This window comes from Vulpes vulpes, chromosome 10 (genome assembly GCF_048418805.1).
Source record: "Vulpes vulpes isolate BD-2025 chromosome 10, VulVul3, whole genome shotgun sequence".
NCBI lineage: Eukaryota > Metazoa > Chordata > Mammalia > Carnivora > Canidae > Vulpes > Vulpes vulpes.
The window spans coordinates 96,560,606-96,848,963 of NC_132789.1; positions in this window are offsets into that span (position 1 = coordinate 96,560,606).

Sequence of the window (288,358 nt, forward strand, 5' to 3'; positions counted from 1 at the left end):
AATTTTTTAAGCAACTTAACAGGACCATTTTCTCATGTTCTTCCTCCTCCTCATCTCTCTCTCTCTCCCATACACTCTGGTTACATGGGTTCCCCTTTAGTATCCTCTGGGCAAATGCTTCCTACTTCTAAAGAATGAGGGTGAAAAAAACACCCAGAACAATGAATCTGGGCCCATTCTTCTGGATCCCCAAGAAGAGATAAGAATACTCCCTGATCTTAGACTTTTGAGTCTTAAAGGCTCCATTTACTTGGCTGCCACCACTTAGCTAGAGCATAATACAATAGAGCACAGAGACAATAATGGGGATTTCCCATTCTTAAGATTTAGAAGTTACCTCTTCACCCAATGAGCCAGAATTAGGTTCTTTCCCTGTACCACAGTTCTCACATCTGGCTTTTGATTATATACAAGTTCAGTTCAAGCTTGGGGATGTTAGAGGAGAAGAAACAGTAACTCACTGTGAGTTTGGGGATACTTCAAACTCTGGTCTTTTACCAATCTGGCTACTAATATTTACCTTCCCAAGTTTCCAAATAGCTACCTGTGGGTTGTGCCTATGTTTTGTATTTGAGTTCAGTGGGCGATAAAGAGGTCTATGTATAAATCTATCTAATCCACAACTGGAACAGCAGACTTATATTTTTAATGCTTTAACAATAATTAAAAAGGGAGGACAAAATTCATCTTTCAAATTTAAATAAAAGACAATGTAATATACTACAAAGCTTATAATAAAAAAATTCACAAGTCATATCTCTAGCCACTGAAAACTTATTACTTTGGTAAGATTACTTCATGTACCTCATTCTCAAGGTTCTCATTTGGAGAATGGACAGAGAACATAGGACAAGAAGTATCCAATTCATACATTTGGATTACATAAAATCTACATTTTTCAAACACTATATATTGCTGATGCCAAACCTTAAATAATCTTTAATCGATCCCAAACAATTACATGAATTCTAATTAATGTTTCTCATATTTTTCTGCATAGCAGTGATTATTTGACTATTTTATGATTCTTGCTCTTGTTATGTCACAGGGATGGGGGAGAAACATTAAAATGAAAGCCTTCTACAAGTGTTTATTTAAAGTTGGAAATTATATATGAAAAGAGTCACATATTTAGTGAAAGACAATAATAGTGAGAAAAAAATTTGGAGATGACATTCACATAAAATATACCCATTATCCAAATGTAAAGTGATATGAATAGGTCCATACAGCTCTCGATATTGATACTGGTTGCTTCATAAAGATAACCAAACATTTAAACAAGTATCTTTCTCAATGAAGTTATGAACACATAATTATCCTAAATTCTCCTGAAACTCCTCCCATGCTCGACCTGATACCAAGTCCCTCTTCATAGTAGTAAAGTACTGCTTATTAAATGACATTACAAGTTAGCTGAAAATTTTTATTACTTCATTTCCGTAGATCCAGCATTCCTATGGCTCAAACTGGCGTTTTTCCCCACAGAGAAAACATACAAGAAAATGTAATTACTCTGATCTTTACTGTGATACTCAAGAGAATAAAATCCAAAAATAAATAAATATTTCAGAAAAAAGTACATAATTTTAAAGATAAGTACAGAAATTGATATGGATCAATATTTGATATTAAAAACCCCTCATTAAATGATCATTTATGCTTTTATAATAATTTTAGATAAGCAAAATATGTTTAATGATCTTGTATTTTATTCTTATTCATTCAAAATAGGATCCATTTGTATTATGTAAATCTAATGTGCCACTTTTTAATATTCAATTTTCAAAACAATTTTCAGGAATGTATTATTTATGAGCATGGGTGTTTGTCATTGCTCCTTTATAAGTTTGTCATTTGATCTAAATTAGACAATGTATTCAAATCTCAAAGTACAGGGTTGGCACATCCTATGTCTCAGTAAATCTTATTTCAATTCTCCCCTGGTCCTGGTAAGCTAACAATCACATCATCAAAAGGGTAATTATAATACTTTTAACATTACCTACTTATTGAAATAGAACTGCTCTCATGCTTTCATTGTGATTAAGATACTTCAAGATAACAGATAATTTATATTTTTATTTTTACTTCTAATACCTAAAGAAATCTGACTATAGTCACTTATTAAAAAAAAAGCTTAAAGCTTTTAGCATTGTCTTCAGATAATAAAAAAGGAATTTTAAAAACTTAAAACAATTATATAATTATAATGTGAGAACTATTTTTTCCTTTCAAAAGCTATCCTAAAAGTACTCACGTACTCACACACATTTACACAATAATAGTACCAAAGCTTTGTAAGAAAGCATGAATCCTGCCTGAAAAATCAGTCTTCACTATTTTTTTCCTGTTCTTCCTGCTTTAACCCTAATATTATTCTAACATATTATATTGAGATATTTTGAAAGGAATAAGGAAATTTAGAGGCTTTCAATATTGCTATAAAATAGGAAATATATTTTTACTCCTTTTACTTTAGAGCCATTAAAATAATATTGATGATAGTGTTTGACATATGTTTATATATAGATATGCGTATATATATCTATTCACAGAGACTATGATATATGTAATACAATAATAAATGAATAGAACAAGTTTCAGAGTAAAGTTCCTATTAAAAACAATGAGAAATTCTACATGTAAAGGTATCAATCTGAATATATTAACATGAATACAGAAATAATTGTTTAAAAACGCATAAGTACCTGAGGGAGTTTAGTAATTCAGGGAAAAGACTACGAGATTATTAATCTTTTCTGTATAAAATCTGCATTGTTTGAATAGTAAAAGCAAGCATATATTACTTTGTTTAATGAACAATTTATTACCAAGAGGAGTCATAAATAAACAGCTGATAATCGTATTTTTAAAAGCAGTCCCTCTTGCACTACTAGATATTTACCCAAAGGATACAAAAATACTATCAATGAGATACATGCACCCTGACGTTTACAGCAGCATTATCCACAATAGCCAAACTAAAGAAAGAGCCCAAATGTTCATCGACTGATGAACAGATAAAAGAAGAGGTGGTGTATGTATACATGTATGCACATATACATACAATGAAATATTACTCAGCCATCAAAAAGAATGAAATCTTGCCATTTGCAATAACATGGTGGAGCTTGAGAGTATTTTGCTAAATAAAAAAAGTCAGTCAGAGAAAGATAAATACCATATAATTTCACTCATATGTGGATTATAAGAAACAAAACAAATGAACATGGGGAGAAAAAAAGAGAGGCAAACCAAGAAACAGTCTTAACTGCAGAAAACAAACTGATGGTTATCAGAGGGGAGCTACATATGGGGATGGGTTTAACAAGTGATGAGGATTAGGGAGTGATAAGCCCTGGGTATTATATGTAAGTGATGAATCACTAAATCTTACACTGGAACCTAATATTGCACTGTATATTAACCAATGAGTTTAAATAAAAATCTGAGAAAAAAATAAAATAAAAGCCATCCCCCTGGAGGCAAACCATAAGAAACTCATAACTACAGAGCACAAAGGGAGGGTTGCTGGAGGAGAGGTGAGTGGGAAATGGGCTAAATGTGTGATGGGGATTAAGGAGGCCTTGTGATGAACACTGGGTATTATATGTAAGTGATGAATCACTAAATTCTACTCCTGAAATCAATATTACACTATGTATTAACTAGCCAGAACTTAAATAAAAACTTAAAACAAAAACCAAAGGGAGGAAGGAAGGGAGAGAGAGGGAGGAAGCGAGGGAGGGAGAGATGAAGGGCGACAGATAAATAAAAGCCACCTCTCTGGAACATTAAACATATTTAAATATATCTCTTCATAATGATTGCATTTAACTAGTTTTAAAAAAAACTTACATACTCCAACGTTCTACTGATAATATTTCAGCATTCTGCAGACCTTTAGCTGAAAACAAACATCTGTAAGTCTCAGAAAGCAATCGATAGATGACTTTCATAAAACTATTTAAAATAGTAAAAAAATACTCAGCTATTATTAGTAAAAAGGTCTGTAGTAATATGATGCTAGTTTTAGATTTTAAGTAATATGAAAAGCTTTCTTATGAGTAGGAAAAGTAAATTTGTGCACTATGTTTGCAAACTGTATTATTTGGGATGTTTTTACAAAGCAATAAATAATCAGAACAGTAAAAATTGTCAAAAAAAGATGAAATATATGGAATTAATTGATAGAAGTCAATTTGGGTTGAGATGTCATTGGTTCAACCATGTAGTCAACTGTTTAAAATGTGAGCATCTGGGTGGAACAGTCAGTTAAGCGTCTGACCCTTGGTTTCAGCTCAGGTCATGATTTCAGAGTCCTGAGATTGAGCCCTATGTTGGCCTCCAAACTAGCATGGAGTCTACTTAAAAGACACTCTCTCCCTCTCCTTTTTCCCCTCCCCCCAGGCTCTGTTTCTCTCTCATAAATAGATAAATCTTTAAAATAAAATGATAATGACCAATGCATTACTTGTTAAAAAATACAGAATAAAAAGATAATTTTTTTTTTTTTTATTAAACATAGCTATAAGAAAGGAAGAATTCAATTTTGGTCTTCCATGAAACTAAAAGTTCCTTGAGAGTTGAGATCTTTATTCAGATTTTTGCAAAAGTTCTCAATGTTATTATAAGTGATGAATGAATAAATGAATTAATGATTGGAACATGACAGACTGATATAATGGCAGTTCTTCTATACTGACTGTAATTAATATTGGGCATTTAGATCCCTAAAAGCCAGAATGTGATTGTAGGTAGTGATTGTAGGTATTTCTAACTGCTTCCGCCTACCAAACACATAGAATAGACACACACACACACACACACACCCACACCCACTAAACAAGATCTTAAGACACCCAGCAAGATATACGAGGATAAAGACATTTCTAGGCCAAATTTTTTACTTTATTTTAATGAATGACAACATGAGGTTATGACTAATACTGTAAATATTAGTAGTTGTAGGATTTTTAAAATTGGTAACACTACATGTTTTTTTTCACCATTTTTCAACCCATTAATTAAGAACTATAGATCTCTACATATAGACGTCAAGCAAGGAATTGAAAATATCCATCAAGGTTTTTTTTTTAATTCATTGAAGCATAATTAACATACAATGTCCTATTACTTTCAGATGTATGCCATAGTACACCAAACTAGTTCTACACACAGACATAATATGCATTAGTTTTTTGGCCAGTGATAATTAATGTAGAGATACCTAGCATCAGATGGGTTCCTCTGTAAACATACATTTCAAATTATTCAAAATTCAAGCAATTTGACGCTACCCATCTCTATGTCATCTGAAAATACTGTGTCTGAATTACTTCAAATAGTTAAATCAATCTCTTAAACTAAAAACATTTTTGTATATAAAACTATTGGTGTGGTGCATCTGACATCTGGACCAATTGTCAGCTATAGATAATTATGTCCCTTAATGTTCCATGCATCTATTTTCAATCCAATTCAGACCTTGTAATTAAATACTCTTTAAATAGGATACAGCTTTTTTGGATAATGCAAAATCCTGATTCAATTCAAAAGAGAGATGAGATATCACAGAACCTTTGTCTGTAAAAAGTCACTACATATTAAGTTTCCAACCTTGTTGCTAAAGCAATGTAAGGTATTCTGTACATGTCTCCTAAGGTAGCAGTTTAATAAGACTTGAAAATCTCTACTGAATGTATATCTCTGAATGCATAAAACTTCCTACTTTATTGAAATGTATAAATATCTCTGAATAAGAGATATATTTATAAAATAAACGAGAAATGTATAAATATCTCTGAATGTATAAAACTTCCTACTTAAAATGCAATTAAGTATAGCTAAAATATTTGTCACTTTTTTTTGGTTGATAATAAAACTTCCTGCGTTGATTATGGATAGAAAGCAGTAAAACTATTGAAATTTAGAGGCTGGGCCATTGGTAAGGTTTCTTCATTGTCTAAATACTCCAGGCTCTCATCCATTTCATTCCTGGACACACAATAATTGGCAACTTGTAAAAGACCATCAAATCCATTCATAAATGTTTGAAAATTTAAATTTTGAACATCTACCAATATAGGGTTCAGGGTTTTGCATCACAGATTTCATTAAGAATTGCAAATAATATGCATTCTATTTTATCATTTCAGGAAGTTCTTTCTTAAACTAGCTCTCCTCCACAAGAACCTCTATAGTAGAAATATGTAATTTAATATAATCTTAACTGTATTTCTTCCATATGCTACTGGAAACATTATCCCAATCTTCCCACCAACCTTTCCCAATCTATGCACTGCTGATATAACAGTCAACCAAACTATCTTTCTAGCCCCCAAAAAGTGGCAAGTTACTAAAGGCAGTAGGAGGCTCTCTCCTGTGCTTTAGAATCTTGGACAGATGGCACAAAGAAAATGGAAATAATTCATTTATTCTTTGCTACTATGTAGATCAGCTGTCAGCAAACTGTGGCAAAAGAATTAGTCTCCTATTTTTATAAACAGTTTTATGGGAATACAGCCATATTCATTTGTTTGCGTATTGCCTATGGCTGATTTCACAGGACAATGAAACAGGTGAAGAGTTGCAACAGTAATCAAATGGCCCAGAAACCTAAAATATTTTAACTATCTGGCTCTGTAAGAAAAGGTTTGCAGACCCTGGATCTAGATCATTGGAGCTGCTATAATTTATACCTTTTATGAACCAGTTTGTTCAGTTCCTATTTTTGGCTTTTGAAATACCTACGTATTTCAAGTACCTACGTACTTTTTTTTTTTTTTCAATCAGTTTGGTAAGACTAATTATGTTTTGCTTGCAGTCAAAGAATATAACATCATGAAATGGGTTCCAGGAGTTGGGGCAAGCAAAATATCCTCTAGGAAATGTGGAGTATTTGGAAATGTTTACTCACACTACGATGGGAAAAGAGCAATGAGGCTGCTGTTTAAAGACTAAAATGAGACAATAACTCCTTCATGATATACAGTTGCAAAACAATGACTCTACCAGCTGTGGCACCTGGATCTTTGAGATAACTAAGGGGAATCCTACCCACTATTGCCAAATAATGTGACTATCATAAGGCATGTGGAAACTGTGAAATAGGATGATTACTTGTCAGCACTGGATTAAATAAAGTAAGAAAATTCATTTTCTGAATTAAGATGAAGTTGGTTTCTCCTGTTTACAACCAAAGACATTTAACTAATCCACCCTAACTCAGGGCAGATTAATATGAAATCCTCCCTAATTCAAGGCTGACATCATTGATCCTGCTTCAAAGATCTAAAATGACCAAGACAAAAGATTACTGGGAGTCTCTTGAAAGAGCTACAAGAAAAGTTACATTTCTTATATTTCAAACTACAGCAGCTATAAGGATACTTCTCTAGCACAGATTAGTAAACATCTTAGATAATTATCTGACATTATAAAGTATACAGCTAGCCAAAGAGACACTGCACTTACCCATTTTAATGAAAACAATAAAAATGGTGCTTTCCCTTTCATCATAAAAATATTAAAATGAAAATGTGTTTTCTGTTATCACTGCTGTATTTATTTTCTCTTATTCATCTCCAGAGTTGTCTAATGCACTGCCTTTCCTTGCTTTGGTAGCTCTTATGTTACACAGTAAAAAGCAGCAGTTGCCAAGTAAGCATAAGACAACTTTCTTGTTTGTGAAGGCCTAGATTAATTGAGGTGGACTCGTTAAATTACCTGAGCAGAAGGAGGATAAAGAAATGTGCTTAGAGTTTGTGCAGCATCCTATGTGAATGCTGTGATCTTGGAAGCTTCAGGAGAAAAGATCATTCAAGTGTTTGACAAAGAAATCAAACGGCTGTCAGACTTTACAGGATCATACTGGTTTACAAATTGAACATGTCTATAGCATCTGACATAAACTGAAGATGACAGAGCCCTTTCTTAAATACATTGGATTACTTCAATCATTTAAAACCATTTAAAAAAATGAGGATGCTTGTGCAAGGGGGCTTGGTAATGAGGAGATTGAATATCTTACCAACATGGAATGATAAAGAATCAGAATATTAGGAGGTTTTAAGAACAAAAGAAGAGCAGAATTCCTTGCATCCTAGTATCAGAGTAACATGCTATATAATCTCTATAGGTCCTATAATACTATGTAATCTTATCATTATTTATCATTTCTGTTTGTAGATGAAAAATGTAACAGTGAATCATGTTCCCTGACAGTTATAAGAGTAGATAGAGGGACCAAAGTTTCTTTTTCTTTTCAAGAAAGTTAAGAAACTTTGATAGAGCTAATACTTAAAGTCTGAAGTAGCTATAAAATTTTAGAATGGTCCTTAGGTTCCTGGACATTGGTACTATTTTTTTTTATAATAAAGAACATAAAAAGAATATTGGTAATGGAATAGAGTAGCTGCCTTCCAATGTAATCCAATCATGTTTAAGTTACAAAAGCATTCATTTTCATATGCAGTATATACATCAGTATGTCTATTCAGGCAACAGAAACCTATATTAATTTAAACAAGGGTGCTCAGTATAAAGAATAATTAAGCTCTGATAGGAGAGCAACTACAAAGGAGTAAAAACTCAAGAGTACCCTAGGAAAACAACAAGGATAAACATGGAAGTTTTTTTTTTTTTTTTTTTAAGGAAGTTTCCTTAAATCTCATGACACTTAAGCTGAAACCAGAAAAATGAATACAAGCAAAGGAAGTGAATATGGGTTGGGTGCTGGTATGATCTGAGGATGCAGAAAAATTCCTGGGACTACAAAAAGAAGTTCTGTCCTCCAAAACTGTAAGGGACATAAACTGTAGGGTTGTTTTAAGCCACTAAATTTGTGATAATTTGTTATAGCAGCAATAGGAAACTAATACACCAACATTCTTTAATACTCTCATCCTAACTTTCTCTTAAATCCACTAAGCTCATATTTGCCCCAATTATCCGCCCCAAATTCTTTTGTCAAAGACACCAAAGATTTTGTTCTATTAAATCTAATGACCAGTTCACAATCTTCACTGTACTTAATCAATCATAGCGGAAACCATATTTAGTTACCATAAATAAATAAACCATATTTATTTATCATTACTAATGGAGAAACAGTAAATTTTACAGAGTATTTCACAGAGAGTTTTAGCAAGATACAATCTTTAAATAATAGCATTAAAGAAAATAATAAATGAAAAACACAACTTCTATCTACATAGGATACACATAATAATCCACAGCCAAAATATTATGGAATAATTTTTGGATGTAATTCACTATACAAAAGAAAGTTTCACTTCTGTGTATAAGACACAATCCATTAAAAAAGTAATTAAATATAGAATTTATGATGCTGCAAAAGATACCTAAGGAATAAATAAAAATATGATATAAAATTCATTTTATAAAAAGTAAAAGTTTTTCTTATAGGACATTTAAAAAGATATCAATAGGGCAGCCCAAGTGGCTCAGTGGTTTAGCACTACCTTCAGCCCAAGGTGTGATCCTGGAGACCCAGGACTGAGTCCCACATCAGACTCCCTGCATGGAGCCTGCTTCTCCCTCTGCCTATGTCTCTGCCTCTCTCTCTCTCCTTGTGTCTCTCATGAATAAATAAATAAAATCTTTAAAAAATATTTCATAAAAAGATATCAATAAAGGTGTATCATACCCACAAACTGAACAGAAAGATTTGATATCATTCCAACAAGAAAAAGTTGAGCAGAAACATCATACCAAAAAGTTAAAAATGCTCATCTTGGTGCAGAAATAGGCAAAAGTATTGTCATCAAATAGAAAACTAATATATATACAATCTCATAAAACTTCATATCTCAGAGGGGTCACTACAGATCAGTGGGAAAACTGCCTCTTCAAAATTCAGTCCCAAAAAATTGGGATTGAAGGGGGAGGCCTGGGTGGCTCAGGTGGCTAAGCATCTGACTCTTGATTTCAACTTAAGTCTTGATCTCAGGATTGTGAGTTCAAGCCCCTTATTGGACTCCACTTTTGAATGAATGAATGAATGAATGAATGGGAATGGAAAGGTCACACCTGAAAAACTAATCAGTATGTTTTTAAATATATGTTATGAATGTTTAAGAAATGCAAGTGATGTGAAAAATTGGGGGAGCATGAGCAAAAATGAGCAAGTAAAGGATGCAGACTGGGTTGACGAAGAGACCACACTACAGCCTTTCAAAACATATCAGTGACCCATTGTCTTCAGTTGGGTGGCAAATAGGAATTTGTTTGAATGATTCATTTAATTTAATTTATATATACATATACACACATATACATACATACACAAATGCATATATAAAGGTGTTATATGGGTTTTATTTGTACAGTGGTTTCCATTATAATAAATATAGAACCGTCAAGAAAATTTAAAAGATACAACTAAATGAAAAGTAAGGGATTTTAGATGGTAAATCCAGAGACAAATGTGTAGTAAAAATAAGGACCTCAAAGAAGTAAAAGATTGAATAGGAATTTACTTAGACCAAGATTATGGATTTTAACTCTATGATATATAGAAATTTAATTTTAAAAGTTTAAAAACACTATTGTGGCCAAGTTCAAACCACAACACAAAGTAGGTAAATTTACGTTCCTTAGACATACAATATTGGTACACACAGAACATAACTCCCGAGTTCCAAAGGGCAGAGATCCTAATCTGTTCTCTTCACTGTGAAATCCCAATGGCCTAGAATAGTACCTAGTATATACTAGGTGCACAATTGATATCTGTGGAACAAATGCATTGAATGAATTAATGAATAGTACAAAATATGCACAAGAACACATGGTTTTGAAGGGTCTGTCTTACTGATGGGTTATATCTGGTGGTTGTATATGTGACTGTGAATTTTTCTCTCTGCTTACATTATTCCTTCTATTTGGTGTGTGGATGTGTACTTTTTTCATCATCTTTGAAGCTGTTATACCTTCTGATGCTGTTAGCATTTTCACTCTGGGACAGGTAAAGAGAGGATAGAGAATGGTTCACAGAAGAAACAAAAGGCTAAGCACTAGGGAATCTATTCTAGACCTAAAGGAATTAAAGTAATCTTAAGGGTTCTTCTGGATCATTCAATTTGTCTCAATCAAAATATCAATAAAGAAAATAATGACAAACATAGTCTACTTGCAACCTGATTAGTTGCCTAATCTCTGTATTTATAGCAACCAGTGTTTACTTCCATTAGCGATTTAGACATTATTTTGTATCAATCATATAATTATCTAAGAAAGTCAGACAAGTAAAATATTTCTTTAATCAGGTGAAAACATCCTGATTTTTAAGTACTAAAACATTCTAAAATTCCTTTTTACTTTTATTTCCAGAAGGAATAGCTTTATGATATGAAAGGATGCTGCTTCCAAATTCTTATTTTTGTTTGTCTTAGAAGATAAAAATCCATCCTTAGATAATTTAGCATGGGAAACATTTTGTATAAAAGGAAAAGCAAGGAATTATTTTTAAAAGGAAATACGATATTTTCAAATGAAAAATCAAGATAGATTTTTTAATGTTATGCCATATTATGGAGACATCAGAAAATTAAGGGAAACTAAAATTATATCAACTTTTTGACAAATTAATTGGTTCTTTTTCATCATAGGAAGAATGTTCTCTTATGAATATATACAAAAGCAGAGCCTTCTGATACACAAAATGTGGTCATTATCAATATGTCTTACAAATTTTGTTTTTTTAAGTCAGAAGTCACAAATTCTGTTAATTTACTGATAGTTAATTATTCAAATTGTTAGTAGTTCTTAGAACTGCTAACTTAAATCTGCTCTTGGAAACACTCAAAGGAGATACAGATAATAATCATTTTTTTGAACAAAATAAAAACAATCTAAATAATTAAGAAATTGTTCCCTAATTAACTTGAAAACTATGCTTTAGCACCCTTCAATAAATTGTCAGGTAAAATATTATGCCATTACTGAAATATTCAGAAAGACCCACCAATGTCCCTTTAGTATATTTTTCCAGAATGTAAAGAGTGAATAGCTTTAACCTTGAAGAGCTTTAAATAATGCTAAAAGCTTTGAGTGTACTAGGGTGTTTACAAATTTAAAACAATGAATGAGAAGACATGAGAACCTTTGGCAAAGATGCTAGCTTCAGTCTCAGACTTTTAAATTTAAGTTTAATCAAGTCATTATTTAGATAAAATTAAAAAAAAAACAAATATTTTTTCATTTAAAATTGAGGAAAGGAGAGGTGTCCAGGTGGCTCAGTCAGTTATTAATCTTACTCTTGATTTCAGCACAAGTCATGATCTCAGGGTCCTGAGATAAAGCCCTGAGCGGGGCTGTCTAGTCAGTGTGGAGTCTGCTTGAGTTTCTCTCTCTCCCTCTCTTTGTCCCTCCCCTACCCAAGCATATGCGTGCTCTCTAAGTAAATAAATAAAATATTTAAAAAATAAAGTAAAATAAAATAAAGGAAAGGAAACCAATAGTACTGTAAGAGTTCCTAGTCAGATTTACCCTAAAAGTGTAACACATTTTAAGATATATTATTTTTAGGGCACCTGGGTGGCTTAGTGGTTGAGAGTCAGCCTTTGGTTGGGGTCCGTGATCCCAGAGTCCTGGGATCAAGTCCCACAACGGCTCCCCGAGGGGAACCTACTTCTCCCTCTGCCTATGTCTCTGCCTCATGAATAAATGAATTTTAAAAGTAAAATATGTGTGTGTATGTGTATACACATAATTTTTAGCATGAATTTCCTTTTTATTTTTTAAGAAAAGGAGTGCAAGGTCTTTTCAAACCATTAGACTGGAGAGAAAAAAGCCACATAAAAATATTATTTCTAAAATATATGTTTCTTCTTTATCACATGCTTGGTATTAGGGCATATAAAAAGGTCTATAATATAAAGGTACTGTGTGTAAATTGTTTATATTTAATTTTGATTACTATTATACATAGGAAAAAGCATTTGGCTGGAAGGTACTTCAAGATATCTATCTGAATATATATATATTGCATTATATGTATGTGTATATATATGTTATATACATATTATATATATAGGATTTATATATATAGAGAGAGAATATATAGTATATTTTGACAGTGTTTAAAATTTTTGATGACTTTCTCCTCTTTAAAGCATTTACATCTATAACACTACATATTCTTGATAAAAGTAATATTTCTTTTGGTTTCCTTTATATTATTTTAAATATGAGAATTCTTCAGATTTTTTAAGCTAGGTTTTTTTTTACTTCTAACATAGGCAATGCTGTCCATAAATTCCAAACACATTTTATCGTTTTATCAGTTTTCACTTAATCTCCTTCTGAGAGTTGATAGAATTCTCTTATTGTTGCAAACTAAAATCAAACATAGATTATGAATTACAATGTTTTCTTCTAGAAAATTAAAACACAGGATAATTTAGCTGTCTGCAAAAGCCTTAGGGTTAGGAATGGAAGGATTTGGACTGGGTATAAGAAGATATCATTCACAACAATCCAGTTTTTTTTATTATAGATAACAACTAAGAGTTTTCACAGATGTTAGCTAACATCCAGAAGGAGGTAAAGAGAAGGACAAAGCTAGAAGAGAAATGTTTTCAAACCCATGGTGTCTAGTCTAGTACTATTTCTTAAGTCATATATTCTTTTGTTATCATTCACTTAGATATCAACTTATGCCATAGAGAAATGAAGTTGCCTCTAGAAAAAATTATATGTAAAATAAGATAAGATGAAGTCAGTAGAAAGGTTAGAATATAAGAATGGAACCTGTAAATGAATGCTTATTTAATTAATATGGGCAGAAAAAATATGTTTTAAAGACAAAGCAAACATACAAATGTAATCATAAAATACTAGGACCTAAGTTGTGCAGTGTCAAAAATCTGAACAAGTTGCATGAGATAAAAAGTGTCCAAAGACAAAAATATAAAAAGTGTCATTTTTTCCTATAACTAAGAGGTAAAAAATAGGTCATTTATGTTCACTGTAGTCTGTACATTTCACTTTAAAAATTGATGTCACAGCAGTAATAAGAGACAGTAAAAATATATTACTACTAGTGGGGAGAAACAATAGAAGCACACAATGAAAGAAAAACAGAAGAAAAAAATCATGCTTATGTAGGCTGTCTTTGACTGTGCACTCACCGTTGTGAGTCCTGCAAGAAGTATTATACCATATATGTACATAAACATGAGGACAAATTAAAAACACAATTTTTACCTATTCTGATTCAAAGAATTATATTCTCTTAAAGCAAACACTATGATTGGACAATCACACTGCACATTAATTAGATATTTTCAAGGAACCTTACAAAAATGAGAGAATGACTCTTGAAAAGCACAATTTGTCCTATATTAACACAAGCACACCCCTTATCTGATGTTTCATTGTCCTATTAACAGATTCTCGGAAATTTTTTAGTATTTCAAATTTTGGAAATACTGGTATTCATTTTTCTGTACAGACCTTTGACTGTTGTTGACTCCTGAAGTAATTACAATAGATTATAGATAAAGATAATTTCATCAGGCAAAATTTACTTGTGTCATCCTTTCAGAATAACATTACGATTATGAAAAATACTGTTTCACCTAATGCAAAGCCATTTAGAAATAATTTCCTCCTCAAATAAAGATGTTTTTCTTACAAAATTTAATGAGCATCATTTTGGCCAAAGCGACAGTAGAAGCTGATTACATGTTAGCTACAGTAGACAGAGTGTCCTGCTTTATAACTGCTATGCTCTACTGGAAATCCTAGAGTAAGATGATGGACAGCTGTTCCCTTGGTTTGTCTATAAAACTGAGATGTTTGCTTCATAGAGTAATCCATGTGATCAGATTGTTTTTAACATACAGCTAATATATTTGTTGAAATAAGGGAAATAGAAAAAAATAATGATACAAAATGGTTAACTCTCTCATTGCTCTTGTCCCAGCATTTGTACAGACTTACTTGGTAATAACTCTGTATACAGGGTACATTTATGCTTGTGTTTGTAGAAACATTCATATGTAACATGCATATGTACGTAAATATGTAAATATATATAAATATATTTATATCTGTGTTCATCAGAGATATTGGCCTATAGTTCTCTTTTTTGTAGTGTCTTTATCAGATACCATTGGTATAAAGGTAACGGTATATGTATATACTTAATATAAAAGTATACCGGATATACTTTTATATTTATATAAATATATAAATATATTTTGTGATTTAAGAAGCTCAGAAAGACATGAAGAGGCTGTAGGGGCAAATGACAGAACAGGGAATAGAAAATACATCAGTATATGGACATTTTACCAACCCTCTACAACATTCATAAGGTCTATTTCTGTAAAATGCAAAAATATACCACACATTCATTTTAATCAACAATTATACCATCAATCTAGACATTTAACTTTAATTACAATTATGTAAAACAGTATTCAATAGAATTTTTAAAATGTGTATGGTAGCAAGCAATCTTCCACATGCAGAAGTCTTCTGTCTCCCTCTATCTTTATCCCTACCCTACCTTTTTATATTAACATGTATCATATCGTGTTACTTTAATATTTTTATATAATTATGACTTCTTTTAATCTGTCATCTGACAAATTAAGTGCTTCTCTTACTAACCACGTGTTTTAAAAGATAAGGTCTTCTTTCTCCATTCTCATAGGTCTAGCAGCTGAAAATTGTATATATAACCCTTCAGATCAAGAAAGATTCCTGGCTAAAGATGTTATCGTGCCACATAGATGGGATTTAACTGGATTGGATAACATCATCAAAGAAGGAATATATGAATCAATGAGATGCATGGCAAGCATCAAAAAAGATAAAGAGAGAGAGGACTCAAATAAGCAAAATCAGAAATGAAAGAGGAGCAACAACCACATAAATACAAAGGATAAGCGAGAATATAGTGAAAATTATAATGCTGACAAATTAGACAGCCTAGGAGAAATGGATAAATTCCTAGAAACATACAACCTCTAAAAATAGAATAAGAAAAAAAAAACAGAAAATCTTAACAGACAAATTATCAACGAAGAAATTGAACCAGAAATCAAAAACTCCCAACAAATAAGTCTAGGACCAGAAGGCTTCACAGGTGAATTCTACCAAATAATTAAAGAAGAATTAATTCTTGGCCTCTCAAATTATTCCAAAAAGATAGAAAAGAGGAAGGAAACCTTCCAAAATCATTCAATGAGGTCACTGTTACCTTGATACCAATGGTATCTGATAAAGACACTACAAAAAAGAGAACTATAGGCCAATATCTCTGAAGAACTCAGATATAAACATCCTCAACAAAATATTAGCAAACCAAACCTAACAATACATTTAGAGTATCATTCACCATGATCAAGTGAGATTTATTACTGGGATCGAGGTGATTCAACATTTGCAAATCAATCAACATGTTACACCACATCAACAAGAGAAGGATAAAACCCATATGACCCCTTCAAGAGATATAAAAAAAGTATTTGCAAAGTATAAGATCTATTCATGATAAAAAAAAAAAAACCCGTCAACAAAGTAGGTTTAGAGGGAACATACCTCAACATAATAAAGGTCATATGTGAAAAGCCCACAGCTAATATACTCAACTCAGTGAAAAAGTCAAAGGTCTTCCCCTGAGATCAGGAATAACACAAAGATGACTACTCTCACCATTTCATTCAACATAGTACTAGAAGTCTTAGCCACAGTAATGACATAAGAGGAAATACAAGGCATCAAGAAAGGTAAGAAAAAAAATAAACCTTTCACTATTTGCAGGTGACCTGATCATCTATATAGAAAACCCAAGACTCTACCAAAAAGCTGCTAGAACTGATAAATGAATTCAGTAAAGTTGCAGGATACAAAATCAATATACAGAAACCAATTGCATTTCTACACACTAATAGTGAAGTTAGGAAAGAGAAATTAAGTAAACAATACCATTTACAATTGCACCAAAAAGAATAAAATACCTAGGAATAAACTTAACTAAGGAATGAAAGACCTGTACTAATGAAAACTATAAAACATTATGAAAGAAACTGAAGACAACACATACAAATGGAAAGACATTCCAAGTTCATAGGTGGGAAGAACAAATATTCTTAAAACGTCCACACTAACCAGAGCCATCTACGTATTTAAGGCAATCCCCATCAAAATCCAACAATGTTTTTCACAGAACTATAAGAAAGAATCCTAAAATTTGTATGGAATCACCTAAGATTCTGAATAGCCAAAGCAATCTTGAAAAGGAAAAACAACACTGGAGGTATCACAATCCCAAATATCAAGATATACTACAAAGCTGTAGTAATCAAGACTCCACGGTACTGGCAGAAAAACAGACATACAAATCAACAGAATAGAGAGCCCAAAAATAAAACCACAATTACATGGTCAATTAACATTCAACAAATCAGAAAAGAATATCCAGTAGGAAAAAGACTCTCTCTTCAATAAATGATGTTGAGAAAACTTGACAGCTACATGCAAAAAAGCGAAATAACCACTTTCTTAAACCTACACAAAAATAAACTCAGAGTACATTAAAGATCTAAATCTGAGAAGAGGATCCTAGGAGAGAGTGAAGGTAGTAATTTCTCTAATACATGGATCTTAGCAACATTTTTCTTACATCTCTTGAGGCAAGGGAAACAAAAGAAAAAATAAACCAGTGGGACTACATCAAAATGAAAAGCTACTGCACAGTGAAGGAAATAGCAAAAATAAAAGATAGCCTAATGAATGGGAGAAGATATTTCTAAATGACATATCCAACAAAGAGTATCCAAAAAATATAAAGAACTCAACACACAAAAAACAAATAATCCAACTATAAAATGGGCAGAAGACATGAACAAACATTTCTCCAAAAAGGATATACAGACAGCCAACACACACATGAAAAGATGCTCAAAATCATGCAATTTCAGGGAAATGCAAATCAAAACTACAGTGAGATATCATTTCACACCTGTCATAACAGCAAAAACCAAAAACTCAAAAAATAACAAGTGTTGGCAAATATGTGAGGAAAAATAAACCCATTTGCACTGTTGGAATACAAACTGGTGCAACCATTGGGGGAAACCGAATGGAAGTTCCTCAAAAAATTAAAAATAGAATTGCCATATGATTCAGTAATTGCACTACTGGCTATTTAACCAAAGAATATGTAAGCACTAATTCAAAAAGATCTACAGACCTCTATGTTTACTGCAGCAATATTTATACTAGCTGAATTACAGAAGCAGCCCAAGTGTCCATTGATAGATGAATGGATAAAGAAGAGATGGTATATATCCACAATGGAATATTACTCAGCTCTAAAAAAGAATGATATATTACTCAGCCCTAAAAAAGAAGATATATTGCTATTTGCAAAAACATGGATGGATTTACGGGATATATTACTAAGTAAAATACATCAGTCAGAGAGGGATAAATACCATATGATTTCACTCATATGTAGAGCGAAATGTTTTTAATAAACAAAACAAAGGAAAAAAGAGACAAATCAAAAAACAGACTCTTCACTATAGAGAATAAACTGATGGTTACCAGAAGGGAGGTGAGTTGAGGAATGGGTAAAATGGGTGAAGAGGTAAGAGTGCATTTATCATGATCAACACAGAGTAATGTACAGAATTAATGGATCGCTATATTGTACATCTGAAACTAATATAACACTGTAGGTTAACTATACAGGAATTAAAATTTTAAAAATAATTTAAAACAAGCAATTATGGAAAAAACATCTAGTTCAAGTGAAAATAAACAACCACATGAAAAGGAACAAATTAAAAATACTGGAAATACAATTATCATAACAGTTTGGTATTAGTGAAAGAAGAGACAAATAGATCAACTTAACAGAGTCCAGAAACAGATACACACAAATACACTCAACTGACGTTAGACAAAGGAGCAAAATCAATAACAATAAAATGTTCTGGACCCCTGGGTATCCACGTGCAAAAATACATAAATAAATAAATCTAGACATAGACTGTAAATGCTTCAGGAAGTTTAACTCAAAATGCAGCCTAGAACCAACTGTGAAATATAAAACTATAAAACTGCTAGAAAATAACATAGGAGAAAATTTAGATGACTTTGATTTGCCATAGACTTTCTGGATATAACACCAAAAATGGAAAAGAAACAACTGATAAGCTGGACTTTGTTAAAATTAAAAACAAAAAGGAAGAATTTAAAGAATTGATAAAATTTAAAACTTCTGCTCTACAAAAGATAATGGCAATTGTCTTCCATAGACTGGAAGAAAGTATTTGCAAAAGACACAAGTACTAAAGGACTGTTATCCAAAACATACAAGGAACGCTTAAAATTTAACAATCAGAAAACATGTAATTCAATTAAAGAATGGCCCCAATATTTTAATAGTCACCTCACCAAAGAAGATATGAAAATGGCAAACATGCATATGTAAAGATGTTCCGTATCATATGTCATTAGGAAATTTCTAATTCAAACAACAATAAGATACCACTACAAAACAACTAAAATGACCAAAATTCAAAACACTGACAACAGCAAATCGTGAGGATGTGGAGTAAAAGCAACTCTCATTCACTGCTGGTAGAAATGCAGAATGGTGTAGCCACTTTGGAAAACAGCTTGGCCATTTCTTAAAAAACTCAACATTCTCTACCATACAATACTGCAATCATGCTTTTTAGGTATTAATCCAAATGAGTTGAAAATTGTGTTGACACAAAAGCCTGCACACAGATATTTATAGCAGCTTTATTCATAATTGCCAAAAATGGAAGTAACAAAGATTCAGTAAGAGAAAGATGATGATTCATCCATGCCACAGAATACTATTCAGCTGGAAAGACCGAGTTATCAACCCATTAAAACAGAGGAAACTTAAATGTATATTACTAAGTGAAAGAAGCCAATCTGAAAGGACTACATATTGTATAATTTCAACTACATGACATTATGGAAAAGGAAAACTATCAAGATGGTAAAAAGATTATTGGTTGCCAGGACATAGTGGGGACATAGTGGGGATGAATAAGTGCAGCACAGAGGAGTTTTAGGGTAATCAAAGTACTCTGTATGATACTGTAATGGTGGACACGTACCACCATGCATTTGTCCAAATCCATAGAATGCACAACACCGTAAGTGAACCCTAATGTAAACTATGGCCTCCAGATGATAATGACACATTAATGTAGGTTCAATGATTGTAACAAATGTACCACTGAGGGATGCTGATAATAGAGTAAGCCATGCATACCTGTAGGAAGGAGATACATCTTCTTTTCAATTTTGATTTGATCCTAAAGCTGCTTTAAAAAAGTAAAGACCATCTAAAAAATATTGGGAGTAAAAATACTGGAAGTTACACAATAGAATAGATTTTAAATCAGTGAAGAGAAAAATCAATGATTTGAAAGATGTTAATAAAACAAACTCATAAGTAGATTCTAAATATATGAAAAACACTTTCAAGAGACATAGGAACTAGATCAAGTGGCTCCTATATATGCCTAAAAGGAATTCCAGAACAGAAAAATACTGGAGTTGAAATAATACTCTATGAATTAAAATCTGATAGTTTGTTGGAATCAGAAATGTAGAAGGCAAGATTACTCAGATTGACATTGAACTCTGAATCCTGAACAATCAAATCCAATCCATGCACATATTCTAATAAAAACATATAAATTAAACATGATGGAAGGGTTAAAAGAATTCCATAAAGGACAAAAAATAACAAAGAATAGCATGATAAATAAAATAAATACATAAAAATACACAATAAAGAAGTAGAAATAAGTCCACATTTTTAATCTAATACTAATTCATCAATGGTATAATAAACAAAACTGTTAACACCAATAGCATACAAATATGTATATGTATCTATCTATGTATATATATATAATATTTAATGCACAGTTGGGTCATTTCCAGTTTTTATTCTTGCAAACACATTGCTGTTAATTTTCATCTTTCAATTTTATATATGCACATATACATATTTGCACATCTTTCTCTATTACTTCATCTTACTCCTCAACAATTATATTTTATTTTATACTTATAATTGCCTTGCTTTTCTTATTATATATATTTACATATGTATACTAAATACTACTCAATATATTAATTAGAACTCAGATTGCTGCATAAAGTAACATTTAATTTCACTGTTGTATAATATTACCCTAAAGTATAGTTTTACATTCCATTAATAGTTATCTTGTATGCACGGTCAGTTCATCACAGAATGCACAGTTGGGTCATTTCCAGTTTTTATTCTTGCAAACAAATTGCTGTTAATTTTCATCTTTCAATTTTGATACCCACAGGCAACTGTTACCCTTGGGTATTACACCAAGGCATAAATTGCAGAAGCATAGGGAATACATACAAACTTTACAAGAAAATGACATATTGTCTTCCAAAGTCATTGCACCATAGTACACTCCTGTTCATATTAATATGAGAACTTGATCCATGTTAGCTAGAAAATCTTTCCTCATGTCTTATCACCAAAAGGCAGCAAGCACAGAGAGTTCTTACAAGTGAATTTCACCTTACCTTCAAGACCAAATATTCATTATCCAATAAAAGCCATTTACTGGTCAATGAGAAAAAGATAATTAATATTATGAATATTGTAAAATTAAACAGGAGCAATCAAAGTTTAAAAAGTTAGACACGTTGTTTTCACGCTTGTGAAAACAAAGGAAAACTACTAAAATCATCATCCTAGTCCAGAAGTATACTGAAAAGAATTCAACAGGATCTATTAGGGTTTAGTATCTAAAATATAAGGATACTTATCTTTAGAAATATTCATCAATATAATTAATCCCACTATTAAAGACTAAATAAAAATATGAAATATATGGTAATTTAAATGTGAAAAATGCATCCAGAAAACTTTAATATGTCTTCTTAAAGTATATATATTATAAAAATATAAAATATAAACAGTGACAGGGGATCCCTGGGTGGCTCAGTGGTTTGGTGCCTGCCTTCGGCCCAGGGTGTGGTCCTGGAGCCATGGGATCGAGTCCCGCATCTCGAAGCTCCCTGCATGGAGCCTGCTTCTCCCTCTGCCTGTGTCTCTGCCTCTCTCTCTCTCTCTCTCTCTCTGTGTCTCTCATGAATAAATAAAACCTTAATTTTTTTTTAAAGTGACAAATTTGTGTCCATATATTTCAGTAATAACCATTAACATACCTTTAAAAATAATAACCTCCACAGCTAACCAAAAAAATGATGTCTAAGAATAAATCATATAAAATCTTAAAACAATTGATGGAGTAATTTATAAAATATCATTGATGTACATGAAAACATCAATTGAGAACTAAAACTCACAATTTCTATCTATTCTTTGACTTTATTCATTTTTTTTATATTCTCAATATAATTTTTAAATATGACTTATTTTCCCGACAAGTAAAGGAAACTATCAAGTGCTGGATATGGAAGCTCTCATTTACTGAAGTGCTAGTACCATGTCTATTTAAAAATTATAATATCTTTTCCCTAGCGTTAAAAATTGTGAATGATAGTTCCAAAGTAATAGATTTATGTTATTCAAAATTCTAAATAAATCACTGAGACAATCTTATCACTGTCCTTTAAATTAAAGAATTAGTATTACTGGAAATATCATGTTATGAAGAAAAAAAGTTTTTATTCCATTCCTTGAATCAGAAAGTTGTATATATACCTTTTGCTTCAACTGTCAATGACTTTCTACAAAATCATTATTAAAATAAAACTACAGTCTCTGGTGGCTTTGAGGGCTGTCATCCAATATGTCTCCTTATTTTCTGAGTGAAGAAATAAAATGGTTAGTGAATTTCCCAGTCCCTAATCTTGGCATAATAGGGACCTGCACTAGAATGGCCAATTCAAATGTTTTGTTTATTTTCTAGGACACACCTGTAAGTGTTTACTGCATCCCAGGCCCTGCCTTCATCACTTTATTGATAGTAGCCCATATAGGGGCACCTGGGTGGTTTAGTCAGTTAAGCATCTGACTCTTGATTTCAGCTTAGGTCATGACCTCAGGGCTGTGGGATCGAGCCCTGTGTCAGGCTCCATGCTGGATGTGGATCCTGCTTAAGATTCTCTCTCTCCCTCTCCCCTTCCTTCTCTCTCTTCTCTGTCTCAGGGAAATACACACACACACGTACAAATATAAACCCAGTGCCATTTTTAATATACCACAATACCAAGAATTGAATACGTGGATAAAAATTCTTAAATGCATATCAACATTAGCTTATTCAGTTGACTTTCTGAGATAAAATGCATTTTGTTAATTTCTCTGCTTCAACTATCTATGCTGATATTCAGTTACTTGAATCATTTTAGGTCTGTTTATGATAAATTTTCCTCCTTGAAATTAATGCAATCAACGACCATCATAATAATGAGAATCAATATCTTATCATTGTGTTTTGATCTCATATTGTGTCTGATGATGTTACTCTAAAACTCTATACGCATTTTTTTTTAATTTCTCTGATGATTTAAGCAAACTCAAAACCAGTGATATGCCAGCTTAGATACTGCCTTTAGAAGGAAAGGATGGCAAATTCACAGTAGAATGTGAGCAACTCTGTAAGTTTTTACTATTCATTCTGAAAAAACAATGATGGTGCTATTTATTAACCTGGAAAAAAAAAAACAAAACAGAGTAGGAAAGGAACAACTCCCAAGCATGTGTCTAAATCTACAGTCTTATGACCAAGCCTCTACCTCCCCAGTGTTCCCAATAATTATCTCCCAGAAAGAGAATTTTTAAAATATTATATGTAATTTCAAAAAAATACATTTTATAAGTATTTTCTAATAATTTTATAAAATGCTACATAATCAAAGCATCTACAGAATAATCATAATCACTGTAATAAACTAGTTGGCTTGAATAATCACAAGGAATAGTGCACTTTAATAGAAAAAAATTACAAAAGAATAGTTTTGTGCCAATCCCATGGTTTTTCCTTAAAACTGATCCACCATATTTAACTAGGAGGATCCTTCAGTTTTAGTAGAATTTGGAATAAAAAATATCAGTATCTTGAAGTGTTAAGAATTCTATCAATAATAGTTCAATTATTCGATTAATATTCTTATTCTATTGATAACTGACAGTTACTAAAACTTGGATTTTCCATAAAAATGAGTTTAGTATTATGAATATAATCACAAACACTGGTGTCAGACTGCCTGGGTTTGAATCCTATGTCCGTCATTCACACACCGTATAAATTAAGGTACGTTACTTAACCTTTCCATTCTTCAGTTTCCTTTAAATTAATAGTACCCATCTTGTGGAGATACTACTAGTGTGCAATGAGTTAACATACACAAAGTGCTCCCAACAGTGGCTGGCACCTAGTGAACTTGCTGCATTTGCTGTTATCCATCAATGAGCTACATTCCTTGGAGGAAATAGTACTTCTTCTCTCTTGTTAGAAGAACTAGCCAAGACACTGAGACAGAAATTAAATCTGGAAAAGAGCTGGGTTTTTACCTATTTCACTATGTAAATAGGTGGAAGAGAATTCACTCAGAAAAATCTCTGTAGGACTGGCCTATTGTCATTCAAAGAGACCCATGTGTTTCTTTCCTTTTTCAATAGAAAAATCAGTAGAGCTAGAAAAGTACTGATATCTAAGTGTACTTTTCTTTAAAATGTTTTTAAAAAGTGAAGCACATTGATATATGTTCTTATCTTCAAGAGAAAGGACTTTGGGGCTAACTGATTATTCACCATTCAGAGCAAACGCACAGCTCTCCAGAGGGACGCTCCTCCTTCCCACCACACTTTCCCTTTTTAACTGGGTAACACTGATCTTGTCCTGATTTTTTCCCCTTCACCCAGATTTTCAAATTCACAGTTTTTAACTCTTTATTGTCCGCTGCCCATTTTTATTAACACAATTTTAGTGTTTGGAGTGGGGGCTTTATTAATTCAGAAATGCTTTGCCAAACGTCATGACATTCTCAGCCAGACCTCCCTAAAAAAGTGTCACCCTACTACACTGCTGAATAGATAGGGGGAAATCACTCATTTTTAAGACCAGATCTTGTTAGTGTTTTTTTTTTCCCCCATTGGTTTCTTTAAGGAAAATATTAACTGTTGAGGAAATTACCTGAAAATATTATGTAAAAAGTGTGAAGGAGAACAGAACTGTAAAACTGCCCAGCAGCTCTAGCCCTGACCGTAAGAAAGTTATTTGCTATCTCTGGTCCTGGGTTTCTTCAGCTGCAGAATGTGCCTGATTTAGGGGCACCTGAGTGGTTCAGTTGGTTAAGTGTCTGCCTTGGGCTCAGGTTGGGATTCCCAAGGTCCTGGAAAGAAGTCCCACCTCAGGCCCTCTGCTCGGTGGGGAGGCTGTTTCTCCCTCTCCCTCTGTCACTCCACCTACTTGTGCTCTAATAAGTAAATAAAATCTTAAAACAAGCAAACAAATAAAATGTCTTTGATTAAGTGGCTTTTTTTAGGATCATAAAGCTGATGTAAACTGTAACACAGCAGATACTTGTTTTTTTTTTTTTTCCTTTTTCCAGCATGAGTGAATTTAACTTTCTTAGAAAGAAAGGCTGTGAAAATGTAGTTACTGTGCAAAAGTATGTTATTAACTAATGGTCTATGGCCTTTGCCTTTCCATTCCTACTGCTATTACTAAGGTTCAGGCATCATTCTTTTCTGCCTGGACTGTTACAATAGCCTTCAAATACCAATGTTCACAATGGTCTCCCAATACCATGTTTCTCCCATCTCTAACTATATTCCCAAGGACTGCTATTAAGGAATATTATTCTTGAAACATAATTCCAAATACTACATTTTTCAATGATTCCTCTTGGCTTAAAGGCCATTAATAATGCCTTTTGTCTATATTCTAGGTCTTCAAACCTGATCACAACTCATCTTTTCATCTTCATTTATAGCTACTTTTTATCCTGCGTTTACGACTCACTCTCACATCTCTGCTTCTGCTCATCCATTTTCTATGCTTTAAGTGCCCTTACCAAAAATAAATAAATAAATAAATAAATAAATAAATAAATAAGTAAGTAAAAATAAAAAAATAAAGTGCCCTTACCTCACATTCTTCCAGGATTGCCTAAAACACTAGTCTACTGTAAGCTTTTCCCAAAGAACAGTCTCTAATACAGTAAAAATTCACTTCACCCCATACACCCATAACTCTCACGACCAGTAGGAACTTTCTATTTTGCATTGAAGCTGGTTTTCATACATGTAGAAGCCTTCCATCTAGTTTCCCACAAATTTCCCACCCAAAGCTAAGACAGAGCAAAAATATTTTACCTTCATGTCTGTTGCATCCAGGATATTGTCTGACACATGTGTTATGAAGATGAATCAAACCCTCTGCCCTTAAAGAGGGTGGGCTTTGCTCTCAAACCTTTTGCCTAAATGTAAAATGTAAATCCGTTTGCTTTAAATTAAGCTTTATGTAATACTCCATGGAGATATATTTAGATTTCATTCACTACTTTTAATCATATGAATAAGCTGCATCTATGTGGTTCAGTCAGTTAAGTGTCTAACTCCTGATTTCAGCCCAGATCATGATCTCAGGGTCATGAGATCAACCCCCATGTTGGGCTCCATACTCAGCGGGGTCTGCTTGATATTCTCTACCTCTTCCACTGCCCCTCTCCCCACTTGCACTCTCTCTCTCTAAGATAAACAAAATCTTAAAAAAAAAAAAAAAGAATAGTGTCACAGCCAGTATTATTGAAAAGGTGACAAGGTATTTCACACTTCCTGACAAAGGGATGTACATTTCTTTTTTTTTTTAAGATTTTATTTATTATTTTGTAAGAGACACAGAGAGAGAGAGGGAGAGATACAGGCAGAGGGAGAAGCAGGTTTCATGCAGGGAGCCTGACGTGGGACTTGATCCCAGGACTCCAGGACCACACCCTGGTCTGAAGGCAGGCACCAAATTGCTGAGCCACCGAGGATGTATATTTCTGAGCATACATGGTACGTGTTAGAAAAACAAGGAGAAAGGAGCTGAATTGTTCATAAATCTTCAAACCACCAACATACAAATACATATCCAATAGCATATGTTAATTTTTGGCATCTCTCTATAGCATTGATGGTCCAAGAGCTATTATGTGATAATCTTCTACACTGAGAAAATAAATGATTTAACCATAAATAACAAAATATATTTTTTGTGATCATGGCTCTTCACAAAAGTTGCTAACCAAATTAATAATCTGATGAAACATGTAGGATGAACATATAGCTGATTATGTTATATAAATCTGATGCAATATTTATTAAACTGGCCAAAAGTAGGTTACATAAAAAAACAATATATTCATTTAGAATGTATGCCAGTAAGACAAGTGTTAATACCATATCCTAGAATCCTCATATTCATTCACATTTTTTTAAAATGAGTAACACTCTTAAAATGTAATGTGATTCTGGCTATTGTATTAGCATGAGCCCCAACATAGACTTAATAAAGGCCTACAGTGGGGCGCATTGGTGGCTCAGGTGGTTAATGTCTGTCTTTGGCTCAGGTCGTGATCCCAGGGTCCTGGGACGGAGTTCCACTTTGGGGTCTCTGCTCAGTAAGAAGTCTGCTTCTCCCTCTGTACTTTCCCTCTCCCTCTCTCAAATAAATAAGTAAAATATTTTTAAAAAAATAAAGAATAAATAAACAAATAAAGGACTGTAGTATGCAGAAAATAGAACAAAAACCCATCTGACAGAGGCTTTACACTTCTTACTATTTTTCTACTCCCTTTTTTCCCATAACCTCTACAAATTGATTTATCTGGGGGCTAGCGGACATGACCTAAAATTATTCGTGAAAAAATTGCTCATTGCTCTTTGTTTCAGAAGAAACTGAAATTAGCATGATCATTTAGTCTTTAAACCATACTTGCTTAAGAATAATCAGTGAAAAATAAAGGCTGCTGGAGTGCTCTGCTGTTAATCCTAACATGGCACTGGGACACCTTCATTCCCAGCCACAGACCTGATACTATATGCTTCAAGAAAATCAAATCAGAAAGTCAGCACATAAGACAGTAATATATGTTGGGGGCCCGGGTGGTGCAGTTGTTTAAGTGTCCAACTCTTTGTTTCAGCTAAGATCATGATCTCAGGGTTGTAGGATCGAGTCCTGCATCAGGCTCCAAACTCAGCATGGAGTCTACTTAGGGTTCTCTCTCCCTCTCTCTCTGCCCCACATGCCCATGCATTTGCACATGCTCGCTCTCAAATAAATAAACAAATGATTTATAGGACGCCTGGGTGGCTCAGCTGTTGAGCGTCCGCCTTCAGCTCAGGGCACGATCCCAGAGTCCAGAATTGAGTCCCGCATTGGGCTCCTTGCAGGGAGCCTGCTTCTCCCTCTGCCTATGTTTCTACCTCTCTCTCTCTCTCTCTCTCTCTCATCAATAAATAAAATCTTTTTAAAAAATGATTTATAAATAAAGTAACACACATATATATATATATATATTAAGACAGATAAATACATATAGAATTTTATGTGGGCTGGTTATAATGAGATGAAATAATATATTTATATTCCTATTGCTAGGTCAGGCATCATTCTTTTCTGCAATGAAGCATGTCCCTATCTATGTATATATGGACAGACACTCCGTTTAAAATGTGGTTAACTCTCACCTAACATAAAAGGACCAGAAACAGTTCTGAGAAGGGTAAGTTTAACCATTAACCCAGACAGATGCTAATTATTCTTCTAATGAAAGTGACGGCACATAACCTCTGGATGAAATTCCTTCTAAGTGAAGTTTTCCTCTGTAAGTTATTTTTATACCAAGTTAAGCCCACAGTTGAGCCTTCCTAAAAATTCATTTTTCAATTATACTCATGATCTCAGATATTATGGCAAATCTGCTGATCTTATCAGCCTCTTTCCAAGGCCAAGAGGTTTGGAACAAATTCTCAGACAATTTGTTTCAAGTTAATGGAAAGAGGCTGAGGTTACAGGCAAAGGGCCTGGGAAGAGGACTGCAGTTGAGAGTCAGAGAAATCAGCAAATATTTTGGTAATGTTGTACGACTGGAGATAAGACATTTATGAGAGATGGGAGTAACCATCTCGTTTTTCTGATAAAAACAAGAGTCACAGAACAAAGCTATAAATACAGATGATTTGTCTCTCAGGATAATGTCAAAATTATGAACTGTGTAGGTAAGAAGTAAAGAAGGTAAGCCAAAACATTCTAAAAAAGAAGAATAGCATTTTCCATAGTCTCACTGTACTAAAACCACAGATTATAAAATTCAGAGCCCACTAGAGGGGACCAAGCTTGTTGACTATCTCAGGCTCTCATCAGGAATTACTGGAGGGCCATGCCAAGAAGTGAGTGTAAAACAGATATAGATATATTACTACTGTAACCCCAGCCCATATCAAACTTGGCAAATTTATAATCAGATTAAGTTCATCAATCACCTACTCTATCTTCCCAGCAGAGTAAGGGGTAACCCCTCTTTGATTGAAGATGGTATAATTTAGAACTTCTGTTTTTCAAACAATAACAGATATTCAATAAAATTAGTAGGCTTGTCAAAATAACCAAAATACAAAAGACCAAATAACCAACATACAAAAGAAAATGCAGATTAGAAGTAAATCCATCCATAATCTAAATACTGTAATTAGCAGATAAGAATTTTATAATATTTATGCTTATTATTTTGACAGTATAGGAGATGGGAAAAAAAAACAAATAGATTGAGAATAATGCCAGAAAACTGAAATCAGTGAAGCTGGAAGTAATGCACAATACTTTCAGTAGTTTCCTGCACATTTTAAATTTTTATACATGAGCTCAAGCTATATTGTTGAATCTATAATACAGGTGTATGACAGTTTTAAAGTTGTACCCCTCTTAAATTCAAAGACTGATTGGGGAAATCTGAAATATATGTTAAGCACTACTGGATTATGTCTTTACTAGGGAAATATGATTGAGTAAATGTTTGAAATAAAATAAAGCCAAGATTCTCATGGGTGACAATCTTTCTGTTAGGCTGATGGTTTGTTGTGAAAAAATTTAGTTAGGGTAAACTCTTGACTTCTCTCTTCATTTCCTATTAGCTGCTTAAAGGAAAGTACTCATTTCATGTCTGGTAAGTGAGGGAGGAAGAATTCTAAGATCACCTCAAAGATTTCCAACCCCTAGTGGTGACACAACATATGCTATCATCTCCTCCCCTTGTTCGTAAGAAGAACCTCATGAACATGACAGGATTCACTTTCATAATGATGTTACATTAGATAGCAAAGGTGAAAGCATTTTGCAAATACAAGTAAAGTTTTTAATCAGCTTGACTTTAAGTCAACCAAAAGGAGGATTATTCTGGGTATGCCATGGCCTTATCAGATGAGTTTCTAAAATACTATTTAGGCTTTTGTTGGGATCAGAGCAATTATCCATCAGGTTTCAAATAAGTAAACTGTCATGTGTTCTAGAGCAGCAAGAAACTAAACTCTCCCAACAGGCAGATGAGCTTGGAAAAGGACCCTGAGCCTCACTACTGGCTAACATGTACACTGTGGAATGCGATACTTGGAGCATAGGTGTCATATTCGCCATGCCGGAACTTCTACCTACGTGGGAGGTAACACTTAAGTATTGTTTTAAGCTGCTAAATCTATCGTGATTTTTATGCAGCAACAGAAAGCTAACACAGTAACCTGAAAAAAGTTACTTAGAAAACACTGCTCAATCTTTTATTCTCTGGGACTGCCTGACCACAAGATACATGGGATCATTCCTGCATGGAAATCTTGATTTTTCTAACTGTGCTCCTAACTAGGTTGATTACTAAGCTCAAATCAGGAATGTGTAGTAGCAAGTTCTCTTCCCACAGATATGAATCAGTCCTTCACTCAGCAATATTAATAATAAAGGTAAACTCTGAATCTTAATTTAAACCCTAAATCTCTCTCATACGGTTCTGAATTTATTTGGAGAAAAGAAATACCCATTCTTTATTGGATGTTTACAAACCCCAAAATCTACAGTATTTTCACTTCTCCTACAATAATAACATATTATTAATTCTGTACATCGTTACTGACAACCAAGACAACTGAAAGAGAAATGATGCAGCCAGCATCACGGGGAAAATGGCATTTCTCTATGATCTCTAACAACTTCAATGTTACCGCCAAAACAATCACCCCTGAATTTTCATTATTTTCTTCCTGATGCTAAATGGGTTCAAAATACAACTTTTCTTTTTAAATGCACAATTATAAAGATGGTCACAGTAGAAGAAAATCTTCACAAACATAGTGTCCTTGAATGATGTCAGAGTTGTTATTTGGAATGAATTTGCATAACTGGCAGCTTTGAGCTTCCTAAATCTCCTTGGCAGAAATAATGTCCCAATTGTTTTTTTCCATAACCAAGATGACAATGTTCTTAAATAAAATTGTCACTAAATTTCCTTTTGAATTCTGACTGCATCATTGAATAAATGTTGTCTGCTGAAACTGGCTGTGAAGATAAGTATTTCATGACCGTTAATATATTTCATATGCAAATATTTTGGCCTCTTTTGATATTGGAAGCACAGAAGAAAAATTTTGTTATCTATTTAATTTAGAATGTACTATCAAATCAGATGCATAAGTCCCTGAAATTAAATAGCTACTTTATTGTATCATGTTATTAAAGTAGCACATTTTGTTCTGAAGACAATTCAGTGACAATATGCTGACTTCAGTGTGCATGAAATACTACCAGAAAGAAATGTCTTACTAAATATGAATTATTCAAATAAAACCTGCCGTCTTTACAAAACTCATATACATACTTACACACACACACACACCATACTTGAACTTGAGCTAGCACCAAATTCACATTTGTGAATTTGTGAAACTTGAGCTATTTCTAAATTTCCATCTAAATTTCTCTAAAATCATCATATATTTCATCATGAATATGCCTAGATTCCTTGAAACATTGCAAAAAATGTGCTGCTTCCCATTGACAAAAGATACCTGTTTAGATTATTTTAAATGACACCTGCTTTTCTGTGTATATTCTTTTGCTTACTATCATCATGATTTATCACCTCAACCTAAAATTATATAAATAATTTCCTTGTTAAAGAGATTCATAGGATTTTTCCACATACTATGAGTTTTAGGATTAAAACATTTTATTTTATTTATTTTATTTATTTATTCACGAGAGACAGACAGAGAGAGAAGCAGAGACACAGGCAGAGGGAGAAGCAGGCTGCATGCAGGGAGCCCGACGTGGGACTCGATCCTGGGTCCCAGGATTACAACCCAGGCCGAAAGCAGCGCCAAACCTCTGAGCCACCTGGGATGCCCAGGATTAAAACATTTTAAATTAAAAGTATGCTGGATAAGAAATATGTAAGTTATTTCTCATTCTCTAAAGGCAGTTATATACTTGCCAGTTCAGAAATATAATACTTCCATGTTTTCTTGATATCAATTGCCCTCCCTTCCTAGAGAGGCAAGGTGTTTTAATAACATTTGTACAAGTAATGAACAATCTTTTGTGAAAATTCTCACTCATCATTACATCTGTCCTTTTGTTATTGTCCCATTCATGGTGGATGTACTTGAGTCCACCCCCGACTTTGCTCCAGTGCTAAGTGCTAGCCTCCTTCCTTACTAAGTACCCTGATTGCTGGGTTTTTTTGCAGTTAGACAATATATTCCCTCTTGTACGATACAATTGCTTTTTATATTTCTGGAACTAAAAGTATGATTCTAAAAACATCAAAACAGAGGAAAATACTGAAATTCTTTTTTTTTATTATTATTATTTATTTATGATAGTCACAGAGAGAGAGAGAGAGGCAGAGACACAGGCAGAGGGAGAAGCAGGCTCCATGCAGGGAGCCCGATATGGGATTCGATCCCGGGTCTCCAGGATCGCGCCCTGGGCCAAAGGCAGGCGCCAAACCGCTGCGCCACCCAGGGATCCCAAATACTGAAATTCTTAAAACATTCAGTCTCTGAAAGAAATAATTAGTAGGAAGATAAAAAGCCAGGGATCCAGATGTAGAGAAAGACTCACGTTTAAGTAACAGAATGTGGAAGCAGGGAAAGTGAAAGAATGACGCTGCAGAGGCCAAGGGCAGGCCACCCAAAATATACGATAAAGATATATTATTTTGAATTGAAGCCACCTGGGAAGTAGCCAGTGCAAGGACACTCAGGCCCTCTCTGTCCTCTGAAAGCAGGTAATAAAACCTCCCATATGAAAGACACACTACACTCCCTGTACTGAGAAATAAAAAGACACTCCTATTCCCAGAGACAGGGACTTTAAAACCCAGAAAGCTGTAGACTTTTTACTAATCTATTATCTTAGCCCAAATTCCATTTAGAATCCCTCACTAAGTAAAGCTCCCAAACATCTGTTTTCTTTATCCTGCCAATTTCTCACAACTTCATTGTCTTTTTGTCTAAAAAGATATAAAAACCACCTGCCTTGGTCATTTCTTTAGGTCTCAGGGTCATTAGTAGGCCTCTATGTGCATGTAATAAAATTCTCTCTCTCCTGTTAATCTGTCTCATGTAAATTTAATTCTTAGTCCAGCTGAAAGAACTTGAGAGTAAAGGAAAATGTTTCTTTCCCCACAAAGTGTTAGATGCAAAAGCATGTAAGAACAACCGTGTGTCCTGTGACAAAAGCTAAAGGGGAGGAGGAACAATAAAGCTTTGTGAATGCTAAGAAATGCAGCAAAGAAGGCATGAAAGTGACAGTGATCAAAACAGCCTCATTGGATTTGGAAAGAAAAAAACATCTGCAACATGTAGACAAGAAAGATGAGTTGTATGGAGTCTGAGTGAATATTTAATCTATTATCTCAAATTTGGTCTCTACCTACTCTTCTCAATTAAGTTCCCTTATGTAAAGTAAACATGTTTTAATACTTCTGCTTCTGGTGTCAACAACTAAAAGAAAACGTTTTGTGATTCCCCTAATAAATCACATACTTATTTCTGTCTCACTCTATTCTCAGAAAATCACAACAAACATTAAATGGAAGTTGAAAGATTCAAAAGAGGGACTTTTTGCTATAGTTTTAAGTCCAGCCAATCCAGGGCTTGCTTTATCAGGGTACAGATCCCTGCATCAGTCAAGGTTCTCCAGATATACAGAACCAACAATATGTACATTATGTGGGTGTGTATAAGGAGATTTATTTTAAGGAAGTGGTTAATGCATATGTGGGAGCTAAATGTTTAGCATTTAGAATGCTAAATCTGTAGGAGAGGCTAGCAGAATGGAGACTCAGAGGAGTTGATGCTACAGTCTAGATTCCAAAATGTGTAGGGCTTGGCACACCAGAAATGCAGGCAGTACTTTTATGACAGTTTTGAGGCATAATTCCTCCTCCAGGGAACCACAGTCTTTGCTCTCAAGGCTTTCAACAACTGGGTGAGGTGTATATTCTTAAGGATGATCCCCCTTATTTAACGTCAACTGATTACAGATGTCAATCACATCCAAAAATACATTCACAGTAACATCCAAATTAGTGTTTGACCCAACAAATGGCAGTATACCTTAACCAAGTTTACATAAAAATTAACCATCACCAAAAAATTTAGATAATTAAAATAAATTATTTTTTCAAACCACTAAAGAAATTAAAAACAGAAGAAAGGAAATAAGAATGGAAAGAACGGGATCTTAAAAAGAAGATGAAATGCAAAATAACAGACTATAATCTTTTAGATTTGTGAAATAAAAAATAAGTCATAAAAATATATTAGTTAATAAATAGCATTTTCAATCTTAGATCTCTGCGTAAGATTGTTTTTCTGAAGCGCTTCATGTTCCTCTGAAGATGACAATTGGCTTGGTGTGCTGGCTTCCTCTTCTCAACTAGTGTCTTGGAGACACTGCAGAAAGCAGAAATAAGTTCAAGGATATCACATTAACATAAAAGCTATGAGAAAACTCTGTAAAATGGTTTTCGGGTAACAGATTGAAAGAGAAACATTAGTCTAAAGTGAAGTAAGTCTGGATAAGGCATAAGAATAAGTATTTTTTAAAAATGTGTCATTTTGGGGAAACCCGGGTGGCTCAGCAGTTTTGTGTCTACCTTCAGCCCAGGGCGTGATCCTGGAGTCCCGGGATCGAGTCCTACATCGGGCTCCCTGCATGGAGCCTGCTTCTCCTTCTGCCTGTGTCTCTGCCTCTCCCTCTCTGTATCTCTCGTGAATAAATAAATAAAATCATTTTTTTAAAAAAAGTGTCATTTTCTCTCCCACCTACTGCCCTGGACAGAGGAGGGCAGAAAAGCAATAGTCAACCCAGCAGTGCCAGGATCCCCAGGTTAATGGAGAGGCATTATCCAAGACTAACCTGGATTAACTTTCTTAGTCCCTCCCTTTACTGTCCTCTCCTACGTTTGTACCGGGAAAGCCAAGTGATCTTAACTAAGGAGAGCAGCAAAGGTAAAGAGTGTGATCCCGTAGGCTCTCTTCTAGGATACTGTTCATCTTCATCCCTACCTCCAAATCATCACACAAGACACAAGCTAGCAGCTGGCTTTAGCTGCTCCTCTACAGTACACCCCATCAGTCGCTAAGACTACCACTCCAAAAAATATAAACTCACGGGACAGTAAGATAAATATTTGACGACTGCAGCAGAAAGAGATGCTCGATCACATGAGGCAGAATTAACAGAGGCAATAAATATTAACTGAAGCATATTCAGTATCTACAAAGAGTTAAGAAGTCACTGGACTAGTAAGAAGGCATATGATGTCATAAAAAATGTATCAGTAATGAAAATCAATAGTTAATGTAGAGAACTCAAAACATGGGCTGAGTTCTGGAATCAAAACAAGAGACGGATGAGTTACTGACCTGCAAGGAGAGGCAGAGTTACTTTCTCAGAAGGTGTTAGGAAGAGCAGAAGAGACGTCATAAGTACAAAAGTCAGGGAATTTGGAAGTATAACTACCAATATGTGTATCACAGATTGACTAGAAATAGAGTAAGAGGGCAATTTTTTTTTCTTTTAGAAAAAATTATGAAGGGATTTCTCAGAATGAAAAAATAATGTAAAATCTATGGGATCGTAAAGTGCCATCACAATTCCGCTCTAAATATGTAGTTACGAAATTTCAAATCATCAAGGAAAAACAGAAAAGTGCCAGGAGAAAAAGTCAATTAGCTAACTAGCAAGAAAAAAGAATTCATTTGATATTATGAATACTAGGTGCACAAAAAGAGAATGGAGTCATATTTACAGGTGTTGAAAAATGAAACCTCAAAATTAAAATTTTCTATAGCGTTTCAGGAAGGAGAAAGACAAGGCTTTAGAAAGGTCACCAAAGAACACCGTAGCTCTGCGGGCTCAGCGTCTGCCTTGGGCTCAGGGCGTGATCCTGGGGCCAGAGATCAAGTTCTGCATCCAGGCCCACATCCAGTCCCTCCTTAACAGAGGATACTGCCTCGCTATTAACCTGGGGATCCTGGCATGGGGCTCCCTGTGAGGACGCTGCTTCTCCCTCTGCCTGTGGCTCTGACTCCCTCTGTCTCTCTCATGAACAAATAAATAAAATTCAAAAAAAAAAGAAAAGAAAGGAAAGAAAAGAAAAAAAGAAAGAAAAGAAAAAGAAAAGAAAAGAAAAGAAAGAAAAGAAAGAAAAGAAAAGAAAAAAAGAAAGAAAAGAAAAAAGAAAAGAAAAGAAAAGAAAAGAAAAGAAAAGAAAGAAAAGAAAGAAAAGAAAAGAAAAGAGAAAAGAAAAGAAAGAAAAGAAAAAAAGAAAAGAAAGAAAAGAAAGAAAAGAAAGAAAAGAAAAGAAAAGAAAAGAAAAGAAAAGAAAGAAAAGAAAAGAAAAAAGAAAAGAAAAGAAAAGAAAGAAAAGAAAAGAAAAGAAAAGAGAAAAGAAAAGAAAAGAGAAAAGAAAAGAAAGAAAAGAAAAAAAGAAAAGAAAGAAAAGAAAGAAAAGAAAAGAAAAGAAAAGAAAAGAAAAGAAAAAAGAAAACTCACCACACAGAGACCTAAATGTGAACTCCTAAAAGAAAGAAATAACATCAAGGGGGATAATATATGGCAGTGGAAGTCATGTTTAACAAATATATTTTAAAACAGTTGTTTTAATAAGCATTAACAAGAAGGGGGATGGAAACGAAAGAAGAGAGGAAGAGGGGGGGAAAAAGAACTAGACTTTTATTAGTAACTAGAATGAAATCTTTGAAAATTGTAACATGGTAAAGGGCAAAAGGTAGGGTGGGGGAGACCACAAAAGAGTGTGTAGTGAGTTAGTTTTCTTCACTTAAGAATATTATAGTGGGGACACCTGGGTGGCTCAGCAGTGAGCGTCTGTCTGCCTTCTGCTCAGGGCTTGATCCCAGGGTCCTGGGATTGAGTCCTGCATGAGGCTCCTCTCCCCACAGGGAGCCTGCCTTTCCCTCCGCCTGTGTCTCTGCCTCTCTCTCATGAATAAATAAAATCTTTTAAAAAATATGAATACTTATAGTCCTATAATACTGATAGGAAAATAAATATATGTTGGCGTAAACACTAGAATGGATTTCAAGGATGAGCTCTAGGAGAATAAAAATAGTACATTTTGAAGCAGAAATAAACTTTTGAACTAAACAGGAACGGATAAAAAATGTTTAAAACAGAGTTGTCATAAAACAAAGTTAGATTGTAAATAAGCCAGTATAAATCAGTAATCACAGTAAATTTAAATGACTTAAAGATATTACATCAAAATTTAAAAATTTTGTTCAGAAATAATCAACAATCAAGAATAACCCTTCACGCATAAAGTTAAGAAGATACAAATTGAAAAACAATATGTGCAGTTCCAAAAACTACAAGGAATTAATATTTAAAAAATGCAAGAGACTTTTATAAACAAAAAGAAAAAACACATTCCCAATAGAAAAAAAAATGTGCAAAATTATGAATAATTGATTAAAGAAGGGGAATTCCAAGTGATGAGCATTACTGATCAGCATATTTCTTTAACTATCAGGTTGACAAAAGCCGGAAAACTTGATAATGCCAAATGCTAGTGAGTAATCAAATAAATAAGTTTTTCTGCATAGTTTGTACAAATCTTTACTCCTATCAGTTCGTTTCCTATTGCTATTTATGACTAATTTGAAGAGCTTTTATTTTTTCATGTTATGTAGTTTTGTTTTTTGATTTTTTTTATTATTGCAGTACAGTTGATATACAATGTTACATTAATTTTAGGTGTGCAACATAATGATTTGAAAATTCTACACATTATACAATGCTCACATGACTGCAGTTACCATTTGTCACAACACAACCTTATCACTATAATATGGACTATATTCCCTGTACTGTTCTTGTCATCCTCATGACTTATTTATTTTATAACTGGAAGTTTGGACCTCTTTATTTTTTATGTCTTAAGAAAAATCAGACTTTTGTGCACATTTGTCATAGCTACTTCCCTATACTTTGTCCCTTTTTGCTTTACTTTGTAATATGAGCTACACATAAGGATTTTTTACCTTATGTAGCTAATGTTTTAAAATAAGATTTTATTTATTTATTCATGAGAGACACAGAAAGAGAGGCAGAGACATAGGCAGAGAGAGGCATCCAGGTGGGGAGCAGGATGTAGGACTCCATCCCGGGCCTGCAGGATCACACCCTGAGCCCTGAGCCAAAGGCTGACGCTTAACCGCTGAGCCACCCAGGTGTCCCTCATGTAGCTAATTTGACAATCTTCTGTGTTTGGGGTTTTTAGAAATTTCTTCTGCAGAAAAAGCCTTCATTTTTATGATCTTTTCAAATATTTTATTTATTTCTATTTTTAACAAGAACAGGTAGCTATTTTTATTAGGTTTAGTGTCAGCTTTGTTATTTGATATTAGTTTTTCTGGCTACCTAACAGGTTTTTATATGAACTTGTATACAAACTTATAATATAAGACTTAAACTTATATATAAAACATATATATATATAAACTTATTTATATATATATAAAACATATATATAAACTTATAATATAAGACTTAAACTTATATATAAAACTTATAATATAAGACTTAAACTTATATATAAAACATATATATATAAACTTATTTATATATATATAAAACATATATATAAACATATATAAACTTTTATATAAACATACAAACTTATGATTGTCTTTTCTCATTTAAATTTTGATATTGGAATCAATTTCAGATTTATGCATTCTTTAGAGAATTTTCTGACTCTTTGGTCTAAGATTTTCTGTCTACAACGATTCTTTCCAATTAAATATGATTTGAATTTATTATATCTAATATGATAACATTTTCTTACCCAAATTTGTTGACAAGTATCTCCCTCACAATATTAAATAACAGCGGTAGTAGTGGAGAATTTGGTCTTATTTATTACTTTGATGAGAATGTTACTGGTGTTTTTAAGCTAATATTAGTTTTAATTGAGGAAAAAGTTATACATTCTTATTTAGAACTATTTTTAATCTAAGAACAGATTTTGACTCACATTTTTCTGAAGGCATAAACATCAAGTTATTATATGTAATTCTTTTTAAAGCATGGCTATTTAAGACTTGCTAATATTTTCTCTAAAGTTTTCACTAGCATTGTTAAATCATGTTGCTCTATCATTTCTATTTTCATGTATGCTATCTTGGTTAGATTTTGGTATCAATGTTATAAAGTCAACATGAAAAGAATTCAGAAGCTTATCTGCATGTTCTAGGCTGTGGCACAATTTAAATAGTATTAGCGGGCAGCCCGGTGGGGTGGGGGGTGGCTCAGCGGTTTAGCGCCTGCCTTCAGCCCAGGGTGTGACCCCAGGGTCCTGGGATCGAGTCCGGCGTCGGGCTCCCTGCATGGAGCCTGCTTCTCCCTCTGCCTGTGCCTCTGCCTCTCTCTCTCTCTGTGTCTCTTATGAATAAATAAATAAATAAATAAATAAATAAATAAATAAATAAATAGTATTACCTTTATAAGTTTCTTAAGCTTTACAAATTTCCCTGAAAGGCTAGTTGGAACTAACATTTTCGTGGAGGCAGATACAGCTCTTTAAAACTGTCTTATCTCTTTAGTAACTAGTATCCTCAAATTTCTCTTTTCTGGTCTCAAACCTGACAATTTATGTCTTTAGAAAACTAACCCGTTTTGGCTGAAAACTTCAAGTATTTTCTGCCCAAAACTGCATGCAACCCTTTTCCATCTATAGAATATTTTAAAACACTTCCCTCTTCTTAGAAATCTGAGGTTAGATGTTTTTTTTTTTTTTTCAATTTTCCTCAAAACAAAATTTTCACTCCTCTTTTATTCTACCCTTGATGTTTTAAAATAATATCTGAAGGGGGAAAGAAGGGATAAATAATTCTTCATTACACCATACCAAATCAGAAATAAAAACAGAAAACCACTTTTCATTTTAATAGCATAAAGAATATCCTGCAGGTTTGTAGAACCTACAAAGTCAAGGTATATTTTTTCTTCGCACTACAGTCATTTAATAGAAACAGTAGTTATGTACTTTCTTTTTTTTTTTTTTTTTTTTTTTGGTTAACCATTGTCATTTTTTTTTAATTAATTTTTATTGGTGTTCAATTTACCAACATACAGAAAAACACCCAGTGCTCATCCCGTCAAGTGTCCACCTCAGTGCCCGTCACCCATTCCCCTCCAACACCCGCCCTCCTCCCCCCTTCCACCACCCCTAGTTCGTTTCCCCGAGTTAGGAGTCTTTATGTTCTGTCTCCCTTCCTGATATTACTCAGCGATTAGAAACGACAAATACCCACCATTTGCTTCAACGTGGATGGAACTGGAGGGTATTATGCTGAGTGAAATAAGTCAATCGGAGAAGGACAAGCAGTGTATGTACTTTCAATAAAATAGTTTTAAAGAGCAAGAAATAGCTAAGAAAACATTAGAAACTTAGAAAGTTATGAATTTTATTTTAATATTAGTAATATTTCTAAGGCATTTAAATTAAATTTGACATCAACATTACATAAGTAATCCTTTTTACATTTTTTAAAAATTAATTAACGTATTTATTTATGATAGACAGAGAGAGGCAGAGACACAGGCAGAGGGAGAAGCAGGTTCCACACAGGGAGCCCGAAGCAGGACTTGATCCCAGGACTCCAGGATCGTGCCCTGGGCCAAAGGCAGGCGTCAAACCACTGAGCCACCCAGAGATCCCCCAGTAATCCTTTTTAATAACAGAACTTATCACGAAAATAAAAAGTAAACAAAACTGGAATGATTCACCATCCACAAGAGTCTACTCTTTGAAAATTTATGGCCTTACCAACAGAACATCTTCGCTCAGCATTCTTTACACTGTGGTTACAACCAAACAAAACAAAACCCTGGCAAGAAACTTGAATTAATGAGCATTTTATACTAAAATTTGGTGACTGGGAACAGCACAGAGCTTTTTCCCCTATAACTTTCCCTTAAGAAAAATCCATCCACCCCACCTTAAGTTTCCCGAACTATAACTTTCCCTTAAGAAAAATCCATCCACCCCACCTTAAGAAGAAAAAGGAGGAGAGAGAGAAAGAAGAAAAAGAGGAAGAATAGTATTAGGAGGAAAACAAGTAGGGGAGAGAAGCAGAATGAGAAAGAGAATTAAAAAAAAACAATATCTGGGTTAAAAATTGTTCACGAAATGAACTGAAAAGATTGATATAAATGTCTTCTGCAAATGCTATTTACCACTTAATTCTCGTATGTCTTCTGAGGTATGTTCCCTTCCAACAGGAGGAAAACCAGAAGCTCCTACAGATCTGTGAGGTCGGTCAAGGTGCAGGAGGAGGAGGCGGGTGGTCCCCAGGCTCTGTGCCTGCGGCCTAGATGCTCACCCCGAGGTACCTGAGTTCTGGATCCAGGACCCAGGAGGCACCCACCGCCTTCCCCTCTAGGCCTGGAGGCCCTTCGGCCCCCTGGCAGCTGCAGCCGCCCTACCCGATCCCTGTCCCCCCTGGCACCCACACAAGGACACACTGCCATCCCCCCACGCCCACTGGATGATGCGACTGTCCTCTCGAGCAGCCTAACGCCCTCTGATGTGAACGATGTGCCATCCATTCCATGGGTTAGGACACCGGCCAACTGTCCAGCTATGAACAGACGTTTCTCATGGATCTTAACTGAAACCACACTTCCCTGGAGAACATTACTTCTCCCGCCCCCTCCTTGAGGAGCTGGACACCCTCCCATATGTGACATCCAACCCGTCCTACAGTAATGTTTGGTTCACCCTGTTACTGCCATCCGCTGGACTTCTGCTCTCTCCACTTTTGTTGGAGGCTTGGATATGGTTAGAGTCTTCCTCTCTATAAAAATCATATTTTCTTAAGATTTTATTTACTTGAGAGACAGAGAATGACGAGAGAGAGAGAGAGAGAGAGAGAGAGAGCATGAGGGAGAAGGGGCAGGAGGACAGGGAGAAGCAGACTCCCCACCAGGATTCCAGGACCCTGGGACCATGACCTGAGGGGAAGGCAGACGCTTAACTGATGAGCCACCCAGGAGCCCCCTATACACTCATTTTGAGTGATTTCAATGTCATGAAGATAACCCACTTATCATCCTGAATTTGGGATATCAGCCTCATTTCAAAAGTTTTCTCTACAATTCAATGTCACCCAATCCCATGATTACCCTCATATCTTGTCATCAACTAGAGTTGACCGTATGAAAACACAAGTTTAAATGCATCATTTTTTACTCTAGTTGCTTAACCTTTTATCCTGTTTTTTCAACTATTCCTGCTACACAAGTTTTTATTTTTAATAACTGAAACATCTGGCGCATTTACCACCCTAGATTGTTCATGTCTAAAAGCCCACTCCTGCTTCACTTTATTTTCTATCAATCTCACTCACTATCCCGGTCATATTACTTCAAAAAGTATCAACTATATTCCAAACTCTTTTGTCCAATTACTCCTCTATATCCACCTGGAACACCATAATTAAATATGAAGTGCAAATACCATATTCTTCTTACCTACACAGGAGCTATGGTTTGGTCCTGAAAAATAGGAAAACTATCAATTCCTCCAAAAATTTTGATCCTCTATCTATCCACGTTTTGAGTCAATATTTCATTCTCCAAAATAAATATTTCAAAACTTTTTACTTTCTTTAACTCTCCAAACCCTCACCTCTCCCCTCATTGTTATTCAGCAAAAGGAATTTCTTTTTTTTTTTTCAGCAAAAGGAATTTCTAACAATTTTACAATGGAAAAACAAATGCTTCAAATTCACTATGAATTCTATCACTTCTCACTTTAGGAGGGAAAATTTTTAGCCCACAGAGACGCAGGAAAAACCTTTATGTATAAAAACACACATTGATACAAGATAGGGTGTGACTGGCAGGTGGAGAAGAGGGGACACAAAAAACCAGCTTTCACTCTAGTCTCTGCATGAAGTAGGAAAAGGTGGGGTCTCTAACTAGAGGGGAAGAAATGCTGAGAAAGACATTCCCTTGAGATTCAGGTACACAGAACCTGCCTAAGCCCTTGGCTAATAAACAAGAAAATGAATAAACACCTCCTGCCTCGATCTTGAGCCATATATTCAGTAACTATCAAGAACGGTCCACTACTGGAGAGCAATAAAAGGGAAGAGACTCTCTCCTCTTTACGGTACAAGTGGACAAGATCGGCCAAAAGATGAGAATAAAGGAACGTCGACAGTCCCCTTAGTAGGCTTCCTACCAGGCACAAGGTGGCTGCAGCCCAGGAATACGAAGCCTGCTGTGCACTGAAGGTAACTAGATTAAGCAAAACCATAAATTGCCTGGGTGGTTCAGTGGGCTAAGGGTCTACCTTTGGCTCAGGTCATGATTCCAGATCCCTGGGATCAATCCCCACACCATGCTCCTCAGTCAGGAGGGAGTCTGCTTCTCCATCTCTCTCTCTCTCTCTCAAATAAATAAATAAAATATTTTTTAAAAAATAAAAGCAAAACCACAAATCAACTCAGCTACAGACTAGATGACTCAATTCCTATGCTAACAGTCTGATAAAAGATGTAAAAAAGGAAAAAAGGTATGACCATTTCCAAGTAGAAATATAATATACATTACTCTCTCCTTTTTTGGTTTGTGCATAAAATTCAATATTTAATTAAAAATTATAGGATTTACAAAAAACTAAATTAAATAAAAAATAGGATTCATGTTAAAAATAGCCAGTGGAACCAGGCCCAGAAATGTACAAAATGCTACAACTATAAGAGAGATGACTTTAAAATAATTATATCTAATATATTAAATGTTTAGCAAAAAAGGTGGAGAATAGCCAGGAATAGACAGGGAATTTCAGGAAACAGAATCCATAAAAAGAAGTTAAATAAAAATATTAGAATTTTAAAAGACAGTATCAGAAATGAAGAATCTCTTGATGAGTTTATCAACCCTTGAACACAGCAAAGGAAATAATCATACAACTTGATTATAGGTAAATATATATATTATCAGAAATTAAACAAAAAATAATAATAATGAAAACACATAGAACAGAGCATTAAAGATTTGTAGGAACATAGCAGGCTACCTATGTGTAACTGAATGAAGTTTAGGAAACAGAAAAGAAAGAACAGATAAGAAGAATCATTTTAGTAGAAAATAGCTAAGAATTTCCAAAATTTAATAAAAGCTCACAAACCACAAATTTGAAACTACAGTCTAAATACAAAGAAATACTCACCTAACTAGACATGTGATGCTAAGCTACTGAAAAACAAAATTAAAGAGAAAATCCTGAAGACAGCAGAGAAAAAAAAATATTACTCACAGACAAATAAAGAGAAGCAAAGGCATTTCTTGTCAGAAACTATTATTAAGCAGGAAGAAAACATCAATATCTTTAAGGTACCTTGGGGAAAAAGTCATCTTAGAATTAGCTCAGAAAAAAATGTCTTTCAAAAATTTCAGGAAAATAAAGACTTTTGTAGAAGAAAAGTTAAAGAGAGTTCATTACTAGCATACTTGTACTAGGAAAAACATTGAAGAAATTACCCTGGCAGAAAAAATATGATGCCAGATGAAAATGTGCATCCACAAATAGGATTAAAGAGCAGAAGTTATAAAAATTTGGGTCAATGTATTTTTTCATTTTAAATTCTTTAAATGATAATTGACTAACCAAAACAGCAAAAGTATAGTCTGAGGTTTATAACATATTCAGAAATAAAATGTATAAAAACAATAGTACAAAGGACTTGATGGAAATAATGAAAGTTTGCTGTAAATTTTTTTATATTATATAAGAAGTGGTATAATATTACCTGAAAATAGACTATAATAAAAGGTAAATTTGCAGTATGTGAACTTTAAGCAACCTTTAAAAATAAAACTTACTGTTTTATAATCAAATCAAATCAGCCAATAATAGAGAAAAAATATATAATCATAAGAAATACACAGTCCAAAAAAATACAAAATACAAACCAAAACAGGAAAAATAGAAGTATTCCATACAATTGACAGATGTTATTTCTCTTCAAATTTATACATGAGGTGCTGTATATGATGAAGAAAATAGATAACTGAAACCTGAAAATTATTATCCTTAGCAACTCTGGTAGTAAGTTTCTATAAGAGAGAAGAGCACAGAGCTTATAAGGACAACCTTCAGGGTCAGGAAAACCTGGGTTCAAGTCCAAATTCTGCCTCTAATAAGTTATGTGGCCTTTATCAAAGTCTTAACTTCTTTAACTTTGTTTTTCTTATATTAGGGACCCTTTAAACTCCATCCAGAAATCTAAAGAATTTTTAAATGTAGTTTAGCTGAACTCCACATAAGTTTTATTATATAAACACTATTATTAATACAGAGTAGATACTGAGTGTCAGAAGCTGCAATCCTCAATACTTGTTCTTTAATAATAGAGTGGCCCCTTTTCAACAAGCTGGCTCGTCTTGCCCGTCTCCAAATTACTACATTTAGGTAAGAGCATTTTGGAAAAAGTTTGGTTAACACTGCCATATTGCAGTGTCTTTTGTCTGAAGCCTTTGTAATGCCTAGCCAAATATTAGGGTAAATATGTGGTAGGAAATTGCTCATAACTGTGCAAATACATTACCACATTATTATAGATCTGAAAGGAAATGTTTACTGGAAGCTCAGGCTGGACCCTTCAAAGCTGGGTTAAAAAAAATTCCAGGTCTTCAAACGGTCTTCCAGGTCTTCTTTGCTTTTTTGATCTCAAAAAGCAAACATAGAAGCTCTTCTTTAATTTTTATTTTCCCCAAGGACTGAATTAAAGCTAGCAATATATTTTAGAGATTTACTAATAAACTAGCTCCAAATCTACTGATTTATAATGGAGAGGAAAGCTATAGTTTCCAAACGACCGGAATACAAAAATACTTTTCTTTCAGATAGCACTCTCTCCATTCTCCAAATTTCCAACAGGATAATTTATGAACAGAAAAGTGAAGGATGGTCTTTGATTTTATATAAGCCATTAGAACAAACATATTTAACGTAACATATCTTAACTGATACTTAGACTACCGCAAAATGATGAAATGTTCCTGTCCCCTGTGATAGGCTGAATAATGGCCCACAAAGATATCCACATCCTAATTCCTGGAATCTGTGAATGTTGCCTTATATGGATTATCTGAGTGGGCCTAGACATAGTCAGAACTGTCTTTAAAAGAAGGCGGCAGAAAAAAAAATAAAATAATAAAAATAAAAATAAATAAAAATAAAAATAAAAATATTATTTATATTCCCCAAATGAATGAGAACATACACTGCTTGTCCTTCTCCGATTGACTTATTTCACTCAGCATAATATAAATAATAGTGAAAGGGAATATAAAGGAAGGGAGAAGAAATGTTGAGAAATATCAGGAAGGGAGACAGAACATAAAGACTCCTAACTCGGGGAAACGAACTAGGGGTGGTGGAAGGGGGGAGGAGGGCGGGTGTTGGAGGGGAATGGGTGACGGGCACTGAGGTGGACACTTGACGGGATGAGCACTGGGTGTTTTTCTGTATGTTGGTAAATTGAACACCAATAAAAATTAATTAAAAAAAATAAAAAATAAAAATAAAATAAAAATAAATAAATAAAAATAAAAAAAATAAAAATAAAAATAAAAATAAAATAAATAAAAGAAGGCGGCAGGAGGGATATGACACAGAAGGAGGCAATGTGACCACCTCAGCCGACAGAGGTTTAGAGAGGCTACACTGATGACTCTGACAGGGAGGGACAGGAGCCGAAGAATGCAAGGGAGGCAGCTCTAGAAACAAAAGGACAAAGAACCCAATTCTCCTTAGACCTAATGGAGGGAATATGGCCCATCTGATATCTTGATTTCAGCCCAGGGAAACTGATTTCAGACTTCTGATCTCCAGAATTGTAGGATAATAAATGTGTGCTTAAGATAATAAAGTAATGTGTAAGATAGTAAATGAGTTTTACCACAAATCTCAAGGTAATTGGTTACAGCAGCCACAGGAAAATCATACACTCCCCTGCTACCCCAAAATAAATTACAAGTAAAATTCTCATGCCTGCAAGAGTGCGTATGCTTCCCCCTAGGGCAAGGGTGCAAAAGTAGTCACACAAATTTTAACTTGGGGGTTTTCTTTTCTAAAGTTCATGTTTGTTGCACATATTATTAGCCAGATTTGCTTTAAAACCTTTCAATAAAATTATCATTTACAGAGAACGTATTTTCCATGTGCTTAGCAGTTTACAACTCTAATTTACAAAATATCTCTTTAAGATACTAGTTTGCCAGTTGACTGAGTCTATCCAACTTGTGTTTCAATCTACTAATTTCATTTCTTACTTTTAGGAAATCACTTCCTTTCATTCAATGTAGACCAAAATTTGAGAGACATGACAAATTTATGGTACTCCTAAGCAATAAAATAGTTCCATTTGTATTTTTTATATTTTCTAAATATTTCATAGTAATGAAAAATATGTTATGGTATCTTTGACAACCATGTGAGATATGCACAAAAAGCAATTATATTATAACTGAAAACATAGCTCATTGATGCAGAAGAAGCTTAAGCCATTTAGTCATTATGCTCATCAATGTGTTTTATCTGTGTCAAGAATCAGATCTCTGGCAACTAGTTACTTTGCTAGACACGGCCCAATGTATCAAGTCCTGAATTTTATACCTAAAAATGACATAAAGATTTAGAGTAGCTAGATTGGTTCGTACTAACAACCAGATCAAAGATGCCACAGATGTTGGCACTAATAGTTCTGGAACTAAAGAGTCAATTTTTAATTTTTTTTTAATTTTTGAAAATCCCATTTTATTTATTTTAAAGAGAGAGAGAGGCAGAGACATAGGTAGAGGTAGAAGCAGAGTCCATGCAGGGAGCCTGACGCGGGGACTCGATCCCGGGAGTCCAGGATGACACCCTGGGCCGAAGGCAGACGCTCAACCTCTCTGAGCCACCCAGACATCCCCAATTTGTTTTATATTAACAAGAGTTACTATTTTTTAATGCCAAATATCAAGTATGCATGACATAACAAAAATATATTTCCTATTTTAAAAACTATAAAAATAAAAATAATAATAATTAGAGGCAAATTAAAATGAAATACAGCATACCAAAAAAAAAAAAATAAAAAAAAAATAAAAACTATAAAAATAAAACATTGCAAAGGATTAATAAATTTCTTTCAGGAACTTAAAATTATGTATGCCTCATTCAAAATAATATGCTATTCCTATTACATTAGAGCAAAAATCAAATCTGACAGTATTAATTAAATCAATGTATTTCAATTCCCAGCTCCTCTCTTTTTTTCTTTCTTTCTTTTTTTTTTTTTTTTGCTACTCAGTAATTCTCTGGTAGACAAGAATGAAGTAAAGTGGGTTCCACTATCCCATAAGGCCATGAGAACTGAGGATTAGTCAATTAAAGTGCAATTTCTATTTGGACACCATCCAACCAAGACTTGGGTGTTTGCTCTGCAGCCACCAGAGGCAAGTGCATCTCTGAATAATACTCATCATAAAATTCTAAGAAAGCTTTTTATCAGAAATGCCTCCTGAAATTTAAAGATATATTTTCTTATTTTTAAAGCTGCTTGAGAGAAAATGCATTATTAATTCACTCTCTCCTATTTCCTTGGAAGTGTCACAATTAAATGGAAAACTTATTTATCCAAGATTCTACCAGCAAGTGCCTTTTCGGTAAGTGTTTCATAAACATGAACATCTAATCCAAATGTCTGTGCAGGGTGACCCATGGTTCCAAGCATCACAAATGTCTTCTATCTTAATTTTCAACACCTCCCTGATCCAAGGATGGGATTTTCACAGGCAGACTTACAAGGCAGACTTTTAAAAATGAAACTCCTATAAAATTGTATCCATAGACATCAGCCGCTTGGGGAGACTTTATCCCCAAGTGAATATTTCCTTTAAGTCTGGAATAGCTTCACCATTCAATTGAGTGACAAGTAAAAAATTTCAGAGAAAAACATTTGCTTTGTTTTTCAGTTATATTACATGGCTTTCATTTCTATCTTTCAATCCTGGGGGCTTTTCAGTTCCAGATACCTGTTAAAGAATTTCTTTGCCTGGTCTTCGTCCAGTCAATCTGGCATCCAATGGTCTCCAGCCATTAGTGCTCTGGAGAGGCCACACTTTATCCCAAATACTCTTCCTTGCTACGTATGAGTGTGCCTGACAGTGGCTGTGTTCCTGAGTGAGGCTGGTCAATGGCTTCTACTAAGACAGTGGGGAACAAGGCAACCACTACAAATACTAAAAAATAAGTGACTATTATTCAGAGAGCTCAACCATCAAGGGGCTGTCATTTTGTTGTCATTGTTTGTCTTCTGTTTTAGTGATCTGGGGGCTCGCCTCGGGTGGCTCAGTGGTTGAGCCACTGCCTTTGGCTCAGGTCGTGATCCAGGTCCTGGGATTGAATCCTGAATCAGGCTCCCCAAAGGGAGCTCGCTTCTCCCTCTGCCTATCTCTCTGCCTCTGTGTATCTCATGAATAAATAAATAAAATCTTTTATAAGTAAATAAATAGTGATCTGGGATCCCAAGGATGCTTCCGTCTTATTAATTTCTACTGTAATTTCAGACTACTGGTTGGGGCTACCACTTATCATAGTTGTTCTTCACTGTCCCTTGCATTTTCTTTAAGTAGTGTAATCCCAAAACCTCAGCAAAGCTGGGAACTTGTTTAAATCAGAATAAAGTTATTTTATAAGCCACACTTAAATAAGGTAAGATGTGCCCAGCAGCATAGGACACAGCAAACTCGAGTTCACACAACAAAATAGATATGCTACAGAGTCAGGATGTGTCTGCCATATGATGAATCCTCTGAACACAGCAAAGGCCTTTTTGCATGACTACAGTCAGTGTTCAAGGGGGTGCACACCACAAGGGGTTCCTGCTCTCCCAAGGGAGTAGCTTTGGGTGGATTTCACAGGGTTTTTAAGCTGTAGCTGGTCTCCGGGCAGGCTGAGTGACAGAGATTTGAAACAGGTGTCAGATGAAATGTCCCAGGACTTTCACAGGAAGCACATCAGTGACTCACTATATATGTTCTAGCTACAGGTAATGGTGCTAACACCAGCAGAAGGCCACCAGCAGAAAATCACCACCACGGCCCATCTCCACAACATCCTGGGAAAGCTGAGCATCCAAACAAGACTCCACCCTACTCTGGGCTCTCTTTTGTTAGTTTCTTCCATGTGGTGAACCAGTGACTTCTGGATAACTTTTTCTGGAACAATCCTTAGGCTGTGTGGCATGCCTGTGAGGATGAGCATGAGGCTAGGAATTGTCTGAGGGGTCTCAGCTGGTTTCCATTAGGGCCACTGCAGGTCAGAGCCTTGAGCAGTAGGAGACACTAGAGACCCTAAAGATTTTGGTCAGAGAAGGTTGCTCCAAGGAAAGAGTGCACAAAACATCTAGTTTTCCTCTAAGTTAACCTTTCTGAGGTTCTGTTCATCATTCCCCATGTCCCACTTAAACGGACTGAAAATGCCCAAGTATCCTGTGTAAATAGAAGATCTGAATCCACTGCTGAGATTATTTCTTCCTGCCCCTGCCTCATGAAAATCCTTTCTGCCAGTACACAGAGAGTGCGGGGTCTGTGCTGGACATGACCTGGGGTTCCTAACTCATTTTCAAGCTCTCCAAGTCAGTCAGACCAGTCTTGTGGATGACAAAATGAAGACTTGAGGTGGTGTGACTTAACTTGGTCACACCTGGAGGACTGGCTGGTCCCAGCACTCTCTCCCTCAATCCTGGCCACAGTGGGCTGCTTTGTCAAATGCTGATGGAAGCAGGTAAGCCCTGACTGCAGACGACCGGCCTTGGTGAACAAGACACAGAGGCCATCAAAGGCGAGCTCCACGTGGTAGGAGAAGGAAAGGGCTATGGAGAGCAGGAAGACCATCTCCTTCTTGTCCTGAGAAAGAAAACAAGATTCATCTGCCCCAAGGGAAAGATGGTTCCTGGGTGTCAAGTACAGGCAGACCAACAGGAAGTGGGCAAATGGGGTACTTCAAAATCTGGCAGGCGGCTAGTAAGGATCAAGAAGTGAACAAGGAGAAAATTCATGAATATGTCTGTTTACACTTGAGTTACAGACTTTTTAAGAAGGTTCTTATCCAGATTATAATCATTAGTAAACAAATCTGCAACTTATTTATATAAACAAAGGTCATCGGCTAAGGAGGAAGCCCTAGTGACCAATGTACAAGCTTGCTTTTGGCCATGGTATCAATGTTAACCAGCATCTGGGCTTTAGCTATCCATACATTTATGGCCATTGCAGGTCCTCATATATGGTTGAGTTCTGTTCCCTGAATTAGCTTCAGTTTTTATTCTTAGGGTGATGTTTTTGAGCTGAAAGGGCTTTGCTTGAGGACTAGTATTACCCTGACAGAGAAGCCAAGAGAAAAACTAGTTAGAAGTCTCTCAGCAATTGCTGAATTCTGAAACCAACCAAACTTACTGAGGCAGGAAGGGACAAAAGCATGACAGGAAGAGGCTGGCTGGGATCTCAGAAGGGTCTCTAGGCACCTTGACTCTCACAATGGCCCTGTGGCCTCATTTTCCTGGGAAGACCTAAGAGCCTCACAAGGTCTGGCCACGGCATCCTAGCTCATCATCCCCCTAGGTGCCTCAACGAGAGGCTGATGGTGTACTACTGAGTATTTAAATATTTGAAAGAATGTCCCTTTGGTTATGAAGACAGTTGTGTTTCTAATCTAATCAATGGAAATGTGGTTTCAGCTCTTCAAGGCCATGGGAGCTAAGAGTGATAGTGCATAGTACCGAGTACATAGTACTCCACAATAATGCAGCTTTGACGAGCAGTCAGAGGGCCTATTGTCAAGGATTACACAGATTATCAGCTTTAGAGCAGTTACTTTTTTTTTTTTTTTTTGTAACTTATGTGACAGGTGGGCAAGAGCAGTGTTTCTTGTCAATAAAGTGAAACTATTAAAATCCAGGGGCTTAAGGCTACAGGAAATCATTTGTACTGTAGATCACAGACCACATCATACTTTTTAAAAATCCCACTTAGAAATAAAAAGAAAAGCATTAAAATAGTGAACTGCAGGTTAAGTATATAATAAAATAAAAAATAAGTTTTGAGGTGAACTATCAAGAAATAAAATGTTGACAAAGTCAAGTGGTGGTGTTACCACAAATGAAGCTGACTGTGGTTTTGCATTTTAAACAACTGTCCTGATGATACTAATATTAACTTACACATAACTTCAGAAAGTGAGTCAGTAATGAAAATGTTTAGCTATGCATATTAATTAACCATCTGGATATATGGTGAAAGTAGATCTTTTTTTATTCACTAACAGCAGCATAATAATTACAAAATCTGGACTCGTCTATTTACTTATTACTCTTGATAAAATTGCAAAGATATTCATAGTATGATCATAAAATTGCATTAAGAGTATTAGAAGTTACAGATGAAGCAATATTAGACCCTTGATCATAAAAAAATCATGAAAACAGTTTTCATTGTATACGCATGCCAAGCCTATCACTGTTATTTAGATTTTTTAGAATAACAACTCATTTCATAAGTCAGAATAAAATTAGCATGTTTACCTGCATTGTTACATTTAATCTTTACTATCCTCACATTGTAAAGTCTTTTCAAGCTATTTTCCCAAATATTTGACAGAGCTGAATCTGAATGTGTTTCAAAATCCCATTTCACTGCCTTTTAACAAATGTTTTACATTAATCTCCAACTTTGTTTCTAGTCTTTACTGTTCTGTATGTTTAAATAATGATGAACTTAGGTGTTTATTAAAATTATAAAAGTTGCCATTACTTCTAAAACGGGAAATATGGAAAAGTTAAAATTAATTAAATGCAACTAACATTTACCAAGTTTACAAAAAATAAAGAAAGAAAGGAAAAGGAAAGAAAAGGAAAAGGAAAAAAAAGGAAAAGGAAAAGAAAAAAGCCCTTGCTCCCTCCTAGGAGTCTTCATCTAGTCTGGCAGAAATGTGTGTATGTAAATTTGGTGGGGGTTGTGAGAATGCTGGGATGGAAATAGACACTACAGACAAAGTGCAAATAATATCATTTGCATTTACATCAGACACTACAAAGTGCAAATAATATTTATATTCACATCATGAATTAAGTGCTATTTATTCACAAGAGAAAAAAACAGAAAGGGTTAAACAGTATTTTTATATTAGGCAATGTGATTGTTATCTGTTATCTCCAACCATTCTATTCTACCTTCTGTTAAGGGCTCCATAAACAAACACACCCGCTAATCTCTCATAGGAGGCACATGTTTAGCACTGAACAATAATACATCCCATTCCCTGGCCACAGTAATTTGCTTAGTGATGTATGGGTGATCTAATTAAAAGTTGAGGCAGTAAGTTGTCATGTTTGAAGAAATGTTCAGAAAAAAAAAATCTTATTTTGTTAGACTCGTTATGGAAGATTATACTGTCCCTACTTTTCCCAACATGACACCTAAAAATGAAATTAACTTAGAGGCTATCACAGCAATAAGGACCTGCAAAACAAAATAACTCATAGAATAAAATTTCTAGATGACAATTAACCCAATTTTAGAATCAGAAAATACAAACTAAAAGAAATCCAGTCAACTGTTAAGTTCATTAAAATATATTACTGAAAAAGAGAGGTAGAGCAAATGAGCATCTTCATATATACGCAGGAATGTAAATAATAATTCAGGGAAATGAATGGTGTCTCAAAATGCAAACATATTACAGCCATTAAAAACTTGCATGTGATTAAAACTATAAAGATTATATTACATATATTTACAGTAACTAAGAATAATTATAAAGAAAACATTGTGAACACAATAAAATTTGTTAATATGTTAGCACAGCAGTAAACAGTAATCAATGGACTCTGGTGAAGAATATCATGACAAATATTCCCCAGTGGCCTTCCTTATCTTATCTAAGAGTTTTATGTGAAAGAAAATCTGGACACACTTCAACATGAAATTTCCTTAGACACCAAATCCAGTGAACTACATAATAGATAAATTTATTGTGGCAGTTCATTTCTCCACCAATATAAATTTCAAAGGGAAGAACATGGTAATCATACTACTTATTACTTCCATGAATACAAAACATTGGCGTTTAAGCAGAAATGTATCTGAAATAGGAAATTAGGAACTTGAGGCATAGGCTTTACAGTGGGCCTGTTGGACTTTACAGTAGGCCTCTTGAGATAACTCCCAATATAGCAATTCTGGCCTCTGGGGAGACATCAAATGTAACTTCTACAATTCCACCAAAGAAACGCTACCTCTACTACAATCAGAAAGGCACAAAGGTTAGGAAGTCATGAACTTAATTTCAAATGGATTGGCAACTGGCAAGTAAGTGTGTGGTACACACAACACAATGGATGAATTTCAAAAACATTATGAAAAATTAAAGAAGCCAGGAACAAAAGACTATATAATATTTGATAATATTTATATGAAATTCTTGTAAAACAAAACCTATATTGCGAAAAGCTAATCATCAGTTGCACAGACAGAGGACAGGACTGACTCTCAAAAGGTACTGAGAACACTATGGGGTAAAGAAACTTGTCTACCTCACAATTGTGGTGGTGGTTACATGATATGTATTTGTCAATCTTATTGCATACTGAAAATTGACAAATTGTATTATATTTCAAGTATACCTCCTTAGCAAAATGAATTATTTAAAAATACATTAAAAGGATCATACACTATAATTAAGTGGGATTTATTTCACGGATACAAGGATGGTTCATCATACACATTAATTAATCAATGTAATGCACCATATTAACAAAATGGAAAATAAAAATCATATAATCATCTCAATACAGAAAAAGCATTGACAAAATTCAACACCATTTACAATAAAAAGCACTCAATAAAGTGCATATAGACGGAATACACCTCAACATAATAACGGCCATATATGTTAAGCCACAGCTAACATTACAGTAAATGCTTAAAAACTGATAAATTTCCTCTAAGATCAGGAAAAAGCAATGATGCCCCCCACTCTTACCCTTTTATTCAACGTAGTACTGGGAATCCTAGACAAAGCAACTGGTCAAGAAAAAAAATAAAAGGAATCTAAATTGGTAAGGAAAAAAGTAAAACTGTCACTATTTGCACGTGGCATAATATATAGAAAACCCGAAAAACTCTACCCCAAAACTGTTAGAACTAATAAATAAATCCAGTAAAATTACAAGATACGGAATCAGTATACATAAATCTGTTGTGTTTTTACAAACTAATAATGAAATTTCAAAAAGAGAAATTAAGAAAACAATTCCGTGTATAATTGCATCAAAAAGAATAAAATACATAGAAATAAATTTAAGCAAGGAAATAAAAGGCCTGTATGCAAAAAACAGTAAGACATTGATGAAAGAAACTGAAGACAAAACAAGAAATGGAGAGACATTCCAAGCTTATGGACTGAAAGAAGTAACACTGTTAAAATGCCCATGCTACCCAAAGCAATCTACAGATTCAATGTAAACCCTAACAAATTTATGATAGAATTATATTCTAAAATGTGTACGGAATCACAAAAGTCACCAAGTAGCCAAAACAAAAAAGATAAAAAAATATATTTTTATCAGAGCAGAATAAAGTATCATTTTAGAAGGAACTAAAAACAAAAAAAAATAAAAAAGAAATTTCTACCAATTACTACTTTAAATTTTTAAAAAGACCTCTGATATAATGAAAGACTTTATATAAAGTTAAAACGACAAAAAAGTAAAGTTAAAACAATAACATTCTATTGCATTTATAAAAATATTAAGGGATATAATACCATGTGTTGGCAAGAATGTGGGGAAATAAAAGCACTATGTCACTGATGGTGAGAGAATCCATGGAAAAAAAAATTCTAATGGGTCACATACCATAACATCAGCCAAAGAAATAAAATATATTGCTTTAAACATAGATACATATAGTAAATACATAAGCACATTTCTGGGATGGATAAAGAGAAATTTGTGTTTTCAGATGGGGAACAATATTTTAAAAAAAATTTTTTTTAAAGGAAGGAGAAAAATACATAAATAAAAAAGGAAGGGATAATGAGCCAAGCCTCTTTATGCTACATTTTGTTGCCTTTACAGTCTTAAAATTATTATGGTAAAGTATAAATATTTTAAAAATAAGGATGGAAATTGCATTGGTGCTTTTTACATGTTAATTTTTTGCATAAAAATATTTAATGATTAAATGTTATTTTTCAAATATATAATTCTTGTAGAAATATGGCAAGAAAATAAAGGGAAAAATAGTTCTTTGTTTTTCTAGATAGCACAAATACATATTTTGAAATTCATGTAAGAAAACCAGAGCTGATTCATCAAGGATTACTTTCCTTAATAGAAAGTAAAATTACACTATTTATAACTAATATCTGTAATGTGAAATCTTTCAAGATGGAGGCATGGTCGTTATTTTTCTCTGTTAAGAATCCAAGAAATTTTTAAGATACAAAGAGAATAAAATTAATTTTAATACATTTAAAACACTAAATGAAGAGTTGGTAAATTAAGAGAAATTTGTGAAAACTTTCTTAAGAGCCAATGGACACTCACAAGCTCTAAGTAAATTAAAGACATTAATAAACTACTACCATTGGTTAGGAAATGTAATGGCCTCACCAAAGAAACCTTTGCAGTTAGCAATAAAGTCAAAGACAAGAAAATAATACTAAGAAAAATTAGAAAGAGTCTTTAAAATTTACTTGAATTAGAGGCATCTGGCTGGGTCAGTCGGTGGAGCCTGTGATGATCTCAGGATTGTGGATTTGAGCCCCATCTTGGGTGCGGAAATTACTTAAAATTAATTTTTTTTGAGGGAGAGAGAGCATGAGATTACACACATGAACATATGGGATGGGGGAATGGCCAAAAGAGAAGAATGAGAGAGAGAATTGTAAGCAGAAAAGCACACTCACTGGGTGTGGAGTCCAACAAGGGGCTTGATTTCACAACCCTGAGATCATAACTTGAGGTGAAATCAAGAGTCAGGTGCTTAACCAACTGAGCCACCCAGGCATCCCCAAATTTAAATCTTTTTTAAAAAAATTGACTTTGTGATCCAGGGTCCTAGGATCGAGTCCCACATCGGGCTCCCTGCATGGAGCCTGCTTCTCCCTCTGCCTATGTCTCTGCCTCTTTCTCTGTCTCTCTCATGGATAAATAAGGAAAAAAATTTCTATAGGAGAGGGACTGGAAATAACAAATCAACATATAAAAATGTACCTTATTAATTATCATAAATATACAGAAAACCCCACAATGTATACCAGTTCAAAATCACTTTTTTTTGGAAAAATTAAATTTTAATTAATTTTAATGAAATAAACTTAATAAAACTACATTTTTGTTTATTTATTAGAAAAGTATTGGTGACAGTGTGAAAAAGGAGGTCTCATGCTGCTTGAGAGGGTATAAATTGGTAGAAATAATTTGGAGAAGAGATTGTTCTCAAGCAGCAAAGTGAAGACGCACATACACTCTGAATCAAGAATTCCAAGCCACCTCTCCTACACCAGAGCAGGGTGGGCAAACTGTGTCCCTCCAGCCAAATGCATCTGCCTCTTTGTATAAATAAAATTTTATTAGGACATAAGGTATAGGGTTTGAGCAATTGGAAAAACTAACTACTATTTTTCTGGCATATAATTGATCTGGAAAGAAAGATTAGAGATGGGAAATGAGTTTTAGTCACTTTAAAGCTGCAGTGCCTATTAGATATCCATATAGGTAAGTCAAACTGGCACAGGTGAATTCAGGAAGGAGGGCTAGAATGAAGACATACACTAGGATATTATCAGTATCTAAAGCCTCTAATGATGAATTAGATCATACAGGGTGGATAAAGGAGAGAAATGGACCGTGAACTGGTTACTAGATAGTTTAAAAGTCAGGTATAGGAAAAGGAAACACCAAAGAAAAATAATCATTTTTAATAAAAGCAGGAGAAAACCAGACTGTTGGTCCTGAAAGTCAAGTGAGTAAAATGAAGGGAGTTACCTATGGTATCGGTAAGTCGGAATGATGAAAAAGGTAATGGCAATTTAGGCAACAGTTGTTTAAATGGAGTTGTTAGCAACTTTTTGTGTGTGTGGAGTTTTCTGAAAGGTGAAACAAAAAAACAGGGAAGCTGAAGAGAAAGGTAGGGGTATCTCTAATTGACATCTATCACATAATAATTTAATGCTAAAGAGAATGACTTAGTAGAAAATTGTTGAATGATAAACTTGGATGGAAGAGAGAGTGTAATTTCATTAGAATGTGGAGAAGTCTGGGAGTACCTGGGTGGCTCAGTGGTTGAGCGTCTGCCTTTGGCTCAGGTCGTGGTCCTGGGGTCCTGGGATCCAGTCCTGCATCAGACTCCCCGCGGGGAGCCTGCTTCTCCCTCTGCCTTGTCTCTGCCTCCCTCCCTCTCTCTCTCTCTCTCTTTTGCGGTCTCTCATGAATAAATAAAATCTTAAAAAATATACAAAGTCTGGCTTATACAAACAAAAGAAAAAGGAAATAGGTGCTCAAATTCAGTGCTGAGAGCTTGTAGATCTCTCTACTGATTCATTTTTTCCAGTGTTATTGAGTGGAACTTATAAGTGACCTTTAACATATGAAATATACATAATGATTTGACATATGTATATGTATATACTGTTAAATGACTATCACAAGTTAAGCTTAACATCCAACACTTCACGGAAATTTTTTCTTTTGATGAGAATGTTTAAGATACATCATCTTAGCAACTTGCAAACATACGCTACAGTATTATTAACTAACTACCCTGTTACACATTACATCTCCAAAACCTATTTAGCTTATAACTAGAAGTTTGTACCTTTTGACTATATTCACCTAATTCCCTCAACCCCAACCTCTGGCAAAAAACAATCTGTTCTGTATGTATATGAGAGAGGGAGTATGTGTGCGTGCATGTGTGTGTGTGTGTGTGTGTGTGTGTGTGTGTGTTTAGTTTATCTTGATTATTTCATTTTTATGAGTGAAACAGGCAGGAAGATCAACAGCTAAATCAGAATCAAATTACTGTATGCCTGAAAGAAGAGAAAGAATATAATCATGTCAGATAGTATTATGGTTACAAAATTGTGATAAGACTGTTTGGCAGACAGGCTGGGTAAAATATGGATGAACAGATGACTGAAATTCCTCCACGTTAATATGACAAAGAGAGCATAAGTCAGGAGTACTGTGAGTTCATGCAAGGGTTCATGAACCAGAGTGATAATACCTATGGCCAACAACATCTAATCTCAATAATGATAGAAACTGAGGACATGAGGAAGTGGAGATACAATAACAAGTGGTAGAATCAATGAAGTGGAGGACAGAACTGAATTAATGACTCTTGGGAGTTTGGCTAATAGAAGTTACGAGTTAGAGAAAGAAGAGGAGATAGGTACATGGAGAGTAGCGTGAAGACCACATTATGGAGGACATAATTACAGTTATTGGTAATGACGGTATTTACACATATAACCATAGGGATGAGTGGGAAGATACCACTGAAGGAGAGGGACTGAATAACCAATATATCGAATCACTTTGCGGATATTAAAGGCTTCAAGAACTATGACAGCAAAGATCTAAGGTCAAATCTTCAAATACTGGGATATTTTCAAGAGAATGATTGAAGGAATCCCTGGGTGACTCAGTGGTTGAGTGTCTGCCTTTGGCCCAGGGTGTGATCCTGGAGACACGGGATCGAGCCCCATCGAGTTGCCTGGAGCCTGCATCTCCCTCTGCCTGTGTCTCTGCCTCTTTCTCTGTCTCTCATGAGTGAATAAATAAATAAAATCTTTAAAAAAAGAGTATGATTGGAAAAAGACTGGAATTATCCAAGTGAAGCCAGAAGACGCCTATGAGACTTCCAGGTCTAATGGTGTGTAGGATGGCAGAGTCGTGTGACTGCTGCTTCAAAGGCAACAGTGCCCTCCAAAGCAGAACAGTTCTAAAAAGGAAAGGAAAGTAGTAAGTACTTTCAGAGAAGATGGGAGCGATAAAGGGAATGTGCTGATGAAGACCTTGAGTTCCAAGCGCACAAGGAAGGCAGTACTGAGAGGTCTAAAACGGTGCTGAGCTGGAGGCTGCGTAAAGCTACAAGCATGGCATCCTGATGAAAAGAGAGCCTGAGGGTCTCGGGCTTGTCCTGGCGACCCATGTGAACAAAGGTAAAAAGCACAGTGGGAATCTCTTCAGCAGATTATGGTGATAATGCTCCCCCTGGGAGTTGTTTAAAACTGATACTGAAATCATGAAAAAATTACATTGTTATGGAGAAAGAAAATACAGCAGTGTTGAGAGAAAATTTAATTGCACTGAATCTACAAATTATGCCCAGAAGTTCATGAATAACTAATGCCATTAATTAATCCTGAACTCAGAAATAATGTATCTAAGTTTTATTTAAAAATTACAACCACCTAAAGATTCCCAACTAAGAATTAAAATCTACTACATCCAATTTTATTTAAAGATCCAGATTAGAAGGCCAATAACCTTAATAAATCTTTAATATGCAATTCTTACACTCATTTAGAACTAGATTATTTTAAGTCTAAGTAACATACTATTCAGCAATTCATTAATAAATTCAATTGAATTATTCATTAACTGATGTACTATTCTGAGCTGTGGTGATTTTTATTTATTTTTTATAATCAAGGGCTTTTAAACGTTTGGGCTCATCTTATTCAGTTACAATAATGCCCTGATATTTAATGAATGTTTGAGATTCTAAGTCTAGACTAAGAAGAGAGCTCATAATGCAAATTGAGTCACCTCATACAAAAGACAATTTAGCGATAATAATGGTAAAAAATGCTAATATCTCAAAGAATGTGGGATCCTCTCTGAAACTTAATACAAAAGGGATGCAACCTAATTGTCAGCATATGGTAGAGATATGATTCTAACAAAAAGAAGCTGCTTGTTTCTTCATGTCACCATTATACTGAGAGCTGACAATGAGCCCTTTGCCTGCTCACTTATCACTTCACTTTCGAGTGATTTCTAAACACAGTGTGAAAATGCTACCCTAATAGTTTCCAAAATTCTGAGGAATCCTCTACTTTGTCATTTTGTTTCAAAGTATTTTGTGGAAGAAATATTTACAATTCCAGAGGGAATTATATCTCAGGGAATATTGTCAGAAGTCAAAAGGGGTTTCCAAAGAGTGTATATATATATATATATATATACACTTAATATGATGATGTAGACAGGGTGCCTGGGTGGCTCAGTTGGTTAAGGGGCTGCCTTTGGTTCAGATCAAGATCTCAGGGTCAAGGGATCAAGCCTTGCATTGGGCTCTCTGCTCAACAGGGAGCCTGCTTCTCTCTCTTCCTCTGGCTGTCCTCACGGCTGGTGTGTTCATTCTCTCTCCCTCTCTTGTGCTTTCTGAAATAGACAAAATCTTTTTTAAAAAATATGAAGAAATGTTGGGAAATATCAGGAAGGGAGACAGAACATAAAGACTCCTAACTCGGGGAAACAAACTAGGGGTGGTGGAAGGGGGGAGGAGGGCGGGTGTTGAAGGGGAATGGGTGACGGGCACTGAGGTGGACACTTGACGGGATGAGCACTGGGTGTTTTTCTGTATGTTGGTAAATTGAACACCAATAAAAATTAATTAAAAAAAAATAAAAATAAAAAAAAATAAAAAAAAAATAAAATAAAAAATATGATGAAGGTAGCCTCACTTACTAAGGGCATTTTTGAAGAGGAAAAATCAAGCTCTAATCACCCCCTTTCCCTTTCAGTATCCCTCTGTAAAACCTGCCAACACTTCCAAAATGGATGTCACTTCGGCCTATGACATCATATCTCTATTCAGTGGCATTCCAATACGCCTTCAAATATTTGCTGATCAACACTTAAGCAAGTGAACTTTAATAGCAGCTTCATTATTTAACTTTCCCAAGGGTTATGTGTATTTTCAGAGGGGAATCCAAAACAAAACAAAACAAAATACCTAATCACTATCACCATCATCCCAATAATACCAATCTCCAAATAACCAAAATATACAGGTATTAACCATTAAATACAGAATTTTCAAAATTGTGATGAGGACTACCTAGTATGTCATCTATAGTACTATGTAAGGTATGTCTTGACTTGCTGAATCTTTGTCTTTTCATTCTGTTGAATTTGTCTAAAACATACACTTACATACATATCACTTAAGTGATAATAGCTTTTTTTTTTTCTTTTTTAATCCTAGGAAATTGAATCTTGTAAATAGAGCTATTTAAGCATGGCAATTTAGTTCAGGGGATTTTCTCACTTAAAGCTCTCACTAGATGACACTGTTTTACCACCTAGAAATGTCTCCAATTGAATATATAACAGAATGTTAGTGTTTTCCCTTTCTTTCTAGTAAAGGAACTGCATTTTTAAGGATTTCATCATTTTAGGTTTTAGAGTATACAAACTTTAAATGAAAATTGTTAGTCTTTTACAACTTGAGAGAAAAAATCTTTTTGGGCTGTTGAAGTCCAATATACTTGCCACTCACAAAATATGAAGTTTCATGCTTGCTCTCATTTTCTTAAAATAAATGTATTCTAAGCAATATCAGGTAATGACAGTTGACACATGGCCACTTATTATGCACCAGGTACTGTCCTAAGTGCTCTACATATATTAAATAACGTAACCTTCACAAGAAAACTTTTAAAAAAGTAATCCAACATCATGCATCTATTAAGTGACAAAGCAGTCTGAGGAGCCAATGTGCTGGACCAGTAGCATGTGCTACGAGTAGACCAGAATATCTGATACTGAATTGATTTTCTCCCAAATCAGGAATTAGAGTTCAATAATCCACTTCTTTCCTTTTTTGGTTTTAGCATAAGAAACAAATTGAAAATCAAGTTCCACATTAATGGCATGTATATGTTAAGGAAAGAATCAGACTGCCCAGATTCAAACCCCATCTCTGTCACTTACTGGTGTGTGATCTTGGCCAAATTGTTTAACCTCCTAAAGCCTTAAAATTAGGATTTTCACAGTACCTAATCAAGTAGTTACTGAGATATTGTGCTATCAAGTCATGTAGCACAACTCATGAGATATGACTGCTACTTGAAATACAGTTCAAGCAGAAAGAAATTCTTTCTTGGTACTCTCCTAGATCAACTCCAAAGGCTATATTATTTATAGAGTACAGAAAAAGCTACCTTGATGATAAAGGTATGTTAATTAAAAACCACTTAAATGTTTGTGGACATCTATCTGCAATGATAAATGTAGCTTCAGAGGAAGTGATTTGTAGCATGCTTTTATACCTTAAGTGGACAGATTTATTGAGATTTCTCATAAGAAATATGAAACATTTCATCAGCATCTAACCACCAAATAGGCTCCCAATCGTCCTCCAAGACAGAATAAGGACAATGTTTCAAGTCTGCTATGTTCTAGAGATGTTCGCTTTTTTTTTTTAACACAATCCCTTACTCATCTCTCCCAACAATCTTCTCTCAAGGTGCTTGCTAATATTTCTGCTTCATATCAAGTTCACTCTAAAAACTTATCTCAGCTCTTCTGTAGATACAGTCTAATATCCTGGCCTTCATTAGACTCTAAAACAACCACTTTTTCTGTACCATTTCAAAGCTGAAACTATTTTTTCTCTTGTCTTATGAACCTCAGAACCAGGTTATAGGACTAACATCTTCCTGTTCAGACCATTTTCCCCTTCCATTCATATTTAAAAGTAAATCTGCTGCTTTAAAAACTCAGATCATTCTCTTCCTTAACTGGTTATAGAAAGAAAGTGTACTTCCTATTTACCAAATTTATAAAGATGCACATACTTGGCTTTCAGCATTCAATTCCATAATATTTATTCTCATCCCAGATTATTTCAAAATCTATCCAACATCATGGCTTTCCTTTACTTTGGCCTAAGCTCTATTGTCCTTTGCCCTCTATCATACCTCAATGTTTTCCTCTCCCTATAACATCCTAGGACTGACCAGAGATTGTCCCAACAATCAAATAGCTAAATCATAAATCCTAATACTCACAAATCTTTTATAACTTACCTTTTCAACATTTCCATTGTTATATAGAATTATCCTTCTGTGATCTTTCAATCCACTAATTCCTCTATTTTTCTCCTTTCAACATTTTCCTGTATTCTCCTCACTTCTTATATAAATTAGATTTTTGTGGTTAATCATTATAATGAGTACATATTCTCTTCTATTCCTCATCTACTACTACAGAGAAAGTGTCTTTTCTCTTATATAAAACAAAAATGTCCTCTCTGTTCCTAAGGACTTCTCTCTTCATCAGCTATATATCCTCTATCTATAGATGATATGAATTATTCATACATATATGAATTTGTTATCTCCTATGATAAGAATTAGAAGATCTACCAGAAAGCCAGCCTTAAAAAATGAAGTTCTAGAAAGAAAAGAATATAGTAGGCAAAATCATCAATGATATAATTAAAAATAAAAACTCCAAGACTGATGGAATGCCTGGATGGCTCAGTCAATTAAGCATCTGACCCTTGATTTTGGCTTAGGTCATGATCTCTCTGTGCTGAGGGGGAGTCTGCTTGAGAGTCTCTCTCTCTCTCTCTCTCTGTCTCTCTCTCTCTACCAGTGCCTCTTCACCTGCTCATGCACACACACTCTCTCTAAAACAAATAAGTACATAAAATCTTTTTTAAAAGAGGGGAAAGCACCTGGATGGCTCAGTTTGTTGAGCATTTGACTCTTGGCTCCAGCTCAGGTCATGATCTCAGGTGGTAGGATCAAGCCCCACATCAAGCTCCATGCTCACTGAGGAGTCTGCTTGAGATTCTCTACATCTCCCCCTACCCTTCTCCAACTCATGTGCTGTCCCTTGCCCTCTGTAACAAAAAAATAAATCTAAAAAAAAAAGAAAAAAAGGAAAAAAGCTCCAAGACTGAAAGCTATGAGTTTCCAAACTGAAATGTCCTGTTAATTACCCAAAACAGAGGATAAAATTGCACATACACTGATATGTATCACTGTGAAATTTCAGAACTCTGAACAAAGAGAAGATCTTATGAACTCATGAAGAGAGAACTCATAAAGAGTAATTTATAAAGAGAGAACTTATAAAAAGGTTAGGGGGGAAAAGTCAAGAGTCATAATTACTGTCAACTTCTTTACAGAAAAATTTGAAGCTTGAGAGTCTTAAAACTTGTAAAGAAAAGAATGTCTCCAAAATAGAATTCTAAACTGAGCAAAACCACTAATTACACAAAGTGACAGAATAAATAAATTTACAGACAGGCCAAAATTAAAAAACAAATGAACAAAAGAAACTATCCATATAACTTATAATAGAACATAACCAGAAGATATATATATATATTAAACCAAGGAAGTGGGACACCTGGGTGGCTCAGTGGTTGAGCATCTGCCTTCAGCCCAGGGTGTGATCCTGGAGTCCCGGGATCGAGTCCCACGTCGGGCTCCCTTCATGGAGCCTGCTTCTTTCTCCCTCTGCCTCTCTCTGTCTTTCATGAATAAATAAATAAAATATTAAAAAAAAAAAACCAAGGAAGTAAATGAAAGAATGGGTGTACATGGCACCTAAAAAAGAGGTTCCAACACGAGAGAAGCAGAAGTGCTTCTTAAGATAATAGTGAAGAAGGATTCCAATTTTCACTGCTAGAGACCAAGTTTGGAAGGAATGGGGATGGGTGGACAATAAATATAGACCAGAACAGGATAAATAGTTGTGATACAGAGCATGGGAGTACCTTTTGCCACTTAAGGCTCCAACTTGCCATCATCACTTTTATGAATGAAATCCACATTACGAGGATGTACAGCTGAGTCTGAATGGCGAAGAAATAAATATAGTTACACTGAAGGCTAAGCCTCTTTTTGAAACAATGTCTTGTCCAGATTCTTCTGGTCAGAAAGCTTTCAAAGGAGAGAAAGACATAAATCTGTCCAAATGAGAGATCTTTGCATTCATGTAGAACATAGGAATGATACGCCACAGGCTGATGTTAATTGCCTTTGAAGAGTGAAACTGTGGAATTGGAATAAAGTGATATGAGGGGGACTTTTTTCAAATGCTTACCCTCCAATTCCTTTGGAATTTAGTAATTTATGAAGGTATTACCTGTCAAAACTGAAGAAAATAAAATATGTCATCTTAAATTGAACCTCTTGAATATTGTTAAGAGGCTCTTGTTTGTTCTGGGCATTTTAGTCAAAGAATCTATCTTCTCCATCACTATCTCAATCCCCGAGATTCTGCTTTTGTTCCTTTGCCTGTGACGCATCATTCAACGTTAGCCTTCCCTTGACCATCAGCAAACTTATCCACAATGTAATACCACAATGATTTTAGACTTTTGCACTTTACCTAAGAATGTAAATTATCAACATCCACGTAGCTTCCCGTATGATCTGTAATAAGTTCAGAGTTCCTGTTTAAACTGAGATAAATTGTTTTTATCAAAATATGTTGAGGAAAAACCAGTCAGAAACATGAAGTGCGAAAGAGGCTCTCCAATTTTGTCTTGATCTCAACTTAACTTTATGTCTTAAAAGCACTGTTTTCGTTCCTTCTCACTAATTAACGGACTTTTGTTTTTCTTTCTGAAATGCCCCTCAGCTTCTTATGCATATTCCCCTTGTTCCTTGAGGCTCCTTTTCTAATTTTTAGCTTATATATATTTTGACATCTGAAACTTTCAATTTTGCAAGTCTTTGGCTGGGCTATTTGAATCCTAGTATTTCTGATCCCCCCCCCCCCTTCTTAGTTGAAAATAAATCACACTGAATATCTGATTTCTTATTCACACTACCTTATTTTTTTTATAATAATTTAATTTTTATTGGTGTTCAATTTACCAACATACAGAATAACACCCAGTGCTCATCCTGTCAAGTGCCCCCCTCAGTGCTGAAAACACTATTACAGCGCCTTTTAATCTATTATAGCAACTTTTGTCAACTTATTATATGTTCTTTCTTCCTCAGTATAAAATGTTAAATGTCTTAACTATAATTAAAACAGACTAAATTGGGCAGCCCCGGTGGCGCAGCGGTTTAGTGCCTCCTGCAGCCCAGGGCGTGATCCTGGAGACCCGGGATCGAGTCCCACGTCTGGCTCCCTGCATGGAGCCTGCTTCTCCCTCCTCCTGTGTCTCTGCCTCTCTGTGTGTGTGTGTCTCTATGAATAAATAAAATCTTTAAAAAAAAAAGACTAAATTGAATCTTCATACCATACTTGGTATTAGACATAGACGTTTATGAGACTGGATGTTGCCTAGGTCACCATATCCTAGTATAGTGATATGACATAATATGATACTTTGTAAAGAAATAAGACATTGCTGGCACTAAAACAATAAAAATATAAAAGTAAAAAAATATTTGTAGCTTGGGCTGAAACAAATTAGGGCATTAAGACCATATTAAGGGATCCCTGGGTGGCGCAGCGGTTTGGCGCCTGCCTTTGGCCCAGGGCGCGATCCTGGAGACCCAGGATCGAATCCCACGTCGGGCTCCCGGTGCATGGAGCCTGCTTCTCCCTCTGCCTGTGTCTCTGCCTCTCTCTCTCTCTGTGACTATCATAAAAAAAAAAAAAGACCATATTAATAATTTGTGAAGAAGAAAGAACACTGAATTTGCCATGCATTATTTCACAAGAAGAAAATTTTGAACATTACAGAGTATTCCAGTAATTTCTCTTTGCTAAATTAAGATGAAAAGTCATAAAATCATAAGAGTATGTATGCTACCCAGTACTTTGTGTCCACACTGTACTTCATGTCATGGTACTACTATCCTACTGTCCTTTTAACATTTTCTACCATGATAATAATTAATGGATACTTGCAGAAAAATGTTTACTTAATTAACATGATATAGCAAACTGCATTAATAAATACTACATACAAGTTATAACAGTAAATTAGTATTCACTTGAAAAAAAGGAATTACCATAATAGAAATTAGAAATAAATTACCTATTAGAAATTAGGAAAAAAAACTGGTTATAAGGATCTGTAGGAATATTTTTAGTGATTTTGTTTCCATTCTTTCTATTTGCTCGTTTTATTGGAAAACTATATAAGCTAATGAAACCAACAGAATACTCATAACCATCAATCAATATATAATAAATATAAGATTTATTTCACAAAGTCATAATTAATATGAAATGTGATGACGTTAAATATGGATATACTTGGTGTATGAGTAATGAAACTGAAATTTGTAAGGCAGCATCATTAAAGACACCTGGTTTATATGTATGTTTCAGGATTATTTAAGGTTCAAGGCAATAAGATCTTAAAACATGAGTCAATACTGAATTGAAGCTAGTTCTAGAAGGCAAAGGGAAGGGGTAAAAGGCTTAAAAGTGACCCAGCAAGGAAGGGATAAACTCCCTACAAGGCCTGGTAGAGGAAAAATGGCACATGGATCTGGTGCCCTCATTTTTTTAAAAAGCAAAAATGAGGGATTGGTTCTTACAAGTATTAGTTTACTAATGTGTATCATAGGTTCATGATATTCAAGATAATGTCACCAACTAAAACCATATGTATAGAAAAATTTAGGTAATACCCACATCAATTCAGTTACTATGATTTCAATGGATTCTCATTAAAAGATACAATTCCCTCATTATAGTAGTTGTATTCATTCTCCTTCTTTTATGCTTCTCTCCACTAAGATATTAAACTAGATAACGAGAAGATGTATTCTACTGTTGATATGAAAATTAACTTTTTATTTCCCACACATAGCATTTAATTATGAAACCACCATTAACCCAGCTTTGAAGATGCGAAATGAAAGATTATTTGTAGTAAGAGATTTGCCAAGGATCACTCATTAGGAGCAAGAGGAAAATACCTGACTTCAGAGATTATGTTCTCAATCACCACACTACACTGCCATTGTGTGAGTTTCATTCATACTAAACCTCACATTTATACTAACGCTTTTTGGCCACCATGAAAAACAAAGGATAAGAAATTATTCATTTATAAACATTTGACCTGGCATAGGCTAGGTTCTATAGACACAAAGACGAACAAGACTTGATCTTTCTCTAAAGAAGTACAGAGGAAGAAGTATAGAAGAATGTAACATGCATTCCTGACCAGGACAATACATCTTGTAGATTCCAACTACAGGGAGCATGATGATTGAGACTCCCGGCCGCTATGCTCTAAAATCCAGGCTATGCTCTCCACCTCTTCACCATCCATGTAATCAACAAGCAAGTGTGTTCAAAATACTAACACAGGCTCCTGCCAATTTTGGCTTAAAGATTCCTCAAAGACTCTGGGAACTTTACCAAGGCTCTTTGGAATGTTTCTACCCAACTTTCTCTCCCTCTCTCTTCCACTTGAGGTCAGTTTTGCATCTCAGTCTGATTGTTTTCCCAGATTTGATTAGCTCCCTCTCTAGTTTCTGCTTTCTCATAAGGACATTTCACCTAATATAATCTTTATGTGTTTAACTGCATTTTGGTATCTGTTCCTCAAGGAATCTGGATTAACCTAGGATTCAACTGAAGAAAGATAGGTAGAGGTAGGCTTTTAGAAAGAGAGTGTGCCTATATTTATGAATTATAACTAAATATAAACTAGTTTCAGAAAAGTATTTTTAGGCTAGGTAGAGCTAATATGAATACCAGAACTGGCCTTTGCTTAGGCTTTTCCTCCAATTCCTTATAACCTACAATTCCAAAATAAAATGTTAACCTTGAATTGAGGTTTTTGGTTTCTAAGACTTAACTATTAAAAGCTCAAATGTTCTAAGTTTTTTTTTCTTTTAAATACTGCAATTTTATTGTTTAGTTTATTTAATTTTATTGGTGGTGGTGGTGGTGGTGGTGGTGGTGGTGGTGGTGGTTTTTGAGAGAAAGAGAATACCTGGAACCAAGAACCAAGGTGTGAAGAGAGACACTGCTGGGTAGGTGAAGAGTCAGAGCCAGATAACAGGTTAAGGATAGAGAAATACCACAAAGACTAGTGATTTCCTCCTCCAAAATGGGTACTATTATAACAATTCTTAGATATTGATATTAACCTGTTTGTTAATATTTCAAATATTCTAAAAACATTTTAATGAGTTATGTATGTGCTTGGTTCTCAGACCTCTAGAGATTAATCAGCCTTTGTATACCTACTTTTCAGTTTAAAACTTGATACATACTGGGTAACAGTTATTTAACATTCATTCATTCTTGCATGCATTTAACAAATATGGCGTAGTCATTCATGCACTTAACAAATAGAGAATAATTTTCTTGTAAGAGTCAGGGACTATAGTAGAATTGGAGGTTTCAGCAGTGGATAAAACAAATCCCAGAACTACTGACGCTCACATCCAATGAGAGGAAATAGTTAAATGAATAAACAAACAGGAAATATGCTGCAAATGCTATGAAGAAAAAAATAAAGTAAGGTAAGGTCTCAAGAGTAAGTGGGAGTGGGGAGAGGTACTAATTAAATAGGGTAGTGAGGGAAGGCAGAATGAAAAGGACGACATTTGAGAAGAGACCCAAATAAAACCAAAGGAAGGAGCCATTTATTGAAGGAAGAGTGCTCCAAGTTGAGGGAATAGCAAATGTAAGGACATTGTGACAGAAATGGGCTTGGAATGCTTGACTAACAACAGTAAGGGAGCCAATGTGGCTGGATCAGAATAGAAGTGTGATGAGAAGAGGAAATGAGATTGTACCTATGGCCAGATGCACAACCAGATGGGGTCTAGTATGCAATCATATGGAAAATAAAGAATGCCATTATAAAATGTACTCTGGCAATTATTTGCCAGAAATATAAGTTAATGTTAGTAAGCTGATTACCTCTTTAATAAAATGTACTTCTTTCCCAAATGACCATTTTTAAATGAAACTTTCCACAGGCTTCATCTGAGGCCTGTCACATTGTTAATAAACAGGTCTAATCTTTACAACCTGGCACATTCAGATGGACTGATATAGTATCTAATAATCTGGCATAATTTAGTCAACAGCAGTGCTCTCCAATAAAGTGTTACCCTTGAGACAGTCTGATATTTGAACGGTTCCAAATTATTTTTTATTTAGCTATATCTAGCAAATAATTTAATGTGTTCAATGAGACTAAGCTGGTTATCAAAACAAATGGTTTCAATTTTCAGGAAAAAATGTTATTCAGAAAAAGAAAACGTGTTTTGGACAGCATTTTAACGTGAAGGTTACCGGTATCTCATCTAGTACTTTAGATAACTGTTGAAATATTGATACACAAATAAGAAAACCTATAAAAATAATTTTTAAATTCCCTCTGAATAAAATGTATTTAATGAACTCATATTTTCTAGAGTATATCCAGTAGTAATATAAAAAAAGTATCTATAATATACTCCAAACAGTTCCATGACCTAAATCCTTTATCAAAAATATTTAATAGTTCTATAACAGCACATTTGTACAAAATAGTCCCAAAGAAAGCACACTTTAGACAGTGTTAATTATTTGCCACAATGGAAAATATTTATCTGATTAAAGATCATACGTGCCTTTGTCTCTATCTAGCATGAATAAAACTATTCTTCAAGCGGTCTCAAAACTATTCTCTAAGCGGTCTCAAAATGGCTAACAAGCTATGTACAACGTTGATATTTCTATTTTATGTAGCAATTTCTTACAAAAATATCAAGTTGTTTAGAGTAATATCCCATGTCAGACAACTTATCACTGTAAGAAAGGGTTAAGGCAGCTTGACTGGAATTTAGGCAGTAAGCAACCAGGAAAAAGTTAGTTAAGAATCCAGTTGTTTGATTTTGCTAGTTTCATAAAATTGTTGATCAAGAAAAGATTGTAAAGCAACCAAAGTGTTTATCTGAAGTCTTAGGAATTGCAATATTCTAGAGACACAAAATCTCTTTTACAATTGTAGTGTATCACATGGATTGTTTTGCAGACACTGATCCATCCCTGAAGCCCAGGAATAAATTCCACTTGGTCATGATGAATAATCCTTTTAATGTACTGTTGGATCCTACAGGCTAGTATCTTGGTGAGAATTTTTGCATCCATGTTCATCAGGAATATTGGTCTGTAATTCTCCTTTTTGGTGGGGTCTTTGTCTGGTATTGGGATCAAAGTAATGCTGACCCCATAATAGAAAGAATTTGGAAGTTTTTCTTCCAGTTCTATTTTTTGAAACATCTTCAGAAGAATAGGTATTAATTCTTCTTTAAATGTTTGGTAGAGTTCCCCTGGGAAGACATCTGACCCTGGACTCCTGTCTGTAGGGAGATTTCTGATTACTGTTTCAATTTCCTTGCTGGTTATGGGTCTATTCAGGTTTTGTAGTTCTTCCTGTTTCAATATTAGTAGTTTATACATTTCTAGGAATGCATCCGTTTCTCCCAGATTGCATAATTGGTTGGCATATAGTTGCTCATAACATATTCTTGTATTTCTCCAGTGTTGGTTGCGATGTCTCCTCTTTCATTCATGATTTTATTTATTTGAGGCCTTTCTTTTTATTTTCTTTTTTTGGTAAGTCTGGCCAGGAGTTTATTGATCTTAGTATTTCAAAGAACCAGCTACTTTCGTTATGCTCTACCGTTCTTTTGGTTTTTATTTCATTGATTTCTGCTCTAATATTTATTAATTCTCTTCTCTTGCTGGGTTTAGGCTTTATTTGCTGTTCTTTCTCCAGCTTCTTTAGCTGTAAGGTTAGCCTGTGTATTTGAGACTGTTCTTGTTCTTGAGAAAGGCTTTTATTGCTATATACTTCACTCTTAGGACCACCCTTGCTGCACCGCAAAGGTTTGTTAACAGTTGTGTTTTCATTTTCATTTGAATTTTTAAATTCTTCTTTAATTTCCTGATTCACTCATTCATTCTTTAGTGGGATGTTCTTTAAGCTTCCATGTATTTGAGCTCTTTCTAAATTTCCTCTTGTGATTGAGCAAGTTTCCAAGCATCGTGATCTGAAAATATGCAGGGAATGATCTCTTTTTGTACCAGTTGACACCTGATTTGTGACCCAATATGTGATCTATTCTGTAGGATGTCCATGTGCACTTGAGAAGAATGTGTATTCTGTTGCTTTAGGATGAAATGCTCTGAGTATATCTATGAAATCCATCTGGTCCAGTGTGTAATTCAAAGCCCTTGTTTCTTTGCTGATCTTTTGCCCACTGCAGCAAGTGGGGAGTTAAAGTCCCCTACTATAACTCAACACGCAAAGAAAAAATAATCCAATCAAGAAATGCGCAGAAGATATGAACAGACATTTCTCCAAAGAAGATATATAAATGGCCAACAGACACATGAAAAAATGCTCAACATCTCTCAGCATCAGGGAAATACAAATCAAAACCATAATGAGATACCTTCTCACACTGGTCAGAATGGCTAAAATTAACCACTCAGGAAACATCAAACATTGATTGGCAAGGATGCAGAGAAAGGGGAACCCTCTTACATTGTTGGTAGGAATGCAAACTGGTGCAGCCACTTGGAAAACAGTATGGAAGTTCCTCAGAAAGTTAAAAATAGAGTCATCCTATGACCCAGCAGTTATACTAGTAGGTATTTATCTAAAGGATACAAAAATACAGATTGGAAAGAGCATATGCACCCTGATTTATACAGCAGTGTAACAATAGCCCAAAAGTCCATAGACTGATGAATGAATAAAGAAGATGTGGCGCGTGCATGCACACACACACACACACACACACACAATGGAATACTACTCAGGCATCAAAAAGAATGAAATCTTGCCATCTGCAATGACACGGATGGAACTACAGGGTATTAGGCTAAGCGAAATAAGTCAGAGAAAGACAATTATCATAGGATCTCACTCATATGTGGAATTTAAGAATCAAAACAGAGGATCATAGAGGAAGAGCGGAAAAATAAAACAAGACAAAATCGGAGAGAAAGACAAACCATAAGAGACTCTTAATCACAGGAAACAAACTGAGGGTTGTTGGAGGGGAGAGGAATGAGGGGATGGAGTAACTGGATGATGGGACTTTGAGGAGGGCACATGATGTAATGAGCACTGGGTATTATATAAGACTGATGAATTGCTGACCTCTATCTCTGAAACTAATAATGCATTACATGTTAATTAAAAAAATAAATTTTAAAAAAGATTACTTTTAGCTTGGGAAATTTAAAAAAAAAGTCTTCAAAGAAAAAATAACAGTTAATCTAGGCATTGGAGGGCAGACAGAATTTGGGCTGACAGAAGTAAGGAAGAGTAAGGGAGACATGTCAGGCAGGGAGAAGGGCACAAATAAGGACTCAGTACGGTGCCTGTCACAGGGAACACTGATCAAAGACAAATAAAAGTAGCTAACTGCAACAAGGTGCCAGTAAGTACAATGGTTTTGAAAAACAAAAAGAAGCTGATACAACTAAAGTAGATGATGGAGAAAGAATGATATTAGGTATAATAAAGTGGGAAATATATGCTCTTTTTCTGTTACTGTGTGTTAGGGTCCCAAAAGTCTGGCAGAAGGATGCCTGGATGGCTCAGCAGCTGAGCATCTGCCTTCGGCTCAGGGCATGATCCCAGGGTCTGGGATCAAGTCACGCATTGGTCTCCTTGCAGGGAGCATGCTTCTCCCTCTGGCTCTCTGTGTCTCTCGTGAATAAATAAATGAAATCCTTTTTAAAAAAGGACGAGGGGATGCCTGGGTGGCTCAGTGGTTGAGCGTCAGCCTGTGACTCAGGGTGTGATCCCAGGGTCCAGGGATCGAGTCCCATTTCAGGCTCCCTGTGAGGAGCTTGCTTCTCCCCTGCCTGTGTTTCTGCTTCTCTCTGTGTCTTTCATGAATAAATAAATAAAATTAAAACAAAAAGTCTGATAGAGTTTGGATGGTTCAGATTAAAGTATTTTAGGAAATTTAATGTGGTGAAAGGTCCAAGATGGAACTGATTCTGGAAAAAAAAATATTGCTGCAAATAAACTGGTTAGGAGAAAGAAGATGGAAGTCTAGACTGGGAATGGAATTAAAGGAGGAAAACATAGAAAGACCTTCAAAAAGGCAATCAACAGATCTCAGGAATGTTTAAGATACAGAAGATGACAGTAGAATCCAAGTCAATTCTAAAATGCTGAATTAACAGATGAATTATTAAGTCCAATAATTTAAAAAAAGAACTACTCTGGAAGGGATATGTTCACAGTATTTTTGACGTCAGAATAAAGTTTATTTCAAACTCCCCAACCCCCACCAAAAAAAAAAACCCTATGATTTATAGAGGGATCCATCAGTAAAGCCAAAAAACTATCTACTTTTCATAAAAACATTACTTTAATGAAATATCAACTCAGAATTCCTCAGAGCTAGAAATCATAAAATGTAGGTTTTTCTGTTCCTATTACCTAATAAGGACTAAAGAACACTGATTTAAAATAATAGCCCAAGAAGTTCTGCTTTGGTCCAAAATAGATTAACAGGGGTCAGATTTACTCTCCTACCCGAGCTCTAAAGATATGGGACATCAGGCAAGAGAAGGAAGTAATCCTTGAGAGTGAGAAAACAAACAAGGTAATCCCTCTGATGGCCACAGTTTTCTGTCTGAAGAAAGGTGCAACCTGCAATACAAGAAATAAAAACCAAGGCAGAATCAGATGATCTCCCTGTGTTAAGGAGGACTGATCTGGAGGTCCAAGGAAGCCAAGTAAGCTAGAGTTGCAGGTATGGCATTGGAGAAGAGAGAGCTGCATATAAAGACAACCTCAGAGATACGCAGAAAGTCCCTCTTGAGGGACTCAGATGAAGATATATCATCATATATGTGTGAGAAAACTCCCCTTAAGTCTGAGAAAAGAACCACATCACAAAATTAAGGAAAAGAGTGCTAAGGTTCACATAGGCCAGATTGGAAAGCCTCATCATTGAGGGATATCAGTTAGACTACTAGATGGATATTGCCTCAGCAGTGCAGATTAATCTTAGACCAAGTGCTGCCCAGGCTCTACTTAACAGAACATAAAAATAAGACAAAGGACCAAACTTTTTCCAAATAACTTAACCACCTCCCAGAATAAAGCTCAGGAATATTTTTAGAATTACAAAAATATCTAGCACCGAAAAAGGTAGATTTCACAGCATTTGGAATCCAATAAGAAATTATCAAGTCTGCAAAGAAGCAGAAAAATACCACCCATAATGAAAAAAACTTAGGTGACCAAAATTTCACCCATAAATGACACAGATAAGTAGGAGACAAAAAATCCACAATGTTATTAGTCTTCAAGAAGTTAAGCATACTAAAGATAGACACGGGAGACAATTAAACATCCAAATAGAATTTCTAAATATGAAAAACTACCATATATGAGATAAAAAGTACAAAAGATAGAATAAGTAGACTAGAGTCTGCAGAAAAAAAGTTAATGAGCTTTAAAAAAAGCTATTGATATTATCGAAAATTAAATACAAAGAGAAAAAAACACAAAATAATAAGCAGTGCATCTGTGTTTAGCCAAGTGTATGTTAATTCAAATCATAGAGGGAAGCAAGCAAAGGCCAATTGTATCAATAAATAATGACCAAAATTTGTTCAAAGTTTATGAAACTATAAACCCACAGATCCAAGATGTTCAGCTTTCCCCAAAAATAGCAATTTGAAACAAATTACACTAAGACACAGTTTAGCCAAATTGCTTAAAAGCACCCGGGGGGGGGGGGAGGGAATATGTATAAAAGAAAAAAGCTGAAGATGAGAGCAAATCCTAGTGGAGCAATATCTTATAAAGTGGTGAACAGAAAAAGTAAATAAAACTGTCAAACTGTCAACTTAGAATTTGCTGCCCAGGGAAAATCTTTCAAAAATGAAGGTTAAAGGCTTTTTTCAGACATGTAAAAGCTGAAAGGATTCATCAACAGCAGGCCTGCACTACAAGAAATGTTAAGAATAATCCTCCAGCCAGAAGAAAATGATACCAGATGGAAATAAAGATCTACACAAAGGAATGAAAACATAAGAAACAATGGTATGGGTAACTATAAAATATATTTTCTTATTAAATCTGTTTGAAATAATATCATTATAGCGTGTGACTTTTTTGATAAGACACAGCAAGTAAAACTTTTCTAGAAGTGGAAACCTGCCTGTCTTGAAACAGTCAAGAAACAGTAGCTATCTCTCAAAATTTCTCTGACGATCCCCTCCTTCATCAAACCACCTTAAAATTAGTACCAAAGTAGATGGGATGGTATAAATTAAAATGCCATTTCTAGAACCTAAAAAACTCAAGGTATAAAAATAGTAGAGGGATCCCTGGGTGGTGCAGCGGTTTGGCGCCTGCCTTTGGCCCGGGCGCGATTCTGGAGACCCGGGATCGAATCCCACGTCGGGCTCCCGGTGCATGGAGCCTGCTTCTCCCTCTGCCTATGTCTCTGCTTCTCTCTCTCTCACTGTGTCCCTATCATAAATAAATAAAATTTTTAAAAAAATTTAAAAAAATAAAAATAAATAAAATAAAAATAGTAGAACGTGTTCTCCAGCATTTAGTACCTTTTCTTCCACTATGGAAATTCAAATTTTTCATTGCTCAAGAGTTCTCTTTTAACTACAGTTTATGCCTATCTTTCCCATTCTGGAGTCCTTGAGACATTCTGAAAAAATACCATCTCTAGGTTTATCTTGTCCCAATATCATGATTCTTACATTTTTAAGAAGCTGATCCTCATTTGTAATGATCCCATAATAGAGTCTGAGGCTGAAAACGCTCATATCTACTATGATGAAGCACAATCAAGTACCAAAATATAGTTTTATTCAAAACTCAATGAAAAATAGTTTAAATTTAATTAATGTGCATGGTTTTCTAAAACCCATTAAGACACAGGCAAAACTATGCATAACAAGATGTATACTCTAAGTTGCCATTTCTCTGCCTCATTCCTAGGGGTTGCAGCCAGTCCCAATTCCAACTGTCTCTATGCATTAATATAATAGTTACGTACAAAAGCAATCCATTGTATGGAAGAAAAAACATTACTTTAATGAACTATTAGTACAAATATCTTTGTTGGATATAAATCATTATTTTGCTAGACCCTGGCCTAAAGAACCATCTCTTGACATTTCATTTATGTTTTATCATCCAACTGAAAAACAAAGACTCTACAAAATGTAATTGAATCATGTTAAAGGCTGTTATCTAGCGCAGCAGTTCTCCAACTCTCATGCGCATACAAATCACCAGAGGATCTTATTAAAATGCAGATTCAGATTCAGTCATCTGAGGTTCTGCATTTCCAACTAGCTCCCAAGTGTTAGGGCTATAGCTAGTCTTCAATCCACACTAAGAGCAGCATGAGTCTGGAAGTGAAGCCCATGAATTTGTTGTTGAGATCTTGAGAGCAGTTTGGGGGTCACAGGAAACCAGAACTACAACTATCCAATTCCTTCTTGTATGAAATGTCTCACTACAAAGAAACACACACAAACATCTTAACTGCTTCAGTGTCTTGACCTAAATAGCTATATGGTAATGGGCTTAAGAACAGGGAGATTGGGATCCCTGGGTGGCGCAGTGGTTTGGCGCTTGCCTTTGGCCCAGGGCGCGATCCTAGAGACCCGGGATCGAATCCCACATCAGGCTCCCGGTGCATGGAGCCTGCTTCTCCCTCTGCCTATGTCTCTGCCTCTCTTTCTCTCTCTCTCTGTGACTATCATAAATAAATAAAAATTTTAAAAAAAATTAAAAAAAAAAGAACAGGGAGATTACTCATACTTTTTTAAAAAATACTTTTTTAAAAGAGTTTTAAGTTTATAGCAAAATTGAGAGGAAGGTAGAGAAATTTCAATATACCACCTGCCCCCACACATGCACAGCTTCCGCATTATCAATATTTCCTACCAGAGTGGTACATTTGTTACAACCTATAAACCTACATCAATATTATAATCACCCAAAAGCTATATAGTTTACGTTAAAGTTCACTCTTCGTGTTACACATTCTATTGAATAAATGTATAATGACACAGATCCATCACTGAGTAAGTACTGTGCAGAATATATCACTGCTCTAAAAATCCTCTGGGTGCCATCTATTCATCCCCCTCTCTCACCCAAACGCTGGCAACCACTTATCTTTTTAATATCTTCATAACTTTGCCCTCTCCAGAATGTCATACAGTAGAAATCTTATAATATTGTAGCCCTTTCAGATTAGCTTCTTCCACTTAGTAGCATACACTTTATATGACTTTTACTTCCTTGACATCTTGAAAAATGCTGATTACATGATAAAATCAACTGTAACTGATTTACTATAGATTAGAAACATATAAAAAGGCAGATTTCAGAGATGTTATATGAATTGGCAGGAATTATTTCCCAGCAATCAACTGTGTTTGTTAAATTTTAATAGTTAGTACAGTCTCTAATTGGCAGATCTATATTCTTGGCAAAGATAAATAGCCCTGAGCTGTATGGGTTTAATGCTTGCCAGATATCCCTTCAAATTTTAAGTATCAAAAAGTAATATGAAATAAATATATGGTCCCCAAATATAGAGAACCGATACACCATATGTGGAATTTTCTAAGATATCTTCTCTTGTGCTAGGGTTAAGGAAGCTCTCATTTTTTAATTCTCTGCTTGCTGTTGGCATTGTAAATACATAGCTTAGACACCCCATTCCTAGGGCAACTGTAAAGGACAGCAGTCAAAAGAGTCCGAACAGCAACATCTCCAGTCTGACCATCTTACATAAAACACATAACATATCTAGAAAACAATGAATTAACACATGTATTAAAATATACTAGATTTGTTTTAATCATATATGGTAGGTGACAAACATAGAGACAACTGCCTTTGAAAGAAGGCTTTATTATTTACAATCCTATATGCCACACAAGTCAGTGTCATATAGGGGAAGTACCAGAGACTGTTAAGAGGCAGGAGTAAAGGAGACTGCACAGCCCAGAGCCTTTGTTGTGGTTTCTGCAGGATAAAATAGGTTAGGTGGTGTAGGCAAGTTTGAACAAGTTTAGAACTAGATATACCTTGAATGCTTTCGGCAGGATATAGGCAATAGTGGTCTCAAACTGTCCAGTATTTGGCCCTGGAGTGACTTACAGCATGGGAAATACTGGCTTGGTTTACCGGTTACCTAAAGGAAGTGGTTGGGTATATAAGCTGTGAATTGGTTGGTTTGCATATATAAGTAGTGGTAGCAGGCAAATTGCTTACTATCTGTAGGAATTAGCTAACCATGGGAGCCAAAGCCTCTCCCAGGATGGCCAGCAAGAACCCCAAGAAATCAAAGCATCATAAATTACAGTAAATAAAAATATGATTAATTCAGTGCATTAACCACAAAACAACCCCCACAAATCTTGCCTAATCTCAGCCAGCTTTCCTTGAATATCGCTAAAACTGATTATGACCTCAAAAATTATCTTTAGCCACAGATGATTTTGCAGCTATTAATGCCAAAACAAACCTTCCCTGAATTAGGCCTTATTATTTTATATCCTAGGCAAATAATAATTTTCATTGAGAAAATCAGAATCACTATTAAGTTTCCATGCCCTTTACCTCTCATATCTCTAAGGAAAAATAGTAAATCACACTCTTCAGCTCATGTGACTCCTAGAATAAACTTAATTTAGAAAGACTGAAAGGAGAAAGAAAAAAAAATCAAATTTTTTTTTCCATCCTAAGGTGAGAATGATTTCATATAAAACAAGCCTTTTTGAGCATATATATATTTATAATTATCCTCCTATTCCTTGTAGTACTTTGTATATAACTTACTATAATAAAGAGTAAAAGAATATGATCAATTAATTAGGAGAAAATATTTATTTTAATTTACAATAAAGCACTACAGGAAAAAAGGCTGAATGAATATTATCAGAATGAAACAATTTTAATTACATGAGATGAAATGGATATTTTATGACAATATCTTATGCTTTTAGAGATGTTTATGCTTATCATTATAAATGATGATATGCTTAAATCATCTGGAAATATTATTTTATTAGTTTCACAAACCGTGCCTCTCAATGTAATGTGATTTTAGTATAGTGGGAGAAGCTATGTTAGTAATTTTATTTGTTCAACATCATTACTATACTTATCTTGCCATAGGGAGAAAACAATATAAGGGAGTGTATTTATACCATTAATTTTTATGACCTTCAAAAATTACCTCCAGGGATGCCTGAGTGGCTCAGCGGTTAAGTGCCTACCTTCCGCCCAGGGAGTGATCCTGCAGTCCCGGGATCGAGTCCCCCATCGGGCTCCCTGCATGGAGCCTGCTTCACTCTGTTTGTGTTTCTGACTCTCTGTATCTATCATGTATAAATAAATCTTAAAAAAAATAAAAATTAAAATGAAATAAAGAATAAAAATTACCTCCAGAGATACTATCAGTAGATAGTATTATTTTATTCTTTGTGACAACTAAGGATGAAAATTTTCTGGACAAAATGAGAATAAAATAGACCATAACATAAAGTGGCCATGTTAATAAACTATTAAAGCCACCCAAACACTAATTATAGCTATTGCTAGCAGAATTAGGTCTTAAAGGATGAATGTACAGTCTACACATTTAAAAATCTATGTAGGGGTGTTTGGGTGACTCAGTTGGTTAAGCATCTGACTCTTGATTTCTGCTCAGGTCATGATCTCAGGGTGCTGGGATCCAGCCCTGTGTCAGGCTCCCCGCTCAGCGGGGGAATCTTCTTGTATCCTTCTCCTTCTGCCCCTTCCCCTGCTTGCTCCCTCTGTCTCTTTCTTTCAAATAAATAAATCTTTAAAAAAATACTTATCTATGAAATTGGGGTGTCTGTCTGGCTCAGTCAGTAAAACACGTGACTCTCTCTCTTGGGGTTGTTAGTTCCAGCCTAACATTGGGTACAGAGATTACTTATAAATAAAATCTTAAAAAAAAAAAAAACCTCTGTAATAGCACGACTGGTACATTTATTCAATAATAAATGCAGCAATTAAGTCGCATGTATGCAATTAAATCTTTTTAAAACTTAATTAGCAGCAAATCGTACCAAATCATTTTCTACATCATTTGAGGTATATTTTTCATAATTCCTCAGGAGTAGGGAAGACTAACCTCTAAGGATGAAGAAATTTGATTCTGTCTCCTCACAGATAGTCTTTAAAAATTAGACTACTTTCATCCATACTATTGTAAGAATCCTGTAAAAAATAGTTTTGTAGTTTCCAAGCGGATTTTAAGGTCATTATTAAAACTGCTGTGTTTCTGGTGCACATGTATCACACACTGGGACGCATACTGTTCTCGCTGGAGGGTATGTATGCATACGTAGGAGTGTCTGGAAAAGGCAATATTTTACAGAAATTCTCAGCAAACTGAAACATGTAATTATTTAATAGAAGTACAGTAAGAAAAGCACATTAATTTTCCTGATGATTAACAATTAAAATATTGATATATTTTTTCATAGCATTATCTTAAATTAATTCAATTCTCTGTGACATGCTTTCATCTAACCTTCACGTTGCTCTTCCTCACCCTGACACTGACCTGATGCTTGGGTGTCACTAATACTGCTCTTCCGGGGATGAGACACTATTCTGTTTTCTTCTCTTCACCAGTACACTCCTCATACTGAGACCTCAAGTGATGGCCTGAATCATAAGACATGCAGTAGACTTACAGGTCTGACAGTCCTTACCCTCACAGTTTCTTCCCCAGTGGAGAAATTAAGGCAAGTTTATCCAAGGGCTGGATTAGTGTTACCTAAAAGGAACTTTCAATATTGAAAAGAAAGTTTATAATTTATGCAGCTTACTGAATAGAGCATTTATTGGTTCAAAATCACTATATGTATTTACCCATGTGGGCTGAAATGAATTCATCTATTTATATCTACTTTCTTAGATGTGAGTGTTAACAAACTGTGAGGTGATGAATGGAAGACTTGGTTCACTGGCAGACTGCTGATCTTACTTTAGAATTTCTCCTTAGAGATAGAAATGAAAAAAACCCATTATTAGGTGATCTCGGGCCTCAAAATTCATAGCATCATTCTCCATTGCTTCCTCAAGCTATTATAAGTTCACTGTCCTTTCCTTTCACATGCCTTAAAACTGCTTTACATAATAAATGAAACCATATTGTAAATTTGATTAATGATTTCCCAAGATCTGTCATGGTTGGCACATTGTGTATGCTGCGAATATTCTACTAGTGACTTATTCCCCACATAAATATGTCAATAGTTACCCATCATTAAATGAAACTGATTAGACAGTTTTTGTGTTCACAATTACAGGGTCACAACGGGAAAATGTGACTGTCTAAAACTGGACATCACATATTGTTAACACTTTCAACATCTTTTTAAAGGAACTTTGCTAAAGATAAAGTAGTAGAAAGCAAAAAAAGTTATACGGTGTCCAGGACATTTACATAGTTGAAAAGCTATTTTTTTCCATTTCGATATTAGAAGCAAAGACCAAAAAAACCAATATACATAATGTGACTCAGAACCAAATTATTATATAACCTAGATAAAAGCATTCAGGTATGATTTGGTGGCTGGTTCTGGGCTACTTTACCTAGTGCCACACAAAACCACACAAGTAGGCAAATATACCCTGGTCAGGATAAAGGCCAGGGCATTCTTCAAATCCGGATTACTAGAGGGAATGAGAGAGAGAACTGGCCAGAACTTTGCTAGAACAGATTTCCCATAGAGAATAAATATGGAGAGGGTTCTTTCACTACGGAAGATTCAGGCATGTATCCATTTTTGAAATTTCAAGAATTTAAGACAGTACTATGGTTATCTGGTCCATTACAGGGCAATTTTAGAAAACTGTGAACTTTATTTTGGGATACTAAAATTAAAATCCCTCCTAATGGGTAGTTGTGCTCTTAAGGTTCTTCTAGATATACATCATTCTATGTGAGGTTCACAGATCACTGCCTATCTGCAAATTGGTCCTAATCCAAGATGAGTAAGTACAAAAATGAAGGTAAGCATTTAAAACAGGTGTCTACACACTAAAGCCCATAGGTAAGCTGCTGGTTTGAGTAAATAAAATTCTACTGGAACACAGCCATACTTATTCTTTACATATTGTCTGTGGCTACTTTGGAACAACAATGGCAGTTAGTTGTGACAGAGACCATATGGTCCAAAATTTTAAAATATTTACTATCCAGCCCTTTATAGAGTCTTTCAAATCATCATCCTATTCCATGTTTAGAAACATTAATACCAAATTGACATGGTCATGACATCAACGCGTACCATCATTTGTCTAGGTTTTTGTTTTGTTTTGTATTTTACAAACGTATGGTCCACAACGGCTTGGCAAAGGAAAGGGGAAAAAGGCTCCTATTACAGTTTAAGAAGTGCTATTCTGGATCAGATGTATTTATAACAAAGTGAATCTGTTCATGAAAATGGCTTTACTTGACCCCACTGTGCTGATGTCAATGGACTGGCATTTAATGAGATTCGAGGGATCAGTCAAGATTGTTCTCTGGCTGCGCTTGCACTTTTTCAATGCTTCTTCTGTCTTGATAAGTTTATCATTTGCTATTGTAAAAGCTGATATTTTTCACAGGAAAATAATGCTGTTGTACAGTGGATTTTCTTAGTTATATATTGGATTTGAGTAATACTCTAGACCTTACAAGGTGTCATTATGATACAAATTTTTCAGAAGCTCCACATAAATGTTACTTATGATTTTTAAAACTCTCAAACCTGAATGAGATCAGCATAGATCAAATGGAAATTCCTTTAGCCTAATACGAACTTAGTTTGTTGCTTCTCATTATTAATAGTTGATCTACAAACCTGTTTACTTATAAAACAAAATCAGGGTAAATATTTATAAAATAACAGAAAACATTCTGCCTTGTCACCTGATTGGCCAAGTGCAGGAATTTTAGTTATCTTGATAATCTGGTAACAGAAACATGGCTTGGCAAATTAACAATACTTAAGGCTGCCCAGGGAACAAAGACTTTCTAAATTGTACTTTCGAGTTTGCTAATGAGACTGAGCTAACCCACCATGGGTTACTGGAGACTTGGAACTGATTTGGGGAATGGGCCAGACTCCTGATTTAGCTCTCAAATTCCTCTGAAGAGAATACATGAAAATTCTAATCACTGACTGGCTAATCAGTGGTCCGTCCTAAGGATGATGAGTATTCCAGGTCCTTGCTGAGAATAAATCACTGTTAATGTACTTGCAGATAATCAAGAATATTAATTTAAAGGTAATTATGATTTTGGAAAATGTGACCTACTGACATTCTCCCACACATTCCCAACTTACCTTACTTATTGGGTCCATTTCCTTTCCAGTGAGACACTATTAAACAATTAAATTAGAAGAAAATTCTATTTAGCAAGGATTATCCATTTTAAGTATCATTTTAAACAAGTTAGAAAAGCTAAGGCCAAAATTCTGCTCTGTGAAATAAATAAAGATAGATCTTGAAGACACACAGGAAATTTTACTAATGAGAATAAAGAAATCTTTAAAATTCCACATATTTAGTTGAATAAGCTACTATCAAGAATGATACTATTTGAAACATGCATCCATTTATAGTATCATTTAATTAAAATCATAGTTCTACAAAGATGATAATAACCAGGATGCCTGAGAGGCTCACTGGTTGAGCATCTGCCTTCAGCTCAGGTAGTGATCCTGGAGTTCTGGGATCAAGTCCTGCATCAGGCTCTTGCTCAGAGAGCCTGCCTCTCCCTCTGCTTGTGTCTCTGCCTGTCTCCCTCATGAATAAACAAAATCTTTAAATTAAAAAAAAAGTGATAATAATCAACCGACAATTTTATCACTATGAAGTAGTAGATAATGGATCTTCCTACCAAACTTGAAAAAAAAAATCTCCGAGAAATGAGGCAAATATTTCTGCCAATAGTACTGGAGATGGAAAACAAAAGGATATATCAGTTATGATTTTGGAAAATCTGTCTTAAAAAATATTTTTGGAAAATCTGTCTTAAGAAGTAGGGCTATATGTCAAACTACTTTAAGGTAAGTCACTTACATTTAGAAATGAAGCAATCGTAATGTACTATTTGCATTTTCCATAAGACTTTTACAATTTATCTTCTGACCAGAATTAAGGCACATGATCAAATAACTAGAAATAAAAACAACTAAAATGTTGGTGAATTTCTGTGAATGGACTTGTGATTTCAGGAATACATTTTTGTAAAACAAACATTGATAATTTAACTTTCAAAAACCTATGAGGGTGGCAAAAAATATAATTTAGTTTTAAGGATGTTACCGATTTATAGACCTATGAGGTGACAGTCTTTTATGGAAAGCAAACTTTTAAAAAACATGTTAGAGACTATAAATAATACTTTTCTCTAACAGCACAAACATTTCCATACCAAAGATTTCACTGAAATCTAAGAAAGCAGTGGAGATTTTTCTACAGACAAAATGAATATACATATATCCATGTACACATAGTTTTGTATTCAATTTTAGAGCATGCCTGGATCACATACAAACCATAATTGACATCCTATAGTTTGAAGTACTATAGTAAGGTCAACCTTTCTTTAAATGGTGACAATTTGCTCTTAAAAATGCCTTGCAAATGGAAAATGAGAGACTGTGATGAACACGAATACCTGAATAAGGCAAGAAAAGTTGTTGCCCCACAGATTATTTCAAATTCATTATATTAGCCTGCAGTATGCAGCTTGCTGCATAATACTACATTTCATCTACATTTTATAAATCACCAAACTATTCTTTCTGATAAGCATGTTTATTCAACACAATTCTTGTGATTATTTGTTCATTTATTAAGAACCTACTATTAGGTACTATTCTGGCAATAGAGGGGACTTTTAAAATAAGGAGAAGTAGGACTCATCCACAGTGGGCAGAGCATCACTGTCTGTGGGAATTAACAGGTGTGAAGACCCTCGGTATAAACAAATTATGTGCCTATGGAACAGAAAGAAAGTCGGAGCTGTGTGGCTGAAGATGTAGTCATTAATGTGTGAAAGATACAAGTTAAAGTAAGTGAACGAGGCAGGCCCAGTTTAAGTAGGACCTTGTCATTCAAGAATAGGAAAGTGAATTAAAATAACATATAATGGGGAAAAAAAAACCACCACCACCACCAAAGATTTCAGAGGAATGGGTGTTATCTCATTTATGTTTTAAAATAGAACACCTAATCTTGTCCCTTGGAACATCTATGAATAATGAGTTGCAAATGTCAAGAGAAGATGAGAAATAAGAGCCAAAATTCCTAATCCAGGTGAACAAAACTGCTGACCTGGGTAAAGTACGGTAGCAGGGGGTATGGAGAGAACTGGACAGATAAAGGGTATAATTTGGAGATGGAACCATGGTTACCAACCATCCTGATTTGCACAGGATTGAGGAGTTTGCTGGGGTGTAGGAAGTTCAATATTAAAACTAGGAAAACCCTGGACAAAGCAGCAGAAGGGTCTTGTTAATGTATTATAGGAGGAGATTAATGGTAGAGAGAAATAAAAAATGGATCCAGACACCATGTTTTTAGTTTATGCAACTGATGCCATTTCCTAAAGTAGTGAGGACTGAAAAAACAGGTATGGAGTTTAAGGGGGATCAGATTTCAATAGTAACCAAATTCAGATTCTTATCAGGCAAATAAAGAACGAAGTGTATGAAGCATTTAGACACATGACTATGGAACACAGTAACGATATCTGGGCTGCGGATGTAAATCATTGCCCTGTGGATAATAAAACTACAGGCTTTGGGTATTCTAAGACTCATATTACCAAAATATCAATGCAAAAATTACTTAAAGACTAAAAGAATATAAAATGGAGATTGCGAATACAGGTGGTCTGCTAGGAGTTTTACTCTGAAGAAAATGAAAAATACTAAAAAGAAGGAAGACTAGAATACATGGGGACGAGAGAGGGTTTCTTTTTTTGGGGGGGGGTTCTTATTTGTAAGAAGAATTATATTAAAGGTGTGCTACAATAATGGAATCCAGTAAGTGGAATAAACAGAGAGGGCGGTTAACTGTAGCATCAAAATATTTGAGCATAAAAGTAGATTTCTGAGAACAGAGGAAAAAGTTATGGATGAGTTTGGGCAGTGGCAGAGGGAATTAATCATGGAATGGAACAGAATTGCCTGAAAGTCCTGAGTCTACATCTGACGTTTGTAAACATCAAACATCGAAAAATGTTTGACATCTTTTGACACCCACCCATCATCATGGTTTTACATTTTCTTACAGGAACAGCTTTTTGAAATTCATGCATGGGAATATGTGGATGAGTTGGCCTGGAGGACAAATTCACTGAAGATGATGGCCTAGACTTGTCAGTGAGGAACACAAAGAACTATCCTATGCTACCTTTACACTCGCTGATATGAGGAACATGGGAAGAAAACAATCTCTACCAAAAACAGTACAATGCTTGGGAAAACCTTGTTTTCAAATAAAACTAAGATAATGAGATCCAGAAGGCAAGAATGTAAAGTACTATGAAGGGCAGGAATTTATTCAATTAGAAATTATGCAGAGACATAGGAGGATGAATAAATGATGAGCATGTAGTCCAGAGGTTTCGATTTATGTGGCAACTACAATAAGGATTATCATATGGTTATTTAAAAAGAACCAGGTAAATAATTCTAGTTACAGCCTCAATCTTAAGACTGGTTCAATACTCAGTGGGACCTGCTTTAGGACTGCCCTGGACGATGCTAGGTCTAAGAACCACTAGAGCACTCCCACCTCCATACCTTGGCCATGACTTGAATGGTACCAATGTCCAAACCACAGAGATATTTTAGACACCATTTCAAATTTGCTTTCTAAACTCCAGATTTAATTAAGAGGGTATTTTATTTTTTTTAGGATCTCTGCATTTATTTATTCTATACTATTTTTATTAATTTCCAGTTTGGAAGGGGAGGTTTTTTTTTTTTAATGAATTTATTTATTTATTTATTTATTATTTATTTATTTATTTATTTATTTATTTATGACACACAGAGAGAGAGAGAGAGACAGCGCACAAGCAGGGAGGAGGGTCAGAGGGAAAAGCAGACTCTGCTGAGTAGGGAGCCTGATGTGGGGCTCAATCCCAGGACCTGAGCTGAAGACAGATGCCTAAGTGGATGCCAGTTAAGCACCACCCAATTGCCCCAAGTAATTTCCAGTTTATTACATTCTAATTGATGACCAATTTCTTTTCTTTACTATTTTGTAGTACTATTTGGAACTGGTTGATATTTTTTTGAGAATCTTTGCTGGCATTTAAGAATAAGATATGTTCATTGTGTCCTGGGTATTAATTTGAACATAATTCATACAATAGCATTGCTAAGGTTATTTAGCTTTTAAGTATATGGTTTTGTCCTTTTGATTCTTCATGCACTAAGAGCAAATTAAAGGTTCTTAGCAATAATATGTTTCTGTCTCTATCTCCATATATCCTCTAGAGGCTAAAATTTATAAATGTTGACACTGTATTATTTACCGCATAGATATTTCTAACCTAGATGGTCATGGTGAACCGATGCATGTTTGCATCCTAACTGATGATGCATACGCATCTTTATAACTATCTCTGTCTAATCGTCTCTATTCTATGCTGCTAAACATGAGTTCACACTGATGTCAACGACTCTAAACCATTATCACATGGACCTTTTTAGCCTTCCCTCTTTGCCATCTATAAACTCCTACCCAACAGTAAGAATCCTGGATCCCACCACCCATCACCCATTTTTTTTTAATTGTTCCATTCCTATATGCGTTTATAGCACTGTCAGAATTGTTAACTCTTGCCTCTGTGAGAAAAACTTCATGAACTACAGTGTGTATATGCAGTTCCTTTTGACTTCATTCTTAGAAACTCAACTCATTTCTAAAGTTATTTAGGTTAGCAACCTATTCCGCCAACCCTTCCGTTGGTACAGCTCCTGCCGTACTGGGTGTAGTATTAGCAGAAGTGATCCCCTTTAAGATGGCCCAGTCATCTGGCAGCATGGGCATGATGCCTTCTCTGTCAGAGCAGAGTGAGCACAATCCATGGGGGCATAGCTGCCCTGACCTAGATTTCTAAGGATGTCTCCAGAGACCACAGGGGCAGGCAGAAGACTGCTAGGGCAGCAAGGCTCCATTGAAGGCGATGGCCACTGGAGCCACGTGCCACCATCCCAGGCTGGGAGTGCTACAAGAACGAGATTCCAGACTCCTGAGACCCCCAGTATCAACTGTGCCTATGTAAACTACGCCCAGCAAAACCCTGGAGGTGGGGCTTCCCAAAGCTGTGAACTCAGGGCCATTTGGAGACTTGGGGGTCCTACTCCCAAGTGCATCTGGAAGGAAAGACCATTGCCCTAGTAGGTCTGGAACATGGGGCAATGAACCAAACAGGATTGTTCTCAAGTCTTAGGATTTAAGGTATTTGTCCCATTGAGTTTTAGATTTACCTTGGACTTATTACCCACCCACCCACCCCCCCTTTTTTTTTTTTTTTTGCCTTTCCTATCTCTTCCTTTTGGAATTGGAATATTTATCCAACCTTGCCTCAAATTGTATTTTTTTTTTGTTTTTTTTTTGTTGTTGTTGTTTTTGTTTTTTTACGATTTTATTTATTTATTTATGAGAGACACACACACACAGAGAGAGAGAGGCAGAGACACAGGCAGAGGGAGAAGCAGGCTCTATGCAGGCAGCCTGACATGGGAATCAATCCTGGGTCTCCAGGATCAGGCCCTGGGCTGAAGGCAGCGCTAAACCGCTGAGCCACCCGGGATGCCCTCAAATTGCATTTTGGAAGCATATGACTTGTTGATTTCAAAAGTTCACAACTGGAGAGGAATTTCTCTCAGAATGAATTTTACCTGAGTCTCACTACAGTATCTGACATAGAAGATATTTATTTATTTTCTTTATCCATTCATATGTTTTTTTTTTCTTTTTATTGAAGTTCAATTTGCCAACAATTACTCTAATACCTAGTGTTCATCCCATCAAGTGCCCTCCACAGTGCCCATCACCCAGTTACCCTAAACCCACGCTCCCCTCCCCTCCCATAACCCTTTGTTTGTTTCCCAGAGTTAGCAGTCTCTCATGGTTTGTCTCCCTAGTTTTTCCCACTCAGTTTCCTTCCTTTCCCTCATAATCCCTTTCACTATTTCTTATATTCCACGTATGAGTCAAACCATATGATGATTGTCCTTCTCCAACTGACTTACTTCACTCAGCATCATACCCTCCAGTTCCATCCACCTCGAAGCAAATAGTAAGTATTTATCGTTTCTAATGGCTGAGGAATATTCCATTGTATACATAGACCACATCTTCATTATCCATCATCTTTTGATGGACGCCGAGGCTCCTTCCACAGTTTGGCTATTGTGGACATTGCTGCTAGAAACATCGGGGTGCAGGTGTCTCGATCTTTCACTGCATCAGTATCTTTGGGGTAAATCCAATTTCTTTTTTCTTTTTAATAAGGCTAGCGAGGGGTTTATCTATCTTGTGAATTCTTTCAAAGAATCAACTCCTGGTTTTGTTGATCTGTTCTACAGTTCTCCTGGTCTCTATTTCATTGAATTCTGCTCGACTCTTTATTATCTCTCTTCTTCTGCTTGGTGTAGGTTTTACTTGCTGTTATTTCTCCAATTCCTCTAGGTGTGAGGTTGGCTTGTGTATTTGAGTTTTTTCCAATTTTTTTTAGGAAGGCTTTTATTGCAATGTATTTTCCTCTTAGGACTGCTTTTCCTGAATCCCAAAGATTTTGAACGGTTGTATCTTCATTTTTATTAGTTTCCATGAATCTTTTTAATTGTCTCTAATTTCCTGGTGACCCATTCACCTTATAGTAGGATGTTCTTTAGCCTCCATGTGTTTGAGTTTCTTCAAAATTTCTTCTTGAATTCTAGTTTCAAAGCACTGTGGTCTGAAAATATGCAGGGGACAATCCCTGTCTTTTGGTATCAGTTGAGACCTGATTTGTGACCCAGATTGTTGGTATCTTACAACAAATTATAATAAATTATTGCCAATACTCCCCTCTTGTCCCTTGGAACATCATTGTCATTCACTTCACATATGCATAATCATTCAACTCATTGTTAGTATTACTACTGTAAAAGACCTTTGAGATTAAGATGAAAAAATATTTTACCCATTTATTCTTCCTCTGATGTTCTTCCTTTGTACAGATTCCAAGTTTCTGATCTATACCATTTTCCAACTGTCTGAAGAACACATAATATTTCTTGTAAGGGAGGCTTGCTGGTGATGAATTCCCTCAATTTTTGTTTATCTAAAAAGTATTTTCTTCTTCATTTATAAAGGATAATTTTGTTGGATATAGAATTCAGATTTATGTGTCAGTTTTTTTTTTTTTTTTAAGATTTCATTCAACTATTCATGAGAGATACAGAGAGAGAGGCAGAGACACAGGCAGAGGGAGAAGCAGGCTCCCCACAGGGAGCCTGATATGGGACTCAAACCCAGGACCCTGGGACCACAACCTGGGCTGAAGGCAGACACTCAACTACCCAGGTGCTCTGGTGTTTTCAACATATTAAATAGTTCACTCTACTCTCTTTTGTTTTCATGTATTCTCATTATTATGTTTGCTATAATTCTATTCTGATCTAGGTAAGATGTTTTAATCCTGGAGTCTTTCAAGATTTTTCCTTTCTCCTTGATTTTCTACAGTTTGAATATCACATGCTTAGGTGAAGGGCTTATATACACACATAGACAAACACAAATATACATCATCTCTTTACGTGATCTGTGGCTTTATGTCCATCATTAATTTTATTAAGTTCTCAGATATTATTCCTCCAATTATATCTTGTCTTCTCTATCATCTTCTTTGATGTACCAATATCACCTATATTATATCTCTTAAAGTTGTCCCATTGTACTTAAGTATCCTCTTCTGTTTTGATCTGTTTTTTTCTTTTCAAGTGGGGAAATTTATTAACTCCAAGCTTCCTGATTCTTTACTCACCATAACCAGTCTATTTATGAACTTATCAAAGGCATTCCTCATTTCTATTCCAGCATTAATGTTATAGCATTTCTTTTCAACTCAGAATTTCCATCTCTCTGCTATATTACCCATCTATTTTTTTATGTTATCTAGTTCCTCCATTGGAGCCCTTAATATTAATCATAGTTATTTTAAATTTCCCATCTATTCATTCTAATATCTGTTTCATATTTGAGTCTGGCTGTGAGGCTTGTTTTATATCTTAACACTACAGTGTTATTTTTTATGCTTTTGATTATCCTTGCAAATTTTTACCGAAAGCTGAACATGTTCTATCAGATAACAGAAAACTGAGGTTAATAAATCACTAGAGTGAGGATTTATATTAGCCTGGCTAGGAGTTGCTCTTTAATGTTTGCTACAGGTACCTGTTATAGTACCAGAGACTAATGTCCTTCTTTGTTTTCTCCTCTACTGATTTTGGTTTCCTCAAGTATACCTACTCAGAGAAAATATATATTTTAAAGTGTTGTCAGTCATAATCCACTATTATTATACTGGAATCCTGTTGGTGTGACAGTAAGACGTGGGTAGTGGGAATATTATATTCCTCTCTAATTATTGGCCTTGTGCCTCTGGTCTATGAAATACTCACTCACTTTAGGTAAGACAGGAAGGATAGAGGGCCTGCAATGACAGGAATATCCTTTTCCCAAGGCTCTGCAACCAGAAATTGATAAAAACTTCTGAATTGTACACCTCCATTGTAGAAAGCTTTGTGTAGAAAGCTTTGGATGTATTTCAGAATTACCTTGCCAGGATAGGATGGGTACACCAATTTCCAAGCTTTGTACACGTCAGAGCCACAACTGGAAGTCTAATCCTCCATTTTTAACCTGACCTTTGAAGCCAAAATGCTTGGATTCAAGTCCTGACTCCTATTGTCAGCATTACAATTTCCTTTCTTATCATCAATCTTGTTTGTGAACCCATTCAATCTTTTCTTTCTTCTAGTCAGGTTGTTTAAGGATTTATCTTTCACAGAATCTAAAATACTTACCAAACATTCTAAGCAGATGCATCTGATTTTCCCAGATTATCATTGTTATGCCAGATGATAGAATTTATAGAAAGCTGGCATATATTCTTAAGTAGGCATCTTTTCAGCTATGTGTGTGAGAGAGAGAGAAAGAGAGAGAGAGAGAGATTGAGGAGAGAGAATGAATGAATTGGGGCTCATATGATTTGGAAGCTGAGAAGTCCAAAATCTGAGCAGGCAGGCTGAAGACCCAGGAGAGCCAATGCTCCATTTTGAGTCTGAAGACTGTCTGCTGTAGGACCAGAAAGAGTTAATTTTGAAAACGAAGTCTAAAGACAGTCTGCCAGAGAATTCTCTCTTGCTTAAGAGAAACTCGCCTTTCTGTTCTACTCAGGCCTTGAACTGATCAGATAAGGCCTACTCACTTTGAAAAAGGCAGTTTGCTTTTCTCAAAATTCAGAAATTTCCATGTTAATCTCATCCAAACACCTTCACAAAAACATGCAGAATAATGTTTGCCCAAACATCTGGATACTTTGTGGCCTAGCCAAGTTGACATATAAAGTTAATCATCATAGTATTTAAGCAGGTACCTTGACATGGGTGTACTATATTTTCTAGAACAATTTTTATAAATGGATATTAGTATTTTCTATCTTATAGATAAATAAGAGTCATACAGAATAAATGACAATTTCATAGCCACATAATACATATTAATGAACAAGAATTCAAATTCAGGTGTGACTTCAAAGTCCATGTATATTCCGTGTCCCGTGAGTATCTGAATGTCATTTGCCTCTTGACATTTTTAATATTACATTTAATTCTATTATCCATAGCCATACCATAGTATAACTGTGTAAGTGCTAGATTTCTCTAAATATGAATTTGTGTAGTCTTTCTCTAAGGTTCCTTGGACAGACCTTCTAAACCACTGGAATTTTCTGTTATAAGAGTATATTTGTTATTTATGGTGACCCCTTCTTAGTTTATGCTAATGGAATGACTCATGTTATGCCCCTTAGACAGTTTCAGGATGGGTACTGGCCATGCCAGAAAGACCACTATGAGATTAGAATGTTGAGACTTTGAGGTAGGTGACATCAGCCTGACCTCCAGGGAAGAGAGGGAAAGCTGGAAACTAATTTGATCACACAGCTAATGATTCAATCAATTATGCCTATGTAATAAAACTCCAATAAAATCTCTTGATACTGGGGCTCAGGTGAAGTTCCAAGTTGGTGAATTCATCAATGTGCCAGAAGGAGGGATGTGTCCTAATTCCATAGAGAACACAGAGGCTTTAAATTCAGGATCCTCACTGACCTTGCCTTAATCCATTTCTTTTGGCAGGTCCTCACTTAAATCTTTTGTAATAAAACTACAATCGTAAGTATAGTGCGCCTCCTTGAGTTCTGTGAGTAAAACTAGCGAGTTAACAAATCTGAGAAAGTGGCAGAAACCCCAAATTTGGAGCTCGTTGGTTAAAAGTGTAGGTAACCTGGGAACCCTATAGCTTGCAATTAGTGCCTAAGGTGAGGCCAATCTGTGCACCTAATTTGTAAAATCTATAGTAATTCTAGGTGGTCAGTGTCGCAATTGCATCGCAGTATTATAGGCTAGTCTACATGAATAAACTTGCTGCATCTAGAAGTGTTACTACTCTAGAAAAGGGAGAGAAAATACGGAGTGATTCTACCTTTTTCATCTGTGATGGTCACTGTTTCACATGAAGGAAGTCAAATTTATGTCTAGACAAGCTCTTGAAATTTTAGAATCTTCCTCCAAGCATAAATGACATCACTCCTTGGTTCAAATTAGAAGTTGTTCAGACAAATTAATTAGACTAGCTCTTCGATACAAGTCAGGCAAGACAAGTCACCCTAAGAATGGGCCACACTAGTAAGTCATGTGTTCAACCTTATCTTAGGTAAAGCACAACAAAACCCAAGAAAACAGTATATATATATATATATATATATATATATATATATATATATAGAAAGTCACTGATCAAAAATACTTTTTCTCAAACTAATTTTCCCAGTGGTAGAATTAGGATATAAAGATCTATGGAGTAGGGAGGACAAAGGAGCCAGATTGGGGTCTAAGTTCTATTTTGTGTTGTAACATCAATAATGCAAATAATATTTTGTCATTAACAAAATGTGGATTTCTATAAAATTGTTGAGCACCAAATAATAAAATACACACAGGTACAGCTTAAACAAATGACTAGTTGTCTAAGTCCTAATAATATATCAAAAGCATATGAAGAGAATGTCTGTCAAACAGAAAGATTATCAATCTATAGAGTGGTATTAGGGAAGGGGACACAAGAAGGCCTCCTCATTCTACAAAATACATTATATTTCTGGATGCTCATATATAAAACGCTCATAATCCTGGAAGTGGGGGTCACTACTGGTATTTGAAATCACAATACACAGATACACATTCAGCTCATTTACAGCTATGAACGATGGCAAACATCTCCAGATGAAGGCTTACTATTGCTGAGTCATCAATAATACAAATATTTCTTTTGCGGTAACAATTCACAATGAAAGGGTATCTTTTATTAAATAAGACTACTTCTTAAGTTCATGTCTCTCAAACTCCTTCTGTGTCCTAAAAAGGGATCGTCACTCAACTCTGAAATATAAGAGAAATGCAAAATCAAGAGCCACACAAATGAAGTGAAAGGAGAAACTATCACCTTTGTGGACATATTATACTTCACTTGTTTTGCTAGGCGCTGTCACCTTTATCCGTCAAAGCAACCTTAATATAGGTATCACGGTCTCCATTTAAACTGAACAATCACAGTCTCAAATGACAGGCAATCTGGCAAAAAAAAAAAAAAAAATCAAGATTTTATTTATTCATGAGAGACACAGAAAGAGAGGCAGAGACATAGGCAGGGGGAGAAGCAGGCACATCAGCATTCCAATATAGCCCAACTGAGACTTATTTTAACCAATACTCTGTTCAAAACAATATAGTCAGGAAGATAAATAAGGTAGTTTTACTTCTCTCAGTCTCTTACATTTTCCCAAAGATGTTCTCTTCATGCAGATATATTTTTTTTTCAACTCATTATATTCATTCTGCTAATTATACGAAAAGCTTTTGTCACTAACTAGCTATGCTTTTCGCATTTTTAAATACTTAATAACACTCGATGAATGTCTAACAGATAATGAGTAATTCTCCAGGGAGCAATATATTATTTCATGTCATTGTTCGGTCTTTTGTGTCAGAGAACAAAAAGAGATAAAAGAATCCGAAAGGAAAATAAATTCGCAAACTAAGGGACTTTTTTAGAACTGACTTTACCTTGGCTATGTGACGTGTCTCTAAGACATTTGCCTGAAAAGACAACACCTTTAGGACAAAGGGTCAAAAACACGTTTTAAATTAAAAATGAATAATGAATTCTGCGTGGTCTCTTTTTAAGATGCTTAAAGCATGCAATTAGCCTCCGTTTCATAAAGTCTAATTTTTTAAGTATTCTAGAAGACAGAAGATGCTCGGCCTGTGTCTGCCCAGGGCAAGCCAGGCCGACCGGGCGCAGGGCCCCGGTACTGCACACCGCGGGGGTTTCCGTGACCGAAGAGCCTCCGCAGCTGGACCATTTTCTCGGATGTTTCCGAAAATCAGAACCACGAACCTCCGCGGCCGGCGGCCAGCGGGGCACTGGGTCCCCAAGTCACCTGTCCCACCCGCGCACCTGGGTGACCTCAAACCATCCTGAAGACCTACGGGCTTGGCCCGAGACTTGGAGAAGGCCGCAGGCTCCCAGGGAGGGGTCTGCGCTTCTAACCGGGTCCCAAGGCGGAAAGTGATGGAAAGTGGAAGAAGGAAGCTGGGAGGGCCGCGAGGGGCCGGGCTAGGCCGCGGGGAGCCCCCCCCCATCCTCCCCGGCGGGAGGGCGCTCGGCGGGGGCTGGGCGGGGCCGGGGGGGGCGCCTCCAGGCCGGGTCCCCAGAGGGAGGGGGCACCGGCCGAGCTCCGTAAGGGGCTGGGAGCGCCTGGGGGCCTCGGGAGAAGCCTGGGGGGGGGGGGGGGGGGACGCAGCGCCCTGCTGCCTTGGGGCTCCTGGCAGCGCCTTTCAGCAGCGCAGGCCCCGGATCCCGGGGCGCCAGGGGACACGGCCCAGGACCCTGCGCTCCCCCCGGGACGGGCGGAGGCAGGGAGGGCCCAGGACGGCGGGGACGCTCCTGCTGCAGGGGTGATGGGGCCCAGGATGGCGAGGACGCTCCTGCTGCGGGGGGCAGGGCCCAGGACGGCGAGGACGCTCCTGCTGCGGGGGAGCAGGGCCCAGGACGGTGGGGACGCTCCTGCTGCAGGGGGGAGAGGGGGCCCAGGACCAAGGGGACGCTCCTGCTGCAGGGGTGACGGGGCCCAGGATGGCGAGGACGCTCCTGCTGCAGGGGGGAGGGCCCAGGACGGAGAGGACGCTCCTGCTGCAGGGGGGAGAGGGGGCCCAGGACCAAGGGGACGCTCCTGCTGCAGGGGTGACGGGGCCTAGGATGGCGAGGACGCTCCTGCTGCAGGGGGGGAGGGCCCAGGACGGCGGGGACGCTCCTGCTGCAGGGGGGAGGGCCCAGGACGGCGAGGACGCTCCTGCTGCAGAGGGGAGGGGGGCCCAGGACAGCTGGGACGCTCCTGCTGCAGGGGGGAGAGGGTCCCAGGAGGGCGGGGACGCTCCTGCTGCAGGAGGGGGGTGTAGGGCCCAGGACGGCGAGGACGGTCCTCCTGCAGGGCGTACGGGCGGCACAGGTTGTCGAGGACACTCCTGCCGCCGGGTGTCCCGAGCTGTGCACCACAGCGCCCCCACGCCCCCGCGCCCCTCACCCCCAGCACATAGGCCAGTGTGGACTGGGAGCTGCAGGTAGTTACTGGGCAAGCTCAGTCCAGAGCTGGAGAGCAGGCCGAGGCCACTGTTATTGTTCCTCCTGGTGTCACCATGTGCCTGGGAGGGGCAGCTCCCCCAGGTGCACCCACCTGAGAGTCAGCACAGCAGCCCCTCTCTGAGAAGACCAGCTGGAAGGGGAAAAGCAAGCTCTGGACCCAGCAGCGCTAGAGAGCTCCAGGGAAGTCGAGGGATTGATAGTAAATAGAACCAGAGGGTACCCTTCCTATTTTTTTCTTCCTTTTTCCAGTACAACTCATTTTTATATCAGACTAAATTTCTTTTTTTTTTTTCATTTTTCCCACCTTAACTACAATATTTTACCACCTCTTCATTTTTAAGTTTCTTCCTTTTTGACTTTCATATTTCTACAATTACAGGTCCTAGATATATTTTCCACTTCTAGATTCCCTTCAACATACTCAATTTTGGGAGATATACAAGATATGTTGTTTTTGTTTTGTGTTGTTTTCTCTGCCTCATTTTGTTCCACAATGGCACAAGTTAATACTTTCTAAAACACGACCAGCATGCACCCAGAAGCAAGTGGTAGGTATACCATGCTGGTTCATTCTGTGAGATTCCTCATTCCCCTTCTGCCCCCTCCCTCTTTTAATAACTTAATATACTCAGAACCAGGAGGATCACCCTCTAGGGCCCCTAAGGTAGACTACAGTCTCCCTCCACTACAACTTCCACACCACCACCATCTCCCAGCCTGCCCACCCTTGTTTTTTTTCTCTTTTTCCTTTTTTTCCTCTTTACTTTTGCCTTTTTTCTTTTTTTTCCTCTTTTCTTTTTTCTTCTCTTCTCTAGGATTCCTGGCCTTTTATTTTTCACTACTTTGTTTTAAAATTTGTTTTCCACTTTAGTGGTCCTTTTGTTTTATTTCGTTCTGATCCTTGTTTTTAATTTCTGGTCTCTGAACTCGTCAGAATCATCTAGGGTGAAATTTACTTAAGTCATGGTTGATATTCTTGATGCAGCCCATTCATACAGCCACTCTGCACTAAGCAAAATGACTAGAAGGAAGAATTCACAACAAAGAAAGAAACAGAAATGGTACTCTGCCACAGAGTTACAGAATTTGGATTACAATTTGATGTCAGGAAAGCCAATTCAGAAGCACAATTATAAAGCGACTGGTGGCTCTGGAAAAAAAAAAAAAAAGCATAAAGGATTCAAGAGACTTTATGACTGCAGAATTTAGATCTAATCAGGCCGAAATTAAAAATAAATGATATGAGATGCAATCCAAACTGGAGGTCCCAACGACAAGGGTTAATGAGGTGGAAGAAAGAGTAAGTGACATAGAAGACAAGTTGACAGCAAGGAAGGAAGCTGAGGAAAAAAGAGAAAAATAAAAGACCACGAGGAAAGGTTAAGGGAAATAAATGACAGCCTCAGAAGGAAAAATCTATGTATAATTGGGGTACCAGAGGGCGCAGAGAGGGCCAGAGGGCCAGAAAGCATATTTGAACAAATCATAGCTGAGAACTTCCCTAATTGGGGAGGAAAACAGGCATTCAGATCCAAGAGATAGAGGTCACTCCCAAAAAATCAATAAAAATCATTCAACACCTCGACATTTAATAGTAAAACTTGTAAATTCCAAAGATAAAGAGAAAATCCTTAAAGTAGTAAGAGATCTCTAACTTATATGGGGAGAAATATTAGATTAACAGCAGTTCTCCACAGAGACCTGGCAGGCCAGAAAGGGCTGGCCAGATATAGTCAGGGTACTAAATGAGAAGAACCTGCAGCCAAGAATACTCTATCCAGCAAGGCTCTCAATCAGAATAGAAAAAAATAAAGAGCTTCCAAGATAGGCAGAAACTGAAAGAATATGTGACCACCAAACCAGCTCTGCAAGAAATATTAAGGGGAACTCTGTAAAAGAAAGAGGAAGCCCAAAGAAATAATCCACAAAATCAGGGACTGAATAGGTATTAAGATAACACTAAATTCATATCTTTCAATAGTAACTCTGAACACGAATAGGCTAAATGATCCCATCAAAAGACTCAGGGTTTCAGACTGGATAAAAAAGCAAGTTCCATCTATTTGCTGTCTACAAGAGACTCCTTTGAGACCTAAGAACACCTCCAGCCTGAAAATGAAAGGTTGGAGAACCATTTACCATTCAAATGGTCCTCAAAAGAAAGCTGGGGTAGCAATCCTCATATCAGATAAATTGAATTTTATCCCAAAGACTATAGTAAGAGAGGAAGAGGGACACTATATCATACTTAAAAGGTATGTCCAACAAGAAGACCTAACAATCCTGAATATTTATGCCCCTAATGTGGGAGCTGCCAAGCATATCAATCAATTAATAACCAAAGTAAAGATATATTAGATAATAATACACTAATAATAGGAGACATCAACATGGCACTTTCTGCAAATGACAGACATTTTAAGCCCAACATCACCAAAGAAACAAGAGCTTTAAATGATACATTGGACCGGATGTATACAGAACTTTGCATCTGAACGCAACTGAATACACATTCTTCTCAAGTGCACACAGAACTTTCTCCAGAATAGAAAGTTTTTTCACAGAATAGAAGGTTTTTTCACTTTCTCCACGTATTGGATCACAAATCAGGTCTCAACCAATATCAAAAGATTGGGACTGTCCGTGCATATTTTCAGACCACAATGCTCTGAAATTAGAACTCAATCACAAGAAGAAATTTGGAAGAAACTCAAACACGTGGTTGTTAAAGAGCATTCTGCTAAAAGACGAATGGATCAACCAGGAAATTAGAGAATTAAAAAGATTCATGGAAACTAATAAAAGTGAAGATACGACTGCTCAAAATCTTTGGGATACAGCAAAAGCAGTCCTAAGAGGGAAATACATCTCAAGACAAGCATTCCTCAAAAAATTGGAAAAAAACACAAATACACATGCTAACCTCACACTTCTAAAGGAACTGAAGAAAGAACAGCAAGTCAAACCTACACCAAGCAGAAGAAGAGAGTTAATAAAGATTCGAGCAGAACTCAATAAAATAGAGACCAGAAAAACTGTCATAGAACAGATCAACAAAACCAAGAGTTGGTTCTTTGAAAGAATTCATAAAATAGATAAACCATTAGCCAGCCTTATTAAAAAGAGAAAAGACTCAAATTGATAAGATCATAAGTGAAAGAGGAGAGATCACAACCAATACCAAGGAAATACAAACGACTTTAAAAACTTATTTGTGATCAGCTATATGCCAATAAATTAGGCAATCTGGAAGAAATGGATGCATTTCTGGAAAACCACAAACTACCAAAACTGGAACAGGAAGGAATAGAAAACCTGAACAGGCCAATAACCAGGGGGGAAATTGAAGCAGTCATCAAAAACCTCCCAAGACACAAAAGTCCAGGGCCAGATGGCTTCCCAGGGGAATTCTATCAAACACTTATTATTTTTTTAAGATTTTATTTATTTATTCATGAGAGACACAGAGAGAAAGGCAGACATAGACGGAGGGAGAAGCAGGCTCCCTGCAGGGAGCCCGATGCGAGACTCAATCCCAGGACTCCAGGATCACGCCCTGAGCTGAAGGCAGATGCTCAACTGCTGAGCCATCCAGGCATCCCCTATCAAACATTTAAAGAAGAAACAGTACCTATTCTACTAAAACTGTTCTGAAAGATAGAAAGGGACAGAATACTTCCAAACTTGTTTTATGAGGCCAGCATCACCTTAATTCCAAAACCAAAGACCCCACCAAAAAGGAGAATTATAGACCAATATCCCTGATGAACACGGATGCAAAAATCCTCAACAAGATACTAGCCAATAGGATCCAACAGTACATTAAGAAGATTGTTCACCATGACCAAGTGGGATTTATCCCCGGAACAGAAATTTCACCAACGGGCGGTTCAACACTCGCAAAACAATCAACATGATGGATCACATCAACAGGAGAAAAAACAAGAACCACATGATCCTCTCAATAGATGCAGAGAAAGCATTTGACAAAATACAGCATCCATTCCTGATCAAAACTCTTCAGAGTGGAGGAATAGAGGGAACATTCCTCGGCATCTTAAAAGCCATCTACGAAAAGCCCACAGCAAATCTCATTCTCAATGGAGAAACACTGGGAGCCTTTCCCCTAAGATCAGGAACACAACAGGGATGTCCACTCTCACCACTGCTCTTCAACATAGTACTAGAAGTCCTAGCCTCAGCAATCAGGCAACAAAAAGAAATAAAAGGCATTCAGATTGGCAAAGAAGAAGTCAAACTCTCCTTCTTCACAGATGACATGATACAGTACATAGAAAACCCAAAAGACTCCACCCCAAGATTACTAGAACTCAAACAACAATTCAGCAATGTGGCAGGATACAAAATCAATGCCTAGAAATCAGTGGCATTTCTAGACACTAATAATTAGACTGAAGAAAAATAAATTAAGTAATCAATCCCATCTATAATTGCACCCAAAAGCATAAGATACCTAGGAATAAGCCTAACCAAAGAGATAAAGGATCTATACCCTAAAAACTATAGAACACTTCTGAAAGAAATTGAGGAAGACATAAAGAGATGGAAAAATATTCTATGCTCATGGATTGGAAAAATTAATATTGTGAAAATGTCTATGCTCCCCAGGGCAATTTACATTTAATGCAATCCCTATCAAAATGCCATGGAGTATCTTCAGGGAGTTGGAACAAATAATCTTAGGATTTGTGTGTGGGTCAGAAAAGACCCCAAAGCCAGGGGGATACTGAAAAAGAAAACCAGAGCCGGGGGCATCACAGTGCAGGATTTCAAGTTGTGCTACAAAGCTGTACTCATCAAGACAGTGTGGTACTGGCACAAAGACACAGAGATCAATGGAACAGAATAGAGAACCCAGAAATAGGCCCTCAACTCTATGGTCAACTAATATTCGACAAAGCAGGAAACACTATCCACTGGAAAAAGGACAGCTCTTCAATAAATGGTGCTGGGAAAATTGGACAGCCACGTGAAGAATGAAAGTAGACCATTCTCTTACACCAAACACAAAGATAAACTCAAAATGGATGAAAGTGAGACAAGAATCCATCAAAATCCTAGAGGAGAACCCAGGCAACACCCTTTTTGAACTTGGCCACAGCAACTTCTTGCAAGAGACATCTATGAAGGTAAGAGAAACAAAAGCAAAATTGAACTATTGTGACTTAAGATAAAAAGCTTCTGCACAGCAAAAGAAACAGTCAACAAAACTAAAAGACAACCTATAGAATAGGAGAAGATATTTGCAAATGACAATCAGATAAAGGGCTAGTATCCAAGATCCATAAAGAATTTATCACACTAAATACCCAAGAAACAAACAATCCAATCATGAAATGGGCAGAAGACATGAACAGAAATTTCACCAAAGAAGATATACTCATGGCCAACAAGCACATGAGAAAATGCTCCACATCACCTGCCATCAGGGAAATACAAATCCAAACCACAATGAGATCCCACCTCACACCAGTGAGAATGGGGAAAATTAACAAGACAGGAAACCACAGATGTTGGAGAGGATGTGGAGAAAGGGGAATCCTCTTGCACTGTTGGTGGGAATGTGAATTGGTGCAGCCACTCTGGAAAACGGTGTGGAGGTTCCTCAAAGAGTTAAAAATAGACCTGCCCTACGACCTAGCAATTGCATTGCTGGGGATTTACCCCAAAGATACAGATGCAGTGAAACACTGAGACACCTGCACCCCAATGTTTATAGCAGCTATGTCCACGATAGTGAAACTGGAAGGAGCCTCGGTGTCCATCAAAAGATGATGTGGTCTATATATACAATGGAATATTCCTCAGCCATTAGAAAGAATGAATACCCACCATTTGCTTTAATGTGAATGAACTGAAGGGTATTATGCTGAGTGAAGTTAAGTCAATCAGAGAAGGACAACATGATATGGTCTCATTCATTTGGGGAATATAAAAAATAGTGAAAGGGATTATAGGGGAAAGGAGAGAAAATGAGTGGGAAATATCAGAGAGGGGACAGAACCTGAGAGACTCCTAACTTTGGAAAACGAGCAAGGGGGAGTGGAAGGGGGGTAGGCAGGGGGATGGGGTGACTGGGTGACATGTGCACTGAGGGGGGCACTTGATGGGATGAGCACTGGGTGTTATGCTATATGTTGGCAAATCGAACTCCAATAAATAATATACAAAAATAAACAAAATAAAATAAATTAAAAAAAACAAGTCTTTTCTCTTTTCTAATTTCTTTTAATTTCTCTAAAATAAAGAAGAATAAAAGAAAGGAAGAGAAAGGAAGAGGGTGGATATCACAAACTTTCATGATAAGGGCCCATAAGCTAGTATTCAATGAGGTGGCAACAGGTAACTATTATCTAAGAGAGTCATGAACAGTTCAGTGTAATGTAAAACAGTAAAAACAAACAAGCAGATTAAAAGTTATAAGACGTAAGCCCAGAACTGGTTTAGTATTCCTCAGTAACTATCTAAAAGTACCTATCCTGTTTTGCGTATGGTTTCTTAAATGAACTTTTAAAATTTTTGTGATATAGAGGGGCTAGTACATGTATTATTATTTAAGAAGAAACATAAAAGGATAAAGAAAATAGAATAAAAATAAGAAAAAATTAGAGAAAGGGAGAGAAAAAAGAATAAAGAAACAGAATAAATGAAGGCAAAGTGAATAAGTTACCTAGTTGCAGTAGGTAATTTGGATGAGTTAGATAATTAGATTAACTCTCCATCCTCTTCTCACTCTTCTAATTCTATTTCAAAACAAAATATCCTGTCATTTTACCTTCTCTGCCTTCCCCCGTTCCCACAATATACACTATAGCTATAGCTGTCAAGAGATACAATATTAATATTTTTTGTATCATGACTTCACTGCCTTGCTTTTTTCGCAGATATTAAATCAAGTCACTCAGCACCACTTTAACCCCAAACAACAAACTTCACAGCACGCAGAGTCTGGAAAATCAAATATTAAATTATCCAAACAACCAACAGATATAGTTTGATGCACTGACAAAATTTTCAACCAGCAGACACACCCATGTTAGATTTTGAAAGGAAAGAGTAAACCCCTTGAAGTGGAGACTCCCATTTCAGGTGACAATGTAGAAATGGACATGTTTTTTTCCCTAAGTCAGATGAAGCAGGAAGCCCAGTATCTGATTATTAGTGTTTTATGTCAAGAGGTAAATGTAGGTCATGCATCATACTGGGGCAGATGGCAGCAGAAGCAATTTTGTTTCAGAGCCAAAAGTTGTCTATGGATTCCTCATGTCCAGAGTAAAACAGACATCGAGTTCAAGAACTCAGGTATTAAAGAATAAAAATCTGGTGCCCTGTTTTGTAGAAGTAAAAATATTAATCCAGACATAATTTGCAGTATATAAGGTAGGAAAACAACAAGATAATCAGGTAGAGTGATGGGGAAAATAGTGAGAAAAAAACTGTATTATTGACATTTCTGACTCTTTGCTATTTCTGCCTTTCTACCATTTCTGCAAAATTCTATGACAGAAAAGATAGAGGCAGATCCAGGGTCTTTTAGCTAGCCTAAACAAATAACTTACTATCATGAGAAGTCAAGTAATCTGCAATTCCTGCCAAGTGGTGTCTGATTATAGCTACAAATAAATCATTGATGAATTTCTTCTTTTATCGTCATTTTTCAATTTACTTACTGTGTTTTTACATTTCTAGACTATAAGAAGCCATATCTGAGCTGGATAGACACAACAGTTTAGCACACAGAAATCTTTAACAATGGGCTGGATAAAGTAACTGAACAGAATTATGAGGTTGGATGGCACCATAGGCCACTCCATACTTAGATTCTCCTCATGAAAAAAAAAAAAAAAGAATTATGAGGTTGATATAAGAACAGATATCAGAGCCTCCCTTTGGGAATAGGAAATATGTTGTATGTAAGAAAATATCGCAGCTGCCTTTTTCTGCCATACTAAGCATTTTCTTCTGGCTGCTCAACAATGGGATCCTGATCTCTAGCAGGATATATGGTCACTGTGAATAAATGTTTCCCAGATTGCCTTGCAGCTACTTTGGCCAAGGATATAGAAGGAAAAGAATTATATCCAACATGCTGGGCATATCCTTAGAGTTAGCCACTGCCCATCTTTGCCCCTTCTCTCTTCATGATAACTGCATTAAAATATCATGACTAGGTAACATCAGCAAAAATAACGCAGTATAAGAACCTCTGAAAATCAGTCCATAAAAACAGTGGGAAAAAACGCAAAAATTGTCAGGGCAAATTTTTTTCAGAACTCAGGAAACTAACTGAAAGTTCCCAGCAACCTGGAAAGCATTTATGCAGCAACAATGATAGAATATCAGTAAGAAAGTGACCTTCACGACATTTTAAGTTACTACAGATGCATCCCCTGCTTCTTAACTCAGTGGTGGCATGGAAAGTAACATCACAGATTCCCCGTACTGAAGAGGGAATGAGCTTAATTTACAAAGACATTTTACATGTCTCATAGCTTGTTGGCAGAGCTGTTCAAAAGGCTTGTTTTTTATGAAATCTGATCAGAGCTTGCTCAGTGATAAAAGCTGCTCCTAACATGACATTTGATGAAAATATTTACTGGCAATTGTTTTAATAGCATGATTGCTTGAGGCAATGGGTAATAGTTGGGAGAAGCAGTAGTCTAAGCAAAAAGTTAATAGCAAAAGTTGAGGAATAAGATGTTCACAAAAACTTTGAAAAACTCCCAATATATTCCTGGGAATCTACAAAGCCATGCAGATGAAGAGATGTACATATGTCCAGGAAAGATCTGGGAAGCCTCTAATATTTAACCTCTCGTTGATCTTGAGGCTCTATGTAAGCAGCAAGTGAAGAGTAAGCAAAGTTTAAAGCCACCGAGATGAATGTTAAAGATGTGCCCCCAAAATATACAGAATCCCTTGGAAAGGCTAGAAGATTTATTGATTCCAGGCATTTAAAGAAATATTTATTCTATCATTGGTTGATCACTGAGCTAACTGAGTAGAGGATTCAAAGGTCACATTTGACAAAGAATATGGACTATACAGAATTCATTCTTAAAAGCCATATAACTACACAAATTATAATAAACAGAAAAAAAACCCTGGGAGATAGTAGAATTCGATTTCTAGAGTTACCTCATCCTATCATTTAAAATGCACAGTTTTCAACAATGACAGCAATTATGAGGCATCCAAAGAAACAAGAAAGTATAGCCCATGCATAGGGAAAAAATATCAATAGAAAATTTTCCTGAGGAAAAGGATACTAGACTTATTGGACAAAGACTTTGAATCAATTATTTTAAATATTTTCTAAAGCTGAAAGAAAATATGTTCAAAGAAGTAAATATGAGGACAATGTCCAATCATATAGAAAATATAAATAGAAAAATAATAAAAATAAACAAAATAAAAATGCTAATACTGAAAGTACAATAGCTGGCATTTAAAACAAATTGCTATAGGGACTTAAAGACAGATTAGAGTAGGAAGAAGAATCAATGAACTAAAAGACAGTTCAGCTGAGACTATCAAGCACGAAGAAAAGAAAGCAACAGAGAAAGAAGAGAAATGTATAAAATTTTAGAGACCTGTGGGAAACCATAAAACATACAAACATGCCTAATGAGAATCTCAGAAAAAGACAATAAATAGAAAGGGGTAGAAAGAATATCTGAAGAAATAATAGTAAAAAAAATCCCTAACTTGATGAAAACCTTTAATCTACACATTCAGGAAGCTCAAGGAACTGCAAACTGGCTAAAGAAAGATGCAACCTAGACACACAGTAGTCAAACTACTGAAGGCCACAAACAGAGACTCTTGAAAGCAAGCAAGGAAAAAGTGACTCATCTTGAACAGGGATCTTCAGTAAGATTCACAAATAATTTATCATCAAAACTATTAGGACCTAAGGCAGTGGGATGACATAATCAAAGTCCCAAAAATTTTTTTTACAAAGTAAATATATTTATATATGTGTGTTGTAGAGAGCAAAATGGAGTCTCTCATGTCAGCCAGGGACCTGCGTCAAGCAATGATGTTAAGCAGTTCAAGATACTGCAGCTGTGAGAAACTGCCCGGACCTGTGTCAACTGACACTCCTGAACTGATAACAAGCAGGACCAGAGGAGATCCGCAGGGGCCCAAGACCAGTTAAATCCCTTTATGAACAGGAAGATTTGGGCAGCAAACTGTCAGACTCTTTAGGCATGACTTCTCTATGTCTAACCACTTAAAAAAAGGCAACTGCCACCAAAGGCTCTGCACAATTATCTCCAAACAGAACTAAGATCCTTCGCTGCTTAAACATTATAAGCACTAAGAGCCAAGAGCTGACCTGGACCAGGCCAAGGCCTTATCTCAACTGTGCACCCAAAGACTGACTCCGCGTTTGGGTCCTTAACCTCCTGTACTTTTCTGTTATCTTGTTGGTCATGTGGTTTATATTATGTCCTCCTTTGTGTGCTGTATAAGAAGCCAAGTTTAAGCACACGGTGAGATGTCAGTGAGTTTAGAATCCTGAACCTGCTTTATAATTGTGATTAACATTGCTTTATGACTGAATGCAGCTGCCACTGTGAAGGGACACAACTTGTATTTCACCTTTATACCGTGCTCCCAACATGTATTTGTGCATATATATGTGTGTGTGTGTGTGTGTGTGTGTATCAACTAAGAATGTTATACTCAACAAGACTATCCTTCCAGAATGAAAGAAATTAACATAGTCTCTGATAAACTAAAAGTGACATATTCTCTTGGTAGTAGAGTTACCTGACAAAAATATTAAAATGATTTCTTCAAGCTGAAATGAAAAGACACTAAATAGCAACTCGAAGTCATGTGAAGAAATACAAAGCACCAATAAAGGCAACTGCGTGAGTAAGCATAAAAGAGTAAATATATTCTCCATTTGCAGCTTTTTCCTAATTTAAAAGAAATCTGTGTAACACAGTAATTATAAATTATGTTTACAGGGGAAAATGTATAGACATAATGTGTGATGATAACAGCATACAGGGAGTTAGAGGGGATGAAGCAGGTTTCGTACACTATTAAAATTACGTTGGTACTAATCCAAAGATGTCATGGCTGCAATGACATGAGAGGAAAAGGCAGAGATAAAGGAGCAATATAACGGAGCAAATTGTGTCAAAAATATATATTCAGTATATATCAACCTCTATTTCTTACCCTGGATTTCTTGACATAAGAAACCTTTTAAATCCACTTTTATTTTCAGTTTTCGGTTTCTCATGGTAAAAGTTAACATTAAAGGTCCTCATCAATTTTCCCAAATACAAGAGGTCAGTTATCTGGTTAGTACTCCAGGTACTATCTTGACAAAAGATTTCCAAAGCATATTATCAGATCCAACCTCTAAGCCAAGTCACGGTGTTCCCCATAGTAAGCCCACCCCTTCTTTCGTTCTTTCACTGGAGGCCAAACTTCGCCATTCTTCATATTCCTCAAGGTTGAATCTAAAGCAGAGATTTATTTTCCCTAATTTTATCCCATTTTGAAGTCCCTCACAAAAACAGTGACAGATTTGTGCTTTCTTGTTTAGGAAAACACTGTTTAGAAAAATGGACCTAAGAATGAACATATATTGATGCACAGTTCAAAATGAGTGGTACAAAGTCATTATTTTAGGCTTCCACTCCAGTATTTGGGAGGTTTATGATGAGGGAACAGAAGGCCAGCTGAAGACAAAGCACAACCTGACACCTGGCAACAACTCACCCCCCAAACACCTGGGTGGGATTATGTGACATTCCTCCAGGAAGTCCCCAACTGTCTTAACGTTAATGCCTTGCTAGAGGAAGAAACAACCTTAACTTGACAATGGCAAGGCCTCCAGTATCCTGTGAGTCCCCTTTAGCATATGAAAATCCTTTTGAAACCTCCCTTTTCCTTACCTCCCCCAACTCCAGCCATGCCTCACAATCCCTAAGCAGCAGCTCTTCCTGCCAGGTGGGTCCTATCCTTGGCTTTAATAAAACCACCATTCTGCACCAAAGCTGTCTCAAGAATTCTTTCTTAGTCGTCAGCTCTGGGCCTCACCCCACCAAACCTCACCTACATTCCAAAACTTCATCAGTTTATACACATGATTGATGTAGGAAAGACATTAGGGTTCAAAGCCAACTACCAAGATAGAATTCTTGAAACATATCTGGTGCAAAAAAAAGGTGATTTTATTAAAGCATATGGGCAGGACCCATGGGCAGAAAGAGCCGCAATGGGGTTATGAGGGGTGGTGATTATATAACTTTAAGTGGGGAAGACGTTCGGGATAATGTAAATCTCTAAGGAATTTTGGAAACAAGGTTTCCAGGACCTTGAGGGGGCTATTGTTAGGAAAAGGCCATTTATTACTTCTAATAAAACCTGAGTCATGAGACCCTTCAGATGCATGTTGGTGGGCAATACGCTTGGAAGATGATTGCCAACATGCATCTTCTTGGGAATTTAGAGATAAAAGAAATATCTAAACGAATTTTTATATGTTAAAGTAGGCTTACAGAATCCTGAGTGTCAGGCTATGATTGCCTTTTGCTCTTAGCAAAGTGTTAACATCCAGGCAGTTGAGTCCCTAGAGGAATGTTACTCTGCCTTGCATCAAGGACTTGTCAATGGGTTATAGGTCCTAAGGAAATTTAAAAATCTTTCTTCTGACTTTCCCACATCAGTGATGACATCATTTTTTTCTCATTCCTATGCACTTGAAAGTAGAATCAGTCATTAAAGTTTAATAAATTCCTTAAAAAGAACAGAAATAGTTCTGTCCACAGACATTACTAGTACTTCTTTCCTACGATAGAAAAGTACAATTATCTGACTTTTTTTCAAGATTTTTTCCTTCGTCAAGATACTTAATTGATCAATATTATCTCTGTCAAGATCACTTTGAAAAAAGAGACTTATGTTGCAAAGGGAGAGAAATGTGCTAATGCCACAAAATGGATTTTCTTCCAGGAAGAAGAGTTTGTAGGACACCCCAGAGCATTTAGTTAAAAAAAAAAAAAAAAACTCTTCAACAATTCCAACTCATTTAGGTTAATCTTTTAGAATAGGTAAGCGTTTACAATTCTTTAAGTTAGGTTTCATACATATTAAGAATTTTGGAATAAAGAAAAAGTATCATCTTATGATGAGTTGTTAGTTTCTCCTCTTGAGAAGCTAGTTGAATATACTTAAACTTGTTTCAAGTTCTTAGAAAGTTCTTCAAATTCAAAAGCAAGTAAGGGTACTCTGCCTAATTTAAACCAAATGAAATTCATATTATAAAATAATACATAATTTAGCAGGCAAAGAAAAATCAAACTATCTAAAAACCATGAAAAAGTCTGAAACTGTACCCAATCTTAATACACCCACATGACAATATCGAAAACTCCTCTACTTAATGAACTTTGCCATTTTGACTCTAGAAGAAAAAAGATTGAACAACTTATTTATCAGAATAGCTAAGGAAGAAAAAGAAACCTGTAATTCCCATCTGCAAAATGTCAAACTATTTCAATGTAAGAATCGTCAAGTGATTTACTTAAATCAATTTGGACAATTGTGATGCTTTCCCAATTTATTTATTTTTAAAATGGTGATCAAGCCTTTCTTTATGCCATTTATAGTACTTCTTGACAGTTAAAAAGAAATTTAAATTTATAAATGTCATAGAGCTCTTGCACAAAGGTACTTGGCATTTCTTTAAAATCATAACTTTGGGCAGCCCGGGTGGCTCAGTGGTTTAGCACCTGCCTTTGGCCTGTGGAGTGATCCTGGAGTCCCAGGATCAAGTCCCAGGAACAAGTCCCATGTCAGGCTCCCAGCATGGAGCCTGCTTCTCCCTCTGCCTGTGTCTCTGACTCTCTCTCTCTTCTCTCTCTCTCAAGAATAAATAAAATCTTTAAAAAAATAAATAAAAAATAAAATAAAATCATAACATAAATATTGCAAAAATTGTATATATATTAAAAATAAAGTATATAAGTTCTTTTTAAATCTAACACATCATTCAGTATGTCCTCTCAAAATGAAAGATAAAAAAACAAAAAACAATTATTTAAAGACTAGCTTTAAAAAAACGACTTTGCCTCTTGAGTGTAACAGGAATTGTATATATTTAGCTCTATTGCCACCTAATACAAATATCATCAGAGACATTATCTGTAATACATTTAAACCCAATCACATTAATGTAGATTATTTGAGAATAAAGATTATTGACTCTGTTTCCAAAATTTTCATTGCATGGCACAAACTTAGACTATTAATTTCACATACACAAACACACACACACTGAATTATCCCTAGAGCTTTAAAATAACACTAGTGACCAGTTTTGAACCTAATACTACATATTTACAAATGATATTTAACATTCTTTAAATTTGCAAATGAGGTATGATTGCCTCCTTTTTATAATGAGGATGTTAACACTCAAAACATAGAGTATACTAATTCTATCATTCAGCTTTTAATTAACAGATCCCAGTTTCAAACAGGTCTGTCTGATTCCAAAGCCTGTATGCTAGACACACCATAACGGCGCCACCCATTATATATGATGCAATGCACTAGAGAATAACAAATTTGCACTTCACTTTGACCAATGCAACTGCACACTAGCTCAACGAATTTATTATCTACCTGGGATAGATAGATAAACAAAATACAACACACGTATACGTATATATACACGTACACACATATATATGCATATATAGAGTGTGTATATATAGTATATATATGAATATATATATACATAAAAGTGTTTATACACATCAGTTTATCTATGTGATCCTTACATGCAATCAATAATACATACCAAATGTGTACAGATATTTTTAAGTGACCATGGCATTCTTTTCTGGAAAATCTTGAATCAGCTTCAAAATTCTCAACAAAGTTCTTTGCAAAGTATCATAAATCAGAGATTTCTTCCTGTGTTTATTACCAAGCCATTCATGATTTATTCACATTGTTTATACACATCTACATGAAAATGCCTGACCCTCTACCCTCATCTCTAATCACTCTTTCCTCCAGCACTTATATATCAGCTAGGACGGCCTTATCTCTAACCTTGGAACTCAAAAATACATCAACTTGGTTTCATCTCTGGGCTTTTACAGTTGTTCTCTTTACTCAGATACTCCTTCTTCCAATCTTGGTTATTTCCTTCAGTTACAGTTCAAATATCAACTCCTCAGAGAAGTCTTCTCTAACAAAATTGGGTATAGGAACTATTCCCTCTGTCTTAGTAATGTTCTAGCACATTAACCTGTTATTTTGTAGGTCTCATTGCAATATGAATCTTTTATTAATTCATTACTTTCCTATCACATTTACACAAAAATATAACCTTACTGAGGATAAACCCTTGACTTCTCTTATTTATTTCCATCTTCTGAATATCTGGAATAATTCTTAGAACACTTGAAACAAATATTTGATAAATTAACAAAAGTAATAGAAAATATGTACTTATTTATATAGGTTGGGAAATATATTCTCAGCATTTGCTCTCCTATTTAATTTAATGAGCTAGTAAATAGATGACAATAAGCATAAGCTGCTTTCAGTTCAGTATCTTGGAAAACACATAAAGTATGTTTTAATTTTTGAAAATCCTTGAGATGAGGAACTTCTAAAACTAGTGCAGTTTTCTTCACCACAGTTAAATGAACAATTTGATCAGTTTTATGACTTTTAAGTAGATGGCCTCTATCTTTACTCTCACACAATTGTAAAAATAACTGGATAAAGTTCTTTATCCCTGAAAGCTATAAAATCCTCAGAAAACATTTTTTTTCAACCTAACCGTACATATATACTTCAAATCCCCTTGTTTCAGAATAGTTCATTTCTATAGTATTTCCCATCATACTGTGACATCCTTAATTCTTTATACATAACTTAACTCTAAAATCCTTCGTTTTTGTTTTTAAATGTAACCCACTTTTATAAACCATATTTAGAATTCCCACATCCAAATATTTTCTTATATAAACTTGTATTTAGTATATTTCTCTTTTGCTTTCTAAGTTCCTACTGACTCATGCCTTTATTCTCAATCTAGACCCATATCTTTCCAAACCAAAATTTTTAGTATTACTGCTATTCATTTCTCTTTCTATATAGTAATTAATCATTTATTTATTCCTAGAATAAAGTGTAGTTGATAAAACACTGGCTTCTGGACATGAAGAAGCAAATGTAACCAAATTTACTCTCCTGCCATAAAATTTTGGAAACAGGGCAAAATATATGAAACAACTGTTTTCTGACACTGGACAACAGGAAGGGCAGTACTGAGCTCCTTCAGGGAAAATAAATAAGATGAACATTATAATTACTTTGGTTTTCTTGCTGGTGGCAGTCTGAAATATGAAGCACAGATGGGATTTCCAAGTACAACACGGGGGTTCACACTGAGTCGAGGAGACAGAAATTAGAGTTTATGAAGATTCAAGAAGGTGAAATTTTTATGGCAGAAGTATGAAGAAAAAGGAACCTAAAGGAAATCTGAAAAGGAAGCCCATGAGTATTTTGCTGGATACTTAGCTGTGTTACACATATCATAAAAATCCATGAGGCTGAGAAAGAATATAGGGGAAGCTGTAAACACCTGCAACAGCCAGTCATAAAAAGGTCATCCCTTAATTGCACTAAATTATATCTAGAATAAATATTAATCTATACCAAACCTAAAATGCTTCTTTTAAAAGGCTTAAAAATTATGTTGATTATAAGAAATAATGTTATTGCCTCTAAAACAACTAACATTATTTAAGAAAACACAACAAAAGTCAACCCTCAAAATCATAAGAATTACAGTATCAACAACTAAACAGGAGTGCCTGCAAAGATGGTCACACAGGAGACTCTCAAACTCCCCTTCTCCCACAGATGCACCAAATGTACAGTTACATATGAAGCCATTCCCACTGAAAGAAATCCAGAATATCCTGGATTATCCTCTGGGAGATCCTAAATGCAATCACAGGTATCTTTATGAGAAAAGAATTAACTCCAATTATTCTCAGTCACTCCCAACAAATGGAAGCGGGAAATAATGACTTCCTAATTTATTCCTTAAGGTCAATATTATCCTGGCTCCAAATCCAAAGATATTACACAAAACTAGAGACCAATATCTCTATGAATATATGTGCACAAATCCTCAAAATTACTAGCAAATTGAACCCAGCAGCATATAAGTATTATATACCATTATCAAGTGGGATTTATCCCAGGAATGCAACATTATTTATCCCAGGAATTCAACATATAGTAATCAATATGATACACCATCACTAATAGACTAGAGCAAGCAAGACATATGATCATCTCAGTAGATGTAGAAAAAACATTTGACAAAAACCTACCACCTTTTATGATAAAAACACATAACAAACTAAAAAGAGAAAGAGAACTTCCTCAACCTGATAAAGGGCATGTATAGGAAACAAGCAGCTAACTTCTGACTGGTAAAGAATGAATGATCTTCCCCTAAAACAGGACAAGAATGTCTATTCTGTGACTTCTAATCAGAACTATCTGGAGCACCCAGGTGGCTCAGCTGGTTAAGCATCTGGCTTCAGCTCAGGTCATGATTGAGGGTGCTGGGATCAAGCCCCACATGGGGTTCCCTGCTCAGCTTCTCCCACTGCCTGCTGCTATCCCTGCTTGTGTTCTCTATCTCTCTCTATCTCTCTCATAAATAAATAAAATCTTTTTTAAAAAGTAAGTATGCATTTGCAGGGGCCAAGGCCTGGCAGCCCCAAAATGTGCCACTTTGTCATGCTGATTAGCTGAAATAAAGGTTACCTGAGAGGCATCCTATCCAAGAAGGGCTCTCAGACTCTCTGTCCCCCTGAAAGCAAGAATCCTCCCATGTGACAGGTATGTTCCTTATACCAGGAAGTAAAAAGATACACTTATCACCAGACATGGGAAGTTCAGAGTAGGGAAGGCTGTATAAACAATTCTTTTACTTTTTACTAGTTAACTACCTACCACAGCCCAAATTCTGTTTAGAATTCCTTATTAACTGAAGCTCCAAAATTAAATTTTCTTTGTCCTGTCAATCCCTCACAGATTTACTGTCTCTGTCTAAAAAGTATAAAAATTGCCTGCCTTGGTCATTTCTATAGGCTTCAACTTCATAATTGGGCCTCCATGCACATATAATAAAACTTTGGATTTTTATCTCCTGTTAATGTCTCATGTATATTTACTTCTTAGTCCATCAGGAAAACCTTGAGGATGGAGAACTTTTCCTTCCCTTCACATTAGAAAGGAAGAAATAAAACTATCTCTATTCACAGAATGACATAATGTTAGATACAGAGAATCATATTCATAAAGAACTATTAGAGCTAATAATGGGTTCAGCAAAGTTGCATGATGCAAAATCAATACACAAATATCAATTATAATCCTATGCATTAGCAAAAAACAAGCTGAAAATTAATAAATTTCATTTACAATAATACCAAAACAAAGGATTGTCAAAAATGACATAGATAGAGCCATTAAAAAAAAAAAAAAAAAAAAAAAAAAGCTGGGAACAGCCATTTTAGAGGAACTGTCTTGAATGTCCTGTTTTCAAATTTTGAACTGAGGCAAATTACCAATATTCCAAGAAGACAGTTGGCAAAAATAAAAAAAATCCTATACAAAAAGGCTAATAAAAGTAAACGTTGCCTACTCACTGTACCTGACCAATGAATGAAGTACAATTCTAGCCGTGCTTGCCATTCCCAATGAACTCTTCTTAAAGACTTAATCTTTTTTCTTCCATAAAAAATGTCCACCCCCTGTAATTAGGACCTTACTTGGGTTTCTACTGAAACCTGTGTTTCCTGAATTGCAATTTTTTTATGCCAAATAAATGATTTTGCTACTTGAACTAGTTTCTTGTTTTTAGGTTGACGGGAACTAGGAATAAATTTCAGCAAAGAAATGAAAACTACAAAAGGAACATTCTTCAGCAAAGATGATACGGCAGTTATAAATCTTCACATTGTTAGCTTAGGCAAAGCCCTCTTAGATATGACGCAAAACTCACAAGTAACCGAAGAACAAATTGGGCTTCTCAAAATTGAAAACTTTATATGTCAAAGGACGCTATAAGGAAACTAAAATACCATGCCTAGAATGCAGAAAATATTCTCAAATTACATCTGATAAAGGATTGTATCTAGGATACAATAAAGGATCCTGATAACAAGAACAAAAAAAGAGACAAAAATCCAATTAAAAAGTGGATAGATGACATTTATCCAAAGAAGATAAAGAAAAAAAAATCACAGTAAGCACATGAAAAGGAAACCCAGCATCATCTATCAGGAAGGAAACACAAATCAAAAACCATAGTGAGACACCACTTGTCACTATCTAATAAGATACCTACTCAGATGGCTATAACAAAAATGACAGATAATATCAAGCTCTGGCAAGGATGTAGAGACGCCACAGCCCTTATCCATCCATTGGACGAGTTTATCATGATGCAGTCAGGCTGGAGAACAATTTGGCAGTTCCCAAATCTTAAAATACAGGTATCAAAAAACCAAGAAACTCTAGGGTGCCTGGGTGGCTTAGTCAGTTAAGCATCTGACTTGATCTCAGCTTAGGTCTTGATCTCAGGGTTGTGAGTTCAAGCCCCAGAGCCGACTTTAAAAAAAACAAAAACAAAAACAAAAACAAAAAACCAATTCCTAGACATACCCAGAAGGAATGAAAGTACACTTTCACACAAAGACTGTGAACAAATATTTCTAACCATATTTCATAATAGTCAAAAAGTGGACAAAGGCAAATGCCCACCAACTGCTGGATATATATATATATATATATATATATATATATATATATATATATAACATAGATCAGCCTTAGGAAACATTATGCTAAAGGAAAAAAAAAAAAACCTAGTCACAAAGGACACATATTGTATGATCCTACAAATATGGAGGGCCCAAAATAAGCAAATCTGTAGAGAAAAATTATTTTAATGGTGGCATAGGCCTAGGGCAATAAGGGTTCTGTGGGACAGGAAAATGGGGAGGAACTACTAATGCAGATAGGGTTTCTTTATGGGGTGATGGAAACATAAAATTTATTGTGGTAATAACTGCACAACTCTGAATATAATGAAGATCAATTAATCATGCCCTTGATTGTGAAACAAATCTCAGCAGAGTTTTTAAAAATCAATCTAACTTATTAGCACATTAAGAAAAATAAAAGAAGAAAAATAAAATGCTCACATCTAGGGATTCAGGAAAGATTAGATAAAATTCAATTAGCACTCATTAAAAAAATTCTTAGCGAACTAAAAATGGAAATGATTATTAAAGGCCAACAGTAAACATCACCCCTAATTGTGAAGTATAAAATTTCCTCTTGATAAGGATAAGGATCTTCTCTTAGTCAATTAGATACAACATTTTACTGGAGTTTTTAATATTCAATGAGATCAGAAATGGAAATAGCATAAGACTAACAAATGATAAAGTTGTCATTGTCTGCATATGACACTGTATTGTTAGAAAATCCAAAGGAATCTGTGGGAAAGCTATTAGAATTCCTAAGTAAAATTAAACAAAATCTCTGGATACAAAGTTACCATGCAAGGTAAATATGTAAAAAAATTCCTGTGTTCCAGCAACAAAACAAATACAACATGATATTCATAAAACTACCATTTCAGTGGCATCAAAAACATCAAATACACAGGAATAAAATTAATGAAAATATCCAAGACTTCTACACTGAAAGCTGCAAACCACTGTTGAAAAAATTTAAATTATCTAAATATGTAGAGGAACGAAATGCAGTGTTCATGAAATAAAAGGATTCGATATTATAGATAACTCCTCTCAAACTTTTCTATGATTTAAAACAAAATATATAAAGAACTTATATAAATCAATAGGAAAAAAGCTGAAAACTCATTGAAAACATGAACAATAGACCTGCTGGGATCTTTATAATAATGTATATCCAAATGGACATTAAACAATGAAAAATTGTTCACTTTCATTAGATTTCAGAGGAAAAAAAACATAAAACTACAATGAAATTCATATATTAAGCCCCCCCCCTAAAAAAAAGACGGAACTTAAAATAATCATGTAATATACCAAAGAGCTACGAAGAATTGGAGCTATTTAAACTCTCATATACCATTAGTAAGAATACAACTACTTTGTGATTTGTTTGGCAATATCTAATAAAGTGTATAACACATATACTTTATTGCCCAGTAATTCCATTTCTAGATGTACAGCCAAAAAATACATATACAATTCAATAGATACATAGTGATACACTAGAATTTTTATAGAACTACACATACAATAGTGTCAAAATTTAAACTTCCCAAATGTCCAACAACTGAGAATGGATATATAAATGGTGATATATTCACATATTGGAATTTGATACAAGAAAAAAAATTTAAGCTGCAAATCTCTACATCCATATGGATGAACCTCATAACTGAAATGTTGAAATAATAAATGCCAGGCACAAAAGAGACCATAGTGCGTGTATATAAAGTTCAAAAATACCTGAAACTAAAAAAAAAAAAAAAAAAAAAAAAACCTGAAACTACTCTTTTGATTTTAGAAGTTGAAATAGTGGTGACTCTTTGGGAAGGAAAGAAACTGAAAAGAGGTACTTCTACAGAGATGAGAACTTTATTGTTCTAGTTGTGTTTACCATGTCTAAGAGGCATTTTTAAAAACTGTTATCTTTTCCTGCAAGTTATTTCTTAATAATTACCTTACAGAACAAGCATGACAATGTGAATGAATATATATTTCATTTTAAGAAATAAAAATACCGTGGTGTGCCTGGAATATAGGAAAAATATTCTGAAGAGAAGGCATTAACAGAACACACAGCATAATCCAGACTAGAAGAATCTTATAATTTAAAAAGGGATGAGTTTATAGCAAGTTCACTTCTCTGTAACTTTAGAAAATCCAATTCGTAATGTTATTTAAAAATTAAGATAATGGAATCCTCTATATTTTAGAACCTCTTTTACTTTTCGTGATCTCTCAAAGACGTTCAACAGTGAATGAGCAATACTAGTAAATCATTCCAGTACTGTGCAATATAAATTGAACAAGCCTCAAAGGTAAATTAATTTTTAAAAGCAACTGTGCTCTTCTCTAATGGCTCTTTACCTTTCAGAAACTAGTCTGTTCTTTGAATTCTTTGTAATATGTTTCCAGGTTTGAAGATAAATTCTCTTGTTTTTAGAAAATGAAAACAAAATAGAAGTGGACCTTTTTATCTTCAGCCTTATTTCAAATCAGTGGATCAGCATGTTCCTGGTTGTCCATTTTAATATTAAATATGACATGAAAGACTTTTTTAAATAAGGAAAGTAGTTTTGGCTTAAGCTTCAGTTCATGTTTTCATTTAAGGATGTTACTGTGACAGGATCCTTAGGTTTATACTGCTTTTTCATTCTCTCATTATTTACTGTTCTTTTAATGCCTTCAATATAGCATGATAGCTTCTTAAATTAAAAAAAAACTTAATTTTCAGTTAAAAAAAACAATGCCAGTTAATAATTTTAGTATAATAGTTAGAATATAATAAAAAAAAGTTTCTGAAATTACAAAAAGCACATCAATAAATGCTTCTGATAGAAGAAACAGTCTCTCTATCGGGCATAAAAGTAAAGCAACAGAATTTGGTGACTGAAATCAGATGATTTAGCAAACAAAAAGTTCTTATGCACTAGTTCAGGACATCTGTGAAAATTTATTTTGCTAAATGTATACAAAGAAAATACTGTCTTTACATTCCTATACTTAGCATTATTCCTGATATAAAAATTACAGAACAAATGCTCTGAGATCACTGGTTACTCAGATGCTACCCTTCTTGTGCCAAGTACTTAACCCTATTCAGTTATCTCGCCTCTTTGTTGAACTTTAGAAGGATTAGTAACCTTTGACCACTGCATCAATGACATAGCAAAGCACATGTATTATCAAATGCAATATTTGTCATCCAACTAAACTCATCATCCCATGGTGTCAAAATTATGTTAGTAATTCATACTCGTCTCACTAAAATAGTTTCAAATGATATATACAGAGAAACTTATATTCTGAATTTGTTCCTTTAAAGTCAAAGTATCTATTCCTTGAAATAAATACATTGTTGATTGTGCTTTGACTTCTTAATAAATGAGTATATTTTATCTTAACCAGTCTTTTACATCTGTCATCATATCAAGTATACTGTCATTATTTCTCATTTTTTTTATTTCTCCCTCACATTTTTTCTACATGAGAACACAGTGCCCATCCGTTTACTCTGACACAGATTTCTGTTCTTTACACAACAGTATTCCTCATATCTGTGCTTTCCTATCAATTCATTTCTTTTTTTTAAGATTTTATTTATTTGAGATAGAAAGTAGGAGCATGGAAGGGGGACAGAAGGAGGAGAAGCAGACTCCTCACTAAGTAGTGAGCGGGATACGGGGCTCATCCCAGGACCCCAAGATCATGACCAGAGCCAAAGGCAGACACTTAATTAACCGAGTCAGCCAGGCACCCTCCTATCAATTCATTTCTTATTTCCAGAAACAAATGCCATTCTTAGTCCATAAGTGGTAACCCAGATACCAACAGTAGAGTGTATTTATTTTTATTATTTCTTTTCCAGTTTACTTGCAGCAAGAGGTTTGAATGATCTAGCTGCAGAGTTTCACAGGGTTCTTGTTTTGGCAAACATATATGTGAAAACCAGAAGTGAGCTAAGTCTAGGATTGTGAATTAAACCAATACAACTGGCCTTTACTGACTGCCTACTTTGTGTTTTGCCCACATTGTTATCTCATTCTCATGACAGCCAACCAATAACTATTACAAGAAGTTTAATATTTTATAGTCATTCTTTCCTCCTGCGTTCTTATTTCACAAATTAACACTGTCTCCTGTATTTAAAATTGTAGGGTAAGATATAAACTGAAGCCAACAGGCCATTACATACTCCTGTAGTGCAATAAAGTATCTCCTCTTATTCTAAAAAGTAAATATAACCTTCAAAAAAACCTAATTTAAAGACACTATTGCTAATAAAAGGGTCTTTAAAACTTTTTGACTTTTCTAATGGTACTGCCATATATTTTTCCTAGAAATAGCAATGACATAGGTGCATTCCAAGAAATCAATATGCATATATTTATTTTAATTAGCACAGCAAGTTCATAATGTGAATGAATAGAATTCACAAAGTGAATCAATGTAAATTTAGGGGCAAATAGTCATTGAGAAGCTTCTTGCTCTTGATTTTCCAAATTATATGTATGATTATAATATATAGAATATACAGTGAATATATATGTAAACTTCAGCTTTAGCCTTCTAAAAACATGGATATTCATATATATTATTCAGTCATATGCATACATACATTTATGCATATATATATATATATACACACACACTAAAATTACAAATTTCATAGGAAAGATAATTGGAGAAATTTCCCAACATATTAAGACACGTATATATTTAATTTTACCCTACAAAACAGTAAGTCAATTATACTAAGAAATAAAAATTTAGAAATTTAATAGCACTGCCATCAAAGATAAAAATCAACAATGTCCTCTATTTTTCTTGGTTTCATGTTTTTTATTTATTCCAGTGGGCCAACTTATTTTCCAATATTAAAAACACCTATTTAATAGGTAAGCAAAATATTCCTTTGGCTCTGATTAATTTACAGCCATTTCTTTGAAGAAGACAGTTTCATTAACAGAGCTATGCAAACATTTCTCGTATCTTCACAATATATTTCATTTGGGGAAAAGGAAACCCCACAACATTATCTTTCCACCTAAATTCTCTCTTGCCCAATACATTTAATTCCCCTTAAAGTCATTAAAGAGTTTCATGCATGGAAGAATTAGACTTACTTCAGATTGTATCCTAAAGAATGATTTTATCAGAATGAATGGTTCTCACATTACCTATAAAGAGATATTTAGCTCTGGAAAAGCAATATTAGTCTTCGGTGATATTTTCACCCTACTTGAAGCATGTTTTTTTGTGATAATTTAATTTATTTCAGAAACCAAAGATATTGCTCTATTCAAGACCTATGTACACAAAAAATACAATTTCTTACAAAAACTGAAACTTACATATTTTTAGTTCAAGTATATCGGGTGCTTTAAAAATCGTTGACAAGTGTTTTCACACAATAGGAGATTTACAGGTTAGCTGAAACATTCATGTAGACACTTCTGTAGCATATAAGGTATCATGAAATCTGATTTAAATGAAACATTCTCTCAAATCCAATGGTCTGAAATATGTACTTACATATATTTGCATATATATTAATTTCATATTACTGTAATCACTCCCTATCAACTGTACAGATTGAAAACAGTTTAATGTAAGTGAAATCTCTATCAGGAATCAGAATGATCACTTGCTCTAACGGCAATTAGCTGGTTTTCTTTTCTCCTGTAGTTAAAGCAACTTTAGACTTTCTTAAAATAAAATGTTTAAAGTAGGTCACCATTGTCTGCTACTTCTTGTTGCTAAGATTATAATTCATATTGGAATATTGTTTACAGGCCATTTAAATAGGCTATTTCCTGGACATTTGTTTGAATATAATAATCTTTACAAAACTTATGATTTAAAGCCACTGTTTATCCAAAGCCATGATGGTAATGTTATATCTTTCTCTGTCTTGGGGAAGCAAACTCTGCCGTGGCTTCAAGACTGTGCTCTCTTTGGAGGAGATCACAAGGATAAGGATCCTTCTATGTCCTTATGTACCTTTTGAAGTAAATAAAAGTACATTTGTTTCCTGATATAAAATAAGGGTTTATTTGTTCAATCAATAAAATAGATAAATAAGATGCTAAAGGATAAACTAAAATTTAATAGTGTTAATGGCTTCATTTATCTGGCATTTTTCTTTAACTTACTTGATTATAAGAATTCGGGGCTCTCTTTCAAAATGCATATTCCCAAACCCCTACATCCTTCAGAGTCTGGAAAATGGTCTAGAAATGTGTGTTTTTAATAAATAACCCTAATAATCATCAGGGGCTTTAGATAAATGCTGCACTAAGGAACAAATAAACATCAGTACTTTACTTCAAAAATGCCCCAAACTAAACTGATACAACTCAGATAAATTTAGCCATTGCGCATGAAATCTTTGGAGTACAATATAAAGATAAAGCATTTACAAGCCAAGAATCTTGGGCAGACGTCCTGAGTTTAAAGGAGAGGTACTAAAATTGTTTACTTCCTACTTTCTTCTCAAAGCAGATCTCAATTTAACGGCATGATAGAATCAATTGAGAGCTTTTAAAATCCTGATGCTCAGACTATAACACAGACCAACTAAATCAGAATTTGGGGAGGTGAAACGTAGGTACCAGAAATCTTGAGAGCTCCCATGTGATTCTAACATGCAGTCGATGTTGACATCTCCTCTCTTATAGATTAGATGGTGAGAGCTGCATTCAGTGTCCATGTAGCTCCGATTCTATGTCTGACTCTCATACAGATTGAGAAAAGCTACGAAACTTCACTTTGACCTCTGGATCACTGCACAAACCTCTAAACCGCACAGTCAGAAGCAAATGATTTTGAGTAAGCACATTTCCTCTACGTCTTTCCAAAATCTATTATTAAAGTATTTCTTCTATATATAATTTTGGGTTTTCTCTGTAAATAAACACATTATCTGTGAATAATGAGTATAGTTTCTTCCTTTCAAATACTTATTCTTTTGATTTATTTTTTTCTATTCCTGACATAGCCATGACCTTCCAGATCAATATTGCCTGGAAACAGTGATATTAAGTATGCTCACCTAGTTTCTGATTTTAAAGAGATCACTTATGATGTTTTCATATTAAGATTAATATTTTGCTATAGGTTTTTGGTAGATTCACTTTATCAAAGAAATACCCTTTTATTCCTAATTTGCCAAGAAATAGTAATCATTTACTGAGAGCTTATATTTACATATTCTTGATATCCATTGCATCATTGTTTTTCATTTCCTTAAATTTTTTTTGGATTTACTCTATTTTCCACATCATTTGGGTTTATTCTCTTATTATTTTCTTAACTAATTTAATTGGAATTTTAGTTCATTAAATTTTGGTTTTTTGTTTTTTTTTTTATTATAAACATACATGGCTATCATGTTTCCTTAATATAATAAAACTCCACGTGTTTTTACATTAATATTTTCCTTTTCATTTAGATAAAGTTATTTGACCCATAAATTATTTAAGTAGGCTTGGGGCAGCTGGGTAGCTCAACTGGTTAAGCATCCAACTCTTGATTTTAGCTTAGGTCAAGATCTCAGGGTCCTGAGATCCAGCACCACTTGTCGGGCTCCTTGTTCAAGCAGGGAGTCTGCTTGGGATTCTCTCTCTCCCTTTCCTTCTCCCCACTCATGTGAGCTCTTTCTCTTTCAAAAAAAATAAATCTTTAAAAATAAGAAATAGAATAACAGTAGGCTTAAAAATTTAGATATATTTTTAGTTTTCCTTTGAGTCTTAATTTTCATTAAAGAAAATTTCAAACATATATTAAGGAAAGAAATAATGGATACATATTCATTACTGAGCTTAAACAACTAATAATTTATGGTCCACATTTCCTTCTACATATACCCAACCTCCACACATACAGATCCATTTAAAGCACAAGCATATCACACCTTCTAATCTGTAAAGGTTTCAGTACATATCTCTAAAAGATAAAAATACTTTTCTTTAAACATAAACTAACACATTACCACAACTAACATAAAAGTCAACAATAATCACTGACATTATAAAATATTTCGTCACTATTCAACTTTCCGTGATTTTATATTTTTATAGTTGATTTGTTCAATTCATAATCAAAACAAGGCCCACATTTTGCATGTGATTAACAGGTTTATTAATTTTACTCTGTAGATTCTACCTCTCTTAAAAAACAACTTGGGGGGGAAAAACACTTTGTTGAAGAAACTAGGTAATTTGTTTTATAGGATTTCCCATATTTTATATTTTGCAAATGGCCAAAAAAACCCCAAGAGACCTGTTTTCTATGTTCCGTATTTTCTGTATACTTTTACAAAGATAAAATTCAGGTTCAATTTTTGCAAAGAATTCTGGTGTTGTCAGCCTCTTTACTCCAATATGAATCTTTCTGGTAGTCTTCAACATAAAGGTATTGGTAGCCACTGAAGATTATTGCCTAGGTTTACTATTTTGTCAAATGTTACAAACAGTTGAATTTCTATTTTTTATTAGTCTTTCTGCATTTACTTTATAAACAGCTAAAAAATAGGATTTTATGTTTAAGAAATAAGGAAGACATGAATATTGAAGTATTCAGCTAATACTCTACAAAAAATATGTTATGTACCTATAAACCTAATACAAAATAACTTCATTTCACTTTAATTTTTTTTAGTCTTTTAAGTAATTGTTGCTTAACTATTTTAATAACTCTATGGGACAGAAAGACAATCCTCTTCCTCTACTTTTTGTTTGAGATACACATTAAGAATCTCAGGCTAAGAGATTCTATGAGAAGCCTAAGATAATAATATTTTTAAAAGCAGAATTATATAATCTTTCTCTAGGGATAGATGTAAAGAACACTAAATTAGATTTCATAAAAGCTGAGATTTTTCTTATTTCTCTTTGTAATAATTTTATGACCTTATGCCTCTATGTGCCTCAATGCTTGCAGCTAAAAATAAGCACTATAATTCTTGGAGTTATGAATTGCAAATGAGAAAAATGCGAGAAAAATGCTGTGGGAACTAGGGGGTCCTGAGAAACAATATGCAATAGGATGGTAGGGTACACCCATCTGCTGTATGTTATTAAAATAATTAATGTCTGTGAAATATTACACACATATGGCCTAGAATGTTATTGGCAATTGATAAATGTTTATTTAAAATCAAAAATATGAATAATTGTGATAGGCATGACACTGTTTTTATTAATCACTTTCCTGTCTGCATTTTCTTATGTTTGTACTGCTTAGCCTCAAGCTTCCACTTGCCCTTGGACTGTACTTAGGGTACCATTAAAGTAATTAAACAAGGAGGCCTTTGGACTTCAGGTGGCTCTAATACCCTGGCAACGTACATAAGCAAATTGAAACCCAAGCCAGGGTCAAGTCTCATAAATGTCTCAAGGTTAAGAAATCAAAACTCAAGAACAAGCAATCACAACAGCCAACTAGCTTTCCAAATAGGACAATCACGTAAGCTATAGCCAATCAAATAATTCCCTTGCTTTGCTTCAGTGTCTGCTTTGCAAAAGCCTTTCCTTTATATTCTGCTGGTGGAGAGCCCCTAACCATTTTCAACTTGGCACCACCAGATTCAAATCAATGTTCAGTCAAATAAACTCTTTAAACTTTCAATGTACCTCAGTTTATCCTTTAACAGTGTGGAAATTCAGTTTGTTAAGATACCTGTAAAGCAAAGAAAAACACAGTTCAGTTTCTGGACAAAAAAATAATAATATATCGAAGTGCCAGGATTTCTCTAGAAGAAAGAAATCTATAAATTTCTTCATCTCCCATTTTATTGACAACCAGTCTAGGCCGCTAGTTCATAGTCATTCTCATAGAATGGTTATGCTATCACTTCCTCTGAAAACTGTCAGTCAGTGAAGCCTATTATGCTAAGATGAAAGGGATCTTATGCAGACAAAGTAGAACACGTAAAACCTGGACAGTCCATCTAAGAGAGGATATGGGGAAATGTGTCCAGATGTCTACCAGATCTTTTCAGACCAACATCCAAAGTGACAAACTATGCTAGCTAACTCTTGAGCAAAGATTCGCAAAGTGTGGTCCCTGCATTAACAGCATTTTATTATTTGCAATTTATAAGAATAAAGAACAGAATAAACAGCCCACATTTCTAATCAAGAAGGACATGAATATCAGCTGTAATCTATCTGAGGAGTATGTCAAAAGTGGTTACTTCCCCAGAGAAAAGTAACCTGAGCCTGAAAACTAGAAGATAGGTTGCCTATACCAGGTCTGAGAACTAAAATCAGATTTCAGGGATTCAACAAAGCTAACAGAATCACACTGAGGTCTTGTAGTGGGGTGAATAGTGTCCTCCAAAAATGTATGTCCACTCTGAATTTTAGAATGTGACCTTATTTGGAAACTGGATATTTGCACATATAATTATTTAAGAAAAATAGTAGAGCCACTAGGGTGGGCCCTAGACACAATGACTGGTGTATTTATAAGAAGCTATCTGAAGAGACAGAGAGACACATAGAAGAGAAAGCCATGTGACCATATTAGGATATGAGAGCATATTAGAGTGATGCATCTATAAAAGCAAGGAATCCCAAGGATTACCAGAAGCTAGGAAAGTGGGGCATGGGATAGTTTCTACCTCAGAGCTCTAAAAACACTCAAACCTGCCAGCACCTTGAGTTCTGACTTCTAGCCTCCAGATCTGTGAGAGAAGAAACAAATTCTTGTTGTTTTAAGCTACCAGGCTTGTGGTAATTGGTTTTTGCTGCCCTAAGAAATTAATAACAGATCTAGTCAAAGGAAGATTGTAAGATGACCAAGTAGGAGAAAAGACAACGAATCACCACAAGCACGGATCTCAGCAAGCAGGATATTCAGAGAAGACAAATTCCGTATCAGAGTCAGCAATTCAAGGAGCTGCCCAGACCAGCTTTTCCTACACAAAACTGGGGTACCACAGCCATATAATCCTGTCTATTCCCCAGCACTGCGAGACCTCAAGGGGTATAAGCTATATTCCTCCTTTTTAAATCCATGCTCCATCTTAGAAAGAAGAAGAGAGGAGACCAAAGATTAGCTATTAACTAAGGTAGATGAAGCATTTAAACAACAATAAACACTTCAAATTACTGAATCCATCTAAGATTACAGGTTTTCTAAAAATATTACAGTGAAAACAATAAACTCTTTCTGTTACTCCTTCATCTGCCTCCCTTGTCCCTCAATCCTAGAGGCCATATAAAAGACTTCTGTGGCTAAGAAAGAATTTGATTCTCTAGGAATTATCTCAGCTGTTTGTCAATGCTGCAATGGCATCATTTGTTCAGGGAAGGAAGTGAAGAGTAGACTCAGGTTTTACTGGGATCATGGAGATAATTAGTAAAACACCATGAAAATGGCCCTGACGACTGTATATTTTACTAGGACTTCATGTTCATAATTCCCATTTTTAATTTATGTATCCAATTATTATGCCTTTCTTTCAAATACTTGATTGAACACTAAGTACCAGCTATTTTGTTCAGTGCTGTAGCAAAGTAAAAGCAAGCAAGAAAGATAATGTTTTCCAGTATTTAACTGTGAAAATTTGCAACTAGGAAAAAGCTAAAATAATTTTTCAGTGACCATCAACATACTCACTGTTATCTAATTTCCATTTTTAAACATTTTACTATGATTACTTTATAACATACTGAGCCACCCCTCTATTCATCTATCCGTCAATCTTATTTTTGATAGGTTCAAAGTAAATATCAGGCAACAGTAAACTTTCTACAAATTCTTCATCTTGCATATCATCTACTAGAATTTAGCACTTGTTTGCAAGCCTATTTAGAGTTTAAACTTCTATAGAATGAAATGCAGAAACTTTGGGTGAACATTCACTGAGTTTCAACAAGCGTACAGATATATAAGCATCAAAAACTCTCAAGATAGATGTCCCAAGCCCCAGGATCCCAAAGTTCCTCCTTTTTCCATCCATTCTGTATCCACAGATCTCAAAAACAAACATTGCTTTTTTCTCACCTTAGAAAAATGCTGCCCAAAAAACGATGCTGCCAATTGTAGAACTTCATATAAATAGAATCATACATAATGTACATTTGTGTAAGATGCTTTCGCTCTTTATAATTTGTTCCTTTTTATTGCTGAGTAGAATTCCACTGTATAAATTTATCCAATTTGTTTATGTATTTTCCTATTAAGGAACACCTGGACTGTTTCCAGTTTAAAGCTAAAATAAATAAAGCTGCTATAAATATTCTGTAAAAATCTTTGAGGTATGCGTGTGTGTGTGTGCACATGACATTTGATCTTATTATTAGGTGTCTGTTTCAATTTTTCCTTTTTTTGCATTTTTATTTCTCAAAAATAAAAGAGAAGTAAAAGAGAGATAGATAAGCCATGATGATGGCTACTGGTGTCATAGCTATAAGGATGTGCTCACTCCCAAAAACAAGGCTTTCAGCTTTGTGGCCTTACTGGAATTCCTTTAGAAAGTTTCTGTGTAGTCATAATTAATAATCTTAGAATATTCAGTTACCTATAAGTTAGTACTTTAGAAGACTCTAATAAGCCTGTGGTTTTTTTTTTTTAATGTATTTATTCATGAGAGATACGGAGAGAGAGAGAAGCAGAGACACAAGGCAAAGGGAGAAAGAAGCAGGCTCCATGCCAGGAGCCCGACGTGGGACTCGATCCCAGGACCCCAGGATCACACCCTGGGCTGAAAGCGGCGCTGAACCGCTGAGCCACCCAGAGATCCCCAAGCCTGTGTTATTAAGACAGATATTGAATACATCAACATTTCTCATTAGAAGTCACGTCCAACAAAAAAACTAAATATCAGATATTATGCATAAGCCATGTTATCATATCACAGAAGCACTGAACTACCACAGGGAAAATAAAAAGGAGTAACAACCCATTACCCAGTCTGGAGGTTATGAAAACACTGTGCCATTCTTGTACAAAGTAATACCAGTTATTTTTAAAAGTATTATGCACAGTATGTCTGAGTCATGTTTGCTTTTTCCTTGAAGTCCTGTGCTCCTCCAGTGACTTCCTAAAGATCAGTGTGTTAAACATAAATCATGAAACTGGGATCATACGGACTTATGTCAATATAGACAATTTATTTTCCAGCTTTATTGCCTTCTTCATACCTTATATGAATGTTTTATTCTAGAAGATGTTTTATTGCTTGTACTTCCAGAATTCAACTCGAGGAGGTTTAACACCTATTCATACCCAATTTTACACAACATGGCCATTAAGAACCTGAGTACATAAATCTGTCAAAACAAAACTAAACATACACACAGAACAGACACAGATTATTGAGGCTGATATGAAATAGACATTAGGAAAGGGAAAACATTAGTTTTATACCAGGAAAATATTTTTCATTTTTACTTATTTCCAAACAGAATTAATCTGATATGCGTTCGTTGTAGCAAGAGTCTATGTAACAATTAAGAACTAGTATAATAAGAAACTGATATTTTAGAAATTTTCCCAAAGATAATGTGTCTTCTGTTTTTCCATCAAAATAAATGCTGCCCTGGTATTTTAGGCATTAGTTTCTGATAAAATAACGTAAGTTGCAGCACTACCACAAGCTTCCTGCCTATTCTAATTTTTAATTGCTATTATGTTTTCAGCTCCACACAGACCCTTCACTAACCTGAAGACCTGTTAGGAAGGTCTCTCAATTTTCTTTTCCACCAGCACTCTGAAGTAAGGCTATTTTAGGACAGTCTTTTGCAAATATAAGTAAGAGTCGTTTATAACACCTTCGAAAACAATCCCTGGCCAGTGTATACTACTTGTGTAACTCTCCCTGGCAGAGGTTAACGTTAATACAGTGGTTTCACAAAAAGGAAAGTGATGTATACGTGTACATATTTATCATCAGTAAAACATGAAGCAAGGCAAGCTCTACTAAAAGTTGAATTTTGTTTTCCCAAGATGACCTAAGACTGTGTGCTTTATCATCTTTCCAGTCTTGTAGCACTTTCCTGTGGCTAACATAGACTACTAGTTGCTGAGTTTCATGACCTCCGTGTGAGATACTATAATGCAAAAAACAAGACATAAAAATAATTTAAAAATTACCAGTTTAAAAGACCACCTTACTTTGATCAGTTTTACTTTACTTTTACCACTTTACTTTGATCACATTTTATATTTCATCCTCTTGGCCCCGAAAGCTCTTAAAGCAGCTTATTGTGTTTCAGAAGGAATTTTTTTTCCCATCTAAAAAAAAAAAATCTTTTTTATGAGAAGACCAGAATGTGTATCTCAAACCCAGGACAAAAAAGAAAATTATTTTTTCTTCTAAAAGGCAATATTGATCTAAAAATTTTGCCCAGGTTCCACAGCCCTTAATGAAGTAACCTACTAGGGTTTCTGTTCATACACACAAACAAGCAAGCCTGTACGGACTAATTCCAAGGAACAATGTATTTGGCACGTAGGCTGAGTTCCTAAAAAACACTGTCACAGAGAGGGCTCTGGGGATTGCTAGGTTCTCCAGGCTTCTCTTCTCCATTCTATCTAAAACTCAACAGCCTTGTACCATATCCGCATCAAAACCGAAAAGATGCAAGCTGTGTTAGGTAATGATCAAAAATAGTATCAGCAAAAAAAAAAAAGGACAAAGAAAAGAAAGAAAAAAAAATAGTATTAATTAAAATATCATGTAGGATTTAGAAGCCAAGGCAGCGGCCAGGGAATACTTCGCCCGCCTACGCAGAGGCCCAGAGAACATAGAATAGAGAATAAGCCAAAATTTACTGAACAGAGCAAGACCGCGACCCGGGGGGAGGGGGGTGCCCTGTTTCCCCAAAGCTAGGTTTTCTTCCCAAAATCAGTTATCTATCCTTCATTTAACTGTATATGCCTTTATTTTGGGGGGTTCATTTCATATCAAGAAATAATTTGCTTATTCTATGTCTTAACATTTCAGTGTTATGCATTTAAAATCAATTTACTGTCAATGGTCAAAACTGACTTATCAATAGTTGCTTATTGGCTTGGTATAGTGACATGTTGATTTATATTATAGCCATTCTCTGATTCCTTTTTATCTCAGTATGGTTACACAAATATTTTATTTATCACCTCTTATTTTGAATATCATTTTGTTTTATTTCATTTTGTTTTATTTTAGAAAGAGTGCATTAGTGAGGGGAAGAACAGAAGGGGAGAGAGAAGGAGGGGGAAAGAATTTCTAGTAGATTCCGTTCTGAACGGAGAACCCCATGCGGGGCTTGACCTCATGATCCTGATGACCTGAGCTGAAACCAAGAGTTGGATGCCTAACCCACTGAGCCACCTGAGGGCCCCTAAATAATATACATTAAATCAAATGACTATCATTATTTTAAAAGTCAAGCACTATAATAATCTTTTGTTGATGGTGCCTAGTTGCATAAAAATCATCCTTCTTCCTTCCATACAACCCTCTATTAGGGTCATTATGATCCCAGAAAAAAAAAAAAAAGGTTTCCCTAAAATGCCTTGCAAGAGGGGTGGCTAATGCAGTATGAATAGAAATAGTTTGGTGAGGTTTCCAGAAAACCTCTTTTTTTAAAAAAATATTTTATTTATTTATTCATTCATGAGAGACACAGAGGGGGAGAGAGAGAGAGAGAGAAAGGCAGAGACACAGCAGAGGGAGAAGCAGGCTCCATGCAGGGACCCCGATGCAGGACTCGATCCCAGGTCTCCAGGATCACGGCCTGGGCCAAGGGCAGGTGCCAAACCGCTGAGCCCCCGGGCTGCCCCAGAAAACCTCTTTAAGGGAGCTAATTCAGCTAATAGGAAACATTTTGCTCTCCCTTTCCTCCTCCTGAACTTGGACATATTGATAACAGCTTGTGTGATGAGGGTCCTGCACTAAGAAGTCCTTTCAGGGGATGGAGAAAACATGCTAAGCAGGGATGGTACCACCAAAGGAGAAAGAGCTTGGGATCTTGGCGGCCTGTGGAACTGACATACTATCCCTTGACTACCTATTTCTGGACTTCTGTTTAAAAAAAGAAAAATAAATCTTTATGTTAGTTAAAACAATGCAATTCAAGCTTTCGGTCATATTTGACTTATATGTTGTTATATAGTATATGTAAAATAGAAATAGGGGAGTGAAAGGAATACTGGGAGAAATTTTGAGAGTGAACCTACCAAAGGTACTAAACTTTTCACTGCGATTTGATTACTCTTTTTTTGTAGCAACATATTCTAACTTTTTAATACCAAATCCCTATAGCAATAGTATTAAGTGAGAAAAGTCAAGAAACAGAAGCAATAGGATATACAGAACATCATTCTATTGCAGCGCACAGAGATACGGCAAGCAGGGCTGGAACTCAGACCCTGGGCATAAAACCCCTTCCCTGGCTATTGGGCCTTCAAAGTGCACAACTAAAGGAACACTGGCTCTTCCCCTGGTGCAATTGAGTACAGGGCGCAAAACAATATGAGATGGAGGGTGGGGGAAAGGTGTGATTTAGCCCTGTTGGTTTCACGTTGGTGTGAAGAACAGCCTCACCCCCAGAGCCACCAGAAGCCACTGTCTGAGTTGTCCTGTGCTGTTCAGTGGCGTGGGAAGGCAGTGAGAACACCTGTGCTTCTGTCTGGGAAGCCCCAGACTCCATCCCAGTAGCATGATGTTGGGTCCAAATATCACTATTGACTAGGACTGATTTTCTGAAACATTGGGCTGTGACTAGTTTCTCTGGAGGTTTTCAGAGAGTTAGTTAAGCCTTTCCAGGAGGACAGCCAAAAGGCAATCCATCCTCAATCAGTTAGCCTTTCCCTCTCCCGACTAAGCAGTCAGGCTAGAGGAGGCTGCTGCTGCCCCTTTCATCTCATCCCCCCCTCCATGAGCACTGTTCTTTCAAAGAAACAGTAAGTCGCCTCCAGACTGGCAAACACGTGGTCATCTTTAATCCCTGTGCCTTTTCAAAATCAATAGAAACTTTTTAAAAAGAATTAAGAGTCGGAATACATGCCTCTGGTATTTTATTTCCTCCCCTAAGTAGAGATACCCAGGTTTATATTGTTATTATTCTTGAAAACATCAGATCCTAAATTTAAAAAAAAATCAAGTTCTCTGTTTTTAAAATAATTTTACATTTATTTATCTTCCTTTCACTGAATTGTACTATTTTATTCCCAAATGTTTAGTTCATGCGTGGATTTTTCATTCTGAGCAATTTTCAACATTCTATTTTATAACTTATCTGGCCCTGTTTATAACTCTTTATTGTACCTCTTTTAGGCTACAGTTTGTCTTCCAAATAGTTACTATGAGTGGCATACTCTGTTAGTCCTTAATGTCAGAAATTACTTAATTTCACCGTCAATCTTAATAACTTTTGTTTTATTCTGGGAATAGAATATTAGGTTGACACTAATGGAGCCTTAGAAGGTTAAAAATATTACTCCGTGGTCTTCTGGCATTTCTTGCTACTTATGAAAATTTTTCTGTCAGTCTTATTGCTTTTTCTCTATAGAAAAACTTCTCTCGCTGGAAGCTTTTAATTTTTCACTTTCTCATTGATGCTACAAATTCACCATGATCTATTTAGATGTGTATTTATTTTATTTATCCTGGTCTACGTGTAATCTAATAATGTTACACAATTCTAAAGCTAATTCGGTCATGTGTTTTTTAAGTATTTTTATGTCAATCTGAATTAACAGATACATAGAATTTTAGATACATAGATCAATAGACAGATATATGCATGTATAACATATACATATGCATTATATATATTTATGTCTAATAGAGACAAATAAATCTCTATTATTTATGTCACTATTATCTATTTTTTTAAAGATTTATTCATTTATTTGAGAGAGAACAGGGGGAGGAGCAGAGGAAGCGGGGAGAAGCCTCAAGCCAACTCCCCACCACACTCAGAGCCCAAAGCAGGGCTCCATCCCAGAACCCCAAGATCATTACCTGAGCCAAGATCAAGAGTCAGATGCTCAACCTACTCAGCCACACAGGTGCCCATCTATCGTCTATTTATATCTATAACAAGCAGAACCTCCATTCAATTTGTCTATCTTTCTTCTTCCAGGAAATCAATTCTTTTGATCTGTCCCCTGTCCTCCAGAGCTATCAGTGTCTCCCCAATTTTTTCTTTGTCTCTTTTTCCTCTTCTCTGAAATTAGATTTTTTTTTTTTTTAGATTTTATTTTTGAACGTTGACTATGCGGCCCTGATTTTGTTTTCCATTAAGATGATGCTACTCTTAATGTAAATTCTACATTTGGATGTTCTGGTTTTTATTAAGTTCTTTCTGTGACCTCCACCCTTCAGCTGACTTGTGTTTTTGTTATTGTTGCTATTATGTATGTGTGTGTGTGTGTATCATGTTTTGGAAGTATTAAGAATGTGAAGTAATTGTTTAACATTTTTGTTCATTCCTTGGGAATTTCTTAAAATAACCTCATTTTAATTTATTTTTACATGCTATATTTACATGCTTCCCTTATTGCAAAATGTTTCATAAGTAATTTTGTATCCTGTTTGTCAATTATGAATTAGGATAACTCTGATCTGGTCTTCAATTTTTGCCTAAATTATGTGAGAGAGGTTTAGATGGGTCTCCTCCATGTTTATTTGGACAGTATTTTGCTTAAGACCCTAGAATATAGTTATGATGGCCAGAAAATATAATTTTTTTTAGAAAAGGGGGAGGGGGAGAGAAAATAATCCTAAGCAGGCTCCATACCCAGCACAGAGCCCAATGTGGGGCTCAATCTCCCAACCTTGAGATCATGACCTGAGCCAAAAGTAAGAGTCAGACATTTAACCAACTGAGACACCCAAGCACCCCCAGAAAATATAATTCTACATTTAGCCACAGTTGCCTGATGGAGGTGATAAAAGCTAGAACTGTGTTCATTTCTGTTGTGAGTCTCTGCACAATAATCTGACACCACAGTACTGCCATGTATGGTATACCACTTGGGCAAGTTTCCAAAGCTCCCTTTCTCTTCACACCAGGGTTCCATTCTGATTTCCAAGTGGCTCCCCTGATTAAGAAATAACTGGCTTCATTAGTGCAAAGACATATAAGCTAAATATTTTGTTTTGTTTTTAATTTAGTGAGTCGGAATGTATTTTTTCCATAAAACCAGTATGGAAGTGCCTCCAGGAATATTGGTCTCCACCATTTCTATGGCCAAATCTTTTGACACGCTTCTGCATGGAAGTTCCACAAAAGTCTTATACTAATATTTTTTCCTACATCTTTGTAATTTAGGCCTCAGATTATTATTACATGGTACATAGGGGGCTTCCAACATCCAATTAGATTCTGGATCCAAAATCATTTAGGTTCTACCCACAGTTCCAGCATGTATTCCTTCTAGTTGGGTGGGGTATATATCATTTGCCAGATTCCTTCTTAATTCTCAAAATACCCTACCATTTTCTCTGGAAGGCAGTTGTGTGTTGAATCCTGATGCCTCATTTCAATTTGCTCTGAATTTTATATATACTGCACAAATTACTTACAATTTCTGCTAAATGATTGGCATTACACTTTAATATTAAACTGATTTCTTTTTCTCAAGGTTAAGTAGCACTTCAAGACTTCCCCATTTTGTCATGATGAATGAATTGAAGTTGCATTAAAATCTGGAATTATCCTCTATCATTTTGCTAAAATAGATGACTATGTTCCAAGGTTTTTCTCTCCACATTACACTGAGGTTACTAGAGGAAGTACACAATTGTTTGTTTATTCAACTTCATCCTAACTCAGTACTTATCAATTACTTGAGAACTGAAACTCATTTTCTGTCATGTAGTCTATATTACTGTGTGCCCTAAACTGCGTAATGTTTTCATTTTCACTCAGGACTATACTCAAGCAAGAAGTTTTTTCACAGCAGGTTATTTACTAACCAAAACATGCATTGGTCATTAATGCTATATATTTACTTACTCTTTTTCAAACATAAAAGAAAAGTATATTTGTGTCTTGTAATCATATAGATTTCATTTCTTTTATTTCATCTTTAGTAAAAATTCCTTTTTATAGAAAGTATAATTCCTATGCTCTTGTTATATACATGCTGAGCTCTTTAAGCAAGCTCCATAATTAATGGATTAGCTCCTAATTCTCTCTCTCTCTCTCTCTCTCTCACACACACACACACACACGACACACATTGTTAATCTCATTTGCCTTAATCACTAAAGTGCCAAGAAATACTAGAGACCTGATGCCAATGTAACTTTTACTGTTGCCACCTCCAGACTTCTAGATCTAGAAACCCATCTCTGTAGTGGAGTTTTTGCTAAATGTAAGTGCACTCAGTTAAGCCTCATGGTAAAGATCTGTTGATTCCATAGGGCAAAGATGTTTCCATGAGGTGAATTTCCTTCTTCTGTGTTATGTGTAACCATGTGAGTCCTATAATAGGCAAAACTGCCTGACCCCAAGTGTTATAGCTCTCTGGTGGCATCAACCCACATACAGTCTGTCATTTTACTCCACACCCCTTCCATAGCATTGAGTTGGTGGGTTGTGATGAATTCTGAGGTCAGTATTTTCCTCTAGTCTTGCTGAGAGGAAAATATGCTGGATCAGATTCATTTCATCATAATGATAAGTTCCTTCTCAAATATATCTTTATCTGTTCCTATAAAAAAAACTTATATAAGCTGTCTTGTGAATGTAAGGACTGTATCAATTTTGTTAGCTCAAAAAATTAACATAGTTCTAGGAATACTATTAATCTATTGATGTATTTGCTTTCTCAACCCTCCTCCCCAATACCTTAACAGGAGAGATCATGTCCTTCACACCAACCACTGCATTCCCTGCTCTCAGTGCAGTGCCTGGAACATAGGAATTATTCAAGAATACAGCCTGTAAAAATAGTTGTCTAATTGACGGTGCGTAGTGAGGCTTCAGCTTGTCAGCTCTCCTACCCTCTACTCCATTATTAATGCAAACAGATATATGAAAAACAGAATGATGAGTGAGGAGAAATAATTATACCTTTAAGTAGTATCAAAGTGAGGCCTCAGGTCCAGTACATTACTGTAAAATTTGTCCCTTTTGGTCATTTCAGCCAGTTTTAGAAAGGCAGCAAGGGCGAGTTTTTAAGCCTATTACTATACTACTATCTTCTCAGGTAACTCTCATTTTTCCCCCAAATCTACTTCTGTTTACTTGGTTTCTGTGATACTAGATATTCTAGGTTTCCTTTTCACCATTTCAGACCTTTTTCTTCTCAAGAGTGTATCATGTTTTTTTCCATGGCACCAACCTCCATCTTCCTTTCTTCTCCCTGGACATAATTTCTCTGGGTAACCCACCCACTCTATACATAATTGGACATCCCTGAGGCACCTCAAACAGTTCAAAGCAAATTCATTAAATTTTTCAAATATTTTTCCTTTTCTGTATTTCAGTAAATAAAACTTTGAACTTTTCAGGTTCCTAAGCAAGAAGGCTTTCTATTCACCATCAATCTATTCTTTAGACAAGGATAAAACACCCATTTATTTAATAACTACTATATTCCAAGGCCTGTGCTAGGCTCTGAAAACACAAAGTGAAATAAAATGTGATGCCTGAATTTATTTAAATAAAAAAAGGAATAAACAGTTAAAATGCCATTGTAGGATTCTGTGGTATATCTGGGAATACAAGAATGTAGGACCATGGACAGCCCCGTTGGCTCAGCGGTTTAGCGCCGCCTTCAGCCCAGGGCCTGATCCTGGAGTCCTGGGAGTCCCATGTCAGGCTCCCTGCATGGAGCCTGCTTCTCCCTCTGCCTGTGTCTCTGCCTCTCTCTCTCTCTCTCTCTTTTTCTGTCTCTGTCTCTCATGAATAAATAAATAAATAAAATCTTAAAAAAAATGTAGGACCATATAGGTACCAACTAAATCTGATTAGATGTTAAGAAGAGACTTTTAAATGAGAAGAAGTTTTGAAGGAAAAGTAGAAATTAGCTGCATGAGAAAAGGGGAGTGTTATATTTAGTCAAAGGAAAAATAATGTGTTAAAGTATATAAATATGGTGTATGATACATTAGAGGAATGGAAAGGAGTAGGCAATGGAAGGCATATTGATAATGAGCACAAGGAGAATAAGACTAGAAGTGTGGATGGGCCTGATCAACAAAGACTTTATAGCTTCAAGGAGAGTGTGTATGGCTCTGTGTGTGTGTATGTGTGTGTGCATGTATGTTTTAGAGAACTAGTAGCTTAGGGGTGTCAGTGAAGCATCTGCCTTGGGCTCAGGTCACCATCTCAGGGCCCTGGGATAGGCCCAAATCTGGTTCCCTGCTCATCAAGGAGTCTGCTGCTCCCTCTGCTCTTCCCACTTCCCATGCTCTCTCTCACATACTCTCTCTCTCAAATAAATTAATAAAATCTTAAAAGAATTAGTAGCATATTGGTTTAAAAAAAGGAGTTTTCTGAAATACTAGCAGTCAAAATAAGAAATCAGTGGTTTTAAGAATGAATCAGTGGTAAGAACATGGAGGAATTGGAACTACATGAACTTCTCCAGCAGCTTAATTTTCAGTGGAGGAAATATATGGGACAAAACATAAAGGGACATTCATAGTGAAAGTTGTACAATAACTTATGTATAGTTAAACAGATTTAATAATATTTGTTTGCTGAAGAGAAAAATGGTGGTGGTCACAGACCGGCAGAAGACACCAGAAAGAACAATTTATAAGTCAAGTACCCAGAGGAAGTAGGAGGGACTATATTTTTGAACATTCGTGTTCCCATCCAGGTAGAAAAGAGGGAAATTATGTTAGGTTTTCCTTACTCACTGGTAAAATAACACTAAACAGGTTCTTCTCAGACTTCTTCAGGTAGCAATGTCCATTCTAACTCCTTCATTGGACAATTTAAAGATACCAACTCCACTCTCTGGATTGCATGATGAATTATCATGGAAATCAGTCACTCAAAACTTTCCATCACATCCCACACTCACCATCAATTTGGTAAAATGATCCCTGAGTTGTTAGCTTACTTATAAAAGTTAAGAAGCATTAAGTTAGATTTGGTTTCAAAGCAATTACCTAAAAGGAAATAGAGTTATCTTTCCATGCCAGATGGCTAAATGTCTTTGGACTATCTACAGCCTTGTGCTTTCACTGGAGTGTTAAAAACACCCTGAACTGTAAAGTAATTCTTTCTGAAACTATAACTTTTCAGGAGTCAAAAGAGGACAATGAATATCTTATAACAGATAAAAAGCCCTTTATGAAAATGATCAGGAAATTTGAAATAAGTAGTAACTGTTAAAATTTGCATTTTGTTTTACATTTCACTCTTGTCTAAACGCTTGATCCCAAATGATTGATAATACTAGCTGACAAGATTATTAGACATCAGACACAATAAATGTATTATGAAGACTGATGGCTTATTGCGATTAATGGCGACGTTTATTATTTGATATTACTTATCTCAAATAATTTATAAGTTCTAATCGAGCTCATCAAATTCATCTCTCTTTAAAAAATATTTATTATTTGAGAGAGAGAGACTGAGTGTGGGGTGGGAGGGGCAGAGGGAGAAGAGAAAATCCTTAAGCAGATTCCCTGCTGAACATGGAGCCAGGCCTGGGGCTGGATCCCAGGGCCCTGAGATCATGACTGAGCTGAAACCAAGAGTCAGGTGTTCAACAGACTGTGCCACCCAGACACCCCTCATCTATTTTCTACTGAAACTTAGACCTCATTGTTGATTCATATGTAGAAGGTCCAGAGAACATAGATGGTAAAGTTAATGTAATTATTTCAGTTACAAGTTGTTTAACATATATTTTTTTAAACAGTTATTCAAATGATCTGTGCTTAATTTAGAGAAATACAGCAAAAGAGCCTCTTTCTAGTCTGTCATTCTAAATAATATAAAATTCCTCAATCACCATTTATAAATACTATGAGTTAGATGATTTTTAAGTAAGGTACTGAAAGTGTCAAAATCAAGACAATTAATTGCTGTTCTAATCAGTTAAAGGCACTTGGTGGTAGGTATTTAGGAGACCAAACAAATAATTTTATTTCATTTTCATAATTAGAAGCACATGCAATTTAAATTTTGTCTTAATCCTATTTTGTAATAAATATTTCATAGTGCAAACAGTTACCAACTTATGATGATGTGACAATTTTTTTAACTTCATGATGGTGTGAAAATGATACAAATTCAGTAGAAACTATACTTGAATTTTGAACTTGGATCTTTTCCCAGGCTAGCACCATGTGGTACAATAGGCTCTCATGATTCTGGGCAGGGGCAGCAAGCTTCAGATCCAAGTCACCCACACAATCACAAGGGTAAACAACCCACATACTTACAACCATTCTGTACCCATACAATCATTCTTTTTTTTTTTTTTCATTTTCAGCACAGTATTTAACCAATTACATGATAGTACAACACTTTATTATCTAGTAGGCTTTGTATGAGAAGATTTTGCCTAATCATAAGCTAATGTTAGTGTTCTAGACACATTTAAGTCAGGCTAGGCTAAGCTATAATGTTCTATAGATTAGGTGTAGTAAATGCATTTTCAACTTAATATTTTCAGCTTGCAGTGAGGATATTGGGACATAACCCAGCTAAGTGTAGAAAGATGCATTTCAGAGTATTCTTAACAATTTTGAATCACTCATGGTTTTCTTCCAGTTACAACTGAAAGAGGAAAAACTTAAATTCTATACAGTCACATGTTTAAAAAACACAATCCTAGAAGAATTGAAAGAAAATAGAACTAAAGAGATGGTGATACATGAAAATTACATACAATCTGTTATAGAGTCCATGTGACCATGTTTATATTTAAAATATTTTTGCTAAATTCTTCAGATGCAGTCTAAAACACACATTGTTTTAAAGTCAGTCTTGAGTAATTTAAAGTGGAATCAATGACTATAGGAATTTTTCATAATTTAATTTTTATTACTTTTGCTTTTATATGTTTATAAACACCATTCAACATCCAGAAGGTATATAAAAAAAGAATTTTATAAAGGTACAGATTTTGTGCTGTTGATGCATATTTATATACATAATCATAAAAAACACATTTTCTCAATATAAAATATCTATTAATATAATCCAAATGCATGAAGCTTTCATTTATTGCTACTTTAAAAATTTGCTTTTAGAGAGTACTCTTCATGATTACTTTCCCTTGCATGTACAGACCTCTTAAAAATCACTAGATCACGGCAATAAATAGGAATTTCACAAGAGTAAATCCACAGGAAGTGCCATATTTTTGTGGGACAAAAAAAACATTTTTTTTGATAATGCTTTAATCTGAAAATTCCTTGTCAAGAAAAAAACATGTCTTGGGCTATTATCAAGCATTTGACCAGTGCACTTCATTAAACTTTCAATCTCATTCATTTTCCATGCAAGGAAGATAGCAGAGACTGCTATTAATTCTCTGCTGTGAGTTCTTCCAGAAAATAGCTTCCAATTCCCTACAGATTCAGTCTAGTTTTAGAAAAAAGTACATTATGTGAGTCTCTATTGTTAGAATTTGCTGGTATATTAGTCACTGTATAAACATTAAAAAAAAAGTTCTTTAGAAAGCTACATCAACTTTTACATGACCATGCTACTCAATAAATACCATTTGGTGACAAATTCAGCACTTTACATTTCTATTAAAGTTCAAAACATTATTTGGATGTAAATTACACACAAAAATCATTTGACCAAACATGTAAGTTGATTGCTTATATTTATGGTCTTTCCTCTTCTTTTTGTTTCTGGAGTATTCATAATGGAGTCAATATTTGGAGATTTTTAAAAGTAACAGAAGGACTAAATATACTATGGATGGACATTGAGGAGCTTTAAAAACAAAGACATAATATTAGATAAGTATATAAAAAATCTGAGGAAAATCCTAATTGATATTCAGATAATTTCCAATAACTTATGCAAGACACTAATCAACTTTGTGTGTTTTGTTGTTTATATTGAATATGGCATTGCTTATTTATATATGTTTCTTTCCTACCTCAATGAGTTATTCTTGAATTCTGGCTCCAGAATTCCTTTGCAGCCTCATTTCTTGCTTCTTTCCTTTAAATACAATTACTAAGAGCCACCCTGGGTTCTTGATTTGGACACAATGTAGGCAACTCTTCATTCCTGTCCACTTAGTCTCTTTCCCTAGAAAGAGACCATTACCTTTACCAGGTCGATAGGATACTTATTTTATTCTAAAAATACTGAAATAATGCTTAATGATGCTTCCCTTACCTCTGGCTGTACCTGAAAAAAAAAAATTAATTCCCTGCCCTCTAAAATCTAATTGCTTTTCATAACCGTAGTGTATATATCCCACTATCTTGCATTTATGTTCTATATATTTGTCTTTCTTACCCTAATATAATAGTAATTGTGTTTTATTTAATTTGTATCTATACCGCCCCATTTATTGTCTGGCATAAATGTTGCTGAATTGAAATAAAGTGCTAGAAGGAAATATCTAGGTCTTTAATGGTGGGTAGGAAATAATCTTTAAATTACCAAGAGATAGGGAGTGCCATATCAGCTCTCTTAAAGCATGTATTTCTGCTTGGGTGTTCCCTGCTCCTTCAAAAGGCTTTAGGGAAGGGAAAGGAAACCAGATGACAGAGGCCCCTGCTCCCTAATCTTTCATTTAGTTTCAGATCATTTTAATAATTTTCTTTCTGGGATGCATGATCTCTCTTAAATCTTCATCATCTGACAGTTTGACAGAATTACTCCCCACTTAGTCAATCAGATAACTTGTGTAAGTTATAAAAATGATTCAGCTAGGAACAGTATTATAGGGCCACAGCTGACTTGCAGTTGACATTGTAAGAGCAAAATTACCCATTGCTCAGTCTGCAGTCAACCTGCCATTCTACCCAACAACCAACTACAGTCCTCTTATTTGCTTTGAAAATGTCGTGTTAGGGACTCCAGGGTGGCTCAGTGGTGGAGCATCTGCCTTTGCCTCAGGGCGTGACCCTGCTTCTCCTCCCTCTGCCTATATCTTTGCCTCTGTGTGTGTGGGTCTCTTGTGAATAAATAAATAAAATCTTAAACCAAAAAAAAAAAGAAAATGTCATGTTAGTCTTCATCAAATTACATCCTAAATTTATGTGGCGAGTGCTTGTTTTTTTGTTGTTGTTGTTTTTTGTTTTTTGTTTTTGTTTTTTGTTTTTTTGTAATATGGACTATGCTGACCTTTTATAAACTTCTGTGAAGACTTTGGAAGTGATCCTGAAAAGTTACTGTTGTTCATTCTTCTTTGACTTTTATTTTTAAAGTGTGGATTGTTTCATTTATCATTAAGATAATCTCTTGTTTTATGATTGTAAACAATTGTCAGTATTTCCTAATCCCATTAAATTTCAGGAACAGCGATCATGCTTCAGTTATGATCCTCATTATCATTCACCATATGCATATAGAGTCATTAATCAATGCTAGAACAAAAAAAAAAAACAGGATATAACAAGTGACTGTGATTCACCAACTGCAGTGGTGTGATTAATTTATATATTATTTCTACATTCTAACACAGTCAGAAGAGCACACGAGCATTTCTCACATTTATTCATGCCAGTTCTTTCACCCTAGATCTTTGACTGACTTTGTTTCAGCCAAGCTTAATGGGAACAAATTGTCAATGGCGATGATAGTGATGAAAATAAGGAAAAAAGAAGGAAAAGGACAGTGAAGAACTAACATCACATAACACTTTGCCTTTGCAAAGTAATCTCATATACAATTTTCACTTAATCTTACAACCACTTGAGCGATGGGTGTCAGACTCACTTGCCAGTGAAGGCAGTTGTTTCGAAAACTTTCTGACAACCTTCAGGAGCACAAAGTGCTAGATATGGAATTTGAATCAAAGTGGATTTAATTGTTACTTGTGAGGGCTTTTTTCTCTGAACTCCATGGCTCTTACTACTTCTTCAGAGTTAAACAATAAATGACTAGATTGTGGCTTCTTGAATGTACTCACTAACAGTCCTCATGGCACTTTCCTACTAAGTATTTCAGCATGCATCTCCTAAGAATAAGGTGTTCTCTTATATAACATTTCATACAAAACAAAATTGTATGCACACTTTGGGAAATATAACACTGATATAATACTAATACCTAGCATCCACACAGTCCATAGTAAAATTTCTCTAATTGCTCAAGTAATTTTCTTAATAGTTTGACTTTCTAAGATCTAGGATCAACAAGAAGCACACATTGCCTAAAGTTATTACATCTCTTTATTCTCCAATAATTCAATATAGTGCTTCAGGCATGTTTGACTTTCCTGATGTTGCCATTTTTAAGAGTGCTATCCATTAGCTCTATTATATAATCCTTAGTTTAAGATTTCCTTATTTTCTCTGTATTAAATATAATTTTTAATTAGCAACAAGAGAGTAAAGATGGATCTCAGATTCTCCCTCTTCCACCCAAGAAAATGAAAAGAAGTGTGTGTATAGGAGCTGTCAACAGTGACGGAAATATAGTCTCAGACAATAACCTTCCCAAATTGCAGCTAAGGGTACGATTCTAGTAAGCAAGATATGCCCCTTATAGCTACTCTGAAAACAAAAACAAAAATGGAAAAGTCACAGTAATCTGTGAGTTTTTAATAATATCCTCAATTTGAAGAGGAAAAAGCCTGTGGGTTATCTAATCAGTCTGTATAAAAGATAATTCTAAAACAGCTGAATTTGCCTATTTTTGGAGATGTTTGAAGATAACCGGCAAAAAGAAATAAAACAAAATCAGCTAGATTTTTGGTGGAAAAGATAATGTAAGGCATTATTGATTTTTATCTTCAGCCTTCTATGTAAGTTTTTATTTTTCTAAATATTTTGTTTGTTTATTTATTTGAGAAAGAGAGAGAGAGAATGAGCATAAGCGAAAAAGGGCAGAGGGAGAGAGAGAAGCAGGCTGCCCTCTGAGCAGTGAGCTAGACGCCAACCTGTGGGGTTCTATGCCAGGATCTGAGCTGAGCTGAAGGTAGATCCTTAACTGACTGAGCCACCCAGATGCCCTTTTCTTTCTCTTTTTTTAATTAGATACATGTAGCTTGTCTTACTTTTAGAGAAAATTGAAAAAAAATCAGAAATTTTCTCTCTACTGGAGACTTTTGAAAGACACAAAGTGATTGTAATTCATAACTCATAGCAATATTTATAAATTTTTCACTCTTATTCTCTACAATCCCATTGTCTCTTTCATTGGGACCTCCACATACAATTTTTCTGAAAACTTGGGGTCCAAAATATTTTCTCTAATCATATCTCTTTTTTTCTTTTTTTATCTTTTATCTGTATTGTGAACTGATTGGAACTTTTCTTATTGCTGAAAGACTTAAATATTTAACTTTCTTTTCTTACGTGTCCAAATCTTTTCTACTAATATTGAACCCGGAACTTCTACTAAGTGAAGATGTGGAGGTGGCAATCATATTAATTTGGAAATGTGATAACGGACAGTAAGGAGAAGATGAATCTACTACCTCTCGAGACACCTGGGTGACTCAGCAGTTGAGAGCCTGCCTTTGGCCCAGGGTGTGATCCTGGGGTCGGAGATGGAGTCCCACATCAGGCTCCTTGCATGGAGCCTGCTTCTCCCTCTGTTTCTGCTCCGCCCCCCCCATCTGTCTCTCATGAATAAAATAAATAAAATCTTTTTAAAAAATCTACTACCTTTCTCCCATTTTTAGGCTACCACGAACCTGCAAGATACCTCTGGGAACTGCCTTTGCTCATCTGTATCCAAAAGACACAGAACTAATCTTGCTGAAATAGGTAATTTGGGAGATGACAGTCTCTAAACATGTTATTAAGCATGTTATGTTCATAATTTCCCTGCTTAACACTAGCACTAACTATAACATACAATCTTGAATAGAAGAAGTTCAGAGCGCTCTAAGAACCCAGCTTGTGGACCCAACCTAGAAAGGCGGAGGGGACAGCAAAGGGTACCTATAGGTAGTTCTCTTTAAGCTAGAACTTAAAGGATGTGCAAGAGTAGGTTGGAAATAAAGACAAGAAAATTTGCCCAGGAAAAGAAATCAGACCAGTAAATTTGGCTGGGTTGTGGTGAGGAAAGAAGGACTTGGTAGGAATAGGAGTGCGGTAAGAGGGCACTGGAGACATGGGGAGCCTTCAGATCCTAAAGAGACTTGTAACTAGATTAAGGAATTTAATCTCTATTCTGAAGCCAATGGAAACCTTTGCATCTGCTTTAAGGTAAAATCAGTGAACTATGTAGTTTTGATCTGTTGACCTTGGCTGCTGCCTCCATGGAACAGCATGGTCAAGGCAGCATCATAAAAATTTCATGTTAATTTACCCTAATTACTTAGCATGAAATTACAGGTAAGCAAATAATTTTTTCCTCTGGCTGCACGCATTGTAATGAAAAAGAAAATTATAGCATACTGAGTTATTATTTTTGGAAAAACCTCCTATCTTGCCAGTTTTCTCCCGAAGTATACCAATATGGTTGTTTGAAATATATGTTCTTAGATGAATGCTGAAAATAAATACCCCAAACTGCAGAGAAACTAAGATCAAGCCAAGTCCATTTCTGACACAAACTCTTCTCTCTCCTAACAGATCTTTCCTCGCAATCATGGCTACTCCATATGTATATTTTTTGGATACTTTTTCTTATTTTGCAATTTTAGATAATGATATCTTGCTATGGCCATTGAAGAATACTACACTTTCTGGGGAAAGGATTGCTTTCACCTTCCCCAAAACCTCCTTGAGTATGACACCAGAATGTAGATAGTGGATATTAATGCACATAGGTATGAGAAGAAACTCTTGGCTCTCTCTGATGTTCATATTTTGGTCTTGGTTTCCAAGAGCCTAAGTGTTCTTGTAGGTTCACTTAAGTTAGAGACTATATTTGGTGTCCTGGAGTTCTCCAGAAAAAATGTTCTGAAGAATAGACTGGAATATTAATTCTTTATTAGAGAATTAAAAGACCAAGGCAGCAAAGATGAGGGGAAAAGGAAATGAAGCCAGAAAAAGTACAAAGAGAAGTGATGTGTTACTACATTGATTACTGCTTTACCAAGCTGCTGTATCACTATAGCATGAGTGACTCAGCACTAGTGTGCATTCAGTCCAGGGGCTTTGTTGGAAAAGCTTTGAAAAAATCTATACCTGAAAGGAGAAAAAGAAAGAAGACTTCACACTTTTTTACTCCCATGTCTCACATTCCTTTTGGACAAGATGCACTCCATAAATTCCAATCGCTTCATGTTGCTAACCATTCCAGAAGTCAGATTCCACAACTTCCAATTTGACAATTTATATAAACCTGGCACTGGAAATATGCAATTTCTACAAGATTCTACAACGGACTGGTGTCCTCAAAGAGAAATAACAAGGAAGATAGTGGAATGAATCTGAACGGATGTATGAGGTTTCTGTCCAGCAGAGATGTGCTCTTCCACTCAGAGGGGCTCTAAGCAGGAAAACATACAGTTATGATTTGCACAAAAAATATGTAAGTCACACTTTATGTGGCAAAATCGTATCTTCGAATATAATTTTTTGTGCATTTTTTCCCCTATTTTTCTTCTTAAAGATACCGTCATGGATATTTTTCTGCCCTGGCACCTTTGAAAGCAAAAAACAGAAGATTCAGAGAGAAACACTGAAGGAAAATTTCATCGAAAAGCCAGGAAAAGAACCTTGCATGTATGTAAACCTTTATTCTTTTTCTTTCTTTTCTTTTTTTCACAAATGACCAAATCAGGAACTGTGCAATCTAACAAGTTATCTGCCATAGTTTCAGAGATGTTGGCAGAAATGCAAAACCATGGACAGCCTAGCAGGTGGTATCAACTTCGCGTTCATATCAGTGCTCCCTCCCCTTGCACCCCTAGGTCCCATGGAGGTGAGACGGAGCAGCCTAAGTAGATGCTGCACACACAATGGGTTTCTGTTACAGCTAAGGAAACCAAACCTATAAGTGGTTCTAGCACATCTGACCAAACTTTGCCCCACAGGAGGCATTATCTTTATTATCTTAGGAAATAAAGCTACCTTCTAAGCAGAAGGGAGACACTATCTTCCAAAGCCATTTATTGCATAACTGAAAGCAATAGTCCAGAACAAAGTAAACAAAGCCGCTAATGCCTCTTGCTCAAAAGATGCAGAGAAATAAGAAAGAGCCATGGAGAGCAGTCTCCCAACAAAGGGCAGGAAACTTAATTTTGGAAGAAAAGACCATTTGACCACAAATTGAAGATGTCTTCTCCAGGCCATTTTTTTTTCTTTTTTAGTTACAATGTGCATATTTAATATCTACCTGTGTGATACCTGTGTTTAGCCCTCAAGTATATTGAAAATTAGTGAAAGAAAGTAAAGGGGGTTATTGTCTCGCTTCCAAAAATCACAAAATAATATTGATACAGGAGAGCTTGGTTCTTGTCTCATGGAGTCAAAGAAGGAATCTCATGGACACAGGAGAGTGAGGAAAGCAATAGAAGTTTATTAAGCAAAGATACAGAGAAAGCTCTCAGAAGTGAAAGGGGTCCTCACAGGGTTGCCACTGAGGGCTTGTAGGGTTGGTCTTTTATTGGGAGCCTAATCAGGGAACCTAAATCCTTTAAACATTATCTATTAACATCGCCATTGAGTAAGGACTAGTGATAACATCTTTATTTATTTATTTTTTTTTACTCTTCATGTTGTCATTTACTTCTTCTATTTTACAAATAAATTACACCAGATAGTGATAACATCTTTAATGGCTTACTTCTTCTTTGGGGTCTGCTTATTCTTTGTTGGTCACAAGTAGCTGTTATAACAAGACACCCTCCCCACCCACACCTTATGGTAGGGTAGGGTGTTCTGGCTTGTTCGTTTTATCTCTAGTTTCCTTACACCTCAGCATTTTGGGGATTTTTATGAGCCTGCTTCCATGGCACCCTACCTAGCCCTGTTTGTCCCTAACTCAATATTACTATTCAAACCAGATGAAAACCATGGGGAAGTTTGTATTTTCAAGTAACTAGTAAGTGTTACAGATTTTAAAATAAGCCAACTGCTAAATAGTTAAGAAAAAAAATAGCTTGTATAGGAAAGCTGTCAAATCCTGAGCACTGTCTTTGTAAAAATGTGAACTTCCTGAAATCAATTACATAAATAAATGGGAACTTTATCAAGAAATATAAAAAAGACAATCTGACTCAAAGTGGCTTGGGCAACAGTGGTAATTTATAGGCTCACATATCTGGAAAATCAGAAGAAAACTTCAGGTGAGGCTTGATCTAGCACCTTCGTCTTTTCTATTTCTCCTGTCTTGCTTCTGTGGTGTCAGTCTTATCCTAAACCTGAATCCTCTTATGGTTCCAGGACAAATGACAGTAGCTCTAGGCTAAAGGCTTCTTGTTAATGTCCAGAGGAAAGAGGGAGCATCTTTGTCACAGAAGTTCCCACAAACATCCAGAGGTACACTCTGATCTGGCCACATTGGTCACATATCCAGTCAAGAGTCACAAGGATTGGCCCACCTAATTGGATAAGCCTAAGTCATATTTTCCAGCTCTGGCCTAAGAGTGATGTCAGCTCTATCTGAACAAAATGAATTCCCAAATGGGAACTGAGGACTGTTAAGAAAGGGAAAGTCAGAGCCTACAAATGGTACCTTCCTTCAGGGAGCTTAAAATTTAATTAGAGGAGGAGACTACAAATACAATCAAAAGAAATTAGGAATTGGGACATTTTACCAGAACAAAAGACCTCTACAGGACTGGCTACAGAATGTTTTTTATTTTTTATTTATTTATTTATCTATTTTTTTTACATAATGTTTTTTAAAGTGGGCTCCACTTATCAATCACTCAGCTTGTCAGTTCTGACAAGCACAGAGTGTGGGGCTTGAACTCATGACCCTGAGATCAAGACCTGAGCTAAGATCAAGAATGGGATGCCCAGCTGACAGAGCCACCAGGTGCCCTAGGAGTAGCTATATAATTTGCACAGGCTCATACAAAATGAAAACACTAAGCTTCTTTTCAAAAATTATTTAGAATTCCAAATCAGCGACAGTGTTAAATCAGGTATGGGGCCCTTTCAAGGCCCAGGTCACCTCCACATAAAGCCAGTCCCATTCATCTATACTGAGACCTGAAGGAAGAGAAGGAATTAGCCAGGTGGCAAATTCTAGGTAGAGGTGACAGCTTATGCAAAGGCTTAATGGCAGGAGATGAGGTTCCCTGGAAAAGCTGAAGGAAGTTCAGTGTGGCTGGAATTCACAGTGCCAGCTGAGACAGGAAAGATGGGGGCTCGGGATGGTTCAGGCAGGATCCTGATCAGGGTGGATCTGGGAAATAGAAGACTCCTAGGCTGCTTGTTTTGTGGCTTCTGTGAGCCTATGCATCACCATCCCTTGCTCATGTTAACGATCACCCAGCAGAATTAATAAATACAAAGGTTTTTTATACAGTCCTGGCATAGAATTTCCCTACCCTGTTAATACATACTTAATTTAACTGGAGAATAATTGGATACAATCATAAATTATGAAAAGCATTTACAGACTGAAAATCATTATAAAGTAATCCTCTCCAGATTTGTTTTCCTACTTTCTCCAAGATTTCCCTCATTATTTAGCTGTGCTTGGTACAGAATGGAAGGTTTCTTAAAAATCAGCAGGTGAAAAGTCCCAGAAAGAATATGCAATAACATTGCAAATAAATATGTTGTGTTAGTCATATTATTTCTAGCACATTTATTTTCTAAAAATTTTACAATATGTATTTCTGGAATAAAATATCATTTACTGGGTGGGCAGCTCTTAGAATGTGCCAATATTGTGGGATTTATAGGGAAAATATCATTAAAATAATTTGAGTATAAAGGGTGTAAGCTATATTTAAAATTTGACACTTACAACTGATACAATATTTCATTGTTCCTTTCCTAGAAGTATAGGCCCCTAGAAAAGCAATTATTATGTAAATACAGAAAAAGCTAACTGTGTAACTAGACATCAGATTTCCAGTACTTTTGTCCACAGAGATGATCAGGTCTGGAGAGTATTAGCTCCTTCACTAAAACAACTGAGCGATTTGTGTAATGATAATTATTTGTAATAACCATCCTGGCATATCTTTGCATTTTTATGAAAATATTGCTAGCATGAATATATTATATGGTCAAATTGAATGTACAGGTATTAAACCAAGGACCATAAGTCTGGCTTATAATCAGAACTTTTTTCAAAATATTTTAAAATACAGAATCTTAAGATCTAGTCCACTCATGCTGAATCAGAACTCTAGAATCAGGCCCAGAAAATTAGAATATACAAGAAATTCCTAAAGATCCCTGACGCTCAGCAGAATTGGAAGTCTCTCTGTAATTAATCTAAAGTACTTAAAAGGAATTTTGTTAGATATTTAATCCAATTCACATTTGTATTTTAACTATAAAGAAATAGACATTTATTGCTTTATTTTTGTTCACTAAAAAGACATCCACTGTTTGTCTTGTTAAGTATATGACAAATGTTATATTAATAAATAAGGAGGTCTTGAAATGCAGTCATTTTATTAATTTTAAGCACATCATATCTTATTTGATAGGCAGAATTAAGGAGATTCCAGTTTATATACATTGATCACTAATGGATTACACAGGTAAATCAAACCTAATAAATACATGGGTAGGACTTCAGTGTCTTCAGAATATTTGCTCATATCCAGCCTTTAGGTCTTACATACATGAGCTAAAAAAAAAAGTTTACTAACTTTCAAAAGGAACATATTATCATAGAAATTTGAACTTAAAAATGTGGCAGATCACTAGTTAACAGAACACCTTGTATTTAATGAGATTAGCACCAAATGAAAGTAATAACTTTTTATAGTTTACTAGACACACTGCCATAGATAGATATATCATGAGAAATAAAATAGTCAATGGAAAATGTATGTGAAATTTGATGAGGGAAATAAAAGTATCTCATTATAGATGCTATTTCTATAGATGCTCACCTAGTATGTCTCTAAGGCAACAAGACTGCATCTTACCAAGAACTACACTTAATAGTCTCATCTTCTACAGTCTCATCATTTGTATTTAGACGTCAGCCCAGCTCACAAACAATAGTCATAAAATTCTTTGCATTGATCACTTAAAAAAAATTCCCACTTAATTATGCTGAATACTTGCTGACAGGGATGGCCAATTCAATTACTCATCTTCTTAATGGCCTTTCCTGTTTCTCTCACTCTTGCCTCCTTCATTTCAGTTCCCTTTGGTCCCTTCCCATATAAATCTTTGTCTCAGGCTCTCCTTTTCAGGGAATCCAGGTTTTAAAGTTATATTATCAAAGTCTCAGATAAAATCTTGGAAAGTATTTACAGAGACGCAAGCACTTTGCACGGAGCATGTCAGAGCACTCATGTTAGAGAAGCATCATGACTGATTCCTTTTTATCATTTGAATGAATTTTTGCAGCATCTCAGTCAGTAGTAACACAGAGTAATACAAAAAAAAAATACATGGATATTTTTAAATTATATTGTTAATGAGACACACTTTGAGTAATTGAGATATTATTCTAGCCACATGTGCTATCAAGAAGTAATTCAGACAATGTTGCAATATGTACGCCACTCAATTAGAAGCAGAACCAGCATTCTGAGTGGAAAAAAAATCAAGCCAATACCCACCCGCCGTTCTGGCTAATGTTGGTTAGATAGTTTGAGAGCAGTTTTTTGTATAATGCTCTAATGTTATTAAATTTATATTTAATTCCTTTTTTGTAATGTCCTTAATTTTTCCAAGGTCAAATAGGAATAGTCCATTACCAGATTACGTGATTAAGCATATTCATATACTAGAAATGTTCGTGCAAAATTGCTTTTTGTTTATTTCCCCCTTGACACCTATCAGTCCCTCTTAAATGTTGTTAGGGAAGCCATTCTTTTTTTTTTTTTTTTTAATTAAAGATTATTTATTTATTTATTTATTTATTTATTTATTTATTTGACATAGAGCAAGAGAAAGAGAGCAAGCACAAGCAGGGAGGAGGGGCAAAGGAAGAGGGAGAAGCACGCTCTCCACTGAGCAGGAAACCTGATGCTGGGCTCCATTCCAGAACCCTGGGATCATGACCTGAGCTGAAGGCAGATGCTTAACTGACTGAGCCACTCGGGTGTCCCAGGAAACCATTCTCTAGGACCACTTTCTCTGTCTCTCCTGTGTTTCCCTGGGTTCTATATCCCACTGTCTTACAACACTAAGACTATCTGTTCGTCCTACTGTCAGCCACTGGTGAGGGTGTCAACCCAAAGATTGCTTCAATTTTCTCCTGGATGAGGATTAGGGCTGTGAGAATGTTAGGTATTTTGAAGATTCTGTACATAGAAGAAATAGAGGAAAAAAATCTTACTTCATTCAGTTCTGAACAGACAGATGTGGAGACAAAGAGAAATTGCTTACTATTATTATCTGTCCTGTAATACAATTTCTGTTACCATTCTAGCTTGCAGTGATTGTTGTCCTGGAGTATACATGAATCACTACCCATCCTTGGAAAAGAAAAAGGGAAAATAGAATCTCATCCTAATATAATTTCCCCCAAAAAGAATCTTTGGATGATTGTAAAAAGTATTAATCTCCTTAAAGAATAGAGATGTAGGCACTTGGGTGGCTCAGTGGTTGAGCATCTGCCTTTGGCTCAGATCGTGATCCTGGGGTCCTGGGATCAAATCCCACATCGGGCTCCCTGTGAGAAGCCTGCTTCTCCCTCTGCCTGTGTCTTTGGCTCTGTGTGTGTGTGTGTGTGTCTCATGAATGAATAAATAAATAGAATCTTAAAAAAAAAAAAAAAGAAAGAAATGCTCTGAGGGCTAGCTGGTGGCTCAGTCGGTTAAGGGTCTGCCTTCAGCTCAGGTCATGATCCCAGGGTCCTGGGATTGAGCCCTGAGTTGGGCTCTCCACTCAGCAGGGAGTCTGCACTTGCTCCTTCATTTTATTATCCAAAATTTACCGTCATCCTCCATGATGATTCTTCTTTAATTCTTATTATACAGATGAGCAACATCCTTGCTTGTAGCTTGAGGGATGCCATGTACCATTAACCACCCCCTATATCTCTATAATTCTTTGTAGGTCAAATATCCTTGGCTATCTTTTGACCTCGCCTCTCATACCATGCCTCTTTGCAGAGGGGGGGAAACTATCCACTTCTTTGCTATTTATAAGCCCAGACATTCAATGGAATCTTCTTTTGTCAGCTCTGACTTAGATAAAAGAACTACCAACTGAGCTTAGTAATGCTGGTGGCCTTCTCAGTGCTAACTCATCATTGCTTTGGAAAGTGATGTATCCTCCAGGATGTATAAGGAAATGTAGCCTTTTGGAATTTTCCCATCTTACATAATATATACATTCCTAATACATTCATGCCAACATCTTCTCCCCTGTTTGCCTTTAATCTCAATTCTATAGTGTCACACCAAAACTGATATTATTATTTTACCTAATACCATGATTTTTCCATGCTCCTGTAAGCTTCTTGGCAGTCTGTTTATAGTTTTCCAGGGTCCTTACTGGAATATTATTAAATCCTACATCTGAAGAGGGTCCTCATAACAATAAGCTATCTTTACTCAGAATCAAGTTAAATCTCTCTTCATCCAGTGCCCTCAGAAGACAGTCCTGTACTTACTCCCACAGCTCAGGCTAGTACATGCTATGCACGTCCCGCAATTCCTTAGTACGATAGTCCCTTTTCTCCTTTGTGGATGCAGCACATCCCCAGCTGGATTATGATGTGACCTAACCCAAGTGTTAGCCATGTGTGTGCAGATCCTGGTGGCATGCATGTTATTTTGCAGGTGAGAGACATCTGTATCATCTTCAAGCAATGACAGAGCTCCAGCCCTTAGTGTAGAGCAGTAGGCTACTTCAGCAGACTCACAGAGTTCAGAAAAAAAAAAACTAGATTCAAGAATTTTAACTCATCAACATGTGTATTGACATCCCATTTTTTCACAAGCAGGGCACTGACCTTCACAGGACAGATCTACCTTGTTGGCAATTTAACCTTCTTTGGAGTTTTATTCTTCTGCTGTAGGAGGAGAATGCCCTTATACAGGCTACCAAGGAGGCCTTTAACTTTTACACTAACCTTTTTATTGACCATCATTCTCTGCTTTTATTTACCTTTTTATGAAGGCATCAACTAAGCAGAGTAATAACTACCCAATTCCATTATTTCCCCCATATTTCTAAATCTCCAGTACAAAGGGTCTATCCTATCCATAGTCTGGTTGTCCTACAATGGAAAGCTTATTCAGAACACTTCCTTAGCCATAATGCTGAGGAAAGCACACCATCCTCCTCGTTACCTAGCCCCTCTTACTTATCCTTCATCTCTCCCCATAAATGCTAATGACCCAAGGAAGTGTGTTAGGTGCCATTCAATTCCTCTTCCATGGGACTGCATATACCCTCTACCATAGTACCCGGCATGTTACACATAGTTGCCTACCTACTCGTCTTTATCCCACACTCTGACATAAACACCTTGAGATTAGGCCCCTTCCCCATCGTTAGTTATAACTCTAGCTCGTAGCACAGGGCCAGAGACCGAATACTTAATAACTAAAGGTCGTTTGAAGAATAAATAAATACAGTTGGATACTATGGCTTTCCATTACCTAGTAGTCCCTTGATTCAGTATGCTAAACTAATCTGACGACAAGAAAAGAGGAGTGAGTTAACTATCAATAATACTATTCATTAGATTTAGTGATAAATCTCTTTATGCAACTATAGTGTGTCTAGGGAGCATCCTCCAACGCCACTTTTTAAAGCTAGCTATGTATATCATATAAACATTACCTGTCACATTTAATTGGTTTGCAGATTTTAAATTCGGGATCTGACAGCATTGTCACCATCGTTTAAACATACACCGCTCCTTGCACGATCTAAAACGGCACCATGATGAGGTGGCTGTCTTACTCATCTTCCCTGACTGTCCAATGAGTCACATCATATTTCCCGTCAAAATCTTTTGTCTTATTTTTACTAAGTGCTTAAACAGCTGACATTATTTATGGAAACATGCTGAAAGTGAGTTGAAAGTGTAAACCCACTCCGTTTTATAAGGTCCAAGTGTTTAAGATGAAATCTCCACAGTACTAGTCAATAGAAAGAATTATTTTATTTTCTTATGTAATATAGTTGTGCATTCTCTGTGTGTGTGTGTGTGTGTATACATACATACACAAATACCTACATGTGTGTTATATATAGTCACACACACACACACACAGAGACCATAATCACATATTTAAAATAATATTTTCTTCTTTTAACCCCTTACCCTGAAAGCTCTATAAGCTGCTCTATTGTATACCCTTTTATAAGCACTGAATCTATCTTTAATTGGTAGAGAGAATATCTATTCTGGTGTTGTTCTTTGCAACTATCAGTTGTAAATCTTGGTACTCACCCTTCTTTCATTGATGTTGCATCAATTCACCCTATAATATAATTTGCTTTCTTTTGTTTTCTATATATGTCCTGTGGAGAATTCAGAGTTTATTGTATTTGACGTATAATCATAATCTTTTTTTAGGACTTCATAATTTACACATTCAGCTAACCACTCAGAACTGCATATGGATTATGGGGTGTCTCAGTGGTGCAGCCAGCTGGGCATCCCATTCTTGGTTTCCACTAGGGTCATAATCTCCAGGGTTCTAGGATTGGGCTCCTCACTCAGCACAGAGTCTGCTTGGGAAATTCTCTCCCTCCCCCTCCTCTCTTCCCCCCCTGAAATAATTAAATAAATATCTTTAAAAAGAGAATTGCATATGAATTATGGTTGACATTTTTTGGTAATTAAACTGCTCAAGAAATAGGAACTGTGTGTAATATTGAAAACAGATCTAAATTTACTAGATATACACACAGCAAACCCTAATTTGCCCTGTAGACCATTGATTTATCCCATCAATAAAAGCCACATCGTCAGGCTTTACTATTATCACAAAGGGCATGCTAATCTAGACGCTTTGATTTTCTATTCTGTCAGTTAAAACTTTTCTGACCAATATTTAAGGAAATCCTTAATTAGGACTGAAAATATATGTTTTAGTATTTATTTCTCCATGAAATCTAACTACACAGTCTAGCCCAGTTTAGTTTAATTTAGTTTGCTTGCTCTTCAACCTGTAACTAATCGATGTCAATAACCCCCCAAATGCAGTTCCCTCCAGACTATACAAAAGTAGAGCATTCCTATGAGAACTTTTATAAGCCAAAATGGTGTAAAGCAAAGAAGCAATTACCATTAATTTAAACACGGAAAAAAATATGTGCATTCCCAGATCCAATAAATAACCTCTCTTAGGCTTTTCTGATACCTCAGGATACATCTTGCTAATGGATACACAAAATAAGTAGAGATAAATCACAAATGCTCACAGACACAGTTCAACGTTCTGACAGCTTAGTGATGCACTGCTGAGTGTTGTTACCTGAGAAGGAGCTTTATGGTGCCACTTCTGCTACTTTGGGTACATGCTGCCTCTATGAGGGACTTGCTGCAAAACAAACACTGAAGGCCATTTTTGCTTTTTGCCTTTTCTTGTCAAAGTGAAAATCCCCTTGTATTTCTTTTAGTTAGTGAAAACAGGTAGTAATGTAGTTCTTTCATAAAAATGAAGTGGCATAATGTGAACCTTCAAAAAGTAGAGCATACCCATAATCTGTTTTCAGGCTCTTCTATGTGAAATTTGACTCTGATGTCACACGGTCGTCTGTGCTTATCTAAAAGAGCTCTGAGGATGAAAATTGGCTATGTTATTAAATTGTTCCCAAAGTTCAGGGATAATATTTTTGACGAAGCATCTCAGTCTCTCATTTGTAAAAGCATTAATTAATTAATGATTTGAATAAATAATACATTTATAAAGTGGATATATCATATATATTATTAACAAAATGTAGTGATGTCATATATTTTGTGTTTATTTTTACTATTTCTGACATAGCCATGGTGCCACCTCTGGAGACTTCTTAGGATGCCAGCAGTCAAAATGATTAATGGAACTCTCAAGTTAAAGGCAAAGACTGACTTATGTCAGGCAGAGAAAATAAATTTTTTTAGAGAATACATTAAGATAAAATTATCAGTGAAGTTACACACACTTAGTGCTGTGTAAATTAACAAAGGCCTATTCTTATGGATGTTCAACCATGTATTACTAAACTTTACTAAACATAGTCTTATTTATCATAAATAAATTTTATGATTTACAGTCTATTTTAAACTGATTCCCATATTTAGGTGGGTAAAACAAAGTTGAGGAACTCTTTTATTGCAAAGCATACATTCTGGTTTCTTGTAGTGAATTCCCAGTATAATGTGTGGAAACCACATAGAACAAAGTCTTTCTATGTGCAAAGCATCCAAGATCAAGCACCCTGTTAGGTGAGAATTCTTATGTACTAAAACTAGTGACTAAAGAGCTTTGGGCTTCCTTCTTAGCCCCTATTTTTGAGCTTGCTTATACATACCATGGCTTTAGTTTCCTTGGAACATCTTATCTAAAGTCCTTGTCAAACTAGAGGAAATGAAACCTTCAAAAGTAGAAAGAGCTTCTCTCCTCCCTGTTAGCCAACTGGTGGGCTATCTAGGTACATTTAATCCATGACCCTTTAATGTGCATCATGGCAGCATACATAGCCAAGGATATTTGGCATGCTTTTTTATCCACCCAAAGTCACCATCATCTGGCACAAGACACTCTAAGGCATATGTAAAATGTATTCATGATTGTTATTTGACCAGCACTGACGACAGCATACAAAACTTCTTACATGGTCCAGTCAACAAATTTTCATACAGGCGAAGCCATTATTTGGAAGATATTTGGAAGATTCCCAAAACAGTTTATATTGTGAATTTCTTTCCATAGTTTACCTGCCTATTATACTATCTGCATTTCATCTAATACTAAGTAAATAAAGGCAAACCAAATAATAGTTTAACTTTTTATTTCTTTCTTTCTTTTAAATATTTTATTTGTTTATTTGAGATAAAGCACAAGCAGGGTAGAGGTAGAGGGAGAAGCAGATTCCTCTGAGCAGGGAGCCTGACATGGGGCTCAACCCTGGGACCATGGGACCATGACTTGAACCAAAGTCAGACACTTAACTGATCGAGCCATCCAGGTGGCCTAACTCTTTCTTTAGATTTAGCATATACATAAGACTTAGTCACAAGATAGTTTAAATGTACGTTTTTTATTTATATCAAAGTAAGTAAATCAATACTTCATATTCTAGGAATTTTAATACAGATTCTTTAAACATGCCAGCAGTATATCCATATCTATAAGCTTTATAATCACTAATGTCAATTGCCTTAGGGTATATTTATCTCAAAACTTTAATCTTAGAAACAGCACAGTACCTGTTGAAATTATCTTAGGTAATAGAAGCTCTGTGAACTTGACAGTTAATAAGTAGCATGTTATATTTTAATATCCCTGAAGATTGCATTTAAAAATGTAATAATTCTGTAAAGCAATTTGAGTTAAGTATTCCTTACAAAAATTAAGCATTTGCATTTCAAAAGGAGCTTGTATACCCTAGGGCTATGATGACCCATCTGAAATAAAACTTGACTGGATGGTACAGTGTTAATGTTTACTTGATGTTTTCAGAGAAAAGCAAACAAATCCTATCTCTACAGTGTCATAAAGGCACTTACATATAGCTTTTTTCAACTTGATTTCTATTCTGACAGTAGAGGGGTAAAAAATACTTTGAAGCCTTTTATGATGATAACTTTAGGGACAAGGGCTAACATTCTTATAACTTTGGCTCAGAAAAAACTTAAAAGATTAAAGAGATTTATTGACTAGAAATTTTTTAGTGCATGTCAAATTGGATTTTAAATCATCATATCAAGATGCATTGCTAGATTCCAGGTCCAGAACAACCATCAAAATGAAAACACAGTGTCATTCAGCTAACATTTCTATCAAACCTAGACACACAGGATTTTATAATTTACATAAATATGGATGTAAACTTTCATGCATTTAAATAACTTTAACATTTCAAATAGATTTCACTTCCAGTTTTTAAAAATCAAGTGTGATGAACTAAGAATTTATATTCAAATTAAATATCTCCTGCCATTGAAAGTGATGGAAAAAGTAGTGCACATGAAATAAAAAATATCCTTTTAGAAGCTGAATGCTGCACATAAAAGTGTGACTAAAATTCATGATCTTTAATTTTAGCAAAAATTCAGTGCCCAGGCCTATCTACAAATCCTTAGTGTGTTCTCCAACTCTTCCAGTAGTTCTTGAAAAATAGTCACCAATACAGCTAGGTATGATCTCCATCCCTCAGCATATAACCACTTTTCTGATTTCTGTTAGATAACAGAGTCCATCATATATGAAGTCCCACATCTTTCTCTTAAAATCATTCTAATTGGACTTCATCACTTTTTCTTTCCCTCTGATTTTTTCCCCTTAGAGACCAATCACTCTGCATGTACCCTTGATTTCATTATCCTCTGCCTATGCAGTGAACTTACTACATAAATTACTTTTCTTCCCAGTATATTATCCCACCATCTTCCTCTGGATTTGTTTCTCGAAATATGTAATAGGGGTATAAGCTCACATTTTAATATGGGTATTAAAAAATAAACTTGTCTTGGGACACCTGGGTGACTCAGTCGGTTCAGCATCTCCTCTTCATTTCAGCTCAGGTCATAATCTCAGAGTCGTGAGATGCACCTTCATGTGGGGCTCCAGGCTCCACAAAGAGTCTGCTTAAGAATTCCTCTCTCCCTTCTCCCCTCCCCCACTAAAATAAATAAATAAATAAATAAATAAATAAATAAATAAATGAATGAATAAATAAAATAGATAGATCTTTAAAAAGTAAACTTGTCTTATACCCACAACTCCCTACATTTAGTCCTATATCGCTCCCCATCCATTTACAGTCGTCTTTCTTTGTGCAATAGTTTATTTAGTTTATCATCTATGTTCACACTTCCTTGCCTCACCCTTATATACCACTAAGTTTTGCGCTTGGTTCACCTAAACTTCCTTTGCCAGAGTTGTTACTGAGGACTAAATTCCAAATGCAAAAATCATTCGGTCCTTTTTTATGTTATTTTCCTGCGTTTAACAACCCTCTGTCTTATCCTTGAAATTCCACTTTCCTTTAGCATTGGTGATTACACTTTCATCTGGTTTTCCAGATACCCTTTCAATAACACTTTCTTAACTTCCTCTTTCTCTAACTCTTAAGTAGTGTATAATTGTATATGTCCCCTACACGTGATCGTATTCACACCTATCACTTTAACTAAGGTTAATAACTAAAGTTCAGTCCACCACTTAACTAATTATAAAGGTGATTGCTGTGTTAAATATGCTAAACATTGAGAGTATTAACATACTAAAATTACACTAATTAATGTACAGAATGCTTGATCATTCTGTCACTCCAATCTTTTAGGTGACCAGTAAAAACTGAATCTAATTGTGTGTGTGAGTGTGTGTGTGTGTGCATAAAAGTGACATAAATTAAGTGCACTCTGGTGTTGAACAAACTTGGGTTGAAATGATAGGTCTGCTATATAATAGCTGAGTAGCTCAAACAAGTTATTTAACCTTCATCCAGTTTAAATTATCTTTTTATAAAATGGGTCTAAGTAATAAAATCTACTCTACTGTGTTGTCATAGAGATTAAAGAGGGTAAGTACTTAATAAAGTCCCTGATATTTAATAAATTTTCAAAAAAAAATTGAAAAGACAGGCTGCTAACATTTTCATCCACAATTTTATCAAGCAAATTTGGCATTTGGCATAATTACAGTGGATATGCCCTGAAATTAAGAAAGTTGAATTTACATGGCACATTAAAAATGAAAGAAAAGAGGATCAGAGGAAGCCTATGTTTTACCAAGAGGCTCCGGCGGGAGAGAAAACCTTATCAAACAAAAAACAAATTTAGACCTAAAGGAGAGGCTTTATTTGAAAAGACTGCTGGAATAGAGAAGAGTAACAATTGCAAATAGGGAAAATGCTCCAACCATCAGACCTATAAATGCTTCAATGATTAGGCAGGAAAACGATCTTCTTTGATAGGGAAGAGCAGACAAAGACAGGTAAGGCCTGGTGTAGGGGAGTGAGATGGGCAGGTGGGGTGATGGGACAGCTCAGCAGGAAATGTCTGTCTGTGTTCAGTCAGTTCTCAAGAAGGATCTTTGAGAGTGAAGAAGTTTGTTTCACGTGCCAATGACTTGAGTCAAAATCAAGTCTTACACTTCTCCAACGGAGCCACCCTGGCGCCCCTAGCATGATATTATTAGGAGGATTTCCTTCCTAATCTCCGATGTTTTCCGGAAGTATAGGGCTTGGGTAAAGTCCAACATTGTCACTCTTTTTCTGCACTTTGGAGCTTTGGTAGAACGCATGTGATCCCATGGTTAGTGACTGACCCAAGTGGGGTGGAGATCTGGTTTTCCATGGTCACTGGACAAGTGGAGATAGAAATAAGGCATGAATTTTCCAGAACTTCACATAGTCATTATTTTAAAAGTTTTCACCTTCTAAATGTTAGCTCTTTTGAGGGGGAGGGAACTCTTAATTATCTGCCTTGTGGTTCTACTGCTGCAGTTGTTACCTTCTTTTGTATCCTATTTTTGTGCTCTGCTAATTACTAGAATTGGCACCAGCACAAAGTAAATTGGGAAAGAAAACTATCTGTAGGCATGTTCCACTTTGATATTAGGAATAGACTTTATGAGAATAGACTTCTCCTTGAGGAAAGTGTATTTTTATGAAGATCCTTGTAAAGAAATAATGACGCTGATTTAAGAGATGTAAGCATAGTTTATAAAAAAAAAAATGTGTTTGGCTCTAAGGCCTTCTTACTATTAATGTTAGGTTTCTGCCCTGTTAAGATTTATGTTACCATTTTTTCTATTTTTCAAAAATTGGTTTAATAGTTGCACCCCTCGTCCCCAAAGGAAACTCTTATGTAATTAATACATATTAGAAATAATGACTATGTTTTGGTGAGTTCATTGGTAATTTCATCAGTATTCTTATAGAAATGTGATCCCCTATACTCCAGAAACAAAAGTCAAACATGAAATATTTCACTTACGTATATAATAGCTGTGTTCTTTTTCATGGAGATCTCCTTCCTTAAATCCTCAACCCTACTGTTTTAGTCTAGACTATTCCTCTCTTGCCTGCCACACGTCTGTCATCCTGGGAATCCTCTCCATGCTTCCTTTGTGTTGAATACATTATTACCTGATTATTCATTTTGGAATTTACTTTCTGAATTTACTCCTTTATTTCAACAGAACACATTTTCTAATGGCTTCTTCTTCAGTCTCTCTGTTGAGGACTATTTTATTCATCTATTAGCAGAGGGAAAGAAAAAGGATACACACATGATCTGTACTTATTTTTAACTCTTTTCTCTCATAAATATTTTATTTTATTTTTTTAAATGATTTTATTTATTTACTCATGAGAAACAGAGAGACAGAGAGGTAGAGACATAGGCAGAGGGAGAAGCAGGCTCCATGCAGGGAGCCCGACGTGGGACTCGATCCCGGGGCTCCAGGATCATGCCCTGGGCCGAAGGCAGGCGCTAAGCCACTGAGCCACCCAGGCTGCCCACTCTCATAAATATTTTAAAAGGAATATGGAAACCAGGCTCACTGATAAAATTGATGTTGTGCCTTAAGATGTTTGCTTTCATCATCATCATCACCTTAAAAATACAGAAAATCCTATAAATTCAAAACTAACTGCATTTATTAAGCATAATATTTTCAACCTAAGAATAATATTTGTGTAATCTTATTGATATAAGAACAAAAATTATTTCAGGTGCCAGTATTACATACATGACAAACAGTGTATAACAATAGGAAGAGAATTTGGGGGTTTCTACAAAGAGAGTAAATGACATAAAACGTTGCTCAACTCCAAAGCATTAGACACTTTAATTCCAACTGTTACAAGCATGATTGCTAGTTACACAGTAAGGCCAGAACTATGTAGCCATATAAGCTTTAGAAACCTAAAACTGTTATTTTTGTTGTTGTTGTTGAATCCCAGCTTTAATCTTTTCATGCTGAACTTTCTTACCTTGATAAATAGCAGCATCTTTTTCTTTTCTCTTCTTCTGTGTTTAGTTGATACACCACATCAATGCAAAATAATTCCTAATGACTAAGTAGAGATCAGAAAAAGGAGCCTTTAGATGATTGTTAAAATGGCATTTAAACCAGTTCTCAGTTGACTTTATTGAATAACCAAGAATAAATAAAATAACAATAACAATCCTATTCATAAGCTGTTCATACTGTCATGAATAAAAGTAGCTAAAAATGGGGGCCCTGTCTGTTCTGCTCACTTGCACGGCTTCAGAATTTATCTGAATACCTAGCACATAAAAATAAGTCAATAACTATTTGTGGCTGAATGAATACCCTTTTTATTAGCTTACAAAATCATTTCTGTCATCTGATGATTCTACATTATATAAGCTAATTTTCTGTCAAATCCCATTTATTGTTGTTTTTTTTTTTGTTGTTGTTATCTCCAGAATCAATTTTACCTCACTAACCTTAGAACTGTGGCTTTGTCCAAAACTGGGCATTACTTCCCAACATCTATAAATATTGTTGCTCCTATTTATACTATTTTTACTAAGAATTTTACAACTGCTGGTGTTATATTGTTATTATATGTTACTTTGATGTTAACAAAGGATGCTACTGCTACGGGTAATGGTGAAGATGATATACCAGTGTCACGTTCTTCTTAAATCAGATCAAGTTTGCATCCCTCTTAGGTACTTTTATAGAGGGTTCATTGCACTTTCAATAAAAGTAAAGCTACTCACCGTCTACTTTTATTCTTTCATGTAGACATATGCAAATCATCTCAATTTCTTCATTGTTTCCTATTCAAAAGCCTCTGTCTCTGCTAGTTTTATGCTCTTTTCTTAACTTCCCCAGCCAGTGGTACAAAAAGCACACTTTTTTTTTTTTTTTTTACATCTTTGGGTGGAGGGAGGGCTATAGGCTTTGCTTTTATTCAGTTAGGGTCCCAACAAGAAAGAGATAGTACACTAAAATTGGCATCTTTTGGACAGTGTATACTTACAAAGAGGCTAATTACCAAAACACAAGCAGGTATAAAGGGAGCACAAAAAGTAGAGAAGGAAACAGAGGCTGACTGTAGCAGAGCTGTCACCATCCTACACCCATTGAGAGCAAGGGGAAGAGAAGGAAATGGAGTTGGGTGGAGCCAGACCACCAGGCTAAGGTAAACTTTCAGGAAAGGAAGCAGAGAAATAAACCTCCTCACCTCATCTCCCTCCCTCCTTCTAATCCCAGCCGGTGCTTTCTTTTTGTTTAATTCAGACAAAAGCCAGGCTGCACAGGAGCTTGTTGACACTATCAACACCAGCCTGGCCCCTAGAGGAGAGCACTGGTGGAGAACGGTGGGGAGTGGATGTGGAAGGAAAGTCCATAACCTCTGTTTCACAGCCTCCATTCTCATCTTGGTCATAAAACCTGAAGAACAAAACAGCTTGTACTACAGACCGAATTTTTTTCAGATTTCTTTCTTTGACATCCACTCAAACCTGTGGTCTTAAGGTCACTTCATAAAAAGATTGGAATAGCATGTCCAGATGTAATATATACTGCTCCTGAAATGGAACTTTCCCCAACCACTGCGCCACTTTCCTTCACAATGGGACGTTAAAGTGCATTTTCTCATCTCTCACTTTAGAAGAGATAATCTGACAAGCACCAGGTTACAGACCCCACAAACTTCACTGACAGATGAGGATTCTGAGTTTTCCCAGAGTTTATTTTCAACCTTACAGTACATGTGTCTTACCAAGGCATTAGAAGATGCTTGCTACTTCCCGATCGCTAGATCCTACTAGCATAAAGCCATCAATGTAGTGGAACTGTGTGATGATTTTTGGACTATTTAGTTGATCAAGGCCCTTTAAACTAGATCATAAAAGAGACCCAAAGAATGGGCAAAAGGGCAAGGCAGGAATATGAAATATGAATGTTGTCAGTGTTGTATATATGTACGTTATTTGTGAATTTGCTGACTCATGATAGAGAAGAACAGATTTGACAAGTAAATAGCTAAATATCAACTAGGGATTGTGTTGAATTGTGCCACTAAAAATAGCATATCTATAACTGTGGCTATAAGTTGCATCATCACTTTGCATCATCACTTGGTTTAGTCATGACAACCTAATGAAGTTCTCCATGATGCATCTGGGGTTTTGTTTTTGTTTTTGCTGGCCAAGTAGATATATTAAGTATATGTTAGGAATCACCATCCATGATTTTTGATAGTGTCTCTGATTCTTGATAGTGTCTCTGTAGTTATTTCAAAAATGTGTTATCGTTTTTGGTACATCCTCCCTGGTAGTGGAGGTCTGGGGGCTTTAATTTGTACTGCAATAGCTTTTACTTTTTTAATCAGATGATTTTAACATTCTACCAGTTACTAAAAATATCCACTTCAGCTATACATTCTGATATCATAGAAAAATAGTATGATTGAGGGAAGCCCAGGAGGCTCAGCGGTTAAGCGTTTGCCTTTGGCTCAGGGCGTGATCCTGGGGTTTGGGATCAAGTCCCACATCAGGCTCCCTGTATGGAGCCTCCTTCTACCTCTGCCTGTGTCTCTGTCTCTCTCTCTCTGTGTCTCTCATGAATAAATAAATAAAATCATTTAAAAAAATAGTATGACTGATCTAAGTTCTAACCCCCACATATTATATTCATTCCAATATTCCTAGTTCTCTGACTTTTCAGTTTCCTTCCCAAACAGTATGTAGCATGCTGATGGCATTAAGTGTAGCCCATTGTTGAGTTGAGTCTACCCTTCTGACATATTTTTTATTATCGCTCTCAGGTATTCATGTCAATACTTTAAATTCTGACTCCTAAGTTGGTTCACTGTGGTCAATAAGTTTGAATTATCTGAGACTGCCATTACTTGTCCCTGAGTCTGGTATCATAGAGCCTTCCGGCACACTTGCTTCTTCGGATCCTGCAGATAAAGCTTATTACCTCCTGGACCCTGTCTTATACCCCTTGGTACTTTAGGCCATGCCAGAATCAAACTCAAGTATAGCCTGTAGCAAATAAAGGGAAGTGGGTCCTATGAGAATTAGTATCAGCTTAGGAAGCCAGTGACCCAGGAAAGTTTTAATGCAGGGATGGAAGAAGACCCTGCAGATAGGGGAATATCTTGACACCTAAGCGTGAACCATTTAAAGGAAATTTGGATATAGATGCTTCTCAGCTTCAACATTGTTTACCCAAAGGTCTCCAGCCCATGTCTTAAGGCCCCACCCTTTTCCCATCAGTTTTATAACATTAGTGTAAGAAACCTGTTGGGATGGAGTGTATATCTCTCATGCTGCTACTTTGAGACCCTTGCAATTCTGAGCTTGATTCTCAGCTGTCTCTACCCTGTGACTATTAGAAATATAAGAATTCAGAATTGCTTTGGAGACCTTTGACTTTCCATGTGTGTTCTTATCTTATTGGAAACAGTCATAGTTTCCAATTTGTCTTTCTTTTTTCTATGTATGTTCTTTAGGGTGTTAAGAAGTGACGATGTGATTCCAAAAGTACTATAAGTTTTTTTTTTGTTACTTTGAGTATTACAGAGCCCCCCAAGCCTCTTCCTGGTTTAGTGATTTATCAGAAGGATGACAAGACTCTCATCTAGTTATATTAATGTTATGATTTCTTACAACAAAAGGACACAAGGCAAAATCAGCAAAAGGGAAAACCCATTGGGTGAAATGGGGAGGACACTAGACACCAAACAGCTCCCAAGAGTCCTTCACCAGTGGTGTCATACAGGACCTGCTTCATTTCTCCAGCAACCGGCTGTGACAAAACGTCTACCAGGGGAGTGCATTAGAGACTCAGTTCCAAAGGGTTTTATTGAGGGCTAGTCAAGTAGGCTCTCGTTATTTAGCACATGCCAAAATTCTGGGCTCCCAAAGGAAAGACAGTGTTCAATGTAAAACACATTATTTAGTATATCAAAACATCAAGTTGTCCACCTTGAATATATACAATTTTTGTCCATTATACAACAGAGCTGTGGTGAAAAAAAAAAAAAAAAACATTGCACAAAAAGTTTAGGCACAGTGAGCTACTCTTAGCAGTTCTAGAAATAGAACACTCCCCACCTCCAAGTTCCCAAATGCCGGCCAAGAGCCAATCTTGCAAGTAGGCCTTATTAAGGAAAGCAATCTCTGGCCTGTTATGTTAGCTGTTCTCTGCACTTCTTAGTAACTAATTGCCCTAGCCACTTGTTCTCCAAGACCTTGTTCTTTGTGTATACTTTATTCCATATCCCTCTGGTGACAACTTGAATTTTTTTTTTTCAAATACTGTGAAATACTTTTGTCTCATTTTTACCTGCAAAGGGAATTATTATATGCTCCTTAAATACATGATGAACCAAGTTCCAGAATCCCATTTTAAAGACCTTTAACTTGGGGCCACTTTTTAAAATTTATTTTTTTATTTTTTAAAAATAATTTATTTATTTATTCATGAGAGACAGAGAGGCAGAGACACAGGCAGAGAGAGAAGCAGGCTCCATGCAGGGAGCCCAACGCGGGACTCAATCCCCAGACCCCAGGTTCACACCCTGGGCCAAAGGCAAGCGCCAAACCACTGAACAACCCAGGCTGCCCCCTTTGGGGCCACTTTTAGGAGCAATTGCTGTTCAATCAGGAACCCAACAGAAAACAAATGGAATAATAAAAATTGAAATCTGTCAAAGAGGAAGTATTTACAAAGAATATAATTACAAAGACTAGAGTGGAAAGACAACAATAACAACAACAAAAAAGAAAGACAACAAAAAGATTGTTCAGAAACACAGCACTATTCGCATCAGAGATGTCAGCCCTGTAGGCGCTAGGGAACAACAGGAGAGTTGTCTGACCCCAGAAAAAGAGAGGGTGATGTTGGACAGAAGCTCTAGAAGGAGCATTCTTCTGAAGGAAGCAACTAGCCAAGGACAACCAGAAAAATAAACAGCCTGAGCTCACCCTTCCCACTCCTTTGGGTCTGGTGCATTAGCCCAAGCCAGAAACCAGACAGCCTGGGATCTCACTGATGTAATGAATATAAGTGAATGAATGAATATTAGTCAATCTATCAGGGCACAAGACAATTTGGGAAAGTTTAGAGAGTTTGGACCTGGAAGGCAAACAGAAGATATTTGGCACAATTTATAATTCATTTCCCATTTGCTGAGGTTCTGCATCTTTTGATTCAAACATTTTCTGGCATCTCACTTCCTCAAAGGATAATTCTAAAAACAAATTATAAGTAATGAATTTTCTTTCTACTCCCTACTTAAATATTCAAGTCTTATTAGTATCACTCATCAGTTTTCCCAAAATATACCATTAAAATGTCCTTCTATGATTTTTAAAAATTTTATGGTGTTTTTCTCATGTTACATTTCTCATTTTTTTAGTTGTTTAGTGTCATAATGACCTTAATAACTATTCACATTGTATTGTATAAAACATTGTTTTAAGAAAACCTTTTAGTTAGAAAATGCTCTATGTATTTTGCTAAATTAATACAATATATAGCCTAGCAGTCTATGTGTGTAAATACAGCATTAATGTTTTTTCTTTCCTTGCTAAAATCTAGCCCAGTAAAATGTTTAGCAGAAAAAAAGAAACACAGTTTATAAGTCAATAGACAGGAATTCTAATCAAATCTGCTGCTTGCCAGAAACACATCTTGATCAAGGAAATGTCTCTCAATTTTAGCATCCTCACTTGCAACGTGAAGAGGTTGGCTGTGATGACCTCAAGGACCTCTTCCAGGTTTAAGAATTTGTTTACTGATTTCAGTCCAAATTGTATTAGCCACTTTCCCTATCTCTGCCCCCTGTTGAGTATACAGAGTACCTTTCAAGAATATATAAAACATCTATGCCAGTTATTTTGCAGATTTGAAGTGTTCTTCTGAGAGTAACATGTCCACAATCAACTCTGAGATACAGTGCTCTTGTTTAAGTGTTAGAATTACAAAAAAACATGTCCCAGTACTGGCATTTCCTCATGATTCCATTATAATGATTTAGTAGGTTATATCTTAATGGTAAAAATAATTGTCTTGTTGAAACCGTGCCCTATAGCATTAGGAAGTTGAGACTAAGATGAAATTTAAAGCTTGTTTTTCAGAGCTCTGTTTCTTGCTAATTAGCTGTTTTCTTTTCAGACCCCACTAATAAATCCACTAGCTGTCTCCACAGTGGCCTCGCTACTGATACAGATGGTCACTTACACAGTTCCAGCCAATCAACAAGGTCTTCATTCCTTACCCAACACAACGATCCCAAGACCCCATCCACCTAATACTGATGCTCAGGGAATGTGCATCTTTGACCTAGACACATGTTTTAAGCTGTTTTGAATATCACATGACCATCTCAAAGAAACATCCAAACCTTAATTCATTGTCTCTACCCACACCTGCTCAATAGATTTATTCTCTATTCTTTCTTCTAACAATATAGGCAACTCTCATTTACCTAAAAGCTCAGGTTAAAATCCTAAGGGTTGGGCAGCCCTGGGGTGCAGCAGTTTAGCACCACCTGTGGCCCTGGGTTTGATGCTGGAGACCATGGATCGAGTCCCACTTTGGGCTCCCTGCGTGGAGCCTGCTTCTCTCTCTGCCTGTGTCTCTGCCTCTCTCTCTCTCTCTCTCTCTCTCTCTATGAATAAATAAAAAAAATCTTTTTAAAAATCCTAAGAGTTATTCCCATCTTCTCTTTGTCCTTCCCTTTCTACTTCCCAATAAGTCAGGATGACCTGACAATTTAATGTTCTGTATATTTACTGAGAGCATCCCATTCTTATCAGAGTAAAGCCAAAATCCTTAATATAGCCCAAAAGGCCCATCTCTCAAGCTTTCCTAGAGCTACATACTTTCTCATCTCTGTCCTCCAGCCCTACTCTTTTGAACTGTAAGTTATTTTTTTAAAAAAGAAAAGATTTTATTTATTTATCTGACAAAGGGAGAGGGAGAACAAGCAGGGAGAGTGGTAGAGAGAGAGAGAGAAGTAGGTTCAGAGGATATGCATAACCCCTCCTTGTCCTACCGGTGACCTCCTCATGTCAGGGGCCAGGTTTTGCCTCATTTTAGTGTTCAGTCTCCACCCTAAAGTGAACATAGGATGAATGGTAACATACATGTTTGCTCAATAAACATGCTCCATCTGTTCTCATGAAGAGCCATGAGTTTCCATAGAGGGGGCCTGGTAAAAACTAAAGTCTCAATAAATATTAAACTATCATCATCACTATCATCATCATCATCTCCTAGAGAGAGACTATTGAGGGAAAAGAGGTTCAGGACAGACTTATAAGAAGCTTCAACATTTAATAACCAATTAGAGAACAAACAAAAAATGAAGATTGAAAAAAGAATCCAGAAAGCATGAAAAGATGTCCACCAGACTTAATAGCATGAAGGCAATTTCTTTTTAACCTCAAGACCACTTAAACAAAAATGCAATGGTTGTGATGAGTAATTAATGAGAGATAACCAATAGAGAGTATGGAGAGTACATAAAACTCTTCCAAGAGGTCACCTGTGAAAGGCAAGTAGCTGGAATGAATGTGGAATAGGCAAAAAGCTTAAATATAGACAGGAATATTCTAGTAATAATAAAGATATTGAAGATAGGGAAAATGCAGGAAACAACAAATGTTGGAGAGGATGTGAAGGGGAAACCCTCTTGCACTATTGGTGGGAATGCAAAGTGGTATAGCCACTATGGAAAACAGTGTAGAGGTTACTCAAGAATTTAAAAATAGAGCTACCCTACAACCCAACAATTTCAGTACTGGGTATTTACCCCAAATATACAGATGTAGTGTAACACCAGGACACTTGCACCTCAATGTCCATAGCAGCAATGTCCACAATAGCCAAACTGTGGAAGGAGCCTCGGTGTCCATCGACAGATGATGGATAGAGAAGATGTGGTTTATGTATACAGTGGAATATTATTCAGCCATCAGAAACGACAAATACCCACCATTTGCTTCGACGTGGATGGAACTGGAGGGTATTATGCTGAGTGAGGCAAGTTAATCAGAGAAGGACAATCATATGGTTTCACTCATATGTGGAATATAAGAAATAGTGAAAGGGATTATAAGGGAAAGGAGGGAAAATGAGTGGGAAAAATTAGAGAGGGAGACAGACCATGAAAGACTCCTAACTCTGGGAAACAAAGGGTTGTGGAAGGGGAGGTGGGGTAGGGATGGGGTAACTGGGTGACAGCCAGTGAGGAGGAGACTTGATGGGATGAGCATTGGTTGTTATACTCTATGTTTGCAAATCCAACTTTGTGATAGAACAATGGAGAAAAGAATAAGACTATATTTGGTTGTGAAAAAAATGAGGTAATTTCTCTCTAAAATTGTTTTCTCACTGAAAATAGGCAGGGAAATTTCTGAGATTTGAATTAAAATATTGGGGAAAATTTGTAGTATAGAGAGTTGGAGTGAATATCAATTACAGATATTAGTTGACTATGAAACAATATTAAGTGGAATCCTGAGATTAATGACCACCAATATATGGGAGCAATAGTGTGCTCTAATGTATAAAATTCTCTAGTCTTGCTTAGTTCTTTGGGTGTATACATAGATAGGGTGGAAAATTTTATTCATCCACCTTGAGAATTTTCTTAGATCTTAAAACATCTTAGGAAATTTAGGTATAGGCATTAATTTATGCGATCTAATTTGTATTAGAAAGGAAATGATGCAAAGAAGGTTTTGATAGGTAAGGAGAAATAAGAAGGGTTGATAAGTTGGCATTCTCCATGAGCTCAGATGATGGAGATAATAGATTTAATAAGTGAATAATTGAGAAATATAATATGTTGAATTAAGACAGTGGACATTCGAGGCTATTGCTCTGAGAAGACTGCTTTACTATATTTGAGTGATACTTACTTACTATATTTGGATAGTACAGTCAGGGTCCAGAGCCCTGCTAGCAGAGCAGGATTGCTTCATCAATCCAGATCATGTCAATTTCAGGCCTTGATCACCCACTTTTTTGGTGTTTTGTGCAGTTCACAAACTGCACAGCCTTATATAACAGTCATTCTTAGGGTATGGCGAGTGGAGTTTATTTTTTTTCTTTAATTTTTTTTTTTTTTTTTTTTTTTGCGAGTGGAGTCTAATGGGAAGATTATTGTAGTTGAGAAGAGCTGAGAAACTAATGTGATGAATTGGTCATCTATGGGTCTTATAGTCCAGAATTATGTCAGGACTTAACTAATGTGATGAATTGGTCATCTATGGGTCTTATAGTCCAAAATTATGTCAGGACTTGAAAGTAAGAGAGAGACTTTAATGCAGATACCAAAGCATCAGTGAATACAGATGAGTGACCAGGTGCTTATCTCTAAGGCAGAGACAAAGAAGAGTAGAAGTGGCTTTTTCAGCTAATATGAGATGTGTTTTACTGAGACAAACACCAACCTGTCCTCCCTACACAGATGTAGTTAAGTTATTTGAATTTTATTTAGTCAATGTTTACATAACACTGTATCTCACAAACTGTTCTAAGCTCTTTAGAAATATTAACTTACTTACTCCTCAGAATAACCTTATAAAGATTACTGAGGTATTCATTTAACAGATGAAGACATGTAAACCCAGAGAGTTAAGTAAATTGTCTAAAATCACATAACAAAAATAGTGGAACTGAGATTCAACCCAATTGGTGAGAAAGAGAAAGTGGTGATGGGGGAGGGCGAGAAAGAGAGTAGCCAATTCTTAATTAGGCTGTAAGGACTGTGGAAGTAAATCCACTTGTATTTACAGCTAATATAAATATTGAATGATGTGAGATATGGTAAAGGAGGTGGGCACAAATAAAGATTATAGGTGAAAAATCAGAAACGGAAGGTTGGATTTAGAGGAGAAATCTCATACTGGGAGTAAGTGAAAAGGAAGAAAAGTTACAGAAGTGTCACCTAGAAAAATGGAAGGTAACGCACTGTAAATTGTGTTTGAACAATCTTTTGATAGAAAAAGAGTGCTTAAAATCAGTTTCTGCCATGACCAGAAATAATGTTAGAGTTACTGCATTTGGTTGGGGCTTTTTCCCCTGCATGTCACAAGAGGCTGATACAAACGATTCCTATTCCCCAATAAGAATGACATCTGTGGTCCAGCACAGCAAATGTGAAGTGGTTTTGGGACATTAGCTAACCATGTCATTAACTATCCTCTTATCTCACGGCCCTGTTTACCATACTTCATTGTGGTATGTCTTTGTTAGTATTTTTATTCAATTCTAGTATAAGTGGGTCATACAATTCCATTATTTTCATCACATTAAAAATGATTAAACCAGATTGTTTCCTATCTTTCGAATTTCTGTATAGTTGATAGAAAGGACTGACAAGCGGTTGTTGAATGAAGTTCTTAAGAACTTTAATAAGAGCTAAGCCTCTAGCTGTCTTGATGATTAATTAAGTACAAGAGATTAGTGGCACCACTGCAGGGACACTGTGCCAAGCCAATACTTAGTGACAATATTAATTTTTCATGAAGGAGGATCCAGACTTCCCACTGCTAATCTCACATCCAAAACTTTTTTTAATAAAGCAATGAAAGTCACTGAGTGAAAAAGAAACACCAAGAGAGAATAAATTATAAAAGAACTAAAGTAAAACGTAGAACACACAATAAAGAAATTTAGAAGTTATCTAGACAGAAAAATGAATGGCAGTCATTACAACATCCTCTCTTTTCCACAACCAAGGCAGACATCAAAGAGTAATCCTAGTGTTCTTTTCTGCCGAACACAAATCTAGTCCTAAAACCTAAAAAATAGTGTTTTGGATCGTTTTGGAAAATTAATGTACACAGCTGGTATTTTTATGACTAATTTGCGGTCCCCGGTGATATATTATCTCTTCGTATAAGAGAAAAGAAAACAGAAAATGCAAAGAGACTAAGAGACTAGTACAAGTCCAAATTACTGAGGGAGAAAGTCAGGACTAGAATTTAGACTCACCAACTGTTCAATCAGGAAAGTTCCCATGAAGTCCTTGGGGTTATCTTTGAAGACTGTCTTGGAATTTCTTTGTTCTTTCTTTTCTATTTTAATTTTTTTCACTATCACTGCCATATGTTATCCTCACTAATGCACCTAGGGCAATCTTTGGTTTTCAAGTCAAGTCTGTGATATGTGTATACATTTGATCTTTAATTTGTGCAGTTCTATGGAACACTTACGGTAGTCAGTTGTATTTGAATTTTAAAAAATGATCAAACTTCAATGTTTCTTATTAAATCTAGATGAATGAAAAAAAAGACAAGTCCCATTTGATTTCATGCAATAGCTGATCTATTTATTTTATGAAGGGAGACAGGTGTGTGTGTGTGTGTGTGTGTGTGTGTGTGTGTGTGTGTGATACCTAAGTTTTCCTAGTGAAAGATACAAAGTCTTCCCTAGAGACAGTCATTCATCTTTCCTGCTGGTTCACTGTTGACCTAGATCGATCTATAGGGACGTTGAGCCAGGGCGACTGCTGCCCTCATGCAACAGATGAGCTGGGGTGTTCAGTAGTAAGAGTCTTATCTAGTACTCTCCTTGAAATGCTGCCTCGAATGATTAAAGGTAGTCCTTTTGCTTTAAGACGCTTTAAATACAGCTACATTTGTTTCACCTTTACTGAGGCATAATTGACAAATAAAATTTTAATATCCTTTAAAGTGTACAAAAGATGACCTGATATGTGTATACATCAAGAAGGATTCCTACAATCTGAGTTAATTAACACATTTTTGACTAATGTAAATAATACTGTATCGTATAATTGAAATTTATACAGTATAAATTGAGAGTTTATAACTTAAGTGTTCTCATGCATACACAAAAGGAAGTAAATACAGGTAAAGCAATATTTTAAACTTCATACACTAAGATTTACAGGGTTAAGAGTTAAAGGCACATTTTGTTTTATTTTGTTTTGTTTTTCCTGATGGGGTGGGGTGAATGTATATTTCCTGGTAAGAAGCAAAAGGAGAATTTAAATGGAAATTTTAAAATATGGTATTTTGGCATTTTGCTTCACTGTTTTGTGAGGCCCAGACCCTTCCTTCACTAATGTCTTTATATTTATTTCTATGAGCACATTAATGCTACTAAAATTCTTTTGGAATCAGGATTGAGGATCTCCCAGTTGAAAGGACATTCATTTCATTTCAGAAATGAATATTATGATTTTGGGACTGTAGAAATTACAATGATTTAGTATGATTTTATCCTAGAACAATGTGGCATTTAAACCATAGTCTTCTTTTTTGGGTGTCAGCCTTGCAGAGAGCCTTAGTTTTTCCCCTCCTTTCTCATTATTACTCTGAGACTGAACGTAAGTGGACTGTAAGAACAGGATTCTGTTTCTGACAATTTTTCTTTGGCAACTCTCCATTTCTGGCATATAATTTGTTCCAGATAATGCAAAATGTTCTCCTGTATCTTAGGAATTACCTAGAGGTAATAAATTATTCAAAATCTGTAATTGGATATTCTCAGATTTTCTTTTAAGTTAACTTTCTTAAATTTCTGTTTTCATTGTAGTATTCCATTATGTGTATTATGCTTGCAAGGCATCTCAAACCCCGTGGGAATTTGAGGGTAAAGGAGATAAATGCTGCCTTCTTTCCAAAATGTTCTTAAAAGCCTTAGGCTATCTCTGAATCATAAATACTTAAAAATAATTGGAATGCATATGGATACCTAATTGACAGATAGAAAAATATTTTTAATTACCTATATTCCTTTTAAGTTTTGAAATCTAAAAATAAATTATTGAATGTATAATGAGCTTAATAAATAGGCTAATATAAAGACGAGTAAGATGTCAACTTGAATAGTGTTGATAGAAGCTGTTCATCAGTATGATCTTATGGTCAGCATTCGCCTTATAAACAGCTCACATGTCTAATATGCTTTCATTTTCAAATGCTAGTGAGAGTTCTGGTCTTTTCTCTCAACATATAAGTAAGAACTTAATTTTGTACCTAGGATTTCGAGTAGGGAGGATATGTTCATAGAATGCCACAGAGTAGATTGACCTTTGAAAGCTTGCCATTAAAATTCATTTCCCTTCTCTAATTGTGAGGATAATTAAATCTGGCTTATTTAAGTTTCAATTTTCTCCAAAATTCTGTCTCCCACCACAAATATTCCCTCAATTTATTCAATAACCTTTTTGGTCCTTATTCAACAAGCATTTCCTAGAGCTGCTACATCTCTTCAGTTTTGAGCAAAGTGATGTTGATTTACAGATAAACCAGCCACCGCATCAAGTGCTATATATCAGAGTCCAGTATAGGGAAAACCAGGAGGTAGAATGTAGAAAGTAGAATGTTTATATCAGAATTTTCATAATAACCAGAAGCTATAAGTAATCTCAAAAGTGGCCACTGCAGAATGGACAAACACAGTGTGGCATATTTACATAATAGAAAACCATGCAATGATGAAAATGAAGGAATCATAGATAGCCACATGCAGTAACATGGATGAACTTTAGAAACATAATGTTAAATAAATAAAGCAAAAGAAAAAATACATACTATTATTCCACTTTATGTATATTTCAATGAAAAGATGGAACAATAAAACTATAGATTTTACATAGGTTAACCTAAGTGGCAGAAGGACAGAGAACAGTGAGGAAATTACTAAAAATGAATGTTAGGGTATATCTGATAAATACATCTGGTATATTGAAAATATTCCATCCTAAAACAATAGAATACACATTCTTCCCAAGTACACATGGAACATTCTCCAGAACAGATCACCTATTAGCACAGAAAATGAACCTCAACTAATTCAAGATCAAAATTATACCATGTATATTTTAATCAAACACTATGAAACTAGAAGTCAGCCACAAGAAAATATCTGGAAAGACCACAAATATACAGAAGTTAAAAAACATGCTACTAAACAATGAATGTGTTAACCAGGAAATCAAAGAAGAAATTAAAAAGTACATGGAAACAAATGAAAATGAAAACATAGAGGTCCAAAACCTTTGGGATGCAGCAAAAGCAGCCCTAAGAGGAAAGTATATAGCAATATAGGCCTACCCCAAGAAGTGAGAAAAATCTCAAACAACCCAACCTAAGGAACTATAAAAAGAATAACAAACCTAAAACTGGCATAAGGAAGGAAATAATAAATATTAGAGCAAAAATAAATGATTCAGAAACAAAAACAATAGAACAAATCAATGAAACCAGGAGGTAGTTCTTTGAAAAAATCAATAATATTGATAAACTTCTAGACAGACTTATCAAAAATGAAAAGAGAAAAGACTTAAATAAAGTCATAAATGAGAGAGGAGAAATAGCAACCGACACCACAGAAATACAAATAACTGTAAGAGAATATTATAAAAAACTATTTGTTAACAAATTGGACAACCTAGAAGAAATGAGCAAGTTCATAGAAATATATAAATTGCCAAAACTGAAGCAGAAGGAAGTAGAAAACTTGAACAGGCTTGATAACCAGCAATGAAATTGAGTGAGTAATAAAAATAAAAAAAAAAACAAAAAAAAAAAAAAAAAAAACCTCCTAAGAAACAAAATTCCAGGACCAGATGGCTTCACAGGTAAATTCTACCGAAATTTTAAAGAAGATTTAATACCTACTCTTCAAAAATATTCCAAAATATAGAACTGGAAGGAAAACTTTCAAATTCATTCTATGAGGCCAGCATTACCTTGATACCAAAATCAGGTAAAGACACCACTAGGGATGCCTGGGTGATTCAGTGGCTGAGTGTCTGCCTTCCGTCCAGGGTGTGATCCTGGAGTCCCAGGAGTGAGTCTCACATCGGGCTCCCCACAGGGAGCCTGCTTCTCCCTCTGCCTGTGTCTCTGCCTCTCTCTCTTGCTCTCTCTCTAGGTCTCTCATGAATAAAGTAATAAAATCTTTTAAAAAGACACCACTAAAAAAGAACTATAAGCCAATATCCTTGGTGAATATAGATGCAAACATTCTCAAAATACTAGCAAACCAAATTCAATAATATATTAAAAGAATCATTCACCATGAACAGGTGGGATTTATTCCAGAGGTGCAACTGTGGTTCAACATTCACAAATCAATCAATGTGATACATCACATCAGTAAGTAAAAGGATAAGAACCAAATGATCATTTCAATCATGACACAGATCAAAGACATAGAAAAAGCACTTGACAAAGTACAACGTCCATCCATGATAAAAACCCTCAACAAACTATATTTATAGGGAACATACCTCAATATAAAAAAGGCCTTTTTTGAGAAAGCCATAGGTAACACCCTCAATGGGGGAAAAACAGAAAGAGTTTTTCTCCTAAGTTCAGGAAAATACAGGGATGTCCACTCTCACCACTTTTATTCAACATAGTACTGGAAGTCCTAGCGATAGCAATCAGATGAGAAAAAGAAATAAAAGGAATCTAAATCAGTAAGAGGTAAAACACTATTTGCAGATGACTTGATAATCGATATAGAAAACTCCAAAGACTCCACCAAAAAACTGCCAGAACTGATAAATTCAGTAGAGTCACAGGATACAAAATCGAAGTATAGAAATCTGTTGCATTTCTCTGCACTAATAATGAAGCAGTAGAAAAAGAAATTAAGAAAACAATCCCATTTACAGTTGTACCTAAAATAAAACAATGCCTAGGAATAAACTTAACCAAGGAGGTGAAAGACCTATACTCTGAAAACTATAAATCACTGATGAAAGAAACTTAAGATGACACAAAGAAATGGAAAGACATTCCATTGGAAGAACAAATATTGTTAAAATTCGTATACTACCCAAAGCAATCTATAGATTTAATGCAATTTCTATCAAAATGTATAGCAATTTTCACAGAATTCGAAAAAAAAAATCCTAAAATTTGTGTGGATCCACAAAAGACCCTGAATAGCCAAAGTAATCTTGACAAAGAAAAGCATAGCATCACAGTATTGGACTTGAAGTTATATTACAAAGCTGTAGTGATCAAAACAGTATGGAACTGTCAGGAAAACAGACACATAGGTCAATAGAACAGAAAGGAAAACCCATAAATAAACCTACAACTATATGGTCAATTGACCTTCAACAAAGCAGGCAAGAATATTCAACACAAAAACAGTCTCTTCAACAAATGCTATTGGGAAAACTGGACAGCAATATGCAAAAGAATGAAATTGGACCACTGTCTTAAACCATACCTAAAAAACACGTTCAAAATGGATTAAAGACCTAAATGTGAGACTTAAAACCATCGAAATGGTATAGAAGAACACTGGAAGTAACCTCTTTGTCATAGGCCATAGCAACTGCTTTTTAGATATGTCTCCTGAGGCAAGGAAAACAAAAGCAAATATAAATTACTGGGACTAAATCAAAATTGAAAGCTTCTGCACAGCAAAGGAAACAATCAACAAAACCAAAAGGCAACCTACGGTATGGGAGAAGATATTTGCAAATGACATATCTGTTAAAAGCTTAGCATCAAAAATCCATAAAGAAATAAAGACATAAAAAAAACAAATAATCCAAATAAAAAATAGAGGACATGAACAGACCTTTCTCCAAAGAAGGCATACAGATGGCCAAAAGATGTAGGAAAAGAGGCTCATCATGACTCATCATCAGGGAAATGCAAATCAAAACTACAATGAGTATCACTTCACACCTGTCAGAATGGTTAAAACCAACAACACAAGGAACAACAGGTGTTCACACGGATGTGAGAAAGGAGAACCCTTTTTCACTGTTGGTGGGAATGCAAACTGGTGCAGGCACTCTGGAAACAGTGTGGAGGCTCCTCAAAGACTTTAAAATAGAAATACCTTACAATCCAACAATTGCACTACTGGGTACTTACCCAAAGAATACAAGGACACAAATTCAAAAGGATTTTGAGCTCCTCTGAGCTCCTATGTTTATAGCAGCATTATTTACAATAGCCAAGATACAGAAGCTGCCCAAGTGTCCATTGATTGATGAATAGGTAAAGAGGTGGTGTGTATATATACACATGTGTTTGTGCGTGCACGTATATACACAATGGAATACTATTCGGCCATAATAAGGAATGAAACCTTGTCATTTGCATGACATGGATGGAGCTAGAGAGTATAATGCTAAGCAAAATAAGCCAGTCAGAGAAAGAGAAATGCCATATGACTTCGCTCATATGTAGAAATTAAAAAACAAAACAAAAAAGCAAGGGGAAAAAAGAGAGAGAGATTCTCAATTATAGAGAACAATCTGATAGTTCCCAGAGGGGAGGTGGGTGTGGAGATGGCTGAAATAGGTGGAGATTAAGGAGTGCACTTGTCATGATGAATAGGGTGATGTATGGAACAGTTGAATAATTATAATGTATGCCTAAAACAAGTAGAACACTGTATGTTAACTAACTGAAATAATAAAAATAAACAAATAGAGATGCCTGGGTGGCTCAGTGGTTGAGCGTCTGCCTTCGGCTCAGGGCATGATCCCGGAGTCCTGGGATCGAGTCCCACATCGGGCTCCCTGCATGGAGCCTGCTTCTCCCTCTGCCTATGCCTCTGCCTCTGTCTCTCTGTCTTTCATGAATAAATAAATAAAATCCTAAAAACAAACAAATACATGTTAGGGTAGTGGTAACTTTGAGGAAAAAGGAGAACATCATTTAAAACAGTTCTATAGAAAGACATGGTGCCCTTCCCAGTGTTATACACAGATGTTTGTTCTATACTACTTTATTATTAGACTGTGCACATGGTTTTATTTTATGTGTGTGTTATTCCTCAAAATAAAGATATTTTTAAAACAAAAAGTGTGATGTATCCTGAAAAGTGACATATTTGTTTTTTGTTGTTGTTTTATAGTCCGTGACACTGGAAACTGCTTTGCTCAACTCTGCGTACTTAACCCCTAGCACTTAGCATGAGCTTAGTGTTATTGTTGAATAAATAAATGGGTAGAAATATTGGAAAGAAAAAATTGTGTGCATCCCAAAACTTTTAGTACACATTGTTTATTATGGGTAAAATTTGTAGAAGATCAAAAAAAACTAAAAATCAAAATCACTGGAGCACCTGTGTGGCTCAGTCAGTTAAGCCTCTGACTCTTGATTTTAGCTCAGGTCATCATCTCAGAGTCCTGGGATGGAGCCCCAGACTCTATGGCCAGTGGGGAGTCTTCTTGAGGATTCTCTCTCTCTCTCTCTCACTTTCTCTCTCTCTCTGCCCCTCCCCCACTAAACAATAAATAAATCTTTAAAAAAAATCAGTCATCTTCTAATCTACTTACTAGTTAAACTGAAGTGACTGAAGAAAAAAAAAGTGGCAAACCATGTAGAAAGACAGTCCTCCATGGGCCTCTCACATTCTTGCCTGTCTTCCAATCAGGGGCACTGACTACCTTTGGCTCCAGACTATCTTCTAAATCACATTTTGTTTTTGTTTTTGTTTTTTGCCTCCTTTCAGAGCAAAGGGAACATTTGCTTACTGCCCATTACAAAAGATGTGGCGTTCCAAAATTCAGGATACCTCTTCTGTAATGCAACCTGCTAGGTGTGCCAGTGGCACCCGATGCTCTTCCTATTACCCTGTGGGCATTGGAATTTGAGTACCTGATGCAACTGCTGATATTCTGACTATTGTCTTTGCCATAAAGAATGAACAGGGTTTCCTATTTTTGTTTTTTCTAAAACAGGAGTCTTGTGTCTTCTACAGCGTCTACGGATCTGTGGCGGACTAACTTTTAGCTCTCCTATAGAGTAAAACATCAGACCCTTCTTAGCTCTTGACACACCGATGTTTTCTTAGGAAAGTCCTAGAACCCCAGAAAGCTGGATGGAACAAATATACATCCATAGCTTATTTTTAAAATGCATACTTAACACAAAATTACTACAAGTTCTGGCAGTTTATTTTAATAGATAATATTATATAGCATTTCTAAAGAAATGCTCTAAGTTGTCACATTCAAGCTGAGCTTTACTTTACCCAAAACAACTGTTTAAAGGAAATGCTAAAAATAAAAAGGAACAATGAAGGCATTTCTTCATAATTTTCCTGTTTATGTAAGTACAATGAGTGTTAGATTTTCCCTCACATATTGGATATATTTAACTAGCTATTGAAAAAGGATTTCAGAATTTGATTCCTTAAATGAAATCCTGAAAAAAAAAAATTCCTCTGTGCACAGTATGCTAAAACTGCATTTATAGCTAATGCTTCACAAAATACGTCAAAGCTAAATGTGTTCTACAGGACATTACACAGCAGGTATTTTGGACATGAAAATGTCAGAACAACAGGAAACCAAAATGCAAGGCTTTTTCTTTACTTTCTGAAAAGAAAAATGACTGGCAAATGAATACAAATACTATTTAGAACTACTCAAAACCATCAAAATAACTTTTCATGGAAATTAGCGCCATTAAATACTCAGTAGCTAATTAACTCTAGCTATTGCCAATGGGATTTTCCCTTAATTTTGTTTGAGCTCTACTAGTCTCACGCCTTAATACTTTAATATTAGAAAAGTGATGGAAAATAATGAGATGCTCCCTATGTGCCAAGCTTTAAGCGCTTTGTGTGTCTTACACCACTTAATCTCTAAGTCTACTTAATACCATTAGGTACTATGAGGTAGGTAGTAACAGATAATCACCTCCTTAAATCACATATTTTCAAAACGCACTTTTCTGTAATGCCCATTGTTCTTTGTCCCTGTTGGGTAGAGGGTTGTGCTAATAATTCCAGGCTCTTGGGACTGTCTTCATTTGGCTCAAGTGGGTTTGCTATGCTCCATGGCCAGTCACTGCTCTCAAATGCATACAAATTTTGTTGGAAGTTAGCAGGAAAGAGAATGACTGCAGGGCTATTATTGGGAAAGCTATCCAGTCATGCTGTAAAACTTTGAGATGGTAACGTCAGATGTATTCCTGAATCACAGCCCTATTTTTTTTTAACATTCCACAACACAGAGTACTTTCAAATAAAGTATTTACAGATGTATTATAAAGTATTAAATTATATTGCCACTTTAATTCTGTTTATGGCTTTATCATCACCACAAATGTTATATATTAAAACAAATGATGTGATAAACACTATGTAAGGTGTTTAATGCTTCCAGACGTTATCGACTTAATACTTAACGATCAGCCTTTGAGATAGCCATTAATGTCTCTCCTTTTATAGACTAAAACAAAAACTTAGATCATTTGTGGTCCCCAAGGCCATATGTCTGTCTAGTGGATATTAAAGCAAGTTGTAATTTAGACTTTTCAACCCCAAGAACTGCTTCCTCTTTAGCATGTGTCATTGGGGAACCAATATGATTAAAATTATATTGGTTTATTTATCAGATATTGATAGGATATGTACTGCATGCCAGCCTATGATCTAGGAACTGGCATTTCAGTAGGAAGCAATCCAATGTGTCTGCCTTCCAGGTATTTACATGTGGGGACAAATACACATAAATAAAAGGACAATTTTAGCTAGCATTTAGTGCTATACTTTAGTTATAAATTGCTGCATAAAGAACCACTACCATTTCAAAGGATTTTAACGCAACATATTTTTGGTCATGGCTCTCTGGATCAACCGGAAAGATCTGATCTTCCCTGGACTCACTGACAGGGTTGGCCCCCTCATTCACACATCTGGGTCTTGCTACTGGCTACTGGCTGGACTGTCTCTCCATGCAGCTCTACTCAGTAGTCCAGGGTAGCCATAACTATGTCATGGATGGAGCAGGGCCGGAAAAGCACGAGTTCGTGACTCTGGTTAGTAGCTCCTGAGGTGTTGCATTCAGTCTTCCTACCAAAAGATCATGGAAATACTAAAAATAATCTTTAAAACATTCATACCACAAGTATGGATTGAAAGGCAAACAGTACTAGAATCTTGGAGGAATACAAGAATGATGAAAATCATTCATTTCTGACCAAAATCATAAGCAAATTCCCACCATGCTATATCAATTTGTGAAAGCATTCTCCTAAAAATCAATTAAAAAAGATCTTTCTCTTTGCTCTTCCCACCCTCCCACAGTTTGCTTCATTTTTATAAACACAAGGTTTAGTATCCTTCCAATGAAGAGTGCTGATTTTTTAAGAAACCAGAATGTTTCTCCTGCAACACTATTACCTTTTTTTTTTTTTTTTATCTTTCTAAGTCCAATTAAAAGATTAAAAGTTACAATCCCAAAAAGCTGTGGGATAGGAATCAAGGCAGGAAATGAACCCAGGGCACACAGCAGCATCCTGAGAAGTGAGGTCACCACACAAAAGCGTTATGGATGGGGTTTAAGTCAGGGAGTGAGAAATGAGGATTGTAGGTCTACAGGCACTAGAGCCACTCACAAGGTCTGCGGGCTAAGCAGGGCAGCCAGAAAAAAAATGCCAGCGAAGATTGTGTAGATGCCCTTATGAGGCACATTCTTTTCAATACCTGTCTTTTGTCAGATACCCAGATTGCATGCACATATCTTGCCATAAATTTTTATGACTCGATGGAAAGACACTGTATTGTTGAGTTTCCAGCAAAGAAGAAAAATGCTGCATATTTAATATTAAATGCTGGAAGAAAAATTCTGCAAAAAAAGTCATCTTGGGAAGTTGATTTATGCTTAAAACCAACCTGTGTTGGTGAAATAATAAAAAATTAATTTCATCTCTGAATAGGACCTGATTCATATGGAGTTCCAGAGAGCTCACATATATTGTTTCTTTCTTTGATAAATGAAAAAACCTGCTAAAGTCACTCTAATCAGATCCTCCCTCCAACGCATGCCACTAAATAAAACAGGATAGGGGTTTTCTTCTAATTTTAGTTAGAAATTGCAATTGGATCTTACAGTTCCCTAGGCAACTAAGGAACTAACTTTTGCATAATTTTGAATAAACAGTCCTTTTGACAAAAAGGGTGAAGGATTATAGAGACCATTGTCCTTAAATTAGTAAATGTACATGCAAACTTGAAAATGTTAATTGGAAGTATTATATACTTGTCATTTTAGGGATTCAATTACTCTTTGAATTCAGTTTTGTTGCAGGTAAATTTTTATTAGTAAACTGATTATTATTTAGAATTTTTTTAGAGTTAAGTAGATAATTCTTATTATTTTCTGTGTTTAAGGTGTACACCATTACAGAATATAAGAGAATGGGGCAGGCATGAGATTTTTCATCTCTGCAAGTGATTTAGAAGCCTTGAAACCTGTTTGTAAGGGATTTTCTTAGAAATGCTTAAGAATTGCCATCATATTATTTGCTGTGTTTTCTACATTTGTAGAAAAATATAGAAAAAGATATTGAAATTGTTGCCAAAGGTAGCAGATAATTATCTTTAATGTTATTGGTTAACACTAATGTTTTGGGTTAATACTAAAGTGAATATGAAATTGAATTTAGGGTGCGATTCAGAAAGCTACGGGGATGAGCAAAAGTAGGATTTCAATAGACTTTCTTAATAAAAAAAATTATCTTGCTTCAAGTTCAATATAAGCGACTCAATGATATGAAATAGGATTTATTTGCTTGAGGCCTGGTTTGTATTACTGAAAGTTCCAAGATTTTTTTTTTTTTTTTTGCACCTAGATGTGTATGGAGCAAACTTTGGGACAAGCACCTGTACTCTCAACTGGGCCTTTCCTTCCTTCAGTATGTCAGCATTTCAGCCTTTTTCAATGTGTCGGCAATCTTGAAGCCAGATACAGGTGCAAGATTGGGTCCAGAATACTGGGTGCTGTTTTTGGTTTCATTTGTTTGTAGCTTGAGAATTAGACCAATGGTTAGCAAATAAAAGTGTGTGGGTATCCTAAATATAACCTCATAACTTCCTTTAGCATTGCTACCAGTCATTTCTATGAATTTTTCTGGGTTCTGGTAATGGAAACTCAGAAACCAGCACAAATTCTCCCACTTTTCTCCTTGTCATGGCACCAAGACATAGTTTTTGCTGACAATTAGAGCTCTTCCTCATTGAGCATAGTTGTCCTCTTCCTGTGTTGACCATTACTATTGCCCTTTTATTTCAGGGGTGGAGACACTGCTTTGGGACACTTGGGAGTGAAGCAGTCCCTTATTGTTTGGTGAAATCTAGTCTGTCTTGTGATGTAAGATTGTTTGGGCTCTACGGATGCAACAGAAGTAATGTTTTTTTTTTTTTTTTTCTTTTTCTTTTTTTTTTAACAGGAGTAATGTTAAACGGCTTTGGGATATCTCCCAAACTATATGTCATCTGATCTTAACATTCCCTGTTGTATACCAACAACCCTGGTCAAATGGAAATGTACCAAGATCATACTAGTTTCCTTCTATTCCCTCATCCTCAAAGTCTGGAGTGAGTCTTATCTACAGCTCCACCTTGCTAAGGAGATCTGAAAAAAATGTAGTAGAAAAATACAATCACAATCATGTCATACATTAGTAAACATTATTGGAAGCTGTACACATCAACATGGATGAATTTCAAAAATATAATATCAAGCCAAAGAAGACAGACTCAAAAGTTTACATAGTATGATTTCCTTTACATGAATTTCCCCAACTAGACAACATATTGAACAAAAGAAGTACATAGATAGTATTCCAGTGAATATACACTTATGCGAACTGAACAATATATTATTTAAAATGAATACTTAGGGATCCCTGGGTGGCGCAGCGGTTTAGCGCCTGCCTTTGGCCCAGGGCGCGATCCTGGAGACCCGGGATCGAATCCCACATCAGGCTCCCGGTGCATGGAGCCTGCTTCTCCCTCTGCCTGTGTCTCTGCCTCTCTCTCTCTCTCTCACTGTGTGCCTATCATAAATAAATAAATTTAAAAAAAAATTTAAAAAAAAAAATAAAAAAAAATAAAATGAATACTTAGATATAAAAACATGAGAATTGATCAGCACACGATTCAGGGTTGTGGTCTCTCTTCACAGATGGAAGGAGATGTGTGCAGAAGGGAGCATTCAAGGGCCACATATGCTACAAGTCATGTGCTTATTCTTTTTTTTTTTTTAAGATTTCATTTATTTATTCATGATAGACAGACACAGAGAGAGAGAGAGGCAGAGACACAGGCAGAGGGAGAAGCAGGCTCCATGCACCGGGAGCCCGAAGTAGGACTCGATCCCGGGACTCCAGGATCGCGCCCTGGGCCAAAGGCAGGCGCTAAACCGCTGAGCCACCCAGGGATTCCCCCATGTGCTTATTCTATATCCTAGTATTAGAGAAGTCAATTTTCATAATTGACCTTTCAACTATATACATGTATTCATACGTTATTTTATTTGTACCATATTCACAATTTTAGAAATGGGTAAAAATTATAGAAAGTAAATCTTAAATATAATACAAAGGATGAGAAATAAAATGAATACAGAATATTGTTTTTTAAAAAGTAAAAAAAAAAGAGAAAGAGAGAAAGAGAAAGAAAAAGAAAGAAAGAAAGAAAGAAAGAAGAAAGAAAGAAAGAAAGAAGAAAGAAAGAAAGAAAGAAAGAAAGAAAGAAAGAAAGAAAGAAAGAAAAAAAGAAAAGAAGGAAGGAAGGAAGGAAGGAAGGAAGGAAGGAAGGAAGGAAAGAGAAGAGAAAGAAAAGAAAGAAAAAAAGAAAAGAAAAGAAAAAAGAAAAGAAAGAAAGAAAGAAAAGAAAGAAAAGAAAAAAGAAAAGAAAAGAAAAAAGAAAAGAAAAGAAAAGAAGAAAAGAAAAGAAAAGAAAAGAAAAGAAAAGAAAGAAAAGAAAAGAAAAGAAAAGAAAAGAAAAGAAAAGAAAAGAAAAGAAAAGAAAGAAAAGAAAAGGAAGATGACAGAGGGGGGATTTCAAAAGAAGTTACATTTATAAAACAGGTTTTAGCCTATGAGGGAAAGAGCTCAAGTAGAATGTTTGCACCAACTGAAAGTCATTCTTTGTTGTTGTTTTAATCTTTATTGTCATTATTATTATTTGGTTTGTATATGCTATGGATTGTGCTATAGATTGCTTTGGGCCTTTGAGGAAAACCATTGGTTTTTCTCTTTTCCAACTAGCTGTATCTTAGGTTTGCTTAATGTTGTCAGTGGGGAATGTTGGTTTATAAGACCAGTCTGGAGCCAACTCCAAGATGCTCATTCCAAAGGTCAAAAGAACCAGTACATAATAGCTAAGCTTCCTGGGGTTTTTTGATATCGTAGGTAGACTTTTTATGTTGTGTGTTTGGTCTTGTTATGTTCTGATTTTTTATTCTTGTTTATCTGAAAAAATAAATATTGAGTAATCTAAGTGTGCTAGTAGCATGTGTACCATAATGTAATTTAGGGTGGCTTTATGTAAAAGGCATCTAGCTACGCGGAAGAGAGAAAAGAGATTTGTGACACACAACAAAGTGTACTGGTTTATTAAAACTGGAAAAAAAAAAGTACCCTGAGGTTGGTTGCCTAAAGGTGACATAAAGGGTTTAACAGACTAGATGTGGTATTTCAACAGGACTACACTGGAAAAATAGTCAAAAACATCAGAAGCTTGAGATTTTAGCCCTTAACCTTCAGAACTGAGAGACTAAGACCAGAAAGGATGTTGTGTTTTTTTATTATTATTATTATTTTTGTTTCACTTTTTCCATTCATGAGAGATACAGAGAGAGAGGCAGAGACACAGGCAGAGGGAGAAGCAGGCTCCTCGCAGGGAGCCTGATACAGGACCGGATCCCAGGACCTCGGGATCTCAGCCTGAGCCAAAGGCAGATGCTCAACCACTGAACCACCCAGGGGTTCCCAGATTGATCTTTTAAGTAAGTAATTCCTGTAGCATTACTCACCATCATGCCGCCATCTTGCTGTGAATCACTATGCTTGTCTCAGTGAAGAATCAAAAAGTGTCAACACTGAGATCATTTAATTTACTTTGTTCCTCTCACAAAGTGTGACTGAGAGTCTCAAAGTAGATCAGAAGCTTCCTGAACCACACTCAGTGTATTAATTGCGAAACTAATAACTATGCCTGCTCCAAGGACAATCTCTTCCCACAACATACAATCTTTCCTTTTGGTCAGAATAAAAGAAAGGAAATCTTTGAGAAGATAGAGATTAATAGAGGGAAATGCCTGGTTGAAGTATAGCAATAGAAGTACTTATAGTGAATATCTTTTATTCTGGTTTCCAGAATCTATCTGAAGAGCATGACTTTACGTTGTGTGTTTGTTTTTCACCACAAATTAATTCATATGTTTTATACAACTTACGGTCATGATTAATAAATTAATAAATTCATCTGTTCACTCACCCCTCAAAGATTATTGTATATGTTTTTTGGCCCAGATATTTTTCCAGATTTTAAGAAAAAGCAGTTAACAAAACACAAATATATAAGTTCAGGTAAATAGGTAAAACTATAAACATTCATTAGTTTGAAATTTTTACCTGAAAGCCATCATATTTGTAAAAATTAAAGTGATTTATACCTCTCCAATGGACCAAAGACAGACAATGAGCAAAAGCATTCAATAAAGTTTGCAGTATGTTAGATCATATTTAGTGCTGGGAAGTCAAATTGAATAGGGAAGAGCTAGGAATAATTTTAGGATAGGAAGGGGGGTATAATTTTAGGTAGAGTATCCAGGAGAATTTTCAGTGACAAGGTGTCGTTTTACTAAAAACCTGAAAGAGTGACGCCTGGGTGGCTCAGTGGTTGAGCATCTGCCTTTGGCTCAGGGCGTGATGCCGGGATCCAGGATCAAGTCCCACACCGGGGTCCCTGTGAGGAGCCTGCTTGTCCCTCTGCCTGTGTCTCTGCCATTCTCTCCTGAATAAATAAATAAATCTTAAAAAAAAAAAACCTGAAAGAAATGAAGGTATGAACTCTGTGAGCTCTGTGGATATCTGAGGAAAAGCATTGCTAGCAGAGTATCGCCAGAACAAAGGTCCTGAGGTAGGAGCTTGTCTGCACACATGAGGACAAATAGATGAGTGCAGTCAGGGAAGACAGAACAAGGGGGAGATGATGCTAGAGAGGTAAAAAGAAATAAATCATGTCAAATGTCATAGGTTAGTTTAAGGACTTTAGATTTCTTGCTGAGTGAGACAGACACCTCTGCAGGGTTTTGAGGGAGCCAAGTGGCATGATCTGATTTTCACTTTAACAGGTGCGAACTGGCTGCTAAGTGGATGAGACTGAGGCTGCACCAGAGGAGATGTGGGGAGGCCAGCTTGAAGTCTACTGCAATAACCCAAGCATAGAAGGTATACAGGCATTTCTGAATCATCTCCACACACAGCTCCCATCTAATACTGGGGACTAGGCACCCAAACTCCCTCACTTGCTCTCTCCTATGTAGCTGCTCAGATCATTAGGTACTCCCCATTCCCTCGGGAAAACCTATCTGAAAGAGTGTGGCTGACAGGCTCTCCGCAGTTCTCCTAGGTTCATCTACCTGGCAAATGGCATTAAGTATTTTTTAAATTAATTTATTAAGTAGTACAAATCAATATTACATAAATAAGTTAAATGTGTGTACAAAAAGTGAGTTATTGTTTCTATGAAACCAAATGAGATTCTTTGGAAAAAAACTGATAGAAAGTAATTTGGTTTTAAAATACTATTGAATTATGTGAGGGAGGGTCCCTGGGTGGCTTAGTCGGTTAAGCATTTGCCTTCAGCTCAGGTCATGATCTCAAGGGTCCTGAGATCAAGCCCTGCGCTGGGCCCCCTGCTCAGCAGGGGAGTCTACTTCTCACTTTCCCTCTGCCTCCTCCCTCCTGATCATACTCTACCTCTCTCTCTCAAATAAATAAATAAAATCTTTTTTTAAAAAAGTATTACATGAGGAAGATGATTTTATTTATTTTCCAAATTTTTATTTAAATTCTAGTTAGTTAACATATAGTATAATATTGATTGCAGGAGTAGAATTCAGTGATTTATCATTTACACACAACACCCGGTGCTCTTCACCATAAGTGCCCCCCCTTAATCCCCATCATCCATTTAGCTCATCCCCCCACCCACCTCCCCTCCAGCAACCCTCAGTTTGTTCTCTGTAGTTAAGAGTCTCTTGTGGTTTGCCTCCCTCTCTGTGAGGAAGATGATTTTAAAAGGCTGGTGGAGGGTGAAAAAAAAATCTAGAAAGATGCTTTATTTAGATTGCCTCAGAGGTCTTTTTAAGTATAGTATCTACTTTAAAGTAAACCAAACTAGGAACACCTGGGTGGCTCACCTTAAGCATCTGCCTGTGGCTCAGATCTTGATCTCGGGGTCCTGGGATCCAGCCCCACATCAGGCTTCCTCCTCAGCCGGGAGTCAGCTTCTTCCTCTCCTGCCCAACCCACCCTCCCTTCAAGTTCCCTCTCTCTCTTCCTCTTTCAAATAAATAAATAAAATCTTAGAAAAAAAAGAATAAAGTATACCAAACTAGTTGCACTCGTGGTGTGGGTAGTGCAGGAAAGATTAGACAATATCCAATCTACAGATTCATGTTCAAATAAAAGGCCTCAGCCCAAAATCAAAATATTGCTATACTGGTATTTGTTTAAATTAAAATAAAATATCTAAATCTTCTACATCTTTAAATGATTCTCTGCTTTAAATATATGTTTTCAATTACTCAGTTATAGTCTCTACCCCGGTTTGCATCAAATGATAAATGAGTTTCTACTTATGTTTAATGTCAGGTAATTAAGTAACATTATAAAAACTGTTTGGAATTTTTATCTGAAAACAATTGTAACTGATAAGTTAGTGATTTATTCATCTGCAAAACATGGGACAATTGAAGCAACCTCTTGGCAGAGACTCAGGCTCTACTTAGTATGCCTCAGCTTACTGGAAATTGAAGTTTAAATTGGACTTTCTAGGATTCAGTTTTTCTATAGAAATGTGTAATTAATACAAAAAGTGTGTAAAGCTAAACCTACCAAAAAAAAAAATAACAAAACAAAACAAAAAACAAAACAAAACAAAACAAAACAAAAACAAATCAATTTGCTCCTTACACATTTCCACAGGTGTCTTATGTCAAAATTGTGAATATTCACATTCAATTTTTATAAAGGATGTGAGAGCTGAGAATTTTTAGAATATGGAAACTGGTACTCCAATGGCTAGTATTAAAAGGTTTTGCATTTTATGGTGTGCTGTATTTTATCACAATACTAAAGAAATATTATGGTCTCCCACAAATAGTATTCCTAATTGAGGGTAATTATGGAAATTGTACAAAAGTGACCCAAATGCACTACAATATTGTACTCCTGGCATGATCACCCCCTCTCACTTCTCTAGTGAACAGATAAATGGCTTTGGTTGAATCATGTCCACACTGTAACTTTCATGCTTTCCTAACTCTTACATGTTCAAGGTGTTGATAATCAGGCTACCCCAGGACCCTTGCCGGATTCATTGCCCTTCTCAGGACATTTTTTTATATCTAGCAGAGTTATACAAAATAAAATAAATAAGGAGCTGACACAGTATAGGGATGCCTCATCTTACTGTGCTTCACAAATATTGTGTTTATTACAAATTGAAGGTTTTTGTCCACTCCAAATTGAGCAAGTGTATGGGCACCATTTTCCCAACAGCATTTGCTTACTTTGTGTCTCAGTGTTTGCTAATTGTCACAAGATTTCAAACTTTTTCATTGGTTATGGTGATTTGTGATAAATGATCTTTGATATGACTCTTGTCATGGTTTTGGTGTGCCACGAACCATGCCCCCATAACATGGCAAATTTAATTGACAAATGTGTGTTCTGACTGCCCCACTGAGCAGCTGTGCCCCCATCTCTCTCCCTGCCCTTCAGCCTCCCTATTCCCTGACACAGCAGTATTGAAATTAGACCGGTTAAGAATTCAACAAGGGCCTCTGAGTGTTCAAGTTAGAGGAAGGGTCTCACATCTCTCACTTTAAATCAAAACCTAGAAATGTTAAGCTCAGTGAGAAATGAGTGTTGAAAGCTGAGATGGGCCAAAAGTAGATCTTTTCCAACCAGTTAGAAAGTTGTGGATGCAAAGAAAAAGTTCTTGAAGGAAATTAAAAGTGCTACTCCTTTAAACATATGAAATATTAAGAAAGTAAAATATCAGGACACCTGGGTGGTTCAATGGTTGAGCATCTGCCTTTGGCTCAGGGCATGACCCTGAAGTCCCGGGATCAAGTCCCACATCGGGCTCCCTGCATGGAGCCTGCTTCTCCCTCTGCCTGTGTCTCTGCCTCTCTCTGTGTCTCTCACGAATAAATAAATAAAATCTTAAAAAAAAAAAGTGAAATGATCTCATTGCTAATGTGGAGAAAGTTTTAGTGGTGTGGACAGAAGAACAAACTAGTCACATATTTCCTCAAGCCAAAGCCTAATCCAGAGCAAGGCTCTAACTCTCTTCAAGTCTATTTGGGCTGAGAGAGGTGAAGAAGCTGCATAAAAGAAGTTTAAAGCTGGCAGAGGCTGGTGTATTGGATTTAAAGAAAGGAGCCATCTCCATAACAGAAGGGTGCAAGGTGAAGCAGCAGGTGCTGATGTAGAAGCTGCAAGTAATCCAGAAGATCCATCTAGAATGATTAATGAAGGTGGCTACACTAAACTACAGATTTTCAAGGTAGACAAAACAATCTTCTATTGGAGGAAGATGCCATCTGGGATTTTCATAGCTACAGAGAAGCCGGTGCCTGGCTTTAAAGCTTCAAAGGACAGCCTGACTTTCTTGTTAGGGGTTAACATAGTTGGTGACTTGAAGTTGAAGCCGATGCTTAGTGACCAGTCCAAAAAGCCTAGGGCTTTTAGGACTTATGCTAAATCTACTCAGTTTATACTCTATAAATGGAACAGCAAAGTCTAGGTTACCCTGGCAATGTAATCACATCTGTTTACAACAGGGTTTACTGATTATTTTAAGGCCACTTAGAGACCTATGGCTCAGAAGAAAAGATTCCTTTCAAAATATGACTGTTCAACTGACAATGCACCTGGTCACTCAAGAGCTCTGAGGGAGATGGAGATATACATTGAGATTGTTTTTTTCATGCCTACTAACACAAGATACATTGGTGTAGCCCATGGATCAAGGAGTGATTTTGATTTTCAAATCTTACTTAAGAAACACTTTTCGTAAGGCTATTGCTGTCATACATAGTGATTCTCCTAATAGACCTGGGTGAAGGTAATCAAAAGCCTTCTGGAAAGGATTCATCATTCTAGTTGTCACTAAAAACATTCATAATTCGGGGGTACCTGAGTCGCTCAGTTGGTTAAACATCCAACCCTTTGAGCCTGACATTAGGCTCTATGCTAGGTGTGGAGCTTGCCTAAAATCAAAACAAAACAGAAACAACAACAAAAAAAAATCATTCATTCATGATTCATAGGAAAAGGAAAAAATATCAATATTAACAGGCGTTTGGAAGAAGTTGATTTTAGCCCTCATCAATGACTTTCAGGGGATCAAGCCTCTAATGGAGGAAGTGGTGCAGTGCAGAAAGGGTGAGAATAATAAAAGAAATAGAAATAGTTCTTTATTAGCCTGATGATGTGACTGAATTGCTACCGTCTCATGATGAAACTTGAGTGGATAAAGAATTGCTTTTAATGGCTGAGCAAAGAAAATAGTTTCTTGAGATGGAATTTACTCCTGGTGAAGATGCTGAAGTGCCAGCAAAGGATTTAGAACGTTACATAAACTGTGAGAGGACTGATTCCAGTTTTGAAAGAGGTTCTGCTGTGGGTAAAACGCAATCAAGCAGCATCATATTCTACAGAGAAATTGTTGGTGAAATGAATAGTCAGTTGACGTAGCAAGCTTCATTGCTGTCTTATGTTAAGCAATTGCCCTATAAATGCAGAAATCCTCTTTGATGGTTGCCAGAGAGGAGTGGGTTAGAGGGTGAGCAAAATAGGTGAAGGGGAGTGGGAGATACGGTCTTCTAGTAATGGAATGAATAAGTCACAGGGATAAAAAGTAGAGCATTAGGAATACGATGATATTGTGATAGTGATGTGACGGGACAGGTGCTTGGTAGGCATACTGTGGTGAACATAGCATAATATGTAAACTCATCAAATCGCTGAATTGTACACCTGAAACTAATATAACTATACTAAACCATACTCAAATTAAAAAAAAAAAATTGCCACGGCCACCCCAACCTTCAGCAACCACCATCCTGATTAGTCAGCAGCCATCAACATCAAGGCCCTCCACCAGCAAAAAGATTATGACTTGCAGAGGGAGAGGGAGAGAGAGAATATCAAGCAGGCTCCACGCTGATCCAAGGCTTGACACCATGACCCCGAGACCATGACCCAAGGCGAAATCAAGAGCTGGATGCCCAACTGACTGAGTCACCCAGGCCGTCTAGCAATAGAGTATTTTTTAATTAAGGTATGTACATCTTGTAGACACCGTGCTATTGCATAATTAACAAACTACAGTATAGTGTAAGCATAACTTTTACATGCACTAGGAAAGCAAAAAATTCACTCAACTTCCTTTATCTTGATATTGACCTCACTAAGGTCGTCTTGAACTGAACCCATAATATCCCTGAGGTATGCCTGTGCATAGAAAATAAGAAAAATTTGATGAATTAATATAGTTACATGTGTAAAATTTTTATAACTTTAATTATATTGATGGACATTGAGAGGTTTTGATAATATGTCCACATGCAAAGCAGTGTAATGTAGAAATTAGAGCATGCGAGTGTGTCCAACATAGGCTTCTACTCTTCTTCTTTTTTTTTTTTTAAATTACTCTCTACACCCAGCATGGGGCTTGAATTTACAACCCAGAGATCAAGAGTCACATGCTACACTGACTGAGCCAGGCAGGTGCTTCAGGCTCGTACTCTTGAGCCAGAATTTATTAGCTGAGCATTTTAAAAGCAGTCATTTAACCTCTAATGTTTTGTATGTTTTCTCTATGGGCCAAATGATATAAAAGAAAAGAAAAAAAATCAAAACAGGGTCTAGACAAAATAAGCAGGAAGCAAATAATAGTTATCATTATTATCAGTTTCAGCATTTTGGGGACCTGCTTTCATTGACCCTGACAATGTAAGAGAAACATTAAATAAGAAAGAAATGCAGGATTCCACCTAAAAGATATAATTGAATATATTCCTAAATTGGCACACAGTTTTATAACCAAACAATATTTTCAAAGACAAGATAAGATCTTTATTAAAAGTGTCTTGATGAGGTGCCTAGGTGGCTCAGCCAGTTAAGCATCTGCCCTTGGGATCCCTGGGTGGCTCAGCAGTTTAGCACCTGCCTTCAGCCCAGGGCATGATGCATGATCCCAGGGTCCTGGGATCGAGTCCCGCATTGGGCTCCCTGCATGGAAGCTGCTTCTCCCTCAGCTTGTGTCTCTGCCTCTCTCTCCATATCTCTCTTGAATAAATAAATAAAATCTTTAAAAAAAAAAAAAAAGCATCTGCCCTTGACTAAGGTTATGATCCCAGAGTCCTGGGGTCCTGGAGTCCTGGGATCAAGCCTCACATTGGGCTCCCTGCTCAGCAGGAGTCTGCTTCTCCCTCTGCCTCCCACCTCACTTGTGCTCTCTCTCTCTCAAATAAATAAATAAAATATTTTTTAAAAGTGTCCTCATTTATTATGTATAACCTCTTGAATCCTCCAATGCCTATTAAAATCAAACAAAATCTAAAATATGTATTTTATCATCCATTCCAATATTTATCATCTTTCAGCATTGCCATGTTTCTATCATTTACAATCTTTAGAGTAATTCCCCCAGCTCTGTGTCTACCCCATGCAGAGGGCCAACTCCCTTTTTGAAAATATTTGGAAGAGAAAAAGAAACTTCTGTCCATTGGCTCTGTTTAAAATGAAATAATGCATGTACATACTCTTAATAAATGCCTTCTGACATAATCACATGTTTCTACACAATAAAAGAATTATTTTTCTTTACCCATAAGTCAGACCATTTCAGCACTCACAATTTTAGGTAAATAATGTACTATATGGTGTTTAAATACTCTCTCCTGTGCTTTAAATATTCATTTTTAGTCTCTTTCTTATCTAGTTGTATTTTTCTATTTAAGAGAGAGTCATAGGGGCGCCTGGGTGGCTCAGTTAGTTAAGCGATTGACTCCTGGGATCAAGCCCTACATCAAGCTCTGAGTTGTAGGGCTCCAAGCTCAGCAGGGAGTCTGCATCTCTCTCTCCCTTTCCTTCTACCCCTCCCCCTGCTCATGCTCTCTGTGTGTCATTCTCTCAAATAAATAAATAAAATCTTAAAAAAAAATTAAGAGTCATAATTTCCACACATAACCCTCTTACACTTCGGAGGCACTGCAAACTGAATTTCCCCTTCTGAAATAAATCGTGGTACTGACATCAACCTTCCTCCTTTCGAAATTTTCCATCATATGTTTCTCCCACGACGGCCTGTAAGTATGACAGCCCTACACACCAGCAACTCCTATACCTCGATGTCTTTCCTGTACACTCCACATCATCTTTTTCCTGCATCACCTTATACCTAAAATAAGACAGCTGGTTTACCCCATGCCTAAAAATATATATATTAACCCATTTTTTTCCATAAACAAAGACCTGCAACTACCAAACACTGAGACATGTTCAACTGAGTAACCACCTAGGAGAATTTGCCCAGTTGTTATCAACAATCACAATTTAAAGTATCTGCATTTGTAAACTTTTAAAGAATCATATTCAATCTTTACCTATCTTTCAGCATCGCCTTGTGTCTTCCATTTGCAATCTTTAAATAATAATTCCCTCAGCCCTTTGTAATCCCTTTCTTGAACATCTAATACATATGCCATGTTTCCATTAATCAACAGTTACATGGGACTGTTATTGCTACTTATTTTCAAGGTATTTGGAGGCCATTTAAAATAAACCTAAACCAAAACAGACTCTATATATGTTACATTGCCTCAGCCCATCCCAAACAAATATTCTAAATTTGATGGCAATCATCTCAGATTTAGCTGCTCTGGGGGATGAATATTTTTTTAAAAGGTTTTATTTATTTATTCATGAAACACACACACAGAGAGAGAGAGAGAGAGAGAGAGAGCTGCAGAGACACAGGCAGAGGGAGAAGCAGGCTCCATGCTGGGAGCCCGATGTGGGACTCGATCCCTGGTCTCCAGGATCATGCCCTGGGCTGAAGGCAGAGGCTAAACGGCTGAGCCACCCGGGCTGCCCTGGGAGATGAATATTTATGCCCTCTCTTACCTGCTAATCTAGTTTGAATAATTGTCATCTCCACGTACCACCTTGCTATCTCTATATTATATGATGTTAACCAGACTTCCACAAAGTGTGTCTCACGTGCACCGTATAGTCTGTATTTCAGTCAGCCCATCCAGCCCATACACGCCCTCCAAATTGGGCAGATAGTCATATGCTGCTTTAAAGTGATGCAATGTTAGAAAACAGCGCTGCATTTTTTGTTTTTATGTGAATTATTGGCCACTGAACAAATCAAATATAATTGAATAAAAATGCAGTTGCTTTCACTTTGAATATTTATTTTCAGTGACAAAATAAAATGTATTTTATTGTGAGCCCAAATATACTACTAGCTCTTTTACTGCTCTATCATTTTTCTCTATGTGCTTTTCTAGTAACTCCTCTAGGTTTTTCCCTCAGCTGGTCTTGTCTTAACCTTATTATCTTTTTATCTTGTCTCTAATTTTAATGTATACTTACTTTGGTGGACTTTTATGCCGACTTTTAGAAAAATCTAAATATTCTGCTTTTTCTGCTTACCCTTTCTATTCTTTACAAACTAAATTTCAAACTGACCTAAAATTTTATAGTAGTGAAATCTGATATAAACATTATGAAATGTGTTACACACACAGACATGTATTTGACTAAACAAAGAATTACAACTTTATCTAGCCCCAAAATATATCATAGTATTTAGTTGAATCAAGAAAACATAACATTTTGGAAACAGAAACAGGCATCTGCATGCTACCAAAGCAAGAGTTATTATAATCAATTTGTGTGGACTCTAACATTATTGAAGTAATGCTGATGTTTTAAAAGAAGAGATGCAGAGTTTCTAATGATTTAAAATGAGGAGCTAACACTAGAGTGTAGAACTAAAGTGGCAAAACTCCCATAAATATGTATGTTGCATAGAAGCCCTTATAATTCAATTTGGAAAATATATGGTGGTGATGTTGTGAAATGAATTGTCAAAAAGCAATACAGGGTTCTAGGGAAAAATCCATTTAGCTCACATAATATATGACTTCCACTATTACTTGGTCTTTCCACCAAGTCAGAAAGCAAAGTAAAACAATAGCTTGCTGTTCAAATCCATTAATTTGTATGTGTGCCCTTTCTTAAAATATTAAATATCATAAAGAATTTATGAATATTAATATTTCAATATAACAAGGACTTTGGTTAGCCTGCTTAAAACAATTTCCAAATGTTTTGAAGTGGCTTTGCATATCACTTGCTATACTAATTCAAACTCTTATTATTAAAATAAGAATCACTGGGCACCTGGGTGGCTCAGTAGTTGAGTGTCTGCCTTTGGCCCAGGGCCTGATCCTAGAGACCTGGGATCGAGTCCCACGTCGGGCTCCCTGCGAGGAGTCTGCTTCTCCCTCTGCCTGTGTCTCTGCCTCTCTTTCTGTGTCTCTCATGAATAAATAAATAAAATCTTTAAGAAATAATAAAATAAAATAAGAAACAGCAAGAAGTTCTTCTTGTCAATGTTTTTAAGAGTTAAGAGATGTTATGGATATAACTACAGTCTTCTTGTTAATTCAAAGTATTTCCCTCTGAATATTTCCCTAATATCAGAATATTTTTTTTACACTGAACAAATTCTATCCATGAGCCTTATCCCTGATAATTCTTTAAATGTAAAACATCAAGATGATTTATTCCTGAAGTGAAGAGATGAGCATATTAAATTTATTAGGTCACCTTTATCTTCAAAGACATATGATTTCCTGGTTGTATGCTTAAATAGCACAAAAAAATGCAAATCATCACAGAAAGATACTAATTGAAAATCATAAATAATCATAGAGATACAATGTTTTATTTGTGTGACTCTCCTATTTAAGACTTTACTTTCAATGAATAAAAATCTCATGCAGATTAGTGGCAGAAAGAAATGGGGAATTCTACCGTACAGCAGATGCTTGCAGTGCCCCCTCCTTAGCCCCTCAGTCCATCAGATCTTAGCCACAGCTGTCATGGTCTGTGGCACGCACATTGCCTCCGGGTCACAAGGAGTCTTTTTTTTTACTGCCTAAGGGCGTTCTCCAAGATTAGGTCAGGACAACCACCTAGAAAATACAGCCATAACCATAAGTGCAGGGGATTGCGCCCCTGAGGACAGCCCTCACCCCAAGGAAAAAATGACTTGGTGGATAATTGCCCTCACTTCCTGCTCTTTGGTGAAAAAACTATGATGTACTGTATGGTTCCCCCGAAGGTCCCTAGAGGAAGTCAACGCCATTTGCTCACAAGGGTCCCCAGCTCACAGTGCACCCTCATCAGCCTTTACTCTTCCTTGTCTCACTCTTCTTTTCTTGACTTTCACTTCCTGAAATCACTTTCAAAGAAACTATTTGTGCCCAAGGCTATGTTTCAGGCTCTGCTTCCAATAGAATCCAAAAATACAGGCCACCGGACTCTCAGGCAAAAATTTCAGCAGGTTCTTACTGAGTTTGAAAGTGCATCAAGAATGTGTAATTTCTCAAAAATGTTTTCTTATATCTGCTTCTCTCGATGGTCTCTCTCATTTCTCTCTCCCTCTCTTTTTCCAAAGTTGAGCAGTTTAATTCTTTTTTGTTGTTGTTGTTTATCTTCTGTAAATCCACACAACCATAGTCTCACTTTCCATCCTGGGCAGGTTAGAAACATGTTTTCTTAAACAAAGACAATTTTGTCCATGAGAAGAGTTTTTGTGCCACTGTTGAGGTGATTTTTAAAAATATGTTCATATAATAGCAGAATTTGTAAAGTAGAACTTGTTTTTATCCTTTAGGTACATCTTTCTCCCCATTCTTTCCCATGATAGTTCTAGGAGATAAATACCATAAATTGTCATTTCTTCACCCATGGTTTGAGTGTAGGTTTGGTGATAGGAGCTAATATTTACCAGGTATTAAACAAAAGGAGACAGATGGAGTTATGCAGAATTGACCAAGAGTTTTCAACTAAAATGACATATCTAGTTAATTGGAAGTTTTGGCCTAAATTGTTGTGTAGAACAGAATTCTTGGAACTCCAGATTAGTGGAAATATGTGTCAAGATCCGTTAGTGGTAACTACCAGTGTTGCAGAGTGAAAATACTTATAAGGTAGGAATTTCGCTCTTCCTGACTAAAATGGGCTGGAAAGAGTATCGGGTTTGAAACCGAAAAATATGATTCTAACTCTGCCACTTACTGTGTGATTAGGGTAAATTACTTAACTTCTGTGAATCTCGATATCTTCATTTGTAAAACCAAAGAACAATAATATGTACTTTAGAAAAAAAAAGATTAAATCCCATAATATATTTCAAAGTGCATAGAACTCTAGTAGAGTTCTTATAAGTGAGGCTAGTGAAAGTTCACTGAGCCCAATCACTTTACTTCTGCATTAAGGGTGGCTAATCCAGGGAAAGGCTTTGATAGTGCCAATAATTGCCAAATTTGTAAAACTTCAAGTTCAGAAAAACAAAAGAGAGAAGTAAGACTAATAAATTAGTAAACTAGTAAAAGGTTATTGTGCACACACCAAAAAGATAGCTTGCAGGCCAGGAGCACTCAAACTAAAACATGGAACGAGGCTCGGAGGCACCTAGTTTGGAGGCAGCGACTGCTAATTCTTCAGAGTGATTGGTTACAATATTAGAATTTCTTTAAATGAAAAAGAATTGGTTAGTGGTGACCTTATATCAATTTTGTAGAACAGTTTAAGTTTCGCTTATGATTTTCAGAGGCATAAGCAAGAAGTGACCCAGGTCAAGGAAATACCAGCTGTCTCACAGAATGAACTAGACTATTGTCTGCTTAGGGGCTTTTCAAATCAAGTTTCCGTTGGTGTTTGATTTTAACACAACTGTATGGTTAAGCATATATTTGGTGCCTGCTGTGGACAAAGAATTGCACTAAACATAAAAGAAACGTAGAAAAATAAATGAGTTATTTAGTAAACAATCTATTTTCTTTTTTTTTTAAGGTTTTATTTATTTATTCATGGGGGACACACACAGAGAGAGAAAGAGACAGTCAGAGACACAGGCAGAGGGAGAAGCAGGCTCCATGTAGGGAGCCCGATGCGGGACTCGATCCCGGATCTCCAGGATCATGCCCTGGGCCGAAGGCAGGCGCTAAACCACTGAGCTACCTGGGCTGCCCAACAATCTTTTTTCTAAGGTAAATTCTCTGCTACACTCAAAGGTTTGCATTTCTGTTCAAATATTTTCTTTAGATAACTTGTATTTTGAGGAAGTTTCTTGAATTGTTTCTTATTATACAATTAATCTTTTCTCATGTTTGAATATAGGCTCAATGATACAGAAATTGCTTTTATTTAAATTTTCTTTTTTTTAAATTTCAACTTTTGACTTCAGAAATACTTTTCAAGTAACAGGAGATATATTTAGTTGCTCTTTAGGACAACATAATGTTTGTCACGTTGGAACATAGTAAATTGATTTTCTTCTTTGCCATTACATAAACTTAGTTTTCCCATGCTTGTACTCTTTAGAAAAAGATCACCAGTAGTCCCTCGTCTTCCTTCCCCTAAATGCTGCATTTTGTTTCTGATAGAATTCTTTCTATACAAATCACTAGGATGTTAATAAATTTTTACCTTGGATGGTTTTACATATTTAGACTTTTGATCCATGAATCTTAAGATAAGATTATTTTAAATTGCTTATTCACTATCAACCATAGCCTCATCTTCCAAAGAGATGACATAGAGAGGCTTCCAGGCATTTAAAAGCCAACAAGCCTAATATGGGACTTTAAAAGTTAGCTCTATTAACCTATAGAGTTGGTGGTTTAATGTGTCATCTTCCATCTGACTTCCAGCCCTAGCACTTGCAATCTAAAACCACTGCGCCTTCATGAATCCTCATACTTCCAGTGTAGAACACAAAACTCCCTGATTTTCGAGGCCTTGATGGCTTCCAAACCATGGTTAGAAGCCTAGACATCTTGCTCCCTCCAGGCTGAGCCACTACCCTCTCTAGAGGAGAGGTGCCCCTGGGCTCACTCATCCTAGCTCCCTGCTGCCACCTTCTGGTCCTGAGTCTTAGTTCTGACTCCCTCTCTCCCCACCCCCTTCCATCCAACATGGGCTTAAGCCCTTTAAATCTGTTGTTTGTTAAACTTGGATAAAGAACAATAATAATAATTATTTGATTTTGAAATTAAAGTTTGAATGTACAACAGGTCCACGTGCCCTTAATTATCTTGACATTTCATTATATCTAAGGATTATTTTTAAGCTCCCCCATACCGGCATAATGTAGTCATAAAAATACAGCTTTTTTCTTTGTCTCATCTTGACAGGCAACTACTGTGATGTAAATACCGCTGACTTCATTTTGTAATTGTTGTATTATTGTTCTAGTTTAAATTTAAATTCTGTAGCAAAGACTTATAATCAGTCGAATAGCATCAACACGTCAGTGGGAGGTTATAACAAGGCATGTTGATGTGGACAAGCATTTCATGAACTAAGGGTAACAACATTGGTATAATGTGCCTCAAATTGGCTCACAGGCTCAGAGCCAAGGACAGATGTGATGTGGGTGGACAGCTAGTGAAGCTAGTCTAGGCTCCATCCCAAGCTTCCCACTCACTCTATGGACACAACAGAATGTTACTGATAGAACCGTGGCTGTTATTACATCGAAAGTGTGGAAAAAACATGGAAAGATAAGACAAAAAAGCATCAATAATGTCAGAGGGATTCTTAAGATTTTCATTCAATAGTTAAACAGTGAATCTGAGCCAGAGTGTATCTTCTTTGTAGGAAAAATACGTATCTTTTGTAAAATGATGAAAATCCAAAAATACTTTATTTATAAATGTTAGCTTCTTCAACAGAATTGCAGATCCAAGTGTGCCCTGTCTGAAACCAAGGCAGAGGCTAAGTTCTATTTTTTTAGAGGCTGGGGGAGGGGCAAAGGGCAAGGGAGAGAGACAATCTTAAGCAGGATCCATGCCCAGAGTGGAGCCTGACATGGGGCTCGATCTCATGATCCTGACATCATAATCTGAGCTAAAATCAAGAATTTGACGCCTAACCAACTGAGCCACCCAAGTGCCCCTAGAGCCTCTACCGTTGGAAGATGAAGGCCTGTAGAGACTCATTTCATTCTCTCACAGGACATCAAGTTTTGGCCCAATCCTAAGTACACAGGTCAGGGTAAAAGCCTCTACTAGTTGTAGGGCCAATGAGGCCTTTCAGAGAAAAAAAAAAAAAAAAAAGACAGGTTAAAGCAGAGTTTGTAAACTCAAGTGTCTTGAGGGACTAGGCTGGTAAGCTAGATTAGAGAAGAAATTCCCTACAGTATACTGTAGCTATAGGAAAAATGCTTACGTGTGTGAAAAACGCTAACTGACATTAAGCCTCAGCGTTTAAGGGACAAAATAGAGTGATCAAAATAGAGAAGCTATCACTTCTGATACCAAGTGAAAAAAATCACCAGATTCACTCGAGTTAGCAAACCTAAGTTTTGCCGTTTAAACATGTAAGCCAAGTATACAAGGTTTTTTTTTTTTTTTTAAGCCAATAATTTGATTATTTGGGTGAATTTTTCTAGTTTTTTGTTTTGTTTTGTTTTGTTTTTGAAAGTAGGCTCCACACCCAGCCTGGAACTCAACATGGGGCTCAAACCCACAACCCTGAGATCAAGACCTGAGCTGAGATCAAGTGTCAGAAGCCTAACTAATGGAACCATCCAGGCACCCCAAATTCTCCTGATTTTTAAGAGTTGAAAACTCACGTGATTTTTAAAAATCAGTGTGAGGACCTGGGGGATGCCCAGTCCCAGTGAGCCACCTGACAATTGGTAACACTTGGAATAAAGGCTGCGTGTTCATAAGCATCATCTTCTCAGGGCTCCGTTCGTTTAGTTCATGCTGTGCCTACTCTTGGGTTCCTTTGCCGCCTGCGTGCCTCTCTCGGAAGGCCCACGGTGATAAAGCAGGACTTGGCTCAGCACAGGTTAGGGTGGAGACTGGCTTTAGAGGCCCTGGGCAGGGTTACAGTGCAGGAGACACCCTCTGACTCGAGCACAGCTGTCACTGTACTGGGATTGGGGCCCAAAGTCTTACAGTTACAAACATCATCATTTTCCCCAAAATGCCTGCTGGGCCTTTCTTCCTCTCTTAGCTGAGGCAGAAATAGTCAGCTGGTGATCAATCAATCATTCCTTCCCAACCGCTAGTTTGTTTGCTTCTTTAGTCTTTTCTTTCATTTTCCATCTATAAAATATAATATTTAAATGCTATAAGCCCTACAGCAAATTATTGTAGGAAATCGTTTCTCACCTCCTGTGTTGATAATAATGTCTACATATGCCAGATTTGTGATAGGGATTATGATTTGTGACACACACTCACGTTCAAACCCCATCCCACTGCTGGTCTCTCACATCTATGCTTGACTACAGACCATGGAAATTGTCGGGATGCAGCTGTCTCACATTTCTGCCTGTCTTGTTAGTGAGGCGGTAGCTGTCCTTTGTCATGGATGTCTGTCTGGGGAATGGCCAGAGATAGAGCACCACCCTCTGGAGCAAAGGCCGGGCATGCTTCTGCCCCTACTAAGAGATCTGTGTGCACCACGATGCAGACGTCCGCTGGACCCCTTCCCATTACCCCATGAGACTTGAGGTCCAAGGAGACTGACACAAATATGCTGATCCTCATGCTGCTGGCTGGATCACGAGTCATACAGTCCTTTGCACCTGACCAGAAGTCTTGTGTCTTCTGTCAGCATCCAGAAAGCTCTTGCTTTCACTCTTCTGAGCTTCCACATGAGGTCAAATCTCAGATTCTTCCCAGTTCTTGGCGGCGCCATGCGTCTAACAGAACGCTGGCCACTTCCATGCAACTTGCTGTAGATAGATGCTTCCCATGCCCGGCCTGTTCCTGCCGCCCTGTAAGTTCAGCTCTCAGACTGGATTCATCTTCTCGGGTTACTCGGTTTTGCTGTTGGTCCAGTTTGCTCTTTCCTCCCCTCTGACCTAGAATTCTGCTATTGTTCTGCGAGCTAAACTTTGATGTCCTCTGTCCATTTGCGGTACTCGGGGACTTCAATCAACTTTGTGCTATTTTTGCTAACTCTGCATGGCAGTGACAGATGGCAGAGACTGTGGGTCACTACAGATGCTGAGAAAGCACTTATTTTTTCGTTCTTTCACAAAACTGCAGAATTATTTAGTGCTCCCAAATATATACTTGTGATGGCTTTCATTTATTTTTAATCCAGATATCAATTATGTTCTTTTTTTTAAGATTTTTATTTATTTATTCATGAGAGACACACACAGAGAGAGAGGCAGAGACACAGGCAGAGGGAGGAGAAGCAGGCTCCCTGCAGGGAGCCCAACGTGGGACTCAATCCCAGGACCCCAGGATCACACCCTGAGCTGAAGCAGACGCCCAACCACTGAGCCACCCAGGTGTCCCTCAATTATGTTCTCTTGCTTCTAATGGTTCAGATGAGATTGCCTCAACAAACTCTCTTTTCTTTTTTCTTTTTTCTTTTTTTTTTTTTTTTTTTTTTTGCATAAAATCCAAACAATGGTGCTCCGAAATTTTCTATAAATCCCTAGAGACCTTGTGCCCTCAAGTCCTTTTCTGGCTCTGACTTCTTGACTCTGCTGATATGTTATTTTCTGCTCTGAGTCTTGTAGTTGTTGTTGTTGTTGTTTTTAATCTCTGCCCTGGCATTAACTCAAGCATGAAATGGTGCCCCTTATCTTGATTTTCACTGAAGGGAAAAATACCATAAAAGACCAATGGACATGTATGAGATTTATTAAAGATTTGAAGATCATTTTTTCACTGCAGCAAAGATAGAGCAGTTAGCAGATTTTTCATTCTTCCTGTTGTAGAGTGGATATTTAACACATGCCAGTGAATGATGCCTATTCTCCATGTGCATCACCCATAGGGTGCCTTTCTCAGGTGTACTCTGGGCCCCACCACACCAGGACTACGTCATTCAGGTTCTTCTGTCTGCTAGCTCCCTGTTAGCTTCAGCCGAAAAGGAGGCACATGACAGAAATTAGAGCATAGTCGGAGGGCACAGGGCAGGCTGGTTATTCCCCTGCTTCCTCTCTACCTTACCTTGGTCTAGCAGAAGCTACATTACTCTACCAAAGCTCACAGGCCCTGTCAAGCAGCATTCTCACAGTCTCTGGCCCTTTTAGGCTTCTTGCTGCTGCTATGCTCTGGATGCTTCACCATCCCTTACTGACCCCCTGGCCCAAAGTTCTGGAAATAGTCCCTTCATTAAAACACCTTCAGCTAACTTTGTGAGCATATCATCTCTTTCTTTCTGGTAACCTGCCTCATATATCCCAGCACTATAAGTGCTTTGGATTATTTCTAATCCAAATTTTCTAGTAAAGAAACTGGGGCCCAGTGAGAGTAAGTAACTTGCCTAAGAACACTCAACCCCTAATGGGAAGATCCAGGGTATGACTGTGAATGTAGTGTTTCCAAAGTCTGCACCGTTTTGATCCTGCCAGGCTGCTTTTCAAACAGTGTTTTATAATTCAGTTGATTGCTTTCACTAATGGATGCGCCGTAAGAGCAAGCATGCTTTAAAATACTTTTCTAAACATTGTCCTATTGCCTCTACAAGCTTCTGGATGTTTAAGAGTTGAAAAACAACAAGAGCCCTATATGAAGTTCTTGCAATCATGAATGACCTACACGGTTTATACCAACAACAACAAAAAAAGACAGAAAAGGTTGAAAAAAATTGTTCAGGTGCCATTCAATTATTGCTTTATATTTCCCCATGAAACATTTATTTCTCAGTCCAAAGGAAGCAGAATCTAAAGGCAGGGTTCTTTAACGTTTTCTCAGTTAATTAACCAGGATTAAAAACAAAACCCTGTTATTTGTAATTATCTCTATCTGTCCATCACATTATCAAGAAAAATTTAGAGACAAGTCTTAAAATTTAAAGTAAGAAAAACAAGCACGAGCATGTCAATAAAAGATATTCTTGAGGATGGCTTCTAAAGTTGCTTTCTTAGAACCTGCCACAGAAATCTTGGATAATAAAAAAAAAAAAAAGAAAAGAAAAGAAAAAAGAAAAAAAGAAAGAAAAAGCCCTTCAAGGTTGATTTCAGTGGGGTGAAATGAAACTTGGTCTCATTAGCTGTTCAGGAACACAGACTAGATCACCATTCTCTGCACAACTATTGAATGGATAAATGTCTTTTCTGACAGGCTGACAGGTACCACAGACGCCTAATGGAAATGTGTAAAACTAAAATCGGTTCCAGTTTTCTCAATTATATTCAGTGTATCCCTCTGTATATTAATGCTCCTGCTTTTCTCTAATTCCCATGTCTACTTACTTAAAATGATTTTTTTAAAGAAATGTAGTTAATAATTTGGCCATTTTTATAAGACATTTTGTGTCCTTTTTTGCCCCTTTGTATATATTGCATCAAGTTACTGTTTCCTAATATACGTAGTGGCAAAAACAATCCCCTCTCTTTGGGTGGGGGTGCCAGTGATCGGCATATGTGTATTCCAATACATAACGCGGGCCTGTGGAACACTTACCTCCCTAAAATGATTCTAAGAGCAGCCCTGGGTCAATTGGTTCTTCATGGATTTGAGTGACTTTTAGATATTTATTTTCAATACATACATTTTAAGACATTTTGGGGAAAACAGAAATTTAAGGCTAAATAATTGGATTTTGTCTAAGTTTTCTGACGAGAGGTCTGTAAACCAAAAGGTTCGACGGTAACAAGAATGAAAACATTTTCAGTAATAAATGGCCAAAAGGCATAGTAAATACAGGGAACACAAAAAGGTCACTTCGAGTACCATTAAAGAACTATAAAGTATCTGTGCCAGGAGCAAGAGGACCTCAAACAAAGAAGTAGCCGAGCTCTTTACGCACAATCCCTGGGCCGAGAGTGAGTCATACTCAGGGCCACACCGGAGCCCCACTTACCCTGCCCCGCACACACTATCCTGACTTCAAGCGACTCAACTTCAGCAAGACTGAGACACTCTCAGGTCAACGTGACAGGAAGCAAAAAGCACTCATTTTCCAAAAGAACAAGTCAGCTCCCTCTTTTCTGGCTTTTGATGTTCCTCACAGGACTAAAGGTTGGGCTGTTCCCCCCAAGCAAGTACCTGCACACTGTACCTCTGAATCTCGCCTCTGGCTGTAGTCCTCACTGCTGCTTTCTGCTTACAGCATGATATGGCCCTTCCCCTTCCTTTCATCCTGTGACTAGATGGACAACTCTGTGCCTTGGCACAGAATAATGGATGCAAGAGGGGCTACCAACGAGCAGGTGCATATAGAGGTCTTTGTATGGTGTGTGTGCGTGTGCGTGCGCGTGTAGATACATAGGAAAACCTTTAGAAAATTTGAGAAACATAAATACATTTTAACAGGTTTTCAGAACTACAGTATGCTTTAGCTTTGGTTTTTATACAGGCTTGTTTTGTTTTTGTTTTTCCCCCCAATTAAGATGTAGAGGCCCCTATCAAACCAATCCTTCATTTTAATTTTGTTATCAGTGTCAAATTCATTTTCTGCCTCCTGACTCTCACTTCATCCCTTCCTAGTTTGGGAGATTCATCCTGCAGTTCTATTTTTTTTTTCCTCAGGAAATTAAGTTCTTTCATATATTTCAAAGTATAAAAATAATCACTGCTATAAAACTGGGAAATCAAATAAGAGAACAGAACACAGCACATAAACAACTTTCCTCCTAAAAATGACATTATTGAATAAATGATGAAGTATAATTTGTTAAGTAATTTCTTTAGAGCTCACTGTCACCATGAAAAAAGGCTTAGCACATATTTTACTTGAGAAAACTGTCAAGAATATTTCTCAGGATTCAGAAATAACGCTTAATAAAAGTCTGTAGAGGTATTTTATAGAGAATTGATATTCAAAAATCATCTGTTGTATTTTATTGGAAGTATAGAAGAAATAATAAACCCAAATACACATGTGATTGAAGTTACAGTTTTTCATATAAAAGTAAAAGCACACTTAGACATTTTAATCTAACGTAATTAATGATTTGAATTCCATCCTGAACAAGAATATTCTCAGATTTGCTGACACTCTTCCACTTTATTTACTTATTATTTTTAAAAGATTTTATTTATTTATTCATGAGAGACACAGAGAGAGAGGCAGAGGCACAGGCAGAGGGAGGAGCAGGCTCCATGCAGGGAGCCCGACGTGGGACTCGATTCGACCCCAGGACCCTGAGATCAGGACCTGAGCCAAAGGCAGACACTCAACTGCTGAGCCACCCAGGTGCCCCACACTCTTCCACTTTAAAAGTTGAAAATGTTTCTTAGAATTTCAGAAAGAGATCCTTGAAATCTTAGTCTATTGCTTTCTCAGGTTCTAAAATTTTTGCTCAATTAAAATATTACCCAGAACCATAAACAAATGAAAATATATCTGTTCTATCTGAAGTGGGTATTGAAGACCTGTGATACTGTCACATACACTCTAGATCACCTTTCACAATCTTGGTACCTACTTTTCATCCTCATCCTTTCCTGAACTCTCTGACCCTTGATAATAAGTTTTCTGGAATATTTCTCAACCCCAGGGGGCAGCTCCAGGATTTCTAAATAAGACAGGTTGGCAACCCATTGGGAAGCTGTGGTGGGAATGGCTTAGAAAACATCGTATTAATTTAGATTTTAGTTTGTATTATGGAAGACTTGGAGGGAAGGTTGATCAAGGCTATAGGGTGCCAATCCTTAGTGACTACCATCTAATCCTCTAACCTCCTTCGGCCAGACAATCCCCAATTGTTGGTCTTCATAGAAACATCTCCTACTTTTTAGAAACAACACTATATTCCCAAATCTACATTGTTTATCTTAACCCTTGACTAGTTGGCTCTCATATGTCTTTCTTCGAAACCTTAGTGCTGTGTCATCAGGTACCCCTCACCTATAAAACAAGATCATTAGTCTCATTTGTTGACAAACTGACTTTATTCGCCTATTCAGCTTTCCTGAAACTTCTTTTCACTAACAACACTTCCTTTCAAAACTCTCCAAAAGAAAATACCCATCCTATATCTTTCAATAACAAAGAAAATAATCCAGAACACATTTTTCATATGATAATAAAGTGTTCATAGATATATATATATTTTAAAATGCATGTATACTTTAAATGATTATTTTAAAGCAAACAACCACCCCCAACTCAAGACAAAGAACATTGCCAGACATAAAATATTGCCAAAAGGCCTCCATATATCCCTCCTGATTCACAACCTCACACCGAGAGGTAGCCTCACACTGAGGAAACTCATTAGCGCTCTTGAACCAATTTGAACTGCATTCATGGCTTCAGCATTTTTGAACCATATAATTTAAGCTGCAAATCCAAGAGAGAGCTGTCTTGTGGTTATATTTCAGTACTTTTTCCTTTTTACCTTGTAGTCACATACAGGTGGACTCAGTGCTCACCTTATCACCCTTTCACTCTTTCAAAGGAGCTCTTTGATGCTTTTTTCTTCTAATGTATTATCCACATTTTTGGAGGTTTCTTTTTATGGTAGAGTTGATCTAAACAACTTAGCCAACTGTATTCCAAAAGGAGCAAATCATCATGTACCTCTCAATTACTCTTCCCTGATGACATCTACTCCAGATACTGACACTCTTGTCAAAATTTTTGGTTAGGGTCTTCATAGAAGGATGGAGTCATCTATAATTCTAGCGAGAATAGAAAATATTGACAGTCGCTGTAAAGAATTTGATACTGACCGAGTGAAAAGATTGCTGGTCTGTGTAAAGAAAATTGAATATGGCATTTCAATTTGTTTTGAAACCTAACAGTAAGGCTTTCCTTCAGCAATGTTGGCAACTCAGAAATGGAAGAACGAAGTTCAAAGGCATATTTTACTCAGGGAAGATTGACAAGTCTGTTGTGCTAGAAGAACAAAGTATTAAGAAATTAGAATATCATTAATGTGCAAGTCTATGTTAGTAAGGTAGGAAAGTAAAATTAAAAAGGAACTGACAGTCTGTGAATAGGAGGGATTCAAAAGCCAAATATCAAAGAGAAAATTTAATAATGACATGTGTATGAGAAATACTGAAGGAAAAAGGAGATTTTTTTCTTAAAAGCTCAGAATGTAGATCCTTTTTAAACAAGGTACAAAAGGTGAGTTGTGCCTGGTGTGACTGAATGAAGAAGTAGGTGAAGATCACAGGAGTAAGAAGACTGAAGTTCCATGAAGGCATTTGGATGGTTTTTTGAATACTAACTTTTTTCCTAAGAAAATAATAATTAAAAATTAATATTTTTAATAAATGCTCAGGTGTCTTCTCAGCATGGTTAATTTTATTTTCTTCTTTGGGAAGAAGATGCGAGAGAAAGAATGGAAGGAAGCGAAGGCCCAGGAATCAACAGAGGACTGGCACAAGCCGTTTAGTTGCTAGACCATTGTAAGGATCTTGGCTTTCACTCTGAATGTGATGGGAAACTACTAGAGAGGGAGCATAGGAGTGACGTGATCTGATTCATATTTTTAAAGGGAGGGTTTTGGTAAGGGTGTAACAAAGAAAACCAATGAGAGTCTAATACAACAATTCAGGAATGAGGCGAGGATGCTTGTATCACAATGACAGCAGTGAAGTTGGCCAAAAAAGAGTCAGAATATATTTTAATAATAAGCAACATAATTTGCTGACAGATTTTAGGCAAACTGTGATAGAAAACAAGAAAGAGGAATGAAGTATGATTCCCGTATATTCTCTGAGACTAGCATAAAATAAGCATTATTATTTTTAAATATTTATTTATTTGAGAGAGAAAGAGAGAGAGAGAGAGAGAGCGTGAGCCAGGGAGAGAGGCTGAGGGAAAGGAAGAGATAATTTCAATCAGATTCCCACTGACCACAGAGCCCACACAGGGCTCCTTCTCAGAACCCTGAGATCATGACCTGAACTGAAATCAAGAGTCAGACATTTAACCTACTGAGGCACCGAGGCGGCCCTTGCATAATAATACTATTAGCCTACAATCACTACTTATAAGTGAAGAAAACTGAAACCCAATAGATTAAAGAGACTTGACCAAGTAAATACAATTAGTTTGTGGTACAAGTAGAGTCCCACAACTACATTTCCTTCCTCAATACTCATGCTGCTTCTCAATATGATGTCTATGCTGTTTAGCCTGAAATCATAAGCATTTTGCCCAATACAATTGTATGAAACCAGAATTTCTGGAATTCAGCTGAGTAACAGCTGCCTTGTAGAGTTTACTGTTTTTGTATGAGAGATTGCAGCATTATCAATGGCTTCACAGATCCGATAAGATGCAATTTTACAACTTACAGTGCATTTGCTCAGATGCTAAGGCAGAGCAATGACTGTTATGATAACATGCGAATAAAACTAATCCTTTCTCTTGAATGAAAAGACCAATTCTGAATGCAAACGCATTCATTTTTCTCTTCACTTTTTATAAGCTCCATGACCACGTGAAACAAATGAAAAATGCTGTGGAAAATCTGAGACAAACAACTCTATTAATGCAGCTGTGTGAATCCTCATACTAATGGCTCCCTACCCAGCTCCTTCTCCCTGAGTGGGTAAAAATTCTCATTTAACACAAGAAAGCAATTTGTCCTAAGAGTCCTTGAATTAAACCTTCAGAATAAGGGAAGTTCAGGAGCTATTTGATGAGTCTTAGAAGCAGTGCAAGCCACACTATCAGGTATACATCAGTTGATGTGGCAATACATTCCCGAGGGCTCTCTCCTGTGGTGGCCTCTGATTGCAGGAGGCATTCAGAGTTGGATGATGATGACACACTAGAGTCATAAGCATCCTAGAAGGAGATGGGGGCAAGCTATTTGGCAGCAAGCTGCTTCCACCTGGTCTAGTTAATGATCAATTGGCTGTACCCACTTCAGGGTTTCCATACTTGAGTTTAGTAGGAAGAATGGTACATTGAAGTGAGTTCCAGGAAAACAGTGAGGTCCAAACTAAAAGAGATCATTTGGACTTAAGTTTTGAAGCTAATCGTTAGTGTTTTCCTAACCTGGATTTTTCCTAACCAGAAAAATCATTTAGATCATAAAGCCCAAATATATCTGTACTTATAAGACAACCTTGTGTAGCCTACTCCACTCTACTTAGATTCTGGGCATGGAAAATATCAAGAAGAAGAAGAAACAACTTTTTGGTGGTGAAAATGAGACAATAGTATGAGATTGGACTTCATGCAGGGTTTATGAAGATCTATCACAATTTATGACTGTGCTTTGTCCTCATCTGTTTTGAAGATAATTTAGATGGCTGCAAAGTGAACTAGGATCACCCAGAATAGATAAAATGAATATAAAACTTAAACCTGTTTACAAAACACTAGTGATGAAAATTAGATTGTCAGAAGAAATACAGGATGCTCAGTTCAATTTGAATCTCAGACAGACGATAAATCATTTTTAGTAAAGTGTAAAGATTGTAATGTTTAATTTATTATTATATTTTAGTATTATTTAGTATTGCATAGCATTTAGTATTATTTATGATCACATATTTTTATACTTAAGTATGTCCTAAGTATTTTGTGGAGCATACTCAAACTAAAAAAATGATTTGATGATGTTTATATGAAATTCAAATTTAGCTGAGCACACCGTCTTTTTATTTGCGAAATTTGGCAAACCTGGATGGAAAGAGGGCGTTCAGGATAAACCAACAAGTGTTTAGGCGAATACATTTTCAAAGAAGTTGGGAAGCTTGATTCTAGTCTCAATACTGCCTCTAAGCAGGTGTGTGATGCTAAGCATACCACTTAATCACTCTGAATCTCGAAAGATAACTGATAGCTAAGATTAAAGCTATCAGGTAGGTCCTTTGAAGTCCTATTGCTTTCAGTTTTATGATATATATGTATATATCATATAAGTCATAAATATATGTATATATTTAATTATTTATGTTAAATAATTATAATATAAATAATTATTATATATACAAATTCAAAAGCTGAAATGTCCTGTTATGACATATGAAAGCCTCTTGTCTGGATTATCAAACTAAATACCACCAGTGAGCACTAACTGAGCACTTACAGGAACTGAGCAGAGCACTGCATTTAGAGGTTATTAACCACTTAACTCCTGTATGATCTAATAGCATAACATCAGTGGAATTTTACATTTTACAGATGAAAAAACTCTGCTTTAAAATTTAAATAACTTAGGTTGAGGGAGCAAGGGTACTAAGTGGCACATCCAGGATTTAAACCAAGATCTTTACGACACGGAAGCTCATACTCTGCAGCACTATACCAAATTATTTCTAGTAATACTTAAATTGGATCAATTAATTATTCAATCTTTTTTTGTCTTAAGTGTATTGTACAGTCAACAACATTGGATGTATTTATTTGCGTGAAAAAGAAAACCAAAGACAAGGTAGTGATTTTTTTTTATCATGTGTATAAACAGAAAATATAGATCAGCTGCCATTTTTGCCAGCTTGCCTCAGGAAGTTACAGCAGCCTTTCTTGCGTTGGTAGTTGCATTTCTTCAGAATCCTCACTTTGAAAAATAAAAATTAGCAGCCAGTTGGTAGAGCCAAAACTAGTTTCAGTCATCTGGCAAAGCATCTGTTGAAAGACCATAGATTCACAATTTGAATCAACAAAAATACAGTATATGCTGTGGTGCCCACCAATTTCCAATATGGCTGGAAGATGGGAACTGTGAAGTGTATATTAGGAGATATAATCAATTTAGTTTGATAATAAACCCATTAATGGTAACATAAGTCACATAATGCCAAGTCATTGTAAATTGAAAGCAATTTTCCCATTCAATCTTCTAAGCATCATAAACACTTATTGTTTGATTAATTGCTACATTTATGACAGGCAAAGTAAGAAAATATTCCAAAAATAGCATGCTATCTTAGATTATAATATAAGTTACTTCATGATGTCATTAAAATGTCAGCACAACTTGCTGAGTCTATGATATTAAATTCAAAAAATGTTAGACCTTATAAGCATGTTATGGCTCTTGCTGAGATGAGAAGAATATTAGCAGACGTGTAGCAAATGTGAAAAAAAAATCACATTTGAGGCGAATCTGATTGCATTCTGCTTTAAGTGAATGAAGATACAGGGAATGAGGGTGTGAGTTGCCAGCAAGAGGGAGACCAAGGAGAAAAATGCGCTACTGGTTGAAGGAGGAAATAGGATTTGCATTCATCCTCTGCCACTGTGTGGTGTCAGGAGCCAAGGAAAAGAATTGACAAACTGGATCATGCCGTCCATCTGGGCATCTGATTAAGGAAGTTTCACTCCCTGGGAAGGATTTCTAATGTGGCAAGAATATAGAGAAACAAAAGGGGGTACAAATAAACAAAAACCGGCTCCTCAGAAATACGGCTGCCGGGAACCCACATTCTTTGTTGCTTACCTACCACCTGCTCTAACACATTTCTAGTTCATTTTAAGAGCTTCACTGTGTTTTCAAGCAACTCCCTAGCTTAGGCTTCTTTGTGACCAGGAAAATGATAAGTCAATCCATTGCCCTGAAGCAGAAGGAAGGTGTCAACCAACTGTTTACATGAATAGAATGTCCAAACACAAAATCAGTGAGCTTCGCTACTTCGTGGCGTACTCTGTCATCAAAAGTATTTATTAATCCACTCTCAAGATTAATAATACAGCTTATTCAGCTTTGTTTAGTTGTTTAGGGCTGCTGTAACCAATTGCCACAGATTTGGTGGCTTAAAACAACAGACATTTATTCTCCCACAGTTCTGGAGGCTGTAAATCTGAAGTTGAGGTGGCAGCAGGGCCACGTTCCTTCTAAAGATTGGAGGGGACATTCTGTTCTTACCTCTTCCAGCTTCTGGCAATGACAGGCTTTCTTTAGCTTGTGGCCACATCATTTCTCACTTCTGCCTCTGTGATCACAATGCTTCTCTTTTTCTCTCTTTCTTCCAAGTGTTTCTTATAAGGTTTTGTCATTGGATTTAGGGCCTACCCAGATAATCCAGGATGCTTTTCTCATATCAAAATCCTTAACTTTTTTTTTTTTTAAAGATTTTATTTATTTATTTTGAGAGGAAGAGAAGGTGCAGTCAGGAGGAGTTTGAGGGAGAAGGAGAGAGAGAATCTCAAGCAGACTCCATGGTGAGTGCAGAGTCCTACAGCGGGCTCTGATCCCATGACCACGAGATCATGACTTGAATTGAAGTCAAACAACTGAACCACCTAGGCGCCCCTCACAACCCTTAACTTAATTACACCTGCAAAGATCAGCTCATCAGTATTCCCTTGGTGTAACTCTCATGGTGTCAGCTCAAACTCATGAGATATGTTTATAATAAATGTTTTGCTTCTGCAGGAAAGTTGGTCAGTGTACCTGGTCCCCATTTCCCCACATCAAACATTTGCACACTAATTTATAAATTATTTTGACGATTACTAAGACAGCAATGAAAACGATATATTTGTAGATATATTTAACCTAACAAGCTACAAGAAACAAGCATGTAGAATAATAAAATGCTGGTTTTAAGTCCCTATTTCTGCAAGAGTGTATGTAGATGATTGACTGTAACAATGAGCAAATTTTTCATTATATAAATAATTATAACCATTTTGAATATGTAAAAATAGATGAGCAAATTTACATTTGGGAAGACATAAATCATGAAGAAACATTTAGGTTGCAAATTAGAAACTGTCAACCAAGCCATGCTTTAATTTGTCCTAAAACCAGTCCGGATTTGTTTTAATTTTCATTACCCACTAAAACTCTAAATTATGATTACTCAGTCTATGGAGTAGGCAGTCTTTTTCTCAGTCAGCATTGCTTTTACTAGTTAGTCAACTTATGCAAATCTATTTTAAATTGAAGGGAAAACACACATCAAATTGAAAGGGAGCAAATAAAGGACAACTTGTTTCTTGCAAATGATTGAGGTATTAAAAGCCTTCTCTAAGCATTTTATCATCCATTTAAAAGTTTGGACAAATGTGGAAATGAACATGCTCCTCATTGTATTGTATTATTTCACTTTAATTCAGTAATTCCAAACTGATGTTTCCAATTTTTCCTCCAAAAGCATCTCAAGGGAGACAATCCCTCTTGACTTCTCAATGAAAGGGGAGTAGATCACTTTGATCGAATATAAACAGAGATTGCTTCAAAGACAATTCTGGCATATTCTGAAAAATCTTTAGCTCTCAGTTTCTTCATCTCAAAAAGTAAGATGAGACAAAATGACACCAAGCTGCCTTAAAATCTAAGATTCTATAATATAATTTTTAAAAACCATAGAAGCCTTAGAGGAATGAAGATTATTATTAATAAAAATAGATATTTGCTATTCTTAAGTGAGTTACTTATAATAAGTTATTTTTAAAAAATCGTTTCAGTATGATCTATTTGGCATTTGTCAATAATAATGACTGAAAATCACTGAACTATTGATATTTCCAAGACAAAGAATGTAGCACTATACATGCACTGTCTAATTTAATCCTTATAAAATTATTACTAGGTCAAAGTGTAATACTCATATGTGTATAAAAACATTATTTACATCAGCTTGTGTGTGTGTGTGTGAGTGTGCAGAAAGAGCAGGGAGGAGGGAAACAGGGAAAAAGAGAGAGGGAGAAAGATTGAGACAGAAAAATTGGAAAATACAAATTATCTGAACCACTTATGTTTAATTATACAAATCCTTTACTTCTGGGAAAAACGCACAAAACATGATCAGCTATAAATATCATTGACTACTGTCATGTGCCAGACCTGGAAAGTGAGAATGCTTTCCTAAGGTTACCCAACTATTAAGTTGTGGGGCAGAAAATTAAATGTCAGTTTGTCCGGCAGAGAAATCCAGTCACTTTATGACTATGCTATGTAGCTTTTTACTCCATTTCAGGATCGTAGTTAACATATATATCTGTGACTGTGTATAATTTCTTTAAACAAACGATGACAAATCTAACTAAAAAATAAAGTCAAAATTGACAGTAATATAACTATAAAGTTTAATTTGGTTTAAGCCAATACTACAGATATAGGATAAATCAATAATAAACCTAATCCCTATTTTATGTAAAAAATGAGTCCAACAGCTAGTGTTCAAGCTGGTATAGCAACCCAATCTACTCCCAGGAATATCAGATACCTCCTCTAAGTGAGCTGGTCTACTTCATGGGCTTTGTGATTACTTGTGCTATATAATCACTGGATCTAAAGGCATTATTTTATTCTGATAAGAGCTCTGCATCATGGCTGGGAAATAAACAAATCCCCGTAGCGCATCCCTCTGCTCTTGCTTCAAGAATGCTCTTTACACAGCCTGATAAATCATCTTAGTACTAATGACATTTGGTGGTTTAATTCAGATTTTATAGTTCTTTTTAAGCAGGAAGGAATTGGTATCATTTGTCCTGGAATATGGATGCCGGAAATTTTAGGGTCAAAAATGCTTTTTCCAGAGACATAAATGGCAAATTAGCATTTAACAAATCATCTATCCTGAACCAAGTTCTAAAGAGAAAAAATGCACCTCAAGCCAGAAAATGAATTGAAAAGTATCATTGTGCAGAGAAAATATATTATTAGACTAAAATGAGGTAGAATTAGGTGGAAACAAATGTAATACATTTAAAATTTTGGAAACATTACATTTTGGAAGTATATTTTTCCAATAAAGATATTAAAAATTAACTTCAATAACATCTCAATTTTATAGTCATTGTGACTCTCCTCAATGTTTATCAACCTATTACCCCATGCCATTTGTTTATAAGTGAAATCAATGTAAAATGAACATCAAGGTACATCAAGGGGGAGGAGGAGGATTTCTGCAAAAGAAGCATGAGGGGTATGAAGTAGAAGAAATGTTCCCACTTTGCCTTAGAGCAGTGTTTCTCAACCTTGGCACTACTGACATTTTGGTCTGGATAATTCTTTGTTATGGTGGCCGGGGCCTGTCCTGGTCATTGTAAGGTGTTTAGTATCATTCCAGCTTCTGCCCATCGGATGCCAGTAGCACTCCCCTACTTCTAGTTGTGACAACCGAGAATGTCTCCAGTCATTGCCAAATGTCCCCTGATTGTGAACATTCCCTTGGAAGTAAGGAAACTGGCTAATGTTAATGGAAACAAGCAGCATATTTAGGTCTGTTACTGATTACTGGCTAATGAAACTGAACTGGAGAATTCAATGTCTTACAAAGGTCCTTTGACTCCTGTCCCTTTTCTACTTTTATCCCTATCCCACCTCCTCCATATCTGATAGAGCCATTGAAGCTTATTCCTGAAAACTAATCTCTTTTTATCTTATTGATTTAAAATATCAGTTTTTGTGTGTACATTTGTCTTAAGCCTCTTTCCAAACTTTGGCTACTATATGTCTTTTTATTGTTTTCTCTGAATTTTTCCCTTGACAACATGTCTAATAAATGCTTTCATGGAACTTTCCATTTAAGAGATTTAAAAAATAGTGATAAGTGTTAGGAAGAATTATTATTTTTCTCAAAGATTTTGTTTATTTATTCATGAGAGAGACACACAGAGAGGCAGAAACATAGGCAGAGGGAGAAACAGGCTCCTCACAGAGAGCCTGATGTGGGTCTCAATCCCCAGGGGCCTGGAACCATGCCCTGAGCCAAAAGCAAACACTCTACTGCTGAGCCACCCGGGTGTCCCAAGAGGAATTAGTTACTATAAAACCACTTATTGGGCATGGAAATTCTGAAAGAAATTAAAACAAGCAGACCAGAGAGTTCTTTAGAGTCATAAGGAAAGCAGATAAAAATTAAGAAATACTGGTAATTTTAATATTTAGAAGAGTAACTATTTTAATTTATACTACAATTCTAATTATTTTGAAGACATGGGACTTTACATCCTTGGTCAATATAATAGGAAAGAAATAAAAATTTCTGAGAAATTTAATTAGGTAGATTTTTTCCCCCAGTGTCAATATGAAAATAGCTTGACTACTTTCCAAGTCAATAAAATTACACTAAAGGAATAATTTATAAAATCGTCATTTTTGATAAAATTATGAGTGCTGATTTAAAGATATCCAACACACAACTTGTGGTTAATTTAGTCCTAGTTTTTGAGAGAACTTCTTTACTGACTATAAGTAGTATCATAATTAAATTGTAAAATATTATAAAAAATATGTGCTATGGTATTTTCATCAATTCTAGAATTCACAGATTAACTCTTACTTATATTTGAGAAAGATGAAATTTATAATGATCTTGTCTTCCCTAGAAACTCAGAGAGAATATGGCATAAACTTTTTTTTTTTTTCGGTACGTTGTAGAAGAAAATAACAAAACTGGACTGGGCAAAGACCTCCAAAGAGTTGAACCATTTTTCAAACATACCTCCCTCTTACTGTGAATGAAATTCAGCACTTACCTAACCTTTGAAGTTTCCCCTAGGCACCTGAGAATTAGATCCAGGATTACTCACAGTTAGAACCATCCTCAGACAGGGGAGACACTAGTAGTTCTCAACAAGGTACTATTTTAATTTTCTGCCTCAGTAGGGTATGTCAGTAGAGTTTTTGTAAATGCAATTTTATTAAGGTGAGCAATGATATAAAAAGACCCATTTAGTCAAAAGGTCTTTAAAACATGAAAATAGATATTCATTATTTATTTTATGTATACTTTTACTTTAAAATATGCTTTTGCCCCCTCTTTGATTCGTGTTTCTCAGCAGAGTACCTTATCTATCACTTCACAGTGAAATTGAAGCTATAAGGCTCAATCATTTATCCCTCCCATTCATCTTTTAGCATACAAATAATTCATCATCACCACAATTTTTTTCTTTTCAGGAAGGGTAAAATTTGTCTGTCTAATAGATTCATATTTTAACAAAGGTTCCATACATTTCTGCCTCATTCACACAGTGAGCACTAAAGTAAACTATGTATTTTGGTTAATAGTAATGAATCAATATTGGCTCATCAATGATAACCTATCATACGAATACAAAATGTTAACAAAAGGGAGAACTGGGGGTGAGGGGAAGTATATGTGAACTCTGTACTTTATACTCAATTTTTCTGTAAACATAAAATTTCCTTAGGAACACATCTACCTTTTTAAAACAAATTATTATGAAGAAAAAAAGATGGGGAAAGTTATCCTGAAGATTCAGAAGAAAAGCATATTTCTGAGAAGTTTAATAGAAGAGACAGAGGACATTTTTGGAAAATAAGAGCAAGATATAAAATCCAAGGAAGGCGATCAGGGACATGAGGATTATACAAAAAGAGATGTGAGTAAGGTCTATAAAGGACAAATTAAAATTGTAATGACTGGCAATACTGTGTAGAGCAACTGAAACTCACATACATTGATGTGAGAATGCAAAATGGCAAAGCCATTTTTAAAATCTTGCCAGTTTTTAATAATGTGAAACATATACTTACCATATGACAGTGTAATTCCATTCCTAGATATTTATCTGAGCGCAATGAAATAGAAAGCTTCAGTCAGATTTAACAACCCCAAACTAGAAACAACTCAAAAGTGCATCAACAAATGCATAGAAAAACAAGATGTGTTATATCCACACAATGGAATACTATTCAAGATTTTAAAAAACCACACAACTGACACAACAACATAAATAAATGTCATTGACCTTATGCTAAATGAAAGTAGGTGTATATTAAAAAGTACACAATCTACAATTATATTTATTTAAAATTCTAGAAAAGGCAAAACTAAGGTGGCAGAAAACAGGTCACTGACGGTTGGAGATAGAGGCAAAGAAATGACTATAAATCAGTCTTTTTGTTTGATCAAATTATTCTACACCTTGATTGTACTATTAGCTACCCAACTGCATACATCTCACAAAATCGTTAAATTGTATATTTATAATTGGTGAATTTTATGCATATAAATTATTAAAGACAATAAAAAGCAAATAGCTATCAAATTGCACACTTAAAATTGATTATTTTTATTGTATATAAATTATACGTTAATATATCAGATTAAAAATGATGGGGATCAGAATAAGTATCAACTTAAGTATAATTTGTGGTGAAAAAGACAAACCATAATCAAGCAGAAAAATTAAACAAATATATAATAGGAGATTATATCTCCGCTAGAGACATTTAGGCTTTGAGGGTCACAAATCCCTTTGTACCCTTTATCGGTTATTGCCTCTCAGTTTCAAATCCAGTCTTCGATGCCTGGCCTGTAATATTGGGCCTAGATACTGTAAATATTTTCATTTACCGGATAGCAAAATATGAAGGTTTGTCAATAGAGACTACTGGAGAAGACAGGAGTTTCTCGTCCTGCATGGAGTGCTCCTCTAGCAAATTTCCTGAAGCAGCACGTGGGGCTTTTCTAGTGCTTGGATCCTGGAGCATGTGTGGCTTCTGTAGTGTCCAGCACTAGCATGGCCCAGTGACCCTGGCCGTTCATTAATGGATTCCCTGGCACCTACCTGAGTGTCACTGGCTCAGCACCTCCCATGAATGCTTCCTATCACCTTGGGGAACTATCCCCTTGGACAATTTTGTAGTAAAGCGCTACCAGTTTGGTATCACTTATGAATGGCTTCACCTACTACCCCACTGGCCTCACAGTGGAGTGTCAATAGCCTACACGTCATCTTCTAATAGACAGACTCCCCCAGAACGCCCTTGGATAACTTTGTAGTCTCTGTGAATTTCATCATCTTGTGAGTGTCAGCCATGTGCTATCCAGTGAAGTCTAGATTTCAACTCTGGGCTAGAAATGAAGGGCAGGAGGGACTCTGAGATTCACTTCTTCCTTGGGACTCTATCTTGGTCCTAGACTTAGTGGTTGGTTATTACTATTTTTTTAGAATTTTATTTATTCCTTACCAATCCTTCAGTGCTCTAATATCTTATTAGTATTAGTAATTATTTATATTAAACTTTCCCTGTTCAAATCACTGAGTGGTTTTGACCTTGACTGACCATTAAGTGATATACCCTGTGACAGCCTGGGGAAGCCTATAGAACTCATTTCATAGTGATGTTAAAAATGCATTAAAATATATGAAATATAAAAATTATATTAAATACAAAATTAATATGAAATATATATATTTTTAAAGGATTTATTTATTTATTTTAGAGAGAGAAAGCATGCAAGCAGGGGGAAAGGCAGAGGGAGAGGGAGAGAGAGGATCTCAAGCAGACTCCGTGCTGACGTCAGACCTGAAGCAGGGCTCCATCTCACGATCCTGAGACCATGACCTGAACTTAAACCAAGAGTTTGAAGTTTAATCAGCTGAGCCACCCAGGTGCCCCTAACATATTTTTTAAATGTGGTATAGTAATATATGAGCTTCTTGGTGCTACATTAAAGACATACCATAATTTCAAAGTAGTGAAGAATATAAATAGCATTTCAAGAAATCTTTGACTCTAATGTGATGAGAAAACAGCTTTCGTTTTTGTTGTGATGAGTTGGAAAGACCCATTCCTCCTGTTTCTCCTTTACTCTCATGCTACGACACTCAGAATATATCTGACACCAGGTATGTGGAGCTTTTTCCCATACCAAGCAATTCCCTGTGGCACTTGCTGGGTACCCTACAACTCCATTCAGTCCTGACGCTAACTGGATTTAGTGCAGGCGTGACAGGTTAAGGCTCAATCCACTCTTAACTGCCTCTCACTGCAGTTGCTAATTCAAGCAGTAGGTCCTCAGATTGTCCACCACGTCTACCTAACTTGGCTACAAATTGAAGGTTCCCATGCCTGCCCTCTTGGATTTATTTGCTGGAATAGCTGACAGAACTCAATAGAACACTTAGATTTATCAGTTTATTGCATGATAAAAGATATAGATGTGTTGTCAGATAAAGAGATACACAGGGCAAGGTCTGGGAGGAACTTGAATTTAGGAGGTTCTGTCCCCATGGAATTCAGGTGTGCCACCCTCCCCGTATGGGAATATGTTCATTAACCTGGAGCTCTCTGAACCCCCATACTATTGGGTTTTTATGGAGGCTTCATCACACAGGTGTGGTAAATCATTAACTCTGTTTCCAGCCCCTCTCTTCTCCCTGGAGAAAGGAGGTGGGGCTGAAAGTTTCAAGCTTCTAATCATAGCTTGGTGTTTCTGGTGACCACTCCCCTTTCAGAAGGTATCTAGGAGCCCACTAAGAATTGCCTGATGGAAACAAAACACTCCTATCACCCAGGAAATTCAAGGGATTTATGGGCTCTGTGTCAGGAACCAAGGTCAAAAACCCAATATTAGAACAAGATGCTCTTGGAGTTCTTATCACTTAGAACATTACAAGGGTTTTAGAAACTTTGTGCTAGGATATGAGAAAATATTCTAGCATGGCTTAGTTTATCTCAAAATGAGAGGAGATAACAAATGGGCCTAAAGTACTATTTCAAGATCAAATAGCTAAAAAATTTCCAAAACTGATTAGAAAATTCAGGCTACATATTCAAGTAGTGCTATGAACCCCTAATAGAACCAATAAAAACAAAACAAACAAAACACTTTGGATACTCACACATACTCACACTCACACATGCACACATTCATTCATACTCCCTTACTAACATTGTACATCATTTATTGAATCCCAAAGACAGGGAAAAATCTTAAAATAGTAGTTCGAGGAAAATAAACATAGACAAATTACTTCCAGGAAAGCAGAAGAAATCCAGAAGATAATGGGATATCCTCAATATATTGAGGATAGTAATCTGTCAAATTGGTATTCTATACGCAGTAAAAATATTCTACATAGAAGAATAATCTTCATATATGATGATATATCAACATTTTGAGACAAAGTAAAAAGAACACCAGAATAGCCAGAAATAAGAATATATATACACACATGCACACACACACACACACACATACATATAAATATATATGTCATTTTGCTTGTCTTTGAACTTTACATAAATGGAGTCAAACACAATGTGTGGCTGGCTTTTCCCACTCTGCATGACCATTTCCATCAGTAGATGGTAACGTGTGTAGCTGCCATTTGTTTCTTCTCATTACCATATACTTTACTGTAAGAATGTACTGCAATTACCTATTCCATTATTTTATTATTTACTCTATTTTTAATGAGATCTTGAATTTTTCCCTCCAGTTTTAGGCCCTTGGGAGCATTCTTTTTACTGTCTTCTTGGTGTTGATATGAATATATTGCCATGAAGTAAGTAACTAGAAATGAAATCACTGGATTTCACAAAGTGAGCTGGAAAATGATGCTTTCTCTCCACTCATCTAATCTAATGTCTGAAAGTAAAATTTTGGGTAAAATTGATACTACTTTCTCTAAGTATTTTATAGTGTTTTATAGAATTTATGGATGCAGCCATCGGGTTCTGGAACTTTCATCATGGCAACATTTTAAATTATGGATTAAACTTATATAATACTTTTTTCTCATATTTTTCCTGAAGTATGACACATGTAGATAATGTGTTGAGTTAGATTATAGATGCAATGATCATAGCACCTACTAATGATAGTTATTACTAATGTCTTCTGTGTTAGGCAGAGGGGACAACTAGGGGACAAAAATATTATCTTTGTTTAGAATGAAAACTTTTTTCCAAAGTCATAGTATCATTACTTAATCTTTTACATGTTAGAATTACCTATTTTTAGTAAAATTATGCAGCTTAACATTCTGCTTTATTTACTTCTTTTCACCTCCCTTGTGAGCAAGGTAAACAAACACTTTCATAAGACAGACGGCCAATTTTGTGCTCTTAAGGGAGTAATTTCTTGAACGCAGAAAGGTACAGCCTGAACAGAAACTGGAATTTGTAAGAGTCAACATTTTCACATTAAATGCTCTTGTAATTTCTAAAAATTTCATGACCTATTTAAAATAGACAGACATGTCTTGGTGGATGATAAAAATCAGTAAGAAAGAACTGGAAGAAGCATATGCAGTAAGAGTAAGGTGTGTGTGGGGTTAGGTGGTTAGAGTTGAGAACAGAGATAAGGAAATCTGCACAAACACACAAGCAGACACACACATTTTTGAAAAAGGAGAGAAGTATAGATGGTGTGAACACAGAAATCGACAGCAAGAGACACCATTCCCATGTGGCTTGAGAAATCCAAGCTGAGCTTTAATAAAAGAAGGAAAATTGGTTGATAGTGACATATGAAAGGCAAGTAGCAGAAGGAGCAACTTGACAGGAGCTTAGTGATACATCCTTGAGGCCTTTGACAGGAATGAGTGTATATGCAATGCACAAAATTTAGAAGTGCCAATGTACTCCTCCTGATTGCTAAATGAAGCATCCAGCATCATATTAGAATCTTATGGTTTCTCCTAAGTGATTGAAACCTCGTAATTATTTAATCATCATTTTATTCATAGGAGTTAATTTATCCTCACCATTCTGACTTCAAGACATGCGAAATAAGGAACATTCCCTAATGAAAGTAAAAAGTTTTATTTTTAGAAAACTGCATATCAGGGGTGCTTGGATGGCTCAGTGGTTAAGCGTAGGCCTTCCGCCCAGGGCGTGATCCTGAAGACCTGGAATCAAGTCCCGCATCTGCTCCCTGCATGGAGCCTGCTTCTCCCTCTGCCTGTGTCTCTGCCTCTCTCTCTCCCTGTGTCTCTCATGCATAAATAAATAAAATCTTAAAAAAATAAAAAAATAAAATAAAATAAAATCTTTAAAAAAAAAGAAAGAAAGAAAGAAAGAAAGAAAGAAAGAAAGAAAGAAAGAAAGAAAGAAAACTGCATATTGGAGCGCCTGGGTGGCACAGTCGGCTAAGCTTCTGCCTTTGGCTGAGGTCATGATCTCAAGGTCCTGGGATCGAGCCCTGCATTGGACTCCCTGCTTGTTGGAGAGCCTGCTTCTCCCTCTCCCTCTGCATCTCCCCTCCATGCTTGTTCTCTTTCTCTCTCTCAAATAAATAAACAACAATCTTTAAAGAAAAGAAAACTGCATATATATACACTCCAACAGATGGAAGGAATACAACACGCTCTGTAAAATTATTAATTTGATTTCTTTCTGAAAGACGGCTTTCCTTCTCTTCTCCAAAAATACAGACTCAAATTAAATCGAAGAAGATTCAACTCCCGATAGTTCAGTCTTGAATCTCTTATCCGTTCAGTAGACCAGTTACTACTTTTGATTTCTGTTCTCTTCTTAGTCAAAAATAAAAGATCCCTACTCATTTAATAAAAATGCAAGAGCGCATAAACAACATTACACATTTTAATTAGAATTTGTGGTAATAGCCCCAACTTGGCTTATTCTCAAATTCTTTAATGTCTTGTTAGAAAAAAATTATTGTGTCTTTACTAATGGTTTCCCTTCTGTACCATGAAACGTGGCTTCATCTCATCTCAGTTCCATCTTTCATTCCCATCATACCTGTGGCGACCACTCCGCACAAGCTTCCATTTACTTCAAACAAATACAACTTGACAGGTCCAGACTTGGGCCTGTTTCAGCAGCTGCTGCCTCCTGCCCTCAGGATTTCTCTAGCCGTGTGGGCTTCCTCTCTGTTCCCTCATATATGGGGGAGTTACAGTCCTGGAGTACCCTTACTGAGGGAGGACAGGGGATTATGGATAAAAATTTCCTCTTTTTTTGTTCCTACAGGAAGACAATCCACACCTACATTTCACAAGTCTCCTTAGAAGGAAGATTATGCAGAATCAAACACTAGTCATTTTTAGGGTAAACAACTTGATTGTGCATTTTTATCTGATTTTTTTTTCTCTCTCCCTGTTTACTTCTCTATTTCTCAAATCCATACTCTGGGAGTACATTTCTAAATAAACTACTAGAACACAGCCTTTGATTCACTCTGTTTTTGAGGAACTCGGACATGTCAATACTCAGTAGAACAAAATAGCTCACTTTAGGTGGCCGTCCTCCACGACAGCTTGCCAACTATCTGATCAATTACGTCACCAGTTCCTTGAATCACTTTACTAAATGTTCTCGTTTGTCCACCTTTCAATCTTAGTTGCCAGCTCCATCAATGTTGCTTACATTTGTTTTCTGTATTCTTACCTCGGTTCCATTTAAGAAAAAATAAATAAACTCAGTCCCTTTCTCTTCTATTTAAGATTTCCCAGTGAAGACACTGCTTCCCTTTCCTGGTATCAGGTCTGCATCTAATCAGGTGGATGAACCAACCAACTGACCCAACTGGCTTCTCACAAAACCACCCAAGAGCAATGAGCAGCCACCCCTTCCAATTCAAACTGTATCATACTTACCAGGCTGTTCTGCTCCCCAAATAATAGCCCATGCTAGCAGCAAACCATAACCCAAACCCACTTTTGTTCAAAAGGATAGCAAGAACCAGATTGGATTATTCAGTTTTCTTTTTTTCCCTCTTCTACTCACAATTTTGAGGTATTGCATAAAAATTTGGTTGATATAACTACATTTAATTTGACTATTTGAGACCCTGGATCCTCTACCCCCAAGTCACATCTACTACTTAAAAACTCAGAATACAATATTTTATCAGGCAAAAATGAAATATCTAATACATATGTAGCAATTGTGACTTGCAAAACTCTTTTGCATATGTAATTTTATTTGATTTTCAAATTATAACCATAAGAGAGATGGTACAGACAATACAATCTCTATTTCACAAATGAAGACATTGAAATTCAAAGGACAGAATTGCATGTGGCCACAATCATCAGACTGGTAAATATTGAGGCCAGGATATGAACTCGTCTTGACTTCCCGATCAAATGTTCCTTCCACATTTGGAACAGATGAGGGTTCAACCAGTGTCATCCAACGTCATAGAGGGGTACACAGTCAAAACTCACTTCCTCCTCTAAGAAAACATGCCAAGACAAATTAATTCATCAGACACCTTCCTCCTAAAGGAAAGGGAGCATGAGACAGAAATATGTTTAATTTTATGAACAAGGCTGTCATCTTTGTTGATGGTAAAAGGCAGTATTTTAGAATAATCAGAAGCCTATATTCTCTCCAAGAGCTTTGTTTATTGGAGAGTTTCTATGCTATCCTGGAAATACAACAGATGCCTGGTGTGTCTGTAATGAAGTTTGCATACATTAGCATGCTTTGCAATTAGAATTGCCTGCAGGTCCACACAGATGACTTCTGTTCCTGCTCTTTTTTCTTGTTTCGCTTTCATGGTGAAACCTTTAATAGCGCACCCCTATCTGAAGAAGGGTTATCAGCACTCAGTGTTTGGCAAGACAGGACAAAATGAATTATCAGCATAGTACTTATGGAGAGCCCCAACCCCTTTGCCTAGGATGATGGGAAAAGAATTCAGAGACTGCCAAACAATCTCATTTGCCTGGAATGTTTGTACATAAATTAATTAGTTTCTATGCCATTATAAAATAATGTGCCTTTGAAGATGAATGAAAACAAATTGTTTTTTTAATCAAGAATTTAGCTTGCGTAATAATTCTTCAGTTAGAGGAATATTCCAAAATGAAGTTTCCAAAGTCATCATGAAAAAAATCCAAGGCATATTCTTCTTTTGGTTTATAAAACCTTTTTAAAAAAGATTTTTATTTGTTTATTCATGAGAGACACAGATAGAGGCAGAGACATAGGCAGAGGGAGCCCGATGCAGGACGGGATCCCAAGACCCAATCCTAGGACCCCGGGGATCACGACCTGAGCCAAAGGCAGACGCTCAATCGCTGAGCCACCCAGGCATCCCTAAAATCTATATGTAGTTTTAATCCTTTTTGGTTTCTGGTCAGTTTGATTTTATAGGTTGCAAATTAAAGGTCCTCTTTATACACTTCAGTTCTCCATATCTCAACAGCTTAAGACCTATTATTTATACTTCAAAATGCCTCAAACCTTTTCTATTCTTACCACCCTCACAGACTGCATTCTAATTTACTCCCAGCAGCTGGCTAGAATAATGCCATGGAGAAAATAAACATTTAAGAAAGCCCGAACTAATCTCAGATGTTATATTAGGGAAAAATGTAGTAAGAAAAACTGCCAATGGAAAGAATAAAATCTTAGAGAATATATGGTTTTGGGGGATTAGAGATTTTAAATGACATTAAATATAACTGCAAAACACAGGAAAGTGAAATTCTAGAAGACATTGGCTTCTAAAACAAGTCATATTTATCAACGTTATCACCCTACTTTCATAGATATTGCTCATGAATAAATAATCTACAATTTTTCAAGTCAGCTGCTTCTAAATGATATGGGATATCTTGGGATCTTTGGATCTTGTGGGCATACACATATTAGTGCATCTCCTTTTGCCAATAAGTCCTTTAATTCGAGGTAACATTAATGAGATCTCATGTCAGTAAATCAAGTGTTCTTAAGTTCTTGGATGCCCATAGAAGGGAGACCTTAGCCTCCTACCAATAGTGCTTCTGATGCATCAATGAGATTCTGGTTAGTTTCATGAATTGTTTCAACACAATCATAAGTCACATTGGGTTTTTCCATAAAATTTCCACACATGTGAAATCAGGCAAAAACTAATATCAAGGTCAGCCTAGAAGGGAAAGAGAATTTGCAATAGGGTAACTGCCCTAAGGGGAAGGGTCAGTCCTAGCTTTCAAAAAAAAAAAAAAAAAGGTTGATTATTATCCACAAAAAAGAGAGCTTCAGGTCCTATCTTTTTCATACCCCTTATCACCAGGCAGGAGAGAATATCATCCTCTAGAAATTTATCCTTGTCTCCGCTTAATTTAATTAGCTGACCTTGTTATTCAAAAGATGTGAGAGTTTGTTAAAGAAAATGTTATTCATGTTTGGCACTTAAAATGTATAAAATCATGTCAGAAGTTACCTGGAATATCCTAAGCTGAAGAAATACTACCATTTAGGTATTTGGATCCTGGAAATGAACCCTGGGCTGTAAGAGCAGGACCCAGAACATTTAAATATGTTTTTCTGGATCCTCACACTGCCCAGCACAAATATATACACAAAAATTGACATATTCTTATTAAAGCATTTATAAGAAAATGTTTAGTGAGATAAAAAATCTTGCTTAGAGATATTGTGGAGCTATCACATGTCCTGATAAGATTGATTTTGCTTGTTTTTATAACTGCTGCTGAAGAACTACTTGCTTCTGGTTATAGCCAATTCATTTCCTCCTCAGATCTATAGCATTTGTGCTGTGGGGTTTAGTTATATAGATATGCTCAGACTTCCCATTGACAGACACACCTAGGAAATATAATATGCTTTATATAAAGCTTTAGTTTGCATTTAATAAACTAAAACAAAACAAAAAGTTGGGGGCAGGAGGATTCAATTACTGCATGAAAAAAGTCAGTGGGGCTTTCTTAATGGTATGATCAAATAGACTATAGAAAGCTTTTCCAGAAAAATAGCTTATAATCAACTTCTGCTCAAGAAAAAAAAGAGATATTTCTACCTAATGAGCAGAGAAGTTAAACCTAAAAGCACAAATTACATTAATATCTTAACAAAATAGTAAAAATGTCAAACAGATGAACAACATGGGTATTAATTTTTCATTTGTTTTTGATCATGCTTCTTGTAAAATAGATGGGTGGACCCTTTAACCTATTTTGTCAGGAATATATGGACCATAACTTACTATTCATTTACTGAATCCCTACAACAACTCCAACTTTGAAAATACAGAAATGAGTAAGCTAGAACTCACTGTCAAAGGACATGCATACTAGCAATTAGCATGTTATGCAATATAATTGGTCCCTTTCTTTTTATTACCCATATAGTTACTTTTTACGACACTAGTATACTATTAGTATCCCATGTATGTCTCTCCATATCACATTCTGTTTTGAAGGGAAGAACTGTGTATGTGCAGACCATATTTAATGCCTAGTACAGTAACTGATATGTAGCAATAATGTGCATCAAATCAATTAAATCCTAAAACTTGTGGTTCTGAACACTTTCACAAAGAATGACATAAATAACACGAATTGTCTTGGAAAAAGATGGAACTGCATGTTCAAAACTGGTAGAATGAGAGTTTGAGTCTATATAGGAAACCAGGTAATTTAGCATAACTAGATGAAGGTGTAATTTGGAAGAAATAGGCTGTTAGGCCAAATGATTGATTAGGTTCAGAAAACAAATGGCTTGATATGCTCTGCTACAGAGTCAGGACTTCTTCTCGTAGACAGTCATCGAACACTCTGTGTGTGAAAGTAATATTTATATAAGTAAAGCAAATTTTTTCTCTGTTTAGCATTACATTTTGGAAAAATGATCAATATGTTTTCACCAAATATAGAAAGTATTGTTTGAAGGGTCTATGAAAATGTAGAATATATGCCATACTTCAAGTTATGAGAGCAAAAGCACGTTGGAGGGCTTCTCAGAAAGAATAGTTTAAAACTGAATTAGGACATGAGCCTTATCGTACTCCAGATTCGGGAGATATGGCATATTTATCAAGATGTGATGGAAAGGGAGGGAGAATTTCCTTCAGATGTGAGACTGAAATGGAAAATCAGAAAGACATAGCAGGTAGAGTAGACCTTGATCTTCCAACAGCTGGTCCTTGAAGCTAGCTAGGTTCAAGATGTTAAAATGAGATTACAAAATGCCGTAACAGTAAATGGACGATGGGTTAACAGTAAGACAACTTGATTTGGGTATAAATACAAACATTCTGTGGGAAGTTAGAGCTACCTGCATACACTGCTTTAGATCAAACTGATCCAATTCTGTAGAAATCCCATGCAGGTGAGGAACACTCCAGCTATATTATCTTTTGTAAAACATGAGCACTAAACACTTTCAGGAGATAAATTGTTGCTTATATGCTTCTCCTCTTTCATCACATGCCTTGGAAGAGCAGAAAAAGAAATGTCCATTTTCCTTTTATTTTGCTTTGTTTTATTGTGAACTATTTCAGCAACAAAAGAATGAGAATAATAGGATGAACACTTGTGTATCTATCACCCAGATTAAGAAATGAAATATTACGAATATGTTTGGCACCTCTTATTCACTCCTCTTTGATAGTATTCTCTACTGTGAGCATGATGGTAAGCAAAATACTGAATTTGGTGTTTATTTTTCAACCACATGTCTTCATACTTTTTACTGCATGCATATGTTTAGATAAAGAATATACTGTATTGTATATCTGAACACCGTAAATATGTAATCAGTTGAATGAAGGCATTCGCGTACAAGCACAGAGTAATTTTATTCTTTCCCTCTGCTGTCTTTATACTTACTCTTTCGATCATTCTTCCCCATCTCTAAGGGAAATCTTGGCAGATTCCATAATCTCTTCAGGAAATTTATGGTATTAAAAAACTGAGCTCAATTTCAGATATTAAAAAGTTCCATCAAAGCTAATGTCAACTGTTCAATCTCTAATTCAATTTAAAGTGCTCTCTCTCCCTAGTTCTGACCTGACTAAGGCTCTGAAACTTGGAAAAAGGAAAAGACTCTTGGATTGGTTGGATTCTTTAATCATTTCCATCTCACTGTTCTATTTCACTCCCACATCCATGTTACCATTGGCTACTTTGGGGTTGAAGCTGGGGGAGGAAGGTGGATAGGAAGGAATGTGGAGGAAACAGAGGAGAGAAAAAAATTCTTCCTTGACTGATGAAGTTGTTGAAGGCTGGCACTGAGGCCACGAGCATCTCTTATGTTCAAATATTGACTCTGCTTCTTGCCTAGACAATGTTTTCATGGAGGCTTTCCCTGCTGAACAATACCCTCCCCACTGCCTGTTCACTTTCAAGTTTCTCAAGTCAATGGCTTGAATTTGTCCCTTCTCACCTGTTCCACACACAGAAACTGTCCACTATGTCATCTGACTCTTGAAGGTCTTCAAGATGACCTCTTCCAGATACATAAAAATTAATCTGGTAATTTTCCTTCTCTGTGGAAGTCAGTTTGGGTAAACTATACTTGACTTATATCAATGTCATCTAGGTTTTCAAATTTATTGGTAGAGTGCTGAATAAACTGGTCTCTTTTGATTTCCTTTGCTTCCGTAATTTTTGTCCCAAAGAAAAATGATCTAGAAAAGTAAAGACTGAGAGTTATCCTATAAAGTAATCATATCTTAAAAATAAAGAAGCAAGTCGATATTCATGAACAATCTTCACATCATTTATAGGGAAAAATTTAGACTGGCTTCAGATATCTCTTAGCAATATTCAACACAAATATTGCAGTTATGCAACCGATGAAGGGTCCTCCAAGGGAGTGTGAACAAAGCATATGAATAAAGAGACCAGTACTTATAAATGTTGTAATATCCACTTAGTGTTCCCATGAGCTTCTCTGGGAAACTATTAAAGAATGAGTTCAATCAGCCAAGAGATAAAATAGGAAGTTTAAGGGGGAAAATGGTAATCAGTTTTTAATGTATTTAGCTGTAGAACTAGGAGTTTTTTTAAATGTGAGGATTAAAGTGACAAAAGAGAACGTAAATACGATATTGCTTGAAAGTATAGAGAGTATATATTTAACAAAAATTGACAGATGGAGGAAATCAGTTGATTTCATCTGTAGTATTTGAAATTTGATGGATATGATATAATACTCTCTAATAAGGCATTAAAAGTATAAACATAATTACAAAAAGATAAAAAGACCATAAGAAAATATTATGGTAATCCTCCCTTATCCATGAGAGATATGTACCAAGACCCCCAATGGATGCCTGAAGTACCCAATCTTGTACATATTATGTTTTTTTCTTATGCGTACATACTTAAAATCAAGTTAAATTTATAAATTAGGCACAGCTTAAGATTAACAACAATAAATAATAAAATAGAGCAATTAAAATAATATACGATAACAAAAGTTATGTGAATGCGGTCTCTTAAAATATCTTACTGTACTGTACCCACCCTTCCTGTGATGATGTGCAATAATAAAATGCCTACGTGATGAGAGGAAGTGAGGTGAAGGACATAGGCACTGTGATGGAGCATGAGACTACCATCGCCCTTCTGACCATAGGCCAGGAGGAGGAGGATGCTTTGTTTCCCGACTGCAGTTGACCCTGGGTTAACTGAAACCAGGGAAAGCAAAACCATGGAGAGGTGGGGACTACTGTATTTACTGAGTAAAATCAGAGGCTTGAATAAATGAAAGCAGGGTGACAAATGCTAATTTGATCACTTTTCATATTACAGGTAGATGGTACCTAAAGAAAGTAGATAGCAATCCAAAGATATTCTATTTAAATAGTATAGATACAAACACCAGGAGACTATGCAATTTACAATCCAGTTGTAAATATTAGATCCACATACAAATAATAAGACTTTAAAAAGAGTTATCGCAGACAAGTTACTAATATAAAGAAATGATATTGCTCATCTTACGGAGGTGTTCTGAGGATGAAATGACGAGAGCAGGAAAAGAGACAGAACGTGAACAGCTCCTTCCCACACATGTGGTCCTACTCTGGACCAGGCTCTCTCGAACGTACTGGAGATGAGATAGAGAGTACAAGGTCAGTTGCCCTCTCTTTTTGGAACACATAAAAAATGAATATAAAAAAGATGTTTGAGGGACACCTGGATGGCTCAGCAGTTGAGCGCCTGCCTTCAGTCCAGGGCATGATCCTGGAGACCTGGTATCAAGTCCCACATTGGGCTCCCAGCATGGAGCCTGCTTCTCCCTCTGCCTGTGTCTCTGCCTCTCTCTCTGTGTGTGTCTCTCATGAATAAATGAATAAAATCTTTAAAAAAATTAAAAAGATGTTTGATGAATTCCCAGTAAACATTAGTTCCCTTATTTCTTACTGTACCTTTTATTCATATGAGCCCATGAAGCCCAGAAACGAAGTAGGAAGATTATTTAACAATGAGATGGACTGATGGTATCAGGTATTTTCCAAAAATATACAAATGTTGTAAAGAGGAAACATCTCTCAGGAATCAGTTTTGAAAACTTATGGTTCAAATAGCTTCAAGTACTAGTTCCTTTTTTATTTTAAACAAAATTTTAACTCCATTTATGTCGTGTTTTTAATGGCCAAGCAGGTTATTCTAAGGACTTCTGTCTGCTGAGAACATGAGATGTAACATGAAGAGGCCAGTCACTTGGACTGAGCTAAAGATACTCTCTGATTCTGACATTAGGTGTCACTGCAATCAAGAGAAAGCAGAGCACACAAATGAGCAGTGATAGGGAACTTGAACAGGAAGAGAGAAAAGATGCATGTTTCAATTGTAGTATGAAGTACCTGGAGAAGGGCCTGTGTGATACCAAGAGAAAAATAAAGGAGTATAATCATAGATAACATAACAAGATAATAGTGCAGAACTAGGACCAAAATTCCTGCCATTAGTATAGATGGAAATGAATTAATCTACTAAAAATATTATTATTAAATCAAACAAAAAGCCCACGTACTGCTGTGAGATACTCCCGAGGCAAAGTTATCCATACAAAGTTTTTTAAAGGAGAAGCAACAATAACACAGGTACATACCAATGAAAAGTAAGCAGAGGTCAAAATTATGGTATCAGATAATGTGCATTTGTTTAAAAATGTTAGAAACCAGAAGGTCAGCCGACAGTATCGACAGAAACAATTCCTAATGAGGATATAACAGCAGCAGTTCATGAAACTGTAATCAATAAGTAAGAAGACATACACTAGACATAGGAGAGTTAGTTCAAATTTTTCAGTCCTTCAAATATGAAGTGAATAAAATTTATGTAATTATATAAAAAACCTAAATAATGTAATTAATAAAGTAGATATGAGATATATATATGCATATATATATACACATACATGTATATGTGTATACTACATACATATACTCGTATATGGGAAATTTGTACTAAAACTATCTTTTTTATTTAAGTTTCTGCTAGCTATTAACCAAGCACTTGAGGAGATATACAAATTAATATCAGCACACTATACCTCATATTCATTATTTGGAAAACTCATGAACAACTTTAACTTCCTTTTTAGGTGCAATAATATGGAGAATCATTGCACAGGTGATTTTTTTTTTATGTCTCACGTATTGCCCTTCATGATCTTGCACTCCCCTCAGTACAAAAGGAAGCGATCATTAACATTTGCTGCATCTTCCATATTGAAGGAATCAAATTCTCAAGGTACATTAGTGATATGATTCTTATGACTGATGTGTATGCAAAAATGGATTTGCTCTTTTTCTCCAATAGGCAGTGCAGGCAAGGAGTCTTTAGATGCAGCAAATGTTTCTGTGCCTAACCAAAATCTAGTTAGTGAAGGTTAATTATATAAATCAAAAGTTCAAAACAGCTTACTTGCATAGGTAGGTTAAAAAAAAAAAGAGTTGTGCCTGTTGCACTTGGTCTCAGGACAACACTAATACACAGAATTGCTTTTTCAGCCAGGGGGGCTCTTGTTAATGATAAAATAACAGGAAAAATTTTCTGAGTCATAACTGGTCCATTTTTGTGATCTGTATTATATATAAAAATGATCTTAGTAATAACATGTATTTAAAACTTTTGTAAAGATAGATTCTAAGGGCGCCTGGGCAGCTCAGTTGGTTAAGCATCTGCCTTCTGCTCAGGGTCCTGGGATTGAGCCCGGGCTCCCTATTCAGCGGGGAGTCTGTGTCTCCCTCTCCCTTAACTCCTCTCCCTGCCCGTTGTCTCTCTCTCTCTCGCTTGCTCACTCTCTCTCTCTCTCTCTGTCAAATAAATAAAATCTTTTTTTAAAAAAGATAATTTTAAAAATTTGTAGTAGAGACTGGGGTTCAAGACAGCAGCCTAAGAAAACCCTGAATTCACCTCCTTAAACACAACAAATTTACATGAGAAGATCTAAAAACCGGATGAATAGGAAATGATAATCAGAAAAAAAAGGCAATCCTTGCAAATAATATATCTGATAATGGGTTAATGCCCAAAAATATTTAAAGAATTCACAAACCTAACAATAAAAAAACAAAGAACTTGATTAAAAAAATGCACAGACTTTTTTTTCAAAGAGGACATACAGATGGCCAACAGGCACATGAAAAGATACTCAAGCTCACTAGTTATTGGGGAAATGCAAATCAAAACCACGATGAGATATCACTTCACACTTGTTGAAATGGTCATTTTCAAAAAGACAAGAAATAACAAGTGTTGTGGGAAATGTAAAGAAAAGGGAACCTTTGTACATTGTTGGTGGGAGTGCAAATTGATGCAGTCACTACAGAAAACAGTATGGAGATTCCTCAAAAAATTAAGAAAGGATCTACCATATGATCCAGCTATTCCACTTCTGAGTATTTATCCAAATGACCCAAAGACACTCATTTGAAAAAATATATATGTACTCGCATGTTCATCACAGCATTATTTACAATAGCCCAGCTATGAAAACAATCTAAGTGTCCATCAATAGACGAATGGATAAAGAAGATGAGTTATGTGTGTATATATACACAATGGGATACTACTCAGCCATAAAGAAGAGTGAAATCTTCTTTCATGTTTGGTGGCTCATTAATTTCCTTCAAAATCCTAGAAGGATAAAAAAGAAACATGTTTGCTTCTAAGGAGGGAAATCGAGAAACCAGAATAGGATATGAACTTGTATTTTACTTCACATATTTTTGTACATTTTAATTTTACATTTATCACTTTTAGTAAAATAACTGATAACATAAATAAAGTGCTTAGCAAGCATTCGGTGCCAAAAGGAAGTCTCTAGTAAAGTTAAGTAAGAGTACACAGGCAAACCTCACAACGCAGGCGCATCATTTGAAAACCTCCAAGCAGAAACTCTGCCAAGACAAGCAAGTGATTCGGATGAAGAAGAAAAGTATGGAAATAATATGCTCTTACCGGGAAGAATTCAGAAATAAAGGGTCACAGACAGCAAATGGAAAGACAGGAGCAGATGCAAAGATGACAACGCAAAGAAACACAGCAGAGAAGGAAACAGGGCATGGAAAGGAAACATTAGAAACAATTTTTACTTATATTCAAAATAAGAGCAACAATCATCAAGGGATAAGGCAGTTCTGTTTCACCTGCGGTATATTGACTTAACCAAAAGCACAATTACTCAAATTTCATTTTCTACCATTCTTGTCTGTGAGTAGACTCCTTACCAGGCTTACAAATGGCACACAACAGTGCAGGCAGGGAAGTGAAGTTTCAGATACGTTGATCTTAGAAGTGATCATGTGACTACTCTCAATGGGATATTTTATGTAGAGTAGCATGTGCAGTACCCAGCGCAAGACAGACCTTGAATGAATGAAGATTGGTGAGGGAAAGTCGTTAAAAAAAATGTTTCAACAAAAGAAAAATCCAATTCTCCGGTAATTATATTGGCTTATAAGTAGACTAGGCTGTATTCACTAGGGATTTCCTCCTAAGTAAAAATGATTAAGAAGAAGCTGAGTAACTTCTTGGTGATGAGTCTCCAAAAGGGAATCACCCATCTGGCTCTGAGACTCTGCGATTCTCTCAGTCCATATAACAGAAAACGGATTCTAGATATTCTGAGGTTAAGTCAACAGCTTTGAGCCTGCAAATATTTCAGATGAATCAAGGTTTCTTTTTTCTTCCTTGAGTAATTAAGTTTATGAAGATAACATAGAGGCCAATAAAGACATTCCGCATGGTATATTTATTTTTTTTTTATGTATTTGCTCATTTATTTATCTAACAAATCATAAAGTTAAATTATCTAGGAAATTAACAAATGTTAAATTATCTCTACTATATGAAGTGCGTAATACCAGACATTGAGAGACTAAGATTAAACTTGTGTAGTAAAAAGAAGACACATAAACAAGCAATATGCAATTTTATAAGATGCGAAGGAAAGTACACATCAGGCTGGAAGGCAATTTATTGTTGGGGAAAATAGAGTTGAAGTTGGGTTTTGAGGGTTTACAGTGTACGTTCAAATAGAGTCAGGAGAGAAGCATTTAGGAGAGAAGAGCAAAGCAAAGGCAGGAAAATAATACTCAACTTTACCAAGCATGGGCTAAAATTTGGAAATAAGGATGAAATGTAATTTCTATTCAAAGAAGAGATTCATTTTACTTCTGGGCAAAAAAGTTTGACTTTATTCCACAGGCAATGGGGTTTTTATTCAAGAGAGTGCCTTAATCAAAAGATACTTTTTGAAGATTAGCTAACAGGGGTTTACCAATTGGAGACAATTATTTTGCACACATAATTCCGTTTTGTCTCAACAATTCTATGAGTTTAATATTATGCCCTTTTTACAGAAGAGAGAATTAGTGTTCAGAAATGTCAGATAATTTCCCTAACACACTGTCAGAATTTAGCTGAGCCAGGATGTGAATTCACCCCTCACCCAAAGTTCAGTTTCTTAAACACTGCAGCATTCTATCGAAAGTAGTGATAATGAGAATGAAAAGGAAGATAAATATAAGCCAAGCATTTCTGAGGGAAATATCCAGAAAACACCTAAAAATAGTGAGTAGAGGGTTGACCGTTGCTATATTACTTGATTAAAACCTTTCAAAGACAGAACCGATTTTCTATTTTTTTAATGTGCTTTTTTGTTTTTTTTGTTTGTTTGTTGATTTTTAGAGACTTTATTTATTTTACAGAGAGAGCTCAGCAGGGGTAGCTGCAAAGGGAGAGGGAGAAGCAGGGTCCCCACTGAGCAGGGAGCCAGACATGGGGCCCTATCTCAGGACCCTGGGGATCATAACCTGAGCTTACGGCAGAAGCCAAAGTGACTGAACCACCCAGACGTCCCCGAACCAAATTTTAAATAGACAATTATAAATTATTGTGAAATAGCATGTATATAACTTTGACTTTTGCTTTCCTGTGACCACATAAAAATTTCTCTAGAGAGATTGAGTTCAGCTTAATTAGTGAACACTTCTTATGTATTTTCACATAAATCAAGAATCCACCTCCAATCAAATTCAGTTCTTAAGGTTCTGTCCTTATTCAGCACTTCAATTAGTCCTCTGAATAGTCAATCTCTCATCAACCCTGAACTTTAGAGGATCAAACTAAATAGGAATAATACAATCTTGGTGCTTTTATCAAAAATTTCTCCAGGGACAGGGTTTATTATCCAAGGGGCTCATAACCAAAGGACCAGTGGGCCCCAGATTTGTAGTCATCCATCAGTAGAGTTTAGGGGTAAAAAAGATTAAGTAGGAATCTGCAAGGCTTTTTTTTCTCTCCTAGGGCACAAGAGATTAAGAGGACATAGGAGTAAAATATATATAGGGAAGGAATCTGTAACAAATATTCATCATTAAGCCCTTATCCCCAACCTCCATCCCTCTCTAAGCCAGATAACACTGCATCTTACTTAAGAACATATGATAAAAGGAAGAAGCCATCATGTCAAAGCTCTTGCAACATTCTACCTCCATCTGTTCAAATTTTCTATATAGACTCACTCACTCACTCACTCACTCACTCACTCACTCACTCATACACGGATTATTGGCAGTGTAGTCTCTTCCTACAAGCTCATCAATAAATCTGAAATCAGTAGGATCTTCTTTTTTTTTTTTTTGAAAGATTTTATTTATTTATTCATGAGAGACACAGAGAGAGAGAGAGAGAGAGAGAGAGAGAGAGGCAGAGACACAGGCAGAGGGAGAAGCAGGCTCCATGCAGAGAGCCCGACGTGGGACTCGATCCCGGGTCTCCAGGATCATGCCCTGGGCCAAAGGCAGATGCTCAGCCACTGAGCCACCCAGGCATCCCTCCTTGCTCCTAATACATTATGCAAGTTACTGAGAATTACTAAAAGTGAGTAGTAATAGTTAGCATTTATAGGTGTTGTGCATTTGAATGTTAATTCATTCTTCCTCACAACACCACCGTGAGATAGGTAGTCACTGCTAGCTATAGGTGCATAGGAGGGTAGGTCTTTGCATCTGCCACACAGATGTAAACAGCGGAGCCAGGATTCAACCCACAGAGTCTAATCACAGAGCCTTGGTGCTGCCTCTCGATGGCACTGAAGCCTTTGCAGAAAAACATTTGAAATGCATTTTATAAAATTTAGTAAATTAAAGTGTAAATATTAAAGGGTTTAACAAACATTTTCTGACAGTAGAAGCCAGTGTTACTTTTCCACACCAGAGAAAGTAGCTTGGTATTACCAATGGATTGGCATGGGTCAATTAAAACTAGTCCTGCCATTTCCTGATTAGACGTGGAAGAAGAGATGTATGGATACTGGAGGGCAAATTGTGGCAGTTTGGTTAGGAGTCCAACAAGCATATCTGTCTATTCTTTCTGGCACAGAGCAAGAAAGGATACATTTTCCTGAATTCCTCAAAATCAAGTTTGGGCAAGTAAGAATCTCTCAACAATAGAATATGTCAATAGAATATGACAATAGAATGTGTCACATCCGTGGTTAAGATCCTTGAGGAAGAATTGTGCCTTCTCCACTGTCTTTAACCCATTCTTCCAACTTGATGTAGCAAGCACAGAAACCTTGAAAGTACAGCTTGAACATAGCAAGGCATAAAATCAGAGGCGCCTGAGCCATGAATCACGACTTGGAAGAGAGCGGCCTGCAATTTAGCAGCATTTGTTATAGACCTTATATGAGCAAGAAATAAACATTTATTGTGTTTAAGCTGATATATATACTTTGTTTGTTGGTGACGTTACCTTAGTTACACACCTCATTTATAAGATTCTTTATTATAGACCTGTTAAACATAAACCATAAAAAAAACAATAATAAAGAACAAGGGCTTAAATTTCTTCATTTGTAAAAAGAGAGACAGAGGTAGAGAAATTACAGTAGTGTATACCACGAAAACTTTTGTGAAAAGTAAGTAAGTCAATACTATAAATTTCCTGGAATGGTGCCTGCTGTACGTACAGCAATAAAAACAAAGTTTTAGTTACATTGTATTTATTATAAGGTTAGTTATAACGATAAGAAGTTTTTTTAAGAAAAAAAAAAGAAGTTTTTTTAAGACTTCAATTTAAATAAGCAATTTATTCATCTCATAATCTCCTTCTCTAATCCAATTACATACAACTTTAGCTTATTTACATTAGTTACATTTCTAAAGAAAAACAAAACAGAAGCAGACAATCCCTTGGCTTTTGATTAAAAATTGGTCGATTGAATGCTCACAGTAGCTTTTACTTCCTCCCACCATCCACAAAATCATTAAAAATGGATTTTTTTAAAAAAAGAAACCAAAAACTCACAAACATACACATTAAATAAAAAAGGGGACAGCAACAATAACATTTTGGTGGCAGGAAAACAAAGTAGACTTCTGATGCGAGAGTGCTATCGTGCAAGCCCCCTCTGTGGAAGAGCCAAAATTGACCTATTGTCACCATGACACCCTCAAGGGATTCGGCACCAGCTACCTCTGGAATGAGACAACGAAAAACAGGTTAAGGACTTTAGGAACATTTTCATTCTTAAATATTTTTCCAGCTCTGTGTGTCTGAAAAACTTCTTCCACCTCCTACTGAGGCAGAAGGCTAAAGCGTTACCTTCTAGCAAGATTCAAACAGAGTGTCCCAGCACCACAAGCTACCAGCCATAGTTGAGCATAAAAATACAGAGAGGTTACCAAGAGAACAGCGTGCTCCAGGCTTATTATCACACTAGATAACCAGAAGACCTCTGACCACCAGGCTTGTTCCAGCTCTCACAGAAAATCAGAGATAAGAATCTGACCAGACCAGGATAGCAGCATTGAAAGATAATGACATTGAAGGATAGTCAATGAACTATGCAGCCTGATTACCTTTTGATAAAGACTCATTATTCATACAGTGCTTCCAATCAGCTTTTAACTGTCCCACTCTTATACATAAGCAAAAAAATGAAATATTACCAGATATTTGAAGAAAGCCTATTGCATCCTATGTAGAGAACAAAATGAAAATAAGCAATTGGAAAAAGAGGAATTAAGAAGGAAGAGAAAAATTTTAAATATATATATGAATATATATCACTTTTAAGGAGATAAGGAAAGTTATTTAACCTCACTAAACAAGAACAAGATAGATGTGATTAAAAACAAAAAAACCAGGCATTTAGAGAATAAGACAATAGTGCTAGGTATTAAAAATTTGATAGCCAAAACCAAAAAAAAAAAAAAAAAAAATTTAAATTTGACAAAATCCTTGGAAAATAAAGTTGAGGAAATCCCTCAGAAATGTATTAAAAAGATAAAGACAAGAAAATTATGAGAGTGCTTTTTTAAAATTGAAGGTGGTACCAAATATACATCACAGCAGTGTCAAAATAAGATAACATCAAAAATGGAGAAGAAATCAATAATGAAATAATGCAAGAAACATTTTCAGAATTACTTCAATTTCCAGATAGGAAAGATCCACTAATTGTCCTGCAAATGGATGAAATGAGAACCAAACCAATAGATATCACTGCGAATTTTCAGAACACTAGGGCAAAGAGATCTTGAATGTCTTCAAAAAGGAAAAATTAGGTTTTAGAACAAAATTAAAATTATTAATAGCATTAGATTTGTTAATAGCAGCAACAAAAGCTAGCGGGCAATAGAAAGATATCTTCAAAATCTAAGGAAAAATTATTTCCAAATTAGAACTCTATACTAAGCCAAATTATTAATTTAAAGTAAAAGAAGATCAAAGACACTTTCAAACATGAAAAATCTCAGCAACAACAAAAACACTTAGCATTCAGTTTGTCTCAGAAAACTCAAGAGGAAATGTTCCATCAAAGTAGGGAATAAAATAAGAAAGTTCTCACCTAAGATCCAGAAAACAAAGGAACCAAGATAAGAAAAAGCCACAGAGATTCCCTAACATTGTGCTGAAGGGAAGCCTAAAACTATGCCTTTACAGATTAATATAATTGGAAATGATAAAGCAATTAAACTAAACTAAGTTAAATTCTGTGTAAAGGATAAGGTGGCTAGAACAAATTTATATTCCAAACATTAAAGAAAGGTAAGTAAACATGGATTTAATATTTGTGAGGATTTTTTTTTCTGATTTATTTTTAATGTCATAACTGGTCTCAATGAGGTCCTACTCACAAACTTTCTCTTTAATCTTCATTAAATCTTAAGTATAAAAAAATCGACATTAGAATTCTTATTTCCAAATCAAAATAATAATTGTTAAATAACAAAAATTCAACCAAGTGAACTTTAAAGGTCTAATTGGCTTTATTAATCAACTCACAAATCAAGCAGCATTCCATCTAGCAAGTAGAGGATAGCTCCAAAAGGCTCCAGAAAGAGAAAGATTTTTAAAGGCAGGGCAAGGAAGTCATAAGAAAGGGAAAAAAATATATATTATTTTGGGTGAGGTCACCTTTCTTTGGGGATGAAAGGATCTTATTTGGTGGTTTACTTTGTCTTCCTTGAAGGGATAGAGAGGCCTTTGTGACAGACTATCTCATTGGTGCTGACCAGAAAATTCTTGACAGATCAATTAAGACTACATTTCTGGGGGAGGTTGAAAGTACAATTAGGTTAGGCATTGAGCCCCACTTTGGGGGCATGGCCTGGCATCAGTGACTCCACTTTGGGCCTGTGATTTTTTTTTTAACATACTAAATCATCCAGCCTTTCTTACTATTAAATTTATGCTGATATCAACTTCATTTTTTAAATAACCATCCCATTTCATTAATAAGTAATTGGAGCTATACCTGCTTTCCTTGAACTGCAAACTTCGGTTCTTTTTCTGTGATCTAGAGTGCGATCTCTCCTTTATATGATGGATGACTTTTCAAAAAATGGCTGACCTCAAATACACGGCTCCCTATCTTATTTTCTTAGTAGTTACCTAGGGATTACAATTAGCATCTTATTGTAAAATCATTCATTTCAGATTAATGCTAACTTAATTTCAATATTATGCAAAAACTTTTCTCCAATATACCTACCTCTAGATTTTGTGCTATTGTATCTTCATACATTACAAGCCACCAACATAATTTTATAATTATTGCCTTATGAATTATCTTTTAAATCACAGAGAAGAAAGGAAATACAAACAAAAACATACTGATACTGTCTTTTGTATTTATCTGTGTAGTTTTCTTTACCAGTACTCTTCATTTCTTCATGTGAATTCAGGTCATCATTTAGTGACTCTTTACTTCAGCCCAAAGGACTCCCTTTGGTATTTCTTGTAGGGCAGATCTTCTAACAATGAGTTTTCTCCATTTTTGTTTATCTGGGAATGTCTTAATCTCTCCTTCATTTTGAAGGAGAGTTGCCGAATAGAGAATTCTTGGTTAGTAGATTTTTTCTTTTCACTACTTTAAAGTTGCCATTTATCTGCTTTATGGTCTCCATGAGAAGTCACTGTGGGGAGTCAGTTATAGAACTCAGTCCCAGGACCCCTGGATCATGACCTGACCCAAAGGTAGATGCTCAACCACTGAGCCACCCAGGTGCCCTGTTGTAATTTTCTTTAATTTTTTAGTCATGGTGTCCTTTAGTTTCTTGAACATATTTAAAATAGCTGCTTTTAAGACCTTGTCTATTAAATACAGTATCTGGGCCTCCTCAGTGACATTTTCTGTAGGCTGCCTTTTTTCCTACGTATGTAACATAATTTTTTTTAAACTCATAATTTTTGGTTAAAAACTGGTCATCGTAGGTATCATATTGTAACAACTCTGATATCAGATTCCTTTCTCACCTCCCAAGGTTTGTTTGTGCTATTGCTATTGTTTTTCTTGTTGTTTCTAATTTTTTAAAGGATCTTTCCTGACTAATTCTGTAGATTTTCTTTTCCTTGAAGTATGTGGTCACTGAGTTCTCAACTACCATTTGTTAAATTCTTATTCTTATTTTTAAGCTGTCATCCTAGGGTTCAGCCCAAGATCAGTATAATTTAGTAGTCAAGCAATGATTAGTTAGAATTCTTTACATGCTTGCCTGTATGCCTACCACTCTTTGCCAAGGGAATTTGTGTGATAGGCCTTCCTTCAAATTTACGCAGCTTATAATTTCATTTCACATTTACATGGGGCCTTACATTCAGACTGAGGTGAGTGACTGGGACCTTTTCCTTTTCAAGGTCTTTCCTGGGCATATACAAAGTCCTGCAAGAGTGCAACTTTCTTGATCCCAGGAATCCGTTAAAGCTTTTCAAAGTTCCCAATGGTCATTTAGTTCTCTAGAACTTGCCTTTAAAGTTTTAACCAAGCTCTTGTTTTCCCAACTGAAATAACAGCCTTAGGCAGCTTTGATGTTGGCAGTAGATTGCTATTACTTTCAGACTGCTAGGCCCCGGGGATAGAACTTTTTGCACTATGCTGAGTTCTGAGTCAAATCAAATAGGCACAACACCCCAGTAATGGATATTTTCCAAGAAGCTGTTGGTGCAGACAAAATATTGGCTGTGCCTTAGGGATGGGTTTTTTTAAATAACTCTAAAAGAAATTAGTCCCTACCTTTGGATGCAAGACTGCTGGCTTTTCATAAGCTCCCACACCACTGAAGTAGGGATGGAGAAGTGATGGGAATAACTAAAAGTCAAAGCACTATAGGTCCTGCTATCTTCTGAAGGTTCAGTAATTTCTCACGGATAGAAGATTTTTAGTCTGTTCTATGGCTTGTATAATTTTCAGGGTTATGAAATGGTTGATTTTAGTTGTTTGGCCATTTTTCCATTTTTAAAAATTGTTTCTATGGAGAACAGGTCCACCAAGTTCCTCAGTGTACAATTCTAGAAGTCTTCTCTTTCTTATGCACCCATCTCACCTCCAAGTGCCTGTAAAATTTAGCATTATAAGAAAAAAAATTAGAATATATTTTGCTTACAACTGTATCATCAATAACTAGCAATCTTTTCATATAGAAAGTGTTCAAAGAAAGAGATTTAAATGGGAAAGTAAGTAAAGGTATAGATTAGGGGAGAGAGAGAGCAGGTATGTGTGTATATCTATGGGCATTCCCATGCATTAATAATTTTTCTAAGAATATGCAATAAATTAAGGATTGAATATATCTGGAAAATGGAAAGCTAATGGAGAAAAATACATTAGCTTTTACTTTTTGTCCTTTTTTACTGCTTGGATTTTTATATCAAAATGCATTATACCTATATTTAATAAAGGTAAATTGGTAAGTGAATAGAATTAAATCATCCTCAAAAAAAGATTTCAAGGACTTTTTCTTCCGTGATTGTTCTCTGTACAAATTATTCTTTGTCAATTGTCCTTCAAAAATATGGCTTTTACAATTCAATAAAAAATAAAGTATGAAAAAAATGAAATGAGCTTACCACACCAAATATAGTTAAGACTAATTAAGTTACCTAAGATTAAATAGTTCTATCAATGTTCTTTATGGTAGCATTCACTTCATGGCAGTTGTTTCTCCTGTAGAGTCAAAGTGACGGAATCAAAAAGTTATTCCTTTAAAGGAAAATCAAGAGCATCTAGTCCAAACACTTCATTTTACAATTACACAACATGGAGGTCCCACATTTAAAATATTTTCTTAAAAACATATGGCAAAATAATTGACCACCTCGGGTTATTTTACTCATGAGGTCCCTTGGGACTTTTATTAACTAAACATCTGTAAAGGGACCCAAGAGATCTCTCTATAGAAAGAGTTATATGTTAGGGTGCCAGTGAAATGCATAGAGATTACAGAAAAGATGGAGATGGCTTTCCCTAGATCTTCTCATTCTAGGTCGATGAAAGATGCTAAGACCCCATGCGTGTTTCTCCAGAACAGCAGTACTCAGAAGTGCAGTCCTAGGCATCCCCAAGAGCTTTTTGGGGAGTATTTAAAGTCAAAACAATGTTTGTAATCATTTTAACATATTATTTGCCATTTTTACTTTCATATCTTTTGCAGAAGTACAGTGGAATTTTACAGACTAGATGTCATATGATGTCACAACAGTTTAAACACAGAAGCAGATGTGAGAATCCAGCTGTCTTTTCTTAAGCCAGATATTAAAGTGATTTGCAAACGTGAAATAATACCACTTCTCAATAAATTTTGGTTTGAAAGTTATAATTTTTAATGAAACTTTTAACTATTAAATTGTAATAGGCTTGTTGATATTTTAAGTAAATAAATATTTTATCTTGTTTTCAGTTTAAATTTATGATGTGGGTAATACAGATAGATATAACCATCATAAACAAAAGTTCACTAGGGTTCTCAAAAATTTTTGAATGTAAACTAGTCCTGAAACCAAAACATTTGGCAATTGCAGCATTAAATCAGTCAGTCAAAAGACAGTATCAGTGGAAAAATATTAGAACTTCTAAGTAGAATTTATTTACTGGAATATTTTATCAAATACAAAATTTAAGAGAGAAAGAAATTATACTGATTGAGGTACAATCTTAATATGGTGAAATAGTACAAAATCAAGTAATCCATGGAAAAAGAACTAGGTTATCTTAGTAAAAAAAAGAAAGTAAAAACCAAGGATACTCTAACATACCTTACTTTTTATTTATCTTTATTTTTTTAAAGATTTTATTTATTTATTCATGAGAGACACACACACAGAGAGAGAGAGAGAGAGAGGCAGGGACACAGGCAGAGGGAGAAGCAGGCTCCATGCTGGGAACCCGATGTGGGACTTGATCCCAGGACCCTGGGGTCACACTCTGGGCTGAAAGCAGACAGTCAATGGGTGAGCCACCCAGTTGTCTCAATACCTTACTTTTTTTTTTTTTTTTTAATGATAGTCAGAGAGAGAGAGAGAGAGAGAGAGAGAGAGAGGGAGAAGCAGGCTCCATACACCGGGAGCCTGATGTGGGATTCGATCCTGGGTCTCCAGGATCGCGCCCTGGGCCAAAGGCAGGCACCAAACAGCTGCGCCACCCAGAGATCCCTCAATACCTTACTTTTAAAACTTGCTTGTAAGTCTAAAAATATTATAAGTACTTTAGCTGAAGGGGAAGAATCAACAATATTAAGAAGGAAAATTTCAAAATTAATTTTGACAAAACTTAGGTATTTTTTTAGGGAAATTTAAACTGTTCATTTGAAGATTATCCAGTATAGAAAAATTTTGAAAGATCATAGAAAATAAAATTACTCCCATCCATAAATTGGCAAATATAATAATACCTGTGAGGTATCTTAGTGGCTAAGGAAATTTAAATCTATATAATCACTTATTTTCCAAAAGCATGAATTCATCAATTAAAAAAGAAATATATGTGTTTTTGTATGTGAGAATGAGCGTGTGCATGTCCACATGTGTGTAATTTTTACACAGACCTAGGAGGTGGTGGTGAAGGGAAAGGAAATATAAAGCCTTCAATCTATTTGAAAATGTCATCTAACTACATTCTTAGCAACTGGGTTAAAAACAAAAGGTCAGCAGAGCAAAATACAGAATTTGTATTTAGTCTTAAAATCAACCATGTTCAGGGGGTCCTGAGAGTTTTGTAGGGTTAGGAGGTTTAGTTACTTTGTCAGTTACTTGTTTGGAAGTAATTATTACCTTAGCAGAGAAGTAAAGATATCCAAATATTTACCCGAATAATGTCTATCAATTGAAGTAGTTTTCATCCAAATAAAAACAAAACAAAACAAAAACAAAAACAATTCATGAATGCAGGGCTGCCACACTGAGAATTTTTAAAAATGTTTTGGATGTATTAAACAATGTTAAAGGTCAGGTCAAGATGTGTTTCATGTTATAATATGTGATTCTTAAATTTTAATGTATATAAGAAGTGGACCATATGGACCTCACTATGAACATAGTTTCATAAGAGTTCCATCTTTAATAGAGTCAATTTTATGTATATTAAAGTGGAAACTCAGGAAGTCACATTTTAGCAGGCATCTAAGGTAATCCTGATAAACGTGTATTAACTAACCACTTTGAGGAAATGTTCCAGCAAAATCTCAGTTAAGCCCTCTGTAGTTTTAAACCTTTTCATTTAAATGTCGATAATTTTGGCTTATAAATACAATTAATATAGTAAAACCATTTAAATTTAAATCTAATCATATTAAGGGATCTGAGAAAAGGTGCATAATATGCCGTTAAAAATCATCTCAGCACATCAATCATGATCGTTACCCACCTTACAAATGTGCATAATGTACATGAATGGACAGTTAAAATAATTTCAGCACATTAATTATGGCAAAGTTATCCACCTTCGAAAAATAATTATATTAATGTGTCTAGTATAAAGATTTCTCAAATTTAGTTAATATCTCCTTGTCTCTAAAATCACTTGAAGTTGCACTATGTTCTTTAGTAACTTTGTTGGTTCTACTTTATGTACTTTGCTTTCCCATAGTACTTATGATTATAAATGTTTAATGTTTTAATGTCTCTGAAGAAGATAAAAGAAAATATTCCCAGTAAAGATAGAAGAACAATTCAAAGTCTATATGACCCGAAGTCCTGATAAAAAAATAGTATCGGGAAAGGAGAATTAATATAAACTTGTGATTCCTTGGATATAAGAAGAGAGATGAAGCAAATATGACTCTAAAGTTTGACCCAAAAACTCCTAGCTTAAACCGTAAGACTGCATTTCAAATTTTAATGCCATGCATCTATTGAATTTATTTGTTTTTCTTTTAAAATCATATATAACATTAAGATTTACAATTACAGATTTCTTGTTAAAACAGTAAATACCTACTTCAGTAGCTTCCTCACTGTTCATTAGACACATCTTTGTTTCATTTCCATATTTTTTAGACCCATTGTTATTTCACCTCACTATGTATTTAAATTCATTTTTAACATCACTTAAAAATTATTTGGATTTATTGTAGTCAAAGATTTGTGTACCCTTAATGATTGGGTGACTATAATTTCTAAATGGCAGCATCCCATAGGACTTGATAGATACTAATACTTTGTGTTGGGTTTGTTTCTATGACGGAGCTATCTGTTATTGCTTCTAAGAGAAGCTACTCAGCACACAATCCCCGCTGCAGGAGCAGATGAGAGGCAGACATATTCTCACATAGGACTCCCCATACCCAGTCCCTTCATCCAGGCTAATTTTAATCTACAGCTTGGCTCTAAAATATGAACCGACCCAGATTCCCTCCCTTGGAATGTCAGCTAAGCGATTCCAGACAATCAATTTGGTTAAGAGAGAAAGCTGGAGCTGGAAGGGCAAGTCCCAAATATAGTTAAAAAGATCTATTTGTTTGAGAGAGAAAGAGAGAGAGAGAGAGAGTCGGGAGAGGAGCAGAGGGATAGAATCTCAAGCAGACCCCCTGCTGAATGTGGAGCCTGGCTTGGGGTTCCATCCCATGACCCTGAGATCATGACCTGAGCTAAAATAAAGAACTGGATGCTTAACCAACTAAACCATCCAGGCGCCCCTCAAATATACTTATAAGAGCAAACTGTATAAATAAGTTGAGGAAGCCAATCAGCAGGAGGGAAGAATGGAGCCCATGACAGCCTTCAAAGAGAATGGGGAAGAAAACACGAGCATTTACCAAGGCTGACGCTTTCCAATTCTAGAAAATTGGAGAAGTTCTACAAACTTCTTTTAGAAGTTCATTCCTCAGAGATACTGTGGAGTTCAGGCCAGACCACCACAATAAAGTAAATACCACCATGAAGCAAGTCAGAATGAATTTTTTGGTTTCCCAGTGAATGCAAAGGCGATGTTTCCACTACCCTACAGTCTATTGTGTGTAATGGCATTAATGTATGTCTAAAAAAATGCACATACCTTCATTTAAAGGCACTTTATTGCTCAAAGCGCTAACAGTCATCTGGGCTTTCAGCAAATTGTAATCTTTTTGCTGGTGGAGGGTCCTTTCTCCATGCTGATGTTCTGCCGACTGATCAGGGTGGTGGTTGCTAAAGGTCAGGGTGGCTGTGGAAATTGCTTAAAATAAGGCAGCAATGAAGTTTGCTACACTGATTGACAGTTCATTTCATGAACAGTTTCTCCGTAGCGTTGTGATGCATTTTACTCATGTAGAACTTCTTTCAAGATTAGAGTCAATCCTCTTGAAACCCTGCTCATGCCTTATCAACTAAGTTTGCGTCATATTCTAAATCCTTTGTCATTATTTCAACAACCTTCACAGCATCTGCACCTGGAGTAGATTCATCTCAAGTAACCACTTTGTTTGAACCACATCCGTTCAAGTTCGATCATGAGTTTTCAGAAATTCAGTCACATGTTGGGGCTCCCCTTCTAACTCTGGCTCTCTTGCTATTTCCACTACAGCTCCAGTTACTTCTTTCACTCAAGTCTTGAACTTTTTATTTGTAAAAAATACACTATAAACTCAATAAAGTGAAGCGCAATAAAATGAGGTATGAGGTATGAGGTGTGCTTGTAGACTGCACGTCTGTTCTGTTTCTTGTAATCCAAATAGTCTACCCAAAGCTTTCTACGAGTCTCTTCCAATTATCCACTTCTGGAGACTTAAATGTGACAAGATCTTATTCTCAGAGGCATGCAAGAGGATGAGGGGACACACTGCTATTTCTGGTTGCATCTACTGGTAGAAGGATAGTAGATGATAACTAAGCCTGTGTATCTAAATTAAGTGTATTTAAGTTATAAATATTATCTATAACCCCTTATTTACAACATAAAATTAGTTCAGAATTTCTATGTGGTTTTCTGGAAGAAATGTAAAGCTCTTCTATGTTCTGCACATACTGTACACCTTGAAGCAGTTTAGCTTATTATTTCAGCAAAAACCCAAAGGAGTAAATTTTTTAAAAAAGCAGATATTTTCCAGACACAGCAGCAGTATTTTTGGCTTTTAGAATAAAATCAGGAAATACCATTAATCCTATAATACCCTGAGAAAACAAGCAACATCTCCTCGATGTCCCTTTACAGCATAAATTGCCCTAGGAAATTGTGGGCCTCCCTCAGGGAGTTCTGAAAACATCTCTGAGAGAGCACTTGCATGATATTAAAAAGCAAAACAATTTTGACTTGACTAAATCAGCAATCTGGGACTATCTCAAGGAAGGAAAAACTGTCATCGGAGGAGAGATTTTTAGGAGCTAATTCTCAGTCTCCTAATTGTAGAATATATTTTCATGACAGGAAATCTTTTGGTTAGAACACAGGAGAAGAAAATTAAAGTAAAATGTCAGCGGAACATAAACATTTTGCTCTGATAATGCTTAAATATTAAAAACAAATATATATAAAATCAGTGTTTCAAATTCTACTTGAAAGTATGTGAGGACATAGCTAAAAAAATAAACTGTAACATAAGTATCCAATAAATATCCAAAACACACAAACTGTAAGCACATCTCCCAGTGACTGCCCTTAATCACAACATTTTTGAAGTCTCATTTTTATCTCCTTTGAGCATTTTGCAAGCCATATAAAGAAATCTAACTTGTGTTTAGCCGTACCTTATTTGTTTTTTACCCTAAATGATATTGCTTAGCTTGAAAGATTTATCATCCCTTGGCTAATATTAGTCTTTTTGGAAAAACATAAAATAATACTGACTTTTTACATTTTCCAAAAAAAAGAAAAAATCAGTTCTACTCTAAAAAAGAAAAATGATGATTAAGGCTTTTTAAAAAGTGGTACAAATTTGGAAGGTATTAATTGCAAAGACAGTTCTAAAATGTTTTGTGCATTAACAGTTTCCCTGGGTGATTATAGGTGATACTATACTTCTATCACCTAGAGTAGAGGTGATAGAGGAGAACTCACATAGAAGATTAATCCCAGTGTACTTAATTACTAAGCCACAGAGGACTAAAAGAAGAAGAGAAAAAATTCATTTATTTCATGTTAACATTTATTTTTGTTTCTGTTACTCTTTTTTGTTGACATAGCCCAATGCCTGTTCTTCTCTCCAACACACGCACGCACACACACACACATACACACACACACAGAACCCTACTCTGTGGTAAACACAATTATAAACAGGTCTTGTTTCCCATCTGAACCCTCTGATTAAATTTGAATATGCTTTACTTGCTAAGTACATTGTGTAAGTCTAAGATTTCTTCATTTGCTGAATGTCTATTATACACTTATTTATAGAACTTTTTTCCTCATCTGTAGGAATACAAACCTGGATTCTACCCTAAATACTCTATGGTCAAGAAAGAAAAAGTGAAATATGTTCAAAAATGTCTATGATAGAAAGTGCAAAAATTTAGCTGTTACAGGAGAGGTACCAAAAAAGAGAAGGCGATTAAAATTACCTTATTATTTCAAGTGGGATCATCAGCCTATAGTGAGAAGCAATTAAAACATCCTTTTGGATGAATTCACTGACATTTACTGTGGTGGTTAATTTTATGCATCACCTTGACTGGGCCATGGAATACACAGATATCTAGTTAAACATTTTGGCTGCATCCGTGCAGGTGTTTCAAGGAGAGATTGGCATTTGAATTGGTAGACTGAGCGAAACAGGGTATCCACCCCAACGTGAATGGCTATCATCCAATCTGTTCAGAGTCTGAATAGAATGAAAAAGAAGAGAAAGGGAGAACTCTTTTTCTACCTGGCAGCGTGAGCTTAGACATCAGCATCTGCTCTTGCACTGGGACTTACACCACCAGCATTCCTAGCCTTTGGACTTGGATTGGGATTTACACTATCAGTTCTCCTAGTCCCAGTTTACTAAATTTAAATTAGAACTATAAGATAAGCTTTCCTGGGTCTCCAGTTTGTAGACAACAGAGTAAGGACCTTTCAATCTCCATATTGACAAGCCTGTAATATACATATTATGTAGTTTTGTTCTCTCTATAAAGAACCCTGACATCGATTTCGGTAAGGAAAGTGGTTGTAGAGAACAGAATTTTAGGGATGAGTTTTCTGAATTAGTTCTGTGGCTCTGGAATTGGCCTTCTAATCTGATTATATTTGAAGATGATATTGCCTCTATTCCTACTAATAAAGAGAACACTGGTATCTGACATGACCTGGTAATAGAGATATGCAAACTATCCCTGTTGGATATTCCTAATGAACCACTTATAAAAAGCAAGAAGCTGGAACGCCTGGGTGTCTCAGTGGTTGGGCATCTGCCTTCAGCGCAGGGCGTGATCCTGGAGTCCGGGGATGGAGTCCCACATCGGGCTCCCTGCATGGAGTCTGCTTCTCTCTCTGCCTGGGTCTCTGCCCCTCTCTCTGTGTGTCTCTCATGAATAAATAAATAAAATCTTAAGAAAAAAAAAAGCAAGAAGCTGGGAGAATATACATATGACACTTCCAAATAATTTTGGAAAATAAACAAATATAATAAGGTTGATAGCACTGAACAAAATAGTGAAGGAAAAGGATGAGCTCAGGAATTTGAATTATTAGCCCAAGTGCTACATAAATGACATAAAAGCTCTGTGTGCTCTGGAGGACACACAGTAGCTGCAGGGCTGACTGACACCCCTGAAAATCAAAGCCTGAGTCTCATCTTATGATTGCCTGAATTACAAAGCCAAATAAACTCTCAGGCTCACAGGGCGTCCACTGTTAAAATGTGGGTATTGACTGGGAAAAAAATGGGATCCTATAAACTCGGATGGGAATTGTGGGAAGATCTTAATGAACTGGAGTCTGAGCACCAAAATCTGATAAGTCTTTTCTTGGTCAGTGGAAGAGGTCTTTCCACACCCACAGGTAGCCTCTCCACCCCCATCTGAGGATATTAACCCTACATTTCCTAAGGAAGTGGTAATGGTCTCCCCTGAGCCATTTGCCAGTGAAGACAATGCTGATTCCCCTCAGGACCCATCTCCACCTCCTCTTTTTGCTCCTACACCTGTGATTAGTCTCAAGTCCCAGCAGGCCCTTAAAAGGTAAGGTACAAAGTGTGACTCATGAGTAGGTTTCAAAGAAACTACCTGAATTTTAAAAATTTATACAGACAGAAATCTGGGAAATATTTGTAGGAATGGATGCTAAGGGTGTAGGATAATGGTGGAAAGAACAGAAATTGGATCAGGCCAAATTTATTGATATAGGCTCACAAAACAGAGATTCTACATTTAATGTTACAACCTGAGGAGTAAAAAAAGAAAGGGTGTGTCTAACAGTTTGATTAGTTGACTAAACCATGAACCAAAAGGTGGCCCACGGTAAGTCAATTGGAAATGGAGGACCTGCCTTTGTTTAATGTACAGGAAGGTATTCAAAGGTTTGGGGAGATGTGTAAGAGTGGATTTGTCATTGAAGACCTACTCACCAGTCCTGGGATGGTCCAGAACACATAACTTTCATTGTGAGACAAATTTGCCCAGGGAGCCCTGGCATCCTCACAGAACTCTGTGATTGGCTTCTCTGTCAGCCAGATCTTATGGTGAGAACTACAGTCACTGATTTGGGAAACCTAAATACAATGGGAGTAATTGACTCCCAGGGTGACAGGGGCCAAGTGGTGACATTCAATTGCCAAAGGTAAGGCAGGCATGGTTACTCAACTGGGCAGAAGGGTCAAAGCAGCAGTTAGAATAGTCTGATTTGAACAGACTATGGCATTGGCGAATTGGTCATTGTGACTCTAGAAATGAAATAGAAAGTATACAAAAGTCTTATTTGATCTTATTTCATAGGTCAAGTGAACAGTCTAACCTGAATCATAAATATAGTCATGGCTCCTCAATCAATTCCCAGACTTCAGCTAGTTTACAGACCCAGAATCCCTTGAGTGAAGGGAGGGCTGTTCCCCTGGGAGAAGAACTCCAGTACACTACTAAATTTATACTGTTAATCTTTATCCCAGCCTTCTCCAAAGGGACCTACAGTTTATTTTACAAGGTTAATTGTACATTGAAGAAAAGGAAATAGACACTTTGAGAACTACTGAATACTAACACTAATTACAAGTGTCATTGTACTCCAAATGACACTGAGGCCCAATAGTCATAATAGGGGCTTATGAAGTCAGGTGATCAATGGAATTTTAACTCAGGTCCACCTTATAGTATGCCTAGTAAGTCCGTGAACCCATCTGTGGTTATTTCCCTATTTCTGGAATGCATAATTGGAATAGATTATATTCCATGCATTCCAATACATATTCTCCAATGCATATTCTCCCCACTTAGGTTCTCTGAACTGTGGAATGAGAACTATTGTGCAAAAGACCAAGTGGAAGCCATTAGAATTGCCTCCTCCTAAAAAAATAGTAAAATAAATGCAATACTACATCCTTGGAGGGATTGCAAAAAATCAACACTTACCATCATGGACTTGAAGGATGCCAGGGAGGTGAATTCTACTGCATCCCCATTGAGCTCACCTGTTTGTCCTCTGTAGAAGTCAGATAGATCTTGGAGAATGACAATAGATTGTCACAAGCTTAACCAGGTGTTGGACTTCAGTTGCAGCTGCTGTAGCAGATGCATTTCAGGTTTCATTTCTCAAGCAAATGAACACAATCCTGGTACCTGATATGTAGCTATTGGTCTGGCAAATGTTCCCCACCATTCTGAAGCAGGTAACTTGATAAAATGGTGGAGTGGTCCTTTGAAGTCTCAGTTACAGTGCTAGCTAGGTGGTGATACCTTATGGAGCTGGGCATAGATTCTTTTGAAGGTTATATAAGCTCTGAGTTAGCATCCAATATATGCTGCTGCATCTTCCACCAAGATTCATAGGTCCAGAAATCAAGAGGTAGAAATGGGAGTGACACGACTCACGTTTTACCACTAGTGATCCACCAGCAAAATTTTTGCTTCATGTTCTCACAATTCATGCCCTCCAGGTCTAGAGGGCTTAGTTCTAGAGGGAGAAGTGCTTCTACCAGGAGAGACAATAATGATTCCATTGGACTAGAAATTAAAACTGCCATCTGGCCATTTAGACTCCCCCATGCCTCTGAATTGCCGGATAAGGAAGTGATTTGCTGTGCTGGCTGGGGCAAATGATTTTGACTATCGAGGGGAAATTTGAGTATGTCTCTACAATGGTTGTAAGAAAGACTATGTCTGGAATGCAGATGATCTCTTAGGTTGTCTCCTAGTACTATCATGCCCTGTGATTAAGGTTAATAGAATACTACAACTCAATCCAGGCAGGACTAATAGTGGCCCCGACTCTTCAGGAATGAAGGTTTGGGTAGCCCTCCTACGTAAAGAATCACAACCATTCATAAGCTTGCTGAAGGTAAAAGGAATACAGAATGGGTAGGAGAAGAAGGTATTTATAAATATGAGCTGTGACTACATGACCATTTATAGAAATGAGAACTGTAATTTTTTATAAGCTTTTCCTCCTTATTTTGTTACAAAGATATTTGTATGTATGCATAAATTATCTGCTTTATTTCCTTTCTTAGTCATTATCATGTAACATCAGCTGTACTGACTTTATAGGTTTTATCAGTTTGCATCATAGCATTTAAGTTTCAGGATATCAAGAAGAAGAGTAAACGTGACTCAAGGACTTTAGTTCCTCTTCTGGGGAAGATTAGTGCATTTTCAGTCGTATACATGCTAATTTTATCATGTTAAGTGAAATTATGACCTTGCTATTATCTTCACTCAGAGATTAAGTATGGTTTAAGAAGATGCATATGGGTGATGGGTTGATGAGGGCTCCTCTATACATATAGTTCTGTTTCTCTGAGAAACCCTGAATATCTTTGATAGAGATTAATATTTAAACAAAATTCAGTTTTAGAAAATCCCCTATTTTTAGTTCTACATGCATATTAGCAAAACAAATGATATCAGATATCTAGTACTAATGAGAGCATGGCACAGACGTACTACCTAAAAATATTGTTCTTTTATGGTAGTCTTCTTTTTGTTTATTAAGTGATACTTCATTTATAAATGGTTTCAGCCTAATTAAGAAGTTGTCTAGAACACTGAGCATTTAGATAGATCATGTTTTCCCCTCTACTTAAAGTTATTTTCTTAAATGTACCAATGAAAATAAGTAAGCTGTGTGCCTGACATCTAAATTGTCTGACTTTATTTACCCACATTTTAAAAGTATGCTTCATTTGGCACATTTCAGCCTAGATGAAGGTTATTATTTGGTCTATTTAAAATTGGAAAAGCATGTGACAAATTTTCAAAAAAAAATCCAAAATGTATAAAGGGTATTTTGGGACAACATTGAGGAGCACAGGATTATATCTCAATGTAGAGAAAGAATGCAAATATAAGAAAAAATCATTTTGCCATATTATCGACCGTATTTTAACTGCAAACACAGAAACCCACCTGAACTAACTCATTTTCCTACAAAGGATTTACTGGCATATGTAACCAACTTTTGTCAAGGGTAAGGATATTTGTGGGCCATAGGATCAAAGGTCTTGAAAATTGCCCCGGTCCACTCTCTCTGGTATTTGCCTTTGGTTCTCTTCATGCATCCACTTTATTCAATCGATCTTATTTCTTCCACTGGTTTAGAAGCAAGAAAACCAAAGATCCTATTAATGTCTCTAATCTTCAGTTCTGAAAAAGAATGAGTATGCTTGATGGCTAATGTTAATTCTAAAAATCCTATCGGCACAAATAGAATAAATTGTCCATCTTTGGGCAAATAATAGGAGTCAGGGAGTGGAATATCATAAGGAGTCAACCTGGGTCAGGTACTGCCTTCTGGACCAATCCATAGCCACAGTAGCTTCTATCATAATCACATGATCGAAAGCATAATAGTGATAGATTTATTAATTAAAGGGATGGAAAGTGAGCAGAAAATCATTAGATGTCCACATGCTGTCCTCAGAAGTTAAGATAATTGAGTTGACACATGACAGAGCATACTATTAACTTCTAGACTGAACATCTTAAACTGTCAATTAGTTTTCCAACCTAAAATTTGTTTGGGACACATCTAGCAACATAACATCTCGGGAGTGGGAATACAGTGAGTCATCCAGGGTACAGAGACCAGTTGCTGGTGTTCAGTGAAATCATTCCCATTTTCTTAAGACACCCAATTTGACAGTTCACAAAGCTCTACTGCACCTGCTGTTTATTCTCCTAGTTGTGAGTGTGCAGCAGAAACCACCGCCTCCAAATACCACATCAGAATACCCCAAAGAACTGACTAACAAAATGAAAAGGTTTCATGCAATAAAAAGAAATGAAGTGCTTATAAAGAAAACCAAAGTTGTGGCATCTAAAATGGCACAATCGTTTCTTCTGAATTACATCCTTGAAAATAAGTGACATGGCATTGCCTGCCGAGCTTGAAATTGCTGCCTCCGAAAGTATTACTTCCCATGGCTATCAATTTGCCTCAGGGGCAAGATGTTTAACTAGCTATCTGTCCCTGACTGAGTGCCAACGTCGTCTGCTGATGACCAACACTCCGTACAAATGGTCTGATTTTGGATCTGGCTGTGTTCTGTAGCCCAGGGACTGTGTCCTGCTCACAGGAAATGACCCCCTCACTAAACAAACAAATATCCAACATTGTGCTCTTGTAGCTAAGCTGACAATGTTTGTGCTGCTTCCAACCATTTCAGAATCTCTCACATGCTGTTGAATATTTAAAGCGGAATCACCAATGTCTAAAGGTTATAATCTGTAATCACAGGCGCAGTGGGTCTTATACAGCAGCTTTAGGTCTTAGTCACATTCACCGACATTAAAAACAAAACAAAACAAAAATGAAGCACTCCTGTCTCATGTTTTATGGATGCTCTAACCCTCCCTATACCATCTACTAGAGGCCATTGTCCCAGAGGATAGGGAATGTGAATTATTCATCTTTTTGTTCCTGAGTATAGATCTTCCTGCATAGTAAGTATTTGATAAGGGTTTATTGATTCAATGAATAAATCAATGTCACTTACAACTAGGAAGAAATAACCCCACAAGAGGTGCAGAGGACAGGCTTCCACAATATTGGAAACTATCCATCTTTAGGCTTAGATGTTAGTACATAAAAACGTAGTAATGAGAAATGCTGCTTATTTTTCATTCTTTCATTGCCTTGACCATTAAACAGAGAAAACAAGCAGAGAGCTATTTCAGGAGTCCTGTAAGAGATAACAGTGGCTTGGGAGCATCTGAAGTGGTGAGAAGTGGGTGAATTCTGAACATATATATATATTGAAAGTACAAACAAGATGTGCTGAAAAGCTAGACGTGATGTGAGAGAAAACAGAGGTCTACACACACACACACACACACACACACGCGCGCACACGCAGGAGTAGACAGAGGAGACAGGAAAACAGAGAGAGAAAGGGCAGGAAATGAGATGGCCCATGGAAGCAGTCAGCACATCAATTCTCCTAACGTTTCAGGACCACAAGGACAGATAGAGACGAGAAGCATCTGAGGGCCAAGTACAACTGAGATGGATATTCACTCAGAAAGGTGACTGAAGGAGCTTCCAGTGAGGTAGGAGAAAAACCAAGGAAAGAAGTAATTTCTTAGAAGGAAAGAATACATTTGTTAAATAGGGCTTGTTAGTCTGGTGAAATGAGGACTAAAAATTGGTCATTGCTTCTGTCAAATAAAGGTCACCGGTAACCTTGGCATTAGTGTTTCAGAAGAGAAATGGGGATGAAATCCTGATTGAAATGTCTGCTAAAGAAAATGGGAGGTGGAAAAAAAAGAAACCACGTTTTAAGTGATACTTATGATGAGCTTTATTATAAGAGATTGCCATACAAGGCCTAGAAAGGGCTCCTTTTCCTGCTTCTATTCTTGCTACGACCTGCACCCCCACTTAACACATGCCTCAGAATGCAAATGGTGCTTGTGCTACTTGTATGGGACAGGCAGTTCATGATTTCTTTAGAAGAGAAAACATCTAAGGAAGGACCAGGTGATAAGCACCTTCCAGAACACCAATGTTAGACGTCTCGACCCGAAGGTCGCTTGGATGAAAGGAAGAACACCTGGGTCTGTGTCTTTGTTCTAACTAGTTCTCCTGAAAGGACACGCAGAGCACTCAGGAAAAACCCCAAACCGAGATGAGACCTCCTCCTTTTCTTTCTGAGTCTCCCAGTTGCTCTGTACCTGGACTCCTTCTATGCCTTCAATATACTCTGCTTTTGCCTCCTGCTGGTTCACATTTGTTTTCTATACTGCGTGCTGCCAGGGACCTCTTGGCTGGTCCTGCAGGACCCCCTCTGGGGCCCAGCCTACAACATCAGATGTAGATGTTGGGGCTACAGGTGGGAGGGTTTACAGGATGTTTAAATAATAACGACAGTGAGAAGAGATGGACAAAAGATAAGGGAGTGAATGGATGTAATTGCAGAAGCAGGTTTGCAGTGAGTGCTCACAACATTTGACAGTGTCGAGTGATTTTCTTGTATTATGTCATTTAAATAAGAAAACACCCCTACAGCAAATGATGTTATTTAGTTTTACAGAGGAGTAATGGTTTGATAACTTACCAAAAGTCACACAGCTGGTAAGAGGCAGAGCCAAAAGTTAAACCTAAGACTTTCAAATTCCATGAGTTTGACCTAATCATTAGCTATAAGTAATGAACTTCGTCAGGTGACTAAAGCACAGCCATTAATTTTATCTGAACTCAGGGCCTTGAAATTCTTAATACAGCCTTCGGTGTAGCCAAGGATTATCTTTGGCTGTAAGAGAAAAACTGCAAATAACATATTTTAGAAATCTCAGCTACATAATTCTCTGCAATCAACAGAAAATATGTATATTTACATATATAGTTACATCAACCTAGGTACACTGTTTACATACATATTAATCTCCTGTTTAGGTTTTCAACAATAGTACATTGCTACAAAAAAAAACAAAAACAAACAAACAAAAAAACATTGTAGAGTTTGAAGCAGAGGTATAGATATTTATTTCCCAGGACTCCACATTATGTCAATTCCAAGGCCAAGAGAGGCTGAATCATTTTCTCTTGATAAGGAATTAGAACAAGTGAAAAGAGGAAAAATTCGTGACGACGTTTTTAAAAATACATTTTTCTTTTCTTTCTTTTCTCTTTTATTTTAAAATAGACAGCAAATACGTTTGAAAACACACCCTAACCCTAATAAGGAAGGTGACAAGGTAAAGAATTGAAACTTTGAAAAGCTATGAATTAGAAAAATTATTTTTGGCTCTTGTAGATGAAAGATCTTAAGGATTTTCCTTAAGGGGTTTCCTTTAAAGGATTGCATCTTTCATTTCTGAGGGAGTATGTGAGTGAGTGCCTTCTCTGGAGCTGAACAAACCTAGGTTTAAATCCTCAGTGAGTGACTTTGGATATTTTGCCTCCCTAAGATATAATTTCCTCATTTAGAATAAGAAGAGTGTCTACCGCAAAGACCTGTGAAGAGTATATGAGGTCATTTTGGTGGAGCATCCTGCCTTGCCCATACTAGACACTACATCATGTTGATCACTTTTATTCCCTCTTATGTTCTTTTTTTTTTTAAAAGATTTTATTTATTTATTCATGGCAGAGGGGGAGAGAGAGAGAGAGAGAGAGAGAGAGAGAGAGAGAGAAAGTAGGCTCCATGCAGGGAACCCAACGTGGGACTCGATCCCAGGTCTCCAGGATCACACCCCAGGCTGAAGGTGGCACTAAACTGCTGAGCCAGCGGGGCTGCCCTCCCTCTTATGTTCGACTGTAGGTGTTTCCCTAAACGTTTTCATTGAAAACTGCTGCAATTTAATATGGATTTTGGCCTTCCTTAGTTTGTTTTTAAATTAAAGGGTTATAAACTAATATCTGAATAACCATTTAGAAATATCAAAAGATGGAGAGAATTTGAGACAAAACCCACCTAAATCCACATGTCCTTTCAGAGATGCATAGCAAACCAACACAACTTGTCTTTATGAGATTCACAGTTATTTTGACAATTTTCTAGTGACACAAAAAACACATTGAAATAACTGCCCAATCTCAATGCATTGTCACCACAAAGATGCTTTCTCTATTTATATAAATTATTAAAATATATATTTGAAAAATATATTAAAAGTACCTTTTGTATATATTACTGTGTAAGTATATATCATATAAAATATAAAGTAGATAGGTATAAATAGATACAAAATACCAGGTATAAATAGATACATAATACCTTTATGCCAGGTATTATGCTTCAAGTAATTACATTGCAGTCAATTACATTTTAAAAGTCTCGTCTATTCAAAAAATGTTCATATGAGGCACATTCTCTTTTTAACTATTTTTTTAATTAAAAAAATTGTTTTAGGTTTATTTACTTATTTAAGTAATCACTACACCCACCGGGAATCTTGACCTCATGACCTGGAGATCAAGAGTCACAAGTTCTTCTGACTGAGCCAGCCAGGTGCCCAAGGAGTATTATTAATACTACTTTCCCCATATTTATACTTTATAATATATATTATTATAATTATATTATATTATATTATATTATATTATATTACAATTACATATTATATATACATATATAATATATATTTGAGGATATAAAGAATACCTTCCATGGCCAGATATAGAAATGAGCATTCTAAACTCCCTAAGAAGAAAATGTTCTACAATGCCATCATTAGAAATGGAGTAGAGTGTTTTTAATTTTGTGTTTCATTTAGTGAGGAAACTAAAAATTTCCCTTTCATGTCCTTATTAAAATTTCTCAGGATGTAGTAATCCATAGTGATGTGCTGTTGCCACACAGTCTAAATTGCCAGGATTTCAAAAATTTTACAGCACTGTAATCATAACTAAGTACATCTTATACCTAAATCACTAATAATATTTAAAATTTTTAGTAACTAAAAATAAAGCTAAACTGATGGATTTCTGTAAAAAAAAAGCAAAAGGCAAGAAAAAAAGAACTTAAGGAATTACATTTTTATCCAATTTTCTTATTTTTTCCTGATTTAAAAAGTTTTTCTGCTCTGCCTCTATCACCTTGTTCTGTTGATCAAAAATTTGTTTAAAAAATTTTGTTTGACATTAACTCACTGTATCTGTTGAAATTAATTTCTCACATTTTTCCATGAAAACTGCGTGTTCCCAGTAGAGCTTGTCACATAATCCAAAGATCTCTGATCCAGCTCAAGGAATTCAATTTTCACAACACTTCTCATTCTACTAATATAACATTTGGCTTGAACATGTCTCATTACTCTAATAAGTCTGTGGTTAATGTGGTGAACAGCTGTGTTTGTTCATGTTTCTGGATCTGTATATGAATAAAAACTCAAGAATAAATAGAAAAAAAAGACTTTTCCACTCTACAGTAATAATCCCACACCAGAGAATTAAATTTTAATTTCTTTCTGAAAAGTCTGCCATCTGTTTTAACAAAATCAATATACTATTTGGCTTCATATAGCTATTTCATGACCTCAATATCAAAAAGAAAAAATATCCCTTTGCCATGTCGAAATTTTGTTTAAGGAATTGGAATTAGCCATGTAAATTTTCCAATGTTCTTCATTTCAATAGTCTTCAAGACAAAATGAATACATTTCAATGTTCTAGATTGTTTAGGGAGGTTTATTATCAATAATACATTTTATTTATAACTTCATCTCATCCCTTCCATTTTGTGTCTTATCTTAAATCTGAACATCTAACTCCTCTTCCAATGGGATATTATAACCATATTTAACCTTTGCTGTGTTACTGAGCAGAACAGTTATACTGGAATGCAAAGGATTTAAGTAATCCCCTTGCCTTATGCCCAATTTATAGCTGTATATGAAAAAGCAAAGAAGCAAAACACTTACTTCTCAGGCCTGCTTCCCACAGATGCATTTTGTAGTAGTGCATCAGTTGCTCGCTGGTCACTGTGCAACAGAAAGAGAGTATTGAGCTACAAACACTAAATACCCTGATTCATCTAATGTTTTATTAATTGATTCCTACTCCTTTCAGCAAGTAGTAGCTGAAAACCTGTGAGGTCTAGCTTTCTTGAGACAGTAAGAAGAATGTAAATGTCTGAAACATCACCAGAGTTTTTGAAAACTGGGCCAAAGAAGAACAGTAGCACCACGAAGTGATGAATGTAAAAGCTTTATGTGCAGAGAGAGGTAAAGAAATAGAACAGGAGATGAAGCCCCCACTGGAGGTTAGTGCAAGGTATAATGAAGGGGCGGAGGTGGCGGGGGGAAGGGTGGTGGTGAAGGACGGTGATCAAAAGGTACTAACTTCCAGTTATAAGAGAAATAAGGATGCAATGTCCAGCATGATGACTATAACTAACACTGTTCTGTGATATATGGGAAAGTTAAGAGTAAATCCTAAGAGTTCTCATCACAAAGAGAAATTTTTTCCTTTTTTCTTCTTTTTTTAAAAAAAATTGTATCTACATGAGAAGATGGATGTTAGCTGAACCCATTGTGGTAATCATGTCACAAAATATGTAAATCAAACCATCATGCTGCATGCCTTAAACTCATACATGATGTATGTCAATTATTTCTTAATAAAACTGGGAGGAAAAAGATGAATGTTAGTGAGGATGTGGAGAAAACGGAATCCTTATACACTGTTGGTGGGAATATAGAATGGTAGAGCTACTATGAAAAACCATATGGAACCTCCTGAAGAGATTAAAAGCAGCACTACCATAAGATCCAGCAATCCCATGTCAGGGCTTTATCCAACATCATTGAAATCAGAATCTTGAAGAGATATCTGTATTCCATACTTGAAATCTTAATTTGTGTGGCAAAATTTCCCCCTATAAACTAGTAAATCATATCCACACATTTCTAAATGATAAACTAGAAATAATTGCTATCCAATTATTAGTGTGCTCTAGATTTTTTTTCCCCAAATGATAAGATACAAAGAGTAAAGAGAAGTATTTACTGAATGGAGTCATCGAATTTTTGTGGAAACATGCATTTGCAGATTTTCCCACTTTGTATACTCTATACTAAAAATGTATATATTATACCATATACATAAAAAATTTAGTAGTAGTAATTACTATCAAATGAACCAAAAATTTAAACTGAGCATCCCAACTTGTATCTTTGAAAGTATAAAATACCTAGGCAATGCTGTATAATCTGAATAAACCACGAATGGCATTCGCTTGCTTACAGTTACAAAGCAAAATAGGTATTCATAAAAGTAGCCTTTTGGGTAATGATAAAATATTATCATAGAACATAATCTCAAGATCATCAAGTTCACTGTCCTTATTTAATAGGTACAGAGACAGGCCCAGAGAGGTTAAATTATTTACTGAGATTACAAAGCTAGTGTGTGCTACTAATCGTACCCTGTATATATGTAATTGTTTAATTACCTGTACCCTCCATGTTGTATTCACAGGTGAGGTCTAAGGGCTCATAGAAATCAGCTAACTCTCACATACAACGTTTTGAGAAGCGATAGAGGGTTCAACATCAAGCCTCTGGCTCCATACTTAGAACTTTTACAAATCTACTCCCACTGCCTCAGGAGCAGATCTGGAGTTCTCAGCTGGGTTGCTGAACTGCCAAGAGGGTTCATTCCTGGACTGGGCCAAAGCACAGGAAACCAGGGGTTGGCAGCCTGGGGAAGTCTGAAATGGACACTAGTGAGTAGACACCTGTGTTACACCTTAATTGTATCTGCCTACGAGGTGAGGAACAGCTCAATTTTTATGAGGGGTTGAAGTCAATAACCAGATGTTTATGACTTATGTACCATGATCGAGGAGCTTTACTTATTACCCCATTTAATTCTCACAACACAGAGAGGTAGATGTTATCGTCCCCATTTTCAGGGCTAAGGAAGTGAGAAGACTCAGATGATTGGGATATTTGCCTAAGTTTCTATACGTAGGAATTCCCAGGGCTGACCCACTCTACAGCCTGGCTCTCTCTCCTGTGTTCTCCCAAGTTCATGGAAGGCTGCACAAGGACTATGCCCTTTCCTTAGGAAGATGGAGGATTTGAGAAAGTGTTTTCTATTGTTGTTGTTTTGTTTTTTGTTTTTTTGTTTTGCATGAGGTTCATTTTCGGGATAAAGGCAGAGGTCAGAAGTCTAAGAAATGGTTCAGTTAGGTTATCGGAGGGGGACAGAGGCCTTCGCTGTCAGAAAAAAATCTGAAGAGGAGGTTCCCAGGGCAGGTTCTGAGTTGCTCCAAAGAGCCCAGCAGTGCCATTCCTTACAGCACCAGGAAAGAGGGCCTCAACTATGGGATGCCATAGAAAGGGACACGCAACATTTCTCCTTCTTTCATCTCCCCTTTTCTGGCCCCAACCCAAGATGGATCATAAGAATCAGAGCAAAGTGGAGGCTCAGGTAGAGGAGGAGCAGAAGACTGAACACACCTCTTTCCCTCCCTGCTGCTGCCTTGCAACCTGTGCTGGAGAAGGAAATGACAGAGAAGAATATTTAAGTCAAATATTTTGGGGGGACTGGGATTGTATTTTCAATGCTTTAAAATGAAGATGTTCTTAGTGGTAAAATGACCACATATCATCACACCTTACCAGGATAAATTATTGGTCAATTTGCAAAAAATGGAGTATCTGACTGTATTAGTGGGCTGGGGCTTTCCTAACAAAATACCACAAATGGGGTGATTTAGACAACATAAATTAATTTTTCTCATAGTTCTAGAGGCTGGATGACTGAGACCAAAGTGCTGGCAGGTTTAGTTTCTCTGGAGGCCTCTTACCTTACCTCTTACCTTAGCCTGTGATGGCCACCCTCTCTGTCCTTACAAGGCCCCTTTCTCTGTGTGCACACATTATTGGTGTTTCTTCCTCTTCTAGGGACACCAATCTGCTGAATCAGGGCCCTTGCCTTATGAGCTTATTTAACTTTAATTGCCTCTTTAAATGCCCAGTGTCCAAACACAGTCATGTTGGGAATTAAAGCTTCAACATACACTTTTTGGAGAGACACGGTTCAGTCCCTAATGCTGACAGACTGAATTTAAGACAATGATGGAAGCAGAAGAGTAAAACCCATTTAAGAAACCATCCACACTATGTTTTCTTTGGGAATAATTTCCTTAAAGGAATTCCCATATCTTATTCAACTACATCCCTAATACCTGGCCAAGGGTCTGACACCTCATGGGAACCTAGTAAATATTGTTGAAACAGAATAAATGAATCATTAATCAATTTTGGATTCTATGGAAACTACTTTTTTTAAAGATTTTATTTATTTATTCATGACAGACAGACAGACAGACAGACAGACACACAGGCAGAGGGAGGAGCAGGCTCCATGCAGGGAGCCTGACGTGGGACTCGATCCCGGGACCCCAGGATCAGGCCCTGGGCTGAAGGCAGCATTAAACCGCTTGGGCCACCGGGGCTGTCCTTATGGAAACTACTTAATTTATATATAAAATATATAGATGTCTTTTCATGATTGCAGGGAGAGGAAAAACAACAAATATATGTAAATATTTAACTGTAGCCTATTGAGAAATGCTATTGTCATCACAAGATCAATTTAAAAGAAAACAGAATCAAAAGCTAAACTGAAATAGCAATCTACTTATCTTCAATTTGTCTCTCATAAAAACTCTAGGAGGCATGCAACTGTAGTACATTCAATATTGCCACACAAAAATATAATAAATAGATTGTAAATAACCAGGAATTATGATTTCCCAGGACAAAAAATAAATAAAAAAAAAATGATTTCCCAGGACAGTAATCATACCCTGGCTACCTTTGAATAATTTTTTGAATTTACTGTTAAGAGTATAGGGAGTATATTCCCTTGGGGAATCAAAATCCCTACCAGAGGCAAACTGTATTTATTGATCGACTGATTTTGAAAATAAGAATTTGAGGGATGCCTGGGTGGCTCAGTCAGTTAAGCATCTGCCTTCAGCTCAGGTCATGATCTCAGGTCAAGATCTCAGGACCAAGACCCACATCAGGCTCTCCACTCAGCAGGGAGTCTGCTTCTCCCTCTCCTTCTCACTCTCCCTTTGTGCTCTCTTTCTCAAATAAATAAATACGAATCTTTTAAAAAGTGAAATAAAATAAGAACTTGAGCTCAAGTGGAAAAATAATGGGATTTTCCTATCATTTGACACGGTCAAATTTTTTTTTTCCGTAGACAGTGCTTTGTTTTATTGTCTTCTAGTTAAGCCACAGATTAAATCTTAAATTCTCTCCTAAGAAAGGAGGATTCCAATTCTGATAGTTGGCTTTCACGAAGTGGCAATTTCAGGCTTTTGCATAGAAGATGACTATTTTGGAAAGGAAGTTTTACTGGAATATCGTTAGGAGTGTAAAAAATAGACATTAGAAGTGGAAACCCTATTATAAGGCCTCCGTGGTTGTGGTGGAGATGGAGAAAACAGCACGGGGCAGAGAGAGAAGTCAAACAAGAACAGATACAACACAGCCTCAGCTAGCCCCACAGGGTACCCTGAAGGATGTGTGACTTGTATTGAGGCGACATCTTACAGTAAGGAAAGGGCCAGGCCTTCATAATTCCTTCCTGATCAGTCATGGGAGTGGGACACCCCAGGAAGATCATGCCCTTTCCTCAATTACACAGCTCTCCGAAGCTGAGACAAATTCATAAAGACTAACACACGCATGTGTTGGAGCAACAAAGTCTTTCTTTTGTGTGGGTTCTGGGCAGTGGTACATCTCCATGTACACAATAGTCTATCTCTTGAACTGATTGTCTTGGCTTCCTCAAAGACATTTGAGGGAGAAGTTAGTCCAGGACTATAGGGGGCCCCTCTCTCTCTCTCTTTTTTATCATCTTATTTATTTACTCATGAAAGACACACAGAGAGAGGCAGAGGCATAAGCAGAGGGAGAATGAGGACCCCAGGACCACAACCTGAGCCAAAGGCAGATGCTCAACCACTGAGCCACCCAGGCATCCCAGGGGCCTCTCTTTTTAAGGGAATTGCAGAAGAGGGAGGTTAGTAGTATGAACTATAGCCCTCTTATTGCAGTTGGTCTTGAGACCCCATCTGATACCCATAATCTTCTTCCTCAGCTGTCCATTGTGGATTCACCTCCTCCTCAGACCACCATTGAGGGTGTTGATGGTTTGTTTGGTGGTATGATGATCTGGACCATCCCCAAAGACCCTGAACCCTTGGTTATCATAACCTTTTCACATTGTGGTTGCTGCCGTTTTTTTGTTTTTTTTTTTTTAATTTTTATTTATTTATGATAGTCACAGAGAGAGAGAGAGAGAGAGAGAGAGAGGCAGAGAGAAGCAGGCTCCATGCGCCGGGAGCCTGACATGGGATTCGATCCCGGGTCTCCAGGATCACGCCCTGGGCCAAAGGCAGGCGCCAAACCACTGCACCACCCAGGGATCCCGCTGCCGTTTTTAATTTATCATTACAATTGGACATGTGAGTAGCAGTAGACACCCAGGTGGATCACTTGCTCCCACTGTGTGACAGAAACCCTACTACCTCTTACTGATTGTTGTCAGTTATTCCTGTCAAGATTATGACTCCTCCTTTCCTGCAGTCTTTGGGTACAAAGAGCCTGAGTGCCCAAGTGTCAACCATAACTTATAGCTCCATAGGATTCTCATTGTTTTCCCTTGGCAAGACTTCGCACCCTTTGGGGATTAAGACTTCCAGCCATGTAGAGCTTGTGGAGATGGGAGACATAAAAACCCCAGTGGGTCATGAAAGCTGATAATTAATGGAGCTTCCCGTGTCTCTACTCCTTGGTTCTCAGATGTAAGTCTTCTTCCTACATGATACTGTATAGAGTTGTTGATGCAATGTGTAGACTGCATCTTGGAGGTTGAAGCCTGCTCTTCGTAGAATAGGGCTTCTAGGCTACTTGATTGTACTTTTTAATGCTCTTTCAAGCACCTATGCGATACAACCATTGGGTCATATGATCACGGATCCACTCCCACACTTCCTTTGCTATAAAGGTCTTCTGATCTGACCAGTGCTATGTGGGATCCCGTACCAGAGGATTAGGCACTACGTCCACTCCTCGATAGTTGTACTGGTAAGGCCCTGTGAACAGGACTGAAAAATCTCCCCCATGATATATATTCATTTTTATTAAAGCAAGTCTTTGTTCTTTCCAGGTTGAAAGGGACCAACCTGATTTGTTCAACTCACCATCAAATGGCTGGTTGGTTTCCTTGATAACTAGTTCCACTTAGGGTGCAAGCATTGGTTTCTCTTGCTGCCAGTTGGGACATTCAGCTGCAGACTCTCACTTTGCCAATCTGGTCGATAATAGATACCAAATCTGTAAGGCTTTAGTTCTTCACAGATTAGTAATGATTTGAACTGTCCTTGCAGTTCCTGGGCACTAGACAGCTAGTGATTAAACTGATGTGTTGGGCTACTCTTCAAATCCTTGTGGGGTTGGCTTATCTCTCATTCTTACATCCAGAATGTACATGCTCACCAGGGCTCCCCAGTTTGCCAGCCGCTTCTTGCTCATCAGCTTCATTATCTCAGAGTTGTCAAGGTAGCAAACCAGTGTGATGTTCTGTGGGATGTCCAGGTGGTCCAGATATGACAGGACTGTATCCTGATGAGGGAAAGTAAGTTACCAGAATCCTGAAGAAAAACTGTAAATGCCTAATTTTGTACATTTCATGTGAATGCAAGTTGTCTCTGATCGGTTTTATGTGATCTGAGTACGAGATGACGTATTGACCAAATCACCGTAGCAGGAGCTGAGGCCAGATGACCCCCGTCAGCAGTCAGGCAGCTCCTCAGTGGGGTCTGTGGTAGGCATCCTTCAGGAGTCCCCTGGAGGCTCTTTCAGGGGCCATACTGGTGACTGAACTGAAGCCATGATGGGGAGCGCCACCCCCAGGTCCTCTAGCTCCTTCAAGTGCCTACGGTTGGCACACGTTGCTCGGGGGCACAGGTGCAGGGCTGTTTTGGTGGTTTGTGCTCAAGTCTCCTCACTAAGATGTCCCTTTATTAATGGGTCGAATGCTCAGTGTCGGGGTGGTGCAATTCTACATTGAGGGACGTTAGAGATTACCCACCAAGTGGTCACGAGTCCCGGGACAGTCCCTCCCATGAGAGTGCCGTTGCTGGGGCACCGATGTCAGGATGCTCTGGTCTCTGGATATTTGTTCCAAGCACAGAACCTGTTTCTAATTGGTGCTATAATTCTCTTCAAACACTGATGACACTAAAGACATTCAGACACTTTGCTCACTATTTACTAAATCCAAACTCAACAAAAGGTCTTAGATAATAACCAAGCTTAACCATCCTTACCCAATGGATCAGTACATCCTGATCGTGGGGGAACAGAACTAGTAAGATCAGTTCAACCGGTAAGCTTCATTTCTCCTAGTCCGGTCATGTGGGGGGACAGAAGCGACAATAGCACACACCAAACAGAAGCAGTTCAGGGCAAGCAACCACACCCTAAGCCAACAGAGTAAGACAACAAAGGCAATGCTTTAAGAGCAGCACAGTCTCCAGCAACGCGTCAGCTTGGAAGTGATGGCATCACAAGCAGGGAGGCAGCTCTCGGAGAGACTCCACCTCCCTGAGGTGACTCGGACAGAGGCACAGCGCTGCCAACAGTGAAGGGTGACCCCCTCTGCCCATGGCCCAAGGCCTGCGAGGAAGGGACTGCACTACACACTAGCTTTCCAGAAAAAAAGTCAAATATCCATGAGATAGTCATGCGGTTGGCAGAGGAAAGAATTCTAGGGTTGAAATGTTCTACCCACGGCGCTGTCATCTTTCACGGATGTTGTGTCGCTCCAGTCCTATGGGTCTGTTTGTGCCTTTGCAAAATGAGAGGGGCAACGTGGGTGAGAGAAAGGCCCTGTCCAGTGCTAGCGTTCTCTGGCTCTAGTCTCTAAGGATGAAGGCCACAGTACAATGGACGTAAGAAACACTAAACTCAGGGATTCTAGGTGACTAGATGATCTGAGGGAGAAGGCCAAGGAGGCCCATTTCAAGGGCAGAGGTCATTTGGTTTCAGTGAACAGAACACTGAAGGAGGTTCTAGCGAGGGGGTGCTGGCTATCAGGATACAGGAAAATCTCATGAAATCCATCATAAGAAGTGCAACTAAGTGTGTCACTGGAATTGCAAAAGTCAGTGTGCAAATTTCTCTCTTTTCTCACTTGGTCATAATGTACTTTTTTCTGCCCATCTGTTCTATTTTAAAATTTGTAGGCTAGCTTTTTTTTTTTTTTTTTGAAAGAACTCCTTTCTGACTTCCTCTAAATTTGATTGTCACATGGCTGTGGCTTGCCCCAGTGCCAAGTTTGGAGCCAGCTCCAAACAAGCTTATGTCCTAAATCACCAGGCGCATTCAAGCTTTGTGTCTCCTAGCTCACATTTTTGAAATGGGAAAAATTTGGTTGGCTAAATACAAAGTTTCCATTTCAAATGCACTGTCTAAGCTCGAAACTTGGTCAAATTTGGCCCCTCTTGCCCGAAATGGACCCCACATCTGCAACCAAAGAAATGAGCTGTGTTGTAACATGCATGATTGACAGGTGACCTACATTTTTTGAACCTCTTCTCTCTATTTTGCCCTGAAATAACACCTAAAAAGTGGCCTGGAGAAAGTTTGCGAAGCATTGAATCTGACACAGACAAAGGAAAAATATACTCCCCATTTCATGCTGAGAACATTAGTGAATGTGGATTCAAAAAGCCCTCATCAGAAATTGTGCTGTGATACAATGTAAAGGCTAATAATGGAGGAGCTGGTGTTAGCCCCCGTCCTGGTACTCAGAGAATTAATGGAAGGAGACCATCTATTTCTATGAAAGAGTCTGCAAATTATATGAGTCACAGATACCAGTACAGAGGCAACTTTCTAACCCAAGGATATTGGAAAGGCTTTGGTAAAAACCATTTATCCAAAGGTAAAAAGGGATGACAATTGGACACTCTGAGATTCATTGTGGAGGGATCCATTTAGCCGATGTGGATGATACGAATGAGGCCATTCTTTTTCAATGTATTCTCTGTTTTATTGAGAAATAACTGGCGTACATCACCACGTAAATTTAACATGTAGAGCATGATAGTTTGATTTACACATGTTATGAGATTATTACCATGTGATTAATGATTACTGGTCATGCTAGGTTCAGCTTACAGCCATCTTCTATGTAAATACAATAAAAAGAAAAGAAAAAAATAATAAAGAAAACATTTTCTCCTCATAATGAGAATTCATAGTATTTACCTGTGAATGTGGAGATGTTGCTATGTTTTTGAGTTAGTAACACTTGTTATCTTTTCTTTTTTTTGGTAATAGCCATCCTAATATCCTAAAAGGTGTGAACTAATATCTCATTGTGCTCTCTTTTTTTAAAGATTTTATTTATTTATTTGAGAAAGAGAGAGGGAAAGCTAAGGGAGGGGTAGAGGGTCAGGGAGAAGCAGGCTCCCTGCTGAGCAGGAACCCTGACGCCTGACTGGATCCTGGGGGACTCTGGGATCACGACCTGAGCTGATGGCAGATGCTTAACTGACTGCACTACACAGGCACCTCATTGTGATTTTGATCTGCATGTTCATTGCCCCATTCATTATTCACAATAGCCAAGACATGGAAACAACCCAAATGTTCATCAGCAATGAACGGATAAAGAAAACGTAGCATGTACAGACAATTATTACTTAGCCTCTAAAAAGAAGAAAATCCTGCCATTTGCAACAACGTAGATGAACCGAGAAGACATTATGTTAGGTGAAATAAGTTAGTCACGAAGGACAAATACCCCATGATTCCACTTATATGCGTAGTCAAAATCACAGAAGCAAAAATGGAATGGTGTTTGTGACTGCAGGAGGGGGAAATGGGGACTTTTCAATGGTATATAGTTTCAGTTATGCAGGATGAACAAGTTCTAAAGAGCTGCTGTACAACAACACAGTGCCTGAAGCTAACAGTATGACATTGTGCACATTAAAATGTGTTACAAACATAGAGTTCATAGTAAATGCTTTTACCACAAACACACACACATACTTGTGCACACACACATACACACATGTAACACAGAAATTTTTGGAAGTGATAGTCATGTTTAGGGTCTTGACTGTGATGATGGATCATGAGTGTATGCATATGCCCAAGCTCGTCGAGATGTATACATTAAGTGCGTGCAATTTTTTGTGTATCAATTATTTTAATAAAACTTAAAGAAATTAAAAAGATATATGGACGGCAAGTTTAATCTCTTCACCAGTAAATAGCAATGCATTGTTTTTCAGATTTTTTAAAAAGTAATTTAAAGATTTATTTATTTATTAGAGAGAGAGCGAGCAGAGGGAGGGGCAAAAGGAGAAGGAGAGAATCTCAAGCAGACTCTCCATTGAGTGGGGACCCTGACATGGGGCTTCATCCCATGATCCTGAGATCATGACCTAAGCCAAAATCAAGAGTCAGACATTTAACCAACTGAGCCACCTAGGCACCCCTAAAGTAGTTTATTTTGTGTGATAAAACTGCTACATTTTTCTTTAAGTAGTTACAAGACTTTCTAAGGACTAGAGCTGACTCCCCGTCTTACTTGTCAGTATTTTTTATTATAACTAGAAAGAATATAACTAATTAGGAAATTTGACATAAGATTTCTGTATAAGAAAGTACCTATATTAGCATGCTTGGCTGCCAGTCGGTACATGGGTGACTCTTGATCTCAAGGCTTGAAATTCAAGCCCCATGTGGGGTATGGAGATTACTTAAAAATAAAATATTTTTAAAAAATATCAAGATCAAGAAATTAATAAATAATTGTTCTCAGGGTTTATTTGTTTAAGATTACAAACAATAAAACATATCGAAAATGGAAAGTAAGGTACGGATATTCAATCCAGATCAACCACAACTTTTTGTTTGATGTTCTATTATCTTTTTTAAAATTAAAAAAAAATCTTTTAAAGATTTTATTTATTTATTTGAGAGAAAACATATGAGAGAGAGCACAAGCAGGGGGTGGGGCAGAAGGAGAGAGAGAAGCAGATTTCACACTAAGCAGGGAGCCTGACATGGGGCTCAATCCCAGGACCCTGGGATCACGACCTGAGCCGAAGGATCTACTTAATGACTATGCCACCCAGGTGCCCCTGCTATTCTATTATCTTAATTGCAAATCATTACAGTGTTTCTTTTCTCCAGTAAAATAATTAAAATTCATACTTCCACTTGGTCTACAAGAAGCAGACGTATCTTCACTATCCAGCCTAAGACATAAACACATATATGTAATATATGTATATATAAAACACCATGACCTCTGAAGTCTCCTGTAAGTTCCTGCCAAGTTCCATTTCCCTGTTTCTCCCAGGAAATAACTATCTTGGCTTTGTGTTTATAATTTTCTTGATTTTTCAATGTAGTTTTATCATCTTTTATTATCTACATGTGCAACTTCAAAATAATATATTGCATTGTTCCTGTTCCTAAGCTTTATTTAAGTAGACTCAACTGTGTGTATTTTACTTCTTTCACTCACTAGTTCATTAACAAAATTCAGATATTTTGATCCTGTAGATTTAGTTATTTCATTTTCCTTACTCCATACTCCATTATATGAACATAAAAAAAATTATTGATGTATTGTAGGATTGATAGACTATTGGCATCTCCCATTTTTTGCTTTAGTGAATAATGCTGCTGTGAGCAAACTTGTGCATCAGGACTTTTGCTGAGTCACAGGGAATGTGTCATCAATCTCAGCAGGTAATGTAAGTTTGCCAAAGAAACTTCATGCATTTGGACTCCCATGAGCAGCAGGTGAGGGGTATCATTGCTCCACATATTCAAAAATATTTTGCACCGTCAGACTCTCACTTTGCCAATCTGGTCGATAATAGATACCAAATCTGTAAGGCTTTAGTTCTTCGCAGATTAGTAATGATATGAAGTCTTCTCACATGTTTTGATAAACATGTGCCACTTGTGTTTTCTCATCCCTGAACTACTTATTCATAACTATTACTAAGTTTACTATTGGGTTGTTTTCTTTATCCCATTAATATCTAGGCTTTCTAAAATATATGTGGAACTCCAATCATGTCAATTGTATATAAAGCAAATAGTATCCACTTTGAAGCTTGTCATTTCACTTCTTTATGGTGTCTTTTGATATACAGAAGCTCTTAGGTTTAATGACCTCGTTTATGAATCTTAGCCTTTATGGTTTATACTTTGTGCACTTGGGGTAATGGGTTTTTCTTTGTTGTTCAGTGCATAAGAGTTACTGTCATTATTCTTTTCTGGTGCTCAAATGATGCTGGTGCTCAAATTTGTCAAATTTCTGGTGCTCAAATTTGTCAAAACGGGGTCCCTTCCAGATGGGTCTTGTGTCTTTTTTTTAATATTACCTTCTTTCTGGCACAAAATATCTCACTCTCACTGTGTGCTCTCCTGTCTCAGGCCAGAAATAAGCCATTTCTCTAAGAGGTCCTGTTTCTTTCCATGAGAAATTTTACATTAGAAACCAAGATCCAGGCAACTGGTATGCTAATTGCCCCTAAGGTATTCTTTTAGGCCCTTTTTGTGGAGAAAAAAGAATTATTATGAAATACATGATTTAGCAAAGATAAGATTTCATTGGTATTTTGAATTCAAAATCAAAACCAGAAAGGGTTTTCTCTCTTATATTCCTTTAAATTAATATATTCTTTTCCCTACAGTGAAAAATTCTACTTCCTACAATACATTGGTTGATTTGCTGTATTTTATAATGCAGACTGAACAGTCTCAAAATTGTATTACTAGCATTTATATTAATAATAAATCCATAAGTATCCCATAAGTAATGTTTAAGGTATTTTTTTGTACACCAAGAATGTGCAGTCAGAGCAGCTTCTTCCATATGTCACCCAAAACTATGCTTTTCTCCGCATGGTTATGCTATCAATGTGAGACACGTATGTTTCTTTGTATCACATTTTAGGAATGCCTTTCATCCTTTTTGATATGATTTTATATTTTAATATTCATCAGCGAAAATTGCTTAATGCTTGTTTTGGAAAAACATTATTTTTTTCCACAACAATTTACATATTTGAGTATAACCCAAATTTTGTCTTTGCTTATGTGTAATATCATCACCAGGAAACCTCACTCAGTTGACCCAGGTTGAATAAGAATGAACAAAAGCATATGCGCACACCCAAAACATCCATCAGCTCCCCTAGCTCACTGCCCCTGAGCCACACCTGGGCTTACAACTTCCCTCAGGAAACCCTTATGATGCTCACTTCCACCTGCAAACTTTAAGTCTGTTCATGTATGGTGCCATGTTTATTATAATATTCAGGTATTTCTTAACCATTTGACATGTGTATAACTATGCTGTCATTTTAATTTGGTTCCTACATTTTTTTTTGAATTGTATTTAGGCATAATACTCAAAAACTTATGATGGAGTTTTTGAATATTGTGCCTCGAACCCTATATATCCTACAAGCCCTCTGGATTTTATTATGCAATCCTGTATAATACAATATTTTGGAATGCATATATCTTATTACAGGAGAACTAAAGAGAATTCAGGCTCTATTTCTCATCCCCTCCACTCATTCCTATAAACTTTTAGGTAACATTTTTTTCTTAAGATTTTATTTATTTATTCATGAAAGACACAGGGGGGGGGCAGAGACACAGGCAGAGGGAGAAGCAGGCTCCATGCAGGGAGCCCGACATGGGACTTGATTCCGGGTCTCCAGGATCACACCCCAGGCTGAAGGCGGTGCTAAACCGCTGCACCACCGGGGCTGCCCTGTAGGCAACATTTAAGAAAATATTTTATTTATTTATTCATGAGAGACACACAGAGAGAGGCAGAGACTTGGCAGAGGGAGATGCGGGACTCAATCCCAGGCCCCTGGGATCAGGACCAGAGTAGAAGGCAAATGCTCAATCACTAAGCCACCCAGGTGCCCCTGTAGGTAACAGTTTTCAGTTGGTCCTGTTAGATTCTGGTTTGTCCTTCCTATGCTTTCACTTTGAGAAATAAGCAATTATGGATTAGATAGATGATAAGTAGATGGATAGGGAGATATTCTTATTTTCCCCTCCTTCTTACCAATATCGGTCATATAAATTTTACACTGTTCTCCTTGCATCTTTTTCACTTGACAATAGGACATGAAAATCGCTACGTATAAGATCATAGCTTTTTTTCCCTTTTTTTCACAGCAGCACAGAGTTCCATTGTGAGATTGTACCATGGTCCACTGAAACAATCTCCCGTTGATGGGTATTTATGAGATTAATAATTCTGTTGCTACAATTACTGCTGCGGTAAGGAACTTTGTTCATATGTTATGTTGTAAGTTTTGGAAGTATATCTTCACAGTAGATGCAGAGAAGTGTGATTTTTGTGGTTAAAAAAAAAAGAGAGGAGCTAAGATGACATAGTAATAGGAGGATCCTACACTTACCTCCACCCTCGTACACAGCTAGATAAATATCAAATCACTCTGAATACTCAAGAAATCCATCTGAGGACTGACTGAACAAACGGCACAACTAGAGGAAGAGGAGAAGCCACACTGCAGAAGGTAGGAAGTGAAGAGATGTGGTTGGGGGGGGCAGATATGGATCGCCACAAAGGGGAGGGAACCCTGGTCCTGGAGAGAGATGAGAATGGAGGGCACAGAGAATCACACAAGGAAAACACTTCCCCAAAGCCACTGACTGGGAAAATGAGAAGGGATGGTTTTTGTTAGTATTTGCAACCAGCGTGGCTCAAAACTAGAGTTTTAGAGGCCCCAGGCATGGCTGGTAGGAAGCCCTGAAGGCTCTGCAGTCTCCCAAGGAGAAGGCAATCTGCAGGTAGCCTGGTGGGAGATGGCCCAATCTGTGGATCACCAGAGACACACTGAGAGTGATGGTTCCTCCTTGCAGTGCATCTGAGGGAGGTGGCATTGGCTGTCTGGGGGAAAAGGACACAGTGAGAGCCATCCCCCTCCAGTACCTCTCAGCATCATTGCAGACACCTGCCAGGTAGCTAACCCGGACACTCGCTCTTCCCTGCCTTCCTCCAAACTCCATGCCCCTGCCACCGCCACTCCCCCCACCAAGGCAACTGCCCTTCTGTGTCAAATCGGCATCAATCACAGCACAAGGAGGCCCTGCCCCTGAAGACCAGTGTGGTCCCTGCCACACCAGGTCCCTAAAGTTTGGAGTCTTCAAACTCAGCCCGCATAGCTGGGTTACAGCCTAATGTGCATTATGCTGCTCTGAGCCAGCAAGCAACCTGGGTGCAGTCAGGGTAGAAAGGGCATCTGAAAAGCACTGCTGATGCACAGGAGAAATTGTTTGCTTTCCTGGGAGGGCTTCCCTGACAGCAGTGAGCTCGAACTCCCCTCTCCGGGAATGAGGTAGGGGGTTGGCACTATTTCGCTCCCCTGCCCCTGAACATAAACTAATTTCAGTAAACAGCATGGTGCAGACAGTGGGGGTCTAACCCACTTAGATCAAGGCCCACCCCCCTGTGCTCTGCTGGTGTTGCTTTTCTTTGGCAGGTGCGCCTGAGAACCAGCACAGCAGGCCCCTCCCCCAGAAGGCCACACAGACCCCTGCATGCACCACATCTCCTGACCATACAGTTCTGCAGGGCTAT